At 41.3% G+C, this 288,358-nt stretch overlaps 2 protein-coding genes across 7 annotated transcripts; one reads left to right on the top strand and one right to left on the bottom strand.

Moving 5' to 3' along the window:
- Positions 1-14,165: 14,165 nt before the first annotated feature.
- Positions 14,166-229,837, bottom strand: AFF1 (ALF transcription elongation factor 1). 6 transcript variants are annotated; one of them, XM_082632232.1, is made up of 21 exons: positions 229,756-229,837; positions 217,024-217,097; positions 109,439-109,559; positions 107,749-108,669; positions 71,123-71,167; positions 66,100-66,186; positions 65,128-65,164; positions 61,664-61,715; positions 49,863-49,917; positions 49,699-49,736; positions 47,274-47,430; positions 41,055-41,993; positions 31,948-32,051; positions 31,043-31,295; positions 30,241-30,332; positions 30,025-30,085; positions 26,220-26,356; positions 25,542-25,613; positions 24,975-25,115; positions 22,847-23,070; positions 14,166-19,616 (listed from the first exon to the last, which is right to left on the bottom strand). In XM_082632232.1, the coding sequence occupies exons 2-21, from the start codon at positions 217,059-217,061 to the stop codon at positions 19,495-19,497; spliced, it is 3,696 nt and encodes a 1,231-aa protein (XP_082488358.1). In that variant the 5' UTR covers positions 217,062-217,097; positions 229,756-229,837; the 3' UTR covers positions 14,166-19,494. The 6 variants fall into 6 exon arrangements, with proteins under 6 accessions (XP_082488358.1, XP_082488359.1, XP_082488357.1 ...); XM_082632233.1 differs by having other exon boundaries at positions 71,123-71,164; positions 109,439-109,562; XM_082632231.1 differs by having other exon boundaries at positions 109,439-109,562.
- A 41,437-nt stretch (positions 229,838-271,274) lies between these two features.
- On the top strand, positions 271,275-278,552 carry LOC309795953 (uncharacterized protein C4orf36; the record flags this gene model as incomplete). Its single annotated transcript, XM_082608762.1, has 4 exons — positions 271,275-271,331; positions 272,326-272,457; positions 277,850-278,004; positions 278,419-278,552. The coding sequence occupies exons 2-4, from the start codon at positions 272,393-272,395 to the stop codon at positions 278,550-278,552; spliced, it is 354 nt and encodes a 117-aa protein (XP_082464888.1). The 5' UTR covers positions 271,275-271,331; positions 272,326-272,392.
- Between the last annotated feature and the right edge of the window lie 9,806 nt (positions 278,553-288,358).

Consider the following 288,358-nt stretch of genomic DNA (forward strand, 5'->3'; position numbering starts at 1 on the left):
TTGAGGAGCACAGGCTCGAGGCGAGCGGGCTTCAGTAGTTGTGGTGCACGGGCTTATTTGCTCCACGGCATGTGGGATCTTCCCGGACCAGGGCTCAAACCCGTGTCCCCTGCATTGGCAGGCGGATCCTTAACCACTGTGCCACCAGGGAAGTCCCACCAGTCACTTTATAATAACTTTTTTTATTAACTATAGTCACAATGGTGTATGTTATATCCCCAGGACTTATTTATTTTGTAACTGGAAATTTGTACCTTTTGACCCCCTTTACCCATTTCTCCCACCCACTACATTGCCTCTGGTAACCACTGATCACTATATGTCTGTATGTAATATTTGATACATATACAAAAATATATGTAACATTGAAGTTATTAAGCATAGTAATAAAACACCTGTGTATTCACTCCCTAATTAACTAGAACATTTCTGGTAGTATTGACTCTGCCTTTGTGTTCCTTCTCTATTCCAATCCCCAGCCTCCCCTTCTCCCCAGAGGTGAGTACTGTCCTGAACCAATCATTCATTCCTTTGCTTTTTTTCTTTTGTTTTTATACAAATATACCAAAGCCACATATTGTTTACTTTTGTTGGTGAGCTTTATAAAAAATAGTATTCTGTATGTAGTCTTAGTAATTTGATCTTTTCATTCAACAGGTTTATTTTTATAATTTATGTTGGGTATAGTTTTCCATATTTTTGCTTTTACAGTGCTAAAATGAACATATATACAGTTTCTTGGTACACATGTACAAGTTTCTTTAGAGTATAAACCTAAAAGCAGAGTTGCTTGTAAGACATATGCTTGATCAGCTTCATAGCAGTTTTATAAGGTAATGTGAAATTATTTTCCAAAATGGTTGTGTGAGTTTACATTATAGTTTATTATTTACTTTCTATTGTAAGACCTGATTCTTGCCAATCTGTTAGGTGTAAGATATTTTATTGTGGCTTTAATTTGCATTTTCTTGATTGTTGAGCTGAACATGTTTCCATGATTATTAGTCTTTCCAGTTTCTCCTGTGAAATGCTTCTTGATGTCCTTTTTCCATTTTTTCTATTTTTTTCTCATTTACATGAGTTCTTCATAATAGGATATTAATATTTCCATTTATTTTTATTGCACATATCTTCTAGTTTATGGCTTTTCACTTTGTTTTTTGATAAAGAAAACTTCTTAACTTTAATGTACTCACATGTTCTTTTTTGTGTCTTAAGAAATTTATTGTCTCTTCTGAGAGTCAGAAAGTCTCATATATAGTCTTTAGTCCACCTGGAATTGATTTGTGTATGTGTGAGAGAGAAAAAATTTATTTTTTTACTGTGTGGATAGCCAGTTTTCTTCACACCGTTTAGTGACTAATCCATGCTTACCTCTGAACTTTATCTACATGGCAAATTTCCAGGTAAGTAAACATCTGGGACTTTCTCTTCTATTCCATTGGTCAGTCTGTCTAACCAAGAGCTGAGTGACACATAGAATGAATTACAAAGTATTCTCTCTTTTCTATTCTCTGAATTATTTAACATTGAAATAATCCATTTCTCAAACATTTAATAGAACTTACTTGTAAAACCACCTGAACCTACCACCTTTTGAGGAAAAATTAACTACCAATTCAATATCTTATTGGTTATATGACCTTTTAGGATTTTTGTTTTAAGTCCATTTTGGTAAGATTTACTTTTTAAAATATCATTTGCTGGATCCCACAAGTTTTATTTGTACTGTTTTCATTAATGTTCACTTCTAAACATTTTGTAAATGTTCATTCCATGTTTTCTTTTGATCTGTGAATTTAGAAGTATATTTTAAAATTACCAAGTATGTTTTTTTCTTTACTTTGGTCTGACCATGATCTATTTGACTCCACTTCATGGAAATGTATTGAGACTTGTTTTATTGCCTGTTATGTTAAAATTTGTTATTTGTGTATTCTTGAAAAGCCTGACTAATGTAATGCAGTTTCTGTATTTGTACATCATATCAAACTAGCTAATTGTATTCTCAGTCTTCTATATATTGCTGTTTTTTTCTTTTGGTTGTTTGACCTATCAATAGACGGAAGTGTGTTACCATTCCATATTGTGGTTAGTTTTCTGTGTGTGTGTGTGTGTGTGTGTGTGTGTGTGTGTATGTTGAGGTTTTCTGATGTACATTTATGCTAATTAAAAAAAATTGAACGTTTTATTTTTAAGTAGTGTATTTTCAGATATGTATTTGATTCTGTCTGTTCATAGGGGCTTTATCCTGGACTGGAACTTGTATTGGTTAGTTTTGAAGAGTTCATGAGGCCCAGCCCTTTCAGACCTGCCTCCGACCCTTTGTTCTCTCTTGCTATTGGAGAAGGCAAAGACACCTTCCAGTTACAGTGCTGTTCTGGAGTTGGTCCTCCAAATATCCCAGTGAGTGCCTTTGGCTCTCTTGTGATTCACATACTGCTTGCTTTCCCCCTGCTCAGTTATTAATATTGCGCAGGTCTTATATCTGCTCAAATTGTGGGGTTCCTGAAACACCTAGTTTGAACAGGATATTGTTTTAAAAATTTTGTTATCCTACTTACCCTGGCTGATTTATGTTTTTGGAGGGGTGAGGATTACTGGTCAGAAATTTTACCACTGTTGTCCAGGAACTTTTTTTTAAATGAAGGTTTTTTGTGTTTCCCCTCCACCTCCTTCTTTTAGTGGTTAACCTTGGAATTTTTACGGCGTAGTTAACAATCTAAAGTTAATCAATGTGTTTAATGTCTTTCTGAACAATGAGGACCTTAGAACACTGAAATTCATCACCTTTCTTTCCAACCTTTGTTCAGTATTTCAGTTATTTCCCAACCCACATTCAAACATTATTAAATATTTATTTGGGTTTACTTTGATCATATTTCTTTTGTGTATCTCAGACATTCCTTCTGAACTAATTTTTTGCTAAAGGATGTATTTCTAGAAGTTATATGAGGGAAATTCTGTTCAAGTAATCTCAGTTTTGGTTCATCTGAAAAATGTCTTTATTTTACTGTCATTTTTAATTTTTTCAGCTTTATTGAAGTGTAATTGACAAAATTGTATATATTTTGATGATTTGACATATGCATATTGTTATGCAGGTTAATTAACACATCCATTACCTCACAGTTACCTACCTTTGTGTGTGTGGTGAGAACACTTAAAGTTTACACTCAGTAAATACATGTACTGTTATACCTGATAGTTGTACTAGATACAATTCTAGTTGGTTTTCTCTTGGTGTTTTGAAGTTGTTATTCCACTGTCATCTGGTTTCCTTTGTACTTCAGTACAGCTGCAGTCTTTCCTTCCTACAGATCTCCTTTTTCTCTTCTGCTTTTAAGATCTCATCTGTTCTGTAGTTTCACTATAATGTATCTAGATGTGTCTTTGTATTTGTCCTGCTAGTATACATTGTGATTCTTAGATTTGTGATGTGTATCTTTCTGATCTGAAAATTTACTTCATGGACTCTTTGAATATTACTTCTGTCCTCTTTTTCTGGGATTTGAAACTCTCTTCCTATTTACTAATTTTCACTTCGGCTCTGTGTAATCTTTTGTAAAAACCATTGAGTTTTTAATTTTAATTACTATGTTTTTCATTTCCAAAAGTCCTACTTTGTTCTTTTTTAGATATGCTTGGTAATTTTGATGGATTCTTATTCTTAATTCTTTTTCTTTTGTTTGTATCTTTTTCTTTGGGCAATTCATACATATTTAATTCTATATCTATGGCTGATAAATCCAGTATCTGAAGTCTTTTGGGGGTCTAAATCTGTTTATCGACTCTGAATTTTTCCTTATGGTGCCATTCTTTCCTGTTCGGTGATTTTATTTTGTAAATGTACTCTTAACCTGTGGAAATCCAGAGGTTCCAAATTGGGCATGTTCTGAGAGGTTTTACATTTGCTCCTCTAGGCCAGGAACTGCCCCTGGGACTTTTTTTTTTTTTAACATCTTTATTGGAGTATAATTGCTTTACAATGGTATGTTAGTTTCTGCTTTACAACAAAGTGAATCAGTTATACATATACATATGTTCCCATATCTCTTCCCTCTTGCATCTCCCTCCCTCCCACCCTCCTTATCCCACCCCTCTAGGTGGTCACAAAGCACCGAGCTGATCTCCCTGTGCTATGCGGCTGCTTCCCACTAGCTATCTCTTTTACATTTGGTAGTGTATATATGTCCATGCCACTCTCTCACTTTGTCACAGCTTACCCTTCCCCCTCCCCGGGTCCGCAAGTCCACCCTGGGACATTTTTGCTTTTTTCTTGGCTCTTGGCCTAATGTGAGGTGCTCAGGTTCGGCTCCTCCCCTTACTGTGGGTTCAGTGGTCTCCCAGCACTGATACTGGCATTTGTCCTTGGGGCAACGGTGGCTTTTCTGTTTACTTACACTCCTGCTCAGGTTCCCACTTATATATTGGCCTCGGAGGTTTCCCTGCTTTCCTGAGAATCCAGTAAAGCATTTAATATTACGTTTATAATTTAAGAACGAACAGTAATGGGAGAGCCCTTCAGACTATGTAGTCTTTCATAACCCCCACAGGCAAAACGTTGCCACTACCATCTATAGAGCCCCCAAAAGGGCATAGTTGTGTCTTAATTGATATTTACTTACCTTATATACTACTAGTTCTCTCTTGTAAAACTTACTTGTTGAATATCTTTGTAGACCTTAACAGAAGAAGCTTTTTGGTCCCATGTATTTGTCATGCCTGAAGTGTTTTCTTAAATTTAAACTAGGAGTTCATAATTCATAAAACGTAAGGTTCCTGGGCACAGCTGTGTCTATCACTTGGTGCCTCTTTGCTCTGAATGTCTCAGGTATCAGTTATTTTATATATACCACTCCCTTAGCACATTGATGTTATAAATTCCTTCATAAAGATGACTAAAGTACTGATGTAGATTCAGAAAATAACTGCATTCTGCCTGAAACTTTGCAACCTTTCTTTTGTTTAAAAAAAATGTTTCTGTTTTGGTCTTCGGCCAAAAGTTATAAAGTTCTTACCTGACCATAAATTTCCTGATTTCCCCCTGTTCGTCTGCAAACAAGTATCTTTTTTCCTGTCTGGAGACCAGAGTTCAGGACTGAATGACACAGTGGCTACTTGTACTACATTCTAACACAGTTCTCTGGTTTTCCTCCTCCTGCTTGTTTCACTTCTCAATACCTATTTTAATGCAGTACCAAATCAGTGTGTTTTCTTGGGAGTCAGCTTTATTGAATTATAATTCATATGATATAAAATTGACCCACTGGGTTTATAATCCATGATTTAGTAAGCCAACATCACCATAATCCACATTTAGTTCATTTTCATCATGCTCCCCAAATTTTCATGAGCCCTTCTTGGAGTTAATCTCCACTCCTCCCCTCCTTTCCTCCCTGCCTCTTGCTCAAGGTAATCACTGATATGGTTTCTGCCCATAAATTTGCTTTTTCTGGGTATATCATATAAGTGGAATCAAACTCTATATAGTGTTTTGCACCTGCCTGTTTCACTTAGCATAATGTTTTTGAGGTTCATTTCATCCATACTGTAACATTTTTAATACTGAATAGTAGTTCATCTTATGCATATACCACATTTTGTTTATCCATTTACCAGTTGATCATTTGAATTGCTTCCAGTTTGGGGCTGTTATGCAAAATGCTGCTATGAATATCCATAAACATGTCTTAATGTGAACATGTTTTCATTTATCTTCGGTGAGTTCATACAAGTGGAATTGCTGTTTCTTTTAAGAAACTACCAAAATGTTATCCACAGGGGCTGTACTATGTTATATTCCTGTCAGTACCGTATGAGGTTTCTGCTTTCTCATCATCTTCTCCAGCACTTTGTGTTGTCTTTCTCTTTGATTATAGCCATTCTCCGGGATGTGAAGTGGTATCTCATAGTGGTTAAACCAATGTGGGGTTTTTGGTGGTGGTTTTTTTTTTTTTTTTTTTTTTAAATAGCATTTTCTCCCTAAAGGAAATGGCTGCTCTCTAGTGGTGCATTCCTCACATTACACTTGGGAAAAGGGCATTTATAACAAGCCTAAAGCGTGTTAAAATTTACATTCATTCATGTTGTGCCTACATTGTTTAGCATGCTGAGTGCAATTTGAGGACCAGGTTTAAAACATTTTCCTGGGCTTCCCTGGTGGCACAGTGGTTGAGAGTCCGCCTGCCGATGCAGGGGACATGGGTTTGTACCCTGGTCCAGGAAGATCCCACATTCCGCGGAGCGGCTGGGCTTGTGAGCCACGGCCTCTGAGCCTGCGCATCCGGAGCCTGTGCTCCGCAGCGGGAGAGGCCACAACAGTGAGAGGCCAGAGTACCGCAAAAAAAAAAAAAAGTTTTCCTAATTACCCCTATTAATAACCCTCAGGACCTGGTTGGTTGGCTGTGGCTTTTACTTAATCCCTGAAGGTGCATTATAGTCACACCAAGTTTTTGTGCTTCAGATCTCATCCACTTTATATACTCACATCTTCTGGCGTAAAGGTTGACACCTGTGGAGTGGCTAATGCCTATGAAGATAGGGAGAAAAAGGCCAGAAACAGTTTTGTTGACTCAAACTTACCACATCCTTTCAAACCAGAGCCAGAGGAGTAACTAATTCTTACTCGTGGAGTGAATGTAAATTCCTTTTAATGAATTGCACACAGATAGAATGTCTGGTGGCTCCTTGGTATTTTCAGGTAACACTTTGTAAATATGCCTGTAGAGAGTTGTAAAATTTTAGAAGAATGGGTCTCAGCTGCCCCTAGGCTCCTGGGGCTCTGCTGAAATGAGAGCACTGTGCACATTAAAAGCAGTGAAGAAATGGAGCTTAAGGAAGGAAACTAGCCAGGGACTAACTTAAGGGATGGTAAGTAAACAAAGATGTGGCTTCAGGAAATTAGGGTAGTAGAACTAAACATTTAATGGTTTAAAGTAAGAACTTACAAGTTTTGCTTTAATGCAACAGGATATCATTTTTTTTAACTGGAGAGAATGTACTTATGTGAAATTTCCCTAACCTCTTATGCCTTAGCACAATGCATTTACCTAACAATGCATTTTGCTCTCCTGACATGTCTGTAAAATGATCATATATATGTGTATACATACATAGCACACACACAGATGCCTGAATACAAAATAGCATGATGGATGGGCCTGCTTATGGTTGATTTACTGCTTCAGTCAAATGGAGGCAAGAGGAGAGGCCAGACTATGCATCTGTGAGTGACATTTTGGTACACAGTAATTGTACTCTATAGTAAATGGAATTATGTTATCAATTGGGGTGGCTAAAGGGGTATAAGATATAGTATAGGAGATACATAGTTTATTCAATTTCATGATAAACACTGGATAGGAGGGAAATTGATATATTGGGGGATTAAAATTTAAACATGCATCAGAACTTTAAGACTGTTGCTATAACGAATATTGTTTTTCAAAGGATTAATATGTGGAGATTTTGATTAATCCGATGTCATCATTGCCAAAACAAAATGACTTTCAGAGATACTGTTATTTAACAAATTTTTATCCTCAGCCTTTGTGTTTTGGAACAAGTCTGGTGATTTATATGAACAGAATTGTTTAACTCTTCCCAGAAAAACTATCATAAAGTAAGTAAGGTGTGTGTATGCTTGCCCATCCATTTCTGCAAAGCATGATAATGACGAATTTGAAAGGTGATTTTGAAAATACAAGCTGTGGAAAGTACACAGCACATGTAGGTTAACACACGTTCCTCTCCACTTCATATTTTCACTTTCTAGGTCTGTTGTGCTAAAGGGATGGGAATGTATCATGAAACATAAGAGGAGTGTTGTCCTCTAATGGATAAGCTGGCTTATGCCATGCTGTCAAGCTTGAAATAACTCAGTCTGAACAGTATAGCCACAATGGTGGCTTTAGAATAGCATCTAGGTTAGAGAGGACCACTGAAGGCAGGGACAGTGGCTGTTTGAATGGGAAAATACCAGATCTGAAGTCACCTGTCACTTGCATGGAGAAGAGACATGCAGTTCAGAAGCTGGACATCCTGACTTATGCTTTATGCCAACATACATTCTGAAGCATGTCACTTTGCACAGAGCGGTCAAACTATTGAACGGATGGAGTGACTCTCACAGGGATGAAAAGTCGGTCTTCCCTTGCTTTTTTAAAAAAATTAATGTATTTATGGCTGCATTGGGTCTTCGTTGTTGCACGCGGGCTTTCTCTAGTTGTGGCGAGTGGGGGCTCCTCTTCATTTCAGTGTGCGGGCTTCTCATTGCGGTGCCTTCTCGTTGCGGAGCACAGGCTCTAGGCGCACAGGCTTCAGTAGTTGTGGCTCACAGGCTCTAGAGCACAGGCTAAGTAGTTGTGGCGCACGGGCTTAGTTGCTCCGTGGTATGTAGGATCTTCCCGGGCCAGGGCTCGAACCCGTGTCCCCTGCATTGGCAGGCGGATTCTTAACCACTGTGCCACCAGGGAAGCCTTGTCTTCCCTTGCTTTTAACCTTCGTTTAAAATAAGCAAATAGAAAATTAATAGGACTAGTCAAGTAAGGCTCAGGACTGTACAATCAAATTTTAGATTAGATCCATGGGCCAGAGAGAAACCTGGTGAAATTCATTCTGTACATCCAGTGGGTTTCAAAACTTTCCAATATTTTACAGCTTCTAATTTATCCAGGACAAATGTCATTTGCTTGGACCAAGAAATAAGTTTTAAGGATTAATGGAGCTTCAAATCCTGAGGGCCCGTGTCAGTGATGTGAATGGAGTTTAACTCAGGGATTGATCATGGCCTCCAACGTTGGAAAAAATGGGAAATGCTGTAAGCAGCTCATGATGCTTGTTCTCAACGGAACAAACTTGGGAAGTGTCGTGTGATCATCAATCTAGTCCAAGTTTCTTAATTTACAAATTAAAAGCAAAAGATAATCTCACAGAAATGAGCTAAGTATAGGAAAAGGCATTCTACAGAATCAAATGCCAAGTGGCCAAATAAATCTGTGGCAAAATGGTTAACTTCAGTTGGCAGAGAAATGCAAATTGAGGTGTAGTATAAGACTTTTTTCAGGAATTCCCTGGTGGTCCAGTGTTAGGACTCCACACTTTCACTGCCGAGGGCAAGGGTTCAATCCCTGGTCAGGGAACTAAGATCCCGCAAGCTGCAAGGTGCGGGCAAAAAAAAAAAAAACCCCAAAAAAACACAAAAAAACTTCATTTTGCAAGCAAAGCTGGCAAGAATGTTAAGCTCATCCACAGTTGTTATAAGAGCTTTTTTGGGAGAGGTGGTTTGGTGACAAAAAATTTTTTTTAATTGGTTTATTGTTTGACCCAGAAATCCCCCTTCCAGAAATTTTTCCTGTAATAACACTTGTAGGAATGCAAGACAATGTGCGTACCAAGAATCCTCAGTACAGCATTGTTTGCAACAGCAGAATAATTGGGCCAGGCGCAGCTTGCCTGCATAATGGGAGAATGTTTAAATAAATGGTGATATGTCTTTAGTTACACAATATTTTACAGCCAAAATGATTAACATAGAAGACATACAGGGTCTTCCCTGATGACGCAGTGGTTAAAAATCTGCCAATGCAGGGGATACAGGTTCGATCCCTGGTCCGGGAAGATCCCACATGCCGCGGAGCAACTAAGCCCGTGCGCGACAGCTACTGAGCCTGCACTCTAGAGCCTGCGAGCCCCAACTACTGAGCCCAAGTGCTGGAACTACTGAAACCCGCGCACCTAGAGCCCGTGCTCTGCAACAAGAGAAGCCACCACGATGAGAAGCCCACGCAACGCAACGAAGAGCAGCCCCGGCTCGCCGCAACTAGAGAAAGCCTGCACGCAGCAACGAAGACCCAACGCAGCCAAAAGTAAATTAATTTAAAATATATATATATATATATATAAAGTGGGGAGAAAGAATATAATACATCCAAATTTATGTTTAAAAATAATGTGTAAGTGCACAAAAGTTCTGGAAATATGCACCAAACTTAATGGTTGTTTACTCTGGGGAGGAAGGGACGAAGCAGACTTGCTCTTACACTTTTTGCTCTATATGCTTTTGTGTCATTTGATTTTTTTAAAACTAGACTATTTGTAAATCAGTTTGAAAAAAAATTTTTTTAATTCCAAAATGATACTTACTTAGATATAGATGTAGGCTTGGGGACCTCTGCAAAACCACTTTACCAGATCACTTACTCCCTTGAGATGCTTGTAAAGTCCTCGGTTGCGATCTTGTATACCAAGTCCTACCTGCAGGAGGAGGAGTTTCTTCAAAGGCTGCAGAACAAAGATGGGAAAGCAGGGAGTTGAATAGTTAACTGAAGACATTTTCCTAAAGCCCATGCACTTGAGTTCAGTTGGTTTTCCAATAATAGTGTGTCTATATGTAGAAATGTATGTGTGTGTTGTTTAGATGATAATTTAGCAGGGAAGAGATGCAAACCCATAATTGTTTCTGCCCTCCTACATGTGAAATAAGGTAAATGAGATGTTAGGACTGGGCCCCAGTAATAGAGAAGGGTGATGTAAAGCACTTATCCAGAGCAGGCACATGGTCTTTTCAAGCTAAAATAGAAGTGTCTGTTTAGAAAGTATTTCAAGGCCCGCCCTCCAGTCTGCTGGAAGGGCACAGGTCTTTATTACCAGAGGCTTGCTGTCTCACTACAGTCTTGGCTTTCAGCTGAATGTGGTCTGTGGAGAAACCACAAACACTGAAAGAATCCTGCTCTAAGACAAAACAGGCTAGACGGGTACAGTTATCTAATCACAACCAAGTAACAGCAGATAAACCTCCGATTATATTCTGGTAAAGACCCATTGGACTTCAAAGCTGTTTGGAATGGATTGAAGGGTTTTGAACACCTCCTAGGTGTCCTAATTTAAAGCGGCCTGGATTGTGACAATTTATATTCCCAAGAACCCTGGCAAGTAGTAAACAAATATCCCTTTAAATAATTCAGGCGTCAAAAGTGCCTAAATATTTAGAAGACAGACGCACAGAGAAAGGTTTGTGTCTTACCTTAGAGGTGCTGCGGTAATCCAGCAGTAGTAAAATTGTCTCCCAGTGTCTGGGAGACAGCTCTTACATACCTTGAGATACCAGAAGCAGAAACTGCAAAGACATTGGTAGAAGTCAGCCTACTTAAAAACCTGAACAAACTTTGTTAAAATGTGTCACAATTAAAAAAAGCAGGGGCTTCCCTGGTGGCGCAGTGCTTGAGAATCTGCCTGCCAATGCAAGGGACACGGGTTCGAGCCCTGGTCCGGGAAGATCCCATATGCCGCGGAGCAACTAGGCCCGTGAGTCACAACTACTGAGCCTGCGCGTCTGGAGCCTGTGCTCTGCAACGAGAGGCCACGACAGTGAGAGGCCTGCGCACCGCGATGAAGAGTGGCCCCCACTCGCCGCAACTAGGGAAAGCCCTCGCACGGAAATGAAGACCCAACACAGCCCCCCAAAATAAATAGCGTTCCCTTGGAAAAAAAACTGAAAAGCAAAAAATTTGGAGAGAAATATTTACAACATAAGAGGTTAATATCCTGAATATATAAATCAAAAGGGAAAGATGACTAGCCTGGAGGGATAATTTGTTTTTGTTTTTTACTGCTCAGCATCCTCTTCCTTCATTAACAGAACTCTCCCTAGTGGAGAACTCATTCCATATGATTTAAGTGAAAACTTGCCCCACATCTACCCAGTTAGGCTCTTGAATTGGGTCTAGAGTATTATTGGTCCTGTAACCTATGCACTACAAATGGCAACTTCATATGTAACAAAAAACATAGTAGTACCGTAAGAATGAAAATGTAAATGAAAACGTCAGAAGACAGTCTCCCACCTATCAAATTGGGTGATTTCTTTCCTTTTTGTGTTTTCCAAACATAACACCCATGATTGGTAAAGGACCGGATTATTAATGCATGCTAAAATCACTAAGTGAAACGTGGTTGCCACAGGGCAAAGCCCATATTTGTAAGAGTTTTGGTGATCATATCCTCACCAAAGACTCAAAGTTAGCATCACTAACAGGATGATTTTAGGTGTCTCCTGATGTGATGCAACGTGAAATAATACACAGTACCACCTGTGAAAGTTTCTTGCCAAATACAATCAAGCTTCTACACCTAACCCAGGGACGTCCCTGGCGGTCCAGTAGTTAAGACTTAGCCTTCCAATGCAGGGGGTGCGGGTTCGATCCCTGGTTGGGGAGCTAAGATCCCACATGCCTCACAGCCAAAAACCCAAAACACAACAGAAGCACTATTGTAACAAATTCAATAAAGACTTTAAAAATGGTCCACATCAAAAAAAAATCTTTAAAATAAACCTAACCTAGTTTATAGGAAATCTATACAGCTGATACAGATATGAATTAACGGACTCGGGGAAAAACAGGGCCAACATGTAGGACGTTGTATTAAAAAGGTGTGCTTTTTTTGTTCTGGATTAACAGAGAGACATGACAACCAAATGTAATGCCTGAAACTTGACTGAGTCCTGGCTCAAAAAAAAAAAAAAAAAAAAAAAAGAGCTGTAAGACCTCTGGGGGACAATTATCAGATGTTGAGAAATTTTCTTAGCTGATATAATGGTATTGTGATCCTGCTGGATGATGTCCTAGGAAATGCATGCTTAAGTCTTTAGGGGTGAAGCATAAATATACACATGCACACATTTACATAAAGAAAATATGGTGAAATACTGTTGAATCTGCCCAACTAGTTTGCTTCAGGGATGGCCATGGGAGCATTCTTTATACTATCCCCAAATTAGAAATAGTCTCAATGTTTAACAAGGGGGTTGGTTAAATAAACTGGTACAACCATGCAGTGGACAACTACTACTGAAAATGTATGAGACGATATGACAATGGAAAGTTTTTGTGAAAAAAATGAAAACCCAGAAGAGGTTTTATGACCCATGTTTTAAGGCCTAGTTCAAGTGAGAGCTCTTCTCTCAGTCTTCCCTTTAGTCTTAAGCGGCACTAAAACTTTCCCTTTCCCGCACCTGCCATCGCGTACTCACCAGTTATCGCTGGCTTGTCAACACTACTGTGAGCTTGCCAAGGGTGGGTCCCTGTTTCTTCATTAGGACCAATATAAGTAGAGGTCAACCTAACATAAGGAAGAACAAAAAGAATCAAAGAGGAAGAGGTGGGTAGCAAGATCTTTATCAGTATTCAAAGACTGGAGGGTCACCTGTTGGGATATTGTGGTGCAGTGAGGGGAGGGAGGAAGTCTAAAAATGCCACCAGTCTTGAGTGTTTATGGCAGAGGCACCATGCTAAGCACGCTCTATACCATCTAATGTGATCCTCAGCACCTTACTAGGTAGACACCAAAGCTATAACTCTTTATGAGAAAAGAAACCCAGAGAGGTTAAGTAACTTGCCCGTGGTCACACAGCAAACCAGAGAGCCAGGATTCAAATTTAGGAAGTCATCTCTCAGCACCTAGAGTATCATTTCTTTTGGAGTGGCAAAGGGAAGAGAAACCAGATGGACTTTAGATACCCAGCAAACAAATTGAAAATAGGCAAATTTGGTCACTGTGGCACCTGGCAGTTGACGTTAAGTAAGATAAGCAACACTGGTGGTATTAGGCTAATTTGTGATTGAGATCTTTTTTTAAAATTATTTATTTATGGCTGCATTGGGTCTTCGTTGCTGTGTGCCGGCTTTCTCTAGTTGCAGAGAGCGGGGGCTACCCTCCGTTGCAGTGCATGGGCTTCTCATTGCAGTGGCTTCTCTCATTGCGGAGCACAGGCCTAGTCTAGGCACGTGGGCTTCAATAGTTGTGGCTCGCGGGCTCTAGAACACAGGCTCAGCAGTTGTGCCGCACGGGCTTAGTTGCTTGGTGGCATGTGAGATCTCCCCGGACCAGGGCTCGAACCCATGTCCCCTGCATTGGCAGGCGGATTCTTAACCACTGTGCCAACAGTGCAGTGACTGAGATCTTGAAAAGAAACTGAACAGAAAGATGAGCTACCCTCTGCCCACCCCTTTCCCATTTCAACAATAAATACATACTGTGAATAAGGGCAAATTATTCCATGTGAGACTCTCCTTGGCTATAAGTGGTAATTACATATAGCAATTTTAGGAATTACTTTATTCAAGCAAAGTGAAAGCATGGATTCCACGCCAGTGATTTCTCTAAATTTTTATTAATTTTTTTTTTTACAGCTCCATCCTCTCGTGAAAAGTAAAGAATCTGAAGACGAACAAGTCAATTACATGTTTTTTTAAACAGCAATTAATCCTTATTACAGAGAACAATAAACAAAAGATCTGTGGCACGGTATCTTTGGAAAGATCTTTTGCAAATTTTTCTTCTAAAAAAAGAAAACTATAATTCTCACAGATCACGTATGTCTCTTTCAAAGGACTGTACAAGGCAGCTAAATTTTATTCACAAAAGCCCCAAGTTTCAGTTCCATTGCTGAAGTAGATAAAACACATGGAGTCCCCCTTGTCTGTGTTGCACATCTTCCCACTGAGCACATCACTGCTTCCCTATCCTACATACAAAACCATTGTGTGGACTAGATAGCTGGCACATTACACAATAATTAAAGAAAAATTCATATTATTTTAGACAGACCAGTGATCTTCATTTATCAACTGGATGATTTATTCTTTTTTAAACAAATTTAATAATACCAAGATTTGACTTTCCTCTAAAGTTATAAGAAAGCAAAAAATATATAATATAATATAATATAATATATAATGGTAATAAATAAAAAAAGGCAACCCTGCTCAGGTATCATCCAAAACATCACATTCAGGAGAAGCAAAAAAAAAAAACCAACACAAGATTTGGGACACACGTGTATAAACACACACACCAACATGAACAGTGTATACTTGGTATCTGAGGAGGGGATGTGCAGTAATTTTAACAATACATGTTGATGGCCTGAACAAAAGGCGAGTACTGCCTTTTGTTCTTAAACAAAAGTTAATTAACAAAAGTTAATACTGCCTGTATTCAGCATCACTTAAACATCTACTTGTAAGCAAAGCAAGTTATCTTCCTTAGGTCAGCCACTGCCTGGTCTGACCAGTGCAGCTCGGCCAGCCTCGCTGTCAGTGGTCTTATTTCTTTGTCCTTCCAGGTCGATATAGTAATACCTAGGCTCCCAGGGAGCTGTAAGTTTCCTTCCTGCCGTCTTGGGTAGAGAAATACAGGCACTTCTCTACCCAGCACAGTACCTGTTGATATCCAACACACTGCGAACAGATAGAGTGGCTTTCCCCAGAACAGGAAATTTACAGCTACCTTAAGAGAGGTGGTAGATGGGTGCTTGTCAACGCCTCATAAATATGAACTAAAGAGCATGGCCAGTGGTCACAATTTGTTCTCGGATTTTCGGTGACGGACACAACTGGATTGGGTATTTGAGGTGTATATGGTAGAAATACCACTAGCAATGTTCGAAGGAAAACCCCAACACCATGTTTGTTATTCTGCCACTCCACCTCCCACAAACAAAATGACAAAAGTATAGGAAAAAAACCTCCATCCATAAATTCTAAGTAGGACCAAAAACAAAAGAGGCAACCACTAGAGCAAGAGAGAAAGGGACCAAGTACCGCTCTAATCCTGACACCCCTCCACAACCTCGATGAGGAAATCTCTACATCTGTGTTTCTAAAAGAAGGCCAAATATTCTAGCAAGATTTAAATACTGTTAATCAGTAGTAAAGAGTGTAAGAGATGAGGTGGCAAAGTTTTTCACAGATTTTGTGTAGTGTCTGGGCAAACAAATCCTTAAGAAAAAGTAGAATCTGTGTGGGAGGTAGGGAATCAAGCCTTATTTGATTCATTTACCTAAAGATGCACACATACACCTCAAACTTCATGAAGCAGAAGAGAAAAAGGTGCAAGACCCACCTAACATCTCTTAAAGCCATGGCAAAATGAATACAGCATTATTCCAAAATCAGGTGTGGTCAACAAAGGCACAATAAATAGATCCAATTTAGTCAGCCTCTTAGTCTGTGTATGTGTGTGTATATGTACACACACATTTCCTTTCATATATCAGAGAGAAGAGTTTTATTCATTTTGGAGGGCACAATGGTTTCTTTTTGCTTCTAAAAATTACTGAACAGGAATCATAAAAAAAAAATAGTAAGCTCCTGATCCTACTAACGTTAATATTTAAGGTACCAATTAAGGCAAGTTTTCAGCCAGAAAGGGGTAGTTTGTTAGCTTCTAAACATTCTGAGATCAGGAATTAAAGGATATAGAACAAGGGAGATAAGTGTGGTCCAATTTGTCTAGGAGAAATAGCGAAACATTTTGGTCAAAACAGATTATAAAATAAAGGTCCCTTTGTTCAAAAAAAAAAAAAAATCAGAGGCTTTTCCCATTCAGTATTGTGATTAAATCATAGCATCAGCTAAGTCATTCTCCTGTTGTAGTTCTGGTCCTGATAATATGCCAGCTGGACCCTCTGCTCTTCTACCACAGCTGGCATATGGCGGACGTTTTCACATTCTTAACCCAGTGTAATTTGGTAAATTTCAGTGAAGTGTTTTATCATTGTTTATCAGGGCCTTTAGCCTAGCTAAAATCTTAAATTCAGTGGTTCACATTTTAATTACCTCCAGGAAGGACAGAAACATTCAACATTTTTTAAAGTAAAACAGTGTTCTTCCATTTCCTAGTAAAGATAGACACACACACACACACACACACACACACAAAACTGTAGTGCCAAAGGCAAGGTTTTACACTCCAGTTTTACTCAAGATGTTTTGTATTTGTCTCACTGTGAAGTGTGTACTATTACGGTTGTTATAAGAACTTCACATATTCAAAGGCTTGACCTTATAATCTAGTCCTTTCAATTATCTACCTCAGTACAAATTTTGCCTTTGGGAATTTAAGCATGCAGTGGAAAAGTGCAAATGATTTAAAAATCCTTTCGATTTCTATATACAACTGTGACAGCGAGAAGACCTTATGAACATTAAGGGTTCGTCAGCCATGACCCTTTTACACACTCTACTCTAAAAGTAGCCATTAAGAATTCTTTTAGGTAAAATGCATTTTGCAGTAAGAATCAGAAATATTCCATGGTCAAAACAGTACAAACAGATCTCTGCAAACTCATTAGTTTCTTAAGGGACAAATAAAATCTTAATCTAAAGGTCAGGGAAAAAAACAAAGAATAAGGCCTCTGAAAAAGCAATTACCTCTTTTAGAAATGTCTGAGAAATTGACTTGGAAATGTCTTCAGTCAAGGGGACACTGTGGCTCCTGACAAGACACACACACTCAGCACGGTCTGCATAGATCAGAACCTGTCCTCAAGAACATACTCTTCCAAACTGACAGGTGGCTTGTACTGGGGAGTGATGGGGTGAAGGGAGCAGGAATGGCCAAAGGAGTAAGGGGGAAAAAGAGATGTTAAGTAACCACATAAGTCTGCTTCTGGTGTCCTGTCTCCTACATATAAGAGACGGACACACAATGCCACAAGCAGACAACCTACCAGGCAATTACTGTTCATTTAACAACAGGCTGCTTTTTAAACGAGTAGTTTAAAAAGGACCATGGCTCTGCTTTAGAACATCAGTAAACCAAGTCAGTCCATCAAGATCGCACATCAAGTTCTTATGCTCAGATATTACTACTGTTGTAATTCTCTCGCTTTAACCTAAACATGAAGTAACAGACCTCTGTCCTAGCTAGTGATAACCAAAGAACAGGCTGGATACTGTAAGACACTGAAGGAACAGCTTCACACAAACAATTCATATTGTGAAAAATAAGCATCACTCCCATCCGCTACACATCCCTTTTATATAGTTACCAATTACAAAGAAAGTTCTTACATTCATCATATGGACCTTAGGCCTCTTCATTATAAATAAGGATGGTACTTGCTTCTTCACTAATAAACATGACAATGTCAAACATGCTTGGTAGGAAACAACACATAGGGGGCGGAATGGGATGAAGGCAGAAAAATAAACCAGTTGTAGCGTTAACACTCACTCCTCAATTGTAATAGATGTGCAAATTCTACTTCTAAAAGGGATAAAAAGAATTGGCCTCTAAAAACACTGCACTCAAAATAATGCTTCCAATAATAACCCTCAAAGTTTCAATGAAAAAAATCTGTGCTTATGGATATGTGGGAATTCGGTTTGGTTTTTTTCCCCCCACTTTAGGTCATTCAAAATAAACTTGGTTTAATGTATAGAATCTGGCAATAACAACTTATGGGAAGGCCCCAGTTCCTCTTCAATCTAATCACATCTAGTTGATTGAGAACACTCTGGCCTGAAGGCATGTGGTGACTTTTTTTTTTTTGAAAGTCTAATAAACCACCCCGAATCTCCACAGCCTCTCGGGGAGTTAATTTCCCCTAGACAATCAAGGGCTCTCCAAGTCTAGTTTTGCTATAAATATAAAGTAATTCGTAGCAGAAAAATATAGCCTCTCTAAGAAGTAGATTTCATTTTTCTTTGTTCGCTGACAAAACTCTGAGTTGGTAGACAATGTGAGTTACCACACAACTGTAGACCACAGATCAGCACCTCAAATTCCAGCTCTACTTAAACAAAGATTGAAAAGCACTTCAACCATCTGGTCACTGATAAATGTTGGTTTCCTTCTTCCCCAAAGTAGAAAATGCAGAGTACAGTCAATGTGACGACCTTTCTCTGGTAATCACAGCGCCCAGTCCTCCGTGGTACGTGGAGATGGGGATGCGGATGGGGATGGAGACGGCTTCCCTGTGCGCTGTAGCTCCTCTCTCCCCCAGCCCGACGGGGCCGCCTTCCAGCACAGTAACGGAGAAATCAGAGCTGGGTTGAACGTGCAGTATCCAGGCAATGGGGGGTCGGGGGGTGGGTTGCCTTCAATTTCATAAATTAGGACAATACCTGGTATTATCAAAGCCACTGTTCAATGGCAGAAAGTGGGGTACAGTGGAGTCCTTCACAACTTATGTTTTATAGATGACCATTAGAATTTATTCAACAAATATCTCCCCCAAAACTTAAAAGAAAAAAAAAATCACCCACAAAACCCTACACCACAATTCACTGTTTAAAAAAAAAAATTCCTTCTAGGAATGAACTAATGTGGCTACTGAGATGATGTGAATTTGCTTTCAGAGTTGAAATTGCTTCTCCTCATTTCATTTGCATCCTGCTGGTTAAAAAAAGACGGAAATGTTTCTAGACCATTCATACGCCCACTCAGGCTACATTGCACTTCTGTCCTTTAGGAAGGAAAGGCAAGATCATCTCTGAGGCCAGCCTCCTCATTTCTGCTTCTACAAAACCATCCTGTCCAACCAATGATTCCATAGTTCTTGAGTTTCAGTGAACAAATGTCCTGGCCATCTCATGGTGCTTCTCTTCTCAAGTTTGGTATCCTGATGAGACAAATGTCTGGACTGTTTTGAGGCTTCCAACGTGCAAAAAAGTCCCCAAGGCATCAGATCAACCTGGGCCTCCATTAAGGTGTTTTGGTTACTTGTTTCAGCCGCTGAAAGCCCTGTCTTGTATAGCGCACCAGGTCCATCAGACTGCTGTCAAGGGCCAGGGCACACACACCTGTGCCGAGCTGAGCAAAGAATTCTGCAAACAAAGCAAACCCTACATGTAAACAAACGTGCACACACAAAATAAACGTGAAAACATAAAAAGGCAAGGCTCCAGAAACTACATCCCCACAGTATTCTGTATGTCATCTAGCAGAGCAAAAAAAGAAAAAAAACTTTACAATCTACTGTAATGGTCTGCTAACTCTCCACATCCCTCAACTAGTCTAAAAAGGGAGGAACTAAATTTGTTTCAGAGTTGACTCCATAATGCCTGGCACAGTGGCTCACAGTGGAAAATACTCAATTTATACTTTTGGATCAATGGACACATGAATGAAAATAAACAAATAAAAATACTAAACATGTTAAAAAAAGCATCATTAGTTTGCTAAGAAAGAAAACAAGCATCATTAGTTTGCTAAGAACTAAGTTTGTTTCAGAGTTGACTCCATAATGCCTGGCACAGTGGCTGACAGTGGAAAATAATTTATACTTTTGGATCAATGGACACATGAATGAAAATAAACAAATAAAAATATTGAACATGCTTAAAAAAAAAGCATCATTAGTTTGCTAAGAAAGAAAACAAGGTTTGAAGACGCTGTGAGGAAAGTAAGTGGCCACAGCCAGCTGGCCGACTTCTTCCCTATAGCCAGGAAAGAGCATGTCAAGGCTTTAATCTGGTATTTACATATAAGCATTTCCTCAGTGGTCACTAGCACTGACACCAAGCAGTTCCTCTAACAGGTGCTTGACCATCTCCTAAACCTTGGATTTCTCCAAGGGCGTTCTTCACAAACAAGACCCAAGAATATTTACTAAGCCATATTTCCTATACTACTGCTAACCATCTTTCTTAACATATACTGAAAACAAGCAATAAACGCAGTATATTTTTAAGGATTATAAAAGTTATATTTACTCACGATGCTACATTTATTGCATTCCCTTAGAAAAATAGAGACTATTTATGTACCCAATTTGCACATATAAAACTTTATACAAATTATGTGTAGCACATAAAGGCCTCTGGTACAGCTAAAATCCTGACACTACAATTTGGGTAATCCTGCTTCAGGGTCTCCAGTTTATTAAGTCTGTCCACAGAAAATAAAAACTGAAACTACAGTCAGTCTTGCTGCTCACACTTAGAAATTATTTTAAATATAATAAAATAAAATTTTCAATTACTCTAAAACCCAAAAAAGTAAACTGGAAGGGGATACATTTTGTTACCAATTTCAATTTAACAGTATGAGAAATTCACACCTTATTTTGGCTGGGTCTCTTTTTTTTTTTAAATCACCTTAGTTTTGACATTATCTTTCTAAGTTGTGGCTGCTTCAGAAGGTAATTTGTCAAAAATATTTACCAAATAATTTTAATAAGTAATAATAATATTCCTTTTACAAAATGGTACAATAACACCTTAAGGAACCAGAAAATACTAAATGTCTTTGGCTATATAACTAAAAGGCCATTCTTCCAAACAGAATAGGGCATATTCACCTCAGAACCAACTACAGAAACAGAAAGCATAACAGAAATATGCACAGAATTTAATGAGAATTTGTCTTCCTTTTTTTCCCATTCTACCCATATGATAAGCAAGGAGAATGCAATTTACATAATCTTCCCAGATGAGACTGAATAGCACTTCAAATGTACCCAAGCTTCTGCAAAGGCAAAGTGACTTAAAACAAGTACACGACTAAGTGAAGACTGAAGGGACAAATGTCATTTGCAATTTTCTTTTTTTAACTTGTTTGCTTCTTTTTAAGCCTTACAAGTGTAGAAATTATAGCTGATAAACAAAAGTCACAAGCCTCACAAATGGAACTATAATATAAAAATAAATCAAATGAAACATTTATTAATAAATGAAGCCTATTTTATTACTTCAAGTGTTAATGATAAAAAAATTTCCGCACAGCTGTTGCGTTTAAAAAAGCGAAACTACATACTATGTTGCTAGCTTGGTAAACAGATGAACCTGATGTCTCTGAATGACATAACAACTGAGCATTGTACAGTACATCTTATGAAGACCCGTAAATTAGAGAACGACTGGCTTAAAGTTAGTGATTATGAAACAAATATGTATTTGTAGTTTCAGCTGCTTTTTTCTTCCTCAGCCATCAGGTGCTCCATCCATTTTACATTTCTGGGTTGAAGAATAAATGCAGTATTTTAGGTTATGCTACTTCCCATCTCAAATGTGTTGTGCCCGGGGACAGCCAATGACTTTCCATCTGCATTTGCTTAGCCCTTTTGCTAGCACTTCAGTTCAGGGTGAAATAACGATACCAAAACTTCCAAGGGGCAACGTGCTAAAGCCACTTCGGATTTAATTTTGCTAAGATCTAGTCACAGAAATCTATCTCCATGTCACAGAGCTCAAGAAAGAATTGTGACAGCATGGAGAAAATGTGAGAAGAGTAAACAGCTGCATACTTCCGTTTCTTCAAAACACTGAACAGATGGTGGGAATGTGAGTTAGTGCAGCCACTATGGAAAACAGTACGGAGGTTCCTCAGAAAGCTAAAAATAGAACTACCATATGATCCAGCAATCCCACTCCTGGGCACATATCCGGACAAAACTTTAACTCAAAAAGATACATGCACCCTTATGTTCACAGCAGCACTATTCACAATAGCCACGACATGGAAACAACCTAAGTGTCCATTGACAGGTGAACGTATAAAGATGTGGTACATATATACAATGGAATACTATTCAGCCATGAAAAAGAATGAAATAATGCCATTTGCAGCAACATGGATGGACTTAGGAATTATCATACTGAGTGAAGTAAGGTCAGACAGAGAAAGACAAACACTATATGATATCACTTATATGTGGAATCTAAAATGTGGAACAAATGAACCTATCTACAAACAAAAACAGACTTGTGGTTGCCAAGGGGTAGGGGAGGTGGGAGAGGGATGGACTGGGAGTTTGGGGTTAGTTGATGCAAACTATTACATATAGAATGGATACACAACAGAGTTCTACTGTATAGCACAGGGAACTATATTCAATATCCTGTGATAAACCATAATGGAAAAGAATATGAAAAAGAATGTATTTATGTGTATAACTGAATCACTTTGCTGTACAGCAGAAATTAATACAACATTGTAAATCAACTATAATTTTAAAAAAGGAAAAAAAAAAAAGCCAAAACACTGAACAGAAAATACAATGTTACTCCCCTCCCAATCCCCATGGCCCAGTAATAACCACGACAGAACCGTTTACCTTTATTCTTCCTGGTAAGGACCTCAGCCTGTTCCCAAAGATCAAAGGCGGTAAGGACATGGGAAGTAATGGTGACATAGGAAGATGTCATGTTTTGGATGGTGACTGGGGTGCTGATGGTGGCGGGCATCCCCCCGCTCCCCACACTGCCAGCACTTGACTGGGATCCTATGGAGCTGGCTGGAGAAGGCATCGGAGAGAGGGGGGATGGTGTGCCTGTGCTTCTGGAAGGTGGAAGAAAAGAGAACTGGTTAGTCACCTGAACTCCCAGATCACAGATCTCCTGTTTCTGGAACTGCAGTCCAAGTCACAAGGCTTTAGCGTGTACTTGCCAAAATGACAATCACTTCTAAAATCACTTCTACAAGGTCAGAGAGGCACCCTTCACCTTCAGTATTCCAGAAATTTATTTCATAAAACACAGTGGGATGGGGCCCTCCAAATGGCAAAAGTAACTGGAGAGACGTAAGGTGTTCTTCACTGGACACAGAATCAGGTGGGCAAATCTGTATTCCAAGTGTATTTCCCAGGCCCTTTACATATTTTACTCCCTTGCCTGGAATCCCTTCTCTCCCCAACCCCTATTCCAACTTCTCCTAGGAAGACAGTACTTCCCGAGAAGATGGTCCTCATCTCCGATATATTCATTCTCTCATCCACTCAGTACACATCACTGAGCTCCTACTCTGCACGTAGAGCTCCTCCAGACACTGGGGATACAGCACAGCTTCCTTTCTGTCACCACTTGAACTTGTCTCTTTGCATTTATCACACCTCATTATACTTTTCTGTCTATTCCTCTTCCTGCCTCACAAGCACCTCGCAGGCAGGGACCATCTCTTCCTCATCTCTGCATTTCTAGCCCTTAGCACAGGAGGTGCTCTGGATAAACACCTGCTGAGCCCATAACTGACTGAACAGAGGGCAGCCCACGAGGAGACTGGGCATTAGGGGACTCACACTGTGCTCTGTGTTCTCCTAGTGACTGTCCACCTGAACCTGCAAGTTCACAAGTGCCTTGATGCGGGTCAAACAAGAAACACAAGTGAAGTCACTCAGATGTTAAGAAGTGATGGATATGAAATGGAAAGATGGGTCAGCAGCAGTGGCCTCATCACATAGACATCTGCCCTTGGGCTTCATGAACTCTCATAGATCCTAAGCATCCCCAGCAGAAAGTTCATTTTGAAGAACTAGAGCAGAAGCTCCCCGAGGGCAGCAATTCCTGTCTGCTTTGTTGACTGCTGCTTCCCTGTGCCTAAAACAAGGTTTGGTACCAGGAAGGTGCTAGACAAACGGTGAAGGAGTGATCTAAAACCACGTGACTGACAACCTATTAACTTAGAATAATATCTCAGAGGTAGGAGTCATGAACATTTTCAGAGGTAAAGAAGTTGCTTCTCAATCAGGACTTTCTTTTTTTAAGAGAGGCCATATGGGAATCTCTTCTTTTGAATGTGCTGGAAATGGGGCAATCTTCTAGGTGATGTTCTTAAAATAGCAAAACCCGTCAGAACTGAGAGCTTTTCAAGGAATACGACCAAATTAAAAAAAAAAAAATACTAGGCGAGTACCAAAGGGAAGAAAATTCTATCTTCATCTTAAAAACACCTGCACAAGGACTCTGTTTTTCGACAGCTTATGGAACAGGTGAGCAATTTCAGTTCACAAAGTGGGGGGAAAAAATTTAGCTAGAGATAGCTGTTTTGATTCTTAATATCACTGTTACAGACCCTGGAGAAGGTAGGAGGGAACTGGTTAGGGAAAGTTCTTGTTTACTGAAACACTAAGACAGCGTGCTGCATAGAAGGAGAAAGGACCTTGGCTCTGGTTCCACTGGCTCCGCTGGCTCCGCCTGTTTTACATTGTTGGGCATATCCAAATATCCTCAAAGTTCTAAAACCTGGACCCTAGATTCTCTGTAGTTATCTTTTTAATTTATGTTGCCCAACCAGCGAACACCCTGATTTCTAACTATTCCTCAAAAAGGTAGAAATGTGCTAATGATTTCAGTTGAATGAGCAAATCAGCACATGGATGTAAACAATTTTTGAAACAAAGTCACAGCAGGAGGTAAAGAAAGAAAGAACTTAATTTTGAAAGTTATTTAAATTAGACTGATCATTACCTTGCGATGCATGGAGAAGGTGCCTGGGCAACTTTGGAAGAAGTCTTGAAGAAGTGTTCATTAAGAGTACGGGAATACTTTATTGCTGTATCTTTTTTACAACGAAACATAGCCATGTTCAAAATGGACTGGCAACGCATGCTGTGAACATAAACATAAGGTGAAGTGAAGCATTAGCTCCGATTCATGAGTATCACTACTACAGAGAGCAAGCCGCCTAACCTTTTCCCTACTGTTCACCCTAATGAACATACTGGGTTTTCCTCATCGACGCGAGAAAGAACATCGAGAATCTCACTGCACTGTTCACACTAGCGTCAGAAGTAAATACTGGTGAAGCAACACAAATATACAAGGATATAATTTAAGTCACAAGACCGAAGTCATCAGTAAAATGGCAGCAGATGCCATTTCATAATAATTAACCATCAGTGGGATTAACCCCTTGACCACACATCCTACCACTTTCTGGTAGTGATTCGCTTTTCATGATCATTTTCACTTTAAGAAAACAGATATGCAAAAGCAGATGTAATTTGCTATTTAGACAAAGAAAAAGATACACACCATAAAACAGCAAATATTTTCTCCTGTGTTGGTGTTGTGGCATCCGAGAAGGATTTTAATGACATTATGAATCTATAGGAAAATACAAATGTACATCAGGTTAAAAAAAGGCAGTCAGAAAAATCCCAGACACAAAGATATCTTATTATGTTTGTCTTGGTTTTATATTGATTTTTCCTGAAGATGTGAAGACATGACAGCAACGCAGAAGAAAAATGAGGCTTTAGAGCAACAATTCAGGCCATTCAGAAAATTAGGCGAGGACATGCCTTTTCTCTGGCCTGTCCACCTGCTTGAAGCCAAGTAGACTTGTATCCTTACTGAGTCCCCTCCTGAAATGCAGGTAATAAACAAAGACGAGAGCTTCAGCTGAGATGAGAGGGCATCTGATAAGAAAGTAAAACTGGAAAAACCAACCCTCTCCCTGAAGGGTTTGGCATTTCACCGTGCACTTGGCAAAATGAATGCAGACCAACCCAGTTGTTCTGCTCTAGCACTTCATCTGGAATACATTTTTAGTTCATGACAAAAAAAAAAAAAAAAAGTTTCTGGATCAGTAACTTTTTAAAAGACTCCCCTTTGTTAAGCTGTCTTCAGACCAAAGTTCAAATGGATTAAAGCAATAAAGGTAAGGACAGAGAAGTACTTAAAAGGAAGGCAAAATAAGTCTGCACTTACTTGATGAGGTCTAGGGTTTCTGCATAAATGGAGCAAGCCGACTTGGATGCTGGGCTTTCCAATTCCATGGCAATGCCACACTCAATAAAGGACAAGGCAGCTTCCAGGTACTTAAAAGCCTTCCCAACCTTGTCCGTCTGTGGGCGAAGAACAGGGTCACTGTTAAGCCTAACACGGACTTTTACTTAGTTTCTCACACACATTCTTTACAGAAACTTCCCTCCACTGTCTTAATTTAACTATGGCTAGAGAGAAGTGTGAGAACAAACAAACTCGATATAATAACCAAAGCCCGTCAGCTCTGACCTACTGAGAATTTTCTTTTACTAAAAATTCAGTAGGAAAGAGACAACAATCTTGTAATAAGACTATACTCTCAAAACCTTATTAAAGTACATATTCAAACTAAGGAACTCAGTACATGGTCCCCTTGTTACTAGTGTGCAATTACCCATCATATGATTTTCCTGGCAAATAGGTTATTCTACACAACTAGAATAATGCAGAAACAGTTTCTTTGTACGTGTTGAAGTTTATCTTATAATAAGTAAAAAATGTTATGGTTTACAAGCATCTTAGATTTCATGTCGAACAATAATCTTTTTATGTATTTTAGAGCCCAACAGGTCATCTCCTCTGGGAGTCTGGGTTAAGGGCACAAGGCTATCCCCTGGGCCAACAGGGATAAAATTTCAGAGTCCCTTAACAGGAATGTAGAAATATGAATGCAATCAGATACTGGTGGTCATCTAACCCCGAATACATATTTTGTCACTTACGCTCTTCTCACTTGGTGGAATTCAGCCAACCTGACTGAGACTGTGCCGAGTCTCACTACATATGAGATGTCATATGCAGCACACATTGTAAGAGCAACTGATCAACACGACATTTGCAAGGTTGTAGTTTCTGCTAATGTCTCTACTTTGATATGTTCAAAAAGAATGAATGAAAACCATAAAGGTGCAAGTGGAGTGTAAGGAGATGGTGACACATCAGCAAAGAAGGAAGGTTTGGCAAAGAAAGATGGCTACTAATTTTATTTTATTTTATTTTATTTTATTTATTTATTTTTTGCGGTACGTGGGCCTCTCCCGTTGCGGAGCACAGGCTCCGGATGCGCAGGCTCAGCGGCCATGGCTCACGGGCCCAGCCGCTCCGCGGCATGTGGGATCTTCCCGGACCGGGGCACGAACCCGTGTTCCCTGCGTCGGCAGGCGGACTCTCGACCACTGCACCACCAGGGAAGCCCCTAATTTTAATTTTTAAAAATAACTTGAGGGACTTCCCTGGAAGTCCAGTGGTTAAGACTCGGTGCTCCCAACGCAGGGGGCATGAGTTTGATCCCTGGTCGGGGAATTAAGAACCCATACGCCATGCGGCATGGCCAAAACAAACAAAAAAAAACTTGCTTTATTTTTTCTAGGGGCTTCCCTAGTGGCGCAGTGGTCGAGAGTCCACCTGCCGATGCAGGGGACATGGGTTCATGCCCCGGTCTGGGAAGATCCCACATGCCACGGAGCGGCTGGGCCCGTGAGCCATGGCCGCTGGGCCTGCGCGTCCAGAGCCTGTGCTCTGCAACGGGAGAGGCCACAACAGTGAGAAGCCCGCATACTGCAAAAAAAAAAAATATATATATATATACATATATATATATATATTTTTTTTTTTCTAGAGAACCCAGGCTCAGAAAATTAGTGACAGAAAGAATAAAAATCAAATCAGCATGTCCCAAATAATCAACAGTATAGGGCCGTATTGGTTTGCTTCACTGGTGCGAATTTAACTCTTCAAGTTTATTTATTCAATACCATCTTCTTCATGGGATTTCCAAAATTTATATTGGCCTTAGGGTAGAAACAAAAGAAACTATACTAAAGCAATTTGCCAGTATCCACTTCCTTAAGTATTTTGTAAAGTTAATAATGAAAATATTCCTGTGATAACTCTATGTATCTCCTGAGACAGGGTTAAACTAGTAGAGCTCTAATTTCCTTAACAGTAAGTAAAATAAGAATAGAGGTGAAATACACTACTCTATATTCAGTTGTGCACTTCACTATCTGGCATGCAAGATGGTCATCTTTGAGACATTGTGCAAGTAAAGGAGAATATTGTGAAGAGGCTGGCCATTCAGGTTTCTGTCCAAACTGGCATATTTTGAGAGTGGAATGAGCTAACATCACTTACTAAAATGGGATGCAATAGCCATAGGAAGGGAGAAAGAAGATGTGCATATGCATAGATTAAAAGCAACACAAAAACACAGTTCCCTGGAGTATTAATCTTGTTTGAATAATGAAGGAATCTAGTGCCCAGTGTCAAGGTAAGTTTTTGGTAACTGGCTGACAAAGTACTGAATATTTACTCTTTCTCAAAAATCAAAAGATTCATACAGTTCTAGTAACAGCCTTGGAGAGCTGAAAGGAAGAGGTTAGAAAGATACCACTGTTTTGGTGCTATCTGAGGCATCTTAATCTGACTCAGGTCATGCTGGTACAGGGTCACTTGAGAGACAGTGTCTAATTTATCTTTGACTTTCCTACAGCATCCAGCAAGGTAAGGACTCAATCAACATTTTACTCCAATGAATGGGGACCTGATAAAAGGGTCTCGGCCCAGCCCTTCCCAGCCTGACAACAGATGCCAGGCTACAGACTGGGGTTGAAGAACACTGGGCTAGGATTTTGAGGCCACCATGGACTGATCTGATTCAATCCCTGTGGACCTCCAGAGTTTGTGGTTAGGTTTGCCTGTGGCAGAATCAAGGCAACCGATGCTGTTCTCTTGTGGTACAAAGTTCAACATACGGTATCTGCAGGGGTTTAGGTGTGGGGAATACACCAAGCAAATGAAGGCCCCAGAGTCTTAGATGCTTAAATATGACAAAGGGCAAGCATTATATAACTATACTGCAGCAGAGAAATAAAAGCATTATTTATGTATGCAATTAACAAAACTACCACCTTCCAGAAAGTCCAACAGCCACTAGGTAAAGAGAGTTCGTTTCTTTTTTTTTTTTTTTTTTTGGGGGGGGAGGTGGTGCGGTTACACGGGCCTCTCACTGTTGTGGCCTCTCCCGCTGCGGAGCACAGGCGCCGGACGCGCAGACTCAGCGGCCATGGCCCACGGGCCCAGCCGCTCCGCGGCACGTGGGATCCTCCCGGACCGGGGCACGAACCCGTGTCCCCTGCATCGGCAGGCGGACTCCCAACCACTGCGCCACCAGGGAAGCCCGAGAGTTCGTTTCTTTAAGGCATGTTTACCAACAGTGCAATCATCACCTTCACCTTAAAATTTCATCTGATGGTACTGGTCCACTGTTCACTGTTAGCCTCTAACAGTGAACAGGGCGTTAAGATAATTTTGGAATGCAAACAGGCTACCTCACTTTTTGAAATGTTTTGGGGTGACCACAAATTGACCAGCTTTCAGTAAGCCAGAGTTGTTTTTCACATCCAAAGAATTGATTCGGTGGGACAAGAAAGCCCTCATGTATATTAAATAAAACACTACCAGGTAGATCAACTTTCATTCATTTAGATATAAAACGTGAAACTAGTACTTTGTCTATCTGCCCATGATCAGACGGAATCAGTGAAGTCAGAACAGTGTCGCTTCCCTAGGAACCGCTCCGCCCTCGCTCATTCTGACCCTGCTGACCCTGCTTACACTGCGGCCAACGTCAGGCCCCCGCAGCCCTACCCCCCATCCCGCCCCCAAGCCACAGTTAGTGATTTGGAACCAGACGGCAAGTGTTTGATCGGAAAACATTCCACCAAAGGGAGAACGAGCCAAGACTGACCACTAATTCTGCTTTGTCCTTCAACCTTTTGGCCTCCTTCATGTGAAAATCTGCTTGTTGTCTGAAAGAGAAGAAAAGACCAGGGGTGGGTCACAGGAACCTAAAAGTACTGGACTGGGGCAAGATGACTGAAGACGACTGGAGGGGGACAAGGATGGGAGGAGAGGTAAGGGGAGGGGGAGGGGGAGGGAGAAGCAGCAGCATCCAGACTCTTACTTGTCCAACTTCATGTGAGGCTTCCCTGGCTTGGAGTTACCATTTGGCAAAGAAGGCACTGGAAAACGATTTGCAGTATCTCCAGAAGATCCCTTAAAAAAGATCACCACATCAATCACCCTGTAACATTTAAGACCATTGGCCTAACTGTACCGTCTCTCTAAATTAGCCCAAAATCGTTCAAAAGCAAGGAACTCAAATGCTGCACACTCTAGCTTGGTCAAGCACTTTTTCAGCTAGATTCAACTGAAACTGTAGATTTGGATTGTATCGGGGACACAGAAAAGCCATAAGACAAGAATGCCCAAGAGAACAGATTATCAACAAAGCCAAATTTCACATTTTCTCTTAAGCAATACATACACACACACACACACACTCACCTACCCCAGGTTAACAGGAAGGAAGGAATCTGTATTCAAGAAAGTGGATACTTTTCCCCTCATTATCACTAATAATGAAAGTATTTGAGATCAAACATCCATACCAAGAACTAACCAGGGTTATCATGTTTTACTGCAAAACACCTGATAGAAAATTAACACAAAAATCTATTCTGATTTTTCACCTCTGAACCACTTTAAGAAGAATAAACTGCCACCTAAATTTTCAGGTAATATGAACTTATCTTTTACTCTCCCTCTGAAAAGTAGAGCTTTAAGCACAAATAACTCATTACTGCTTTATTAAAAGTGATGAATAGCTCTGAAATACCATGGTAGAAAACTTATCTTATTTGGGCATTTAAAGTAAAGGCACACCAACACATTCCCTTTCATACATTCCTGCCTCCCCTCCTTACTTTGTGTTCTGTAGAGCTTCCAGAGCCCTTCCCCTCTACTTTTCTGTGCTTGGAAACAGAAGAGTCTCTGTGGTTGCCCTTGGTACTACTGGCACTTTTGGGAGGGTCCTGGCCACTGGGGTCTGCTTCCTGCCTTGACCTCTTTTGTGCAGGCTTGGCTGGCTTCTGGGAGGATGAGGACGAGGACGAGGATGACACAAGTGAAGGGGGAAGCATTTCCTTCTTTGAGGGCTCAGAGGAGGGCCTGGGCGTTCTGGAATGAAACATCATGCAAAACTAAGTTAAGGCAAAACATGAACCGTATAACTTAGTTGTTGAGTTATAAGGACAAAATGGCTGTTGACACAAAAGATAAAGATATCACAGAGCCATGACATCCATTTTTGTAGAAAGGCCACATTTCAGAGCCCTTTTTTTGATGCCTTTGCAAACTACAGTCCTACCTGTGAGTAATAAATGAAGTTGTACAATTTGTCACTAAGCTTGCGGAGTCTGCCAGTGGTCTTACCTTTACCCAAGCGAGTCACTCTGCAGTAGCTGCTGCCCAACCTGCACCTTGTCTCTGCCAAGCACGCAGGCCCAGCTGCCACCTCCTCTCTGCCCCCTTCACATCTGACCCCTTCTCTCCCTCTCTTTCAAACCTCTGTTGGTTCCTACATGGTGACATGACTCACTTGTTTTTGCCAAGTCTTTTTGTGCTTTTGATAAATCTAAGTTTGCTGCCAAATGAACCGTTAATTCCTCTAAGGTCCTCGTGAAGGAAAACAAACAGAACTTTTATCGTCAAAACGAGCCCGACGAGTTCACTATTCTCTTGTTCTACTGCAGAAGAAAAACGTTTTGCCATGTTGCCATCCAGGAAGATTCGATCACCTTCGCAGCCTGTTCCTAATCTCTATACTCACTTTGATTTAGAAGATTCTTTGTGGGAGGATGAGGGTGACGACTGCGATTTGACTTCTTTCTCCACCCTGATTTTCTTGCTATCGTGGTCTCTTTCTGCTTCACCCTATTATTGTAGTATAACAGCAAATTATTACAAACATAATTGTACAGACAAAATAGAAAAAAATATGCAGCAAGGTCAATGAGAGCAAGCAGACTTTTGGAAACTTCTAAACACACACAGAAACCTTCTAAGTATCTACACTGTGTATGGGGGTGGGTGGGTGGTGAGGGCAGCAGACCATCTAGATTTGATGTGATTTGTACTGAGACGGATTTGTACATGAGGAAGGACTAAGGAAAGAACCAGGTTTTTCTCTATCCAGGAAGAAAACAGTTGCGTTTTCCCATGACAACATGTGTATCAAATTTACAGAAAGTCCAAAATGCAGGCTCCTTCCCCCTGGCCTGTGCTCACGTAATGGTCCTGTGGGAAGAAAGCTTTCTAGCAAGGACAGTGAAGCGACGGGTGGGAGTCCTTCTATCGACTCAGGTGCTTTAGAATTAAACTCCTCAACTGTCAGCTCACAGGGAGAGAAATCTGGGACACCACCAGCCAATCTAGGACAATCCCTAAAAAACCCTAAATCCTCTCTTAGAGCCTTAAAGGGAAAAACAACATTCTTCAAATGATCTCATTGTGGGAGGCCCCGGTTTTCACCACAGTCTCTCCCTCATTCTCTGAATTTCTCCAAGAAAAATGAATAAATTAAGATGTGTAGGCTCAAGCTCTGCCCAGGCGCTAATCAGCGGCCTGGCCCTGCTCAAAAGGAGGGAAATAGCAAAACATGCCCTTCTCTCCCCCGGCATTCTGCAAGCAAGCATGCCTGGGTGTGCGCCTCCATCCAGCCTTTCATAAATTCTGCAGAAAACTTCTCTCTCTTGTTTCAAAATGGACCATTCAAGGTGGCTTATAAGGATACTTGGCTTTCATCTCCCGGTGTTTGCACAGGTGAGGACATTAAGAAGAAGGTAAAATATGGGTGGAGGAAAGAAATCCAAGGGAAGGCTGGTACTTCGGTACCACTGGAAGCCAATTCCACTCTGTCCTGCACACTCCATCCCAGAGCTGCACAGCACTTGGACACGGCTAGTCCACAGCGACAAGTGAAGTCAGGGATTTTGTCCAAAAAAGGAGAATGTAATCATTTTTCTACTGATGAAATACTGAAGTGGTAATTTTAGACACATTGGATTAAATTATTTTTCACTGTTTTTTTTCCTTTTTATATTCTTTTTTTTTTTTTTTTTTTGCGGTATGTGGGCCTCTCACTGTTGTGGCCTCTCCCGTTGCGGAGCACAGGCTCCGGACGCACAGGCTCAGCGGCCACGGCTCATGGGCCCAGCCGCTCCGCGGCATGTGGGATCCTCCCAGACCGGGGCACGAACCCGTTTCTCCTGCACCGGCAGGCGGACTCTCAACCACCGCACCACCAGGGAAGCCCCTTTTTATATTCTTAACGTAGCTACTAGAAAATTTTAAGTTGTGTATGTGGGTCAGAACTGTTTTACACATTTTTCTAGAGGTGATCTGCAAAATGGACCTTGAACTTCCAATGAGCCGATGCAAAGAAAGAATTATTAAATGTATAGGTTAGGTAAGATAAAAACAAATCAGTTGCTCAGAAATATAACCATTCATTACAGAAGACCGGAGAAAAAGGGTCTTGAGGGACTTCATAAGGAGAGAACACATCATGTGAATAAGCACATCCCACAGGCACGGCTGAAACAGTAAATTTCACACGGCTGTTTCTCACGTGACAGGCAGTGCAGGCCGGCAGCACAAGCCTGGAGCACAGTTCAGGACAGATGAAAGGTCCTGGCACAGGTCAGGAGAGGCCTGTTGCAGCTCTGCCCAGCATGTAACTCACCCTCCATTCAACAATTCATAATGAACTCAATGTTAGCAGAGAAGAAAGAATAAACCAGAAGTGACTGGTTAAAATAGAACCCTACTACTAAGGGGTGTCCCCTCATCACTACACCCACTGTGGCCAAGAAGCTCTGCTACCAATGGCCCCAGTGAATTCTCTTGAGTTTTAGATTAAAGGCCACACAGCTGGCCCAGCAAGCATTACAAGAGGACGGGAAATTTATCTTTGGGAAAAGTCACAGAATTTGCTAAAATACCCAGGCAGATAATTAACTTGCACATGAAATAGTTAGTAATACATACTTTTTTAAATGGAAGGCAATTCCAGGCAGTTAAGGACATGTGGGATAAGTCCCCAAGACAAAGCTAAGCATAAATAGTCCACAAGGTTACTTTCTAAAGAAAACACCAAACCCCAGAGGTGGAATGAGAGTTAGTTTTTGTTTGTATATCTTCATGCTGCTTAGGACATGCTAGTTATAACTAGAAACCAAAGTGGCAGGCCTTATAAACCACACATGAAAATAAGATTCATAGTGAGTCAATCCTCACAAACTGGTTTTGACTCTGGCTTGTGCCAATCAGTGACTCAAGAGCACAGCCCCAAACCAAGAATCACCAAAGACTAACTTCAATGCCAGCTTTAACAACTATGTTGGCACTTACTGGAATAATACACTTTACGTTGACATGTAGCAACTTAGAAGCTGCTAATACTCTGTCAGCTGGTAGAATGTAAGCCGTTAAACCAATTAAGCAAAATCCCCTTCTGTTGACTGTGCTTGCTTTGACCCGAATTCACGCCTGCGGGCCGGGGTCAGTATTTTTGTAGTTGGAACCCTCTTGTCTTCTGTAGGAAGAGTCCCGGAGGCATCCCCAGAGCAGGCACTCCGTGAGCATTCGTCAGCTGGCCCAGGAGCAGACCTGCACTACAACCCTAAGTGGATGGATTTAGCAAAGCGCCATGAGAGAGGGAGTCATCTGATCCTGGGTGGCAGGAAACACAGACTTGAATTCCAAGACTGGAAAACAGAAGGCAAGGAGTTCTTGAGATGTTTCTGGGTCAAGAAGCTATTTGAAAGTGAGGTGAGAGTGACGTCCTCTCTTCAGAAGGAAAAAGGAGTCTCCTTTGCTCAGTGGCTTATCCACAGATCAACTCCCATTTCAGGGACCCCTGTCTAAGGTCTGGGTCTTGGACACTCCCTTTTTCCAGAAGGACAATGTCTCGACAGTTCCTGCATCTCCAACAGGAGGAGCCTGCCGGCCGATGACTGTTCCTAACTGACTTGTTTACTCTTCTTAGCCTGTTGGGTCAGGCAGCCTCAGATTATCTGCCAAATGCTGCTCCACCTACAGAGTGGAGCAAAAGGGCAAGAATGAACGCCATAAAAGGAAGATCCGGGACTGTGCTAGGCCAAGCCGGTTTCTGAAGAGAAGGCCTCCAGGGCAGCCTGCTGCCTGCCCCAGCACCTGACTCACCAACTAGGTGCCACGGATAACAGGGGGCAGTGAAAGCGGCTGTTTTAGAACTAACACTCGTTTGGGGCCATAGTTTCTAACAGGCAGAAAGATAGTCGACTCAGAGCTTAGCCATGATGGGGAGAGATGACGGGCATCTGGAAGGGAAACTAAAGTGTGGCAGGAGTGGGGACAATGGAGGGGTTGAGCCAGGGATGATATGGTAACAGCCCGTCAGTACACTGATCTGGAAGTACGACCTCAGGCCTTGCTCCAAGAATGCCACCAACGCCCCCCAACCTGCACCCATCCCCTAACAGGTACTTGCACACACACACCCTGCTCCTCCAGCCCCACCCTACTAAAAGCAAGAAAGGTGTGAAAGAGGGACTTCCCTGGTGGTCGAGTGGTAAAGAATCTGCCTTCCAATGCAGGGGATGCGGGTTTAATCCCTGGTCAGGGAACAAAGATTCCACATGCTGCAGGGCAACTAAGCCCACACACCACAACTACTGAGCTCGTGGACCTCAAGGAGAGAAACTTCGTGCTGCAAACAACAGAGCCCACGAGCCCTGGAGCTTGCGCACAACTAGAGAAGAGAAAACCCGCACGCCACAACTAGAGAGAAGCCCGCACACCACGACAGATCCTGCATTCCTCAACGAAGATCCCACGTGCCACAACTGAGACCCAATGCAGCCCAAAATAAATACAATAAATAAATACATAAATAATAAATATTTAAAAAAAAAAAAGATGTGAAAGAGAGCAAAGGAGCCAAGATCCACTAGACTGGGAGGGGTCAGCATACTGAGCTCCAGACCTGCTTTTGCTAAGCAGCCAAGTGATGGAAGGCCTTTCTGGACCCCATCTATAGAAGGTAGCAGCTGAACAAGAGACACATGCGGCCTCCGCACTCCAATTCTAAACTCTATCCTCCTCTCCCACAGGGAAGCAAATACGCTTGGTAGCACATGGAGCATAGCAAAAGCAGAGAAGCAGCCCTTGGGGAAGTTCAGGTACTTTTCTGGGATTTGCCTCTGCAGGAGGTTCAATAAGACGACGCCACAGCAGGTCAGTCCAAGCTGACCCCACGAATGAGGCAGGTTATATTCACTGGGGAAAGTACCACAGAAAAGCAAAGGGAATCCACTCTTTTCCTTCTTTTGGGTGAGGGAATACACAGGCATTAGACTGGCCCTAAAACAGCTCTTCATATGATGCTTTTAGGGTAACTAACAGGCATGAAGAAATTAGATGTAAGTGGCTTTAGGAAATTATAGGGATGGCTTTTCAAACCCTTGATTTTGAAGGATAATAACTGGGAAGGTTGATCTGGAGAAACAACCCAAGAGAAAACAGTCAGATCTTGGGAAGGTCTGAACTAACCATCAAGCAATAAAAATGCACATTTTCCCACCAGATCCCATAACTTCCCTCCCCACTCCTCAAAACACACATAAACAATGGCACTGAAATGTTTTTCCAGAAGTGTCCAAGCTTCTGGGTCCGTAAAGCAGTTATTTATAAAAAGGGAAAGACCTGAATGAATGTAACCTCCCAGTTCTGTTATTTGTCTAAACGACTGTTGAGACAGTCTAGCATTTTATTTGAAAGACATCTATAAGGTGACTGAATGAAATGAGGATATCTATGAAAGCACCGAGAGCAATGCTTAGCTCTATGCATGTTTGGTGTGCTTTTAGAATCCTCTCATTTGCACTGCCCTGATTGTATATTATCTTGTGCTTCTCAACTTCAACTTTTCTTCCAAGTCTGGAAAACATAAAGCTTAAAAATTATATAAAAGAAAATGTAAGTTCTATTTTAAATTCTAAACTGTAATCAGGTTGAAGAAATTCTGTAGTTTATGTAAGGAGCACCATGTGAGTTAATGTCTATTTACCCTCACAGTTTTCTCTTTTTTCTCATGAATTGTCCCCAACCCACTCCTTTAAAGTAGAAGAAAAAAAAGAAAAAGGGGGGAAAAAAAATATAGGTACATTTCTATAGGTGCCACATTTGATGGCTTCATCACAGCTATTAACCACTATTAACTCTTTTTTTTTCAGGCTTAAAAAATGTGTTTTTTAAAATATAAGGGGAGACTTGGGGGGAATATTTAATCTTCATAATGGAATCCTTTTTTTTAACATCTTTATTGGAGTATAATTGCTTTACAATGGTGTGTTAGTTGCTGCTGTATAACAAAGTGAATCAGCTATACATATACATATATCCACATATCCCCTCCCTCTTGCGTCTCCCTCCCACCCTCCCTCTCCCACCCCCTTAGGTGGTCACAAAGCACCGAGATGATCTCCCTGTGCTATGCAGCTGCTTCCCACTAGCTACCTATTTTACACTGGGTAGTGTATATATGTCCATGCCACTCTGTCACTTCATCCCAGCTTACCCTTCCGCCTCCCCATGTCCCCGCGTTCTCTAACTCTTTATGATCATTTTCTCACACTTTTGAGTCTAAAATGGCTTTAAGGGTTTGTTAACCCTCTGAAAATATTTGTTAAATTTTGTGCCAAGAGAGGGATGAACCTTTAAATAAATCCCACTAATGCAAAGGAGCAGGAACATTATTCAACGGCTCTCACTATATTCTCGTGGCGTTTTTTCTACTGTTCACACTCAATATGAAGAAAATGAACAAGTCTTCACTATCCAAATTTGGGGGAAAGCACCTAAGCTTAAAAAGAGAACTGGGCTGCCCACAGAGCTGCCCTGCTCGTCCAAGGATGGTGGCCAAAGGTACCCTGAGCAAGTAGAGTCAGGGTCCTGACAGGAAAGGGGGAGCCTGCCCCTCGCAGAGAGAACCTGAGGTTATGATGTTCAGTATTAATATCACCACCTGGAATCCAGCAGGAAGCAAAACCAATGACACACAGTTCTCTGATCATGTTTATATTTATCTGAAAGCTCCTAAGTAATGTTTCTAACCAGTGACACTGTTGGCTGATGTTTATATTTATCTGAAAACTCCTAAGTAATGTTTCTAACCAGTGACATACTTCAGGCCAGGAATTCCTGGTTGTCGAGATCCATGATGTCTAAATGCACCACACTGGAGAGATTTCTTGGTCCAAAACACTAGCTTTATACAATCCTGGCCTGGTAATAAGGTTCTGCTCCAGAGCCTTAGGCATTAGGATCACCTGAGGAGTTAGAAAATAACAATGGGAGTGTGGGGCTGGGGGGTGGCACACATCCTGCCACCAGTACTGAGGGTTCCCTGGGGGACAGGAATGTGCAGCCAGGGTTTGTAACCACTGGTTCAGTCCCTGATCCTGTCAGTCCCACAGCAGGGAGGCAGGCTGTTCCCAGAGCCAGATCTCTCAGCTGCCTGCCAGAGCTTTAAGGCAAGCGTGGACTTGCCTAAGATGAGGCAGTCATTATTTCTCCATCTTTTGAACAAAAAGATAAATAAGCTGCCCTAGGAGAGCTCAGCCAAGGGCTGGAAATGGTTTTCAGAGGGCACAGTTCATATACTCAACAGGGACAGCTGAATTTCCCTTTCTGGAGCTGCAAGCAGAGCTTCTAGATTTGCACTGGAGGGTGGACTGGTCTGACAACTGTCCGGGGAGCCTCCAATTTCCAACATTTACCCCGGTTAGTAAGCGCTTTAGAAGCTAATACTTCTCCCCACTCCAGCTGATGCAGAAGGTCAGCAGTGGAGACTAGATAGTATTAGGGTAGCTGGGGGACAGGTGACAAAAGACTTCCCAGGAGGAGGTAAAAGAGTGTATTTTTGCTATTGATTCTATGTATAAAATAGGTAACTAATGAGAACCTACTGTATAGCTCAGGGAACTCTACTCAGTGCTCTGTGGTGACCTAAATGGGAAGGAAATCCAAAAAAGAGGGGATATTTGTGCACATAGAGCTGATTCATTTTGCTGTACAGTAGAAATTAACACAACATTGTAAAGCAACTATACTCCAATAAAAATTAATTTAAAAGAAGATGATGTGATATATACATATGTACAAAATAAAATAAAACATACATCATGAAAAAAAAGTATATTTTTAAGATTTCTCAGGTATATTAGATGCAGGCACCTTTTCCTAGCCTGGCCCATCATAATTTTCTCCATAAAGTTTTACACCTCTTACAGGCACACATCGTTTTAAAAGTTATCGAGGACTTCCCTGGTGGTGCAGTGGTTAAGAATCCGCCTGCCAATGCAGGAGACATGGGTTCAATCCCTGGTCCGGGAAGATCCCACATGCCGTGGAGCAACTAAGCCCGTGCGCCACAACTACTGAGCCTGCGCTCTAGAGCCCGTGCACAACTACTGAAGCCTGCGCGCTTAGAGCCCGTGCTCCACAACAAGAGAAACCACCGCAATGAGAAGCCCGCGCACTGCAACGAAGAGTAGCCCCCGCTCGCCCCAACTAGAGAAAACTCACGCGCAGCAATGAAGACCCAATGCAGCCAAAAATAAATAAAATAAAAAAAAAAAAACTAAACTAGTTATCAGGAATGAGAATACACCTTCCTCTAGCTGAAACAGCACTGCCAATTGGCACTTGATCCCACCCCACTGGACTTGCCCGCTGCAATTATGGTGGCAATACACACCCTCACGTCTCATTCGACAAGGTGCTCGAGAAACTGTCGCCCTTTACTATTTGGTAAAGTCACGTTATATTTTTAACCTAGTGGAGTAATCGGTCAAATCAGACATGACAGCAGTCTTCATGATCTTTTTGTCCTTGTTATTCTTAGCTCAACTTCCACAACTGAGTAAGAGTTTTTTATGTATTTATAAGAGTGTTTATATTCCTTCTCAGCAGGAAAGAGTTGGCCCTTCTTGTGCCTTTCACTCTGAATCCTGGGTAGGCTGGCTTGGGAATGCCACTGCGGGGAAAACTCACTAATCTTTCACCATCAAGAAGCAGCAAAAAAAATATATCAAGAGCTCAATAATTCAGCATAAAGATTGAAAGGAGATTATTCAAAATAGTGTATATGACCAAGTAACAAGGGTCTTAAATAATGCAGGGATTATTATTATTATTATTATTATTTTACTATGTTCATTCCTTAAGTGAAGCTTCCAAATACTATGATAAATGACAGATTTCAATACTTCACAATGCACCATAACAGCCTATATTACCCAAAAAGATGCCCCAACCATCTCTATAGCTCTAAAACTTTTTTTTCATAATGCTCTGCTCATTAGTAAAAGTCATTAACGGGAGTCACATATTCTAAATCTGGTGGTTTCAAACTAATGAGGTGTTAGGTGGCCATGAGTTAAAACATGGATATAGTATCAGTATCAAAATGATCGAACTACAGGAGTAAAATTTAGTATATAGCACTCCTGTCAGTAATTCAGAATTAACATTTCAGTTCATGTAAGGTTTTAATTTCTAAGGCAAAACCTAATGAGCCAGGTGGTAAATACCAATATTATCACAATAGATAAAAACATACCCTTAATGCTATATTATTCTAAAGCAAGATATCCTTTTCAATGACTGCCTCATCTTTTTTTTCAAACTAGCAAGACTTAAAGCAATCTGGCATTTATCAACACTTATCTGCAGTAAAAGACTAACTCTGGTATAGTCGCAAAGGCAACATGGAATCCAAAGATTTCCAGCCTCTTCTAAGAAGATTCAGAGTTAAAATCAAGGGCCAAAGACAGCCCCAAGTCCACAGCAGGTATGTTCCACACTGTAGGGGAAGGTCAGCCCCCCACTCACCTTTCTCTTTTTGGCCAACTTGCTTGAGTTTTCTGAGCTTCTCTTCTCAGAATCTGCCTTCTTCGCTGCCGATGGCTGTTTGTCTTCCGGTTTCTTGGGGCGGCTGCCCTTCCCAGGAGGCTGGGGTACCCGAGAGAGGAGGTCCAGGGTAATCTTCACCATCAAGCTTTGCGGGAGCGGAGTGTCCCTGAGCGGGGAGAGCAGCTTGGTGTCTCTCAAAGGCACCAGGGGTTTGTCCTTGCGGCGGTCCTCCTGGACAACCACTGCCAGTCGGCAGCCACTAGTCCTGGCGCCGCCGCTGCGGGCAGGGCCCTGGCTCTGGGTCAGGGGGACGAGGGCAAAGTGCTCGGGGCTCCTGTCCTCCGCCGCGTCCTTCGGAGGTGCCTTCGGGGGGGCCGGGGGGCCGCTCCTGTGCTTCTTCCGTTCGCTGGGGGTGGGCGCCACCGGCTTGGGCTCACGGCTCTCTGCGGCACGGGGCCGCCCTTTCGTCTTCACCTTGGGCTTGTCTTTGGAAGGCTGGTCTTTGGAGGCTTGGGGAGGAAGTCCAGGCTCGCTCTCCACCAGCAGACTGGCGCGCGCACCTGCATGCACATCCGCATGCCCCGGGGCGGAGGCCTTGACGGGCTTCTTGGGTTGTTTGGATCCCACGGTTTGCCTCTGTGGGGGCTCCTGATGGGCAGGGGACTTCTGACAGCTCCTCTTGCCCGCATGGGGGCCTTCAGAAGGCACCCGAGGGGCTTTGCTGGAGCTTTTAGGGGGAGGCTCTTTGGACTCCGGGCGCTCGTGACCTCCGGTGGCGCCGTCGCCACCCTTGCCTTTACTGTCCGGGTGCCGGGCCGGGGGCTCGGTGCTGCCCGGGGCCTCGGTGGGCGGCGCGGGCTGGCTGACTTTGGTCAGCCAGTTGTCCAGCTGCCATTTGTTTGTTGTTGGAGGTTCGGGCTACAAACAAGGAAAAAGAAGATAGGGTTAACTGACCAATAATGATACTCTTCTGGGTTAGTCACCCAATCCTACAGGACTGGCCGGGAGATGCAATCACTCCAAACCTAAGAATTCAGGTCCTTTTGACCCCCCTCTAATTATAGGTCAAATTCTATAACAATTAACTCTTAAAACAATCTTCCAATTTTTTCATGCTACAGGAATTTTGCTGTGGCCGACACTAATAATAGACCATTACATACTGACCAATGTAGACCACTGGCAACTGCGGAGAAATCTGTGTAATAAATATTTTGTTCCACTGGTAATTACCATATAATTTAAACAGAATTTTCACATTTTGGCTTGTGAACTCTTCTGTCAGAAAATGATAGGGAAAAATGAAGACTAAAAAGAATCTTTTCATCAAGGATTTTCAGAAGAAGGTCAGTGAGTAAGTCTTAGTGATTATGGATGGGTTTCACGCTTTATCCCTTTTTTTGATGTACTTGTCAATTGAAAATGACTTTCTTCAAGACGATTTCATTTCTCTTATTCACTTAAAAATATTAATACATGACACAGCTTTCAGTTTATCGCAGACACACTGTCTTCTGATTTTCGAATTTTACAACTGGGTAAAAAGAACCAAGTGAGGTCACATTAGCCAGCCATTAGCCCCACTTGAATTCTTTAAAAATCAAACATGAAGTCTCCCGTTACAGGCAGTCTCTGAAATAGCACCTATTTTTCTAAGGAACACAGGGAGGCTCCAGAGCACACAATTAAGAGCAGTGAGATTATACTGATTATCTGTGCAACTCACTTGGCAAATAAACAGAAGTCCCTGACTTCTCCTGTTATCTTAACAGGAGATATCTTGTTAAAATCTTTGTTGATAACTGACTATTGATGCATCGCACTCTCTCTCTCCAAATGGGATATTAGATCTTATTAAAACAACGATGAGGACATCTTTATCTCCAAATTCTACTATTATGTCTTGCACACAGTGGTGTACATGAGATATTTATTTGGGCGTTTTCATGGGTGTATTACTGTACCTATAAATTTTATGCTATTTGGGAAAATAGTCATGCCTTAATAAAGTAAGTAATGATTACTTTTTTTTTAAAAAAAGGGCAGTATGTCACTGGCATGCTTCATGCTTTTAAGATCCATTCTGACAGGTGGTTTGTATAAATGACTAAATCATTTCCACAACACAACAGGAAGTTAATCAAAGATATCTCACATGGGATTAATTGATTAGATTATGGAGTAAGGAGCTCGCTCCAGTAAGTGGATGACATAGGGAAGACTGCTAACAATTTTCCCAAGTGGAATATCCCAAACAATTCAATTCTATAAAAACAGGCAAACGTAATACGTTTAAGATACGTGGATATAACGTAAAGGCTTTGGGGCGAGGAAAAGGTTAGGTAGTAAAATGATCAGGTAGCTAGACTGGGCTTTTTGTGATTGTAACAAAATAGAACTAAGAGGAACTCTAAGGAACTAGGTAGGATCATCATACTTTGGCCAGAAAGAGGGCTACAGAATTGTGGGGGTTTTGTTGTTGGTTTTTTTTTCCCTGCTTAAGACAACATACCTTCTTTGTAGCTCCCTCCACTTATATCAACTCTATCCCCATGCTCTCATTTGAATTTCAGAGCAGGGAGAGAGGGAAGAAGGAAACTACTCTGACAAAGTCCCACATAATCTAAAACTGCATTCAATATTCTAACAAAACAGGATGGTTATTTAGGGTAGAGAAAAGGTACACCATACCTACTTGTCAGACATGATTTCTTGAAAGACTTGAGGGCATGGTAGTTCTAATGGTTAAATGATTGGGAACAAGGCATTAAGATATATCATTTATATATTGGGAGACTGGGAGATTGGAATTGACATATATACACTATTGATACTATGTATAAAATAGATAACTAATGAGAACCTACTGTACAGCACAGGAAACTCTACTCAATGCTCTGTGGTGACCTAAATGGGAAGGAAATCCAAAAAAAAGGGGATATATGTATACATATGGCTGATTTACTTTGCTGTACAGTAGAAACTAACACAACACTGTAAAGCAACTATACCCCAGTAAAAATTAAAAAAAAAAAAAAGATGTATCACTTATAAATCACCTCAGGAACCAAATCCTTCAAACCCTTTCTCGGGAAAGGTATAGAGATCTTTCACCAGGGCTACGCTGACAACTGCACTGCAATCAGTGACATTCTTGCTCTATAGAAGAGTACTTACACATTAACCAAAAGGGAAGGTCATTCCTGGTATAAATAACATCCGCTTCTCCCCCCACACACCCCAAAACAGGGCAGTTTAAGATACATTTAGTAGTCCCTAAAGGAATGTCCTGGTTACAGAAATAAAACATATTTTCTTCTACTGCGGTACTGAAAATGTCCAGAAGGGAGGCCTATGGCCCAGTTGCAGGGTAAAACTGAGTTGGTGTGCCCAGACAAGAGGAAAGGGTAGGGGTGATCCTTTTTGTATACCAACTACAAAGATGTAAAAGATGGACAGAATTCCTTTAAGGTAAGGTATTATTTGGGTGCTGGGATGGGGGAAAGTTTTACATAAGGGATTGATTAAAAACAGATTTTAAGATGAATTTTAAGAGTGTAAGTGCTGGAGAGAATCAAGGTTTGGACTTTCATTTCTTCCTCAGCCTTTCCCCATGCCCCACCCCCAGCCTCCCAGTGCTGGATCAACCCAGACACCGCACAGAGGAGGTGCAGAAATATATGAGCATTTTAATAAATGTTTGACTGTATGTCTCTTTACTTCTCCTAGCTTCTCAAACTGGCAAAAGTTCGTGTATTTTAGAATGAATTATGATTTTGAAAAAAAAGTTTTGAGCTATGCACAACATATGTCTTTTTTTTTTCTTCTTTTTGTAAAACATCATAGTTGTTGTGAGGGAGTACAACTCCAAAACTTAAGAGAAAAGAAAAAAAAGAAAGAGAGAAGTAGCAAGATGTAGTAGGGAAAAAAAAATGGCTTCTGAGTTAAACGGCTATGGGTTTCAATCTTAGTGCTGCTGCTCCCTTACAGGTGAAAAGAAAGCTCCCGACCTTCAAGGGTTGATGGTTACATTATGTAGTTTATGAAGAAAGTGCCAAGATCTTAGTAGATAATCAACCACAGTTGTTTACTACCAAAGAATTAGACAATGAATAGATGAGAAAACTAAGCAGATCCCTGAATAACAGAATAGAATCATTTTTCCCTGAACTTTACTTAAGCTGTAAAAGGGCGATACGTCCCATATATTCTGAAAAGCTGAGATTTACATGCTGACTCACTATAAAGAAGAGACTGAAAGTGGTTTTTCCCCAAGTTCACCACCAGCCCATTGGCACACATATAACATTTCAGGTCTCATAAGGTCACTGGACAACTTCGTCAAATGAATTTAAAATGGAGACTTAAGGAGCAAATTCCTCAGCATTAAAAATAGAATAAAGAAAAGGGTGAGAAAGTTAAAACTAGTAACTATGACCTATTATGGAATTCATGTAACGCTCAACTAACACGGATTTACAATAATGCAGGTATTTATCTTAAAAGGAAAGAAAGGTTGTTAAATAACTTTGGGAAAAATTAAAGGTTTAAAATCTAGACAAAGACAAAAATATGCCTGAGGAAGTTAAGCCTTGGTACATAACCAACAAAACCATACTCAAGTCTCGATTTGCACATTAACACAAATATATAAATATGAGCCTATTTAGGAAAGTGATTTTAAAAAGTAAAGTATGACGGGAACATCATTTTTCATCTAAGAGTCTCTAAATCTATTCTATTCAATAACCTCGTGAGCAACAAGATATAACTGCTTCATTAAAACAAACACCAGGTTAAATTTTTCTTTCAAGTTTTAATTATTCAGCCAAGTCTGTGCCATTTCCAGTTTATGTGAATTGAATTTTGATTTAATTGAATTCTCTTGCTTATATCAGTAACCAAACAAGCATGCAGATTTTTCTTAGTGAATTAGGTGAGACATAAAGCAAAGATCTTATGAACAGTAACATGAACAAGCACACAATTTCTCTGTAGAGCATATTCAGTACCCTTTTCCCTGGGGCATAGAAAAATTACTTCAACAGCAATTAGTATCTCAGGAGAAAACAGAGAGCCCCCAGAAATACAGAGAGTAGCTTCTAAAATCTGAAAGGCACTTCAAGTGCAGCTAATGCTGATCTATGTTTATTCACTCCAAAAATATTTACTGAGCACTTACTCTGTGCCAGACATAAACTCATATCTAACAACGACAACAACAAAATGATACTCAGGTATTTCCCTCATCCTCCCTTGCCCTCGGACATGGTTCCTCAGCCTCACTACATCATCTCCAGATGGATTTGGTTAATGCTCTAGTGCAGTGGCCTTGCTTTCCAAACAGCAGAGACAAATACTGAAAACTTTAACGCTTTCTTAATCAGAAAATCTCATTTCCTGGGATTCCTACCTAAATACAGAGAATAGTTTTCCCTATATAAGCTGGTCTAGTTCACTAAAAATGTCTTCCCCAGAAAACATTCTACCCTGCTACTCTAAGTTTTGAAGACATTTGGCAACCTTGTTAGTTGTTACTACATTTCTTTTGTTCAACAATCCAGTAAATAACATAAATTCTCCAGATACATTTAGTGCTTGAGATTTTCAGTCTCATTTGTTTATCTTTACAATATCTCCCAAGGGTGGGTGACAGGCAAGCACTAATCCTATTTTACATGGGACAGTGGGATCAAGAAACACGGCCCTGGCGAAATTACAACGCCATCAATTTAATGCATGGCTTTTAGTGATTCAAAAATAGAACCTCTTATGGCTTATTTCTAGTTCCTGCCCTTTGCTAAATCAGGCTGTCTCCTTTTGATTTAATTCATGCATTCCTAAAATTTCAAAAAGCTTTCTCATTAATATTAAAATGGCAGCCTACTGAAAACGATTTTTTGGGTTTTCTTTTTTTTTTCTCGAAAGAAGGGAAAAGAAAATGGGGTGTACATATTCTCAGTCAGTTGCTCTTCAAACCAGCTCTGGCAGCAACAGGGAAGAACCTATCATTTTCAACAGGAGAGAAGACATCTCTCCCAAAGTTCCACAGCCCAACGCCAAGAAACAAGTAAACACGAATAAGCCAGCAGCTTGCATGGCGGCCGGAAAGCGCCACCCCCAGGACGGAGCCCCTCAGGCAGCCCGGGCCACCGGGGGTCGACGGCGCTCTCGAGACGGCCCGGAGCGGACCAGTACCTCGGGATCCGGGGCTTCTCGAGGCTCGTTCTCCTCGCTGTCACTGGAGCTGCTCTCACTCTCCGAGTCCGAGGAGCTGTCAGAGTCGCTGGTGCTCTCCGACTCAGCGCTGCTGGAATGTGCTGAGGCCGCGGCTGCCGGCAGCGCCTGCGGAGCGCTGCGGAGCAAGCGAGAGAGTCAAAGACCCACGCGAGGTGGATTCCTTCCCTCCTGACTCCCTTCCTTCTTTGCCCATTTTTCTGCTACTCGAAAGAAGGGGCCTCAAAGATTACCTAGCAGTACTCAATGACCATGGCAGCCAGTTGAGCGCAAGCAAGGCCCATGGTGGCTCAAAACTCAGTGAAAAGCCTTGCAACAGCTCACCAGGTAACTGCATAAAAGAAGCCTGGGGAATTTTTCTGAAGAACACTGCGAACTATGTAAAATGTAAGTGAGATCAGGGGTGCTTCAAATCAGGCGTGGACAAACCATGGCCTGAGCTGGCTGCCCGCTTTTCCAAATGAAGTTTTGTTGGAACACATTCACACCCAGTATTTTATGTATTGTCTGTGTCTGCTTCTATACTACAAAAGCAGAGTTGAATAGCTGCAACACATACTTTATGGCCCACAAAACCTAAAACCTTGACTTTCTGACCCTTTAACTTTGCTGACACCTGCAATATAAAACCCAAAGGAGTTAATTTATAAAAGAACAGCCAATCCATTAAAGTCTTCCTCTATTCTCCATATGAGAACCAACTGTAGAGAAGTCAGAGACTGCTGAACACAAATGGGGTTCCTTTGGAAAGTGACCCCACAGGCCATCCACTCACACTTCTTGGGCAGAATGATAAAATGGGCCGTTCTTTATGAGTGGCTTAGGATCACTCCCAAACATCAGCTGAAGTAGAGAATAACTACTTCAAGTTTTCAGGATAGGGCAATAACTCTAGGCCTGTGAGAAAACACACAAGTGATCACACTGCTGGACACATACAGAATTTCAAAGCGTATCTTAAAACCTTGCCCTAGATGGAATTAGCCACAGCAGTAAGTCAATAACTATAATCGTGAAAGCCTCCAAATCTACCCAAAACATTTTCAAGATAATAAATTTATTAAATAACTATATTAGAATAACAAAAATTTATTAGATAATAATAGACTAGTTGAGACAATTTTAAAACAAACACTATACAAAAAGAGAATTTTCTCATGTCAAGTTTGTGGTAGCTGAAGAGCTTAAACCAAGTGATGGTCAAAAAGAGATATACTTTCCGTATTATTCCTGCCTCTAATTATCCCCCCCCACCTTGTTTTTTTCCCTTTATTCCCTCCTCCACTTTTCAGTTAGGTTACTTTGTCATATTTTCTAAGTCGTTACAAGCCACCAGGAATTACTGAACAAAATGGGATATAAATAAGCAGAGCTTATGAATCCTTAAGACCTCACATAATTATGCGTGATCTTCCTCCACATTAACTATAACCTCAGCTATATGAGAGCAAGGTTTTTAGTGCTAAGCTTGTCTCAAAATGGATGACCACATCTCAAGGGAGTAAAACAACTACAGGGTAATTGAACTCTTTGTCCATGGAGGACAGGTATTGGCATATTAAATCATTAAATGCAGTACCAGAGGAAATGGTAAATAAAGGTAGTTCAGATAGTTTCTAAAAACGAAAGCATTACATTTTCTAAAATATGGCTAAGCTGTTTACAAAGTGAAAACAGTGCCATTTTCCATCATACCAAAATGTACTGCAGGTCATCTTTTTTTCTTTTTTCTTTTTTAAAAATATTTATTTATTTGGCTGCTCGGGTTTTAGTTGCGGCATGCGGGATCTTTAGTTGCAGCGTGTGGGATATTTTAGTTGCAGCATGTGGGATCTAGTTCCCCGACCAGGGATCGAACCCAGGTCCCCTGCATTGGGAGCGTGGAATCTTAACCACTGGACCACCAGGGAAGTCCCCTGCAGGTCATCTTTTAAAGCAACTGAAACAATTAGAAAATTCATATAACTAAGAAGACAGGCACTATGGAAAACAATTTCTAGAAATAATCCAGCTTTAATTTTTGAAAACAGAGCAAATCTGTCACTTTCATAAAAACACTGAGCTCTTCAGTATAACTTTTCAAATACTGGTTACATAATACTGACGAAAGTGATTTAAGCTTATTTTAAAGGCTCAAATTTTATACATACAAAACTGACTAAAGATTTAGGTGGATGCAGGGACTCTCTCTTTCATAGAGTTAACAACCTCTCTAGGGCTGATTTAAGCTTCCAAAATATTAAACAGGTACTTTCCTTTAACTGTGATCATCCATCTCCTTCTCCCATGAAGAAGCTATGAAAATACTAAATAAGGCTGTAATTTCCCCATTTGGTAGAAAAAAGCAAACATTTTGTACAGATGGGGAGAAACCCAAACACAGTACCTTGGAGGTGCAGATGCGGACGGAGGCTTCTCTGGGGTCTAGGCATTCACAATAAGGGGAAGAAGGACCAGGAAAAAAACCAAAAAACAGGTTAGGATAAGCGGCTCAGAAATGTTACATGGATTTAAATGAATTCCTGGTATTGTGGGGTGTACAGAACTTACTTGATCGCTGTCACTGTCCTCACTGTCACTGAGCTGAAGGTCATCTTTGAGCATGCTAGAACAGGCAGGGATAGAGACATTGTAGAATTTAAAATAATGGCTAACAACTTCTTTTAGCATGTAAACATAAAATATGCTTAATGAAACAAAAGAGGGGTGGGACAGGTATAACTTTTATTTATTCATCAAATGCTTTATTTTCTTGGAAATGTTAAGTTTTACAATTTTAACACAGAAACTAGGTCAGTCCAAACTCCTTATCATTTCAAAACTGAGTCTTTCACACGTTCTGAGCATTAAAAGCAGAACTACAAGTTCTGCAAGTGATTTGTTGCCAGCCCTGAGACTAAGGCTCCCAGGTCCACACAAACAGAAGAAACAACAACAAAAATAAATAAAACAGAAAAATATACAATACCCTCAAATCATTTTCTTCTATGGTCTCTAACAACTAGAATAAATGATTAACCATTAAATGAGTTAATATTGGATGAATATCTGTAAAGTACTTAGAACAGTGCCAGGTACTTAAAAAGTGCTATATATGAATTAAATAAATACAACTGTCACCAAACAGTGCAGTTATGTTACGTTTTTGTCCAAAAACATTAATATTGAACTTTTTCACACACACAAATATCTTCTTCTCGTTGCTTGAACACTAATCGTGAAAAGAGTAGTAATACAAATAATACTGTTGTCTAAAAAATATGTTTAACCTTCTTGCTATCATTCAGGTAAAAATAAAAACTCAGTTCATGTCCTCAAAGTTATATTAATACTTCTCTCTAGGCATTCAAGTTTATGATGAACCTAAATATTAAAAGCAAACATTTTCCAATCTGTACTTGTTTACTCAAATCTTAGCCCCTTCCCTACCCCCTCCCCTTTATCTTTTTATCACAGAGATACCCAACATCAAAGGAATGAATCAGTAATTGCTCCCCCCCGACATCCCCCAAAATTTACAAGCATGACTCTTTGAGGAAATGTTATAAGTGAAATTGGAAAAAAAATCTGCTTGAGTATTACTGATGTTCCAAAAAGCAAATTATATTAAGAAGTTACAATCCTTCAGTATTTCTAAAAATACCTCTTCAATACTCTGACCAACGATTTTTATTGCAAACCCACTACCTGCCACTAAAGTAAGCAGGCATTATTATTTTGGGAATCCATGGTAAAAATCACTATATTTTCTAATGAAAATAAATGATAAAACTTGGCTCTTTCAAAAAGACCGCCTACATGCAATGTTGTAATTCTGCCAAGGACTTATTTTCACCAACAAATGCACTAAAAACATCTTGTGATAAGTTTCTTTTAAAAAATAAAAACTGTTAGCTACTTGTAAATGTAGACCTTGCTCAACATGTATCTAGTAGAAGCTAAACTCCTATTTTAGCAAGGCTAGAAGACACAGCCTTTGGATGTACAACTTGGCAGCACCAATCTTAATGGTGTACAAGAAGAAGTCACTCAACAGGTTTACTGCTAAAAATGGCTTGGCTGGGATACACACAAGCAAAAGATATATCTTTGGAATAAATGTTAGGTATAATACAACCAGAAAAAACAAATCTGGCAAAGTATATTCAATGTTAACCACCACCAACAAAACCACAGTAAATGGACCTCTTTATTTCTTAGTAATTGGGTTTCTTTTGTATAAAGCTGATTTGCCTTAATTTCCTGAAACAGCAGTGATCATGTAATTCAAACACACTTCCTGTTGCACGCAGCAGACTACTAAATACCTTGTAAGTTGTTTGCTTAGCTACTGAATGCCCAGTTTCCGTGCATATACTCTCCTCAAGTGAAAAAGTATATGAGATATGTTCAGTAAGCCAGAAAGTATATGTTCTGACTTTTAGCTCCACTTGCTCTTAGGGAATAGAAGGGACCATAAAAATGCTGTCCCAGGGCTTCCCTGGTGGCACAGTGGTTAAGAATCTGCCTGCCAATGCAGGGGACACGGGTTCGAGCCCTGGTCCGGGAAGATCCCACATGCCGCGGAGCACATAAGCCCGTGAGCCACAACTACTGAAGCCCGCACACTCTAGGGCCTGTGTGCTACAACTACTGAGCCCACATGCTGCAACTACTGAAGCCCACGTGCCTAGAGCCCGTGCTCCACAAGAAGAGTAGCCACTGCAATGAGAAGCCCATGCACTGCAATGAAGAGTAGCCCCCGCTTGCTGCAACTAGAGAAAGGCTGCGTGCAGTAATGAAGACCCAATGCAGCTAAAAAATAAAGAAAAAGAAACCCCTTATTCTGAACATCAAAAAATGGGGCAATTCATTTAAAAAAAAAACAACAAAAAACCTTAACCAAGTTTTGTTAATACAGAAAATTAATCATAATTGCCATCATGATTTTTTTTTTTTAAAAAAGGGCCTGTATAGTTGGGAAATTTGTAACCTGATGACAGGTAAAGGTTTTATGTTTAAATGGATCAGTTGCTAAAAAGCCCCCTCCTGTGCCACAAATAATTATATTTGAAGCCAAGCATATCACTAAATTACTACACTATACTTCATATATTATATTCCACATGTAATAGACCGGTCCTTCAATGTCAAGGTGACAAATTACAGCACATCTGGGTGAGCACCTTTGCACCCACTAAAATAGAAGCAAATCTCTTAGATCTAGTCTCATTTATACCAATAAAACCTAGGTCAAGAAACATAAGACCCAAGGGACATACTCAACTGTAAGCTTTTCTGAAGCAGGATCAAGTCATTTTTGTCTTCATATTTTCTTTATCTAGAACTTGGCAGGTACCCTAAGAAGCTGGCTGAATGAACAGCATCCCTTTTGCTGAATAAGTGACAGTACCACATAGCTGTGCCCTTTATGTAATCTGAACTTGACAGGCATTGCTTTTACTCATAACCCCACGGGCTGACTCTGATCAACCCCTCACATTCTAAGGATGAGGAAACAGCTCAGAACAGCCACCTACCTGGCCTAAGATCATGAAGCTGGTATATGCTAGAGCCTGCATGCAAAAGCCATTCCATCAGATACCATCTCCTTGCTCTGGCCAATATAGGACCAGTGGTTAGAAAACCTAACTGAGGGAATGAAATCTAAGTTCCAGAACCCACTGAGAGTGTATATATGTCCATGCCTCTCTTTCGCTTTGTCACAGCTTACCCTTCCCCCTCCCCATATCCTCAAGTCCATTCTCAAGTAGGTCTGTGTCTTTATTCCCGTTTTACCCCTAGGTTCTTCATTACATTTTTTAAAAAATTCCATATATATGTGTTAGCATACGGTATTTGTCTTTCTCTTTCTGACTTACTTCACTCTGTATGACAGACTCTAGGTCTATCCACCTCCCTAGGGGTAAAACGGGAATAAAGACACAGACCTACTTGAGAATGGACTTGAGGATATGGGGAGGGGGAAGGGTAAGCTGTGACAAAGCGAAAGAGAGGCATGGACATATATACACTACCAAACGTAAGGTAGATAGATAGTGGGAAGCAGCCGCAGAGCACAGGGAGATCAGCTCGGTGCTTTGTGACCGCCTGGAGGGGTGGGATGGGGAGGGTGGGAGGGAGGGAGATGCATGAGGGAAGGGATGTGGGAACAGATGTATATGTATGACTGATTCACTTTGTTATAAAGCAGAAACTAATAAAAAAAAAAAAAGAAGAAAAAAAAAAAAGAACCCACTGAGAGAAAGACTCTGGTTTAAAAGAAAACAGGAACTATAGTGCTGGAGTAAAATGAATACACTATTTTTCTCCCATGAAAGTAAATGAACTTTAAACTTTATATACTGTTTAAACTGGTTAAATAACTAATTTCATTTCCAAACTCCAAGCAAACGAGTTATTTTGAAGCATATGGCACCATATGGCTTAGCTTGGCACTGTTCAAAAGGAAACAAATGCTCAGGTAAAGCAACTCTTTGAACTATCGTGTAGGTTTCACATTTTACATTATCAGTTAGGTAAACTTCTTACTTAAAGGTTACAAACAATCCTCAAACCCCTTTGTACAAATGCATTCTTCAGACAGCTGTTCTGCAAAGCTGAAAGAGCTGCACACAGGTTCCGGCAGGCACGCTTCCAGTAACTCAGAGCCCAGTTGTTACTGTGTGAAGACACACCAGACAAGCCTTTATTGCTCTTCCATTCCTCCTTCGTACTGGGCTTACCCAAAGCTTCAACTGCCAATATTCTGTAACATCTCAATTCAGAACTCCAAAACTATTTCAATACACTGATTTCTTCGCTTAACATTTCCTATGATCGGGCCATACCTTTTATCTGGAAAAGAGCAAGTGAAGGCAAGCTCACGGTAGTTAACTTGCAGTTAACAGTCACAACCCTGGTATTAGATGTGCTCAAAATGGCAAATAAACGGATACTTACTTTTCAGAAACCACTAATGAGCATGTGAGGACGTACTTTTTTTTTTTTTTTTTGCGGTACGCGGGCCTCTCACTGTTGTGGCCTCTCCAGTTGCGAAGCACAGGCTCCGGACGCACAGGCTCAGCGGCCATGGCTCACGGGGCCCAGCCGCTCCGCGGCATGTGGGATCCTCCCGAACTGGGGCACGAACCCGTATCCCCAGCATCGGCAGGCGGACTCTCAGCCACTGTGCCACCAGGGAAGCCCATACTTTCCTTTTTTGATACAGGGCAGAAATAAAGACTGCAAATGCTTTTTGTAGGAGATGATGGGAGGTGACGAGTTAGGAAGAGGGCTCTGCATACAATAAATTTTTAAAAATGAAAAAGCAGACCTTAATCCCTTATGACACAACATACAAGGGGGACTCTCCAAATGTTGACAGCAGTTGGCAGAATTCAAATTCATGGCGAGACTGTCTACGGGAGATGGTGGACTAACAGGGCAGAGGGAAAAGGAACTTGGTACATGATTCACTATAGTAAATGACCTAGCAGTTGATAAGGCAAAAATTGCGGCCAGAGGTGTAAAAGATTATTTAAACTCCATGGATGAAGTGAAGATTAGAAAACTCACAAGAGTATAAATGAGCGAAAAGTTGAAGTTAATAAATAAGATTAAATCATTAAGTACAATAAATAAGGTACTAGTATAAGATGACATACTGGACAACTAGAAAGAAAATCTAGAAAAATTACTGCTGAATATTATATTTTTATTAAACATTGTTTATAGGTATTTAATCAAGTTTATGTGTAATGTTTTTCCTTCTACATTTATCCTGAGTACTTACTATATGCCAGGCCCTGCTCTAGACTTTACAGATACAACTCTAAGCAGACAGAAACCCCTGCTCTTGTGCAGAGTCTAGGGGAGGGAGATAAATAACCAAACTCTATTCTTTCTCAATGGGTAAGAAGCCTAGGGAGGGGGAAGTAAGCATAAAAGAGAAAGGATGGGTGTGGGTTGTTCTTCTACGTTGGGGTAGTTAGGGAAGACTGTACTGATAAGGGGATGACATCCAAGGAGGGACCTGAAAGGAGGAGGGAGCACAATGCAGGAAATGGGGAGGGTGATTAAGGCATAGAAAACAGCAAAGAGGCCAATGTGGCGTGTGTGTGTGTGTGTGTGTGTGTGTGTGTGTGTGTCTTGGAGGGGGTATAGGAGGGGAGGTGGAGAGGTAGGTTATAGAGGGCCTTGGAGGCCTCTGCAGGGTGGACGAAAGGGGTGGGAATGGACGGGGAGAATATGAGTTCTTGTGCAAGTAGACAACACCTTGCTGCTTTAGAAACCCAGCAACCCAGCAACCCAGAGTGGGGGGAATGTACCAACTGCTTTTAGGGCTTATAAAAACATATCTCGCTCAATTTTTCAATCTATGCTTAAATTAATCTGGGGTCACTTACTGTAGTAAATTAGCAGCATGATTAAAAATGAGACCTAAATCGACTCTTAAGGACACCCTTAAAACCATGTTTTCCAAATGCAAATGAATACTTCAAAGCAGTCACTTCCAATAAGAATTACTCCCTAGCCATTTTCAAATGCCTTCAGAGCCTGTATCCCATCCAGCCCCTTTAAAGGTGGCAAGTATTATCTGCCTCCCTCTCATCATTCAGGCTCCAGATCAAATGTCACCTTCTCCGAGGGGCCTTTCCTGAGCCTCCCAGAAGTATCAACACCACCCAAAAAAACCCAAAAAAACCCCTGCTTCCTCAAGCCTGTCTCTGTCACATCACCTAGTTTGTATTACATGCCACCCGCATTGAGTTACAAGGCATGGAAGACAAGGACTTTGTCTCACTGGCTACTATTTCCCCAAGTACCTAAACCAGCACTGGGCACACAGCATGTATTTAATAATTATGTACTGAATGGATGAGTGGAAGCAATTTTTGGAAGTATCTCCAAATAGCCTGGCATCCAGCCCAGAGGCCAATATTTATATAACTGGGGTCAAAGCATGTTAAAGAACGATGAGAATGACTTTTCTTATGTAGAACATAAGCAAACCCATTTACGTAACACTTACCAATTATACACCAGGCACTTGATAAATTTATTCTTCTTGTCCATTTTATTTGACCTTTGGTCTAAGACCAAGTACGGAAGTATATGTTACCCTAAAGGGGTGCTCCCAGAGTAGTTCAAGCCATCATTTAAGAAATATATATAGCTCCAAGAGGAATACTTTGAAGAAGATGATCTTCCAGCACCTTAGCAGTATTTTTATAATTATTTAAAATATGCTTCATTTCATAGCCTCACCAAAATATCCCTTCAATATTATGCAAGTTTCCGGCATAAATTTGTATTAAGTTAAGTTAAATATTGTCCTGCAAGGGATCCTAGAATATTGTCTCCTAAAGCCAGAACCCCAAGAATTAAACTGACTATTCCAAAAGACTATAATTCTACCATGAAAGGAGGTAATTCTGCATTTGGGAGTTTCAGCATTTTCTAAATATTGATTTAATGTGTCCTAGTAACTGTAATTCTGAAATAAGCAGATTAAACATTGCACATAATGACCATTTGTTTGCTTTCACCTAAGCATGAAAATTTCTTCAATACCCAATATTAAAAATTCTCATTTCTCCATAGCATGGCTAATAGTAACTCACTAAAAAAAAAAAAAAAAAAAAAAAAAAGCTATATTCCTTATTCTCTTTCATTTTACACCCCTACTTTTTCTCTTGAAAACAAACAGAACATTTCCTTCTATATCTAGATTAATAAAATAGTTATGAATACCAATAACTTTGGATTCACAATCACTTGTTAAGTTTGGAGTGAAAATAAAGTGCATCTTTTTCCAGCAATGCCAGTTATTTGAGAACTGAGAATTATTATTAACAACAAGATCTCCATTTACATTCTGAGAAACTGAAGGTTTAATGTAGACCTACAAATGTATTACTGACCAGCACAAATGTTTGTTACTTGTTTTCAGAAGAGCTGAAGAACTGTGAATAAGGGTTAGGGGTATAATCTCAAGGACAAATAATTTATAAGTTTTGCCCATTAGGGTGAGCTCTGCTACTTCAACCATACATTTATTATCAAACAGCACTTTAAGTCAGAGCTGTCAATTGAAATAAAGATCCCAGGTAAGATGCCGTCATATAGCACTTTTTAAAAAAAAAATTATAGTTGATTTATAATGTTGTGTTAATTTCCGCTGTAGAGCAAAATGATTCAGTTATACATACACACACACACACACACACACACACACACAATACACATTCTTTTTTATACTCTTTTCCATTATGGTTTATCACAGGATATTGAATATAGTGCCCTGTGCTATACAGTAGGACTTGTTATTTATCTATTCTATATATACTAGTTTGCATCTAGCACAACTTTTAAAAATAAGACAAAAAGAACTACCTAGAAAAGTAAAAAACTTTTTTCCTTAGGTCAAATATGATTTAAACGAACAAGTAAGCCATTTCTTCAGACTTAATTCTCAGACATTTCAGCTGACACTTGCCCTGATGTGATGATTTTATACTGCAGTTAACTGATAGACTGGGTCTTCCTTAGTTCTTTAGCAAGATATTTAAAATAATGCTTTGAGTAAAAGTTGAAAACTCAGGCTCATTTAAAAAGGTATCAGACTCTTCCCAGCCTTTATTAACTTTGCACCATTCCGTCTCGTCACACTTCCAGGACAATCCCAATCTTTACATCCAAATACTTCCCTCATTTCAAAAGAAACTTCCCAAGTAAGTAATAAAAATTCCAAATTGCTGTAACTGCTAATTTCTGTCTCTTAGTCTAAATAGGTAGTGACGATTTCTGAAGCAAAAATAAGAAACATAAAGGAGGGCACCATCTAGTAAGGACTTGGCAGTTTGGGGGTAGGGTAGGGGATGGGAGGGAGAAGGAAGTTAGCCACAATAATGCCCATCAACGGCTCTATAGTTTCTAAAACATTAACACGTTATCCCTTTTGAGAGGTTGGCAAAAGCACTGACATTAGGAAACTGTGTTTGACTGTACAGAAAGGGAACTATCCACAATCACGTGAAGGATGTTAATAGCTGCACAGAAAAAGGAAATACTTTGGTACTTTGCCCTGAGAACTCAAAAGACCCAAGTCGTGGAAAGGAAGAGGATTCCAAAGCTAGGAGCCCTTAAACCAACATTCCCCACCTCCTCAAACTTAAAGGCAAATAGCACTGGATCCCTAGCTTATCACTTCCCTGAGGTACCTGGTAGAAAGAATTCATCATTTGATAATTAACTAGAGCTTCAACTACAGAGATTAAAAGTAACAGATTTAGCACATTTTTTTCACACCTACATCATCTACGAGCTGGCTAACCACCCCCTGCTCCCAAGTCTGGACAGATGTGAGAGTTAATACAGACCCTCCACAGTTTATTCTCTAGTGCCAGGCCCCTCTTTTTCCCTTTTATATGTATTGCTCTGCTTCTGTAAGGAGGCCCAAGTACTAGTAACTCTGAAAGAAAAAGCAGTAAGACCTATATGGATTTTTAAAACCAAAGTACAAATGACCCTGTAATTAACATTTTCTTTCCTGACATTCAAAGTGCATTAGACCATCTCCCTGCCACTCTATGCGACATTCAAACAGTTTAACTGCTTGTCAAAGGACCCTAATGCTGACACTAGATCAAATTAACCTTCGAGCACTAAGAGATGTGCCATACTAACTCTGAAACAACGACGGTACTCTACAGATTAATTGGGACACTGCTTTCATCCAAGCTCCATGAAAGTGATTTCTTTTTCCCATAGGTACATTTCATTTTGGCACTTATCAATACCACCAGCCCCACCACACACAACCTTTCGTATCCACCCAGTCTCAGTATTACCTTCTTTTCTCTATCACTCTTGTCCTCTTCACCTGTACTAGGCCCTACTTTCATTCCTTCTCCAAGTTGATTAGGATCAAAACAAATATTCTTTTCTAGGTAATTTTTTTTTTAATTTGGTCACACTGCACAGCCATGCAGGATCTTATTTCCCCAACCAGGGATCGAACCCAGGCCCCAGCAGTGACAGCGCAGAATCCTAACCACTGGACCAACAGGGAATTCCCTCGAGATAATTTTTTTAAGAGAATTTTTTAAAATTAATTTATTTTATTTTTGGTTGTGTTGATTCTTCGTTGCTGCGCGCGGGCTTTCTCTAGTTGAGGTGAGCGGTGACTACTCTTCATTGTGGTGTGCGGGCTTCTCATTGCAGTGGCTTCTCTTGTTGCGGAGCACGGGCTCTAGGCGTGAGGGCTTCAGTAGTTGTGGCATGCGGGCTCAGTAGTTGTGGCTCACTGGCTCTAGAACGCAGGCTCAGTAGTTGTGATGCACGGGGCTTAGTTGCTCAGTGGCATGTGGGATCTTCCTGGACCAAGGGTCGAACCCGTGTCCCCTGCATTGGCAGGCGGATTCTTAACCACTGCGCCACCAGGGAAATCCCCACTCTAGGTAATTTTATATAGGGGAAACCAATAGTTTTTATCTAGGAAACACTGCACATGTCACAATATATGAGCATATAAACTTGCAGGCACCTCTGACTTCAGTGGTTTAACTCACTTAATCAGGAGAACCACCCATTTCTCTGAGTAGCAAAATTGTCACAGAAAATGGTCCGAGTCCCTATCAACCATCTCATCCGAAAGCTGATGAAAGTTGGTGTGGGAGGCTGCAGCTTTGGCCTGCCCGGGGCCCAGATCTGACCCAGCTGCCTTTCTTCCTTTACACACACTTCCCAGGGACACAGCCACTTCCTCCCTTTGGTGCCACTGCTTCCACCTGCCCATTCCTCAGGGAGCTCCTCCTTTCTGTTCTTATTGCCAAGTGGGATGCTCTCAGCTCCCCTTTCCTTGCTGCCCCCGCCAAAGACCATCAGCCGGGGCCTCTTATGGTCTAAACAGCTTTACTATCAACCATCACAAACAGCACAAGGTGTAAACCCTTGGGGAAGTCACAGAGAGTCCACACAATTATTTTAAGTGTGGTCCTTGGCACCGTCCTGTCTATTCTCCACCAGCCATCAGATAGATTACATTTAGAGGAGGAGGTAGTTGGTTAAGCTAAGTCGGTGATTCTAGACTTTCAGAACTCAAGAGTAAAAAAAAATTTTTAAACAAAAAGAAAGGGGAAAAAAGAAAAGGCCAAAAAAGAAACAGGCAAAGAATAACATAGGATTATTTTTTTTTCTAGTAAAGGACAATAAAAATAAGCAAAACCTCACCATCAGCCAGAATCACAAATGAAACAGATTTTTATTACACATATAAAAATCCATCCTTCAAACTATAATAAACTTATCTTTTGAAAAAAATTTTATTTTTTTGTTTTTGGCCGTGCCGCACAGCTTGCGGGATCTTAGTTCCCTGACCAGTGATCAAACCCGCACCCTCCACAGTGAAAGCGCACTGTCCTAACTACTGGACCTCCAGGGAACTCCCAATAAATTTATCTTTTTAACAACAACAACAACAAATCGTTATTCTTTTTTTCTTACTTTGCTGTGGAGATGTGAAAACAATTGCATCAAGGACCTGGCACTTAGGAATAGTGATTTAACCCCGTTCCTTATTCAGTCACGGTGAGGAGATTAAAGAACCTCTTTGCCTCAGCTATACAGTTTTTAAAATATTCAGTCCACAGCAACGCCCCCTCCTAAAATACACGGAACAAATACTATGCCTCGAAAATAGAAGAAAGCTGGAGCTTGAACCTGAAATCCTCAGAGACTAGCAACTCTGTGTTAGTACCTGATCAAATACTGAGGAGAGAAAGGCCTCCTCACTTAGTCCCCGAACCACTGCTAGTCATGAAAAGAAAGAAATACTAGTTCAATACCACCAAGAAATGACAAATTGGGTCAAAATGCTGGTTTAAAAATCTTTACTATGTAGTTTCAACTGTTCCAAAAACCCAAAATATATCTGGACTTACTTGGCCTTAATAAAGCACAGCTGGGCAGTAAGACTCATTCTTTATTAGTTAAAAGTAGGCCAAAAAAGTGGCAGAAAGTCTGAAATTGTGCACATCCCCCAAAATTTGTTTCCACAAGCTAAAACTATTTAAGACTGAAATTTATAAAGCTAAAACCTTCTATTTTCCACAGTTAATATGTAAATAATGGCTCAAATGCCTTTCTTTTTGAGAAAACCCCTTACCAAACTCTTAAGGTACCTAAACCTTCAACAGGAGAATTTAATCCAAATAGAAATGTTAGTCATTTCTTCCCTTTACACTGCAGCAGTATTTTATGAGTCATTACTTGAAAGCAAGGAGGAAAAAAAATCTAAGCAACAGATTTACATGGGAAATTACAATGTTATATTATAAACTTTTAATAAACAAAAGCATTTTACTTACGATGTTCCCTGCTGAGAATTACTGTGGGTTTTTGAAGATGTATCATATTGTTCTGTGGGCGAGGGAAAAATGATCAGAGGAGAACAATGACAAATTCATGAGACCGTTAGCTATAAATCCCTTTTTTTGCTGTCCCCCCACTTTAACCTAAACACTCAGTATACTTAAATTATGTCAACCAGAGTGCTATACACTGCTTATAAAATAACATTTATGTTACGTCTAGAGAGAGGGCTTGCTCAGAACTGGAAAGCCCTAAACAGAGAGAACACACTTTGAAAGCGCCACCCGGCATGCCGACCACACTGCCATGGGCAGGAGACTCTCCTTGCTGTCAGCTGGCAGGGCTGCCTTGTAGAAGCACTAGGATGGGGCCGCAGTCACCCTCACCTGGTTTCACGTCACATATCTATCCGTGATTTGCTAGCATTCTCTTTTAAAGACTCTGTCCTTGGCCCACTGTGCTCCCCCCCCCCACTATTCAACACCCCCATTCGTTTATTCAACTGCTATTTACCAACTGCCTATTAGACACCAAGATGTTCAAGGTATCTGACCCCGTCCTTGATGAGCGTACAGCTGACTGAGGGACATCAAACAGGCACGTGTTATCTACAACCCTAGGCAATGCAAAATCAGCACGAAAATCAATCATCTAAATGAAATGTCCTGGGAATCTACAGATTGGTCACTCTGTTGGTCATGACAAAAGAAGGCAAATTAGAAAAGAAAAAAAATTAATTGTGTCACAAAGGATGAGTGAGATTCTGACAGAATGACTGCTGGCAAGAGGGAGATGAGGGTGGGGAAGGCCTTCGGGCAGAAGAGACAGTGAGCGAAGGCCGAACGTGGGAGGCGCTGAAATGGTACAGATTATGACAGGGGAAGGCTGGGGTACAGAGTGTGCGGTGGGCAGCATGGGGGGCCAGGGAAGTCAGATTTTAGAGGGCTCTGAGTGCCACAATAGGATGTTAAAACTTCAGTTGTCAGGGAATGAGACATCTCCAAAGCACGATGCAGCTATTCCTCAGGAAGATTAACCCGCTGGTGCTACCTGATGTAACCTAGAAAGGAATGGGAAATGTTAAGTGTGGAGGCTGCAGACCAGCTGGGAGGCTGTGTTTGTCTAGGCCTGAGGTAATATGGCCCTGAAGCAGAAGGGGAATGGAAATACGGGTGCCTTTCAGACAGGGGTGAGGAGAGCGACCACAAATGTCACGTGGAGGCCCTTGCATATTTGCAATTAAACGCTTTATCCTCATGGTGGTAGCAGCTCTTATATGATATTTTTAACTTGCTTTTGCCCTTCTGGCTAGCAAGCTGGGGCTGGCACTACAAATGAGAGGGGCTAACGTACACTCACACGTACTCCTACACAGTCCTCTTGACCCGGTCCTAAGCTCAACGAGGCTCTGGTAATCCTTAGGCAGCCGTGTTTTTTGCACATGGGAACATAAATACTGGGACATACAAGTAAAATCCCTATACTTCATTCTCTACAGACTCCAAAACCACAATTTTTCAAGAAATTTGAATTATCTTGCTGGGCATACTTTGAGAAATATATGTCACACTCTACTTTTCTGAAAGCTGTATCTGCACACACTCCATTCCTTCTTCATCCAACAGACAACCAGACCCCTCCAGGATCCAACTAGGCCCCCCGAAGGCCACATTCTCACAGAGGCAAAAAGGGTTTCCAGCAGCAGCATAAAAGACCCCAAGGTAAGCATTTGCTGAGCCAAGACCTACAGGAGACCTGCCAGTGTCTGAAAACTTCTCATCAGGGCAACGAGGAATCGGCCTACACTATTCCACAGGCCTGGAGGGCCACCACCCCTGGCGAAGACAGTGCTTACCAGCTCATGTTCAACTATATTTTGCTAAAAGGAGAAATCAGACAGTTTAAAGGATTACAGGGTCTTTCTAAACCAGGAGGTAGCAATCATGCAAGCTGTAAGTAATTCAGTGGAAGGCATATAATCTGCATGACTGGCAGCCCTAGCAAATTTGGGGGTGGGGTGAGGAGAAAGAGGTAAAGGAACGCACAGCAATCCTGCCCACAGCTGAGCTGGTGACCCACCTGTACACTTATGCCACTTCACCCGTTATCTATCTTTGGATAGGCTGCCAAGATGTTGAGAAAAAAAGATTGCCCAGTCTCCCCAACACTGTGCAAGATGATCAGGTTTATCTCTCTGCATTTGGGGGTAATTTATTTACTTTTATTATTATTATTATTTATTTTTGGCCACACCACACAACATATGGGATCTTCATTCCCTGACCAGGGACCGAACCCATGCTCCCTGCAGTGGAAGCACTGAGTCTTAACCATTGGACCGCCAGGGAAGTCTCTGGGGGAAATTTAGTTAGGAGTTATTTGCAAAGTCTTATTCAGTACTTCTAGAGCAGGGGGCAGCAAACATTTTCTGTAAAGGTCTGATAGTAAATATTTTAGACTTTGCATGCCATACCTTGTGGCATAATAACAAATGGATGAGCATGGCTGTGTCCTAATAAAACCTTCTTTACAAAAACTAGCTGTACAACAGATTTGACTCTCAGGCTATAGTACCTATCCCTGTTCTAGAGGAAGATTATTTTATTTCTTGTTTTTCTCATCTTTTTTACTCTCCTCATATCCTTGCAATTTAAACAACAGGATAATCAAGAGAAAAACACATGTGAGGAAAAAGAATAAGGTGGAGATATTTCAAGAAGAGTCACCTCTATGGAATATCTATGAGCAACCTTCTCCCAACACATATATGCACACCACGCACCCCACTTTGGTCTCCCTATCCTTTGAAGACTAACACTTCATAACTTGGGCACTCACCATATGTTGATGAACTAAATGACTGCAAATACACCAGTCATTTTTGTAAGGCCTGAAAGGCCTTGCATGTAGTTGGGACACCAAGAATTTAATGAACCGAGAGGTTACTGATAAAGAGAAAGGCTGGATCCAGTTAGCTTTCTTCTGTTTCCCACTGAATTCTCAAGTATTTACAATCCATTAAAAGGAACCAAAAAAAGAATTACAGGACAAGTACATACAGAAGGTCTAGAGAAGCTATGTGCTCTCTTCCTTATAAAAACTTCTTGGTTTTGTTTAAAATAAATACAAGAAACACACAAAATATCCCCATCTATTCTTATATACAATTTCTGGGTAAAAATGCATTTAGAGTCACTCTCAAGATATTTATCATATGTGAGGTAATACCAAATTATATTTTATTTGTTAGGTACTTTATTAAGACATCTTTGTTAACTCTTTGCAATAATCTGAAACTCCACCTAAAGAACAGCTTTACGTTTGCCCTTCCTTCCTATTCTGTAACCACAGGAAGCCTTCATCTCTGCTGGAGCATTTTTCATTAATGTTTTCTACATTAAAACAGTAAAAACCATGCTTTGTTCTCCAATGCAATAATCAGTTCCACATATTTACTTACTTTGGTTTAGGGTTGCAGAACTGATATGCTGAGAATCCTAGAAAGAAAAATAAAAATCTCTAGTTAATAAAATATTAAGGTTTATAAATCCAAGGTTGCGTCACTGTGAAATCTGATAAATACTGATAAATCTAATTTTTAATAAAATAGGTTGTACTGCTTCTGTTGTTTCCTAAAGTTTATTCTTCCTTTGGTGTCAAGGATTTTCAACACAAAGTATAATGTTTCACCTTAAAATCAATAATAATAAATTATATTTTTTGAGAATAAAACTATCATTAGAAAATGTGTAAAGTATCTAACATGGTAAATTCTGGTTTGGGTAGATAAAACCTCAATGACATCGTGGAAAGGAAGAGCGATAATATATATTTTCAATGTGCATGTGTAACAGGCTGGACTGAACGCAGATCTGAAGGTGATATTTCTATATTCTGAATATTATCCAAAAGTAGAAAAGGCGAGGGGACAGTGTTGCTAATATACTGTTCACAAATACTTTAACAGAAATGTGCAAGTAGGCAGTTCACCTTGCTATTAAAACCATCACGAATGCAGCTGATTGCATTAAACTTTCAGAAAATGTAGGAGGTATAACAAGTGTAAATGTGTATCTGTAACGTATCTAAGTCCTGAACTAGGAAGCAGACACCCTACCTCACTTAACTCTCCTGCATCTCCGTGTCCCTCTTCTAAGGTAAAGAACCTCAAAAATGCAAGAATTTATTGTAAAGTCCTGACCACTTTCATAAGCTACAAAACCCTATACAAATGTAAGATGTTCTTACTGACATAATTGGAGAGTGAAGTATGTGAAAGCATTAGGAAGCACTTTAGTAGCTAAATTAATTGCAATATTAACCTAATCTCCAAAGAGTTCAACACATACTACTTGATTAATCTGGCACACAGCGGTACTTCACACTTGTCACTGGTGTGGATGCAGTGCCTGCTAGACTTGTAAGGAATTACCTTCGCGGGAAAAGGAAATTTGGAGGGCTCAGCTGTACTAGGCGTGTGTATTGCTGTCAAAGGAGGAGGCCATGAATGGGTCATTTCCTGGAAAGAGATTTGGAACGGGAAGAAAAAGTAAATTATAAATAGAACATTTATTGCTATTTAAGTTAACTTTTTAAACTGAATGTAGAGTGGAGTGATGGTAAATGAAAAGTGAAATCTTAAAAGTTATTTCATTTGCTTTTTGAAAAAGCTCCTACTTGGCGGGCTATGTTCAAAAGCTGAAGCTCTCCAACAAACAGAACTGAAAAGACATCAGTTTGAAGAAGAAAAACAAGAGCATAGAACAGGAATGGTCTTAACACTCTGAACAGCATGAAGCATAAAAACGGTAGTAGGTATTACCAGAGCTTGTGTAACTATGAAAACTCCGTCCTGTCTCAATGCTTTCTTTCTCTCTCAGCTTCTTTATTGCATTTCCTGGAATTATTTAAGTTCAAAGGAAGAAGAACTTTCCTGTTTGACTTAAGCAAACAAGTAATTCAGGTCACTTGTTCCACTTGGGAGAGTTTTAATGGATTTGACCCTTCCCTGATACACATTATTAGTACATAAGAACTTTTGCAGAGAGGGCCTTAAAAAGTGACCGTCCCTTTTCATTAACAGAAGTTTCATTTCTATTCACTGTTTACATGGAAGCAAGATTTCTATATCTTCCAAATTAATATATTTATCTTGACATGAGTTCTAAGCACATTCACTTGCTGGACAACAAAATGTCACGTTAAAGGTGTCTAATCACAAATATGCACATGCACACACACTTTGTTGAAGAGCTAAAATGGCACTGGAGATTAACGCCAGCCCCTTCCTTTTACAGCTGAGAAAAACAAGGTCTAAAATGACAGGATCAGGTCCCCCAGGAAGCCAATGGCTGAGAGCACAGGGAATGGCCCCTCTGCGTTGGAGTCTGAAAGAAGTCCATCCCCACGTGTGTCAGACCTGCCAGGCAAACTGGCTTAAGATTGACAAGCAACCCTCCACCAGCACACTGGAGGCCCCAGATAACGCTATATTACCTCACCTGTACAACACACTGTTTTGGTGTTTTTTTTAACATCTTTATTGGAGTATAACTGCTTTACAATGGTGTTTAGTTTCTGCTTTATAACAAAGTGTATCAGTTATACATACACATATATCCCCATATCTCTTCCCTCTTGCGTCTCCCTCCCTCCCACCCTCCCTATCCCACCCCTCGAGGTAGTCACAAAGCACAGAGCTGATCTCCCTGTGCTATGCAGCTGCTTCCCACTAGCTATCTGTTTTACATTACACACTGTGCTTTTTTCCAAGTGCTGACCAACCTCTCCATCACCACAGAAATGCCATCTGATCCTTGCAACAACTGGAGGTGGAGCTGGGCAAGCATCCCCATTCCCCACCTCTGCGCACGTCTTCCCTGCCCTTCCCCACAGCTGCCCTCCGGGTTGCTAGAACCTCAGAACAGACAGAAATGACCTGGCACAGTGACAAGCAAAGTAACCGATGTTGGCTCGAGTAATTTTTGTTAAAGGTGATATCACGCCCTTGCTCACTTGACTAACCATCTTTCGTTCAGTACAAAAGAGGAATTCTATACTAAAGTATAAGGGAAAGAGTAGCAGCTCTGGAGCCAGGGACCCAGATTGGATCTTAACTCTGACCCTGCTGGTCAGGTCTGCCTGAGGAGTTTGAGCTCTCTGAGCCTTAGTTCTCAGGAAGAGGTAGACGAAGACCACTTATTTTTCAGAGCATAAACTGCTGGAATACATGGTCAGAGAAAGCACTTAATAAATTAAAAGCCTAGTTTTTAAAGAATTTTAATACTGCACCAAAGAGTTTCCTGTTGTTTTATTTATTTGACTATACTCTAAGGTATGGGACCAAGAGAACGTTACGATGTAAAAACTTGTAGCAATTGCAAAGGTGTCTGAAAGTATCATCCTTCTGTCTTCCAAGAATTTCTCTATAGAATCCCAGTGGTGTCTATGACTTTTAGTCACCAATGATTCCCAGGAATTATCTATTGTACTCTCAATGCCTAAGGCTGCCCCGGCTATTAAATTAGGCAGTTGGAAAGTGCATAAACTCTTTCAGGCCTTAAGTGGTTTGCTGATAGCGTGAAAGAATTTATATACTTCCCTAAATGCTCAGCTTACTAGGGGAAGTTAGGCCTTACGAGAATTGGGGCCATAAGGAGAGGAGGGTGCCCAGAATTGCAGGGCCCTGTATTCACTCCCTGCTTTAACAATGACTCATCACATGAATGGGGGTAAATCACTTAGCACCTGCTTCACTCCTGGCCTTCCAGGTGCCACAGCTGCTCTCTCCTCCCCACTCTCCACCCTACTCAATTTGCTCTAGACACTCTGTCTGGTTATCGCTGTTTTTCTAATACACCAACCTGTTCCCACCTCGAGGCTTCTGCACTTTCCTCTGCCCTTTCCTCCAATCACTTGCCTGCTATATGACTCAGAGCGGTTATCAACAACTGACATTTTATTATATATTTATCTTCCCCACTATGATCTCCACGAGAGCAAGGACTCTTATTCACAAGGCACCCCAGTGCCTAGAAAAGTATATGCATCTTCACGGATATTTGCTGAATAAATGAACATTCCAGTGACACTGGTACAATGCTACCACTCATTGTACCAGTGTCACTGGAACGCTGCACTGAGGTAACGTCTACGAGCACTGCATTAACTGCCCCAAAAGGCTGTCCAGGCTGTAGAAAACTTGAGCCGTTTCCATACACCCACTGGGGGCACCATCCCCGTCTGGACCCTTGTGCATGACCAATTTCCTGGTTGCCGGTAGTGTCTGCCTGCTACCTTCTTACCCTGCCAGTCTGCACAAGTCACAGGCCACCAGTGCCCCTTCAGTAAAACACTGCGACTCTTAACATTTCCACCAGAGAACCAAACACTGTCGTCTATAATTGATTTTCTCCTTTAGGGAACTATTTACTGCTTCTATTGCCCATCAGAAAGATCTGTGTTAGGATTCCTGGCAATCTTCATAAATTACTGGTAGGAGATAAGAACAGGAACCACGAGGCAGAGGGAAGTATCTGGATCGACATCAGAGAGTGAGAGCTGGATCTGACCCTAGAGTCATCTACTATCTACCAGCCCAGGGCCTTCATTTTACCCGTGAGGAAACTGAAGTCCAGGGAGTACACGTGACTTAACTGAGGCCCCAAAAGAGGAGAAGAGAAGGGGACAGATTCTAAGTCTCCACAAAGCAGAGACCCATGCCCCTCTTCAGTCCAGGACATCCTGCGATTTACTCTCTCTCTTTAAGACTTCCAAATGAAAACACTCACCTGTGGCTCGCATTAACCATCTACTTTCAAGCATTTCCAGGTAAGCAAGAACTCATTAAAGTGATGTTGGCTGAGAGGGGAGGGAGGATGGACGAGTTTATTAAATTAAAAATGCTTGCCTGATGTTCTAATACTATCACCTTACATAAAGGACTCAACAAGTCGTACATTAACACACATCAAAACGTTAGCAGAAGCATTTGACACATGCAGGAGACAACTAATCTACATTGTTGCATTTACTTTTGAAATAACCATGGAACAAATCACATACAACTTCAGAGAAAATGCTAAGGCTGTTATTTCATAACTAAGGCGTTTATTACTTTTATGACTCATCTTACCAAAGAATTTGAGAAATACCAGAGGGAGAGGATAAAACAAAAGCTTGATCAAGATATCTTATTATTAATCTTACTTGCTGGTTGGCAAAAATTTCTCATTTTCAGCAATACAAAGTATGTTTCCTTAGAGGTATTTCTTTCTTAGAAAACTCTTAACTACAAAAGTAGGATACCAAAGATAGTAAAACAAAAATAATGGAACTGTTTTCCAAACATCTGGCTAAACACCACCTTTGTCAAAAATTGCACAAATGAGAAGGTAACCAATATACTTAATTACTGGTTTCAGCACCACCTCACTTAATACTTTGCAATGAAAACTTAAAAGGAAAAAATTGGGCAAGCATATTTTGAGGAAAAAAGCGTGCAGTGGAGATAAAAATTAATAGGTACATGTGTCATATCTCTCCTACTTCCAAAAAAATCAGAAAACAAAAATCAGAAACCTTATAGCAAAAGATAAAGTAAGAGTATCATTAAAAGTGACATGGGAGAAAATTAAGAGCCACAGAGGAGGAATGAGAAATAAACAAAACTCTCAGTCATTACAATGACTGTATTTGAGCATTAAATTTAGCTCTAGATTTCCTGGAAGTTAAAGCCAAAATGGGACACATAACAGTTTACATAATTCTTCTCTGATAAAAAGCAAGCAAGCCGGTTCATCAGGAGAATTTATTTATTTTCCTGGAACTGAATTCTAAAAGGAATCTGTCATCCTCGTGCAAGGAAAACTGAACAAATGGATAATGGATTCAATGATGTATTTGTAGAAGCAGCACAAATGTTCCTGGCATGGTCTCAATCAACAAGAGCAAAAAATAACCCTTTCAAGGTAGGTGTAAGGATGTCCATTTACTTTCTACTATTTTTCTTTTTATCCCTTTCAAAATTCATGGTCTCACTGACGATAAGGCCAAACATATAAAGTGTCACCTATAAAACACCAAGAAGTGAAAACCAAGCACTACTTAACCCCTGGTGCCCCCTGCTGCAGCAACACAGGGCATCTACTCTCTGGGAGGTGAGCAATTCTCCAGGGTCTCTACAGACAACTGGAAAAGCTTAAGGGAGATGTCGTAAGACTCTGGTCCAAATGCCTCGCAGTTTGTAGCCTTCAATTAAAATCTGTCAGATAGTTCAATAATGTCCTAAGACTCCCTTTGTTATTATTCTGGTTTATTTTGCTTTGGGAGGTATGAGGGGAGAAACCGTTTAAAGGAGTTCAGAACGGCAACTGTTCATTGAAGTCAAAGAAAATGAATATATGTCTGCCTACTTAAGTATTTCTTCAAGCAAGAAATAATAACAATAAGCTCACCTTCAGAATCTCTTCAACACAATGGACTTCACTGGAGTAGGTCTGCTGAACGGGAAAAGCGAGAAAAAGATTAGCACACAAACAAACAACAACTACAGTGCCGGTGTTAATAAATACGGCAACACTCTTTTTTTTTTTTTTTTTTTTTGCGGTACGCGGGCCTCTCACTGTTGTGGCCTCTCCCGTTGCGGAGCACAGGCTCCGGACGCGCAGGCTCAGCGGCCATGGCTCACGGGCCCAGCCGCTCCGCGGCACGTGGGATCTTCCCGGACCGGGGCACGAACCCGTATCCCCTGCATCGGCAGGCGGACTCTCAACCACTGCGCCACAAGGGAGGCCCACGGCAACACTCTTGTAAGTAGAATCACCTCAGGGCCCACCTCTTACGAGCTAAGTAGGAGAAACGTCACATTCTGGATGAAATAAAACCAGAGAGATTAACCTGACCTAATCGTGCAGGAAAGGTTTCTGCTGGAGACGATGACAGACGAATTATGACCCTTAGGTCAAAAGCTTCTGGTGGAAAATATGTATATTAAAGAAAATTAGTACATTAGTAAATCTAGGGGAATAACAGATATAACAAAAGTGGAGGTGGTGGTAGTTTGCTGCTTTATAGCAACATGTGTCCAGTGAGCCAAGTTACGTGAACATGAAGATGGCAATCATTCTGCACATCTTACTGAGCCCACAGGAAGGAGGCCAGCATCCAATCAAGGATAGATTTTATGGTAATATTCTGGTAATATTCTGAAATATTAGAAATTTTACCTGCCAAAATTCATTTTAAATTCTAGCCCTACTTGAAGTCAGCATTTCCATCTTACACACACACACACACACACACACACACAATAGTTCTCCAGAGACAGACCCTAGGGAGAGAGGAGATTACCTAGGGTCTCAAAGGAAAGATCACCTTGTTTATCCCCAGCTAAACAAATGACAGCTGCTGTTGCTAGTATCACAGCCACAGTTTCTAGGAAATGTCACTTTAGAGTCTTTACATTTTTAAGTACAAAGAAAATGGAAAAGTAAAATCTTTTTTAAAAAAAAATCACTTTTCCTTAACTAGAGATATGGAACAAATCCCCTGACTTCACAGTTTTTAATAGAATATCAGGTTTCGTTGTGTGTCAATTCATGAGCCAAGTGCCCTGGGCAACTCCTGTACAACACACACCCCTCCCATTACTGCCCCTGCTGTGAAGAAAGCACTGTTCTTCCCAGTCAGTTGGTCCAATGCTTGCCTCACAGCCAGAGTGTAGACGGAAAAGGGTTCTTTTCAGGGCTCTCATCTCTAATTTGAGTGTAATTTAATACAGCATTGGTTGTTAATTCCTGATCTAGGGTTTATTAATCCACCATTTCCCTCATTCTAGTTTCTTTAAGGAAAAAGGAAAAGAGCATACAGCGTTCACACTCTCCTGGAATTGAATCTAACGGACACGACAAAATTCAGATGCAATGTGCCCTGCCTAGGTCTGGTTTTAAAACATGTAAATTTCATGGAGATGATTTTATTGAAATGTTTGCAGTTTGCTATTTTTGAGGTAGGGTCTGGAAGTTAGGAGGTATAACCAAAGAATCAAGGGTATCCCCTTTCTCTGCTGGCCCTACTGGACCTGCCTTTATGCATTATGCATGTCAACAACAGGACCCGCTTACCCAATCTTTGTTTTTCAAGACTATTAAAGAATGCCTAAAAACTGGACCAAATATTATAGCACAAATGTCAGAAACAATGAATGCTGTTTTGACCTGTGGGTAAAATGTAATTATATCCTACGGTTTTAATCTTTCAAACGCGTCATTAGGAACAACAACAATTAGGAGTTGAAAGTTAATCAAGAGAACAGAGCATATGACTCCTGACTGGTTAAATAGTCCCCTCGTCCTATCTGCTGCTGGAATGAGAATGAGAATCCAATTAAAATATCTGGCAGTCATGGGGGACGGAGCTAGGGGAGGGATGGAGTGGGATGCTGGGGGTGGAAGATGTAATAAGCTTTTATATACAGAACCGGGTCTTCACTGGTGGCACAGTGGTTGAGAATCCGCCTGTCGATGCAGGGGACACGGGTTCGTGCCGCAGTCTGGGAGGATCCCACATGCCACGCAGTGGCTGGGCCCGTGAGCCATGGCCGCTGAGCCTGCGCGTCCGGAGCCTGTGCTCCGTAAAGGGAGAGGCCACAACAGTGAGAGGCCCACGTACCGCAAAAAAAAAATAATAATAAGCTTTTATATACAGAATGGATAAACAACAGGGTCCTACTGTATAGCACAGAGACCTATATTCAATATCCTATGATAAACCATAAGGGAAAAGAATATTTAAAAAAAGAATGTATATGTATGTACAACTGAATCACTTTGCTGTATAGCAGAATTAACACAACATTGTAAATCAGCTATGCTTCAATTAAAAAATTTTTGAGGGACTTCCCTGGTGGCGCAGTCGTTGAGAGTCCGCCTGCCAATGCAGGGGACATAGGTTCAATCCTTGGTCCAGGAGGATCCCACATGCTGCGGAGCAACTGAGCCTGCGAGCCACAACTACTGAGGCTGCGTGCCACAACTACTGAAGCCTGCGGGCCTAGAGCCTGCGCTCCGCAACGGGAGAGGCCACCACAATGAGAAGCCCGTGCACCGCAACGAAGAGTAGCCCCCGCTCACTGCAACTAGAGAAAGCCCGCGCACAGCAATGAAGACCCAACGCAGCCAAAAAAAAAAAAAAAATACGGCAATCAACGAAACAGTGAGGCACAGTTGGAATGAGGGCAAAAAAGATTTGCCCACTGCTTCCAAAAGAATGGGGTCAGGAAGCTACAATTTCAGGACATTCAAAGACATTTTGATCTTCATTACTACTCAAGCCGTCAACCCTTAGCCAAGACGTTTCATGTCACTAAAAGATTCATTTTTTTCCCCTAAAATTTTATTACATGAGATGAACCAGGACTGAAGACATTTTTTCCACAGATTATTGTTTATTGGTATCAGGGTAAGATAAATATTGCTCAACAGTCACCATTTAACCCGTTTAAAATTCTAACTAAAGTCTAAGGCTCAAGCATTAATTGATTAATGTACTGTGAATTTTCTTATCAGGTCCATTATGAAAGTGGGGGTATTTCAAAGGGGTGCCAGAATTCCATTCCAAATACATGAGGATATATCATATGTAAAGATCTCCATGCAGCACTGTTTATAATGGCAAATAACTGGAAATGATCATAAAATAATGTAAATACGTGTACTTGCATGGAAAGATGCTCAAGGTATTTTCAACTTTTTCTTTGGAAAGAACTTCATACTTACAGAAAAATAATAAAAACAGTAAAAGAAATTCCTACAAACCCTTCACTCAGATTCCCCAAATGCTGGCATTCTACCACAGTTTGCTTTCTGTTTTTCTCTCCCTGCCCTCCACCCACACATCTACACTGAGCCATTCAAGAGTAAGTTAGAGAGTTAGAGTTAATGTCCTTTTACCTCTAAATGCTTCTGTGTGTACCAAGGTATGCCTTACAGCTTTATTTAAAAGGGGCGGGGGGAGGGCTTCCCTGGTGGCACAGTGGTTGAGAGTCTGCCTGCCGATGCAGGGGACGCGGGTTCGTTCCCTGGTCCGGGAAGATCCCACGTGCCGCAAAGCGGCTGGGCCCGTGAGCCATGGCCACTGAGCCTGCACGTCCGGAGCCTGTGCTCCGCAACGGGAGAGGCCACAACACTGAGAGGCCCGCGTACCAAAAAAAAAAAAAAAAAAGGCGGGGGGGAGGTTTACCAGATCGTCTGTATAGTATGAGCCCATTTTATGTTCCATCTACCCAAGATTCATATCCCCACTCTTCCCTGACCCAAATTAGAGTCTCAAACTAGAGTACAGTAGGTATCTCAGCTGTTTGCAGAGGAAGATCCACAAGGACCGGCTGCCTCGTTTTAAAAAGTACAACTTGGCACCTCCAAGTCTGCCACTGGAAGGAGACTTTCCAAAAATGGAGGGGCAGTTCAACAAACCATTATGGCTTAATCCCCTTCCTTAAAATCCACTTTCCCCACAGGGTCCCCAGCTGAGTAATGCCTCCCCTACTCAGAGAAGCCAGGCTCTCCCTTCAACACTGTGGCAAGGAGTAAATAATCAGCTTCTCTGAAGCTCAGCCAAGTTAAGGCTGAAGATCTTTAGGTAAGACTTCTTCAAAGAACAAGGGATGATTAAAAAGCAGCAACAACAATCTGTGCTAACTGCATGAATGCAGAAGCTCTAGTTTGCAGATCCTTCCCTGTCTAGTGCACCTTCAGGGTCAGAGGCACTGACTTTAGACACTAACAACCACAAATCACACTGTTGTCTCCCACCTTCAACATCTAGGTTCCTAGAAGAGACCAGGTCGGCTACCTCACACATACGGTGTCCTGTATATACACGGACCTCCCAGCGGAGCCCTCACTTCCCCATGGGGTATGGCCTTAACACAGGAACCATAATCCTATTCAATAATAAAAAAAAAAATAGTAGCTACTTATTGAATACATATTGTACTTGATACTGCATTAAATTCTCACACATCTCCGTTTGATACCATCTATCGTAAAATGCACCATCATTAACTTGGCAGGGGAAAAGCTACGGCACTAAATGTACGCATCAACTGTAGATACATCCCTTATTACAGACACTGAAAAATGAAATAAAAATTTGAGGGTATCCTGCGTAATGCTCCATTTCATTCTCACATCAATCTTTGTGGTATAACCCCCAGTTTTTAAAATGAAGACTGAATTCTAAAGAAATTAAGTTACATGTCCAAGGTCACACAATGCTCTCAAGGGACTGAGCCTGACTTCCGAATGTTGCTACACTACTTTTCCAAAAACCTCAACTTCAGGCAAGAGACAAATAGATTAGTATTTAAGGAGGAGATATGATCCCAGTTGTCGTATGCATGACCAAAACCATTTTCAAAGAGTACTGTTTTCCCTGTGTTTGTGCAAAGAAGTTAGTATTCAGACTTAACCGCCTCTTACTACTGTGGGTACTTCGGACCAGAAAAGGCAGCGATGCTGGCCTCGGTCTGATTTCTCACTCCTCTTGGAATGACATTGTGTGATCCTAAGGAAATGCACTGATACCAAAATAAAATATGTCAGTAAATGTCTTCTAAGCATGACACAGTTTGTTTTAATAAGCTAAAAAGAGCTGGACGGAAGAAATAGACCTCACCGTTAAGACCAGGAGGCTCTGGCAATACTGTGTTTTAAGCCTCTCAAGTTTCAACAGACCAGCACTTTTTTAACAACGCTGTTCTCAAAAAGGCTTAGTTATCACTAACCAGAACTGCAGGGAGCACAAAGGCAGAGTGCTGACGAGGGAAGTCAAAAGATCTTGGATTCTAGTTCTGGCTCTGCTGGGGATTGGTTCTGGCAATGCTGGCTAAGATTCAGCTTCCCTGGGACTATCTCCTCATGGCAATAAAGGGATAATATTATCAATCCTAACCGCTTCACAGGGTTGGTATGAAGGTCAAGTGTGAACCTTTAAAAACTAACAGGAGGGACTTCCCTTGTGGCGCAGTTGTTAAGAATCTGCCTGCCAATTCAGGGGACACGGTTTGAGCCCTGGTCCGGGAACATTCCCACTGCCAAGGAGCAACTATGCCCATGCACCACAACTACTGAGCCCACATGCCACAACTACTGAAGCCCACGCACCTAGAGCCCGTGCTCAACGAGAAGCCACTGCAGTGAGAGGCCCACGCACCACAATGAAGAGTAGCCCCCACTCGCCGCAACTAGAGAAAGCCCGCGCGCAGCAGTGAAGACCCAAAGCAGCCATAAATCAATCAATCAATAAATAAACTTATAAAAACTATCAGGAGGGGCTTCCCTGGTGGCGCAGTGGTTGAGAGTCCGCCTGCCAATGCAGGGGACACGGGTTCGTGCCCCGGTCTGGGAAGATCCCACATGCCGCGGAGTGGCTGGGCCCGTGAGCCATGGCTGCTGAGCCTGTGTGTCAGGAGCCTGTGCTCTGCAACGGGAGAGGCCACGGCAGTGAGAGGCCCATGTACCGCCAAAAAAAAAAAAAAAAAAAAAAAAACAAACCTATCAGGAGGCACTGATATGTGAAATAAATACATGGGGCCAACATTATCAAAGCAGTCTTCACTGGTGTGACAGCTTTTAAAGAAAACCCCAATAGGTTCTCTCTCATTTTATGTTTTAAAAGATTAAACAAATTCTCGTGCTATTTTTCTTCAAACATATGTCAACTTTTGGACTATGGTTCAGTCTATAGTATCTACTTGCTACTCATCTATCCCAAACTAACTAGATAAAGCACACTCTTCTTGCCCCTGCCTGGAACCCATTTCCCTCTCCCACCTGTGTCGGGAAAACTCCTACTCAGACTCTGAGTGGCAGGTTAAAGACCATCTTCTGGAAAATATTTCTTGATTCTCTCACTCCCAAAACTGTGCATGTGCTCCCATGGCTGTCAAACCACCTCATGTCCCACCATCTCTGCTTCTCCTAGATTACCAGTTCCATGACTGCAGGGGCCAGTTCTGCCTTGCTAAATCATCAATCACACACTGCCTGACACACAGAGGCAACCAACCAACATTTGCTGGTATAGTTTTCAGCCTCCAAACTCAGAATATGAAAACAAATTCCCAATTTTTAGAGCATGAGAGACTTTCTAAATACTGTAGCTTCTTTTAATTATAAGCCAACATCTTAATTAACAAACTACACAGAAATAAACATACGAGGGACAAAAAGGAAATTGTTTTGCATTGTTTTCTCCTTCAAAACATTAACACTACTCTTAGAAACTATTTTTCACATATCAGATTGGCAAAACAAAAAAAGAAAGACGGACAGTTCTGTGTCTATGAGATAGATGTGGGGAAATAGGCGCTCAAATACCGTGGTTGGTGGGAGGGTAAAACAGCACAATCGCTGAAGATAGCAATTTGGCAGGAGCCACCAAATTCTATTTTCTCATGCTCTGACCCAGCAATTTTACCTCTAGCACCAGCTCCTACATGTACAAAAAGATATACACACAAAGCTATTCACTAGTCTCCAAATAGTAAGGTACTGAAAAAAATCTAAACTCCCATCTAGAGGTAATTGGCTAAGAAAACTGTGTTACATGCCCCTTAGGCAGAAATACTACGCAGCCATGACAAAGAATGAGGGCACTCTTTGTGCACTGATTTGGGTAATCTCCAAGCTATACTGTTAAGGGGGAGGGAAAAACCAGGTGCAATACATGCCAGGATTTGAAATGAAAAGGTGACGTCAGAGGAGAATATATATGTTGAGTTACTTATTATGCATAAAACACCTCTGGGAATAACATAAGAAATCTATAACATTAATTACTCCTAGAAACGAAAACTAAGTGGCTGGAGGGCTAGAGTAATGGGAAGATTTTCACTGTATATCTTTTAAAATTCTGCATTATGAAGTATATTATGTATTTATAAAGAAAAATACAAAAATTAGATTGAGATTTTAAAAATTAAGGATCAAAATTTTTACTCAAAAGTACAGCCAAAAGTCTCTGCCACATTTGTGTTTACTCTCTATTAGCATTCTTCTATGTAACTTTCCTTCTCCCAAACACACGTCTATATGAATCTGTCCACAGCTTCCTCCTCGGAGCTCTGGGCTTGCCTCATGTAACACTCAGCACGCTGAATTGTTCCTAGATTTACAGTCAGTCTTCCTGTGAGGTGCTCCTGGGAAAACCTAGGACTTGGTGTCTGTCTGGCCCAGTATTTGCTGGCTAGTTCACTCTTGTTTCCCAAACTAGAATGCTACAAAGCCCTTGAAAGAGATGTATTTGGGGTGGGGGTAGTGGCGGGCTCTTTCTATTTTTTTTTTAATTAGTCATGCTTAAATACTGGGCAGATACATTTGAAATAGACAAAGCCTCATAGGATTGTTGTGAGGAAGAAATAAGACAATGCACGTTAAAGCTAATGCCTCACAAATAAACTTAAGCACTTATCATGAAGATGCAATAATCAGCACTTCCCAGAGAGAGATTAGAGGAGGAAACCAAAAGGCCTGCCTGAGCAAGGTTCTGGCATAAAATCAATTTTATTCTGTGAATACAAAGTAAATTACCTAAATAGCTAGGCCTATTCCAAGAACTCGCTCGTACTGCTTGGGTATGCCTACCCGGGCTGAAAAAGGCACAAGGTTCTAACAGTATTACTTCTTCAGAAGTGTCATGCCCTTTGGGCAACTATCTAAACGTCTACTTCCACACCCAGTATTTTAGGTAAGAATTTTTTAAATCCCTGGGCAGATTTACGGACACACTTATAGTACAAAAAGAAAAAAAAAAAAGGAAAGCTATAGATTGTTAATATGGAAGGAAGGATAATGGGTCAGAAAACAGAGACTAAGATACTCTTAACAGTTTTCCTGAAGATGAATAGTATTATAATGCAAACCAATTTTAACATCAAACTCTCCCTTCAAAAAATTAAACACCCTGAATCTCTACTCAAATATTTTCAAATAACGGCAGGGTTTGGGGTAGTATTTTTTTTTTTTTTTTTTTTTTTGCGGTACGCGGGCCTCTCACTGTTGTGGCCTCTCTCATTGCGGAGCACAGGCTCCGGACGCGCAGGCTCAGCGGCCATGGCTCACGGGCCCAGCCGCTCCGCGTCATGTGGGATCTTCCCGGACCGGGGCACGAACCCGTGTCCCCTGCATCGGCAGGTGGACTCTCAACCACTGCGCCACCAGGGAAGCCCTGGAAGCCTCTTTTTAATGCCAAACTGGTGTGCCAGGCATGGAGGCTACCACAATTACTGTTATGCTAACTGCAGAAATCTCTATAGTTCTCCAAGTAAATGTTTCAAGGAGAAGAGGAAAGAGATTGATGAAGGACAAGATTATTTTAAATGATGAGGAATCTACAGGTCACCTACAGCTATCATCCAACAAAAATTTACTGTGGAAAGACCAAGCAATTCTACTCATGTTGGAGGAACTAGAAAAGGGGCAGCAGTCTGGAAACATGGGTGTCACAAACACTGGCTGTCCTTTCCTGGAAGTCTTCCTTCACCATGACTCTGCACCCACCTTCAACTCCAAATGGTAACCCATGGTGCTCTAATCTGTCTCCCCCGGAACGGTTTCCTACAGGAAGGGACTGGCTTTATTCATCCCAGTATCTCCGAGGGCCTTAACATAATTCTGGACTAACACAGACACGCAAATAATATTTGTCAAATGAATGAACCTGATCTTGCCACCTCATGGCATCTCCGACAGAATTCACAAACGTGAGCTAGCCAGAAAGTAATTATGGAATATTTTAGAGTGAATTCTCCATTTTTTCCTGTATATTGGAAGCAATGTGTGTTTGCTCAAATTTGCAAAACTCTAGGCAACTTCACAGAACAAGGCTGTTTTGTTTTTTTGTTTTTTTTTTGTTTTAAGAGCTTTAATCCAGTAGTACGCCCAAACTCATTACAACAAATTTTTCATTCAGTTCGGATCAACCTAGATTCAGATATGCTGCTCTAGAGAGCTGTTTCCTGCATGGTTTGTCTCCTCAGTCATTGTCCACAGGACTCTGAGAAGCTGTAGGAATATGCAGGCACAGACTCAAGGCCCGGCTTCATCTCCAGCGTTGTGGAAAGGGACTGTACATCATGGGGCAGAGCCCTATGCTCCCCTACGCCACCAGGACAGAGCCCGGGGAGAGTGACCTCCCGGGGTATCCACGTTGGTTGTTTTGTTTTTTAAGATACAGAAATCCTCAACTGAAAAAAAAAAAATAATGAAATTCTACCACCACCATCAACTCAATGAGATGTTTTTCACCCAAGGAGTAGTTCCCTAAGTGCAATTTGAGGATGTTTCTCAGAGAGCAGTTTCTGATGTGACAGTAACAGGAGATCATGATTGTTGGGGGAAGGGTACATTGGGCATACTTGGGTGGGGTAAAGGAAGGGTGTATCTCCTTGAGACTGGAGATCAAGAAATATTCCAGGAAAAATGCAGAAAGAGAATGCTGGAAGCTTGGAAGATATGCTAGCACCCCAACTCACTTATTAAATGAGAGGTAACACACACAGATGCTTACAAAGTTCACCTTTAGGTAAACTCCTCTATAAGCGAACTATGTTATCTCCCTGCCTTTCACCAGCTAGAGCAAAAACAGGCTAAGAAATGAAAAGAAAAAAAAAAAAGACCCGAAATATCATTACTGAAACTTAAACCCTTACAGGAAGAAGTATTTTGAACTATATGTACTTTAAAGATTAATGTGAGTAACTAGAGAGTTTATTGTTGCTTTCCAGTTACTCTGATTTTTACCAGTGAAGCAATTTGCTTTAGTGTCATAAAGAATTTACTTTTCTAAAGTATATAAAATGTACAAAAGCTCATAATTTGTATTAACTGAACTACTACAATATTCTGGAAATTCTGTTTTGATCTCTATTAAAAGAGGGCATCTTTTAGTCACGAAACCTAGGATCTAGTTCTTGAGATCTGGTTTAAATAAATAAAAATAGAAACCATGAGTAGCTGTTCCCCACATATATAATTATAACACTTACTTTATATAAATATACAAATGAATATTAGGGGAGTAATAAAAGTGCTGGTTTCATTTATTTTATTACTATACTTCCTGAGATCACATGAGTATATAAATTTTAATATATTTGTAAGGCTTCTACAGAGTCACATGAAATAGTTTTTATTGTAAAAAATACTATTTAGCGACTGCCCTGGTGGCACAATGGTTAAGAGTCCGCCTGCCAATGCAGGGGACACGGGTTTGAGTCCTGGTCCAGGAAGATCCCACATGCTGTGGAGCAACTGAGCCCGTGTGCCACAACTACTGAGCCTGTGCTCTAGAGCCACGAGCCACAACTACTGAAGTCTACACGCCTAGAGCTCATGCTCCGCAACAAGCCACCCCACTGAGAAGACCGTGCACTGCAACGAAGAGTAGCCCCCGCTCGCCGCAACTAGAGAAAGCCCGTGTGCAGCAACGAAGACCCAACACAAACAAAAAATAAATAAATAAATTTACGGGGGGGTAGGGACTGAAACACTAAAAAAAAAAAATACTATTTATGTTGCTGCATTATATGCAGAAATGTTTTCAGTAAATATTCTTTATGACAATATGTCAAATAGCTTCTTGGTGTAAAAGTGACAAGGGTGGGGTGTACCTGAGATAGGTTTAAACAGACTTAAAAACAAAGTACCTGGATGAAAAACAAATGCAGAAAACTTACCACTGTTTGAGAGTAAATATATCTAATCTCAGTTATTCACCAACTTTCTAACATTTGACTGTGAACTATTACCATTCACAGTGTAATAAGGAATCAGAAATCCCCAGTGTTTTAAGACCTGAAAACACTGTGCCTTTGACAGATCACATGAGACCCCACGAAGCCCATTGTGGGCATAGCAACCATGACTGATTTAGTAAGACTGGCTAAAAAGCACTGCTTTAAAAAAAGAAAAAGACATCACAAAGAACAAGTCTAGACAGTGGTTCCATTCCAGTGATAATAAACTGACAAGTTCTTTCAAATGGTCCAAACTACATGACCTAACTCCCCTTCCGTAACCAATTCTGCTCACTAAAACAACTTTTAAGGTTTTTTTTTAAAGAGGAATTAAATTTTGATTTTTGAGTGGGTACATTGATTTGCAAAGCACAAGCAGTCTTTCAATTAAAATATACCACTGCAGGGAGGGCGTTAAACTGAAGTGTGATGGTGTTTTGTGACCATGCTTACTCCATTCCCATCCTACTCTGTTCTCTCCCCACCTCACACACAGACGCACACAAACACACACAACATGCACACACAAGTACTCTCTCACAAATCATATTAAGGGATGGTTCTGAGTCTAAAACAACACTACTAAATTACTTTGTCAACCATGACAGGATTTATAGATGCATAAACCTGTATTACTGCTCCTTTTTGAGTGTATGTGTCTATCAAATTTAAGTGGAAAACAATGTTCGGGAACCATGTCTAATTCTGTGTTTCATAGTGTGCCTGGACATTTTTTTTTTAATAGCTAGGCATAAGTGAAGACTACAGAGGCACCAGGGGAAAAAAAAAACTTTCCATCGGTTTCTGGATGAGGTTGAAAGAAACTGAAGTCATATGAATAAGATAAGCCATTTAATCCACGCTTTGTCTGAAAGGACATAAAGATTTTTATCCTGGACTTATTCCAGTGGTAATCTCAACAGTTCCTCTGGGCTAGGTGTTGGTTGTCTGTCTCCTGGCATCATGATTTTTAAAAACAAAAAACAGAACCCAGAGGGGAAAAAAGGAAAGAAAATTACTGAAGCAGTAGGCAAGAGGCAATATATACTCTGAGGAAACAATCTGAGCTTCAAACTGCCCTGGGGATTACTGATACTATAATAAGCACAGAGGAGAGAAGGCAAATAAAGATGGCCTTGCCCTTTATATCTTAATTCTGAATAAGTAAATTCCTTTTTTTTTTTTTTTTGGTCTTTAATATTGAGTAACAAACAGATTACTTGCCAGGATCTAGAAAAAGGGCCAAAGATCATTCGAGAAAGTATAATTATTTAATAGAACATTATGGTGGTTATAAGTCACTTATTTAATCATATCAATGAGCACCTAAATTTAAGAGACTATTTAGCTTTTCTATAATTTATTAAAAACCAGATTCTTTACAAAGAAAAAGAAACCTTACTAATGCCACCGAACCTCAAGTAGATTTAATAATCTTTTCTTTTTCCTGCATTATCTTTGTATGTAACTTTGGTCTGAAAGTATAAACAAATTGCATGAGACTTCTAGGAAAGCTCAACTCATAAAGTGATTTACTGAACTGGCAAAAGTGAAAGAAAATATGTTTAATAACAAAGTTTTAAATAAACAGTCACTCAACAGGTGCCAGTATTTTTAAAAAATAAATACAAGGGACAGGCCAGATAAATATACATAAAAGAATTATTCTTGAATTTATTTTAAATAGGTATGTAATCTGTGCCAAGGAGAAAATTCCCTTTGCTTGTAAAATAAATGTGCTCTAATACCTGCTGAATTTAAAAGTATTAAGCATTCCGTAGTACATCTACCACAATTCTATCACATCTTACACAGACCACAATTCTAAAAGTTACAGTAGGAAACAATACGTTTATACTCATTTTGAAAACATGTAGCAGTGACTCTCCGCCCATCTTTCTCCATCTCAATATACTTCTCTGGAAGTCCTTCTTACTTTCTCTCATCCCCTCACACACACACATGCAATGAAGTTTTAAAAGTACTCTTTTGACTTTAATCCGGAGCCCTTAAACCAAGACTCCAACTTTCTGAGTGTTTTAAGGCACAGTATAACTCAACCACATTTGTCCCAACTCCCAATATTCTTGCATTTACTGTCGTTCCTATGTTCTCCTTTTCCTTCTACACTTTCTAGAATGCAGAATCTAGGTGCCAGAGAAGAGAGAATACGAAAAATAGGCCATCATTCTGATAGGAACAACAAAAGCAACTCCTCTTGAAAACTGCCTTTAAGGGACAGGGGGGTCAATCCAGCAGAGGTAAATTATATCTCAGTTGTACATCAATCCAACTGTGGCCCTCCTGACTATTCCACACACCTGGCCCACGCCCCGCCAGGGAAAAGGCTCCTGGAACCTACTGTACTTTTTCTCTGACATTATCATAATCACATTGCCAGTTTGGGGAAAGGGGAGGGGCACGGGCCAATCACAAAAATCCTTTGAACAAGTTCTTTAATTGGTATACAGCCAGCCAAATCCTCTGTTAAAATAAGTAGTTTATTAATATCGTCACGATAATGCTGTCTACCAAGTAGCATTAAATGAACCTGAAAAGTTTTAGATTGGCCTCTGAGCGGGTAAGTCTTAATCTGAATCTGTTTTTCTCTCTCTTTTAGGTAAAACTTTTAAGAAGCATCTCAATGTCAGAAAATCATCTCCTTAGTACGATTCTCTCAAAAGCATTTTGTAGGACAAACAAAACAGTTTCTTCTAACTAGAGCATGGTCTTTAAAACCAAAAACAAAAACCTGGGCTTCCCTGGTGGCGCAGTGGTTGAGAGTCCGCCTGTCGATGCAGGGGATGCGGGTTCGTGCCCCGGTCCGGGAGGATCCCACGTGCCGCGGAGCGGCTGGGCCCGTGAGCCATGGCCGCTGGGCCTGCGCGTCCGGAGCCTGTGCTCCGCAACGGGAGAGGCCACAGCAGTGAGAGGCCCTCGTACCGCAAAAAAACAAAACAACAACAAAACAAAAACAAAAACCTGCGAGGAACATAAGTCACTGGAAAACTCTCTTGCTTCCTAAGTCTGAGTGTAACAGATCTCCAACTCGTTTTATGACATAGTTCCTACTTTGAAAAGCCAAAAGGCATAAACTAAATTTAAATCCATCAATGAAGAGTTTACGCTATAACAACCTGAGGGTTCTCCCTGCTTTCTCATTACTTCTGTCCAATTTCGGAGCTCTCTTGCCGGTGGAAGATACACTGCTGCTTAACCTTAAACAAATTCTATTTTTTGAGGGGGAAAAAAAAATGGAAACACTGTCATATTCTCTAATTAGCCTTTAATCACATAAATTTACACCCCAGATAGATACAGACTATGTGACCACAAACTATGCTGAATAAATTAATGAGACCCATAACGCTACAAGAACATTAAACATTAAAATTTATCTACTACACCTGCTTGCACTGAAGTAAGAACACTTTTAAATATTCCTAGACTAGTAGAAATCAATACGACATGTGCTAAAACTTGGGTAGGTGCTCCACAATCTTTTATAGTTGACCTAAATTCTATTTGTCTGCCAAAAAACAAAAACAAAGCAATAAAAGCCAAAAGGGATGGCGGGGGGTGGGGGGGTGGTGGAGAGAGGTAGAGAGAGAGGTGGGGGGGGGGGAATGCACACCTGTATACAAACATATTTAAGTTTTTATGCTGCCAATATCTTCGATCTGTACCTTTACTTTGGGAAGACAAAAGAAGCCATCAATGTTTGCCAAGTGATCCAGAAGTTCAAGAGGACAGTTTTAAAGAGGGACAAAATATCTGACTGGTAAGGAATTGCTTATTTTTAAATGTTTTTAATTTCTTTAAAATGCACTGCCAAAAATGTGCTGTGATTTGCGATAGATAGAAAACTATATTATACTTTCTCTGCTCTTACTCCGTTATTTCATGAGAAAGAGAGAGGGAGAGAAAGGAAAATCCATAATCCAAACCAACAACCAGTGCAAATCTCAAGAGATATTCCAAGTGTCTAGGGGCAGCCAAAAGGAAAAAAAAAAAAAAGCCACGCCACACCACCTGTCTGTTACCTATCAAGTGTACACGAAGGGAGGGGACATGGGAGGGCTGAATGCCTGTGGCTAGAAAGCTTATTTACCTTGTTTGTAAGGTCACTGCACACAGCAGCACTCAACTAGAGTTTATTCAGATCCTTCCCTTCTTTGATGTTAGCCCCTAACAGAGGAGGCAAAAGAGAAAACAAGGAGGGAAGGAGGGAGAGAGGAAAGAAGGGAAGTGGGGAAGGGAGGAAGCAGAAGGGGGGGAGAGAAAGAGGGGGAGAAAGAGAGGTTTTCCTCTGAGGCCTAGGTCTTCCCCACCTGAACCTCAGGCTTGCACTCACTGGTACTTACTGTGGGGCAGCTGTGCACTGGGGCACTTACCTCCGTGAACGTGTCTTACTCCCTTCCTACATGGCAAAGAGGCTTTCCTGTTTCCATACATCCCCTTGCCAGCCCTAATCAGCGCCACTAGGTCACTGTATTTTGTGCTGGCAGCTGCAATGGCGGCCCTGACAGGAAAGAACTTTTAATCTCTTCCCCTGTACTGAACCGTAAGCAGCAGCGAGTGCTCCCAGACACAACTCCCCTGGCTCCGCTCCTAAAAACGCTCTCTCAAGTACACCGTTGCTTAGCAATACTTGCCTTCCCCCTGTACATTTGAAATTGGCAACATCTGTCCCTTTGGCAGTTTTGACTTGTGCAAAGCACCCTGCTCATAGTTTAAAAACACACACACGGCTTTATGAAATGGGCAATCCTCCACTCTTCCCACCTCCCCGAAAAACCAGGGACGTGGAAACCCCCCCAAATGGCTTAATCTTCACTTAGCTTTAAAGGTCGATATAACCATCTACAGGATTCCAAATACTGAAGCCAGGAGGAGATGCTATGAAACCCCACCTAATAAGTAATGGGGTCTGTACAATTACATGTGAGGATGTGTCTGAACTAAAAATCCCATTTAGTTTAAAATTTTCTATGTAACATTTTCTATCACAAAGTATTATGTGTAAATATTTGTTAGTAAAATAAGATATAAAGGCAATTTATTCACAGAGTAGGTAGGGTAACTTTCATGCTCACATTATAGCCCAACCTCATAAACAAAAATACGAAGACAGACACACACACAGACATGGATCAATGGCAAAGGAACCTAAGAAGTCTAGAGAACAAAAATTCATTTAAGTAATTCCAACATCATGAATTTCAAAACAAATGATCTTACGTTTCCTAAGTTTTTTATGCATCCCTCAACATAGCCATCTTGGTAATTTACTGAGGTTACTCATTAACACTAGAAGTAGTTCATAATACTGTAATTTTATACATAGGGAAAAATCTAATAAAAATAAAACTTTTATAGGTAGTATATATGTTCTGCATGTTATTTTACTTTATATCTAGCACACTGACAGGAAATAAAAGTCAAAATATTAAAAGGCATAAAAGTCAACTAAGAATCGAACCATGTTCTGTGCATTCAAACTTGGGCATGTAGATATTTTCGTTCCTTTAAACAAATCAGGCTACAATTTTCTTTTTGGCCAAACCAATCTTGACATATTAGAAACACATGTTTTCAAAAACCTTTTCTAGGAACCGAGTTCCAGCTACAAAGGGCAAGCTGACCTATTGCTCTCAAGTCTCTACCCGGAGCTGACAGAAGCAGAAAAGCCTGGGTGATATCAATGGCCACTAAAAATACATCCAAAAGGTCCTTGACTAGATTTAACAATAGCCCTAAAATTCCATAACATGCTTGGATTCATAATCCTGCTTTAGCTGCAAACATGAACTCAACACCCTGAAACACGCTTCTCACCATAGCTCATCACTAGCTACTTGTCCAGTTACATACAATAATTCCTGTGAAGTCAAGCTTTTTATTGCAGCTTACTGGAGAACTCTGTGCAGTCTTTGCAAATTGGGGAATTCTCATAAACCTCAGATATTCCTCCAAGTCATCCTCAGTGGTTCTGGCCTTGCAGGGTAGTACTTATGAGCAAGGTTCTGAGTTGGACACACCAGCTTCCAGACCTGGCTCTGCCAGGGACCAACTATGAAGCTCACTGCATGAAAACAGCTTAAGCACAGTGCCTGATATACAGTACATTCTCAATAAAATACAGACATCATTTTTATTCAAATATTAATCTTACCATAACACAAACGCCTGAGTCTTTTTTTCCTTTCTTTCATGCTACTAAACTTCCCCACTTCTCCAACCCATCACACAAACACAACTTTTATTTAATGAACATCTAGGAAAACTTCCACTGGAAAGGGGAAGAGAATGCTAAAGGAATGAATGACAACAAATGTTATATCTTTTGGTAACTATACAGTACAAGCCTTGCTTGCACCTCTCTCTGATTTATCTTTTTTGTTTTTTTTGATTTACCTTTAAACAGCAAAAGAAGCCATCACCTATTGGACACCTGTGTCTGCAATATGTATTTAATAAATTCTGAATTAATGTGGGGAAAACATGATTTGTAGAGACTAGACCCTGGGCCCGGGGACTAGGGGATGGTGGGAGCCAGGGTAGGGGCTGTGGTGCTGTCCAACAGGCAAGTGCTGATAAGCCTTGAGGGCTTGCTTGAGACTGCCCTGTCGAGCCACCTATGGAACAAGGAGAAAGTGCAAAAAAGCCTCCCGTGAGATGAGTTCCAGGCCCAAGAGGAGAAAGCAAGAACTGGCCATTTAGCACTGCCCTTCTACATGACTGTCCCTTTATGGGGCAATGATGGGCCATTAGAAAGCCAAACCCTGGGGTTTATTTAACCAACTACTAGAGCATTATTGAGAATGTCTCCATTCTGAGGCTTCTGGCATGAGACCTGCTCTTAAGGATGAATGCCACGATCTATCCCACAGTGCCAATCAATAAATAATTATTAGGTCTGAAAGCAAGGGAAGTAAAACACAGGCTGTAATGCTCTTATAAAAATCAGCTATATCTTCATTACCATGCAGTGATGGTTCTACCCTATTCTGATATTCTGAAGAAAATCTACGGCCCCTGTACTGTTTTTACTCCTGAAAATGTTCAAACAGAGTTGAGCCCATTCTCCTTCAAATCCTACATATCTAAGAACTTGCAGGACAACCTGCTGGCATAGTCAGCAATACACGCCACACAGTATTATCATAAAAGCCTTCTGAAATAGATACTCTTCACTCAAAAATGTCTACAGTATGGCATTAGCAGCAGGAGCAGCAGTAACAGCTGTCGGTAGTAGTAGAAATATTTATTAAGCACCAGTTAAATAGAGGGGGTGGAGGAAGGGGGCAAGTAAATAATGAACAAAACTCAGTTCTGAACTGAGGAAAGTTCTTCAAGCATGAAAAGCCCCTTCATTGGCAAAGGCAAAGAAATGTTTTAAGTCACGTTGAGGCATCAGCTTATTTTTCTTCTGTGACATTGCTCCATCTCTAAGTGAACTTCCTAATTCTCTCCTCCATGACTCAAAGTCTAGTCTAAAACAGTTTTACCCAAACTTCAGTCAATTCCACACTATCCTGACAGTGAAACCATACTGCAATACTACCTGTACTGTTTTGTTTTTTTTTTTTTCCGGTACGCGGGCCTCTCACTGTTGTGGCCTCTCCCGTTGCGGAGCACAGGCTCCGGACGCACAGGCTCAGCGGCCATGGCTCACGGGCCCAACCTCTCCGCAGCATGTGGGATCTTCCCGGACCGGGGCACAAACCCGTGTCCCCTGCATCGGCAGGCGGACTCTCAACCGCTGCGCCACCAGGGAAGCCCCCCTGTACTGTTTTTTTAAATCAAGTTACTATCAACTCACTTTTTTCCTTGGCCTGATCCTAAGTAACAATATTTATGAAATCCTGGGTTTGATATGCTGGTGTATATATGTTTTCTAACTCGCATTAAGATACATAAAGATTGGTGCCCATATACTCTTTTGGAGGTTCATGTACTAATCAACGCTATTTAAGCCAAATGCTGAATGGAACGTCTTGGGACATCTTGCTGATGTTTTTTAGTAAAGCTGTAGCGATCCCCCTACCTTGTAAAATCATCCTACTTTATTCGCACACAAGTGTTGTCCATCCTTCAAAAATTACATGAGAATACGCCTACCCATGCCTTTCCTTACTGGATCTGTCACCCAGAACACAAAATTAAGATGTGCAATTCAGTACAATAATCTTTTTTCCATATGTTTCATGATGCCCAAATACAACTGAAAGCCCCCTATAGTTCTCACAACAACTAGTACAATTCTGGAATCCTGAAAATGCAGCAGATACTCAATACTTTATTAATGGCACAAAATATTTATTCGTCTCTTATTTTAAAAAGCATCATATTTTTAAACATGAATAAAATTAAACCCATGATATAGAATTTCATTACTTCACCAAAACAGCTGGGAGAAACACCATCAAACCAACCCAAACCATTAGGATACTTCTTAAGACCCTGGTGACTCCTAAACATAGTTGTAAAGTCAATAAAGATAACCTGAAGATGGGTAATATACACTTTTCCCACAGTGTGAAATTTGCTTTTACTGTCAAGGGAAGGTGGGATATCCCAGTCTACTATATGCTAGGCAAATATATCCCATTTCATTTTCACAACAGCCCTGTGGTTCAGGTAGAAATGTCCCTCTTTAACGGTGGAAGAAAATGAGCCCAAGTATTCTGACTGCAGTTATTCATTAGAAACATTACCTCCCACTTAATATTTCCTTAAAGCCTTAATATTCAAAACTTTTCAGCTACCTAAACTTCAGATTCTAAGCCAAGGCAAAGAAATAAATCCACTATATTTACTCAGACATTTAGTGTTAAAATAACTATAATGATGTGATACAGAATCTGTTTATTAAATATTTACTATATGCCAATCACTGATCTGAGGGTTTCACAAACATTTTCTTATTTAAGCCTGACAATTACTTTAAGAAAAGATTCTATTATTATTTCTATTTTAAAGATAAGAAACTGAGGCTCAAGCAGTAATTTTTAATAGTTAAATAATTTGCCTGTGGTCTAACAGCTAATTCAACATAAAGACAAGATTCAAACCCCAAACTTCCTTAATCCAAAATCCATGCTCTTGGGACCTCCCTAGTGGTCCAGTGGCTAACACTCTGCGCTCCCAATGCAGGGGGCCCGGGTTCGATCTCTGGTCAAGGAACTAGATCCCACAAGCCACAGCTAAAAGATCCCACAAGCCTCAACTAAAAGATCTCGAGTAGGGCTTCCCTGGTGGCGCAGTGGTTGAGAGTCCGCCTGCCGATGCAGGGGACACGGGTTTGTGCCCCGGTCCGGGAAGATCCCACATGCCGCGCAGTGGCTGGGCCCATGAGCCATGGCCACTGAGCCTGCGCGTCCGGAGCCTGTGCTCCGCAACAGGAGAGGCCACAACAGTGAGAGGCCCGCATACCGCAAAAAAAAAAAAAAAAAAAAAAAAAAAAAAAAAAGATCCCACGTGCCGCAACGAAGATCCAACGCAGCCAAATAAATAAATATCAAAACAACAACAAAATCCATGCTCTTGACTATTACCTATAATGCCTAAAAGTCCCATCTAATCAGCACTCCACCCCACCTCCCCAAAATCTTCAAGTATATCTTCCTACCCTCCAAAAACATCCAGAGTTTTTAGCGTTCTGTGGATTACACGTTCTATTATATACTTATTATTCATCCCTAGTTATAAAATTATTAAGACATCAAAATTCTCAGCAATGGTATTGCTAGGAGTAAAAATGACATCCAACAAAAAAAGAATAGTTTGGAAATTCTCCAAAAACAATCACACCCCAGTTCTTAACAGTACCTTATACTAATTAAGTATACTTGTACAAGTATAGAAAATTACACCCTATAGAACCTGTACACTATGGAAACTTAAACATGAGTTGTCTATATAATTACAGGATCCCTATTGCTAAGACCAGCTCCTTGGCGGCGAGGGGGGCAGCGGGGGCGGGGGGTGAGGGAGTCTCTGGAGTCCCCACAGGAGCCAGAGCTATTGTGTCCACCCTCCCTGTTGCAACCAATAAAAGCCGTTCACGATATAAAAACAAAAGCATATATATGTTGCTAAGATCAAAGGAAGGAAAGCAGCTCTTGTTTGCTGAATGGGTGTTGAAAACCAACTTCCTATTAGTCACTATAAAAACAAGAAAAGTAATTTAGAATAAAAGGTACTAAAGGATATGCTAATGGGCTTGGTATAGGAAACAGCATCACAGTTCAACTGCTAGAATTCAAACTCTTTTTAATAAAAGAACCATAATATTTTAGAGTAGAAAAGAGCATAGTGACTATCCACTCCCTTGTCACACACAGGAAAAAAAAAACTAACCGAGCACATTTCTACTTGGTGACAAGGAGGATAAGAATCCATGTTCCACTGTTTCTGGTAGCGGCAAAAACCTTAAAAAAAAAATGTTAAGAAGGTGGGGGCAGTTGTCAAGTAGGCTAACCTTGTGGGGTTTTTTCTTTAACTAAAATATGAACAAGTGTCTAAATCACACATTTAAAGGTTTATAGGAAAACATCTTCACCTTTGGAAACAAGGGCAAAAAGATAAAGAAACCAGGTAGGACCTACTTTATATAATTTCATTTAAAGTTTGAAAATCAACCCCTTTTTAGTTGAACTAGATGCCATTAAACATACTGCAGTATAAACCTTTCTGAAAAGATATGTCTTTTGCACGTCTGGGTTCTCATCGCTTGGATGTGCCCAGAACGAGGCAGAATCACAGGGACAGAGAATCGATTCTGTACTTCTCAAGGAGAGAGCACCAACACTCACAGGGCTCAGGCAGGTGACAGGAGGGGCGCAGGAGGGCTGGGGCAAGCCAACTTCTGTTCTTCAGGAATACAAGTCCTATGTTGCCAATGCTTCCAGCATTTTAAGAAAAAAAAAAAAGAATCAAAATCCAGATTTCAGTGTGAAATCTACTAATTTTCACATGTTGCAACTAAATCCACACACCGTACAAGACACCTCCGCATGAGCCCCCTCCAGCACTGACTTTAAAGCTTCCTTCTCTCCCAAAGGAGGGAACAAGAGATTGGAAAACACACTCATTTTGAAGAGAAGGGTCTCTTTGTATGCGGAACATAGTCCCACATAAGAGAATGAACATCTTCAGTTCCCTCCAAGAGATGGTGAAAAGCACGCCTGCCTGAGGGAACAAAGCATGAGGCAGCCTCACTGCCCACCTGGGATGGTCTCCTCTTTGCCGCACGGGCTCCTGCCAAAGCCTGGGACTGGCAACAGCGGCCTGACAGATCGCGAGAAACATGAACCAAGGAAGCAAAACAAACCACAGTGTAGTTATTTTATATGACTTGCACGGAATAAATCTGTGAACTATAGGTGAGTCATAACATAATAAAGGACTCAATTAGGTTCAGAACAACACCACCAGTGTTTGCCCTCGTCTTAGCAACTAATTCACTGGAATCTTGAGAGAACATAAGGGACATAAAGGACCCTGGTGTCTCTGTTTTACCCTTTACTGCAAGATAATTAATCTTACCAGAAAATTAAACCCAGGCTGCCAGTTGGGCATTTTCAGGGTCAATAATTCTTAAGTTACTAGGATACCAATTAATGATACCCAAGTGGTCTAGAGGAGTTAATGCCTCTACCCAAAATGGCTGGCTCGTTCCCAAAAATGTGAATCACTCAATGGCAAAATATTTAAAATTGAGAATCCTTTGAGACTAACAGCAATTTTAATGTAAGTACCACTTATATATTTCTTTTTTTAACATCTTTATTGGAGTATAAATGCTTTACAGTGTTGTGTTAGTTTCTGCTGTGCAACAAAGTGAATCAGCTATATGTATACATATATCCCCATACCCCCTCTCTCGAGACTCCCTCCCACCCTCCCTGCCCCACTCCTCTAGGTGGTCACAAAGCACTGAACTGATCTCCCTGTGCTATGCAGCAGCTTCCCACTAGTCATCCATTTTACATTTGGTTGTGTATATATGTCAATGCTACTCTCTCACTTCATCCCATATACTAAAGGAAATCTGGTGTCTTATTTAGTACAGAGGAAAGCACCTATATACATGACAGATACATAAAAAATCATTACTTTCCAACTCTTATAGTACATAAAACCACCTGATTAATCTCTAAACTCAGTACTGAAAAGCACAGCAATTTAAGGCTGGAACTCTACTGAGAACACCTAGTCATAAGATTATGTTGCTTATTTTCAAATCCACACATAACAATACCTAAAATTACCTGGGAAATAAATAGGCTGAAAATGGTAAGTCAAACAATTCCTCTAAAAAATTACTGAACTTAGTGGCTTCTTCCCATCTCAGTGTCCTAAAATAGAAAATTCAGTCTCACATCAAATAGTTTTCCCCCTCTGCTCCAACATTTATTAGAGGTTATATTTCAGACTCCAGATCAAAGTGAACAGGGTAAGAACTCTCAAGCTGAGCACAGTGCAGGAAAGAGCCCTGTTTTCCCCAGTCCTCACCTGTGCTATACACAAAGGACAAACAAGCGTGTGAGACAAATGACCCCACCCTCAAAGTGTTTCCCACCTGGAGAAACACACAGAGGACAATGCCAAGGAGAAGTGCTGAGACTGGAGGTGTGGGCACCAGGAGCACAGGGGGAAATCCTCGCTAAAGGGCCTGGGTGACATCAGCGGGGCTGAGAGGCATGGGCAGGAGGGTCACCACCCAAGCCTGGAGAGACAAGGAAGAAAGCAACTGGAGATTGCTATCCTGAAGGCAAAGAAGAGGGACTGAAGGATCTTAAACTAGGATAACCTCATGCGGTTTTCATATAGTAACTCTTGTGGAACCGTGTGGCAGATAGTTTGAAGAAAAAAAGGCAGGAAGACAGGTTAGAAGCAAGTTGTAAGAGTTCAAGAAAGTGACAAAAAGCTCAACCATAAAGGGGCAGTGAGGAATGGAGAAAAGGAGACACTTTCAATATTTACCAAGTAATCCCCATAGGATTGGGCTGCCAAATGGATAAAGCAGAGAACAGAAAGGAATTGAGACTCATGACCAGGAAGGAGAATGTTTTGTGTGTGTGAAGAGGTCCAGGGGAAGGCAGATATCATGAAATCCACTGTACACAGGTTCAATTTGAGATGCCTCTGCAACATCAACAAGAAAAGCCCAGTGGACAATTGGATAAAAGGATGTAGAGCTCAGAAAACTTTTTGGAATTTCAGGCTACAAAAATCAATTTGGCGGTCATCAGTATTTCTTTTTTTTTTTTTTTTTTGCGGTACGCGGGCCTCTCACTGCTGTGGCCTCTCCCGTTGCGGAGCACAGGCTCCGGACGTGCAGGCTCAGCGGCCATGGCTCACGGGCCCAGCCACTCCGCGGCATGTGGGATCCTCCCAGACTGCGGCACGAACCCGTGTCCCCTGCATCGGCAGGCAGACTCTCAACCACTGCGCCACCAGGGAAGCCTGGTCATCACTATTTCAACAGTTGAAGCCTTAAGTGCAGATGAGATCACCAGGGATAGGCTGTAGAAGGAGAAAAGATGTCTGAGGGCAGACCCTGGGGAAGGGCGGGAGAGGCAGCCTCTGGAGGAGATGAAAGCATGTCCAAAGACATAGAAGAAAGAGCAGAGGACAGAGAAGGGCAGTGTTTGCGGGGATGGCGGTCAACAGTGTCCGATGCCATGAAGAGGTCAAGCAGGCTACGCTCAAGAGCACTCCTTGACCTGGGCATCAGGAGGTGTCCCCAGGGGTTGCGTGTTGGAGGGTGGAGGTGCAGGCTGGCCTGCAGTGGGTTCAGAGTGGATGGGGGGACAGGAAGCAGGCACAGAACGTTTACCTCTTCTGTCTCCAGAGTTTTGGCTGTAAAGCGAACAAGAAAGAAGCAATTAGAGTAAGACACAGGAGTGAGGAAAGCTTTGTTTTGCCCTTTCAGCTAGGAAAGGCCTGATGTAACTACAGATTGTTAGGAAAGAGCCAAGTGATGGGGGAAAGGTTTAAGGCAGCAAAAAGGGTGTGCAGGTGGATGAGGGAGAGGGAGAACACCTCCTTCTCAGAGATCAAAGGAAAGAGAGAACTGGTGAGCACGGATACGGAATTTTTCCTTTTGAATCATTGTAGGTGGAAAGAACTGAGATTTCATACCTGGTGGCCACCTCCACTAAACGGCAGAAGCAAAGTTAAAGGACTCAGAGCAAGCCACATGGCGGCCACCACCAAGAATGAGTTGGAATCATCTTCTCATTTGAATGATCTGTGCCACCCAACATCTGCATGATTTATCAGGTGCCGACACTAGGCAAGGCCAGGCAGAAAAACAGCGCTCTTAATGCTTTAAATAAAAGTGTTACTCAAGGGGTCATGACTCCACAGAAAACACGCTGTGTGGCAGAAAGACTACTGCAACTAGAAGTTAAGGGTCCTGGTTTCGTGCCCCCAGCTCTGCCACTTATGAGCTTAAATCATTAAACTTCTTAGAGACTCAGTTCCATGGCATGTAAAATGGTGATTCGTGCCAACTGCCCTGCCTAACTCACGAGGTTGCTGTGACAATCAAGAGGGAATAAGCAAGTGCTTTGGGAATTAAAAGGGGGGGGGTGTTGGGGGGAGGCAGTAAAGTATTTCCGAGAGCATAAGCTTTTGTAAAATGAAATATTTACACCAGGGGTTGCCAAACTATGGGAAGGTTGCTCTTCAGGGGTGAGCAGGATGCCCCTGTGCCATCAGGCAGGGATGGGAAGGGCGGTCGGTGGCCCCTCACCTTGGCAAACCAGTTTTTAAAAGCTCAACAACCCCCAAGCAAAGGCTTTCTTTCCCTAGGCTCTTCATTTGTCTAACACTTGAAAATCGAATGTTTAGGGCTTTATTCACCTAGAACATCTTAACTGGGCATTCGTGATCCCTTTGATCTGATCCCACCCACATGCTCAAGGGTACTCCAATACACAGGAGCCTGTTCCGGGTCTTACTGTCTCCTTGGCAACTCTACCTGCTCATTTTGATAGCTCTACCTTGTTCCTTAAAGCCCAGCTCAAATTTTAACTCTAATCACTCCTACCACCACCTACGGAGCTCTTCTCCTATGTACCCAGTACTGTTTTAAGCACTTCATATGGATGACCCTGCATCCAGCAGCCCCACTGTACAGAAGGATAAACTGACAACACAGTGAGGTCAAGTTCCTTTGCCTCTACCTGATCTCCTTGAACCAAAGGCCCAGCTACCCCTACTAAATTTTGCACCGTTTCTTGCCTCTACGTCTTTTCTCTCAATCCTTTTGCCTGGAATGCATTTTCGTCAATACCCAAAGTGCTTCAAAAGTCAACTCTAAAAAAAAATGAAAGGCAATATGATGTAGGTGTCATAGTTAAGGGCATGGATTGGAGCCAAACTACTTGGATATGGATTCCAGATCCAGCACTTAAGGCCTGGGTAAACTTGAACAAATGAATCTTTCTGCACCTCTGTAAATCTCTCAGTAAAACAGCCACAGTAACAGTGCTTACCACATGGGATGGTACCACATGGGATGGCTGTGAGGATTAAGTTGATTCACATAAAGCATTTGGAACAGTTCATATCACAAAGTGCACTAGAGAACAGTGTGAGCATTATATGACTATAATTAGTAGTTCCATATTACCTTTTCATACTGATTATACTTTGTATTTTTTATGCTATGTAATAAATGTACTGTCAAGTGTCTTTCTCTCCTATCAGCTCCCCTTTGTATCTAGTGGGTGTTCAAATATTGTTGACCAAAATGGCAGAAACCTAGAATGTAAAAAGTGAATCCTTCTATGACTAAATTTTTCCTGACAGGAAAGATTTTTTTTAACATTTTGTAAGAATGTCCAGATTATTTGGTAATAGGAAAAATAAATTTTTTTCCCAAATTAACATGTTCTCAGGCATGAGGAGAAAAAAATGTTGGAAGTAACATAAACTCTAATTATAGCATGAAATTCTATTAAAAATTTCTTCTCTAAAATGCAATAGCAAACGTTTGCTTTGGGGTAGAATATTTAAAAAATTGAGCTGCAAGGAAAAGAATCCATAAAGCCTGAGCTGGTAAGAATGAGTGCAGGGACTCTGAATAGCACAGAATACTTACTTTCCTTTCTCAATTCATGCAGTGCAGTTCAAAGCTTCGATCTTACCCAATATGAATTTTTGGAGTTCTATTTTTTGTAAATTGGAACAAAAAAACCCTAAGGTGATTTATCTAAGGGACAGAACTAGAAATAGGACCTCTAATTACTTAAATACTAAGGCCCCTAGATTAAAACATTAAACCTCAAAACCTTTCAGCCAAAGGGATTAAGGAGATTAGAATGGACTTGACAAATTACCACAGGGTTAGGGGGATGGAAAAAAGCAGAGAAAAAGTAGGCCAAGCTTAAATAGGGAATAAAATGAAGTTCAAGAGAAATCTAATGGTGTGTGTGGACCCTGAACATCTGGCAGGGGGGAAAAATGGTCGACCTAGGGATTTCAACAATTAAAAAAGGAACAATATCAATGTAAAACTAACTGCTTAGAAAGTTCTTAGAAAATGTGAACATGCCGCAGAGTTAACCTTGGAAAATGATTTTCAAATAGATCTTGGCAAATGGAGAGGAGAAATCCATGGCCAAAAAACAAAACAAAACAAAACAAAACAAAAAAAACTTGTTATGATAACATGAACCAGAATCCTCTCTTAAAAAGAATTCGGCCAGGGGCCTCCCTGGTGGCGCAGTGGTTGAGAGTCCGCCTGCCGATGCAGGGGATACGGGTTCGTGCCCCGGTCTGGGAGGATCCCATATGCCGCGGAGCGGCTGGGCCCGTGAGCCATGGCCGCTGAGCCTGTGCGTCCGGAGCCTGTGCTCCGCAACGGGAGAGGCCACAACAGTGAGAGGCCCGCGTACAGCAAAAAAAAAAAAAAAAAAAAAAAAAAAAAGAATTCGGCTGAAATATCTCATGCATATTGGCCACCCCCACCAAAACAGCCCAAATCAAAACCACTAACTCAGTCGCCAGCAGGACTCCCCTCGGAATATCTGGTTTTCTGTCCCTGAAGATTATCAGTTGGCTGAGAATAAAACACAATTAATCTAGAGAGGAGCTAAAATGACTCGGGTGGCACATGAGAGCCTGGGAGAGCGCACAGCCTGGAAAGATTCTGAAGCGGTGAATGTCTCCATTCTGGCAGAGGCACAGCATGAGGGACCCAGGGGGGATCCAATAACCCTCCACAAACATCTCAAGTGTGAAAACAACAAGGAGGAACAGGAATTTCTTATCCTGGTACCAAATGTACTTCTGGCCTTTTGAGAAGGAATGGAAAGTAAAACGTACAAGGAAAACAACTCCAATTAATACCACCCAAAAAGATGTTCCAGGTTTGATCGCAGGCTTTCTTCTTGCTTCTATAAACAATTCTGTTCTCTGCACTAACTCATTTCCAGCAATTTTTGTAGCTCTTCCAAAAATATTTTGCCTATATTACTTAAAATGTTTCCTTCAGAGTTTAAAGTGTTTCTTCAAACTCAAAAAAAAATCGCCAGGATCAGGAAATTAAAGGTGGCAGAATCTACTCAGCTCTAGCTGGTGAAACTGAAAATCTGATCTTTCACCAGAATTCTCCAGTTTGTAAATATTGGCTCAGAGGGAGGGGAAAAAAAAAAAAAGAAAGAAAGAAAGGAAAAAAAAAGAAAAACACATTATACAGGCAAAACAAAATAGTCTGCAGGTCCAGGCTAGCACTCAGGCTGCCTGCAACTTCTGCTCTAAAACTTCTGTTAGTCATTTGCCACTATTTTTAAACTTCTATATTTGATATTTTGGGGTCTAAAATTTAGCCATCCTCCAAGCAGATACAGGTTATTGCTCTTCATTATTTCTTGTAGATAGGACGTATTCTGCCCAGACACTCAACATCGTCAGGGAACTGTGCACACAGAAAACCTTGCTATCATTTTTCCAACAAACATTTAAGTCACGTAGGTCTGCCCAAGTTACCTGAGCTCTAGCTCATGAAATCTAACTTAAATTTCCAATAAAGAACTACTGTAATAAAAACATTTTTAGAAAACTGAGTGAAGCTAGATAAGGCTGTATCAGAATCTTACTTTCCCCATGAGCTTGAAAACGTTGGGGACCCAAAGAAAAAAAAACAAAACAAAACATGAGCTGTAGAGGAAGAGTGTATGCAGTTCTGGGGGCCCTACTCCCTTATTTCTTCCCTGAGGCTTCTCTCATGTCCTGCTCAGGACAAGTAGTCCCATCAATTCAGGTGATCATTTTGTCTGAGGGCCCAAAAGGGAGACTCCAGAACCAGCGGGAAGGGAGCCCTTCTCTAACTCCTTGTGGCCTGTTATCAGCTCTTCTGGAACAGTTTCATTGCCAGGCTCTAGAAGAAACCTCATGAGAATCAGCTACAGGTACTTGAGCCCACCTGTATACTTGCTGAATCAATCTCCTATGATGGGACCTGGGAATCTTTATTTTTAACCATTTGTATTTTTAAAAGGCTTCCCCCAGGTGATTCAGACTTGCCACCAAGTTTCAGAATGAATGCACAGAATGAATGCACAAATTCCATTTGATCTACAGTACTGGGTTTAGAACCCAAGAAAACGTATAATGGTCTCTGTATATCATGTGGCATAAACCATTGGCATATACTTTCCCTCTGCTTGGAATACTGATGCTGTTTTAACTTCTAACACACCTACTGTAGTCTACATATTTATGTGTCCCCAAAATTCAGGCTGAAAACCTAATCCAAAGGTGATGATAGTAAGAGATGGGGGCCTTTGGGAGATGCTTAAGTCATGAGGGTAGAGCGCTCACGAATGGGATTAATGCCTTATAAAAGAAGTTCCAGAGAGAAAGTCCTAGCCCCTCCCACCATGTAAGGACACAGCAGGAAGGCACCGGCTGGGAACTCGGAAGAGAGTCCTCACGAGAACATGACCATACTGGTGCCTTGATCTTGGACGTGCAGCCTCCAGAACTGTGAGAAATAAATTTCTGTTGTTTACAAGCTACGCAGTCTGTGGTACTTTGTTATAGCAGTCCGAATGGACTCAGACAACCCCTCACATTTTTCACTTCTACTCACCATTCAGGTCTCACTCAATACTTCCCCAGAGAATTCTTCCCTAAGCTCCTACATTCTAAGCCACAACACCCCTTTATCAATCTTATAATAGTTTATAGATTCATTTATAGAACTTGCCAAAGTTCTTACACATTGATCTGAGTGGTTATTTAAATAGAGTCAGTTTCTAACTAGATAGTTAAGGTCCAAGAGGACTGGAATCATCTGGGGTTTCCCCGCCATTGTAACCCCATCCCCAGCATTAGGCCTGCCACATAGTAGGTACTCTAAAAATTTTAGTTAAAAGTTGCTGAACTGATGATATATATGGGAGACAGGGAGCTTAACTGTATTTTGAGTGACTCATCAGCAGGATATACACCATCGACACACCGCAAGTGCACCTCTTGAAGGGTTAGATCATTTCATAATGGGGAAGTTCCTCATTTCAGGATTTAAGATAAGAAAGCTAAATAAGAAAGTAGGAAAGGTTGTTTGCATACATGAATGCAAAGTGAATCACTATCACAGTTTTCCACTGTGGATTACTTCACTCTATTAGGCTGGCAGTTTATTGAAAACGGACGGCATAATTTAAGAGTTGCCGTGAGTCAAAGTAGTCCAACAATGAATTCACAGCTGCAGGTGACACCTGAGTCTTGGAAATTAGGTGGAAGGATTTGGTATCAGAAAATGTTCCCAAATGATGTCATGAGAGGCCACAAGGAAAAGAGCAATTGCTCTGCAGAAATCAGAAACCATCAGGACTCAAAGCCAGATTTCTCTGGAGGGCAATGGAGTAGGGCCATATAAGGAAGTAGAAGCAGTAGCAAATTTAAATTGACGGTAAATTCTGCTAGGTTCCAGTGACTTATTTGCTTAAATTAAGATAATTGTATTATTTACACGTACACTTCAAACCCTAAGTGAAAAAACAGAAACCTATAATTTCCCCTAATTTATAAGCAGATTCTCAAGTTTTCAAGATGATCTTCAATTTCTGCTTCTGAAGACCCAGCAGGACCCCATTTCTTCCTGCTCCTGCCCTTGCCACAGGTAAAGCTAAGCCAGGGAGGGCCTGGTTTAGGGCCTTCTCAGCTACACCTGCCTGGTCCCAAAGCTTTAAATATCCACCATAGGCAAACACAGCCCAAATTTATTATTCCCAGTATTAAGATGAGATTTCTTTTGTGTTATGATTTCTACTCATCTTGTGTGAAACTTACAGGATTTAAGCTATGTTAAGTAGTTCAAAATGGAGTCCCAGTGGCCAACGTGAACTTCTGTATTAGTTGTTTTGAAAAGTCTACCATAGGACTGTGAATGTCTTAGAGTAAGACCATTACACCCACTGATAAACTCCTTAAAATGAGCCCACTGAGCTGAGCAACTAAAGGCTCTTCCCTGGAGGACCCAATTCCCCCCTGCTGAGAGCTGTTCCACGTGGGCACTGCTGGAGGCTCTGTCCAAGCAGAGGACTACTTCCCACTCATGCTTGTCCTGAGACCATGCTAGACCGAGACCACTGCTTGTGCTGAGAAACCCCGTTCCCGGACTTCTCCTTGGAGTGGTCTGTTACTCTCTTGCCTATTTTCCTGACTTGACTAACCTGTGCTGTGTGCTAACTGAATGCTGGCTCCATTTCGTTTATCTCCACTCCTGTGATTCTTACTTCACCACAAACATCCAAACTTATCATTTTCCCTGAGCTGATCTACTACCGATGACTGCCAACTTGTCATGTCTACCTAGATATATAACGGCATCTCAAACTTAATATGTGATCCATCCAGAGCATCCTGGTTTTCCCTCTAAACCTGTTCACCCAGGTCAACTCCATCTCAGGAGCAGGTATCATCCCACCATCCACACCTTTCCAGTAGGACCTTCCTTAATGCCTCACTTTCCCTCGTACCTCGGGCCCACTCCCACCTCCAGTCAATCACAAAGCCCTATTACTCCCCTGCCCAATATATTTGGAATCTGTCCACTTCTCACCATGTCCACTGCTATTACCCTACGCCAAGCCATTGTCATTTCCCACCCCCTAGCTGGCCTCCCTACTTCTGCCACCTTTGCCCCTCCAAGCCATTCTCCACCCAGGAGCCAGAATAATCTTTTTCAAAAAGAGAAAGTAGATATATCACTCCCCTGCTCAAGATCCTCCTATGGTCTCCATGCATACTTAACAAGCAGAGATAGAAAGATCATAGAACTGAGAATTCTAACTCTGGCTCTGCTACTAACTAAACTGCAGCAAAATTAAGTGACCTCACCTTCCTAAGCTTTATTTGCAAAATGAAAGGGCTGTAGGTTTAGCCTTAAAATTCTAATATTCTAAATTCAGTATACAATTTAATATGCCCACCTCAACTTAATCCATTTCTCCCTTTCAGTAAAATGCCTATCTGCCTCTAAGCACATCCACTCCAGTCCAGGGTCCACACTCAGGAACGCTCACACAGAGATGCCTTGGTTTTCCTCTCACTCTCATTTGTTAACTTCCGGTAGAAAGAGCTAGAAAGGAATCTCAGCCTTCCATTTGGGCAGTTCGGTCTCTGATGTGGCAACTCTACAGCTGGTAGGCATCCTTGTGATATCGTGGAGTCCTGGCTATATCCTCAGATGGGTCATTTCAAGATGCTATACATCTTCCAGTTGACACAAAACTAAAACCAACATGCCCAGAGAAAAATCCAGTGTACACTGTGTGCTCTAGCCTCTACTTAGTCAGAATGTTGACCTTTTGATAATTTTTTTCCTGTAGGATTTTAGGAAAGACTAAGTGTTAACCGTGAGCATCACTTATCCCAGAAAGGAATACCATTATTTAGGAGAACCAACTAAAATACACAAACCAAGTGTTTCCCACGAAGTGAAAGGACAGAAAATAGCAAGGAACTCATACATATGTGGCCTGAGAATAAAGGAGTGCCAGACAGACAAGAAGACTTTCCCATCTTGGTCCATTTTTTAAAAATACTGTTTGATGGAAGCAGTGGGGGAGAGGAGCAATGAAACAAACCACAAAACCCACACACTCAGAATGCCAGGAAAGAAATCCTCCTCCGACGTGCCTTAGGACAAATGCGGCAAATAAAGGAAAACCACTTAGCTATCCCCATGCCCCTTCCCATGGCTCTACCAACAGCCAACTTCCCCTTCCAGCCTGGCATTCTCTATTCTTCTGCCCCAATGCCACAAGCAGCCCAAGGTATTGCTACTATTCCGGTTCCATATTCAGAATTTACCTGCTCTGGGGTTAATTCCCTGCTTTTGCTGTCCCCCACCTCTATGCTTTCCTTTGATTCACCAGAATATTAAAATCTGACAACTAACAAAGAGCCCGCATGCCACAACTAAAGATCCCGCATGCTGCAGCTAAGACCCAACACAGCCAAAAAAATAAATATATTTTTTTTAATTTGAGATTTTTAAAATCCAATCTACATGTTTTTTTTAAATGCTTTTTAAAAAATATATATTTATTTATTTTATTTATTTATTTTTGGCTGCATTGGGTCTTCATTGCTGTGCGCGGGCTTCTCATTGCGGTGGCTTCTCTTGTTGCGGAGCACGGGCTCTAGAGCGCAGGCTCAGTAGTTGTGGCACACGGGCTTAGTTGCTCCGTGGCATGTGGGATCTTCCCGGACAAGGGCTCGAACCCATGTCCCCTGCATTGGCAGGAGGATTCTTAACCACTGAGCCACCAGGTAAGCCCCTACATGTTTTTAAAACCTTTAAAAAATAGCGATTTTATTGGGTCTACAAACAGAAAATTAATGGTAAGTCTGTGAAACGTGAGATCTTACTAAACCAAATCTAAACACTCGCCAGAGAGCACCAATATCCCTGTTTCCCAGACTTACTGCCCCTTCATTACAAGTTCTTTGCCCAGAGCCCTCCATCTGCCTGACCCCTCAGCTCCACCCTCCCATGCCACCAACACGACCCAGGGGCTCCAAGGCAGTTAGCACCACAGCTGCCACTGGCCTGAGAACCCTGTTTAGAGGCCAGAGGGAGCCATCATGTTAAAATGAAGGTTGACTGCAAACACAGGCTGAAGATGAAACGTTTACATCTACTCAATTGTTGACAGCAGGTCAAGAAAAGCCAAGAAAACCCCATTCTCTTACCACATCTATGGATGATTTTGTTCAACTGTCCACTCAGAAAATATGCAAGGACCATCTAATGTGGTCCTATGTTTGAAATATGTATTAAATCTGAGGAGCTGTAAGACCCTGGAGAAATCTCAACTCACCTTATCTTTTTTTCACCAGGAAAGCAAAAGGTTAACCGGGATCCTCTAACCTAAAAGGTCTACCAGAAAACCTGTTGGTTGAATTTACATGGGTTAACTGTCTTAAGGCTGATGTTTGAAACTTTCTCTATGCACCTAGTAGCAGACAGTTCTCTGACTGTTTCACATGTGTAGGCTGATCTCCAAGCTAGACTGTCATCTCTCTGGGGCAGGGACCAGTACTTCCTTGGCATCCCACCCTGTGCTTATACATATGGTTGGGTATTTGGTAGACAATGCAAATATTTGCTAATTGGTCTTAGAATTGTTTTAAAACAATTTTTAGTTGCTTAGCTTTCTTTTTAAAGAAAACATGTTAAATTGTCCCCTTACCTCTTTTTTCTTTTTAAACTAGGAAAATATAACAGACCTTATTTGATAAATAAAGAAAATTCCATTAAGTTCTTTCTGAATTATAAGGTAGGCTGACTGACCGTAGGAGGTGGGAAGATCTCACTTTATTCTTCTCCACCTTCATTCTGTTCCCTACCCCTACTGCCCATCAGAGCACAAAATGTTCAATAAATGGCTCATTGCAGTGAATCTGCATAGCTTATGGGGTTACAGGGATTGTTCTGCCATCTTGGTCATTTCTACCACGTGCTTTACTCCTTTCTAATTTTTCCTCAGCCTCCAAACCAGTCACATTCTGAAGACATCCGGAGACACTCCAGCTCAACAGCTGACTATGGACAGAAGCCTAACCTCTCCTAAACCAAAAGCTGACACCACAAAGGAACAGATTTTCCTCCTTCAAGATAAGGGTTATCTTTCCAGCTATGGATCCTGGAATTTTTTTTTCCTTTCTTTTTTTAAACCTTAAGGAATTTTGCCTTCTAGCACTTTGTAAAACTGATGTAAAGCTGGTATCTGGGTGCACATACAAGTCTTTGAGGACTGGATATGCAAATTAGAATGTTTATACAATGGATGTAACTCAACCGCAGACTTTACCTTAACAGATAAGCGCTAAAATAAATTCACTTCAAACATTTCACTTTGCACTACAAATCTGAATTTGAGGAACTGGTGTTAATTTAGAATTTCAGTGATAGAATGTGTGCTCTGATTCTCCTCATTCAAACACCACGCTGCCATTTGTCAAAGGAGCAGAAAAAGGAATTTGTCCTTTGTTTAAAAAGATAAAGTATGTTGTTTGCTTGAAAAAGCCATAGTTGAATAACGTTCTATATTATATTTGTGACTCTCTCAAATGAGATGTCATCACACCTCCACTCTTCTTTTGTAGGTGGTAAATAAAATATATTAGAACAGAAATTTAGTTTCACAGTTTCTTATAATTTATAGGGGACAAATCTTTAAAAAATAATTATTCGCCTCCAACATTTTGACCTCTTGTTTTCATTTTTTTATGGTTTGGATCTCAGGAAAAACTAACTGGGGCAGAGGAAGTATTAACCAAAGAAATTTTTTTTCTTTACAGTGTCTTTAAAGAAGTCAGTGTTCCCCAAAGCCCCCCAAAAATCAAAGACAGCTCAAAACCTTCCTGAAACTCTCATGATATAAATAAATGTCCTCTGCCTCAATTGGGTTGTGGGTTGTATAGGTGTATCCATTTTTCAGGTGTATACATTTTTCAAAACAGAGCAAACTATCCTCTTCCCATCTCTATATTTTACTGTATGTAAATCATGGCTCAATAAAAAGATTTTTTTTTAACTTTCTACGAATCACATTTCAATATCTGTCATCAGTAATCCACTTCAGACCTGAGTTTCTTGTGGGTCAACGAGATCCTAAAGCCAGAAAGCAGCTTGTACTGCTGAACAAAGGCCACTGACACCCCTGCCCCTAAACCTCCAGAAACTTCCACCTCAAATCTTTCTTCAAACTGGAATTACCTCAGATATGAACTTCCACTCACCTCGACTGACTGAGAAGGCATTTTCAGCTTAGTGAGCTTGGCTTTGGCAGGCACTTTTAAGTCTGTTTTTTCAAAACTCTGTTGCCGGTAGTCCTCCGGCAGTGGTTTCAGTTCAGGAGACTCACTAGGAGCCTGATCTTGACCATCCATGGGCCGGACATAAGCTGTGGGCTTCTGCTGCATTGCAAGGCTTTTTGAGGGGAGGGGGGGTGGGGGGAAAGTCTGAGAAGGTGGCTGGGGAGGGGCTACCCCAAGGCTGGCAACTGCTACTGAACTGTCTTGAAGGGTCTCTTTGTCATGGACCTTTACCGGTAGGTCCTTGGGAGACTTGGCCGGACAGTAGCCTTTATTGTTACCGTTACTGCTGTGAACCTTGTTGCTTCCTTGCGTCCTGGGAAGAGTCTGCTGGTTGGAATGTACAGGTGACAAAGGGGGGACTGGGGAAGGCAAAGAGAACAAAGGAGAAAGCTCCCTCTCTGGAGCTGAGTCTGTCATTGAAGCACAGTGGTTTCCATCAGCCCTGCGGTCACCCTTTTTGTGATGACTAGAGCTGTACCCCTCCTGACCAAGGCGGTCTTGGGTCATGTGCTGGCTGTCCGGTGGGCCATAGCTTTTGACATGGAGACTTGGCATTGGTTCCATTCTTGGCTGCGCCATCTTTGGGTTGTGGCTTATGGTACCAATAGGAAGTGGTCCAGAGGCAGGAGTATTAATAGGCTGGTGGTGGACACTAGTGTGGAAGGAGTGAGATGGAATGCTGCTCCCCTTCTCAGGAAATGAGGGGTATCTTGGCTTTCCCAACCTATTTTCAGAAGCATCCAAGCGTTGAGGGTGGGACTTGGTACTAAGGAACTCCTTCACCTCTTCATAGTTTCCCAGCATGTTCTGTATTCGACTGGATAGCTCATCACCTTTTTCTGTCTAAAAAAAAGAAAAGACAGCAGAGTTAGATACCGAGGGGGAAAAAGAGGGTGAGGAAAACCATTGTTCAGTAAACCATGTTACATAATGCCATTAGAAAAGAAACACCTCAATTTAATGTGTAACACAGAATTTAACATGCAATTTTGACTCAATTCCCCTGCTGAGAAGCCTGCCATGGACAAATATTACTAAATACAGGAGACGAACATTACAAAAGAAAACCACAAACTTTGGTAATTTTGACTTACCGAGGTTCAGAAGATTTTCATATTTTGTTTTCAAAAACGATCTCTAGGATAAGTTGTCTTATTTTCACAAGTGTGACCCTTGTTCAAACTCACTTTCATCATGAAGTCAAATATGGTGATAAATCAGACTTTCTCATATTCAAGAAATTACCTTGTAGGACTTCCCTGGTGGTGCTGTGGTTAAGAATCCACCTGCCAATGCAGGGGACACGGGTTCCAGCCATGGTCCGGGAAGATCCCACATGCTGCGGAAGCAACTAAGCCCGTGCGCTACAACTACTGAGCCTGCGCTCTAGAGCCCGCACGCCACAACTACTGAGCCCGCGTGCTGCAACTACCGAAGCCTGCACGCCTAGAGCCCATGCTCTGCAACAAGACAAGCCATGCAATGAGAAGCCCGCACACCGCAACGAAGAGTAGCCCCCGCTTGCCCCAGCTAGAGAAAGCTCGCGCAGCAACAAAGACCCAATGTAGCCAAAAATAAATAAATATATTAAAAAAAGAAAGAAAGAAATTACCTTGTAGGGCTCTCCAAAAAGGGGAATCTTTTCAGAAAATGACTCCTTCTCTTGGTGAGCTTCCTGGTTGCGTCTTTCCTTCTCTCTAATTCGAAGCAGGTTTCTTTCTTCATTGTACAAGCTGCTTCAGATGCCACAAAAGAACAAAAACAAAGTTTATCAGTATCCAAGCTTTGCTGTGCATACGTACACATGTGAGGGAGGCAAGGAGAGCTCAAGAAGCCTCGACGACAAGGGAGCTGGTTTAAAGAAAGCCCAAGTCCCTCATCCCACTCCTAGATTAAGGCCTCAGTCAGCTGGCCGCGACCCTCCAGCTTCGGGTCCTGCTTCTGGAAAACTAAGCGTTCACTCTGGGCTACTGGCTTCATGGCTCAGGACTGACTCCAAATGGAAGAGTCTTTTATAGTCAGTGGTGGGACTGAGACAAGATTAATGATATTTTTACTTTCGCCTTGCAAAATACAGGGTAGAGGTGGACGCTTTTCATCTGAAGGAGTCAGCAGGATGTGAACTTTAAAAAGGCTGTTTTCCTGGATCAGTATTTTATATTTTGGAAGATTAAAATCCAAAGGCTTATTTCATAATTAAAAGATTACCAGGCACCCAAAACAGCATTTACTTCATTCTCAGCCTACTCTACCGGAAGAGTCTTGGCATGTAAACCTGAAAAGATAACTTTTATTTATCATTTCAAACGTCAAGGATGGGAAAATCCAATTTTAGATGTCAGCCCTACCTACTGAGAAACTATAATCTGATCGCACTACTTAAACCACATAAAAATGTATCCTAAATCATCAGCCCCGGCACCAAAGGGGTTAAAAATGCAACTACTGGCAAACAAATCACGAGGCTGGAAACCGGAAGGAGTGCAGTTTTAGCATGCAAACCAAAAGTGGGCTTGCCTTAGGTCAGCAACTCGGGCCACACCCTCCCAACCCTGACATGGGATATGTAAGAATAATGAAAATAAGAACTATTAAGACTTTTGTCCTCATAGACTTGCTTTAGAGTATCTACTGAATCTTTCCCCCCAACATTATGTGAATAAATCGGAAAATATTAAACTGTTTCTCCAAGGCTCTACATACCTTAGAAATTCTAGCCCTGATGTCAGACACCCTCCCCCACCCCTTTCCCGGCACCTAGGCCCTCTCAGAACTTCTCTGACTTCCTCTGACAAGAGCCTACTTACTGGTCTTCCTGCCTCCACATCTTGTCCCTCTAATTTAGCCTTCTCAAGGAGAGAAATCCAATCTAAGGCTCTGGTTCTCATGTCACCATCCGTATTTTAAAATAACCAGCGTTCAATGGCTCTTTGCTACTGCAGAATAAACTCTCAACCCTTGCTTTGGCATTAAAATTCCCCCATAATCTAGCACAGACCTACCCTAGAAATTACCTTGCTGTCTCCCGGCAGGCCTACCATATGCATTCTACCTAACAGTCATGTCCATTCCCCAAACACACCCGGTAAAGGGCAGCCTCTTGCTCTAATCCACCCCCACCCCAGAACCGCCTTTTACTGAAAGATAAGCATTCTTCCAGGACCAGTTTACCTACAAAACTCCCTCAAACCACCTCTGTATTTCAGTCACGCCAGACCACTCCCTGCTCCTCGGTGATATCCTGGACTTCGATGCTTTCACTCTAATCACACGAATTTCCTCTTCGTCTCTCTCAACCACATACTCCTATCCCCAATTTTCAGCTACCAGCGGAAGATCGGGAGTGATTCCAATTTCACCCACTCTAAAGGCTTTCTCAAATCCACCTGACTTAATATACTGATTGGTTCCCTCCCCTTCTCCCCTTTCACCTTGAATGTCAAGCCCATCATAATAGAACCTCTCATATTTTTCTGCCTCCTGGTGCTAAAGCATGGTACTTTGCATAGAAGCTAAACAGTAAATGTTTTTAAATTTAAAAACAGCCACTATGCTTACAGTATATCACCTGTAATTTTTAAATTTAACTCTGAAAGACATGGCATGCAAAAACAGTTTTTAAAAAATTATGATCATCTAAAAAATGAGTGTCTGCTATTTCCATAGCCCTTCAGTCTACAGGTTGTGGGAAGCGGGGGTGGGGGGGCCGCGGGTGCAGGAGGCTAAGCTACCCTGTTGAATTCACTGGGATGTAGTAAAGAATTATCTGCTTAGATCACTGTAGCAAAAACTTTTCCTAGATGATGGGTATCTTCATATCAGATTTTAGGAGAACAGCAAAGTGAACATTTATGTTAGTCAACATACTAAAAACACTGAGGAAAAACTAAAACAGAAACTGGCTTATGAAGTCTTCTTTAAGAAGTCTGAATCTCACACATTTCAGACAGACTTATTTCTGGTTGACAGTTGATCACTGTTGATCACTCAAGAATTCCTTTCAATTGTTTTATGATTTTGGTAATTCTTTTTTTGTTGTTTAATTTATTTATTTTTGGCTGCGTTGGGTCTTCGTTCTGTGCGCGGGCTTTCTCTAGTTGTGGCGAGTGGGGGCTACTCTTCATTGCAGTGCACAGGCTTCTCACTGCACTGGCTTCTCTTGTGGAGCACGGGCTCTAGGCACGTGGGCTTCAGTAGTTGTGGCTCGCAAGCTCAGTAGGTGTCGCTCGCAGGCTCTAGAGCGCAGGCTCAGTAGTTGTGGCGCACGGGCTTATTTGCTCCACGGCATGTCTGATCTTCATGGACCAGGGCTCGAACATGCGTCCCCTGCACTGGTAGGTGGATTCTTAATCACTGCGCCACCAGGGAAGCCCCAATTTTGGTAATTCTTGTTGGCTCAAAACACACACACAGGGGCTTCCCTGGTGGCGCAGTGGTTGAGAGTCCACCTGCCGATGCAGGGGACATGGGCTCGTGCCCTGGTCCGGGAAGATCCCACATGCCGCGGAGCGGCTGGGCCCGTGAGCCATGGCCGCTGAGCCTGCGCGTCCGGAGCCTGTGCTCCGCAACAGGAGAGGCCACAACAGTGAGAGGCCTGTGTACTGCAAAAAACAAAAACAAAAACCACACACACACACAATGTGTAACATAAACATCCAACCATGGGAACCAAAAAAGAGGGTTGATCAGGAAATAATTTTTTTCCTTCAAACTTGCTTCACAGCCACTTTGTTCGCAGGGAGGGGTAGGGCATGCAACTGTCCTCTAAGCAACTTGAACTCCCAAGCTTCTCTTTTCCAAAGCTACCTGGTACAGAGAGCCCACGCAGGGTGCACAAAGAAGGGGAAGCCGCTTTGCAAGGGTGTCTGCTCTGCTAGTCTCACCACAAAGGGAGTTCTCCCTTGTCTGTTTCTGCTGGTTATGTCAGTGGAGTTTCTATAGCTGGACTGCTTGTTGAATGTTCCCGGCCTATGGCTCTGCTTTAAGAGGCAGACCTCTGCCCACTTCTGAGTAATCGCTACCTTTGCCTCAGAAAGGGCACCCCAAATGGCAAAATTCTCAGTCCCAGACTGAAAAGCGAGCGTGTGTAACAGGAGCACCTCAACTATCAGGCTGCTCGGGGTCCTTGCTTAATTTTCCTGTCAACTGCACATACATTTAAGAAAAGCTACAGTGGTTTTAAAATTACTAAAGTATTTCTAAATCGATCAGCTCGGCTTTATCTCAACATCAGTTAGGCTTTAGCACACTTCTAGATTTTTATTCCAAAATAATCAAAGCTGCTACAAAAATAATGAGAAGAACCCAATTTTACAAAATTCCAAACACTGGCTTACTGCTTTGGGATTCGAAAATTGAGGCACAGGCCTCCTACCGGGCAGGAATTCTACTAAATTAAGGATTCCGCTTAATTAAAGGTCTGATTTCATTAGTTTTTTAAAAAAAAAAGTTTTATTAAAAGCCACTCCCAGATTTCACTGGCAGACATACGTAATATTATACCAATTCTGAGATGAGCTTTGAGTGTATTTTTCTTCTTATTCACCATCACCCTTCAACTGAGAAACCCAAAAATAGTGAGGTGAGGAAAAGATATCACAAGTGTCACTGGTAGGAAGAGTTTTATGAGGCCTAAAGTCGGTGAGAGAAACTCACTCTCACCCACACTGTCTGCTGGGCAACTCCTTCTTGGGTCTCACTCACCAAGGCCCCTGGGCAGGGCAGAAGGCGGCAGAAGAAACAGGAAGGGACCAGTCCAAGCCCCAGGATGATGACATAGGATAAGCTGTGAGCCCTCATTCTTCTAGGCTGTCTACCTTCTCCTTGCAACTAACAGGGTTTTGCCAGTCATACTGGGCAGCTTTCTGGTTTATTTGGCTTTTACTTATTATTAAGTTTACAATGGCTTAAGGAACGGTTTGTTACAAGTATCAGGCACATTTTTTCATGAGCATTTTTTCTTGGTTCCATTTTGAAATCAGGGGACGTTTACATTTTAAAAACATTATCACAATTAGTAGCACGGGTAAACCACTGTTCAGCCTCTTACACACCACTGTTGTGTTTAAACCAAGGTGCGAGCGAGGAGAGGGTGGATGGAAGAATTTGAAATGAGGGGACTTTAGGAAGCAGTAAACGTCCTACGTGATTCGTCAACTCTGTAATTACCTTTGAGTAAGTACAAGTTGACAACCACTTCTCTTAATTGGAGGTGGCCGTTTTTCCTCTGGTATGAAGGGAAAAAAAAGCATTACTGCTCTCACAGGAGAACCTCACCCCAACATCAGGCTTGTCAGACTTTGTCACTGTTCACAGAGAGTGAGTTACAGTTGACCCTCCATGTCTGGAGATGTGGAACTCACAGACTTGGAAGGACCATACTAGGCCATTTCATATGAGGGACTTGAACATCCACGGGTTTGGATGTCAGCAGCAGTCCTGGAACCAGTCCCCTGCAGGTACCAAGGGACGACTGTACAAGTTCTCCTTCACTGATTTCTACACGGCTCTTTGAATTAGATAAGAGGTGCTCAAACTTCAGTGAGCATCGAAGCACCTGGAGGACTTGTTCAAACACGGATCACAGAGACCTGCCCCCAGGGTTTCTGATTCAATCTGATGTGGCACCTGATATTTGCATGTTAAACAAGTTTCTAGGTGGTTCTGAAGAGTACAAGAAAGCACAGTCTTTGGGGGCTGTATGGATCGCTTTAGGCTTACCAAGAAACAATAGCAATTATGAGGGCACCAGAGTCAAGGACGGCCCCCACTTAGCACCTGCGAATCAGTGGGCACAGCTTTAGGCCAATCACATCAGCCTCCTATTTAATATTCACAACTACTCTGTGAGAGGGAGATGATTAATCCCGTTTCCCAGGTGAAAAAAAATAAGGCTCAGTGATTAACTTGCTATTAAATGGGAGACCTGAAAATTCAAGTGCAAGCCGCCTGACACCAAAGCTTCCGTTCTGAGTCACAGTTCAGTGGCTAGTAAAGCTTTCAGGCTATATTAAATAGAACAAACAAAGAAGGCATGCTAAAATGTGCTAATTTACAATCAACTCATAATTGCTTATAATCCCTTAGTCTCAAAGAGGTACACATCGACAATTCAGGTACTATCCCTGCCCGCGGAGCATCTCAGAGTCATAAAACACACGTCCCCTTAAATGTATCCATACAGGTCTGTCCCTGCCGGACCCAACAGAGGGCCCTCTTAACTGGGGGTGGGGCGGGGGGTGGGAGGGGCATGACAGCATGAAGTTGCTCTTCAAATTATAAAAACTGTGCCACAATTCTTATGTTAGAGCCTTTTTTAAGTTTACAGATTTAAGGTCACTGACCCCAAAATAACTTCTGGATTCACAAGTCATCTCTAATGTGCTAAAGGGCTCTTCACCTTAATTTCTTTCAAGAACAGGCTATAAATAAACTTGCACTAAAGTAGCCATTATATGCCCGATACTGGGCTCCACTCCCATTAACTTCTGGCTGGCTGACCTAGGCCATGTTCCTAGGGCCTCAGTGCCAGCTTTCTGGTCAGCCCAGGAGTCCCCACCTGGGGGAGGGGAGGGGTGGACAAGTCACATGGTGATGTGAAGCAGCTGGCTGCATTCAAAAACAAGTCCACGTGCTGACGTGTCCCCCCCACCAGGGAGGGGGGCGGGTGCAAATTCAGACCACCCAGCAGACATCCATGAGTTCCACCAAAAGTGTGCAAAAATATTTTTAGATAGGGAATAACTTTACTTCGCAGTAGGCAGGTTCTTGCTTTTGGATCATATACTACTGTCCACCATCTGCAAGTTTCAACACCGATGCCTCGGAAAGATTTCTGCAAAACACATCAAACCACCTCCTCTACCACATTTTTTTTTTTTTTTTATTAAGTGAACTAGAAAGACCGATGGGGGAAACCACAGGCTTCAATTTCCAGTGCCTGGTGAGAGAGAGCAGTGACATATGAGACTCACAAGCCATTACTAAGGTGGGCTGCGCCACAGATGTTTTCACTGACAGAATTCCACCACTCTCCATCAGCATCACGGGAGCCTGAACAAAGCTTAGAAAGCTAAAACCTGCCAGGGTGCGCTCGCTTTCAGAGAGGTGGTGAAACTCCTGAGGAATTCAGAGCTGCCCAGTCAGCCCCTGAATGCAGTCGTCTGGTCAACCCCATGCTGGGGCCTGTCAGGGCACATGTACTCCCACTTTTCAAATGATTCTCCTTGGGGGTATGGGCCCATGCATTAGAGCACTGAGATAAAATGAAGAAATCACAGCTCTGTAAGGATTAGTGAGAGTGACCCCCCTTTTTCTCTTTCCCCTGCGCCAGAAAAGGAAAGAGCCTATGTGGAAGGAGGGGAAGGAAGGCCCACGTTGGGCTTGGGATGCGGGGTCGGGTGGGGGGGCGTGCTGGCTCTGCTATCATCTGGCTGTAAGCACCTTCCCCAGGCTGAGCCCAAGGGCCCTGCTGCTAATCTAGGTTAGTCATGCAGGATCCCCGAATGCCACCAGGCGCTTCCATGGCAACTCAGCCCACAGGGCAGGCTGTGCACAGCTGACTACCCATTTATCACCCTTGACTGGTCCCTTTGCACAGACCTTCCTCTGATGGATGTGACTGACTCAAGTTTAAAAGTTAAATTCTCTCTCGGAGGATAGAGTGCAATTTCTCCTGTGTATTCATTTTCATGGACATGGAAGAGGCATTTGGCGGGAAGGACAGGGTAAATCCTGAAATCGACAGGGTGCATTAATTCTCGAAAAGAACGAGTCTTTTCACTGTTTTAGCAGCACTATGCCATTCTGGTTTGAACGTACAAAGGATAGAGCAAAACATAAAACTCATAAGTCTGTTCACAAAAGGTAGGCAACTCAGGATTAGAGAGTGGAGACATACATCACAAAGTGACAGAGGCAAAAGGACAGCAGGCTTGGGTGATTACTCGTCGCGCAAGTGACTTTTAGTTTGGAAGCCACCCCTGTTGACTTTTTTTTTTTTTTTTTTTTTTTTTGCGGTACGCGGGCCTCTCACTGTTGTGGCCTTTCCCGTTGCGGAGCACAGGCTCCGGACGCACAGGCTCAGCGGCCATGGCTCACGGGCCCAGCTGCTCCGCGGCACGTGGGATCCTCCCGGACCGGGGCACGAACCCGTGTCCCCTGCATCGTCAGGCGGACTCTCAACCACTGCGCCACCAGGGAAGCCCCTGTTGACTTTTTAAGTCCATCTTCTGGCCTTTGTTTCCATGCCCTCTACTCCTACAATCCGGGGATCAGAGAACATTTTGCACGTTGGCTTTATGAAAAAATGTCCAACTTTTTTTTGTCATTAAACCGTATCACTCATAAATGCATTTTAAAATGAGAAATCAAAGTGGCTCCATGTTTGAAGGCAGAAGAAATGTTGCTTCAAAGAATGGAAAATGTTTTCGTCTCCCGCTCTGTGCACGTGAAAGAATTCACAACCGGCTTTCTCATGATAAAAATCACTCAGCTAAGTCTTTCAAGGATATCACCTTCATTACCTGCCCCACCACTTAACACACACAATAAATATAAAGAAAACATCACTTAATCCTAAAACAAAATCTGATATGATATAAAAAATAAACACCAGCCAAAGCGAAATGACAAAATAGCAGTATGTCACAGGTGTTTTCCTGGAGGAGCTCCTAAAGGATCATCTCTAACAGCTCTCTCTGCTACTCACTTCTGCTTGCCACAAAATGCTCAGCCTCATTAAAATACCAGAAGAGTTGTGACTCCATTTTGCAAAATTCAATCAACCTTTAAGATACTTCATATACCTTAAAGGCATACTATGAGTTTTAAATTGAAACAGCCTCTACTTGGGCAAGCTTGGAGGGAAAAAAGTGAGTCACTTCACTTTTAACGAGAGACATGCTAATTTACTTTTCAAAATGAATCTGCCAGGTCCTCTGCAGGCATATTAATGTGGAGCAAAGGTCTGAAAGGATATACTTTTCAAAAATCTATCAAGAAGGAGCACCAGATCAGGGTGGAGGGAGTAGGTGGTAGTCTGGTGGTTTAGGGAGTTTCTTGCTTTAAAATTGTTTTAATGTGCTTTTCACAAGGAAGTATTCATTCATTATTTGTGTAGTTAACTGTTCTAATTAAAACCAAAAGAAATAGCCTCATATCCATATAACAGTATCAAGATCAGGGGTAAAGAAATATTGGGGTGTTGCTCATTTTGGCATTAGAACCTCTGAAAATTGATTTCGGACCCTGAACTCAGCCTTAGGTCGTTGCTAAATAATAATTATAGACCCACCTTCATAAAACTGCATTAAAGACTATGTTCCAAAGTTCAAACACCAGCAGCTGCTATTTTTTAATTGGAGTAGTCTCACTATAACCCATTTTGTTCTTCTTAATAAATCACATAGGGAATTCCCTGGCAGTCCAGTGGTTAGGGCTCCCCGCTTTCACTGCTGATAGCCTGGGTTCAATCCCTGGTCGGGGAACTAAGATCCATCCCTCAAGCCTCGTGGCGAGGCCAAAAAATAAAAAAACAAAAATAATTTTTCTAATCATATAAATATATTTTGAGGGGCATTTTTTGCCCTATAGATGGAAAAGCAAAAGAACTTGTCTTCTCACTACTTGGTCTTAGAGGGGGCATGGGGGAAAGGGTGTGGGTGGGGATACACAGCCCCAACAAAAGTGGGATGAGGGGGAAGGAGACAAATGAGCTAATGCATTCCCATGTGCAGTACCCCAAGTCCCATACCTTCCAAACACATTTTAAAAAACAGAAAACGAGGGGCTTCCCTGGTGGCGCAGTGGTTGAGAGTCCGCCTGCCGATGCAGGGGACACGGGTTCGTGCCCTGGTCCAGGAAGATCCCACATGCCGTGGAGCAGCTGGGCCCGTGAGCCATGGCCGCTGAGCCTGCGCGTCCGGAGCCTGTGCTCCGCAACGGGAGAGGCCACAACAGTGAGAGGTCCACGTACCGCAAAAAAAAAAAAAAAAAAAAAAAAACCAGAAAACTAGTACTGACGGAGGAAGGCCATCACGCCAATGACAATTACACAAACCACACCAGGGAGAAGAAATCACTCCCACTCTCAAATGTTTTGACGATGCACATAGCTGGCAGTTAATAAAGTATTTGTTTTTAATGTTACTTGAAATGAGAACGTCTTATTGTTACTGACAAATTCCAGAAAACTTAAGTCTCTGAGAAGGGTTCCCTAAAATGCTGACAGTACTCACCTGCAGTTAATTGAAAGGACAAAGAAGTTACTCACCACAGTGGAAACAGGATCACTAGAGATAAATCTGCCCCCTGACTAGTTATTTACATCTCCCCCTTTAGTTGTAAAGACCCCTGATGATCACAGCCCCCTTGCCTCTGACGGCCTGCTGGTTGGCAGGGCCCATTTGGCACCCATCAGAAACACGGGTAGGAGCTGCTGGCTCTTCCTGCAAGCCTGGTCTGTACTAGGATCAACCAGAGCTCTGGCCTCATTCCCAGGCCATTCTTCTTGCACACTCAACTGACCATGAAGGACCACATCACATACCTATAAAAGAATGAGGCTGGTGAAAGTCTGTATCATTACAGGCACAAATTAAAAGAATGCTGCGGTCACAAACTAGGAAAGAATGTAGACAAGCAAGCTTAAAGTTTTGTTTGCTTGTTTGAATGCTCGCCTCATTTAATTCATACTCAACTTTTAAAAAATGTTTGGGGCATTAAATCAATTAAGCATCCAAAATTCAAATGAAGTGTTGTGTGGACTTCCTCACTTCTCCTCATCCTGGGCTATTCGCTCCACAAAGCCTGCCTCTTTCTAAAAATCATGAATCTGATCTTGTTATTCACCCATTTGATAAGGCTTCCTGCTGCCTACAGGATTAAAGCTGAGGGGTAGGTGTGCCAAGCAACCCTTCACCACCTGGCTTCCACTTACCCCTCAACCCTTCTGGACACAAACCCTTTTCCGCCCACTCCCTCACCTCTCAACCCTCTGAACACAAGGAACTGGGAGAAAGCACAGCCCTCCTCTCTCTGCTAGTGCCCTGATGAACTCCTAAATTGACTTTCAAAGCCGTCCAAAACATCACTGCCTCTGGCCTCGACCTCCACTCTCACCTTCCATCTCCTGTTGTGAATGATTTCTTTCTCTGGAATACCTCTGTTCTTGCCAATCTGCCCACGTTTACATTTACAAAAACAAGATGAACTGTATACGTGCCTACAGATTTCCCTGGTTAGACTGTGAGCTCCTTAAGGACAAGGACTATTCCTGAGAGCTTAGCAAATAGTGATGCTTATTTAATACACGTCTTTGACTAAAACGATTATATTCCTGCATTACTCAATTGCAAACAATCCAGAACTCTGCAGAATTCTGCCAGTCTTATTTATTATTTGATGACAAAATATGATTCACTGTCTGATACCTAAAACCGATTTTACCGGACTGTTGTACCCATCAAATGACTCAAACCTAGAAGGAAGCTGACATCATTCTTTCCTAGGTCGGCCATGAAAGCTGCCTCAGCTAACGCCGCATGTTTATCAGTTAAAGTTACAGGTTTTATTCTTCAATTAGTCATAAAAGCATACTACACCAAAGGAAAAAAAAAAAGTTTGGGTAACATTTATAGCAAATACACATTTAATTTTAAATCAACAAGATTCAGAACAATATTAATAAGCTGTCTCTAGGAGTAAAACTTCAGCAACAAAACTCCCACAATGAAAAATCTCTCTGTGCGGCTGTAAATGCATCGTGGGAAAAACAAAGAAAATACAAGGTCTAGAGAAATAATTTTAAAATGCAAATCAGATTATGTGGCTCCTTGCACTGCTGAAAGCCCCCTCTATAGATTGCCCTTAGCATTCAAGACTAAAATCCAGAAGCCTGGCCTGGAAGGCTCCGTCCCCACTTCCTTTCAACTGCTACCTCCCAGATCTATTCCCCTCCCCATGCCCTTCCTCAACTACTAGCCACACTGGCCTTTCCATGCCTGGAATAGGTCGAGCTGTGCGTTGCTGATCCCTGTCTGGATGCTGGGTCCTAGAGCTGAGGACCATGTGGTCACTAATATCTCTGGTAATTACAAGCTCCTCATCCAGGTCCCACACCTAAATGGCTACCCTCCCTCCCCAGCAGGAGCTCTCTAGCACTTCACCCTGCTTTGTCTGTTTTTATCAGTAAAATTGTCTTGTCTGTTCATTTATCTGTTTAACTATGTCTGGCGCCGCCCCCCACCTCCATGAAGCATGTGCAGAAGGTCAGTCACCTTTTCTCGCCTGTGCCTCACTATGTACCCAGCTCTATCCCATTAAGCTAAATGAATATTGGCTGAATGGATGGAATTCTGCATACAGATGCAAAGACAGTAGTGGTTCTTTCTTTTTTTTTTTTTTTAAAGAAAATCATACAACTTGAAGTTAACAGAAGCATTTTCAAAAGACAGTCGTTATTTAAAAACTAGGCAGTTATGGACAGAATCCTCTAAATGACTAATGCATCAAAATTTCAAGTACCATATAGAAAGCAAGAGAAAAACAAATCATTTCCAAATTCATCTTGTGTCTCATGAGACTGCTAAAATGTCCCTAAAGGGATTTTAAAAAGCAACTCTTCTCTCAAATTATTTGCGAGCAAGTTTTTTGTTGTTTTTGTTTGTTTTTTGTTCTTTTAAAGAGGAGACTAATTCTACAGTCATAAGAGATCAAACATACTAAGTGGATATTTTTTGTCACTTAACAGCTTTAGCACCAGATAATTCCCAACACACACCAAATTAAACAAATTACATTCTATAGAACAGCTTGGAAAACTGTACAGGATTTACCATTCCAAAGGAAGAGTCCCTCCCAATGACTGAACTTCTAACACACATTCCAGAAAACCAATTGCACCACATACGATAAGAAGAACTGTTTGAAACTGGGCCAAAGTACCAAATACAGCTTCAGCCAGAACAAATGCTCAGCCTTTAGACTTGCTAACCAACAGCAAAAAGCAACAGGAAAAGGCTTACACTTGGAAAATGAAAGGAAAAGCAATGTCTGTGTATTGATAAGAACAGTGGGGAACAATGGGATAATAAGGAAACCGGCAAGATGCAATTTATTGCTCTAAAGAAGAAAATATTAAGAAACACTTATTCTTTCAATGGGTACACAGAGATCCAATACAGTTTTCGGTTACTGAACAAACCCCCCAAAATTGTAGGGCTCTTCCTCCATCCATTTAAGGAAGCTCATTCCATAAAAGGAGAGGGTATCTAAAAACTAAATTTAACGATTCTCCACTCCCCAATCAACACACGACTGTTAGTAGTAGAAATCACTGCCAATTATATTTTAAACCTAGTTAAACAGACTGCTGGGGACACACATATGAAGAGAGAAACTTTCTAAGACTGAAAAAGTTTCCAGGCTCTAACAATCACATGGAATAAAGCCACATGAATATTTAATCTTACTTGCATATTACACAAAACAGACGATGAAAATGTAAGAAAATGTCCTGTAAGTGTTTTTACAGAACCATCGGCACTTTTTTTTCCCTTTACCTCTTGACTTACAGTTCTCTCTTCTTTTGGTTAACTGCACATGCCACACTTGTTTTCACAGAAAGAAAGCTTAATGTCATAAAAACTAGAGGCAGTCTCATTATCTATTCCATTTCATTCCACAGACATTTCAAGTAGGAAGAAAAGGGAGATTATTATAGGAGAAGAAAGCTGGAAACATGTATTGGTATTTTATATGGCAACAAGCAACAATGTCATGTTTCTAAATATTCTCATTTTCATCCTAACCCCAGCTCACCTCCTACCACCCACTATAATTGGCATCGCCTTAATGCTAAACAGTAAGTCATTGTTTTTCTGGAGAAGTCTCCCTTCATTTTGACCTCTGCTAAGCAGTGTTATGAGCCTTCCAAAGCTTGTCAGGATTCTCTCGGCTGGATTTTGGCCCAGCCAGGAACATTTATATGCAGACTAGATCATCTTTTCCCCATCACTGCCAACAGGCAGCTCACCTGCATAAAACAAAGGGTACTTATCAAACTTAATAAAGCATCCCTCCACCTTCTTCAATGCTAGTAAATGAGAATCTGAGAGCTCAATTATTTAAAAAAGAAAAGAAGTCCACTTCAGGATTTTGAAAGATTATGTCCTTTACAATGCTTAAACATTTTCATTTTTAACTCTCTCTTTGAAAAGCTGAGGCTAATATATCCATTGTAAGGAAATGATAAGCAAACATTCAAAATTACCAATACACTGATAACATATTAAACAAAGCCTCTGATTATAAAATATTTCCTCCAAACAAAATTGCGTTTAAAATGTTATTTATGCCACTTAAAGTTATTTAAGAGCACGAATGCACTTATCTATCTATGGTTTTCGGTAGCCAGACTCAAGATCTTAATCCTCACAGAACGGTAACAGAAGACCTATTTGTTTCCAGTAAATATTGATTTTTATGTGCTAGACCTAGGGACAAAAGAACTAAGGAGGCCACAGTCTAGCGGGAGAAATACAAAAGCAGGGAACCACTAAGAGTGATTGTACAGGTTGGTTACAAGCGCTAAAGAATAGGGGAGAAAAACACCAAGTCTAAATGGAGGGGCCTTAGATGATGTAATTAAGAGCAGTGACATCTGAGCTTGAAGGATGAGCAGAAGTCTGGAAGGGGAGATGGGACCCCCATATCCCCGCTGAGAAAGGGATCACTGGCCATGGGGTGTTTGCACACATCTCACCTCGTTCCCCAACGCCAAATTTCTCATAGGAAGGGTCCAAAGAACTCTGGGTTATTTGTGGGGATGACAGCTTTTTGCAGTCATCCTCTCCGCTGGGCTGGCCTAGGCCTCAGTGATCTTTCTTCTGGCAACAATCCCCTCATATGGCCTGTGGGCTTTCCTCGGCCTGAAACAATGATCTCAAATAGGGTGCGCCCCCAAAACTGTCAATTTTAGGCAATGAACAGAGTGGGGATGCCAAAGTTTAGAATGCAAATGGACTTAACTGTGGCCACAGATGATCACAAAAGCAAAACTGATCACTCCTCCTACACCCTCTTTCCTCCTCGCCGCCCCAAAGAGCGCAGTCCTAGCACCCACAAGGTACCAGCCCCCGTTACAAAGCCTTGCTGCACAGAGTCTGGCCTGACTTCTTAATTCAAATGATTTTACACTCTTTTCAAGACCTCCAATGTATCATTCTGTTTACTGAGCCAACAGTCACAATCCCAGGACTGAAAAAGTTCAGTAGTAAATTTAAAAGAAACATTTAGGGCTGCCCTGGTGGCACAGTGGTTAAGAATCCACCTACTAATGCAGAGGACACGGGTTCGAGCCCTGGTCCGGGAGGATCCCACATGCCGCGGAGCAACTAAGCCCATGAGCCACAACTACTGAGCCTGCGCGTCTGGAGCCTGTGCTCCGCAACAAGGGAGGCCGCGACAGTGAGAGGCCGGCGTACCGCGATGATGAGTGGCCCCCGCTCGCCGCAACTAGAGAAAGCCCTCGCACAGAAACGAAGACCCAACACAGCCAAAAATCAATAAACAAACAAACAAACAAACAAAAGTGCACGGATTGGACTTTAAAAAAAAAAAAAAAGAAACATTTAATTGAACATCCCTACCCCAAACTGTTCCTTAGTTTCCTGACATGATTAGCCCAGAAATTTCAGAGTGGCGAGTAAAATGAAAGGAGAACAAGGCTACCAGTGGCAAAGGGGTGTGGGTTTTTTTTTTTTTAACAGTCCTATTTGACATATCATTAACCAATGCTTTAATCCCAACTTATAAACGTACAGTGAACAGTTAGCAGAAACCAAAAAAATGGACTAGACTAGGGGTTGGCAAACTATGGCCTGTGGGCCAAATCTGGCCCAGCTGCCTGTTTTTGTAAACATTTACCGGAATGCTGCCCACTGGTATACATACTGTCTATAGCTGCCGCAGTCCTGGAACAGCAGAGGTGAGGGAGGAGCTGCAAAGTTGAGTAGTGGCAGCAAAGAATGCATGAGCAGTAAAGCCTAGAATGTTTGCCATCTGCCCCTTTACAGACAAGGTTTGTCAACCCCTGAATTATTAAACAAGAAAAACAAAGGATGAATTTTAAAGTTCATTTTGGAGTGTTTCATTTAAAGGATTACTTCTGAAGTAATTTCTTCTGGAATATACAAGTCTTTCAGTTAACACCAAATGTCTCTCTCACCAGCTTACTTGCCTTGAGGGGAAAGATGGGAAATCTCCACTTTTATCTCTGAATTATCTAATTTTAGTGCCTTACTCCCTTATTCCAAAAGGTTAGCATAATGTAGTGTGTGGTGAGAAGCGTCCCAAGGGGGCCGCCTGCAGATTCCAGTGCTGCTCATTCTACGATGTTACCCGCTATCTCCAGGGCTCAGCTTCCCCATCTCCAGTACCTTGCCTGGACTAACAGTCAACAGCCTCAAAAGGGTGGCAAAACAGAATGTGTTGGTGGAAGTTCGGGAGCTGTAGGAGGCATAAAAACCATGCCAGTCACTGGTTCCAGCTGCATCTTCAATGGAATAATGGCCTTCACACTACAATTCTTTAATTTTAGGATGAAATAAATGGACAAGGACAGGATGTGAGAGAGATGGCAGAGCAGAAGAAAACATTAGGAGAAGCTCTGGGATTAAAAACTCCCAAGGCACAGTGAGTCCAGCCAACTTCCCTGAGCTATCTACTCCAGCAGGCGGGTGTGGTTTTTGGAAAATATGAAGAATTAAGCCAGTGGCTGCTATTAAAGGTCAGAACTTACTGTTCCTCAAATGTCCTGGTTCTTTAGAAGTCTGGTGGGAGACTGCACGACTAGATTTGAGTACCTTTATTTAAATAAAAGGACATCTGTTAGGTTGACAGCCTTGATGAAATTAAACTGAGATCTTCAAATGAAGGAAGAGTGAACATCTTGTTTGATGTCTTATTCCTTTGAATTTAAAACCTCTTAGGGGATCTCCCACTAATTAAGGCTGCTATACCCACTCTGCCCTCAGGCGGATGTTGCTTCCCATACAACTCTGGGCCAATCATAGATTCAACTATTCCCTTACAATGAAATAGCTGAAAAACGACGGGAACATTCACATTAGACTTTACCAAAATCTGGAGGATAACAGAACAGAAATAAGCAGGTAACATGCAACCAGATCATTTGATTGACAAATTACAACTTGTCTCACTTCAGCTTGGGGTCCCTGGTTATCTGCAGATCCGCTGCCAGGGAAGATATGCCATCATCCCAAGACTTCTCTCATCCTGCCCAAGAGGGAGGCTCTGAGAGCCCGGGGCCCACCCATGAAGGATGAGGGACATCAACTAAGCCCACCTCTTTCAGGAGAGCCCCTGCCTCGATACCGGTGACTTCCACAGCGTAACCCTGGAAGAACACAACCCAATCATCCTAGCATCCCTCTAACATATGCATTTTTTTGTTTGTTTTTTGTTTTCTGGCCGCACTGCACAGCTCACAGGATCTCAGTTCCCCGAACAAGGATTGAACCCGGGCCCTTGGCAGGGAAAGCACGGACCACTGGGCCACCATGAAATTCCCAAACACACTCTTAAAGTAGCAGGGGGTAGTTTAGTTACACTCTTTCACAGGCATTTTACTGTTACCCAAAAATAGGGATGTCTAAAAGAATGGACAGGGTCTTTACTCCTCACAAGGTGTCTTCACTTGGGAGAAGGGCTAAAGCCACACAAAAAAGTTTTTTTTAATAATTTTGGAGTCAGACTAAATGTTCAAAGCACTCTGTAAAGAAGGATTTGCTTATTTTTAGGAAAGCAGTCACCATATCCCTAGTCACAGACACAGAAGAAATTTTAGTTTGTAACAATCATGGGAAAAGTCATTTTTAAAACAATACTCAATATATCTTAGAAGGGTCGAAAATCCCAGAAACTCAATAAAGCAATCCAAGAGAATTCTTAGTAAGAGAAACCTAGGTAAAGAAAAACGTACCTTATCCAAAGGTTTTGGTCTGAGACCTCAAGAAACTACCTAAATAATCTACAAAATGAGATATTATCAGGGACATACAACTCATGTTATAATTAAAAAAAAAACAAAAAAAAAAACAGGGGCTTCCCTGGTGGCGCAGTGGTTAGGAGTCAGCCCGCCGATGCAGGGGACGCGGGTTCGTGCCCCGGTCTGGGAGGATCCCGCATGCCGCGGAACGGCTGGGCCCGTGAGCCATGGCCGCTGAGCCTGCGCGTCTTGGAGCCTGTGCTCCGCAACGGGAGAGGCCACAGCAGTGAGAGGCCCGCGTACCGCAAAAAAACAAACAAACAAACAAACAAAAAAACAGGAATGACACCCTGAGAGGAGGAAAAATAAAACAAAAATGTGTCTATTTACTCATCTTCTAATCATCTTCCCACATTCACACCAAAAAATAACCCTAAGACTAGTTCTGTAACTTAATAGGGGTTTGGGTTACACAGATGTATGCATTGTCAAAACACAGCAGCCCACTTAAGATTTGTACATTTTGTGGCATGTAAATTTTATGGCCGAAAGGAAAAAAGAAAACCCTGTATATAAATACTTAACTTTAGTTAATTACATACAAGCTGAAGTATTTAGGAGAAAGTACACTGATATCTGCAACTGACATAAAAAGCACAAAAGACAAGATTACTGGATGGATACAGCAAGGAAAAGATGAACAGCCATATGGTAATGCAAGTCTAGTAAAGTGTTAATAATATAATCTGGCGATGAGGCTTTTCCCTGTGGGATTCTTTCAACTTTTCCATTTGAAAATGTTCCTATTACAATATTAAGGAAAACCACCACAAGAATAAATTAGTGAATATGGTAGGATCTGAAAGGCTGCCACATGCTGGGAGCTTCCACATCTTTCATCAGACACCTTCAGAAAATTCTGGTGCAATCTGAAGTTTTATCAGAAAGGAATACCTGGGAAGCATATGGTCATCTATCAAATAGCACAGTGGACTTTGCAAGGAAAGGAACTACAGAGAGGTCCTGAACTTGTGAGACACAGATTGCATCTGCTGTGAGCAGAACTGAAACGGCCTGGGTGTGTGCGTGCATGCTGCTTGAGTGCTGTCTGTGCCAGCACGCTGAGCAAAACCTTACCTCACTGCTTCAAAATCATTCTCTGGCTTCTGCTTTTTGCTCTACTGAGAAACTACAAGTGATCCAGCAGAGATACATACACACATTTGTAGGAGTGAGTTTCGGGCTCCCATCTGCAAAGCTTTCAGGTCAATCTCCCTAGCAACCACCGAGAAGACAATTCACCTTTCCTGCCTCCCTCCCCCAATCTTCAACTTTTAAAAAAATTGTTGCTGTTCCCTATTTGCGAACTAGGTTGTTTGTGAGGTTTTGGAAAATTAATCTTCTTTGATTCCTGTCCTATTTCTTCATGTACTGATTCAGTGCCTAGAAAGGAACAACCAGAATCACATTTCCTTCTTTATATTTCAGAGTGTTTTTCTTGCAAGTCCTTCCCTACAAAATCACCAGGCCAGAAAGCTTTGGGCTTTAAGGAGGGCCTGATTCTATGGTTTTATTTTCCCTAGTTTGAGTTACATCTGATATCTAAACTACAAAAGGCCCAGATTTTAGAAACGCATTTGACACAAGTAAATCTGTAATACAATAGGTGGTTACCTTATACCTACCAATCTCCCTTTCTGTATATTTTTTCCCTCAAATTAGTTCAAAATGCTACTGCAATCAACCTCGTCCCTGCCAGATATATTGAGGCTCAAGTCACTCAGAATTCTTTCCTTGCTCCTTTGAAAGGCTCACCTTAGTTCTCTGTTAACTCACCCTCGGCACCTCTGACCCCTCTACCACCTTCCGCTACAGCAACCAGACTCAAGGTCTCCAAATGGAGACTGCTGTTGGTCAGCCTCCTACCACGGCTTCGTTGAATTTGGGGGAAGGCAGAGAGGACGCTGAGCAATACAGGACAGGACCGAACACTCTGGTTACTGGCATAGTAAGCTGGTTAAGAGCATGGTCTCTAGTTAGTGAGGGTTCAAACTGGGTTCTGCCACTTCCTAGCTGTGATCATTTGGGCAAGTCATTTAATCTCTCTGAGTCTCAGTTACATCTGCTGTTAAAAGGGGTGGTGCTAATGACAGTACCAATTCCCTAAGATTAACATGAGGATTAAGTGAGCTAATGACTGCTAAAGTGCACAGTAAACAGAGAGCACTCAACTGGGTAAGAAAGAAGCCTGAAAATGTCCCCCAGATGTACCTCCAGCCCTAAAAAGAATACTGTGCTCTTTATCTACCCACTGGGGATCGATACTTCCCTAATTCGCAACTTGTATCCATCCAAGCCCCCGCCTGTGCCATGGCCCCCCTGCTTCAACAAATCCTTTCCTCTCCACACTCAGAAGTGCTTCTTCCATTTTCTGAATTTCTATGCGAAGTCTGACCACTTCTCCCTTTTCTACAGGGCAGTGTGATCCACACGGTACCTAGCAGTGCCTTGCGCACTACGTCCCAAACATGGCCGAATAACTCACATTTGGGGCCAGCACCGACTGAGCTGGAGTCTGATGACAATGCACAGGTGCTCACTGAAGCACAAATATCCCCAGGCCTATGAACTAGGGGGGCCCTGCAGAGAAGGGGTCCTCAACCACGGCACTACTGACACTCTAAGCCAAATCATTCTTCATTGTGGGGACTGTCCTGTGTCCTGTAGGAAGTGTAACAGGACCACCTGCCTCTATCTTAGAGGACGGTAGCACACCCTCCTCCCTGCTGTGACAATTAAAGATACCAGAAATGCCAAATATCCCTGGGGGCGGGGGTGGGAAAATACCCTCAATACCCTCCTCCTCCTTTCCCTTCCTCCCCCGTGTTGAGAGCCACTACAGTAGAGAATGAGAAATATTCCCAAGTCACTGTTATTTTCTACTGAGAAAGCAGACTGAAAACAAACATGGAGATCTTTCTTAACAGCTACATTTGTGAAAGGGACCTTTGGGACTCTGTCGTGACCAGCTATGGTCAACTGCATAAGTCACAAACTCTAAGCTCTAGTTTCCTCTTCTTTAAGGTGGAGATAATTGTACCAAAGGTTTAGGGCTGTTGTAAGAATTCAATTACCTAATGCATACAATTACCTTAGCCCAGTCCCTGGCACATAGTTAAGTACTCAATAACTGTGAGCTATTATTAATAAATACATACAGCTGGAGTCCAAGAACTGGGCAAAGCAACACAGGCATTGGTCTCCCTACCCCCGTGCTTTCTAGGCTCCTCCCACTCTTCTCCTACCCAAGGAGAAAGCAAAATAATTCAATATTAAACACAATATGATGGTTTCTAGAGCTGGCAGCATATAGAGCAGGTAAGAGAACAGCAGAAAAAAAGGAGAATCCAAGGATGGTATGAGAAGTGTGGTGTCCTGCAGCAGAGGCAAAGGGGTGCATGCATTTCATACTAAAAAGAGGCAGGGCTTCCCTGGTGGCGCAGTGGTTGAGAGTCCGCCTGCCGATGCAGGGGACGCAGGTTCGTGCCCTGGTCCGGGAGGGTCCCGCATGCCGCGGAGCGGCTGGGCCCGTGAGCCGGTGCTCCGCAGAGGGAGAGGCCGCAGCAGTGAGAGGCCCGTGTACCGCAAAAAAAAAAAAGAGGCCGAAGGATGTCTGCTTTGTCCCACAATGAGTTTCTTATATGGAAGCAGCATCCTGGAGGAGGATATGGGGTAGAAAGGATTTCACATCTTTTATCCACAAAGGTTCATACCTATCTCCCCTTCCAAACACTACAGGAGTTGCCTGAATTACAAATACCCCACAACTTCAAATAGTTGCATTCTCTCCCTCATTCTCCATGTGGCGACCAAGCTGTGGGGAAAAGGTACTTTCCCAGTGCTGGGCATTAGTAAAGACTGACCTCACATTTCTTCACCCTGAGAGGAATTTTACACATACCGTGTTTCCCTATTCTCCCTCCCTTTTTCTGTTTCACAGTCACAGTTGAGTTAAAAGACAGACGGATGTACACATACAATCATATTCCACTTTCTCCATCCTTCGTTTATTAGTAAACCAAGGAACATTGGTCATACAGATAAGTGTATGAGGATAAGACAATTAAATGAAAAGTCTGGAGTAGATTAGTAGAGGCTGTGTGTCAAGCTGTCACTTGCTGTGTAACCTGGGTCAGTCAGTTAATCTCCACAAGCCTCAGTTTCTTCATCCGTGCAATAGGAGTGATAATCTCTGTCATACAGATTCAGGGATATCAAATATGCAAAGTTCCGGGCTCAGAATATAATGGAATGCTCAATAAATGACTGTTATTTTCATATACTGAAACTATACATAAAGCCTCTGTCCTTCAAAGTGTCCAAGTTTACCAACAGAAATACCCCCAAAATAATTCATTTTTTTCCACATTCAACTCCTATTAAACCGAAAGATGCCCTACACCACTCCTCCCTCCTGCCAAAACAAAAAACTAACTTGAGTATAGGATAAACCATCTTATTCAAGCATGGTTTGTATGCTTTGTTTCATCAATTGCACTGTTTTCCATTATTGTTCCAAATTTTTGACATTTTGGTACCATAAGTGAAGAAACATTCTGGGTGCAGCCTGGAGGCTTAACCTTCATCACATGATTTTCATTGCTGCTTCTGCTGCTTTCTGTGTTCCAAACCCATTTTGGGGAGAAAATCAGTAATTAGGAAACTATCTATGCTTTTTAAACTTCCCAACACCTACTGAAATAACCACCCACTCTTACCAGCTCAACTATGAAAATACAATGGAAAAAAAATTATTTTTGAATTAAATCAGAAATGTTTTCCTCAAGTAAATAAGTAATTTCAGTGACTCTTGCTGTCCTACAGTTTGGGCACAATTTTTAAAGGAATTCTATAAAAATATAAGTATCTGAATTTTCTATTCCTGATAATTTAAACAAATTTGATCGAGATTTACAAAGTTAAGGCAATTGTCAAAAATCTATTTTCTTGTTGATTTTATTTTTTTTTATTTTTGGGGGGAGGGGCCACGCCACATGGCATGCAGGATCTTAGTTCCCCCGACCAGAGATCGAACCCATGCCCCCTGCAGTGGAAGTGCAGAGTCCTAACCACTGAACCGCCAGGGAACTCCTAATTTTCTTGTTGATTTTAAAATGATACTAATAGGAAAAAAACAAAAAAGCAATTTTTCAAACTAATATTTAAAAGCATGACTAGAAATAATGATTTCAGTCTGCATATATGATTCCAACTTCTCCTACTGAGGCAATGTTTGGGTTCTGTGTGAACATGCATGAACACTATCTGTAAGTGTGAACAGAAAAGAAAAAATCCTACAAGGGGTCTTCAATTATTATGAACTTGTGAGCTACACTAGCTCTTCAACTATGACAGTCTTATAAGTAAATATGAACGAGTGAAGTTCATAACTATGGTATTCAGTGTGGTCTCCATAACCAGAACCATGAACAGGCTGCAATATCTATTAAACCCAAGTGGCAGTGTGCTAATATCTCCATTACTACCCTGGCTTCTATAGCACAACGTATAAAATAACACCTTGCTTTAGTCAATATGAACTGGGCTATTTTCAGCTTTTAAAAAATGTATTCTTAGGGCTTCCCTGGTGGCGCAGTGGTTGAGAGTCCGCCTGCCGATGCAGGGGACACGGGTTCGTGCCCCGGTCCGGGAAGATCCCACATGCCACGGAGCGGCTGGGCCCGTGAGCCATGGCTGCTGAGCCTGCGCATCCGGAGCCTGTGCGCCACAAGGGGAGAGGCCACAACAGTGAGAGGCCCACGTACCGCAAAAAAAAAAAAAAAAAAAAAAAAAATGTATTCTTAGCATGGCATTTCTAAGCATAAAAGATCTGAAAGTCTTATCTGTTCCTTTTCAAATTTAAGAGATAATGACAATCTCAAAAAATCACACCAGCCTAAAGCAATCCCAACCTCATCTTCTTTTCCCCATTCACTGATTAAATCACTTATCAAATGTATGCAAAGAATAGTTCAACTATGTGAAAACATTTAATGTATAAAGAAAAAAGCTGAAAAGGAACAAAAAGAACATCTTTAGTTAAGTTGTTGAGATTTAAGGAAGATATTTCTCTTTCGTCTTAATTACAATTAACTTTAATAAATTGCTTTTATTTTACTGAACTACAAAAAGATTTTTAAAGAGCCTAAATTATATCTTTTGTAAAGGTCAAGGAAAAGCAAACGACCAAAAAGTCTGCTAGAAAGTGAGATACTATGCACAGCAATACAGAGACTGCAAAATGCTGTTTCTGCCCAAAGCCAGATGTGAATCACCTACAAAAATACGATTCCAGTTAGAGTTATATTAATAATACATTCATCCATGACAAGAGCAAATGTACACTTTCACTTCTTTCTGGAGAAACTGAGGCAAATAGGATTTCCCAAATGTCTCCAACATAAATGAGTGGTGTCTGTCTGGTGATTCAGGAGTCCCTGGCACTGGGACTTACCCTTTCCATTCCATGAAAATCTAAAAAAAACAGAGATCCTGTTTAAAACTTTAATACTTCTGAAAAACAGGATGAGGTTTTATAAGTTTGTTAGGAAGTCATCCTATTAAAAGCCATCAGTTTTTGACAAAATACTCAGACTGATCTTGAAAAATATACATGAGAAAATATCCATGAAAATTCTGAAAGCACGAAGGGTAAAGAAGGGAGATTAGCTCTTTCACATATTAAGACATATTAGAAAGTTACAATCATTGAGTTTGATGGTAGTTCTTGAACAGAGAACAAAATGTTTAGTTTGGGGGCAGGCTGGGAGGGGGGCTGGACCACACCCCTCCCACTCCTTAAACCAAAATAATATCCATGTGGATGAAAGATGTAAAGATATATCTTTTATTTTTTTAAAAAATGTCACCAATACTCAAAGAAAACTGGAAGTATACATAAGAAACTAATATCTTCAAGGGGAGCGATCTAAAATGAACATGCAACAATTTTGAATATCTACACACCAAAAGCATTGCAACCACATTTGTAAAGCAAAAACTTCAGAAGATACTAGGAGAAATAGAAATTCTCTAATTGTATGAGATCTTTATTCATCTCCCAGTCCATGGCAGAATAAATGGACAAAGAATATAGAAATAATGTAAAATAGGTCTGATGTACAAACTCACGTTTAACTCTGGGCCCTGAAAATAAAGAATACACCTTCTTTTCACATGTTCACAATACAGTCATAAAATTACCATATATCATGCCACAAAAGGTATAGAACTAAATACATCTATTTGAAAATGACTATAAAACAGAGGTACAAAAGAGATAAGGTGATAATGAGCACAGGATCCTTGAAGCAACTCTATATAATCAAATAAAGCCGTGATGCATGCAGAGGATAAGAACTTTCAGTTCCTCTAATAGTTTGTTGTGATCACATTTTTTTTAAGAAGCCACAGAATCCCTTGAGAAAAAGGTACTTAAAACCATCTGCTACTTCCTAAAATATCCAAAGTAGAACATTATTTTCTATTTCTATATATACTAAAAGAACACCTCCTTCTACTATATTTTCATGTTTACTTATCTTCAATGAGAAGCTCATTCCCGGGCTTTGCTTAAACCTCTTAACATATATAAATTATTTCTTCAAGATCTGCTTTTGGCAGAGATGGAGGCCATCTTTCACCCCACTCCCCATAACAGCCTTTCGCATGTATAAAAAGATGCTTTGTAGATTAACCTTTTAAAATAGCCAGGCTTAAAAACCCTCCGCAGCAGTCTAAATCTTCATTCCCTTATGAGTGTCCTCACTGAGCTACGACTTCTCTAATTCTATCACATCCTTTATTTGATGGCTTCCAAACTAAGGAAAATGTCCTCTCAAGTTTCTTTCCCACATGTTTAACTTGTTTATATTTATGCACCAATTAAAGCAAACTTTTAGAAAACATAGTCTCTATTTTTAAAGTTCAAGTTACGTTGTTATGGAACTCATTTTGCCTTCATGAAAATTAAAAAAAAATTTTTTTAAATAGGGCCGAGTTTTGGTAGAATTCACAAAAACAATTAAAATTTTATTTTGAGAAACTGCCACATGATGGCTATTTCCTAAAACCATATTTACCCTGTTTAAAAATGTCATCCTTCCCACCAATATCACTTATTACATTCTGAAAGAACAATTAAATCTAATTTGTCATGATTTGCGTTTTCTCCATTTCAGGTTAACTTCCTCGAACGTCCTCATGGCGCACGTGAAAACAAGTTCCCCACACTCCCTTATTCTCCGCCCCGGCCCGGTTGGATTTTTGTCATAGTACCTAACACAGTCTGCCGTTGTTTTGCTGCCAGCTTGTTTGCTGGTTTTCTGTCTCCCTGTGGGGAGGGAGACCCCGGATCTGTCTAAAGCAGCTCAGAGCCCTGCACACACTGCGGCTGGCTCTGAACGAGCAGTGAGGCTCCATCGATACAGGATACAGAGAACCAATATTAAAAACACTGTCCACGCATGTGAATTGGCCACAGGCATAAAGCTATTAATACTGATATATAATCTTTAAGTAGGTAAAAATTAATACTCAGAAGCAGTGAATTCTGATAACATGTCCTCCAAAGCAGAAGACACACTGGGCAGACTCATTCAAGGCAGCTGTGCAGTGGACAATGAACCAGGGCCTCACAGCCTTTTTTTAAAAAACAGAATAGCAGTGGAGTGCTGAAAAGATGATCCGCTATCACTACCATCACACATGCACATACAGATAACTTCACAGCATTTCACAAAATATTTCTGTTTGTAAAATAGATGTATCTTTTCCTGAAGGTTGGAGCACACCACTGACTGAGGGCACATGGGAGCACACCACCAACTGAGGGCACGTGGTCACCACCTTCCCATGGCAGGACCCAGGTTTCAATGATAATTTCCAGAAGCTTCATTTAGATAACATATCTTTGCATGTGAGGCTGTAGTGAATGAAAACAGCTAATTTCTGCCTGAATGTTTTTATTATAAAGTGTATTGAAGTTAACAATTTCTAGGGCCATTTTGCAGTTATGAAATAAAGGAATTATATTTAATAATACATTTGTGATATTTGAGTTGTGGGTTGGAAGTTTCTTTTGCGATTTTGACAACAGCGTGCACTGATACTTTAAATTTGGTATTCTTTAAACATTCCTTGATAAGTTTCTTCATCAAAAAGCCCAGTCAATTTAAAAAATACCAAGAGGGATTTTCTTTACAGGAAATAAGAGTTGTGTTTTTAAGACATATATAAATTTAAAACATTTTCTAATACAAATGCAAAATTGATCACATCTCAGAACCACTATTTTCACAGCCCAACTGACTATGAGAATAGTACATAAGTCACAAGAAATTGAATGAATTAGATCGGTTTAAACATGGGCTATGGGTGAGCATATATTTTAGAAAACAGTTTGGTGGTTTCTCGAAAGGTTAAGTACAAAACTGTCATAAGACCCAGCAATTCCACTCACAGTGTACCTAACCAAGAAAAAGAAAAACATAGTCTACACAAAGACCTGCATGCAAATGTTCATAGCAGCATTATTCAAATACCCCCCCCAAAAGGCAAAACACTGGAAAAAAACAGTCTATCTATCCAGACAACAGAATTAATTACTCAGCAATTAAAAGGACAGAGCTACTGACACATGCTATGCCACAGATGAACTTCAAAAAATTATGTGAGTGAAAAAAGCCAGATGCAAGAAACTACAAGATTCCGTGTACATGAAACACCCACAAAAGGCAAATTTACACCCAAAAAGTAGATTAATGGTTGGATGGGGCAATGAAGGATCTTACTGGGAGGATAAAATGTTCTAAAATTGATTAATGGTGATGTTTGCATCAGTAAAGTAACTAAAAATCACTGAACTGTATACTTGAAATGGTCAACTTTTAAGATATTTAAAATATACCTCAAAATTGTAAAGAAAAGAAAAAAAGAAAAAAGAAAACAAAACAAACAAAAAAAAGCTGGGCTGGGAAGAAGCGTAAAGTGACAAGTAACATGGGACATAAAAGATCTGGTGAACATGCCCCTCCCCCTTTGCAAAAAGAAAAAAAAAAAAGTAATTTACCAAGCTACCAAAAGACCAAAAGTGGTGAAGCTTCTACTTTGCTCTTTAAAATAATGGATAGGGCTTCCCTGGTGGCGCAGTGGTTGAGAGTCCACCTGCCGATGCAGGGGACACGGGTTCGTGCCCCAGTACAGGAAGATCCCACATGCCGCGGAGCGGCTGGGCCCGTGAGCCATGGCCACTGAGCCTACGTGTCCGGAGCCTGTGCTCCGCAACGGGAGAGGCCACAACAGTGAGAGGTCCACGTACAGCAAAAAATTAAAAAAAAATAATAATGGATAATACCAATACCTTAGGGGTTTCACCACAGAATCATGGGTGAAGTCAGATAGAAACCAAGTTTTATTCTAGGCTTATCATGAGAACTGTCAAGATTTTAAAAGCCTACAAATTAAACTCACATGAAGTAAATCTAATGATTTTCACTTTATCCTTAGAAAAATATGACTGTTAAAATGAGAAAAATACAAAGATGTGTGTAAGAAAAGGCCCCTGTCATGAGGGTTAAAAACAAAACCCCTACACAATCAGCAATATGATAGAAATGATCATATTCAATCGTTTATAACTTCCCATCTGGGGCTTTTTGCCTTCTGGGCATAGTTCCGATTTAAAAACAAAAACTAAGTTTAACTGGTTTACTCTGAATTTTACTAAAACCAAGTGACACAGACCACTGTTTATTCTTCCCAACATCTTCAGGTAGCAGAACTCCATTTTGAAACAAATGTAACATACTGGGTTTCATTCTACCCTTTTACTATCCTGATGTTAGTAAATGTTGCTGCCTGATTTTTTCCATCTGGTACAAAGTTTATATTTACACAGATTTTCTTTTTTTCTTAATGGAGAGCTAGCATAAGTACGGTTGAACTCTAAGAGGGAACTGAGTGGGAAAGGGAGATACACAGCTTATAAAAGAATAACAGAAAAACATAATTCCTAGAAGTGTAAATGCTAGGTCAAAGTTACTTGAAAAAAACATAAAGCAAGAGCTTTAGCTATTGTTTTACTGTCTAGAACTTTGAACAAATAAATGTTTTTAACCAAAAAAAAAAAAAAAAACCTTACTTAAAACGTCCTATTAACTCAGTAAGAGGTTATTTTCCTTTAAAGAAAAAAATTAAAATCCTAAAATCATGGACTCAAATTTTTATCAGCATTTTGGCAGCTTAAGTTACCAACTTACTAGGTAGACCATCTTACTTAGAAATGTAAATGTCTAAGGTAAAATATTAGTTTGTCAATCATGAGACAAAAATATGTAATTTCTGTAAAGCTGGAAAAGAAACAAGTTTCATACTTTTATACAAAACAATGGGAACTGGTTAATTTTAAAAATACCACTTTCCATAAATTCACATCCAGAGCAAATCAGGTACACCTGTATTTTTAAAGCAAAGAGAATGGGGAGAGGGAGAGAAGCCATTTAACAAGTTATCCAGATGCACGTTATCCACGATGAAAGTCACATGACAGTCTCAGCTCTATCACCACCACAAAAACATATGCCCCAAATCAAAATTTAATTACACTGCACAACAGAGTTTGTGAATTGTGCTTCATATTTTATCGACTGCTCTGCTTTTGACAGGACAGTTTCCTGAAGAAAAAGTTCCAAGAATTGAAAAGTTACAACACCCACATACCAGAAAGTGTTTCCTGAATTTTGTTACAGGAACTGACTTCTGCTATAATTTTAACATTTACTTCCCATAGAAGCCCCATTTTAAAATTTTTGTTGCGTATTATTTGTTCAATGACAGTACACCTAGACAATGCTCCTGTTTAAAAGAAAGGAAAAAAAAACCCAAACTTTTATTTCAGTTTCAAAAGTTTGGATATAATTGACCAATTCACAGTTATAACTTTTCCCTAGGAACAAAAACAACTGCCTCCTGGGACTTCCCTGGTGGCACAGTGGTTGGCAGTCCTCCTGCCAGTGCAAGGGACACGGGTTCAAGCCCTAGCCTGGGAAGATCCCACATGCCACGGAGCAACTGAGCCCACGTGCTGCAACTGCTGGGCCTGCGTGCCACAGCTACTGAGGCCCAGAAGCCTAAGAGCCCGTGCTCTGAAACAAGAGAAGCCACCGCAACGAGAAGCCCAGTGGACCCCGCTTGCAGCAACTTAGAGAAGGCCTGTGAGCAGCAACGAAGACCCAATGCAGCCAAAAATAAATAAATAAAAATTAAAAAAAAAAAAACCTGCCACCTGATGAACGGGGGATGGGGGTGGGGGGTGTTGAAGAGTGAGTTAGTAGTTTTGGGAGGGAGACCAGAGTGGATAGAAAAGGGTACATTAAGTATCCAGGTCCTGAAGAAACAATTTTTGGGAAAGTGCTGCTGGATCAAACATTGCACATTACTTCTTGGTACTTTCCTTTTCCTTTTATTTATTTATTTATTTTTTAATTTGAAGATTTATTTATTTATTTTTTTGGCTGTGTTGGGTCTTCATTTCTGTGCAAGGGCTTTCTCCAGTTGCGGCGAGCGGGAGCCACTCCTCATTGCGCTGCGCGGGCCTCTCACTGCCGCGGCCTCTCGTTGCGGAGCACAGGCTCCAGACGTGCAGGCTCAGTAGCTGTGGCTCACGGGCCCAGTTGCTCCAAGGCATGTGGGATCCTCCCAGACCAGGGCCCGAACCCGTGTCCCCCGCATTGGCAGGCAGACTCCCAACCACTGCGCCACCAGGGAAGCCCTTATTTTTTAAATATAGGTGCATTTGGACATTTCAACTAATAGAGTTTATAATCGGTACATAAATTTATAGAGGTAGATATCTACCTTCTGTACCAACCTCTTGTCTCTTTCAATGGGGGGGGATGTGTATATATGAATATATATTAAATCAAAATGGAACTGCATTACACAACATAGTTTATATGATACTGTATCTCCCTCACACACACTCCATTTCACAAAGTGTGGTAGGTGGGCCTCTGGCCTCAGACCCAGCAGGGCTCCACCCAAGCTCCACCCTGGACCTGCCTAATAGGAATCTCTGGGGGGAGGGGAGAGCAGAATCTGCATGTTAAGAAGCACTCATGTTGTTTCTTGTGTCTAATCCAGTCTGAGAACTTTGAGCTTAATATAACCACACTGTCCCTAAAATATTCCTTCACTTTTATTTGTTTAATTGCCAATCGAGCTGTAAGCAATACTGAAAAGAAAGGCAAGATCCTTTTGGGTAAAATAAAGGCGAGCCAGTGACTCAGGAGTCACATCCTAACTCTCCCCAGCCCACCCAAACAAAGGATCATGTGGCCCGCAGGTCTCCAAGCATTCATCATCACATGAGCCACTGTGGAGGAAGAACAATCCTTGGTACTTTTAGAATGTGGTCGAACTATGGGTGCCCTCTGGAAATACAATACCTAATACCAAAATAAAGACAATTTAGCTGTCAGTAGAAATACAATATATTTCTCCCTTCTGTTTGCTTCAGTTCCTTTTGACAAGATGTCACTATTGGGATTTCCTCTTAATATATTAAATCTGACATCAAATTACTGCTTTAAGAACCTGATAGGAGTCCAATCTGGTTAAATTAAAAACGAAGCCAATAAACCAATGCAAGAAAACAACAGGCGTTCACCATTGAAAACGGCTTTCAGGATATTAAGTCTGCTGGCTTTGTGGCCATCAGGTTAAGCTTTAACTCACTGTGGATAGATAGGAAAAGGGAAAAGTTTGCACAGGAGCAGGATTCTCAACACTGACCACTGCCAAGACACAGAAAGTCAGCACTGGGATGTTTATCAAAGTTAATTTTTACTTTTGGGTCTCCAAGGGCATTAACACCAAAAGTTATAAATCTTATTCTCCTCCCCCTCCACCAGAGGCCTAAAGCTAAACTTCATCTCGTACATATATATTTGAGCAAGACATGACTTGCATTCTAGTTGCTGTATTATTTTGAGCAAATGAATACAGGTTATGTTCATAATAAAATGCATGAAGAACAATCAGAAGCAGAGCTAAAATACTACAACTTTAGCTTTCAATTTTTTTTAACTTAAGTAAAAAGGATAGGTAATCATTTAAGCTGTAAAAGTTATGCACCCACCCCATATCAATAAAATGTAACTGAACCACAACAAAGAGATTATGATACCCAAGCTTGCTATGTTTGTACTTCTGAGCCAAGAAACATTGTCCTAAGGGTGCAGGCTGTATTTCCAAGTAGTACGGAAGTAAAGTCAGAATACACTGTTGCTTATAGTACTTCTCACCACACCTCACATACAGGACTTGCCCTTTCAGAAGACAGAGTTTGGAAATAAGTTTATTTTCCTATCTTGGAAAGCAAACAAAATAGAGAAATTTGCTAACATAAAACTAAGTTTATATATTAGAAGCAATCAAGTTGTATGTTATACCTCAAAGCAGTAATGAAGCAAACTAGCTTTATAATTCCTCCATTTTACAGCTATTAAGTAATACATAGATTTGGATGCTCAAAACAAATAAGTGACAGTACCCAGATGAGAGAGATTTCTCTCTTATCCATGATTAAGATAATGAGTATATTTGACATTTAAATTGCTTAGGTGCAGTATTCACTAAATTCCATTTTCAAAACAGTATAGAACCAGCTATTGAATACCTTTTCATGGTATAGTATAGGATCCCCTAACTCTCTTGAGAGACCACTTGTGTTAATTTTTTATTTTTTTTGCCAAAGAAGATCCCCATAAACCAGCTGAATGAAAAACATGACTCAATCCTCCTTCCATCTTCATCATGGAAGAACCTCTAGTCTGAGTCAGGAAGCTCAGCGGGGCTCTTAGGATGAACTAGAAGGAAATCATTTAAGAAACCTCTTTTCTGTCAAGGACACAGTTTACAATGGTGTCTTAAGGGAAAAAATGAAGACATTCACTGGGTCAAAATACTGCATAAATTATTTCCCTCTTGAAATCACTTCCTTGAACTGCACTTTCCAAAACATCAAGCATTCTTCTTTGATATTTGCCCATATTAAATCAGAGCTTTTTTGCTTTCATGAATTTTCTTCCAAGGTAATCTTTACAAAGCTCATAAACTGGGGGTGGGGACAGAGGACGGAGCAAAACTGGTTCCATACCAGTTTAAGAGCATTGGTTTTTGCCGTGGAAAATTTCCCCCACCAGAGTCAGAGATCCACCAAAAACCGGCTTCATAATAATCTTGGGGACAATCTAACTTTCCTCTATTATTTTTTTTAAACATCATTAACTTTAGTCAAATTCAAACAAACAAAAAAAACCTGTGGGAGAGTTACCTAAACTTAATTTCCTTCTGCAGTTTGTGTGAAAGTGCTTTTGAGAAGTGCTCAGCCACCAGAAGCTACTCTTCTGAAGAAGCAAGTTCAACTCCCCCAACTCTCATTCATGCACCCTCCCCCTGCCACACACACACACCCTGGGGGGAGGTGGGCCAGGGCTTCTCCAGTAGCACAAGGTGCATTTAAAACCGGTTAATCCCTGAGGTAGTTGAAGAGATGTATGTATTCCTTTCTAAAATTCAGGGATTGCTTCAATGAAGGGGTTAGCAGAGATGGAGAACCAAAGCCCTCCTTTCTCTTTTATCCATCAACACACTCCTCAATACAAAGCAAGCTAATCCTCATAGAAAAGGATAGATCTACAAACTGATGGGATTCCATGCCCACCCCTACCCATCATAGGTTTACCAGTCCTCAAAAGAGGGTGTGCCAGGCCGTATACTCCTATAAAAGCACAGTCTCCAAGTGCTTTAGATCAGAATTTGGAAACTAAAGCCATGATCTGTAACTATTTCACCTTCAAGCAAGGAAGCCTAGTCAATGTATCTGTTGTGCTTATAGATTCCAAAGGAAGCACACACTGATCTGAGAGGGGAGGCATAGAATATGCCCTGCTTTAACTGATGTTGCACTTCTAAGTGACTGCCTTTCTCCACAATTCTGAAAAGGCAAAGCAGATATTTAATGTTCTCAAAATACTGACCCAAAATCTAATTTTTAAAACTTAGGCAACTGACCTTTCATTCAATAAATGTCTTCCATATCTAGCAGAAGAAATCAACCACAAAGCAAAACAAAATAATCGATTTCCTACTTTTAGGTTTCAAAATGGAGAAGAATATGCAACCTCAATTCATGGAAATTCACAAGCCTAGAGATTTAAGCAGTCTCTCCCTCATTCAAAGTACTTCTAGCCTATACAAGGAATACTAAAAATGTGAGACAGTGTCTTAAGGAGCTGACTAGAGAGAAGAAATACGCATGAAAAATTAGTCATGCACCATCCATCAACATCAGGTGAAGACTATTACCTTATAACAATAACAAATAATAAGAGAACGGTGCCATGGTCAGCTCATTTATTCACCATCAGTACTACAAAATGCAGTTTCGTCTAAGTTTCCATCTATCTCTTCTACTCAAAACCAAACCAAAAAGTCCCACCACCTAATTATTTAAACAGTGCACAATGGTTAGAACTGAGCTATGAATATTCAGATCCAATGAGTCCAAGAATCTAAATTAATTGTTTCAAAAGCAAACAGATGCTGACACACGGGCAAGAGTTTACTACCCCAGATTATACATCACAGATGATGGCTGTGTTTCTCTTAGCACTACTCAGGCAGAGTGGCCCAGCTTTGGGGTTTCCTGAAATCCAAAAATATCTGCAATTTTCTCCATATATTCTCTCTCGGGATCTCAAAGATTACCTATTCTCCCCCAAGCACAATGTCTAAGTGAGCTTGGACCACGTTCCAGCTCTAAGTGAAGAAAATGCACATTTACCACTTGAGAGAGACACTCCCATGATGCAGACTAAGAAAATAGCAAGACAGCATGGCCTTGGGGACTTCCCTGGCAGTCCACTCGTTAAGACTCTGCACTTCCAATGCAGGAGGCGCAGGTTCAATCCCTGGTTGGGGAACTAAGTTCCCACGTGCCGTGCAGTGAGGCCAAAAAATTAAATAAAATTAAAAAAAGACATCGTGGCTTTGTTCCTAGTTCAAGGGCACATCTGAAGGCCAGGCAGAAAAGCAGAATATGTACAGCCCTATTTCAATTACTAGCAAATTGAATTACCATACTGATAACTCGGATTTTTACATCTTGTAGCAAAGTACTTGTAGCAGAAATTGCTTTTTGTGCATTTAGACTGAGGCGTTGCAGCTCCCTTTCAACACCTCATCTCAGCATTAAAGAGGCAGCCTGGAAGTAAGGAAATGCTGCAGGGCAGCTCAGAAGTCAGGCAGGCACTGCTCTACCTGTGTGACCTCATGCAAGAAACAGACGGGCTGGGCCTCAGTTTCCTGAACAAATGTGAAAAATACAAGTACTTACCTATTTAAGTGACTGACAAGAGTCAAAGAGATAATCCAATTACAGTTGCTGTGCCTGGCACACAGCAGTGTCCAATTTAGCTATTACCTCATTTTATTCTTAATTAATTTAAGGGTTCAGACACTGAAATCACTCACATCTGAGTTCAAATCCCAGCTTTCTATTATTGAGCTCTGTTAGATACCATTTAATTTCTTAGATCACAGTGTCTTAATCTAAGGTTTTGATGCCATGGACCCTTTTGGCAGTTAAATTTCAGTCAAGGTTAGCATAAATAAAGATGCAACTTCTGTTTCTCATCCAAGTTTTCCTACTACATGGCCTCAAGTTAAGAACCTCTTTCTTAGAACAGCCAATAAAATGGGGGCAGGGGATAAACCACTGAGTCTAGAGGATTAAATATACAAAGCACATAGAGGCGCTCTATATAGTGAAGTTCTTTTTCTTCCTAGAAAGTTCTATCTCTTAGGGAAAAATTTCAAAGTCTCATCAAGCCCAAACTTTAAGCTTAAAGCATCTATTTCTCTGAGTGACCTATCTGGGTCTTCAGACCTGAAATGTGTTTAGCCTTGTAAGATTTCCCCCAAATCACTATATTACATCAAAAAGCAACTTGAGGAGCTCTCATTAATTTAAATGCGACACCAAAGTACTTTCCAGTAAAACGGAAAGTTTAAAAAGAATGTATACCTAAATTGTAGGCTTCCTTTAGCACCAACTGCTGTCACAACTAAAATGAAATCATACACAACAGTTTGAATTTCATAAAAATCACTAATGCCTTGTCATCACTCTTAAAGCCTCATTACAAAAAAAGTAACAAACCATGGAAAGTCAGGGCTGGAGGTTCTTACAATAGCGTTCCTCTGACAGCAACTGCAGTTCATTATCCTCTCCCCTTCACCAACCCCGATACATTCCTGGTCTTTGCCTACTCAGCAGATTCACGCAAGCTGTGCCGTTTTATGTGCAATCGTACATTCTGGCAGTAAAATTTCCAGTCACTTACCAGGCAAATTCTCAACCACCTCCCCCAAGGCGAGCTGTTTCACATTAATCGATTTCTAAAATTCTGCTCAAGGCACTGGCGGAGAGGGGGAAACAAAATCAGGAGAACCAGAAGGAGGTGCACAAAGAAACTAAAGGACAATTTGGGCAAAGGCAGACAAGTTAAATCAACTTGATTTTTCTGAAAATAATTATTTTTGGAAGAGAAGAGAAATTTAACTTTAATCTTAACTTTAACTCAACCCCCTCCTCTCTGCAGAAATTGTCTAGTATGTTCTCCAAACTGTTTTTTATCTGACATAAATAAAGAACCACAGCATCAGGAATGATGAGAAAGCAATGACAAAGCTGCTTCCTGCTCGTCCTCTTCGCAGCACCCCAACCCTTCCCCTGCAACCTTCAATTCTCCTAGCCACTAACATATTTTAAAAGTTTCTCTCGGTGCCTGCCTTACCTTGACTGGGCTGCCATAATTCAGTTTATAGAGCTCAAGGTCTCCTGTCCATCAGAGCCTTTAACCCGCGGCCCTTCTGCCAGCGCCGCGCTCACCATTTGCCGGGGCCGGGCGGGGACGATTCCCCAGCGCGACTCCCCGATGTTACCGGACTACCTGCTCCCGAGCCCGGGCGTCCTCAGCGCAGCCTCGGGCTCCGAGCGTATAGGCTCGCGCTAATCCTGATGGACATCCGGGCACTGGGGCCTCTGCAGGCAAACTACACTCTGGACCGGCCCGGGGAGCTTCGCGTCCGAATTCAGGCCGAGTGAGATCCCTCCGGGCGATTCCGGAGAAGGGAAACCGAAGGGCTCCCTTCGCGCAAAGCCCACCAGCGCACAGCTCCCGCCAAGCAGCACTAGAACTCCGGCCTGCGTTACAAAGTAAAGGAAATCGTCCTTCGGCTCTGTTAAAGTTGTCCGAGTTCGCCTGGACACCCCCTTCAACAAAGTTCTGGTGGTACGGTCCGCCTCCTTAAAAGGGCACGGCGCTCCACCGGCCCAGCCCGAGGCTGCGCCGGGCGGGGGCGCAGAGCCCGGGCGCCGACGCAGCCCAGCTGGCTCGGCCGCGGCGGAGCCCCGCCTGCAGGCTCCTGGCTACCGCTCTCTTGTCAGGTTTTAACAATGTACAAACACACACTGCCGGAACACGCAGTACCCGGGCGCTCAGAACTCCAGCCCCAATTTGAATATTTGTTGAATATTGGGTCCCAAGAGGCTGAAGTGAACAAGGAATAAAACCACAGCAGTAAAACACGTTCGCTACGTTTGATCGTGCCAATGCTTGCTGTCAGGAAATGTGCAACTAACGCACACTTGTTTGACTTTGTTAGCTTTCAGTTTTGATTTCGTTACACTGAAACAAATATGTACAAAGCGCCGTCTCTCTTTTTTTTTAAAAAAACTCCCTCTCTTTTATTGGACAACATTCAGATTAAAAGGAAACAGCAACTCAGATGGTACTTAAAGAAGTAATTAAGGAACTGACAAATTTTTAGAAAATGAGGATGCAAGCCAACAATATATTAAACACTGTAAGTACAAACGAAACCGTGTCCTACTAAGGGCACCAGGGAAGGCATTTAAATTTAAACTGTGCCTAAAGCTAAGCAGGGAAAAACGTCGTTGGGTAGGAGAGAGGTTGGGCTTAAGCGTCTCATGCGGACCAGCAGCAACACTGTAGGAGCTGCAAACTCTAAATGAATACTGAGTGAATGCCGGCCCCGTGGACTCCCCATTCCACCTAGAATCATGACAGGGACACCATCTCACAAAGAGATACTCCACACTGTACTGCTAAGGAGCCATGGATAGACATGTTGACATCTGCACAAAAACTGCAGAGCTGGGGGGTGGGGGCTGGCGGGTGGGAGGAAGGCCCAAAGCATCTCTATGGTGGGTCTCAAAGTGTGATTCGCGGTCTCCTGGGAGTCCCCAGGACCTTCTCAGAGGTCAAGCTATTTTTAGAATAACACAAAGACATTATCTGTCTTTTTCACTGTGCTGACACTTGCACTGATGGTGCAAAAGCAATTGTGGGGAAACTGCTGGCACCTTAGCACTAATCAAGGCAGTGGCTCTTCACTCATTAGCAGTTTAAAAAAGAAAACAGGGCTTCCCTGGTGGCGCAGTGGTTGAGAGTCCGCCTGCCGATGCAGGGGATGTGGGTTCGGGCCCCGGTCCGGGAAGATCCCACATGCCGCGGAGCGGCTGGGCCCGTGAGCCATGGCCGCTGAGCCTGCGTGTCCGGAGCCTGTGCTCCGCAACGGGAGAGGCCACAACAGTGAGAGGCCCGCGTATCGCCAAAAAAAAAATAAATAAATAAATAAAAATAAAAAAAATAAAAAATAAATAAAAAAGAAAACAAGGTCAGTTTTCTTTACACATGTCCTTAATGAAGCGAGCAGTAGGAATTACTACTTTTCTTAAACCTTGACCCTTGAGTACAGGTCATTTTAATGTTCTTTGTGACAAAATGGGAAGTCCACATGAAGCACTCTGCTGCTGCAGAGTGAAGTACAGTGGTTGTCTAGAAGAAAAGCACTTGTATAATTGAGCTGCAAGCTGAAGTATCTTTTTTTTTCATGGACTACCATTTCTACTTGAAAGAACAATTGACGAACTGTGGTTATTCTGACTTGGGTATTTGGCAATCATTTTCTCAAAAATGAACAAAGTGAGTCTGTTTCTTCAAGGAAAACAACTGACATTATTTATTGCCAATGATAAAATTTGAGTTTTCAAGCATTTTAGAAAACGACATCTGCCACTGCGAGCCTGTCAGCTTCCCAATACTTAAAGACTTTCCCGATGAGGTAAGGACAGTAATGAATGTGGTTTTAGAAGACCTGTGTACAGACAACTACTAAGCCCGTGAGCCACACCTACTGACTGAGCCTGTGAGCCACAACTATTGAAGCCCACACGCCTAGAGCCTGTGCTCCGCAACAAGAGACGCCACCGCAATGAGAAGCCAGCACACCACAACAGAGTAGCCCCCGCTCGCCACAACTAGAGAAAGCCTGTGCACAGCAACGAAGACCCAATGCAACCAAAACTAAATTGATTAATTAATTTAATTAAATTTTAAAAAAGAAGACCTGCGTAACTCAGTGACCAAAATTTTCTAAATAGTACAAAATCGTGGGGTTTCCCTGGTGGTGCAGTGGGACACGTGTTTGAGCTGTGGTCCGGGAAGATCCCACATGCCACGGAGCAACTAAGCCCGTGTGCCACAACTACCGAGGCTGCGCTCTAGAGCCCATGAGCCACAACTACTGAAGTCTGCACACCTAGAGCCCGTGCTCCACAACAAGAGAAGCCACCACAATGAGAAGCCTGTGCGCCACAATGAAAGAGTAGCCCCTGCACACTGCAACTACAGAAAGCCCACGCACAGCAACGAAGACCCAACACAGCCATAAATTAATTAATTAAATAAAGTTTTTAAAAATCGTGCACGGGTAAAAGATCCATTGAAAGTGCAGGACAGACCAATGGATTTTAATATATCAAAAAAAAAAGTTCAATGATATGATTTCAAATTCCACATTGCAACTAACCTTTAAGAAACTATGACTTGTAGAGTTTTGATATAATATCAAAAAAGGTATTAAAATACTCCCCCATTTTCTGTGAGGCTGCATCTTCTTCATATATTTCAACCAAAATAACACTGCAACAGACTGAACACAGAAGCAGATGAGAATCCAGCTGTTCTTCTATTAAGTTTAGACAGTAAAGAGATTTGCATAAATGTAAAATAATGCCACTCCTCTTACTAAATTTTTTATTTTGGAAATAGTTTTTCTTTCCAAATAAAAATATTATTTACGTTAACAGGTAATGGGTTTATTATTTTAAAGAATTTAATACTTTAAATATCTCTATTTTAATTTTCAATACAGCAAGTGTCAATAGATAAAAACACACACATACAAAAACTCTTTGGAGTCCTTAATAATTTGAGGGTGCAAACTTATTCCATGTCATTTATTGATACTTGTTGATACTTGTTGATACTTCCATGTCTCCTCCAGCTCTCCACAATCATCATGGCTTCTCTTATATTAAAAGTAATATTATTATATTATAGCTATTCCTGTGTAGAATCTTAGCACCCAGATCAGCTTTGGTAAAATACCAAATCACCTGTGTCATGTGTTAAAACCACAGACTCCAGAACTAGTGAATCAAAATCTTTGTAGGGGGAGGTCTCAGGGATATGCACTTCAACAAATTCTCCAGCTAATACTTGTCTGCTTACATGTGAGAAGACTTGCTTAGATCACACATACTTAAAAGATAAAGGTGAGCTCTTTGATTCAGTATTGGTTTATAATCCCTCAGTCATTTTAAGTATCATGGTTGGACAGCATTTATTTTCATTCATAAGAAATCTCTATCAGACAATAAAATACCACTGCACATGTGTATTCTTTTGCAATAGAAGAATGATAAACCTTGAAGGAAACAAAGCATAAATTTAGGCAAAAGTCTACTCCCCAAAATTTTTTGCTTGCCATTTCCCCCCATCTTTCTCTTGTTCTAAATACCAACTACGATCATTTATCCTTTAAATTGATATGAGACATATAAGTAAGCAGAAACAATATTGCATAATAGCATTTACTCACAAAATTTCCATTTGTCACTGGCTAGAAATATAACATCACTTATATTAAAGTTACATTTTTCCCCTGTGAACTGTGTTAATTGTTCTGTTCCACTAAAGATGAGGAAATGAAAGAATACAGCAAATATTTACACACACGGAAATATGAAATCAACAGCAGATCGGGATTACACCTGAGATTCCCAGGGCTCTCAAGATCATTTGTAACATAAATTAGCGAGAGTAATTTGAAACAGATGTGGGATTACACTCGATTTGTAATAGATCTAACAATACTAGAGGAAAGTGCAGGAGAAATTATTCTGGAATTGGATACTCCATGTGGCTGAAGAAGTACGGCAATACACACGTGGGTGTTATTATCTCCAAGTGTTTTGAAAACACCATTGTATCCAACCCACAGTCTTGTTCAGCAGTGAAACTGAACAAAAGACATTCTTAACCTTTTGGGGGCACAGAATTCTTTGGCTTTCTGATGAGATTTGAGGATATAGGCCTATGCACATGACATTTGCTATACTTTGATGTTCATGATCCCCCTGCAGCTCACCTAAGGAGGACCTGAGGCTCCGTAGACTCTAGTGATAAATCCCTGGGCCCTAAGGTGCACTCAAACGGGACCAGCTAATGGACCCAATTTACCTTACAAATAATGGGTACGATCACCTGTCAATCTTCACTGCCCCTTCAAAATGTTAGGACTGTCTTAGTAATTGCCCAGTACAGTGAAGTTTTGTGGGGGGTTTTTTTGGCCCTGCCGCACAGCTTGTGGGATCTTAAGACCAAGGACTGAACCAAGCGAAAGCGCAGAGCCCTAACCCCTGGACCACCAGGGAATTCCCTACAGTGAAGAATTTCTAATGAAAATAATGGAAAGAGGGAATACCCTTCTACTTGCTAGATGGGATTCTGCCCTATTCATGAATTGCCTAATAAAGCCAATTCAAAATAAGTCTTAAAAAAAAAAGAATGGAAAGATGTTACATGACAGCAAAATATCATCTATATATCAAAATAACAAGTTTCTCAGTATGGTGAGAATATGCTAATCAGTTCTACATTTCCAGAATTCACCAAGCCTACAGTGACCAAGTATGCTAACAACAAAAAAGTAAAGTATACAATTTAATAAACAGGGCAGAATTTGTAAGGTGAGTGGGACAGACTGTTTTACTACCTGAAATGGGTTCTTGAGTCAAAGAGTGCCTTTTTTTGTTTTTGTTTTTGTTTTTGTTTTGTTTTTGGCGATATGTGGGCCTCTCACTGTTGTGGCCTCTCCCATTGCGGAGCACAGGCTCCGGACGCACAGGCTAAGCAGCCATGGCTCACAGGCCCAGCTGCTCCGTGGCATGTGGGATCCTCCCGGACCGGGGCACGAACCCGTGTCCCCTGCATCGGCAGGCGGACTTCCAACCACTGCGCCACCAGGGAAGCCCCAAAGAGTGCCTTTTTATTAGCTCTTTAAATTAGTGAGCTTTGGGCTTCCCTGGTGGCGCAGTGGTTAAGAATCTGCCTGCCAATGCAGGGGACATAGGTTCAAGCCCTGGTCCACGAAGATCCCACATGCCGCGGAGCAACTAGGCCCGTGAGCCACAACTACCGAGCCTGCGCATCTGGAGCCTGTGCTCCACAACAAGAGAGGCTGCTATAGTGAGAGGCCCGCGCACCGTGATGAAGAGTGGCCCCCGCTTGCCAAAACTAGAGAAAGCCCTTGCACAGAAACGAAGACCCAACACAGCCAAAAATAAATAAATAAATAAGTAAATAGATTTTTAAAAAGAAAAAACTTCTTAAAAAGCCTGATTCCATTTTTTAAAAAATAAATAAAAAATAAATTAATGAGCTTTATAAATGACTCTTGCACACATGTAGTGGCAACAACAGATGGCATATATAACAATATCTTAAGTACAATCACAAATGTGCCCTACATATTGTTATCCAAGAGTGAAAACAGAATCATCTTTCAAGGGTTCCATCATTTATTTGGCAAAATATAAACAGGCATATGTTTTTAAATGTATGTTTATATTATTTTTTTAATTTAGGAGATAGAAGGCAAAATCTAACATACTTTAAACTTAATAAAAATTTTTTTAAAAACAAGTTGCCTTGGGCCTCCCTGGTGGCGCAGTGGTTGAGAGTCCGCCTGCCGATGCAGGGGATACGGGTTCGTGCCCCGGTCTGGGAGGATCCCATATGCCGCGGAGCGGCTGGGCCCGTGAGCCATGGCCGCTGAGCCTGCGCGTCCGGAGCCTGTGCTCCGCAACGGGAGAGGCCACAGCAGTGAGAGGCCCGCATACCGCAAAAAAAATAAAAAAAATAAAAAAAATAAAAAATAAAAACAAGTTGCCTTAATCAGAACTGTTAAATATTCATTCAATGCATGCATTTGGTCCACAATAGTCATCCAATGATACTACTCTTTAATGGCATTTTTGGTCTAAAAGTTACATCGGTCAAATCTAAAAATTTTTACTTCATTTCAATGGGATGTTGTTTAATGAGGACACTGCAAAAATCACTTCACCAAAAGAAGGACGCTCGAGGTGCCACTGGACAGTCACAAATAAACCAGACACAGGAAAAGGGAGGGGAGACAAAGGAGGAGAAAAAAGATGAGCCATCTCGGGTGGGCAGAGATAGCAGGGAAAACTGGATAAGCATCGCTGGAAATTAACTAGATCCCCCTTCAGCTATGACCTCAACACAAAACAGTCCTCCCCTTGCTGGTCCTGAGAAAGTCCTCTTCTTCCCCAGCTTTACTCCACACTTTTCAGGTCCTCTACCATGATCTTCAAATCAGGGGTACGTGGAAGTCCTCAAGAGGGATGATGGCAGAGGTTTGAAGCAAATCTATTTCCTGGTTCTTCCTTCCCAAATGCCCTCTTTCCTGAAATGAGGGTTCAGGCTTTCCTCCCACTTCCCCTTGCCTTGCCCTACTTGATCAAGAAAAGTAGGCCTCTCACCCATGCCAAATCACTCTTCTAAGTGTACATTGCTCCAGGGTGCAAATACGTCTGAAGCCCCAGAGGAGCAGTTCTATGTAGGAGGACAGTCCCTGAGCTCAAATCAGGAAGAGCTCATGGGGGGCTCCTCATGTGACATATCCAGGTGACCAATCTGGAGCAAGGCCCTGCCTCACCAATCCAGCTGTATATGAGAATTATGAAATGAGATGGAAATGTTCTCTGATACGATTCAGCTGACAGGTTTGAGACTGAAGACTTCTAGTTTTTCAACATTCATTTGGAGGGGACACAAGCAAAAATGTTTAAAGACTACTGTCCAATGTCACCTCTTCCTTCACTGAAATGTCTTTTTCTCTACTCCTGGTCTACAATTTTCCTATCTTCTTCTGTTTGTGCACAGATAAAACATTCTTCCTTCCCCTCCCGATTACCCCTGCCCATCCATACCAGTTGACTTATTTATTCTCAGCCTACAAACAAGCTCAAGTTTCCCCAACCCCCAACCCCACCCCAACATGTAACTGAGCAGGACACTATGGGGTCTTCCTGGGACAGACCCCTCCCCCATATCTTCTGCTTTAGCTCCTCTCTGAATTACCTAAATAATAGTATCTGATGCACGTTTCCTGCGTTGTTTTTCAGATGCTGAAACCACCACCAAACAAAGAAATTAACTACAAGATGATCCCGAGCACATACCCCCCAGACCTACTGGTGCCTAAGGATTGATAATGTTAACTCCTGTGACACCACCTTGTCACCCCACCATAAACCAATCAGAGAACAGTGCACGAGCTGATCACTTACCCTGGGACGCCCTGCCCTCACCTGGCCTTTAAAAATGCTTGCCGAAACCCTTTGGGGAGTATGGGTTTTGTTTCTTTGTTTGTTTGAGCATGAGCCACCTATTCTCCTTGCTTGGCCCTGCAATAAACCTTTCTCTGCCCCAAACTCCTACATTTTGGTTTGTCTGGCCTCACTGTGAATTGGGCATATGAACTTTCGTTTGGTAACACACACTTAAAAAAAAAAAAAAAAGTCTTCTTACTTTGGAATAATTTTAGATTTACAGAAAAGTTGCAAAGAATTCTCATATACCTCCCCGGCCAGTTTCCCCATTTTCACGTCTTATAGTACCATCTGTCATTTGTCAAAACTGAGAAATCCACATTGGTATACTACTATGAACTAAACTCTAGACTTATTTTGATTTCCATTAATATCCTCTTTCTGCTCCAAGAGCCAATCCAGGATATCACACATTGCACTGTGTGACAGTTTCTCAGTTTTTCCTGGTTTTTTATGACTTTGACAGTTTTAAGGAGTTCAGGCCAGGTGTCCCCATCTGGCTTTGTCTAATGGTTTTTCCCTTCAAGGAAGGGAGGGACTTATGCTCCACTCTTGTGGGGTGGTAGTATCCGCACATTACTTGGAATTCTTTTGTAAGAAAGATTTACTTCTCCATTTATTAATTTATTCAATCATTTATTTATAGCAGTATGGCATATACTCACAGATACTTGCTTTATCCTTTGGGCTATAATCCAATGCTCTACGATTTACTTTATTGCTCAAATTGTTCTGGCTCTGGCCACTGGGAGCTCTTCCAGTTAGCCCCTCATCCCTTTGACTTGCTCCCCTCCTTTTGTCTTTTAAGCACTTCCTTACTTTTTGGTACTACAAGGGGCTCCAGGCTCATCTTCTATTTTCTCTACCACAGCTTTCTCTAGAATCAGCCATTTCTCCCACATATCAGTCTTCTCCCCCTAAAAGCTAGTGCCCAGTCTCCTTCTGCCATCGCAGCCAAACTTCCTAAACAAAGAGTGGTCTGCTTCCTTTGTGACCCCAGTGGCCACCTTCCTCAAAACTCTCCTCTGTGGACTTTCATGATACCTCGCCACTTGGAGGGACCTCATTGTGTTTCATAATTCTTTCTGCTCACACATCCGGGATCCAATATGAGATGCTAGAAAACGTTCCTTATCTCTCAGTCTACATGCTGTCTTGGACAAGATCATCAGTGACCCTCCAGAAGTGTGACTCTAGCCCAAGCCTCTCCCCACAACTCCAAGTCCCTTCTTTCCAGCTGCCCAAAACCACTTTCCTGGGTATAAAAAGGCACTTGGGAGGCTGTCCCAAATGGATCATTCACTTAGTGAAAAGTGTCACCTTAGAGATGCCAAGAGCCACCTATCATTCAACCTGAGCTGCTTCTTGGGTCTGCAGAGGGAGGGGACAATGTCTCCTTCACCAAAGAAGGGACTGGTGCGGGGCTGTGGGGGGTGCTGGGGGGGAGTGTTGATGGTTCCATTCTTAGGAATAAAAGCAGAGGGCAGAATTCAAAGAGGACTTCCAGTTAGCAGATCAGGAGGGATGTGGGTCACATAAAACTAAAAAATTCCATTATCTTTATAATGTATTTAACTGTAATGATCAGCAATTAACTTCTTAAAATAAGATCTGCCTCCTTAAGTTTTTTACTAGTAAAAACCAGGGAGTACGCACAATAACGAGTATGCAGGGAGTGTGCAGGGTAGAGCGGTGGTGCCTTTAAAAAGGAAAGGCAAACAGGTTAAAGGAAAGAGAAAAAATTAGCCTGAGAAATGGTCCCAGGCCAGGCAGTGACCCCCGGGCAACTCAAACTCAACAGGGCCAGAATTAACATGACTCTAACCCATTCCTCTCCCCCGGTCCTAGTCACCAATCACCCAAACTAAAGATCAGTCACTCTCTCCTTTTCCTGGCTCTTCCTGCACATGTAATCACCACCCAAATCCCAAAGGTCTCTTGAGATAGTAAAAGTGCAGTGGTGTCATTGCAGGGAGATCTTACTTGAAATACTTCTCTGTTTTCTTGAATTTATACAACTAGTCTCGAAATGCTTTTTCTCCCCCTGGGTTGAATATGCTTTCACTCTCTTGTTTTACGGAAATATTTTATGACACAGAAAGATATAGTATAAAGTTAAAAAACAAAATAGCAGTTGCTATACAGTGCAGCTGTTATGAACCTACTTCACCAAAATTGAAATAAATCTGTGTATTAAAAAGATTGACTGAGCCTCTGTACCAAATGTTAGCCATAGATATTCCTGGCTGGAAGGATCAAATGACTTGTCTTATTCTGGGCATTTAAAAATATTCTAAGTATTATAAAATGAACACTTACCCGCAATTTACGTTTTTTATAATTGTAATAATTTAAAATTATTGTAGAAAATAAACTATGGTGAAATCTTAGCTCCAGAAAGGAGACCAAAGGAGATCATCTAATCCACTTCTCCATGCAAGAATGCTCTTTCTCTTCCTAGACTGGCCTGTTTGCATATCTCCAGGGACATGTGTTGTAATTACAAGGCAGCCCCTTCCACTGCTGGCCAGTGATAGCAGTGGAAACTTCTGTGCTCCATAGAGCTAAAACTGGCTTCCCTGCAGCCATCATCCATTGGTTCTACTTCTGCCCTCTTGATTCTAATATAGCCATCCAGCTTTCCTATGCTTACTGTTGGATGGTGTATCTTGTTCTATCCTTTGCCTTTATACCTATGCATGTTCTTACTTTTAAATACATCTATTGGAAGTAGACGACTGTGTTCAGTAAAACCCAGTCTGCTGGATCTCTGCCTCGTAACTGATATGTTTAGTCATTATTTTAATTATTGATATGGTTGGGTTTAAGTTCTATCAACTTGCTACTTGTCTTCCATTTGTTTCTTTGGGTTCCTCTGTTGCTCCATTCTTGCATTCTTTTGCAAACTTTCAGGCCCCACCCAAACCTACAGAAGCAGAAACTCTGTTGGTGTGGTCCAACAATTAGAGTTTCAACAAGCCCTCACAGGTGATTCTGTTTCACACTAAAGTTCAGTAATCACTAGAGTCAATATTGTACCAATTCACTAACTCTTCCATCATCTAATTCCTACTGGAAATTAAAAATAATCATAAGGTCTTCCATTTTTTCTAGAACACCTAACATTCTCTTAGTTCGGGTTCTTCTTCATACATCATCATACTTTTTCAGTAGTTTAATGAGGATTATCTCCCTTGCCAAATCTCTCCCCCCCACCCCACACTTAGCCTTCAACCTCACTGCCAGAATATGGAATATATTTTTCCTCAAATATACATCAGATGTTACTCTTAAAGAAGAAAGAGAGAAAGAAAGACAGAGAGAGAGAGAGAGAAAGAGAGAAAGAAAGAAAGAAAGAAAGAAAGAAAGAAAGAAAGAGAGAGAAAGGGAGAAAGAGCAAAGGAAGAGAGAGAGAGAGAGATAGGAAGGAAGGAAGGAAGGAAGAGAAAGAGAGAGAAAGAAAGGAAGGAAGGAAGGGAGGGAGGGAGGGAGGGAAGGAGGAAGTAAGGAAGGAAGGAAGGAAGGGAGGGCTTCCCTGCCTCCAGGCTGAAGATTACAGGGGCATCCAATACCCTTCCCAATTTGGCACATCAGTAGCTTTCTTTCTCTCTCTCTCTCGTTTTTTTCTTTCTAGATCTGAAAGTGAAGAATGTATTCATTTAAAGAAGAATTTTATGTTATACGGAGCATTCGGCAAACATATAAAGAAATTCTCATCTTCTTAGAAAAATGGAAGGTAACACTGATAAAGATAAGATCCCATATTTCATGCTATTTCTCCAAAGCAGCTTTTTTTTTTTTTTTTTTTTTTGCGGTATGCGGGCCTCTCACTGTTGTGGCCTCTCCCGTTGCAGAGCACAGGCTCAGAACGCTCAGACTCAGCGGCCATGGCTCACGGGCCTAGCCGCTCCACGGCATGTGGGATCTTCCCAGATCGGGGCACAAACCCGTGTCCCCTGAATCGGCAGGCGGACTCTCAACCACTGCACCACCAGGGAAGCCCCAAAGCAGCATTTTTGACCGAAAGTTATCTCAAGTGAAATCAGAGACATAGATGCCACAAACAAGCGATTTTTTCTCCAGGTTCATAAAAAGCTCAAAGCAGCGGGATTTACTACACAATACTATGATGTTAGTTGTCACTTTGAGTTGCAAACAATATTTAAACTGCAGCAAATGAAAATATTACAATCTCTATGTTATTTCTTTTTTTAATTGAATTTAATTTTTTATACAGCAGGTTCTCATTAGTCATCTATTTTATACATACTGGTGTATATATGTCAATCCCCATCTCCCAATTCATCCACCACCACCACCTCCCACCAACCTCCCTCCATCCCCTCCCCACCCCATCACCACAAAGCCCTCCAGCCAGCCAGTTCTCTTGTACCAGCTGTCTTTGCACAGAGTATTTTCTCTTTGTTGGAATGCTGCTTCCCCTCTTCTCCAGCTGGAGACCTTCTACCATTATTCAAATCCCAACCAAGGCAGCTCTTCTCAGAAGCTTTCTCTGAGATCTTAACCTTCACACTCTTTACCTATCACAAACTCTTACCTCTTATGTCTATCAAGTCATGAGCCTGGATGGGATTAAGGGGAATGTTTGCTTGTTCAAGGGAAAGGCAGCCAACAGATACTGCAGTTAATGGATAATTACTGAAACAGAGAACTGTGAAGAACTCTGCTGGAGGGGCACTTGGCAAGACTTCCTCCTACACATGAATGCCCCCAAACCAGCACAATCTGAGGAGTTCTCCGATCATGTAGTCATTGGACTCTGACCTGGGCCCACAAATGAAGCAACTGGAGACCAGTGAACTATTTACAACATTTCAAAAAGTCCACAAGAAATCACATATCTGCCCATGGAAAGCATGTGAGGGACGCTGCTTTGGGCCTTTCTGGAGCTTATGCCAACTGAATGTGGCAACACCAGTTAGCTCATGCTGATCAGGAAGTCCAATTGACAGCTGTATGTGGTTTGATTTGATTTAAAAATAGAAAAACAAACAAAATTGTTTAAACATACTTTGTTTGGTAGAGGGACTCTTTCAAAACGTGAGATACAAAGAAAAAGAGGAAACAGTAATAATTAAAAACACACACAGAGGACATCACTTTAAAGATAGGTACTTCCCTCTTGGATGTGAACTAATGAAAACAATTCAGATCCTTCAGACTAAGCAGTGGTTCAGAACCTTGGTTACACCTGAGGAGATTTATAAATTCCTGACACCCAGGACACACCCCAGACCAATTAATCTCTGGAGGTGGGACCCATGCATCTGTATTTTTTAAATGTCCTCAGGTGATTTAATGTGCAGCCAAGTTTGACAATCTCTGCTTTTGAGCCCTGCTCCTCCAAGCGTGGGATACAGAGCCAGAGCAGCAGAGTCCTGCATGGGATACTTGTTAGAAATGCAAAATCTTAGCTTGCATTCCAGATCTACGAAATCAGAATCTGCATTTTAACAAAACACCTAGGTGATTCGTATGTCCATTAAGGTCTGAGAAATAGGGAGAGGAACCAAGATGGCGGAGTAGAAGGACGTGCTCTCACTCCCTCTTGTGAGAGAACCAGAATCACAACTACCTGCTGGACAATCATTGGCAAGAAGATATTGGCACTCACCAAAAAAGATACCCCACATCCAAAGACAAAGGAGAAGCCGAAATGAGATGGTAGGAGGGGCATAATCACAGTAAAATCAAATCCCATAACTGCTGGGTGAGTGACTCACAGACGGGAGAACACTTATACCACAGAAGTCCACCCAGTGGAGTGAAGGTTCTGAGCCACGTCAGGCCTCCCAACCTGGGGGTCCGGCAATGGGAGGACGAATTCCTAGAGAATCAGACTTTGAAGCCTAGTGGGATTTGATTGCAGGACATTGACAGGACTGGGGGAAACAGAGACTCTACTCTTGGAGGGCACACACAAAGTAGTGTGCGCATCAGGACCCAGGGGAAGTAGCGGAGCAGTGACCCCAGGGGAGACTGAACCAGACTTACCTGCTAGTGTTGGAGGGTCTCCTGCAGAAGTTCTGGGAAGTACTACTTGGCGTGAGCCCTCCCAGAGTCTGTCATTTGCCCCACCAAAGAGCCCAGGTAGGCTCCAGTGCTGGGTTGCCTCAGGCCAACCAACCAACAGGGAGGGAACCCAGCTCCACTCATCAACAGTCAAGTGGATTAAAGTTTTACTGAGCTCTGCCCACCAGAGCAACAGGCAGCTCTACCCACCACCAGTCCCTCCCATCAAGTCTCTTAGATAGCCTCATCCACCACAGGGAAGACAGCAGAAGCACTACAATCCTGCAGCCTGTGGAACAAAAGCCACATTCATAGAAAGACAAACAAGATGAAAAGGCAGGGGGCTATGTACCAGATGAAGGAACAAGATAAAACCCCAGAAAAACAACTAAATGAAGTGGAGATAGGCAACCTTCCAGAAAAAGAATTCAGAATAATGTTGCTCAAGATGGTCCAGGACCTCGGAAAAAACAATGGAGCCAAAGATCGAGAAGATGCAAGAAATGTTTAACAAAGACCTAGAAGAATTAAAGAACAAACAAACAGAGATGAACAATACAATAACTGAAATGAAAAATACACTAGAAGGAATCAATAGTAGAATAACAAGGGTAGAAGAATGGATAAGTGACCTGGAAGACAGAATGGTGGAATTCACTGCTGCGGAACAGAATAAAGAAAAAAGAATGAAAAGAAATGAAGATAGCCTAAGAGACCTCTGGGATAACATTAAATGCAACAACATTCGCATTATAGGGGTCCCAGAAGGAGAAGAGAGAGAGAAAGGACCAAAGAAAATATTTTAAGAGTTTATAGTCGAAAACTTCCCTAACCTGGGAACGTAAATAGCCACCCAAGTCCAGGAAGCACAGTGAATCCCACACAGGATAAACCCAAGAAGAAACACCCCGAGACACATAGTAATCAAATTAGCAAAAATTAAAGACAAAGAAAAATTACTGAAAGCAACAAGGGAAAAACAAAATATAACATACAAGGGAATTCCCATAAGGTTAACAGCTGATTTATCAGCAGAAGCTCTTCAAGCCAGAAGGGAGTGGCATGCTATACTTAAAGTGATGAAAGGGAAGAACCTACAACCAAGATTACTCTACCCAGCAAGGATCTCATTCAGATTCGATGGAGAAATCAAAAGCTTTACACACACGCAAAAGCTAAGGGAATTCAGCACCACCAAACCAGCTCTAAAACAAATGCTAAAGGAACTTCTCTAAGAGGGAAACACAATAGAAGAAAAGGACCTACAAAAACAAACCCGAAACAATTAAGAAAATGGTCACAGGAACATACATATTGATAATTACCTTAAACGTGAATGGATTAAATGCTCCAACCAAAAGACACAGGCTTCCGGAATGGATACAAAAACAAGACCCATATATATGCTGTCTACAAGAGACCCACTTCAGACCTAGGGACACATATACACTGAAAGTGAAGGGATGGAAAAAGATATTCCATGCAAATGGAAAACAAAGAAAGCTGGAGTACCTATACTCATATCAGATAAAATAGACGTTAAAATAAAGAATGTTACAAGAGACAAGGAAGGACACTACATAATGATCAAGGGATCGATCCAACAAGAAGATATAACAATCATAAATATATATGCACCCAACATAGGAGCACCTCAATACATAAGGCAACTGCTAACAGCTATAAAAGAGGAAATCGACAGTAACACAATAATAGTGGGGGACCTTAACACCTCACGTACACCAACAGACAGATCATTCAAAATGAAAATTAATAAGGAAACACAAACTTTAAATGACACAATAGACCAGATAGATTTAATTGATATTTATAGAACAATCCATCCAAAAACAGCAGATTGCACATTCTTCTCAAGTGTGCACGGAACATTCTCCAGGATAGATCACATCTTGGGTCACAAATCAAGCCTCAGTAAATTTAAGAAAATTGAAATCATATCAAGCATCTTATCTGACCACAACACTATGAGATTAGAAATGAATTACAAGGAAAAAAACATAAAAAACACAAACACAGGGCTTCCCTGGTGGCGCAGTGGTTTGAGAGTCGCCTGCCGATGCAGGGGACACGGGTTTGTGCCCTGGTCCGGGAAGATCCCACATGCCGCAGAGCGGCTGGGCCCGTGAGCCCTGGCTGCTGAGCCTGCGTGTCCGGAGCCTGTGCTCTGCAACGGGAGAGGCCACAACAGTGAGAAGCCCGCAAACCGCCAAAAAAAAAAAAAAAAACCACATGGAGGCTAAACAATACATTACTAAATAACCAAGAGATCACTGAAGAAATCAAAGAGGAAATCAAAAAATACCTACAGACAAATGACAATGAAAACATGACGATCCAAAACCAATGGGATGCAGCAAAAGCAGTTCTAAGAGGGAAGTTTATAGCTATACAAGCCTAACTCAAGAAACAAGAAAAATCTCAAGTAAACAATCTAGCCTTACACCTAAAGGAACTAGAGAAAGAACAACAAACAAAATCCAAAGTTAGTAGAAGGAAAGAAATCATAAAGATCAGAGCAGAAATAAATGAAATAGAAACAAAGAAAACAATAGCAAAGATCAATAAAACTAAAAGCTGGTTCTTTGAGAACATAAACAAAATTGATAAACCATTAGCCAGACTCATCAAGAAAAACAGGGCGAGGACTCAAATCAATAAAATTGGAAATGAAAAAGGAGTAGTTACAACAGACACCGCAGAAATACACAGCATCCTAAGAGACTACTACAAGCAACTCTATGCCAATAAAATGGACAACCTGGAAGAAATGGACAAATTCTTAGAAAGGTATAACCTTCCAAGACTGAACCAGGAAGAAACAGAAAATATGAACAGACTAATCACAAGTAATGAAATTGAAACTGTGATTTTAAATCTTCCAACAAAAGTCCAGGACCAGATGGCTTGACAGGTGAACTCTATCAAACATTTAGAGAAGAGCTAACACCCATCCTTCTCAAACTCTTCCAAAAACTTGCAGAGGAAGGAACACTCCCAAACTCATTCTATGAGGCCACCATCACCCTGATACCAAAATCAGACAAAAATACGAAAAAAAAAAAAAGAAAATTACAGACCAGTATCACTGATGAATATAGATGCAAAAATCCTCAACAGAATACTAGCAAACAGAATCCAACAACACATTAAAAGGATCATACACCATGATCAAGTGGGATTTATCCCAGGGATGCAAGGGTTCTTCAATATATGGAAATCAATCAATTTGATACACCATTAATAACAAATTGAAGAATACAAACCATATGATCATCTCAATAGATGCAGAAAAAGCTTTTGACAAAATTCAAGACCCATTTATTATAAAAACTCTCCAGAAAGTGGGCACAGAGGGAAACTACCTCAACATAATAAAGGCCATATATGACAAACCCATGGTAAACATCATTCTCAATGGTGAAAAACTGAAAGCATTTCCTCTAAAATCAGGAACAAGACAAGGATGGCCACTCTCACCACTATTATTCAACATAGTTTTAGAAGTCCTAGCACAGCAATCAGAGAAGAAAAATAAATAAAAGGAATACAAATTGGAAAAGAAGAAGTAAAACGGTCACTGTTTGCAGATGACATGATACTATACATAGAGAATCCTAAAGATGCCACCAGAAAACTACTAGAGCTAATCAATGACTTTGGTAAAGTTGCAGGATACAAAATTAATGCACAGAAATCTCTTGCATTCCTATACACTAATGATGAAACATCTGAAAGAGAAATTATGGAAACAATCCCATTTACCATTGCAACAAAAAGAATAAAATACCTAGGAATAAACCTACCTAGGGAAACAAAAGACCTGTATGCAGAAAACTATAAGACACTGATTTAAGAAATTAAAGATGATACCAACAGATGGACAGATATACCATGTTCTTGGATTGGAAGAATCAATACTGTGAAAATGACTATACTACCCAAAGCAAACTACAGATTCAATGCAATCCCTATCAAATTACCAATGGCATTTTTTATGGAACTAGAACAAATCATCTTAAAATTTGTATGGAGACACAAAAGACTCCGAATAGCCAAAGCAGTCTTGAGGGAAAAAAACGGAGCTGGAGGAATCAGACTCCATGACTTCAGACTATACTACAAAGCTACAGTAATCAAGACAATACAGTACTGGCACACAAACAGAAACATAGATCAATGGAACAAGGTAGAAAGCCCAGAGATAAACCCACAAACCTATGTTCAACTAACCTATGACAAAGGAAGCAAGGATATACAATGGAGAAAAGACAGTCTCTTCAATAAGTGGTGCTGGGAAAACTGGACAGCTACATGTAAAAGAATGAAATTAGAACACTCCCTAACACCATACACAAAAACTCAAAATGGATTCGAGACCTAAATGTAAGACTGGCCACTATAAAACTCTTAGATTAAAACATAGGAAGAACACTCTTTGACATAAATCACAGCAAGATCTTTTTTGACCCACCTCCTAGAGTAATGGAAATAAAAACAAAAATAAACAAATGGGACCTAATGAAACTTCAAAACTTTTGCACAGCAAGGGAAACCATAAACAAGACAAAAAGACAACCCTCAGAATGGGAGAAAATATTCGCAAATGAATCAAGGGACAAAGGACTAATCTCCAAAATATATAAACAGCTCATGAAGCTCAATATTAAAGAAACAAACAACACAATCCAAAAATGGGCAGAAGACCTAAACAGAAATTTCTCCAAAGAAGACATACCAATGGCCAAGAAGCACATGAAAAGCTGCTCAACATCACTAATTATTAGAGAAATGCAAATCAAAACTACAATGAGGTATCACCTCACACCAGTTAGAATGGGCATCATCAGAAAATCTACAAACAACAAATGCTGGAGAGGGTGTGGAGAAAAGGGAACCCTCTTGCCCCGCTGGTGGGAATGTAAATTGATACAGCCACTATGGAGAACAGTATGGAGGTTCCTTAAAAAACTAAAACTAGAATTACCATATGATCCAGCTATCTCACTACTGGGCATATACCCAGAGAAAACCGTAAATCAAAAAGACACATGCATCTCAATGTTCATTGCAGCACTATTTACAATAGCCAGGTCATGGAAGCAACCTAAATGCCCATCGACAGACGAATGGATAAAGAAGCTGTGGTATATATATACAGTGGAATACTACTCAGACATAAAAAGGAACGAAATTGAGTCATTTGTTGAGACGTGGATGGATCTAGAGACTGTCATACAGAATGAAGTAAGTCCAAAAGAGAAAAACAAATATCGTATATTAACGCATGTATGTGGAACCTAGAAAAATGGTACAGATGAACCAGTTTTCAGGGCACAAGTTGAGACAGAGATGTAGAGAATAAACATATGGACTCCAAGGTGGGGAAACCATGGGGTGGGGATGGTGGTGTGCTGAATTGGGCTATTGGGATTGACATGTATACACTGATGTGTATAAAATTGATGACTAATAAGAATCTGCAGTATAAAAAAACAAACAAACAAAACAAACAAACAAAACAAAACAAAACAAACAAAAAACAACTAATACTAAACTTTCTTTGGGTTATTTGTATGGAAATATGTTAATATAAATGTTTCAGATATTACATGAAATTTCTAAAAATCTTATATGTTCTGGTATAATGTTGTAAGTCATAATTCTAGTTATTACTTTAAAACGTATATCTCAGAAATAACTAAATTTCCTTTTCAATTGCATTATTATGAACTTTCATCAAATCTTTAACCGTGGTCATTTTTCAGCCTTTTGTCATTCACAGGCAGTTCTGGGTGTACTCTGATGCTTCTGCAAAACTGTTCCTATAAAAGGGTTTCATCTTCAAGGAATTCATGGAAAAGACTCTGACAAGTACAGGTTTCTGGTAACTGACTATACTGCTGAACTGAATGAATAAGCATTTTCAGAACTCCAATGGAAAACTGATGAATTCATAAAGGTGCTAACAAAAGATCAAGATAAAAAAAATTTAGTTACATGGGACTGAGTGAACTGATGAGGATGATTATAATTTTTGTGACTTTCTGTTTGAATAAAATAAAATAAAAAATCCCACAAGGACTCAGAGGCAAAAAATATACAAATCAATTTTCACTGCAAAGTAAAGGAGCTGTTACAGTGGAGGATTCCTGGACTGAATGACAATATTATGACACAGTATGAGTGTGTTTCGTGTTTGGTAATTGCAATCATTGTTGATTTTGTTGTGGTCATCCACTTACAATGCTTGGTGTCAGTTGATTTATCTCTTGTAAAACTAAAATACAGTGTGTGTGTGTGAAAAAAAAAAGTCTGAGAAACATTGCCTTATAAAATACAGAACATTTAAGAATTGCTTAACCCAGCATTATTTACAATTGCCAAATATGGCAGCAACCTAAGTGTCCATCAACAGATGAATGGATAAAGAAGATGTAGTATACATATACACAATGGAATACTACTCAGCCATTTAAAAAAATGAAATTTTGCCATCTGTAGCAACATGGGTGGACTTGGAGGGCATTATGCTAAGTGAAGTTAAGTCAGACAGAGAAAGACAAATACTGTATGATATCACTTATATACAGAATCTAAAAAATACAACAAATTAGTGAATAGAACAAAAAAGAAACAGATTCACAGATGTAGAGAACAAACTAGTGGTTACCAATGGGGAGAAGGAAGAGGGGAGGGGCAATTTAAGAGTAGGGGACTAATAAGTACAGACTATTATGTATAAAATAAGGATATATTGTAAAATACAGCGAGTATAGCCAATGTTTTATAACTATAAACTCAAAGGTTGAGTAAAACCTTTAAAAATTGTGAATCATTTTATTGTATACCCATAACATATAATATTGTACATCAACTACACTTAAAAATTATTAAATTAGGGGCTTCCCTGGTGGCGCAGTGGTTGAGAGTCCGCCTGCCAATGCAGGGGACACGGGTTCGTGCCCCGGTCCGGGAGAATCCCACATGCCGCGGAGCGGCTGTGCCCGTGAGCCATGGCCGCTGAGCTTGCACGTCTGGTGCCTGTGCTCCGCAACGGGAGAGGTCACAGCAGTGAGAGGCCGGTGTACCAAAAAAATAAATAAATAAATAAATAAAAACAAAAATTAAGGGGGCTTCCCTGGTGGCGCAGTGGTTGAGAGTCCGCCTGCCGATGCAGGGGACACGGGTTCGTGCCCCGGTCCGGGAAGATCCCACATGCCGCGGAGCGGCTGGGCCCGTGAGCCATGGCCGCTGAGCCTGTGCGTCCGGAGCCTGTGCTCCGCAACGGGAGAGGCCACAACAGTGAGAGGCCCGCGTATCACAAAAAAAAAATAAAAATAGAAAAAAAATAAAAATTAAAAAATTAAAAAAATTAAATTAGTATTCATTTAAACTATTATTTTATTAAGGTATTTATTAAGATATTATCAAATTATAAAATCTTCCTTGAAGTAATTGTTACAAGTAATTAGATTTACAAATAAGATAATAAACGGAAAACTCAACAACAACGAAAAGAATTGCTTAACCTCTCAGAGACAAGTGACTGATATTCCCTCAATATTCAGTCTAAAACATTAATCTCTAAACAATGTTTTGGGACAGCCTTCTCTGTTGTAGGAGCCTTTTCCATCCCTTCAAACTACTCTCAAATTTTCCTGATTACACATAAGAAAAGGGAAAGATTTAAGAACTGGAAGAAAGAGGATATTTCCCAGTCTTTCTTTGCAGGGCTGTTTTTCTCTTTTTGTGAGGGGGGAAAAGAAATTACATACACAGACAAGCCACAATGATCAGTAAATTACAGCTTATAAATTACACTAAGATCTGATCTCCCCATACATAAAAGAGGTTATGTCAACTACTGACATTTTTTTGTGATACCCAGGCCTGTCCTAAATGTGCTGTTTTTATTCCCAGCAAATGTTTAAATCCCACCAATTCAAAATCTAATTAGGGGTACCAATTTTACTTTCCATTTGAGGACTGAGGATTTCCTCCCAAAAGTCAGGGAAGCTTTATTTGAGGTTTATTTGTCATGAGCTCTATCTCCTACTAGGTTGCATGCAAAACAGGAAAATTAAGATGAAATCAAATCATTTATTAGGCACATATAATGTCCAAAGCCCTGTGTAACTCTATAGAAGAGGTTTTTTGGGGGCTTTGTTTGTTTGTTTGTTTACTTAAGCCTTATCTTCTAAGCACTTACTGTAACTAAGAGAAAGGGCTGTTCTATTTTCTAAGTCCTAAATATCTTGAAAAATACAGTTGACTCTTGAACAGCTCGGGGGTTAGAGGCAGCCACCCTCTTTGCAGAAATACCATGTACCACTTATGGTCCCCCCTCCATACCTGAGGTTCCTCCGTATTTGGGGTTCTGCATCTGCAGATTCAACCAACTTGGGATTCTGCAGTGCTATAGTACATATTTATCATAAAAGTGGACCTGAGCAATGCAAACCCATGTTGTTCAAGGGTCAACCGTAAAGCAAATCTAAAGAACAAAAAGTTGATTAATAATCAATTAAACCTTTTGCTAATCAAGGATCTATAAGTTATTGAGCTAATTAAATAGTTTTAAGCATTACATTTAAGGATTCATTTAGGAATATTACAGCAGTTTTAGTTTACAGTATTGCCTATGTCTCAGAAAGGAGGGGTCGAGGTGAGAATTCTCAGCTGGGAAGTTGTGAGTGCCCTGAATACCTCAAAGCCACTGGCTTCATGCCTTAAAATGCTTAACAACTTAACAGGCCCTACATTTCCATTTGGAAATTAACAGAAAGATAACTCTCTCCCAAATATGATAGTATTTCCTCGGTATGTGTTATTTGAGACACTTAGTAACAGGGTCTTAGATACTAAAGCCTGGGCACAATGGAAAGCAAGGTAATAGGAATAATTCTGTTCGTGATATGAATTGCCAGTGTTTGCTGATTGCCCACAGTATGGCTGGCCCTGTTCTAAGTGCTTTGATGGTATTAAATTAATTTAATTTATTAAATTAATTCCCACCACAAGCTGTTAAGACAAGTACAGTATTACCATTCTGCCTTAGGATAAGGAAAATGAGACCCAAGAAGTTGGGTAATTTTCTTGAAGTCATGCAGCTGTAAGTGGTGGGACTGAGCTGTGACCCTAACACCCTGGCTCCAGGGTCCCTACTCTTTTTTTTTTTTTTTTTTTTTTTTTGGCTTAAACAACAGACATTTATTTTCTTACAGTTCTGGAGGCTAGAAGTCTGACATCAGGGTGCCAACATAGTCAGTTTCTGGTGAGGACGCTCCTCCTGACCTGCAGACGACCACCTTCTTGCTGTGTCCCCACATGTCAGAGAGACAGCAAGCTCCAGCTCTCCGGTGTCCCTTTTTTTTTTTTTCAGTAGAACCAAAATTTTGATTTTTTATTTTTTTGATTTTTTATTTTTTTATTAGTTTCTGCTTTATAACAAAGTGAATCAGTCGTACATATACATCTGTTCCCACATCCCTTCCCTCATGCATCTCCCTCCCTCCCACCCTCCCCATCCCACCCCTCCAGGAGGTCACAAAGCACCGAGCTGATCTCCCTGTGCTCTGCGGCTGCTTCCCACTATCTATCTACCTTACGTTTGGTAGTGTATATATGTCCATGCCTCTCTTTCGCTTTGTCACAGCTTACCCTTCCCCCCCCCATATCCTCAAGTCCATTCTCAAGTAGGTCTGTGTCTTTATTCCCGTTTTACCCCTAGGGAGGTGGATAGACCTAGAGTCTGTCATACAGAGTGAAGTAAGTCAGAAAGAGAAAGACAAATACCATATGCTAACACATATATATGGAATTAAAAAAAAAAAAAGGGTCCCTACTCTTAATCACTATGCCATGCAGCCTCTCTGGAGAACCTACTGTTACACTCTTGAGGAAACAGTCATAGGAGTACTTTAACAGTCTTTTAGAAAAATCATTCTTCCTGCTATCTAGCTATGTTTCATTACAACACTCCCAAATTTGACACGACTTTTGAGCCCAGCTAGATGGCTTCTGCAAAAGGCAAATGGTGATTTATTATCATCGTTGGTTGGTTTCATTTTCTTTAGGTATATCTGGGTTTGAAATGCAATATCTGGGACCAGAGCATCTACCATTTTTCAATGACTAAAGACAAAGGTATTAAAAAAAAAAAAGCAATTTGAAGTAAACATGGAACTCCAGTCCTGTTTTTTTACCTGATATTTCAGGTACCATGAACACTAAAGTCTCCCACCATGACTCACAAGTCACAGTGAATATGTCGTCTTCATCTTTCAGAAAAGACAGTGGTAGAAAGTCTGCAGAGCTGCAAGTTAATAATGTTACTGAGTCTGAGGGGCAAGAGTAACAGTTACTGATGTCATCTAGGACAATCATTTTATGAATAGAAAGGATTTTAGAATAAGAACTAAATTGGCTGAAACAATTTCAACTAACAGCATTTCTCTCCCTCCCTTTAACAAATGTAGAGTTGCAAGGGGCCATATATGTAGGCTGTAGATTTCCAACAACCTCAAATAAGTGGATCACAGCTGAGAGACCAAGATAAAATAATAAACAAAAAATATTTTCTCCCCAAACAATTTTCCTAACACTCATACATTTATTCTCAGAGTTGAATCAAGTTCCTGGGATACAACATTTCTGGACAGCCTCCTAATGCCTACATGCGATACTTAAGCCTGCGAGTTTTTCAACAAACTTTGATGACGTCTATAGCATGTTACCCAAGACATCTTTGGCAAGCACCTCCCTGTACACTCCCTACTCACCGCCGGTGGCTAGTTGTTCCTGGAGGGCACCCTCTCTGTGGGCAGTCTGAAACTGCTCTTGGGGAGCCTGGGGTTTCGAGAACTCGTGTTGTACAAAAGCTCTGGTGTAGAGCTCTCTGGAGGTGGATCCCGTGGCCTACTGTTTTCATCATACCTCTTTGATGTCAACAGCTAATCAAGGCTCTTTGGATATTGCCAAAGCAGGGGTACCAGTGTCTCCCCACCCTGAAGGGGTCCTGCTGTCTTCCACAACTTATGCAGTCTTGAAGAAGTGCTAAATCATTACTACTCTACCATGGTTATTGCCTCTGGTTCCCACATGAGCATTAGTTAGTTATCACCTCTTAAGGAATGAGGACATTCATGTGCAGGGCTGGCTCTCAGCCAAATCTGACTCAGCCAAGTCTATAAATTGTTGTCAAGCCCCTAGCAGACCCCTGACTCAAGATGCAGAACTGTTGTGTTCAGACCCTACTAGGGAGGAGGGAAATGACCAGGAGGAAAGCATAGAGCAGCTTCCTAGAGTCCATTAGATAATTCGGCCCAAGCCCTGGAGTTCCTGCCTCCCAGAGGTGCATTGATTAAGTAAAGCCTTGTCCACAAGCAACAGCAATGATTGCACATAACAGTATAAGATTCCGAGAAGGAAAGCAAGTGAGAGTGGCTATTACGTAAGGAGCAGAGAGAAAATAGAAAACACATCTAATCCTCTTGCTTAATTTCACAGGTAAGAAATTCAAGCAGCAGGGTTTTCCAGGTTTAAACAGACTTTATGATGAAGATTTTTAAAAAACAAACAAAAAACGTAACCACAATTACCCCACCTAACTGTTTCCTTTAATATTTACAAAATTGTCCTTTAATAACCTCAAATATCCAGTTAGTCTTCAAATTTAATTGGTGTGCCCAGACCCAAACAGGATCCTTTCATTACAGGGTTGATATGTCTCTTAGGTCTTTTAATAATCTATTTTTTTTCCTTGAGCTTTATTTGTTGGAAGAAAAAAAGATTATTCTCCGTAACGTTCTCACATTATGGATTTTGCTGACAGCATGCAGGAAGTGTCCTGTAACATGTTCCTGTGTCCAGCATATTTCCTATAACCTGGCTTGTTCCGATTCCTGTCCAAACTTCTAGAAAGACTGTTTCATGGGTGCTTTGTCTACATCCCATTGAATCTCACCAGGATGCACAACAATCAACACTTAAAAAAAAAAAAACTTAACATTAAATAGTAATGGATTCAGGTATTAACAACCACCCCAAACCATCCCATTAAAAAGTTTCTCGGGACTTCCCTGGTGGCACAGTGGTTAAGAATCCGCCTGCCAATGCAGGGGACACGGGTTCAATCCCTGGTCTGGGAAGATCCCACATGTCACGGAGCAACTAAGCCTGTGTGCCACAACTACTGAGCCTGCGTTCTAAAGCCCACGAGCCACAGCTACTGAGCCCACACGCCTAAAGCGTGTGCTCCGCAACAAGAGAAGCCACTGCAATGAGAAGCCCAAGCACTGCAACAAAGAGTAGCCCCTGCTCGCCACAACTAGAGAAAGCCCGTGCACAGCAACAAAGACCCAACGCAGCCAAAAATATAAATAAATAAATAAATTTATTTTAAAAGAAGTTTCTCACCACCTCTTAACCTAATGATATTATCAGCTATTGGTAACTAGTGCCTATCCAGTTTGAAAATGCAAATATTGTAACGATAATATCCCAATGCTATCAAGTCTTTATTTGCCATTTTTTTCCTGTAAATAAGTTATCCTCATTAATTATTTGGTTACCCAATCTGTTCAGGGAACTAGGATTAACACTTGATTCTTTCTTTCACATTCATTTTTTAAAGTATAAGTTGGTTCCCTGCCCTTTTCCAAAGATGACTAATGAATTTTGTTGTTTCAGTATTATTTTAAATCCACGGGTTTAAACATGTTTGATTTTTTTTTTTTTTTTTTTTTTTTTGCGGTACGCGGGCCTCTCACCGCTGTGGCCTCTCCCGTTGCGGAGCACAGGCTCCGGACGCACAGGCTCAGCGGCCATGGCTCACGGGCCCAGCCGCTCCGCGGCATATGGGATCCTCCCAGACCGGGGCACGAACGTGCATCCCCTGCATCGGCAGGCGGACTCTCAACCACTGCGCCACCAGGGAAGCCCCTGTTTGATATATTTTAATCCACTGTAGTTTTTATTCTTTTATATTCCCATTGACTGACCTTTGGCCGCTGGGAAACCCTTCAAGTTGTTTCTGGAGTCTTTCTGATATCACCCCAATACTCTTTGGTAGTGCTTTGTTTCTTGGTAATGATGAGAAATTCTAGGCTCATCCTTACATTTCCAGACCCAGACCTAGAATCAGTCTTTACTCCAAAGAGCCCTGGTTCCTTTTAGTGGGAAATGGTGTATAAAACCCACACTGTGGGGTCTGGGAGAGTGTCCTGCTTCTGGCTTGGCCATTTTTATGCTTTTTTCCAAGGGCCAGAAGAAGAAAATGCAATTTTTAAAAACATAATAGGCATCATTAGTTTCATCATTATATTTAGGATTACAGTGTTTTTACTTAACCTCTTTGGTTTTGTTTGTATCATCTCTTTTCTCTTACAATGAAAATTTTGTTTCCTAACAAATACAATAATGATAGCTATGTCATTACTAAACGTGTTTGCTGAGGACAGCTTAAGGTTTCTTTGCCATTAAAGTCACTTGAAATACAGTTAATCCTCATTTCCAGAGTAGTGCCGGACCATAAAAAGGATTATGCAGGCTGAAACTTTGCAAAAACAATCTTAATAATGAATGGGGGCAATTACAATTGTTCCATGTCCTTTACAGATTTTTGTCAAAACACTGAAAAGTCTATACATTTATAGGGGAAAAACTTACATAACATATATATCTTATACATATATAATATATATGTAACGTAAGTTACATGTAAATAACATATACAAATAACATATATAAGTAACTTACATGGTTATCAGTTTATAGGGAAATGAACAAAATAGTAAAACTAATATTTACTTAGTATGCTGTGATTTAAAACAGATATTTGAGAATTGAATGATTTTATTTGCTTAAAAAAAACTTTCTAAGAGTTCTTTGAAGGGTGATTGCCTTCCTCTTGACACAACTTATGACACAAAGCGAACATCTTTTCTATGCCTCGGCAAACTGTCATACTCCTTTCTGAGTATGGATCAACTTCCAACATTGCATCCTTTGCTCTTTCAGTGTAGTGAAATATCTCCAGGACTTCTTTTAATGTGAGTGCTTTTGAGGCACCACTTCCCTGGGACATCTTCATCCTTTCCATATCAACCACTTTCCTTATTTATGTCAATAAGTTACTTTCACTCCACTCTTCTGGCTGCACATGCCCACAGTCAGATATTTCTTCTATAACCTCATTAGAATTTCACTTCCAGCATTGTCAGTTTTTGTTTCTTTCCTTCACTTTCATCTTTGTTGGCCAATTCTCTCTTTCGATTATCCATTTATGTGAAATGTCACATGGGTTTGTCACTGGGAGACAAGAAGACAACACAGTGACATGCTTTGCTATCTCTGCATGAACTAAATGGGCAACTCAGTGACCAATCACCAAAATGCTTTAAAAGAAGTAATATGATTGGTCACTGATCATTAGGCCATCTGTTATTTATATAGTGATTTGTGGAGTAATGAGCTAGCAGCAAAGTTTGCACTTTATGAAATTGCTGTGCTAACTGAAATTTGAACCATTGTGTTGGGGGACTGGTATTATTTAAACCATGTAACTGAAGTTTGTACGTATTAGAACTGTGCAAAGTAAGGACTGACTGATTCCTCTCGGAAAATATAAACCACCAATTTGAGAAACTATTAAATTCATTTGTTCATTGTTGCTTTTCTTTTTCTTTTTTTTTTTTTTTTGCAGAGCAAATGTCTTTAATCAACATAAATGCCAAAACAAAACATCGACAAATTAAGTCCAGCAATGTATAAAAAAAGATAATACATGGAGTCCAACTGGGGTCTACTGCAGGAATACAAAGTTGTTTTAACATTTGGAATCAGTCAGTGAAACTCACTACACTAACAGAATAAAGAAGAAAAACTATATAATCATCTCAATGGGAAAAAAAGCATTCGGCAAAATTTAATATCCACTGATTATTTTTTAAAAAGTCTCAGCAAATGGGCTTCCCTGGTGGCGCAGTGGTTGAGAGTCCGCCTGCCGATGCAGGGGACACGGGTTCGTGCCCCGGTCTGGGAATATCCCACGTGCCGCGGAGCGGCTGGGCCCGTGAGCCATGGCCGCTGAGCCTGCGCGTCCAGAGCCTGTGCTCCGCAACGGGAGAGGCCACAACAGTGAGAGGCCCGCGTACCGCAAAAAAAAAAAAAAAAAAAAAAACAGTCTCAGCAAATTAGGATTACGTCTGCAATATAATAAAGGGTATCTGTGAAAAGCATATTACTAATGTAATATGTAATGGAAAAATATTGATTATTTTCCTTCTACAATAGAGAATGGAGCATGGATATCTGATATCTATTCAATATTAGGTTGATGGCCCTATCTATGCAACTAGGTAACAAAAAATAAAATGAAAAGTATAAAGATTGGAAAGAAAGAAATAAAACTACCTGTGATGAATAATTTTATGTATCAATTTGGCTGGGCCATGGTACCCAGATATTTAGTCAAATATTATTTGGGATATTTCTGTGAAGGTGTTTGTTCGTTTGTTTTTGTTTTGTTTTGTTGTTGGATGAGAATAACATTAAATTGGGGGACTCTGATAAAGCATATTGTCCTTTATAATGTGAGTGGGCCTCATTCAATCAGTCGGAGGCCTTAATAGAACAAAGACTGACCTCTCCTGAGCAGGAAGGAATTCTACCAGCAAACTGATTTTGAATTTGAACTGCAACTCCTCCTTGAGTCTCTGGCCTCCTGGCCTACTTCATCAGATTTTGAGTGTGCCATGTTGCTTTCAATTCTTAAGAGATCATTTTCCCCCTCTCCAATTTTGATTTAATTTTATTTTATAATTATGTGTAACATTCAATAGTTCTAAAGTGAGCCACAAAGCAAGGTACCTTCAGGAGAGTCTACCTTCTATTTTTGTCCCCCCATCAGTTATTGGTTGATCCTTCCATTATTCTTTAATATAAGCAAATACATATGCATTTTCATATTCTTCCTCCCTTACTTTTACCTTACTAGGTAAAAGATAGCATAATTATACATGGTATTCTGCATCTTACTTTTAAAAATAATATATCTTAGGGGCTTCCCTGCTGGCGCAGTGGTTGAGAGTCCACCTGCTTATGCAGGGGATGCGGGTTCGTGTCCCAGTCCGGGAAGATCCCACATGCCGCGGAGCGGCTAGGCCGGTGAGCCATGGCCACTGAGCCTGCGCGTCCGGAGCCTGTGCTCCGCAATGGGACAGGCCGCAACAGTGAGAGGCCTGCGTACTGCAAAAATAAATAAATAAATAAATAAATAAATAATAAAAATAATATATCTTAGAGACCACACAACAGTAAAAAAAAAAAACAGTCCTCATTTCTTTTTATAGTTGTATAATGCTCCATTGTGTTGAAGGACCAGATTTTTTTTAAAACCAACTCTCTGTTGACATTTGGATTATTTCCAGTCTTTTGCTGTCATATATAGTCTGTAATGAATAAACTGGTAGATACCTTTTTCTTATTTTTGCCAGTGTATCTTGGGGATAAATTCCTAGAAGTGAGCTGGCTGGATCAGAGGGTAAATGTAAACATAATTTTGCTACCTACTGCCAAATTCTCCTTGTAGGGTTATTCTGCTTTGCATTCCCACCAGCTATGAGTGAGAGCACAGTACTTCCCTCCCTACAGTCTTTTCCAGGGCATGGCATGTGGGATCTTAGTTCCCTGACCAGGGATCAAACCTGAGCCTCCTGCAGTGGAAGTGCGAAGTCTTAACCACTGGACCTCCAGGGAAGTCCCGCCCACACACCCACAGTCTTATCAACAAAAAATGCTCTCAAAAATTTTGCTTTTTACCACCCTGACAGACAAGATATGATGAAGCAGTGTAGTTTTCATTTGCATCTCCCTTATCATGCATGAGTGAGCATCCTTCCATATTAAAGGGACATTTTGAAAATGTAAGTGCTTTGACAGGTTTGATATTTTGTTTTATTTTTAAAGTTATTTATTTATTTATTTATTTATTTTTGGCTGCGTTGGGTCTTCGTTGCTGCACGCAGGCTTTCTCTAGTTGCAGCAAGTGGGGGCTACTCTTCCTTGCGGTGTGTGGGTTTCTCATTGCGGTGGCTTCTCTTGTTGCGGAGCACGGGCTCTAGGTGCGCAGGCTCTAGAGCGCAGGCTCAGTAGTTGTGGCACATGGGCTTATTTGCTCTGTGGCATGTGGGATCTGCCCGGACCAGGGATAGAACCTGTGTCCCCTGCATTGGCAGGCAGATTCTTAACCACTGTGTCACCAGGGAAGTCCCAGGTTTGATATTGTAGAATAAAGTTTTCAAATAAACTTTTCACAAAGATAAAGGAAAACTGTTAAATACCCTCCTTAATTCTGAGTAATTTAAATACTCAGAATACCCCACATACACATAGGCTTTATTCATAATACCAGTTCATCTAATCAACACACATTTGAGGGGTTTGGTGCACCAAGACCTGCTCCTGGTGTGCTAACACAGGCAAGGCAGAGGGTATGAGAAGGCCAATGATGAAGTGTTCAGCGGGCATCCCAGTGGTGTGCACATCACTAGAGTTGAGAATATCTGAAGCAAATTTCAATAAGGAGTCATTCATTGGGTCAAAAGAGAAAGGGTTTTCTAGGCTTTAGAGGTGGTCTAAGCAAAGAATAATAAATGGTCACAGGAGAAGAAGCCTGCCTTTGCTATCTCCCGTCGCAGAGCACAGGCTCTGGACGCGCAGGCTCAGCGGCCATGGCTCACAGGCCCAGCCGCTCCGCAGCATGTGGGATCTTCCCGGACCAGGGCACGAACCCGTGTCCCCTGCATCGGCAGGCGGACTCTCAACCACTGCGCCACCAGGGAAGCCCTGCTTTTTCTATTTAAAAAAAAATAAATAAATAAGGTGGTGGAATAGGCTACTGGTGCCAGAGAATTATGGTGAGAAAAGCAGAGACAGATAGAAGCAAAAGCCTAAAACTACTGTAATAAAAACCTGTAGCTAGGTACCTCTAATCTAATGTAACACCCAACTCTGATTAAGGAGTATAAGAAAAAATCGTTCAAGAACCAAGAGTCCAGTAAGGTATTTTGTCCAAGGACAAGGATATATCCCCTGTCCCACATAGGTGGGAATCCTTTCTATTTAGAATTAAAATCTGAGAAACTGAGCAGGCTTACTATGAAACTTTACACTGTGTAATTTACTAGACAGAGTCTGTCATGATATAAACATGAAATGTAACAATGAGAAATGTACCACCACCAATGAGACAGCATTAAAAAATAATTCGGAGATTCTTTGATCAAAGTAATTACACATCTAAACGAAAACCCCAATACAACTAAACCACTTCATAGCTTTTCTTATTAAACCTATCAGCAACCATTTACCTTTTCCCTCAACCCCACAGTTAAGACTGTAAGAGTCAACAGAACCCAGGGCAGAGCACACAGCTGATTCATCTATGTATCACCCACAGCACCATGTGCAGCAGGCACTCAATAAATATTTGGTGTATGAAAGAATGAAAACACCCTCCCATAGCAACATGCTCAGACTTTTCCACGGGAGGACCTTTGTCGTGAACTATAAGTTGAGGCAACTCCCTAAAAAACCTTTCAAATAAATGCAACAAACACTTACGGAGCACCCAGTATGCTCAGTGTGAGGCACTATTCTTGGCACTGGCACGTAAAGATGAGTAACCCGTAGCCCTTAACACCCCGAGGGAACTCAGTCTACTGGGAGAAAATCGAACTATAAATAAAACACAAAGGAAAATGCCACCGCGGAGAGAAAATGATGTGGGAACACACGTGAAGGAACAAGTAATTATGCTGGGAATGAGCATAAAGAAAGGTGAGCTCAAAGAATCTACAAAAATTCAATTCCAGCCCCCTCCTCCCCAACACACATGCTCATACACGCTCACACCCGCTCTCAAATGGTACTGGAAAAACAGACGCAAGACCAAGTCACTGAACGGCAAATAACCTTTCAAGGGTCTACAATAGGTCAAAATTTATCTCCACGCAATACAAAGTGCACCACCACCTTGTATGCTAGACACAAGTATTTATAATCCTTACAATGACCTGACGAGGTTGCTTCTACCATCATCTCACTTTTACAGACAAGGAAACTGAGCCACAGAATGATTTTAAAAAACAAAACAAAACAAAACAACCTTGTCCTACATATTGGGCATGGGAACGTCAGATGCTGAGCTACGAGCCCGGTTCTGGCACCAGGGCCCTTTTCATAACCACCCACTTCTCTGCCTCATGTCCTGCCTCTGGGCTCCTTGCACTATAAAACTTCAGTGATATCAAACTACTTTAAATTCTGTGAACACAACTCAAATTGTTTCAAAACTCTGCGCTTCTGCATGGAAAGCCCTCACCAAACCCTTCCACTGCATGGCAATAAAAACTCTGTGGGCCCCTTCCATGATCAAAGTATCTTTTGTTATATCCCTCCATCACTGAGTTTATCACACTGTATCATAACTATTCATCTGCATTTACATTCCTACACATAGGTCTCCTATACTTACCCTATGATAATTAACCTTTACTACGCTTTACTGTAATTACTTGTTTAAATGTCTTTTTAAAAATGTCACCTCCTTAGAGAGGCCAATCCTGACTATTTATTTTGTCTAAAATTGATTTTCCTCCACACCCAAGCTACTTGCTTTTTCAGGTCAAAGATTTCCCCCTGCTTATAGTATTTCTCACAGATCAATTTTTTTAATTTGATTTCTCTCCCCCACTAGAACAGATGCTTCATGGGGGCAGGAAGTATAACTGTTTCTGTCAGTATATTTTCAACACCTAACCTTAGGACATAGGAATAAATATTTGTATTATCTGCCTCCTTACACAATTAAATCCTTAAAAAAAAAAAAAAAAGACTGTCTTAATGAGTTTTGTACCCCCAGCACACAGAACATAGGAAGTCCTCAATAAATGTTTGTTGAACTGAAACCAAATAAAGGTTAAGGCAGGATAAACAGAATTTCCCCAGGAAAAAAAAGGAGCACTGAAAGACCATTTCAGGCCATTTCAGGAACAATATGGTTAGAAACACAGCAGGGGGGGAGGGGGGAGGGCATTGGAGCGGGGAGGAGATTCCCCGGTGGTCCAGTGGTTAGGACTCGGCGGGTTCACTGCGTAAGGCCTGGGTTCAATCCCTGGTTGGGGAACTAAAATCCCACAAGTTGCACAGCACAGCCAAATAAATAAATAAAAATAAAGTCAGATTGGCTAGAAAGATGATGCTACAGTTAACGTAGTTTAAAAAAAGAAAGAAAGAAACACAGGGGGCACAGGAAGATGTGGCTTTTGGAGGAAAACAGTGAAAACTAGAAGGAGCCCTAGAGAAGTAGGGAAAGAACAAAAGAGGTGGGTGCCCAGCAGGCTGCAGATGCCTGCAATATTTTTCCTTAGGCAGCAGTGATCTAGCAGAGTTTTTAAAGCAGTCGTGGTTTTAGAAAGATTCTTCCAGTAGACACAGGGAATGGCAAAGGCAGCAGTTAGCTGGAGGTGCAGGAACTGGAGCCGATTGGGAAAATCCAGGCAGCAGAGTCAAAAGCATTCACAAGACGACAGGCAAAGAAAGAGGGCCTGGAATCTGAGACCAGAAAGGATGGCAGAATCTCCCACACCACAACCTGATAGCTTATTCTTTGTGTCATGACCCCCATCTTTAGCTAGTGAACAAAGTTATTTTCTGAATTTAACCCATGTGACCAAAACATTACATCCAGCTTTTTCTTTTAAGTGTATACGAAATGCTTTCCTGTGGTTTCACATTGTTAGCTTTCAGGATACTCGATATGAATACTGTTAATTAGAAGAAATACCACCCTTTCAGGAAATCACAAGTTAGCAGTTCTTGATGGCATTTCCTGTCTAATCCCTTCATCTGTACTTCAAATCGTAGAAGAAAAGCAACTTCATAGTAACCCAAATGACAACGGTGGAAGAGCCAGAAGAAGGAGAGTGTATTTAATATAAATCCCTGCATTTATAAAAACTCTAAAGTTTAAGTAGGACTAAGTTGAATTTTGCCACTGCAGTGCTTCACGCAAAACGGTGTGACTCCAAAGCCCCCAAAAGAAAGTAAAAATGAGTCAGGATAATCGTGGTTCTCAGCAGAAAGACCTTACACCGGACATGTCACCTCCTTCTATGATCCTGTAACACTCTGTTGCCACTTCTGTTAGAGCATTTATCACACAGTTTCATAATTTATCTGTGTGCCTATCTCCCTGGCTAAAGAGACAGGGACCCTTTATATCTTGATCATCTTTGAGACACCAGATTTTAACGTACCATCTGACATAGGCAATGTTCAATAAATACTTGCTCAATGAATGCATGAATTAAAAAAACTAAAAAGGGACTTCCCTGGCAGTGCAGTGGTTAAGACTCCACACTTCCACTGCAGGGGGTGCGGATTCGATCCCTGGTCTGGGAACTAAGATCCCACATGCCTCATGGCGTGGCCAAAATATATATATTAAAAAAAGGGGGGGGGGGGGCAAAGCTTTCAAATGAAAAACTTTCTTAGTCATCATTCTGATTCTAGGAAATAAAGCTAAGCAAATCTGTTATTTGGATACTTCCTATCTCTTTACCAAATCAATCTCCTTCCAGAAATAATAAGGGAAAAGGTAAGCTGCTATACTAGTCTAAATATCTGCATTACAACTGGGGGGCCAGGGCTTCCCTGGTGGCGCAGTGGTTGAGAGTCCGCCTGCCGATGCAGGGGACACGAGTTCGTGCCCCGGTCCGGGAAGATCCCACATGCCGTGGAGCAGCTGGGCCCGTGAGCCATGGCTGCTGAGCCTGCGTGTCCGGAGCCTGTGCTCCGCAACGGGAGAGGCCACAACAGTGAGAGGCCCGCGTACCGGAAAAAAAAAAAAAAAAAAAAAAACTGGGGGCCACACGATAATTTGCACACTTCTTTCTTTTCCCTGCTATGAAGGATGTGGTAATTTAAGAAAAAAAAATAGAGATTTTTGGAGGCAGAATTGGGAAGCCCTATGTAAAATTCAGCGTAATCTACTAAGGAACTGTGCAGATTATTTCTACAGTGCATCATGCTCTCACCCTGCCCCCCTCCAAGCAGCTGCAGCAGCCAGGTGTGATGGGCATGGGACCCAACCTAACTGGTCTCCCGGCCTCCAGCCTATGCCAGCTCCACATTTTGTTGCCAAATGAACCTCCCTACAGGGCAGCCCGGGATTAACAGAACCAAAATGAGATGTGTCCCCCGCCCTCCAACACTTCCATGCAGCAGCTCACTCCTTCAAGTCGATTGCAACATCAAGGCCAGAAGCCTCAGGGGTGTTTCTGACGTCCCAAACCAACTGGTATAAATCCTAGAGCTTCACTGTTTCCAGTTTTTGTCTATCCCTTCCCTTCTTTCCATTCACCCTGCTTTCACTCCCTCTTCTAGGGCTACCAGGCCTAGCCTAGATCAGCTACGACCAAGAGAAATATAACAGGGGCTACAAATAGTAATTTTAAATTTGTCAGTAGCCACATTAAAACGGTAAAAGAAACCAGTGCGGTAAATTTTAACGTTTTATTTAAAACCAACATACCCAAAAAGCGTTTTCATTGTTTAATTTGTAATCAATATAAAGTTATTGGTGAGATCGTTTACATTTTTCTCCAGAGCAAGTCTTTGAAATCTGTGTGTACTGTATGTTTCCCAGGACATGAGGACTGGTCCCAACTCAGACCAGTCACATTTCAGGGGCTCAACAGCTACATGTGGCCAGTGGCTGTGGTATTGAACTGTTAACAGTGTAGGCTTAGATGGAATGACCCCACTGCACCAGCGCCTCTGGTTTTTCACCTCTCGAAAATACTTTAATCTAGCTGTAACAGACCATTCCCCCTAAACCTCTTTCCTTCCATGTCACTCCTCTGGCTGTCCCTTAAGCACGTCTTTTCTGCTTCTCTCCAAACTTTAATACCGCGTTCAAGTGCTACCTCATTCATGAAGCTTATCCCATACCCTCCCCTCATAATCCATCTCGATCTCCTTTGCACTTCCATGTCATCCTTGCAAGTCTATAACAACATTGGTGTTTTTGCCTGTGGTACCCAACAGATTGTAAACTCCTTAAAGACACAGTATTGCTATTTATATTACAGCTCTCGAAGAACACAGCACAGTGCTTTGCACACCGAAGACCCCTGATAAACTTCTAATGAAGTGACTTTTTTAAGTTACCAGCCTTATACAAGAGAAGTGTACCCTTAATATGAATGTATGCCCGAGGTACAGGTAGTTTCAAGGTAAACTAAACTACTGCTCAATACCCGTTGGCAACACAAAAGCTGAATGTTGGGTGCATCCCAACTTAATCTCAGAAAAAGTGACACTAACTCACACTCTGATCCAGAATTTTAGCAAATGTCAGAGATCAGAAGCATCATCTTCATGGAGAAGAGGACTGAGGCCAGAACCCCTGGACATTCTACACAGCATCATGGGCCATGTTCACAATAATTCATTACAGATCTAACTATTAAAAATAACATGCTCTAAAAACATGCTAGAAAATGGAAACTCCCAGATTGGATACCTTATCTGTGTAACAGAGTGCTGAAGTGACAACTAGGAAAAGTCAGGACCTGGTCCCTACTCTGTAGTGTTTTATGTTCCTGTACCAAACCTTTGACTTTCTCTATGTGTGAAATGAGAGGGAAGGATACTCTCCATCCAAGGCAGGGAAAGTTTCCCCTAAACTGCTTTTGCTCACACCTACCACGTCGTAGATGTTTAGTGCTACTCCTCTGGTCAAAACCCTCAAGCAAGGGCTTCCCTGGTGACACAGTGGTTAAGAATCTGCCTGCCAATGCAGGGGACATGGGTTCGAGCCCTGGTCTGGGAAGATCCCACATGCTGCAGAGCAGCTAAGCCCATGCACCATAACTACTGACCTTGCGCTCTAGAGCCCGCGAGCCACAGCTACTGAGCCCGCGTGTCACAACTACCGAAGCCCGTGCACCTAGAGCCCGTGCTCCACAACAAGAGAAGCCACCGCAATGAGAAGCCCGCGCATCGCAACGAAGAGTAGCCCCCACTTGCCGCAACTAGAGAAAGCCCACACGCAGCAACGAAAACCCAACGCAGCCAAACATAAAAATTAAAAAAAAAAAACCTCAAGCGGCTTTTCATCTCACTCCAACAACTTTCCAACAGCTACAAGGCTCTCTACAGTCTGGCCTCCTGCTAGCTCTTTCAGACCTCATCCAACTACTATTCCCCTTTACTGGCTGCCTTGCTGAGTACACACTGCCTGAGGGCCTTTGCACATGCTCCCTCTGCCTGAAAAGTTTCCCCCATTCCCAGATTCAGTCATCTGTCTGGCTTATACTCCTTCAGGTTTTTGCTCAAATATTACCTTATCAGAGAGGACTTTCCTGATGACTTGACAGAAAATAGCACAACTTTTCCTCATACACCTGACACTACTTATACCCACCAATCCTGCTTTATAACCCTAACCTGTTACATGTTTACTCTTTGTCTACATTGGACATCAGCTCCAGAAAAGTAGCATCACATCGGTTTTATTTGCCGCTATAGCCTCACTGGATAGACCAATGCCTGGAATGCAATAGGGACACAAATATTTATTGGCTGAACAAGTGAATGTGCAATATTCTAATTTTCTTAAGGAAGTGGCAGAACGAGGAACCATTTCCTTCACCTTTTCAAATATTTCAGAAAACATTCATTTTAATATCTTAAACCTAACTACAAAGTTAAGACATGCACATCATGAAAAAAATTACCCTTAAGTGTATAAATTTTTTTTTTAAGTTATGTCCCTCAGCAACCTGAATAATTCTATTCCCAAGAAAATTAACATTGCAAGGGTTGGGGCATGTCCTTTCAGAACCATTTTAATGCATGTATGTCTAGAAAGATAGAACTCTATATTCCTATCCATAAAAATAGACCATATCTTTGATTCTATTCCGTAATTTTTATATATTACATCATGCTATGTTGATACACACAAAATTATCTTATCCTTTTTAATAGCTACTTAATTTTCTATTTTGTAGGTGTATCTAATGTAGAATCTAATCTCCTACTGATGAACAGATTCGAAGGTCTTTCATTTGAAAAGGACCCTCCTCCTTCTCAAAAAAAAAAAAAAATCTCAAACCAAATAATTCACACTCTGGTCAAGACATTAGGATCTCACCTACACATCCGGAGCCAGAGCAGAAACTGATGCACATTAATGAAGGAACAAGGAGGCACTCCATACAGAGGGTACCGCATGAGACCTGAGACCAATGAACACAATCTTCTGCTCTCTACCAAATGGCCCCTTCACTCTCATTTTCTTCACAATTCAGCAAGCACTTACAAAACATAGATGATTCTGGGCCCACTGTGCCATCTCTCTGTCTTCTGCTCCTTTTTTCCCCTTCTGAAAGATGGATTATCTCAACCCAGACTAACCCCCACATAGATTTACACCTATCGATTCTCCGTCACCCATGTGTTATGCAAAAGGGATCTGTAGAGGGTCCCCCGAGATGCTCCAGGGCAGACTTTATTTCCTAAGCTGCCTTCGTGATTTATACAGCAGTCTCTCCCCCTCTTCTGTCCCCAGCAGTGATCCCAGAACAGGATGTTGCTCATAAATCTTTTCTCTCAGCTAACCTACCACCCACTGACTAGCTTATTTTTACAAGAGTTGCCATTTCCCATACTCCCCTAGTGTAAGCCCCCTGTGTAAGGTCTCAAAAGTGTGGTTCCTAAGACAAATACTCTATGTTTTCACTTATATGTGGAATCTAAAAAATAAAACAAACAAATGTATATAACAAAACAGTAACAGACTCACAGATATAGAAAACTAGTGGTCACCACTGGGGAGAGAGAAGGTGGGGGGGCAAAATAGGGGTAAGGGATTAAGAGATACAAGCTACTATATATAAAATAGATGAGGGACTTCCCTGGTGGCACAATGGTTGGGAATCTGCGTGCCAATGCAGGGGACACGGGTTCAAGCCCTGGTCCAGCAAGATCATACATACTGTGGAGCAACTAAGCCCATGTGCCACAACTACTGAGCCTGTGCTCTAGAGCCTGTGAGCCACAACTACTGAAGCCCGCGCGCCTAGAGCCTGTGCTCCACAACAAGAGAAGCAACCATGATGAGAAGCCCGCGCACCACAATGAAGAGTAGCCCCCACTCACTGCAACTAGAGAAAGCCCGTGTGCAGCAACGAAGACCTAATTCAGCCAAAATAAATAAATAAATAAATAAATTTTAAAAAGAATGTTGGCATGGAAACATTAATTATTAAAAAAAATACATGAGCAACAAGGATATAGTGTACATCATAGGGTAATATAGCTATTGCTTTTTAATAACTTTAAATGGAGTATAGTCTATAAAAATATTGAATCACTATGTTGTACACCTGAAACTAATATTGTAAATCAACTAAACTTCAATTAAAAAAAAAAAAAAAAACTATGGTTCTTGGGATGGGCAAAGACCTCAGGAAAATGTCATACTTCTGCCACTGTGAGTGCAGAAAATTCTACAAGGGGCTATGAAGGAATGTTGATATATTTAAAAGCACATCCCAAATCCAGGGAGACAAAAATAAGGCAAATCACTAAGAGGGCATTACAGGCTTCCCTGGTGGCACAGTGGTTAAGAATCTGCCTGCAAATGCAGGGGACACAGGTTCGAGCCCTGGTCCAGGAAGACCCCACATGCTGTGGAGCATCTAAGCCCATGCGCCACAACTACTGAACCCACGTGCCACAACTACTGAAGCCCGTGTGCCTAGAGCCCATGCTCTGCAACAAGAGAAGCCACCACAATGAGAAGCCCGTGCACTGCAATGAAGAGTAGTCCCCAATCGCCACAACTAGAGAAAGCCCACGCACAGCAACAAAGACCCAACTCAGCAAAAAATACATAAATAAAATAAATAAATTTATATTTTAAAAAAAGAGGGCACTACCATTTCTTGACAGGTAGAGGCCAATTCTTACTCATCTTTAAATTACTGAATTACTTTATTGAATATCTTCTGAGTCTAGATACAATGCCAGCCCTTGGAGACACAAAGATGACAGCTCTTAATCAGCTGTCCAATGACAGAAATTTGTAAGGAAGATAAACATAAAAGCAATTTAAGAAATAAATGCCATAATAAAAGATTTTATCTTTCAGAGGCAGTGGTCCTTTACTGCTGGAAAGTGAGAGGAAGAGGTAACTGAACCAGCAGTTGAACAGCTTCAGATGCTCTGAACCACTACAGCCTCTTCTCTTGGCCCCCAAGATAACACTCGCCTGGTTTTCCTCCCACTTCTCTGGCAGTGTCTTCTCAGTCTCCTTGAGCCTTCTTGCTACTTAGTTGCCTGTTCCTAGGCAGTTTCATCCTCTTTCTCTCCTCGGTAATCTCATGTACAACTCTGACTCAATTTCTACAGAATAATTGTGTATCTTGAGCCCAGACCTTCCCCAATGAGCTCCATTCTTGAATGACCAATTGCCTACTTGACACCTCCACACGCAAGGATTTTCACAGGCATCTCAAACTAAACTCTCCCCTAGAGAACGTGTACCACCTTCAGTGTTCCTCATCTTAATCACAGCATCTGCCAGTTACACAGCCAAGTGGTTGGGAATTGTTCTTGATCCTTCTCTTTTACTCATCCTTTACATCCAACCTACCTACAAATCCTTTTGTTGTTGTTCTTGTTGATGTTGTCACTGTTGTTATTTCTCCTCAATTATCCAGAATCTATTCTGTTCTCTCCAACTCTCCTGTGGACTACGTAATAGGCCCCCAATTGGTTTCTGTGCTTCCACTTCTGCCCCACTTGACAAGTGACCTTTTAAAACCAAACCTACCGATTGGTCCAAGATGGCAGAGTAGAAGGACTTGCTCTCACTCCCTCTTGCGAGAGCACCAGAATCACAACTAACTGCTGAACAATCATCGACAGGAAGAAACTGGAACCCACCAAACAAGATACCCCACATCCAAAGACAAAGGAGAAGCCACATGAGATGGTAGGAGGAGCACAATCACAATAAAATCAAATTCCATAACTGCTGGGTGGGTGACTCACAAACTGGAGAACACTTATACCATAGAAGTCCACCCACTGGAGTGAAGGTTCTGAGCCCCACGTCAGGCTTCCCAACCTGGGGATCCGGCATGGGAGGAGGAATTCCTAGAGAATCAGACTTTGAAGGCTAGTGGGATTTTATGGCAGGACTTCGAAAGGACTGGGGGAAACAGAGACTCTAGTCTTAGAGGGCACACACAAAGTACTGTGTGCATCAGGACCCAGGGGAAGGAGCAGTGACCCCATAGGAGACTGAACCAGACCTACCTGCTAGTGCTGGAGGGTCTCCTGCAGAGGCAGGGGTTGGCTGTGTCTCACCATGAGGACAAGGACCCAGGCAGCAGAAGTTCTGAGAAATACTCCTTGGCGTGAGCCCTCCCAGAGTCCATCATTAGGCCCATCATAGAGCCTGGGTAGGCTCCAGTGTTGGGTTGCCTCAGGCCAAACAACCAACAGGGAGGGAACCCAGACAACCCATCAGCAGACAAGCAGATTAAAGGTTTACTGAGCTCTGCCCACCAGAGCAACAGGCAGCTCTACCCACCACCAGTCCCTCCCATCAGGAAACTTGCACAAGCCTCTTAGATAGCCTCATCCACCAGAGGGAAGACAGCAGAAGCAAAAAGAACCACAATCCTGCAGCCTGTGGAACAAAAACCACATTCACAGAAAGATAGACAAGATGAAAAGGCAGAGGGCTATACACCAGATGAAGGAACAAGATAAAACCCCAGAAAAACAACTAAATGAAGTGGAGATAGGTAACCTTCCAAAAAAAGAATAATGATAGTCAAGATGATCCAGGACCTTGGAAAAAGAATGGAGGCAAAGATTGAGAAGGTTCAAGAAATGTTTAACAAAGACCTAGAAGAATTAAAGAACAAACAAACAGAGATGGACAATACAATAACTGAAATGAAAAATACACTAGAAGGAATCAATAGCAGAATAACAGGGGTAGAAGAATGGATAAGTGACCTGGAAGACAGAATGGTGGAATTCACTGATGCGGAACAGAATAAAGAAAACAGAATGAAAAGAAATGAAGACAGCCTAACAGGCCTCTGGGACAACATTAAACGCAACAACATTCGCATTATAGGGGTCCCAGAAGGAGAAGAGAGAGAGAAAGGACCAGAGAAAATATCTGAACAGATTATAGTTGAAAACTTCCCTAACATGGAAATGGAAATAGCCACCCAAGTCCAGGAAATGCGGAGAGTCCCATACAGGATAAACCCAAGAAGAAACACACTGAGACACATAGTAATCAAATTGGAAAAAATTAAAAACAAAGAAACATTATTGAAAGCAGCAAGGGAAAAACGAAAAATAACATACAAGGGAACTCCCATTACATTAACAGCTGATTTCTCAGCAGAAACTCTTCAAGCCAGAAGGGAGTGTCATGACATATTTAAAGCGATGAAAGGGAAGAACCTACAACCAAGATTACTCTACCCGGCAAGGATCTCATTCAGATTCGATGGAGAAATCAAAAGTTTTACAGACAAGCAAAAGCTAAGAGAATTCAGCACCACCAAACCAGCTCTACAACAAATGCTAAAGGAATTTCTCTAAGTGGGAAACATGAGAGAAGAAAAGGACCTACAAAAACAAACTCATAACAATTAAGAAAATGGTTATAGGAACATACATATCGATAATTACCTTAAACGTGAATGGATTAAATGCTCCAACCAAAAGACACAGGCTCGCTGAATGGATACAAAAACAAGACCCATATATATGCTGTCTACAAGAGACCCACTTCAGACCTAGGGACACATACAGACTGAAAGTGAGGGGATGGAAAAAGATATTCCATGCGATAGGAAATCAAAAGAAAGTCTGAGTAACAATACTCATATCAGAATAAATAGACTTTAAAATAAAGATTGTTACAAGAGACAAGGGAGGACACTACCTAATGATCAAGGGATAAATCTAAGAAGATATAACAATAATAAATATATATGCAACCAACATACGAGCACCTCAATATATAAGGCAACTGCTAACAGCTCTAAAAGAGGAAATCGACAATAACACAATAATAGTGGGGGACTTTAACACCTCACTTATACCAATGGACAGATCATTCAAACAGAAAATTAATAACGAAACACAAGCTTTAAATGACACAATAGACCAGAGAGATTTATTCAATATTTACAGGACATTCCATCCAAAAACAGCAGATTACACTTTCCTCTCAAGTGTGCATGGAACATTCTCCAGGATACATCACATCTTGGGCCACAAATCAGGACTCAGTAAATTTAAGAAAACTGAAATCATTCACATCAAGCATCTTTTCTGACCATAACGCTATGAGATTACAAATCAATTACACGGGTGTAGTGGTGGTGCAGTGGTTGAGAGTCTGCCTGCCAATGCAGGGGACATGGGTTCGAGCCCTGGTCTGGGAGGATCCCACATGCCGCGGACCTACTTGGCCCGTGAGAAACAACTACTGAGCCTGTGCGTCTGGAGCCGTGCTCTGCAACGAGAGGCTGCAACAGTGAGAGGCCCGAGCACCGCGATGAAGAGTGGCCCCCGCTCGCCGCAACTGGAGAAAGCCCTCACACAGAAACAAAGACCCAACACAGCCAAAAATAAATAAATAAATTTATTTTTTAAAAAAAGAAAAGAGGGCCTCCCTCGTGGCGCAGTGGTTGAGAGTCCGCCTGCCGATGCAGGGGATACGGGTTCGTGCCCCGGTCCGGGAGGATCCCATATGCCGCAGAGCGGCTGGGCTCGTGAGCCATGGCCGCTGAGCCTGCGCGTCCGGGGCCTGTGCTGCGCAGCGGGAGAGGCCACAGCAGTGAGAGGCCCGCGTACCGCAAAAAAAAAGAAAAGAAATCAATTACAGGGGAAAAAAAGTAAAAAGCACAAACACATGGAGGCTAAACAGTACGTTACTAAATGACCAAGAGATCACTGAAGAAATCAAAGAGGACATCAAAAAATACCTACAGACAAATGACAATGAAAACACAACGATCCGAAACCTATGGGATGCAGCAAAAGCAATTTTAAGACAGAAATTTATAGCAATACAACCCTACTTCAAGAAACAACAAACATCTCAAATAAACAATCTAAACTTACACCTAAAGAAACTAGAGAAAGAATAACAAACAAAACCCAAAGTTAGTAGAAGGAAAGAAATCATACAGATCAGAGCAGAAATAAATGAAATAGAAACAAAGAAAACAACAGCAAAGATCAATAAAACTAAAGGCTGGTTCTCTGACAAGAAAAACAAAATTGATAAACCATTAGCCAGACTCATCAAGAAAAACAGGGAGAGGACTCAAATCAATAAAATTAGAAAGGAAAAAGGAGAAGTTACAACGGACACTGCAGAAATACAAAGCATCCTAAGAGACTACTACAAGCAACTCTATGCCAATAAAATGGACAACCTGGAAGAAATGGACAAATTCTTAGAAAGGTATAACTTTCCATGACTGCACTGGGAAGAAACAGAACATATGAACAGACCAATCACAAGTAATGAAATTGAAACTGTGATTTAAAATCTTCCAACAAACAGAGCTCCAGGACCAGATGGCTTCACAAGTGAATTCTATCAAACATTCAGAGAAGAGCTAACACTCATCCTTCTCAAACTCTTCCAAAAAACTCCAGAGGAAGGAACACTCCCAGACTCATTCTATGAAGCCACCATCACCCTGATACCAAAATCAGACAAAGATATTACAAGAAAAGAAAATTACAGACCAATATCACTGCTGAATATAGATGCAAGAATCCTCAACAAAATATTAGCAAACAGAATCCAACAGCACATTAAAAGGATCATACACCACGATCAAGTGGGATTTATCCCAGGGACGCAAGGATTCTTCAATATACGCTAATCAATCAATGTGATACACCATATTCACAGACTGAAGAATAAAAAGCATATGATCGTCTCAATAGATGCAGAAAAAGCTTTTGACAAAATTCAACACCCATTTATGATAAAAAACTCTCCAGAAAGTGGACATAGAGGGAACCTACCTCAACATAATAAAGGCCATACACAACAAACCCACAGCAAACATCATTCTCAATGGTGAAAAACTGAAAGCATTTCCTCTAAGATCAGGAACAAGACAAGGATGGCCACTCTCACCACTATTATTCAGCATAGTTTTGGAAGTCCTAGCCACAGCAATCAGAGAAGAAAAGGAAATAAAAGGAATACAAATTGGAAAAGAAGAAGTAAAACTGTCACTGTTTGCAGATGACATGATACTATACACAGAGAATCCTAAAGAGGCCACCAGAAAACTACTAGAGCTAATCAATGAATTTGGTAAAGGTGCAGGAAACAAAATTAATGCACAGAAATCTCTTGCATTCCTATACACTAATGATGAAACATCTGAAAGAGAAATTAACGAAACACTCCCATTTACCATTGCAACAAAAAGAATAAAATACCTAGGAATAAACCTACCTAGGGAGACAAAAGACCTGTATGCAGAAAACTGTAAGACACTGTTGAAAGAAATTAAAGATGATACCAACAGATGGCGAAATATACCACGTTCTTGGATTGGAATAATCAATACTGTGAAAATGACTCTACTACCCAAAGTAAGCTACAGATTCAATGTAATCCCTATCAAATTACCAATGGCAATTTTTACAGAACTAGAACAAAAAATCTTAAAATTTGTATGGAGACACAAAAGACGCCAAATAGCAAAAGCAGTCTTGAGGGAAAAAAGCAGAGCTGGAGGAATCAGACGCCCTGACTTCAGACTATACTACAAAGCTACAGTAATCAAGACAATATGGTACTGGCACAAAAACAGAAATATAGATCAATGGAACAGGATAGAAAGCCCAGAGATAAACCCATGCACCTATGGTCAACTAATCTATGACAAAGGAGGCAAGGATATACAATGGAGAAAAGACAGTCTCTTCAATAAGTGGTGCTGGGAAAACTGGACAGCTACATGTAAAAGAATGAAATTAGGGGCCTCCCTGGTGGCGCAGTGGTTGAGAGTCCGCCTGCCGATGCAGGGGATGCGGGTTCGTGCCCCGGTCTGGGAGGATCCCATATGCTGCGGAGCGGCTGGGCCCGTGAGCCATGGCCGCTGGGCCTGCGCGTCCGGAGCCTGTGCTCCGCAACGGGAGAGGCCACAACAGTGAGAGGCCCGCATACCGCAAAAAGAAAAAAAAAAAAAAAAGAATGAAATTAGAACACTCCCTACCACCATACATAAAAATAAACTCAAAATGGATTCAAGACCTAAATGTAAGACTGGACACTATAACTCTTAGAGGAAAACATAGGAAGAATACTCTTTGACATGAATCACAGCAGGATCTTTTTTGATCCACCTCCTAGAGTAATGGAAATAAAAACAAAAATAAACAGATGGGACCTAATAAAACTTCAAAGCTTTTGCACAGCAAAGGAAACTACAAACAAGACGAAAGGACAACCCTCAGAATAGGAGAAAATATTTTCAAACGACTCAACGGACAAAGGATTAATCTCCAAAATATATAAACAGCTCATGTAGCTCAATATTCAAAAAAACAAACAACCCAATCCAAAAATGGGCAGAAGACCTAAATAGCCACTTCCCCAAAGAAGACATACAGATGGCCACGAAGCACATGAAAAGCTGCTCAACATCACTAATTATTAGAGAAATGCAAATCAAAACTACCATGAGGTATCACCTCACACCAGTTAGAATGGGCATCATCTGAAAATCTATAAACAACATATGCTGGAGAGGGTGTGGAGAAAAGGGAACCCTCTTGCCCTGTTGGTGGGAATGTGAATTGATACAGCGGAGTATGTGGAGTATGGAGGTTCCTTAAAAAACTAAAAATAGAATTACCGTATGACATGGCAATCCCACTACTGGGCATATACCCAGAGAAAACCATAATTCAAAAAGACACATGCACCCCAATGTTCATTTCAGCACTAGTTACAATAACCAGGACATGGAAGCAACCTAAATGCCCATCGACAGATGAATGGATAAAGAAGATGTGGTACATATATACAATGGAATATTACTCAGCCATAAAAAGGAACGAAATTGAGTCATTTATAGAGACTTGGAAGGATCTAGAGACTGTCATACAGAGTGAAATAAGTCAGAAGGAGAAAAATATGTGGAACCTAGAAAAATGGTACAGATGAACCAGTTTGTAGCACAGAAATTGAGACATAGATGTAGAGAACAAACGTATAGAGACCAAGAGGGGAAAGCGGCGGGGTGGTGGGGGTCGTGGTGTGATGAATTGGGAGATTGGGATTGACGTGTATACACTGATGTGTATAAAATGGATGACTAATAAGAACCTACTGTAGAAAAATAAAATAAAATAAAATTCAAAAAAAAAGAGAAATAAAAATAAAAGCAAACGTACCATTAATCTAATTAAAATTCTTTGATGGCTTTCCATTCCCCTAAATATAAAGTCTAATTTTTTAGCATGGTCCCCAGATCATTTCCTGGCCTTGTGCTCTATGCTCCAGTTATACTGAAATTCACTAAGTTCCTCAAAAGGACCCTATTTTTTTTTACCCAAATCTTCTGAAGTATATTTTCTTTTACCCAGAATACATTTCTCTTCTCATTCCACCACGCAACTTTTTCAATTGATTAACTCTTCAACATACATTAATATTCTGCCTAACCACCACTTCCTCCAAGAAGTCTTCCCTGATTATTCCCTAAATCTACATTTAGGTGCCCTTCCTGTATGTTGCTGTAAAGGTCATACTTTCCTGATGGCACTTATGGATGAATGCATGAATGAATGAATGAATGAATGGAGCAGGGACGGGAGGAAGGCATAGCATATGCCAAGGCATGGTATTTGAAACACAAAGGCCTATATATGGAATTGTGAGAACTTCTGTACAGCTAGGCAGCAAGGCTGGGGGAAGGACAGGAGTGATGGGAGATGAGACTTGTAGACAAGGTTGAGGCCCACAGGACACAGGGTTTGAACGCCACATTAAAGGAATCAATCTCTAACTTGTAGGTGATAGGGAGCCGTGGAGGTTTCTCAAGTAGAGGAGCAATGAACTTAGGGGAAACCTCTTAACATAATAAAGTTTCTCCCGCTGAGGAGCAATCAAGTTAGGCTAGGAGATAATGACTACCACTTAGAGGCATAAAGGAATATGCTCAGGGAAGTGACAACACTCTGGAAGCAGTTCTGGCTCAGAAAATCAGTTGGGGGAGTCTCCTGGGCTGGGGGTGAGGTGGTGGTGAAGCCATGATGAGGACTGTGCGGGAGAAAATTTGTGGTGTAAGAAGGAAGCAAGGCAGAGATAGAGGTCTAAGAAGTGACTTGCTTTTATCAGGTGGGAAAAAAGGAAGTTTCATGTGAAAGTGAAAGGGGCTAATCAGAATGGTAAGGAGCTTATGAGGCAGGATGAATGTCCCAGAGAGGGGATCAGGGAGGGAGGAAGGAATGTCCACATCGTGTGTCCAATTTACTGTGTTGCGCACTGCACACGGGAGGTGCTGAGCATTTGCTGAAGTGTAAAATAATACACTGCAGCACCTCTGTTCAAGCTACACATACTCTAAAGAAGCTGTATATATTTCCCAGATTATCAAGTCACTCTCTTATTACAGAAATTGTCACTTCAGGGAGTTGGGGAAGATAAAAAGCACACCCACCCCAAATATAGTTTTTTGACTACATTTCAAAAAACACCACACCCACTCCCCAATTCTAAGGATGCCAGGTGTGAAACCTTTTGAAAAGAAACAAGATCTTCTTCATACAAATTATTACTCTCTACTTTTTCAAATTGGGGATTTTAATGTATCCTCTGTCTTCATAAAGGAGAGAAATGTTGCTTTAGTGTGAAAAGATCATCTGCGTGGGTGTGAGTGGGGGGGGGGCAGGGGTGCAAAGAATCGGGCAATGACAGACAAATGCTGATGGAGAAGATTGGGCCTGGGCCAGGGAAGGCAGATGCAAATACCAAGGAGCTGAAGTCAGCACATCTCAGAGGTTCAACTAGCAGACTGAGCCCAATAACTCTTTAGGGATCCACAAATGCCCATTAGCCTCATACTGATTCCACATATCAATATTTCCTTTCTATGAGCCATCATGGAGCACCTATCTTCAAAATGCAGGCAATATTCCTGGTCTTCTGGCTATGCTGCTTTCCTGGACGTAGGCTTACGATGCCAAAGGAAGAGAGAAAACATTCCTCCTATGGGCTGCTGGCTTCACTCCTCCTCCCTCGCTTGTGGGTTGGAGAGAACAGGCTCAGCAAGTGCCTGTGTAGAGCCTGAACATTAACTCGAGCCTCATACCCGTGCACTCGCCCCCCCCGAAACAGACGAAAACGCCATGGCAAGATGACTTTGACAGATTAGCCTGAAAAGTGAAATACAGGTGACTTTTAAGCACCATTGGTTATAAGGCTTGCTGTGCTTTGAAGCAATTTGTTTTTAAAAGGTCAATGAAGACAAATAGGTAGCAGTAAATTATTGTTTACACAATTCTGAAGACTTTGTACACGGGGCCTTAACATGTAGTTTTCAACAGTTGGGTCAACAAGCAATTGCCTCAACAGCTACAGGATTTCACAGAAACACCAAGTTAACCCATTAGTAATAGAGCAAGAACTCTGGGCTGTTTTTCCAAGAAAGGGCAAATAAATACCCATCACAAGCATCATCCATCCTCCATCTCTATGACAGCAACAACTACAACAGCGGCAAACTCAATCATTCGTTAAAGGCTGGTTATTTGCAAAGCACAGAGATGATGCTCAAAGAGTAAACAGACCTCCAGTGGGAAAGAAATATGTAAGTTACACCCATGTGTGAAGCAACACTGAGACTGAGGGGAATGAGCACTAGAGGTCATATTAGCCCAGGTCTAATCGGGAGAGAGAAACCACACGATAATGTGAACAGAAGTGTAAGACAAAAAATGTCAAGCTATGATGGGGAAAAACTAGCAAGACATAAAGAGAGACTCTAAGAGGTACCCTGGGCTGGGAGACGGTACCCAAGGACAGACAAACTTTGAGTGGGGAGGGTCACTCCCCAAAACTGAAGTTGAGATCTCGTCGTCGGCGAAGTTATGGTTGCAGCCCACCGGATGGCAGAGTTGTTCACTGGAACTGGTTCATACTAGCTGAGCAGCAGGAAACAATTCTCTGGGGTAGAGGCAAGCTGAGGCTGATGGGCATACAGAGAGAGCGAGGCGCCTCTGTGGGCATGAGGTCTGGAGTGTGCCAGTGTCTGCACTGAGAGGACCCAGGCAAGTAGCCAAGAGACTGCAAGCTCTGGGGTGCTGGGCTGGGACAGAGCATCCCTGGGTGTGTGCAGACGCGGCACAGTGTGCATTCTCTCAGTGACAGTGTACAGCAAGAGTAAGAAAGGGCAGCAACCACAACCCTGAAGAGACTCTCTCTAACTGCAGCAATGTCCTTCCAGCACCCTCCACTGACCAAGTGTAACACCGTGCTGGCTGTAAAGGAGAAAGGCCTAGAGTCCATTATAGCAGAGCAGGTACTAAAGGGTGAATTTGGAGAAGAGAGGCATTAATTGAAATGTGGCACAGAGGTAAAGGAAAGGACAGGAGTGCCCAAAAAGAGTAATGAATTTCTTGGGTGATTAGAGTTTAAAAGAGGTGATATTTCAGCTGAACATGAAAGGATGGGTAAGATTTCGGTAAGGGAGGAATGAGTAAGAGAAAGCTCATTCTCTTGAGGGGAGTTTTACTATTGAGAGGAGTTTTACTATTAACTCTGGGATCTTCAGCAAACCACTTAACCTCTTCAAGCCCACCTACCTTATAAGATCTGTATGAGATTAAAATGCAACAGTGAATTGTGAATAAACTTTGAAAAAAGTTTAAAGCATTAGATGAAAACCACTTGATGGTAATACTTTCACATAGTAACTAGAATGCAAGTGCTAGTGTGAGTTCCTATCAGGTTAATCTACCCCCACCCCGGTTCCCTCCCTCCCCAGCCTTTCCCCGTGGTTCCTAGCAGACACTCGTGACATCAAGGCTCCACAAGTCTTTGCTGAATGGATGAGTGAGTCTTGAATTATCTGAACATAGAAGACCTTCCATTTAAAGTCAAACAAACTGGACTTCCCTGGTGGTGCAGTGGTTAATAATCCACCTGCCGGGCTTCCCTGGTGGCGCAGTGGTTGAGAGCCCACCTGCCGATGCAGGGGACATGGGTTCGTGCCCCAGTCTGGGAAGATCCCACATGCCGCGGAGCAGCTGGGCCCCTGAGCCATGACCGGTGGGCCTGCGCATCCAGAGCCTGTGCTCCACCGTGGGAGAGGCCACAGCGGTGAGGGGCCCGCGTACTGCAAAAAAATAATAATAATAATAATCCACCTGCCAGTGCAGGGGACATGGGTTCAAGCCCTGGTCCGGGAAGACCCCACATGCCGTGGAGCAACTAAGCCCGTGTGCCACAACTACTGAGCCTGCGCTCTAGAGCCTGTGAGCCACAACTACTGAGCCCGAGTGCCATAACTACTGAACCCCGCACACCTAGAGCCCGTGCTCCGCAACGAGAAGCCACTGCAATAAGAAGCCCACGCACTGCAACAAAGAGCAGCCCCCACTCCCCGAATCTAGAGAAAGCCAGTGCGCAGCAACAGAGACCCAATGCAGCCAAAAATAAGTAAATAAATAAGTTTAAATAAATAAATAAATAAATAAATAGAATTACCAAAAAAATTTTTTTAAAGTCAAACTAAGGGAAATGTATGATTTCTTATTTACTTAACACAAAAGGGTAGAAAGTATTACTAATTAAATATCTACTTTCTCTACACACTTAGGCACACTTATCTTGATGTATACCCTAAACTATATCTTAATGTAATATTGTAATAGGAAACATGAAATGAGGGTTTTACTGAGAAATGAATTCAGAGTGTCATCAACCATTTTATTTATTTTATTTTATTTTATTTTTTTTAAAGAAGATGTTGGGGGTAGGAGTTTATTAAGTTATTTATTTATTTTTGCTGCGTTGGGTCCTCGTTTCTGTGCGAGGGCCCTCCCCAGTCGTGGCAAGCGGGGGCCACTCTTCATCATGGTGCGCGGGCCTCTCACTATCGCGGCGCCCCCCGCCCCCGTTGCGGAGCACAGGCTGCAGACGCGCAGGCTCAGCAGCCGTGGCTCACGGGCCTAGCCGCTCCGCGGCATGCGGGATCCTCCCAGACCAGGGCTCGAACCCGAGTCCCCCGTGCCAGCAGGCAGACTCCCAACCGCTGCGCCACCAGGGAAGCCCCCATCAACCATTTTAAATTGCCCAAACTCTTAATTATATAAATTCCAAAATAACAACAACAACAAAAAAAAACAGTCTCATAATCACCTGAGCCCACAGGAACATTTGGTTAAGCAGTTCACACACTGCCAGACCTTGGTCAGAGACCAGGATCTCTGAGCTGGGTCTCAGAACAGGGGTAGGGAATTGGGGAGTCAGGCTGCTTCCCAATACTGCCCAATGGAGCCCAAACTTTTAAACCTCCTAGGAACTTTAAGAACATCATTGAGGTCAAATTCTCTGTACCCTGAACACTAAAATTATCAAAAGCAGGTCAATAGAAAGGGGAGAAAATTAGTATTTATTAAATACTGACTCAGTGCAGGCACTGGGTTTTAAAAAATGCATTATCTCATGCAGTTCTCATTATTATTCTTATTTTACAGGTGAAGGAAGTAGAGTTTGGAGAGGTTAGGAAAATTGCCCAGCATTACACATCTAGTTGGGACTAGAATTCAAGACCAAGTCTCACCGATTTCAAAGCAAAATCACTTTGCCTTGAACTCAGACTGCCTCTCCAAGTGGAAATTTAACCGCAGAGTCTCAGTGAGCCTGTAAAAATTGTTCTCCTTACCCCAGTCACTACTGTAGGTTGGAAACATGAGGACAGAAAGGAAAAGTAACAATGATATTAAGAACTATTCCAGGGGCTTCCCTGGTGGCGCAGTGCTTAATAATCCGCCTGCCAATGCAGGGGACACGGGTTGGAGCCCTGGTCCGGGAGGATCCCACATGCTGCAGAGCAACTCAGCCCGTGCGCCACAACTACTGAGCCTGTGCTCTAGAGCCCACGAGCCACAACTACTGAAGCCCGCACGCCTAGAGCCCATGCTCCTCAGCAAGAGAAGCCACCTCAGTGAGAAGCGTGTGCACTGCAACAAAGAGTAGCCCCCACTCGCCACAACTAGAGAAAGCCCGCTCACAGCAACGAAGACCCAAGGTAGCCAAAAATAAATAAATAAAAAGAACTGCTCCAAATATCTTCCCATCTCACTCCAATCATTGACTGTGCTCTCAACTCTTTGTCCTTTACAGGAACACATATTTTAAGATATATTTTCTAGACAAGTAAGGTATATTCCCTGCTCTCATTTATTAAATACACTGTCTCTTTCAAAATCAACACCTCCACCCTTAAATTAAGGATAATTTCATATCTCAGTTATCAAGTGCTCACTGAGGGAAAGTAAATTTCTGCCGGATGGTGAAAGATAATCTAAAATGAAACCTGCTACAAGTTCTAACCGTTGAAAGCTTGAATTATTCACAGGGTCACCACCTGACATCTGTGCAATGTTCTACAGACTGCAAGTTGCTCTCAGAGAGAGAGCACACATCACCTCACCACAAGCATGAAAACAGCTCTAACTTGTCTGAGGATGGGCACCACCTCCATCCCTCAATTTTAAACTTTTATTTATTTGGCTGCACCAGGTCTTAGCTGTGGCATGTGGGATCTTTGTTGCGGCGTACAGTATTTTTAGTTATGGCAAGCAAACTCTTAGTTGCAGCACACAGGATATAGTTCAGGGATCAAACCCAGGGCCCCTGCATTGGGAGCTTAGAGTCTTAGCCACTGGACCACCAAGGAAGTCCCCATACCTCAATTTTAAAATTAATTCATCCTTTTCCAGCGAGCAGCTCATTAGTCACCCCTATCCCCTCCCATCCTTTTTTGTCCACACCCCACCTTCCACACCCCAATGTAAAGATATCGGCTTTGTTCCTGCATTACAAAAAGATGAATCAGACTTTGAAGGCTAGTGGGATTTGACTGCATGACTCCAACAGGACTGGTGGAAACAGAGACTCCACTCTTGGAGAGCACACACAAAGTAGTGTGCACATCAGGACCCAGGGGAAGGAGCAGTGACCCCATAGGAGACCGAACCAGACCTACCTGCTAGTGTTGGAGGGTCTCCGACAGAGGCGAGGGGTGGCTGTGTCTCACCATGAGGACAAGGACACTAGCAGCAGAAGTTCTGGGAAGTACTGCTTGGCGTGAGCCCTCCCAGAGTCCATCATTATCCCCACCAAAGAGGCCAGGTAGGCTCCAGTGTTGGATCGCCTCAGGCCAAACAACCAACAGGGAGGGAACAAGGCCTCACCCATCAGCAGACAAGCGGATTAAAGTTTTACTGAGCTCTGCCCACCAGAGCAACAGACAGCTCTACCCACCACCAGTCCCTCCCATCAGAAAGCTTGCACAGGCCTCTTAGACAGCCTTATCCACCAGAGGGCAGAAAACAGAAGCAAGAAGAACTACAATCCTGCAGCCTGTGGAACAAAAACCACATTCACAGAAAGGTAGACAAGATGAAAAGGCAGAGGGTTATACACCAGATGAAGGAACAAGATACAACCCCAGAAAAACAACTAAATGAAGTGGAGATAGGCAACCTTCCAGAAAAAGAATTCAGAATGATTGTCAAGATGATCCAGGACCTCGGAAAAACAATGGAGGCAAAGATCAAGAAGATGTAAGAAATGTTTAACAAAGACCTAGAAGAATTAAAGAGCAAACAAACAGAGACGAACAATACAATAACTGAAATGAAAAATACACTGGAAGGAATCAATAGCAGAATAACTGAGGCAGAAGAACGGATAAGTAACCTGGAAAACAGAATGGTGGAATTCACTGCTGCAGAACAGAATAAAGAAAAAAGAATGAAAAGAAATGAAGACAGCCTAAGAGACCTCTGGGACAACATTAAATGCAACAACATTCGCATTATAGGGGTCGCAGAAGAAGAGAGAAAGAAAGGACCCAAGAAAATACTTGAAGAGATTATAGTTGAAAACTTCCCTAACATGGTAAAGGAGATAGCCACCTAAGTCCAGGAAGCGCAGAGAGTCCCATACAGGATAAACCCAAGGAGAAACACTCCAAGACACATAGTAATCAAATTGACAAAAATTAAAGAAAAAGAAAAAATTTGAAAGCAGCAAGGGAAACACAACAAATAACATATAAGGGAACTCCCATAGGTTAACAGCTGATTTCTCAGCAGAAACTCTACAAGCCAGAAGGGAGAGGCATGACATATTTAAAGTGATGAAAGGGAAGAACCTACAACCAAGATTACTCTACCCGGCAAAGATCTCATTCAGATTCGATGGAGAAATCAAAAGTTTTACAGACAAGCAAAAGCTAAGAGAATTCAGCACCATCAAACCAGCTCTACAACAAATGCTAAAGGAATTTCTCTAAGTGGGAAACATGAGAGAAGAAAAGGACCTACAAAAACAAACTCATAACAATTAAGAAAACGGTTAGAGAAACATACATATCGATAATTACCTTAAACGTGAATGGATTAAATGCTCCAACCAAAAGATACAGGCTCGCTGAATGGATACAAAAACAAGACCCATATATATGCTGTCTACAAGAGACCCACTTCAGACCTAGGGACACATACAGACTGAAAGTGAGGGGATGGAAAAAGATATTCCATGCAAAAGGAAATCAAAAGAAAGCTGGAGTAGCAATGCTCATATCAGATAAAACAGACTTTAAAATAGGGCTTCCCTGGTGGCGCAGTGGTTAAGAGTCCATCTGCTGATGCAGGGGACACAGGTTGGTGCCCCGGTCTGGGAAGATCCCACATGCGTGGAGCGGCTGGGCCCTTGAGCCATGGCTGCTGAGCCTGCGCCTCCAGAGCCTGTGCTCTGCAACGAGAGAGGACACAGCAGTGAGAGGACTGCCTACTGCAAAAAAAAAAAAAAAAAAAAAAAGACTTTAAAATAAAGATTGTTACAAGAGACAAGGAAGGACACTACATAGTGATCAAGGGATAAATCCAAGAAGATAAAACAATAATAAATATATATATGCACCCAACATACGAGCACCTCAATACATAAGGCAACTGCTAACAGCTCTAAAAGAGGAAATCGACAGTGACACAATAATAGTGGGGGACTTTAACACCTCACTTATACCAATGGACAGATCATTCAAACAGAAAATTAATAACAAAACACAAGCTTTAAATGACACAATAGACCAGATAGATTTATTCAATATTTATAGGACATTCCATCCAAAAACAGCAGATTACACTTTCCTCTCAAGTGTGCATGGAACATTCTCCAGGATACATCACGTCTTGGGCCACAAATCAGACCTCAGTAAATATAAGAAAATTGAAATCATATCAAGCATCTTTTCTGACCATAACACTATGAGATTAGAAATCAATTACAGGGAGGAAAAAAAAGTAAAAAACACAAACACATGGAGGCTAAACAATACGTTACTAAATGACCAAGAGATAACTGAAGAAATCAAAAAGGACATCAAAAAAATACCTAGAGACAAATGACAATGAAAACACGACGGTCCAAAACCTATGGGATGCAGCAAAAGCAGTTCTAAGACAGAAGTTTATAGCAATACAACCCTACTTCAAGAAACAACAAACATCTCAAATAAACAATCTAAACTTACACCTAAAGAAACTAGAGAAAGAATAACAAACAAAACCCAAAGTTAGTAGAAGGAAAGAAATCATACAGATCAGAGCAGAAATAAATGAAATAGAAACAAAGAAAACAATAGCAAAGATCAATAAAACTAAAAGCTGGTTCTCTGACAAGAAAAACAAAATTGATAAACCATTATTAGCCAGACTCATCAAGAAAAACAGGGAGAGGACTCAAATGAATAAAATTAGAAATGAAAAAGGAGAAGTTGCAACAGACACTGCAGTAATACAAAGAATCCTAAGAGACTACTACAAGCAACTCTATGCCAATAAAATGGACAACCTGGAAGAAATGGACAGATTCTTAGAAAGGTATAACCATCCAAGACTGAACCGGGAAGGAGCAGAAAATATGAACAGACCAATCACAAGTAATGAAATTGAAACTGTGATTTAAAATCTTCCAACAAACAGAGGTCCAGGACCAGATGGCTTCACAAGTGAATTCTATCAAACATTCAGAGAAGAGCTAACACTCATCCTTCTCAAACTCTTCCAAAAAACTCCAGAGGAAGGAACACTCCCAGACTCATTCTATGAAGCCACCATCACCCTGATACCAAAATCAGACAAAGATACAACAAGAAAAGAAAATTACAGACCAATATCACTGCTGAATATAGATGCAAGAATCCCCAACAAAATACAAGCAAACAGAATCCAACAGCACATTAAAAGGATCATACACCATGATCAAGTGGGATTTATCCCAGGGACGCAAGGATTCTTCAATATACGCTAATCAATCAATGTGATACACCATATTCACAAACTGAAGAATAAAAAGCATATGATTGTCTCAATAGATGCAGAAAAGGCTTTTGACAAAATTCAACACCCATTTATGACAAAAACTCTCCAGAAAGTGGACATAGAGGGAACCTACCTCAACATAATAAAGGCCATACACAACAAACCCACAGCAAACATCATTCTCAATGGTGAAAAACTGAAAGCATTTCCTCTAAGATCAGGAACAAGACAAGGATGGCCACTCTCACCACTATTATTCAACATAGTTTTAGAAGTCCTAGCCATGGCAATCAGAGAAGAAAAAGAAATAAAAGGAATACAAATTGGAAAAGAAGAAGTAAAACTGTCACTGTTTGCAGATGACATGATACTATACACAGAGAATCCTAAAGAGGCCACCAGAAAACTACTAGAGCTAATCAATGAATTTGGTAAAGGTGCAGGAAACAAAATTAATGCACAGAAATCTCTTGCATTCCTATATACTAATGATGAAACATCTGAAAGAGAAATTAACGAAACACTCCCATTTACCATTGCAACAAAAAGAATAACATACCTAGGAATAAACCTGCCTAGGGAGACAAAAGACCTGTATGCAGAAAACTGTAAGACACTGTTGAAAGAAATTAAAGATGATACCAACAGATGGAGAGATATACCATGTTCTTGTATTGGAAGAATCAATACTGTGAAAATGACTCTACTACCCAAAGCAATCTACAGATTCAATGCAATCCCTATCAAATTACCAATGGCATTTTTTACAGAACAAAAAATCTTAAAATTTGTATGGAGACACAAAAGACCCCAAATAGCGAAAGCAGTCTTGAGGGAAAAAAAGCAGAGCTGGAGGAATCAGATGCCCTGACTTCAGACTATACTACAAAGCTACAGTAATCAAGACAATATGGTACTGGCACAAAAACAGAAATATAGATCAATGGAACAGGATAGAAAGCCCAGAGATAAACCCATGCACCTATGGTCAACTAATCTATGACAAAGGAGGCAAGGATATACAATGGAGAAAAGACAGTTTCTTCAATAAGTGGTGCTGGGAATACAGGACAGCTACATGTAAAAGAATAAATTAGAACACTCCCTAACACCATACACAAAAATAAACTCAAAATGGATTCGAGACCTAAATTTAAGACTGGCCACTATAAAACTCTTAGAGGAAAACATAGGAAGAACACTCTTTGACATAAATCACAGCAAGATCTTTTTTGATCCACCTCCTAGAGTAATGGAAATAAAAACAAAAATAAACAAATGGGACCTAATGAAACTTCAAAGCTTTTGCACAGCAAAGGAGACTACAAACAAGACGAAAAGACAACCCTCAGAATAGGAGAATATATTTGCAAACGAATCAACGGACAAAGAACGAATCTCCTAAATATATAAACAGCTCATGCAGCTCAATATTAAAAAAACAAACAACCCAATCCAAAAATGGGCAGAAGACCTAAATAGCCACTTCCCCAAAGAAGACATACAGATGGCCAAGAAGCACATGAAAAGCTGCTCAACATCACTAATTATTAGAGAAATGCAAACCAAAACGACAATGAGGTATCACCTCACACCAGTCAGAATGGGCATCATCAGAAAATCTACAAACAACAAATGCTGGAGAGGGTGTGGAGAAAAGGGAACCCTCTTGCCCTGTTGGTGGGAATGTAAATTGATACAGACACTATGGAGAACAGTATGGAGGTTCCTTAAAAAACTAAAAATAGAATTACCATATGACCCAGCAATCCCACTACTGGGCATATACCCAGAGAAAACCATAATTCAAAAGGACACATGTACCCTAATGTTCACTGCAGCACTATTTACAACAGCCAGGTCATGGAAGCAACCTAAATGCCCACTGACAGACGAATGGATAAAGAAGTTGTGGTTCATATATACAATGGAATATTACTCAGCCATAAAAAGGAACGAAATTGGGTCATTTGTAGAGACGTGGATGGATCTATAGAGACTGTCATACAGAGTGAAGTAAGTCAGAAAGAGAAAAACAAATATCGTATATTAACGCATATATGTGGAATCTAGAAAAATGGTACAGATGAACCGGTTTGCAGGGCAGAAATAGAGACACAGATGTAGAGAACAAAGGTATGGACACCAAGGGGGGAAAGCAGTGGGAGGTGGGGGTGGGGTGTGATGAATTGGGAGATTGGGATTGACATGTATATACTGATGTGTATAAAATGGATGACTAATAAGAACCTACTGTAGAATAAAATAAATAAAATAAAATTCAAAAATTCAAAGATAAAATACTAATTCATGTGAAAATTAAAAAAAAAAAAAAAAGATGCACATTTCTCTAACTACTGGTGCCACAATGAAGTCATCTCCCAGGAACAGCGTTTTATCTACTACTCCTTTACAATGTCAGAAAAGAAAGTCAACCAAGAGGATTTCTGGCCCAAGCCTCAGTTTCAAACCAGAGCTCAGAAAGTATTTCCCTGCCACCGGCTTCTGCCAAGACGATGTGGAACAGACTTGGGGCCCAGTGACAGAAGGAAGGTGGCTTGAGTATCTGCCACTGATGAATCAGTTAAACTTTCCTTCCCCTTTTTCATCTGTAAAATATAGCCCCATAGACAGCTGTGAGTCTGAAATGAAATCACACCTATCAAATACTTATTAGTATTTGATAGCACAAAATCTGGTCACCGTGTTCATTAAATATTAGCTGCTGCTGGCATCTGAAGTCATAAAAGCCGTGTCAGCCAGGAGTGTCCCCACATTCACACCATTCCAGTATCTTGGGGAATGGAGGCCTTGAACACTCTCTCATCTCTAGCTGCAAACGCATTGGCTGGAGGACAGCTCCTCTCTACCCTCCATCCAGGGACGTGCTCCTCTCCAGCTGTGACCTCTGCTTCTTTCTCAAATCTTATAACTTGTTTGGAAGATACACTCAGAAGGTGATTACCAAACACTTGGGAAGTCAGTAAGCACATTAGAATTCTTGGATGCCCAGCACCTTACTGGTTTCACTCAGGTTACAAGGGGCAGTCTCTGACCCCCCAGCTGTTTAAAATCTGGCTAAGCCTTGGACCGACTGCAACAAAGGAGCCAAGGGCTTCCCTGGTGGCACAGTGGTTGCGAGTCTGCCTGCCGATGCAGGGGACGCGGGTTCGTGCCCCTGTCTGGGAGGATCCCACATGCCGCAGAGCGGCTGGGCCCATGAGCCATGGCCGCTGGGCCTGCGCGTCCGGAGCCTGTGCTCCGCAACGGGAGAGGCCACAACAGTGAGAGGCCTGCGTACCACAAAAAAAAAAAAGAAAGAAAGAAAAAAAAAAACTAAGGAGCCAAGTGACAAAACAGCAAAAGAGAGATAAGCTTTATGGGGAGCTGGGGACACTAGGAAGAGAGTTTACTTGAAGGTGGACCTTCAGCTGCAGGGTTGCATTTAAAGAGCGGTTTCCAAGTCTTGGTTCCATAAAATGCCAGGTTATTAGGGCTAATAATAGTATTTTAATAGTGCTGCTTTCAACATAAACATTGATCATAAAATGTTCAAATACTATAATTTTGGTTAAGGGTTTTGATCCAGTGCAAAGGCTTGTACTACATAAACAAAAGGAATACTAACTTTAAATGTAAGCCTGAAAACAATAACCTTTGGACTTCTGTGCCAAGTTCTAAGAATTTACTTAAAAACTGACCTCCTTCTGCATTGCATGGGAGTAAGGGAGTTTTTCTCTTGATGCTGGGTGGGAAAAGGAACAAAGGAGGGGTCTAAGCCCTCAGTCTCCCCAGAGAAACAGGGCTCCAAAATTCTGCCCTGTTCCCCCCTCTTGCAACAAAAATGCAGCTGAAGCCAGGGCACTTCAATTCTCAACCTAGCAGGAGTACCTGGCAGGGCCACCCCAGGTGGAGCCATTTCTCCAGGATTTGCGAGTCAGGGCAAACCCGAGGTAACAGAGGCTGCCTCCCTGTAACCTTAGCAAAGATCTTCTCCAGTGGGAGCAGTCAAAATTCAAATGAAGAGCAGCCCCACGCTCTCCACTAGGAAACCCTGTTTTCTTTTAATTAAAAAAAATGTAGAGGTCATCTCTCAGCTCTGCTTACAAGTAATGAGTCCAACAGCCCCCATTTATCACCCCTGGAGATTCTTTTACACTTTGATGTGAAAAGAGTCAGGGCCCATTGTGATGTCAACTACTCCAACAGCAGTCCTTTCACTTGCAAATGAAGCTTGGGCCCCCAGTAAGAACTGTCAGGAAAAATTCATTGCCTTTCCTTCCAGTGATTTATCAGAGATGGGGGAAGAAGCTGGCTTTAAGACAACTTTGCAGAAAGGGTTCCCAGCACACCCCTACTGCATTCCCAGCCTCCACTGGTTCTTCCTGCCCCAAATGCCCCTTTCTCAGTGCTCGAGAAAGGCAACCTTCTCTCTTGAAGCCAACCCATCTGGGAGGACTTTCCTTCTCTCTCCTTCAAGCTTTCTTGGTGGCCTAACATTACTTACTGTTCCGGTGTTCCCTCCCTTAGGGCAACTCTCCAGAGCAAGGACGACACCAGCACCCTGGCTTGGCCACTAACAGACCCATAACCATCCCAATAATTAGGTCACAAGGCACCCATTTCCCCATCTTTACCAGTCTCTTACATTAAAAGGAATTGAGAATTAAGGAAGTTTATAAGGAAAGAGGATTTAAAGATTTCTTGACTCATCCAAGAATCTGAGGTGATAGTCAAAAAGAGGAAGATTCACAGCAGGACTAGGAAGATTTTTTTGCAGTAAACTTTAAAAATTAGAATATAACATGCACTCACACATGCATTTTCACAGAGTGACATACCCCTGTAAGCAGCACCCAGATCAAATCACAGAACAATACCGGCACTCATGGACTGTTAACTATTCTGAGCAAAAAGACTTATCTCAAATGTAACTGAGCTTTAGAGCTAACGTCCATTCTACAGGAAATACCTGGGATAGAACCACATGATTCTCAAGCTCAGCACCAGTGACATTTGGAGCCAGAAAAGTATTTGTAGTGGGGGCCATCCTGAGCACTGTAGGATGTTTAGCAGCATCCCTGGCCTCTACCCATGAGATTATGACAACTAAAAGTCTCTCAAGACATTGTCAAATGTACCCACCCCCCACCTCCAGGAGGTAAAAGTATTCCAGGTTGAGAACCACTGGTATATAAGAACAAAAACACATTAAGAGGAGCAGTCAGACAAATCCATAAAGTAGGACATACATTCAAACTTAGCTTCCTCAACCAGTCAATCCCCGCCCGCCCCCCATCCCTGCCAAATAAGCAAGGTAAATGCTCTAGGTTAAGACTTAATTGACAAAACGTAACGCAGTATACGCACTTTGATTTGGCTGAATCAGGATGTAAACAACTCGAATAGACATTTTACAACAATCTGGATAGTTTGGAGATGGGTTAATTAATAGATGACTCTAAAACGTTAATATTATTAGGTATGAGACTGGTATGCAATTATGTAGGAAAATGTCTCTTTTTTAAAGGAGATGCACATAAAGTATGCCAGAGTGAAAAAACAGATGTCTGGGATTTGCTTTAAAGCACTTCAGCAAAGAACAAAAGAAAGAGGATAGATTTTTTTTTTTAAGTGTAGCAAAATATTGAGAAATGTTAAATCTGGGGAATTCTCTCTACTTCTACTAATGTCTGAATATTTCTGTGATAAAATTTTTTCTTCTAAAGTGAAGAAAAAAGAGAGTGGGCAAGAAGTATGATAAAGTCTATACTAAATTCGGTTAACATGCCCAGTCAGGGCCAATGTTAATTCTTTATTGCTGCTACAATGCACAAGATTTCTTTCTTTCTGTCTGTCTTTCCCTTGTGTCCCATCCTCCACCCCCGCCTTTCCTCCTTCCCAACCTCCCTGTCTCTCTCCCTTTAGACTGTTTTCCCCTTAACAAGAAGTCTTGGACCACCTCATGCTTTCAGTAGCTTTAATAAGACCCGTTCACTTAACAATATCTATTAACATCTTATCTATGTAAACACATACAGTCCAACGCCTACCATTTTAAAATCATTTTAAAGCAACAAAAATGCTGGCACTCTGCATTACAGGTTAAGAAGAAGGCATCATCTGATGAAACGATCAGAACTTGCTGGTCAAAGGCAGAAATGAAAATGCACAGTGCCTTACATGTTAAATGTTATTTAGTAATTCAACAATTTCTCAGGGGCTTCCCTGGTGGCGCAGTGGTTGGGAGTCCGCCTGCCAATGCAGGGGACACGGGTTCGAGCCCTGGTCCAGGAGGATCCCACATGCTGCGGAGCAACTAGGCCTGTACGCCACAACTACTGAGCCTGCGCTCTGGAGCCCGCAAGCCACAACTACTGAAGCCTGTGCGCCTAGAGTCTGTGCTCCGCAACAAGAGAAGCCACCACAGTGAGTGGCCCCCACTCGCCGCAACTAGAGGAAGCCCACGCACAGCAACGAAGACTCAATGCAGCCAAAAATAGAAAAAATAAATAAACTAATTTAAAACAAAAACAAAAACAATTTCTCTCCAAAACAAACTAGTTGCCACAGCATTCCCTTTAGTCTGATTCACACATTCAACTATTAATTTCTCCAGGCTTTTTCTTTCTCCAGTACAATGAGGCAGATTACTATCTAATCTGACCACATTACAGGGTTATCATGAGGTACAGAAAACAAGATTCAGATTCTGAAATAATGTCCTCCAGGCTTCTGAAAAAGAGGAAACTGGAACTGAAATGCTCTTCTTTCTAAACCTGTTCCACAGATTCCAAAGGAGGCTGACTGTTACAGCTTCAGAAGAAAAGGATTGTTATAACCGAAGCCCTCCAAAAAGAAAAAAGATTCTTCCCCAAATCAGGATAGTATAAAATCAGTGTTCCTATAAAGATGGTATAATCCTAAACAATTCAACACAATGTCCATCTTATCTACCACCACAGACCAAAGTGTCACCTAAAATGATACAATGCCAACTGCTTGGACTAGTAGCCATTCTACTGAAGGCACTGAAAAAATATTAATTCATTCTCCTCCAACTCACAGCATTAGTAGAATTCAGAGCTAAAGACAAAGAGAAAAAACGTACACAAATGAACTTGAAACTGACCTTGGGCACACTGACTTATGAACTTAGAATAATCTTTTTTGTTTTTTTTTTTTAATTTATTTTATTTCTTTATTTTTGGCTGCATTGGGTCTTTGTTACTGTGAGCAGACTTTCTCTAACTGCAGTGAGCAGGGGCTACTCCTCGTTGTGGTGCGCGGGCTTCTCATTGCAGTGACCTCTCTTGTTGCAGAGCATGGGCTCCAGGCGCCCGGGCTTCAGGAGTTGTGGCTCACGGGCTCCGGAGCGCAGGCTCAGTAGTTGTGGCGCACAGGCTTAGTTGCTCCTCCGCATGTGGGATCTTCCCGGACCAGGGCTCGAACCCATGTCCCCTGCATTGGCAGGCGGATTCTTAACCACTGCACCACCAGGGAAGCCCATGAACTTAGCACAATCTTAAGATGACTCTAAACGTAAATCTACCTTACAAGAGAGCAATTCCACCCCTAAGTAGCTACCCAAAAGAATGAAAACATAGGGGCTTGATGACCTCTACAATCCCTGTGTGTGATTTAAGACAATCCCATAGCCAATATTAAATGTAAAATAGACCAGAGAAAAACTTTTAAGTGTATCCACATGCCCTGCAAATAAACACACTCTTGTGTTTTGTTTTTTTTAAAGGTCTATTTCCTCTATTACTCTCCTTCCTATGTATTTTATTCCTGGAGTAGCTCACAAAGGAATCCCTTCCATCCAGAGAGTTGCCTCTAAACAAAGCCTTTCTCCTTTGAGGTAGAACTGAGGAAGGTACTGACTCTCCTGAAACCCAGCACTATACCATCCTCACCAGAGCGACAGAATTAATAACGTATCAAGGACTTATGATTTACCAGGAACTGTGATAAGCACTTTACATACATTATTCTCTGTATGCCCATTTTAATGAGGCTTTAAAAGTTGAGCAATTTGTCCAAGTAACCAACATGTCAGAGATCTAAACACAAGCTGTGGCCCTGGAGTTCCACACTCAAGCCCACTATATCACCCATGCAGTAACAGGTCAATTGGATTTTACTGGTAAATTTACTCAATACTTCTACAGTTGAGTCTTTCCCCCCCTACCCCCCCACCCCAAAATTTAACTATCCATTTGGGAAACAACTAATTCTGAAAAAGATTTCCTCAGGTCTGGGATGAGTCTGAAACCAAACTCTTCTACAGCCATCAAACTGAATGACTCATCTTAAAACTACATATGACAATGACACATACTTCACACTTAGGAACCATTTTCTAAAATAAAGGGAAACAATGCATTCTATATAAGAAACATCATTGCACTTGTAAATCAGGCCTAAAACAACTTGCTTGGGAAATACAGGAAATTTCACAATTCCAGGTGTGGATTATTTACAATGCCCAGGCCAATCACTGTTCCAGGAAAACACGGCCTACAGCCATTAATCTCTCTCCTGAGCATCTGGATGTCAGGCCCCTGATTTACTTACACAAAGAAAATCTGTCTATATAATAGGTGTTAATCAGCTTAACACCTTGTAGCCTCCTCACTAATTGAGGACTCTCTTCAATTAGGAGAGTTAAACATTATTTCAGACTCGCCTGGGGAAGTAGAGAATCCACGACTACAGCATTATGAGTCAGGGTTCACAGAACGCAATCCTTCAAATCTTCACCCAAACTGAAAAGCATATCAGCAAATCTCCTAATGCATACAGAAGGGTAAGAAGGGGAACATGGTAGTGACATAACAAAAAGACACGTTCTCTCTTTCAACAAGGAAAAAGAAAAGTAATTACAAACTCCAGGAAAAATAAAAATACCACCCAAAGATGAAGGAATTTAAAATGTGGCATGAATTTGAAATTTACTCAGCTAAAGAGTTCATCTGTCCCGATCAATATGAAATTTCTCAAGTGGTACTTGGGTTGACTTTGAACCCATAGAGGAGAAATGAAACCCTAAACACTATTTTGCTTCCCAATCAAAATAATGTGAATAATGCTTATTGGTTTTTCAGCTTTTATTATCAATTAAAGGACAAAGCTCGCAAGGGCACAGATGCTTATAAAATAAAATGGACTATCAATCTGGACAATTTAAAACTAAAAGCAGAGCTAACAGTTGGAGGGTAGAGGAGAGAGAAGTGGAAAAAAAGTAAGGATAATTTACTATCGCATTAGACTATGAAAAGTTGATGGAAAATTTTTTAAATTTAATATTGATTATACAATATAATTAATATGGTACATTAATTTAAAATACCTTATTATAAAGACATATAAATGTTAAAGATATTCAAGTCTATAAAATAAAAGAAAATAACGTAAACATCAAAACTAAATAGACAACGTAAAAGAATATACTATATGATTATTTTTAAATAAAAACCAAAAGCAGGCAAAACAAATCCATGGTGTTAGAAGTCAGAATAGTGGCAGGCTTTGAGGGAGACAGCAGCTGAAAGGGGACAGGAGGGGCTTCTGGAGAGCTGGTATTGTTGTTGCTTGATTGGTTACACAAGTGTGTTCACTTTGTGAGAATGCATTGAACTGTACTAATAATGTCTGCCCTTTTCAGTTTGTTATACTCCAATGACAATTTTTAGAAAGAACAAAATGGGGAGGGGAAGGAAGGTGAGGGGAAATATTAGTAAATCAGATTCAATAATGTCTAATGCTGATAAATTTGGAAGCCAGGGAATAAGCCTATTATTTACAAGAACTAAAACAAATATTGTCTTCACACATGACATTAATATTCTGTCCACGCTTATGACTTCTGATAGCCCTAAGCAAACTAAGGATTCACACTCAGACTTCTATTTAGTTTGAGCAATTAGAGCTGCCTGCTCAATACACATCTGTTTCCTTTAAAATATATGCTAGTCCTGGACCAGTTCCACATGAATTTGATTTTTTTTTTTTTTGACTACTAAAAGATGAGACTGCCATGACTAAACATTTAAACAAGTGAGCTATTTGGTATATATTAAAAATAGAGCTCCATTTAGGATTTTCCCTAGCTTATCACTTGTACTGGGTGTTAAAATTAAAAAGGACCACATCAGGGAGGTAAGGAGTTGAAAAGGTAAATGTAACAAATAATAAAAACAGCTCTGTAATTGCTAGAATGTCACTACAAAGGGCAGTTACCTATCCTAACTTAATAATTAGCAACAATAGAAAACATATGTAAATAATAAGACCTCAAAATACCTTTTTTAAATTGTCACTGATGATGTTGTTAACTATTATAATTGATTCTCCTACCAGAAATTACCCTGGATGCAGTGTCAATAACCAGAAATAGTTGAAAAATCATACCTCCAAAAAATCTTAGAATTGAAATTTAAAATTTCTTCACCCCGTAAAATTTCATTAATCTGATATGTAGATTTCTTTGTAAAAAGACCCAGTTTTAATGTTTTATCAAATTCAAATCTAATTGATTAATGCAAAGGGACTCCAATCAAAATGCCAACAATTTTTCTAGAAAATGACTAATGACTCCAGAGTACACGTGGAAATGTAATCAGATGTGAATAGCTATAAAAATTCTAAAAATGAAAAGTAATGACAAAGAATCTGCCTGAATATTAAGACCTATAAAAATACACTGAAATAGTATAGCACCATTGCCAGAAGAGGCAATCAATGGAACAAAAGAGTCTAATAATAGACTCAACAATCTGATGGAATTTGGACACAGCACTCAAATCAGTAAAGATAGATGATTTAATAAATTATGTTGTAACAACTGGTTAGCCTTTTGCTTAAAAAAAAAAGGCTCCCTAACATCCGCAGACTTTTTTCATTTCTTATTAATATGGAAATTTACAACACACACTTTACACTAACTTTAATTACAGATGGATCAAAATGCTAAAAAGTCAAAGATCTAAAATGGGTTGCAAGTTAAGAAGGTGAAGCAGCTAACTCAGTGTGTGAATCCAGCTGTGTGGGAATTGTAGTGAACTAGAAAGCATCATGCTTCCCTAACTTTTTTTTTTTTTTTTAACATCAAGTCTCTGGGGCAAGCTGACAAAGCAGATATCTGCAGGAGGAAATCAGGTGGGAGTTCTGGTTGGGGAGAGCAACATCTTGGCACACCTGAAAAGTACTAATGGCACACCACTTGGGAAGTTTTGAATTAGAAAGCTCATGACTCCTCAAAAAGAGGAGTAGCTATTCAATTCCATCTGAATGTTGCTATATTGCAATGCAAACCCAACGTTGTTAAGTTTTTTAAGAGAAGATGGAAGTCTAGATCATTATGTAAAAATCATTGGTAGATATATTTTTTTAGAACACTGTGAGAGGCCAAACAAAACCCATCTGTTGACCAGATCTGCCCCATAGGCCACCAGCTTACAAGTTCTGATTAAAGGCAAAAAATGAAACCTTTCAAGTGCCAGCAGAGAACACATGACATTATTTTCTCAATCTTGGAGTAGGAAAGACCTTTCTAAGCACAATCAAAACCAGAATCCATAAAAAAGACATTTAACTACATAAAAATTTAAAACTTATGTGTAACCAAACATTATGAATAAGCCTAAAAAAACGGATGATAACAGCTTCCCCTCTGGCTCTAGCAGAATGTGGACTGTTGCAGCCTGGGTCACATGCTTTCCTCTGTGGGGGAGGAGAGTGTACCAAGTTTAACAACAGTACCAACAGGACCACCTGGAGTACAGGAAGAATTTCCTAAATGAACCAGAAAGGAGGAGGAAGTAGGAAAGCATCAGAATGGTCCAGAATTAGTCACCATCATCTATTACTCAAGAAATATTAATTAAGTTTGAGTCTACATGTCTCATACTTTCATATATATGTATCTGAGCATCTAATAGTATAAATAAAAACTGATCAGTGATATTAAGAATTCCTTCTGGATAGCAAATGGGTTATTCTTAATAACTGCTTCAGAATATAAATATGCTCCCCTCAACCAACCCTGGTCATGTACTATATGCAAGAACCATATGTACAGAGTTGGAGGGAGAGATGTGAAAGTCATAAAATGTAACTGACAGAATTCCCTCTTTCAAAGCTCTCATGATAAGGCGAATTTCATCATGATATCTGTTTCAGTACAAGCTGAATAGGTGTACATTTTCCCAGATCAGTGTAATCTGGACCAGTACCTTGAACAGAGAATTAAGATGCTGATCTAACATCACAACCACATGTTAAAGAAATGAGTTAAGAGACTACTAGATTTAAAGAAAATATGTAGCCAGTCTAATAGGTTTGACTTCATGTAGAGAAAACAGAAATTTTCACACATTCTCCAGCACCAGAGAGTCATAAGTCACAAAAATAAAAAGGACCAAACTTATTCTTTGAACAATAGATTATAAAATTAAATATCACATCCTTGCATCGTGGATTTCACGGTTACCTGTTGCCACTGCTGTTGACTCTTCCGGTAAATGCCATCGCTGCCAGTCAGTGGAAAGCGACGAGTCTATTCATCTGAAAGAGACACAGCAGCCTGTGAACATTAGCCCATAAGTAAACTCATAGGTACACCTGACCTGTAAGAAATCTTATTGGACACAGAATTCAAAGTTCCCATTCGAGTAAGAGAATGATTCTTCACCAACTCTCAAGTTGCGTGAACAAACCGGCCAGCATACCTCAAAGGCCAAATACACTTTTGGCCAAATGCACTTTTAATTTTAAGGCTGCTACTCAAAGCAATTTCAGCCAGGAAAAAAATGTGCACAAGTGTATCATGAGGAGGAAGAAAGGAAATAACATTTCCCCAGTGTCTACTTTGTGCCAAGCATTGTGTTAAGCCCTTTAAAAATGAATTTCATGTAAACATTACAATACACTTGCAAGGTACATACTAATACACCATATACCAAATACCCCATTTTATATATAAGAAAACTGAAACTCAGTTTTAAGTTAAGTTGCCTAAGGTAATAGGTTGTGTCAACAACCTCACTAGAGTCAAAAGAGAAAATGGTGAAAGAGTATGGACAAGAAAGAAAACTAAGAGTTGATCTTCACATAAGAATTCAACACTAAATAAAAAAGTGGGCCCAGTTTAAGAGCCAATCTTGAGATTTTACTTCCACTCATAAAAGGTACTTAACCCCCAAAGCAATTCTGGAGCATTCTCTCAGAACAGTACTGGTTTTAAAAAGTTGTTATCCAACCTGGGCAGATGGCCTTGGTACTATCTCGTGTATCTCTAGAAACAACCTCTCTCTCTATGGTTAACACTATCAACAGCTGTTTCCTTTTCCCTTTCTTGTATGTATTTGTAAATTTACTGCTCTTATCCTAACTTGCTTTAAATAGTTTCTCTTTTTTCAAACATCCTTAAGGCAAAGGGTATGTTACCAAATTATCTTAGTACCAATTTAACAAACTATTTGATACAAATGGAAACATGATGTTAAATTTGTAACTATTTTAGCTTGTCTGCTACTTTAAGAGGCTGTTATACTTTTTGCCTAAGGCTGAAGAAACGCTGAATAGAGTCCTTCAGCTCTACTCTGCCTCTTGATAAGGTCTTTTATCTCCCCCTCCATGAAATTAAAATTGCTGACTTGCTGACTACAATGTTTCATATTAGTAGATACCACTTGTCACTCTATCTCCTCCCCCAAAAGAATGCAACACAGATGCTACAAATATTCTAATTAAACTCACACTAGTAGAGCTCAAATGTTCAGGGTCAAACATGCTTTGGAGGAGACCCCTCCTTCAACTGGCTGTAGTGGCCCTCGGCAAGTTTCCTAAATTCTCCAGCTCAAACCCCAATCACCTCCCTCACTCTCCCCCCTTACTCTCTCATTTTCCCTCTCTCAAACACATGATTTTTTAAATTATTTTTAATTTATTTTATTTTTGGCTGCATTGGGTCTTTGTGGCTGCCGGCGGGCTTTTCTCTAGTTGTGGAGAGCGGGGGCTGCTCTTCATTGTGGTCCGCAGGCTTCTCATTGCGGTGGCTTCTCCTGTCGGGGACCATGGGCTCTAGGGGCTCGGGCATCAGCAGTTGTGGCGCACAGGCTCTAGAGCGCAGGCTCAGTAGTTGTGGCTCACGGGCTAGTTGCTCCACTGCATGTGGGCTCTTCCCGGACCAGGGCTCGAACCCGTGTCCCCTGCATTCGCAGGCGGATTAACTACTGTGCCATGAGGGAAGCCCATCAAACACACACTTTTTTTGGGGGGGGGGGTGCACACTGCGCAGCTTGCAGGATCCTAGTTCCCCGACCAGGGACTGAACCTGCACCCTCGGCAGTGAAAGTGCAGAGTCCTAACCACTGGACCACCAGGGAAGTCCCTCAAACACATACTTCTGTTTCTCCTTCTTCCTCTGTCTTTCTCTACCCTCCTTTCCCTCCCCCTTCCCCCACCTCCCCTCTCTCTCTCTTTCTCTCTCAACATGCAGGGCTGGCCCACAGCAAATTATCAATAAAATAGTAGGCATTTGCTTTGGCATTAACCTTCTTAACACTGTAAAGCCTTCTCAAGAGTCCATGATGGCAGTCCCCAACACAGCCCTCCCAGTGAGGACGGCCCACCTGCTTGCGGCCCAACAGCGCCCACCCCAGGGCGGATTGGTGGAGAAAGGAGGGCAGCAAGGGAGGGGGCGGGGGGGCTGTTGAGGGATGTCAACCTGACAGAGTGGTCCTGAGTTCCCTTGTTTGTTCATTTACTCACTGAGCCAACAAATATTTCCTGGGTATTTACTGTAAGAATAAGAGAGTGAAGGAAATAGGCACTTGCCATGCTGAGTTTACAAACTACAGGAGGTAACCAAAGATGAAACATAATATATAGACGTTAGACTTTTTTTTTGTGTGTGTGGTATGTGGGCCTCTCACTGTTGTGGCCTCTCCCGTTGCGGAGCACAGGCTCCGGACGCGCAGGCTCAACGGCCATGGCTCACGGGCCCAGCCGCTCCACGGCATGTGGGATCTTCCCGGACCGGGGCACGAACCCATGTCCCCTGCATCGGCAGGTGGACTCTCAACCACTGCGCCACCAGGGAAGCCCTAGATGTTAGACTTTAAAAGGAGAAAAACAAAGTGAACAGTGTAGAGTGCCAGAGAGGAAAGGAGGTAAGGTGTTACAATTTTATACAGAGTGGTCAGAGAAGGAAACATTTGAGCAAAGGCTTAAAGGAAGTGACTAGCAAACCAGGCAGAGCTGTAGTAAAAGAGGGTCTAGCACTCTGGGTGATAATGATGTGTCAATGCTCATGTTCCTCAACTGTAACAAATGTACCACCCTAGTAGGAGACAGTTGATTATGGGGGAAGCTAGGGGTGGGGATGGGGACACGGAGGTCTACAGGAAATCTCTATAACTTCCACTCAGTTTTGCTGTGAACTTAACTGCTATAAATAGATAGATAGATAGATAGATAGATAAAGCAAGCAAGTCAGCCAGCCAGCCTGTTTTTTAAAAAATGGTCCCAGGAACTGACAAATCCAAGACTGAAGGAGTCAGCTGAATCCCTGGCTCTCACTACTGGTTTCTTGGGTGGATGAGTGAAGTACAAAGTGCAAGAGACATATTCTCGGAGGCATCTGGCCCCTGGGCACAGCCAGGGACTTGTGTGTACAATTCAAATTCATAACCTTGTATGGTGGCTCAATCCGTTCCACAGAAGCAAGGGCAAGGAGGCTGTATCACCAGATTATTGACTCTTACGTCTCACAGGAAAGACCAAATTCAGCCTATGAAAGTCTGCTTAGATGCTGATGTATGTATGATTTGCACAGCTGTACAGAGTAGCCACACAACTCAGATATAAGGTTAGTTAGGTTAGAATGGAGGCCTACTGTAGTCAGGAAGTTATAACCCTAAACTACTGCTAAGAAAGGCAATTAGTATATGCTTCAGTTAATGTCTCCTTCGAAAATCTTTCTTAAAAAGTCACATTTGTACAAGGAGGTTTGTGCAATAAAATGTTGTTTATAATAGCAAAAAAAAAAGTGGTAACAACCTAACACATATAAACACAGAAATGGAAAATAAATTATGGCACATGAGAAACAATGACACATCAAAAAGAATAGGTTGGGGCTTCCCTGGTGGCACAGTGGTTGAGAGTCCGCCTGCCGATGCAGGGGATGAGGGTTCGTGCCCCTGTCCGGGAGGATCCCACATGCCGCGGAGCGGCTGGGCCCGTGAGCCATGGCCACTGAGCCTGCGCGTCCGGAGCCTGTGCTCCGCAACGGGAGAGGCCACAGCAGTGAGAGGCCCGCGTACCGCAAAAACCAAAAAAAACAAACAAAAAAAGAATAGGTGTATCCAAACAAGATGCTGAACAAAATGTACAATGTGAGCCAATTTGTTTGAAAAGAAAATGCTTTCCTTTTATATTTATGCATAACACACACCCAAAACACACATACACAGAACCAAACTGTTAATAGTGGCTTCTCTGGAAAGGGGCACTTTCATCTTTTATTCTATATGCTATGAATCCTTTATTACCTGTGTAAACATTTTTTTTCCTAAATATAAGGGTTGAGGGGGATGTACTGGCCCATAAATATTGAAATCAGAAGGTCTTCCTGAAGTTTTCATACTTTTTTATATTATTCTTATCAGATTATAAAGACAAAGCAGAATAAAAAATGGGGGAGAGGGGCAGTTTAAAATCCTCCCGTTAAAAAAGAGCAGTTAAGATTCCAACTTGGCTCTATATTAGAAACAGAGTAGGAACTTCCCTGGTGGTCCAGTGGTTAAGACTCCACACTCCCAATGCAGGGGGCCTGGGTTCAATCCCTGGTCAGGGAACTAGATCCCGCATGCCACAATGAAGATCCCATGTGCTGCAACTAAAACCCGGCACAGCCAAATAAATAAATAACATAACATAACATAGTGCTATACAGCAAAAAGAGAATAAGTTCAAGTGAGACAGGTGATCCCTTTGGGCAAAGTAAGCCCTACCAGCCTCAGTGCTCCCATCTGTAAAATGGAAAACAGCCTATTTTACAGAGTTACTGAGAAGAGTGCTTTATAAATCTAGCTAAAATGCCCAGAACACTGACACATCGTGGGTATTCAATACATAGCAGCTCTTATTTAAGTCAGCAATGTCTATCTTACTTTTTATATAAGTGAAACAGACTATGCTGCATGTAGGACTGCACCTTGCCAGATCTATTTAAGTGACCCTTCATAGGCCTTCCAGCCTCTTGCAATGCAAATTTATTCAGAAATAAAAATGTCATGTACATCAAACTACTTTTCTCCCGAAAATAGGTAAAACATTTCAAGTAAAAAAAAAAAAATTTAAGTTTTATAGACATTTACGCCATATACATATATAATTACAAGGAAAGAGAGAGGGGGAATACAGAAAAAATGATTCAGGATATTTTCAAATATTCTGTTCTAGGTCATTAAGTGCTCCCAAACTTAGCACATTCTGGGGAACCGACTCTCAGCAGTCTTTGTGACATGCTTGTTTAAAGGCCTGCTTTGCAACCTACTAGGTATATAACCTCAAGAAAATCACTGTTCTCCCCCAAGGTCTCAGCCTTCTCATCAGTAATATGGGGCTTCGTGGGGTTGTTGTAGGGTTAAATAAAACGGGTGTAATGTTTTTAGCACAATGCCAAGCTCATGGTGAGCACTCAATAAATGGTTGTAGTTGTTCTAGTTATCTTCCTGCCAACCAAAGCACATGCTAGGGACAATCCATACATTAGAGAAGCTTTTCAACTGGACAAACAGCGCTAAGCAGGTCTCAAAGTCCCATGACCATGACCCAGTTTCCAAAGGAGAATATTAGGAAAATAACTGTCCAGAGACCAGAGGATGTCTGGTCTGGTCAGTAGTCCCTGGTCAGATCTCCTTCCCCTTTTCCACACATACCCTCCAGGAATAACAGTCTCTTGGTAAATGGCAACGTGTCATGGGTGAGTCATGGGTCATACACTGTTTTCATCTGAATTCTCCAGAGCTCTACCCCAAGCACCCCACAATCTCCCAGGGCCCCAAACTGACCTGAGCACCTACAATTCCTTTAGCTCTCCAGTGCCACATGAAGCCCACATGCCTAGAAATTCATAATGGAACATGATTTCCCCAACTATCTCTTCTCCACTTCAAATCCTTGTTCTAGGGGGCTCTGGTGCTGCCCCCAGACTCAAGTACACATCCCACACCTTGTCAGCTCCCTCTCATCATTCAGGTCTCAGCTCAAATGATAAATTCTCAAAGAGGTCTCCCCTGAATCCAGTAGCTAATGTAGCCCTGCTGTGCCCTCCTGCCTACCTATGCTCTATTCCATTATACTCTATACGGATTCAGAATGTGCCTAGCTGCAAGTAACAACTGCTTAATCAATAGAGGTTTCTACTTCTCCTATAGCAAGTCTAGAGGAGGGTGGCTACTGGTATAATTTTAGCTGTTCAGTGAGGCCATCAGGAATTCTGGCTCTGCCATATTTAGCACGCTGTCTTTGTGCTTGTCATTTCATGGTACAAAAAGGTTGCTGCCATAACCAGACGCCTTTTCAACATGCAAGGCAGATAGAAGATGAGAAGAGGAAGGTGTGGCTATGTCAGCCACATCTCTCTCCTTTTGTCAGAAGAGGAATCCTTCCCCAAACCTATCTAAAAACCAGAACTAGGTCACGTGGCCTCCTCCAGCTGCAGGTAAATCAGGATACAAATTGTTGTCACTGGCTGAGAACAAACATGATCTATCACCTAAGGCTGGGCACAATGTAATCCCACACACAATCAAGGTTCTCTTAGCAACAAAAAAATGGGAATGAGCGCCGGGGAAGAAAAGAACAGTGTTGGCCACACTTATCTTTTCATAGTACTTACCACTATCTGAAATTAACTTATGCTAAGTAAATAAATATGTTAATGTTTCTATCTCCTCCACAGAATGCAAGCTCTGTGTCCAGCTTTACATATATATACTCAGAGCCTATATTTTAAAATAACTGACTGTCAAACTTTCTCCCAGTAGGCAGGTATTATATACACTGGAATATAGTAAGGGTAGTCTAGGTTATGCTATAGTGGCAAATTAACCCCCAAATTTCAGTGGCTTGATAGCACAAAAACTTATTTCCTGATTATTCTTTATGTCCATTGCATATTGCGGGGGGTAGGGGAGGGGTGTAAGAAGGAGGCAGGGAGTTTTCTCCATACTGAGAAACCTAAGCTGGAAAAAAGCCAAGTTGGAAGCTCCACTATCTCAAAATGTGGCTGCAGGGTTTACTATAGTCAAAAATAGAGGTGGAGGGTGTCATAAGAGCCACTTAAATGCTTCAGTCCAGGAATATATGTTACTCCCACAGACAACCCACTGGACAGAATTAGTCACATGATTCTGTATAACTGAAGGAGGCGGAGACACTTGGGAGAGCACATGAATGTTGGTAGTAAATATTTAAGCCTCATTCCCCATGGAATGGTAAGATTATCATACAATGCATCATCGCCATTTTAGAACTTAGACCCATTAAAGAAGTTTCTTGGAATGAACTCAAAGTTAGGGATACTCGGTAAAGCAATTATTTCATCTTATAAGGCAATACTTACCATTAAAAAAAAAAAACCAAATGTTTTTCCTTCAGGAGTAATAATAGGAAATATTTATGTAGCACTTATTATGTTCTGCTTCAAGCACTTGCCAAGTCTTATTACCTTTAACCTACCCAACTACCCAGTAAGGAAGATACTACAGTATTGTTAACTCCATTGTATAAGGGAATGGAAAAGTATTGGGAGCCAACTCTCCATCGGTCATTTCTGCATATTGTACAAGCAGAGGCACCAACTGCCTTTGTTCCATACAATCTTTAAAGATACTTGTATAGCGAACAGCTTTGAAAAATATAATGTCTCCTTCTAGAGCAAAGGGCAGCAGGTTTACTATCCAGTATAATCAAGATAATGTCTCCCTCTGGAACAAAGGGCAGTCATGCTTACTGCCCATTATAAAACATTAGGATTCCCTAAGATCAGGATTTCTCTCCTTAATATAATCCACTGTGTTTGCAGGTAACGTCTGACTCTCTCCACATCTCTCCTCTTTGGAAACTGGGGCTTAGGGAACCAGTGTAAGAAAATGGTGATACTCTGGCCACAGCTATTATTATGAATAATAAACCCATTCCCAAGAGTCCATGAAACTGTGGCAGGTTAGCTTGTTACCTTGAAAGCAGGGTAAAATCTCAGAGCCTTAACAGTTCTTGACAAGAAGTTAAGTAATTTGCCTAAGGTCTGACAGCTAGTAAGTAGGTGGCATATCCAAGATTCAAGCCCAAGCTGTCTGGCTTAGAAACCATGCTTTTAAATTCTCTGTTATACTGCAGTAGTCCTCAAAGTGTAATTCCAGAACTAGAAGCATCAATATCACCTGCAAACATGTTACAAGTGCAAATTCTTGGGCATTACTCCAGACCTACTGAATCAGAAACTTGGGGAGTGGGGGAGGAAGAGACACATCTGTGTCTTAAAAGCCTTCCAGGAGATTCTGATGCTTACTATAAGTTTGAAAAACACTGCCATATGCATATATTCTGCATATATTCACTGTATCTATAAGATAGAACAAAATGGTATGAGTATATCCTGGTTTACATAGGGATGTGAACTGACCTTTCATAACTTGAATAATAGATTTGAAGCACTAAGGGAGATGGCTCCTAAGCCCTTGCATTTAATTTTTGGGAAGGTAGGGATCTTTATTTGGTGCAAATAAATACCACATGTCTGTTTAATAGGTCTGCATATTCTCCTTTGGAGTCACAAATATATGTCCATAATGCTAAATGAAAATACCTGCTTTCTTATTCCCATAATGATTAGAAAGAATTACTTAGCCAAGGAGAAACACTATTTATATTTGAGAGTTAAGCTGTAATTCTTGAAAAACAGGAAACCACATATCAACACAGCCAACACAGTGTACCACCGTAGAAAGGGCAGCAGGCTTTGAGTCACAGAGTCAAGTCACTTAACTTCTTCAACTCAATTTCCTGATTTTAAAATGGAGAATGAACTCCAACTTCAGAGTTGCAATTAGGTCTAAATGATATGTCACGTGAAAGCTGTTGGTAAACAGCTTTTGTGCTACGTGGATGTAAACTCCACCTGCATGGGCTCTTTCTCTGTCTTGATCTGGTGTTATCAGTTTCTCCAAAGCTTAGAGTACTGTCTGGCACTAGAAGATGCCCGATACTTATGAGGTATTGGGAATGAACATAAGGTATTATATTAATGATGTAATTGATTCCTCTGGGCTCCACTTGTCACAATAATCTCAGTCTTTTAATAGGAAAAAGTCACTTGAACAAGAAATCCTTAGTCATGTTTTAAATGGGACAGATAATTTAAGAAAATCAGCTGATTTTTGTCCCCTGGAGAACACTACTGAAGGAGTTCTGTCCTAAGGCATAAGACAGAAACTCCTATTAGCAATCCTCACGGCCTTAGGAGCCTCATGGTTTCACATCTACGACAATCTCTTGTGCTCTTGTAAACAGTCAGGAATAAAGGATGTGCACCTACAAAGAACTAAATATTCCACATTTACTTCTTCACTGTGGTAGAATTTTAATAAATAGATTACAGGGTTTATGCAATCTCTTTTAATGAAATCTAATATTAAATCAGCAAATATTAAATAAGCTACTATTGTGTATAAAAAGAGACTCCTAGAAAACCACTGTCAAATATCATTTGAGAACAGAAATCATTGTTGAATTTATAATTTAATGAAAAATATAATTTATTTACAAAACTTTATGTATGGCAAATGCAGTTCCTTAATTTGTACTCTCTCCAACATACTTTCTCGATCTCCTGAAAAATTAGTTAACGGTCTAGTCTTGAAATAGGGGAACTTTGGGCTTTTAGCTTCAACAGACAAATCTAAGATAGCAATGAATTCAAGTTTAAGGACAGCTTTCAGTGTAGAGCTGCAATAGTAAGGAGAATATCCCAGCTATGTTGCTATACCTTAAGGGACATCTGCAGAGTATATTGTCCCCTGTGTATGTCTTATAATAATTCAGATATTTATATATAAATTAGTTCTACCTTTTAACTAGTAGTACAGTCTATCTCAAGATTTGGAATTTTAACAGTCAACTAACTTCATAATGGATTATGCAAATTTGTTTGATGAAAGAGCACAAATTACAGAGTTGAATGTGAAACTCCTTTCGTTTGCTTCTTTAAAAATATGGGGCTTCCCTGTTGGTGCAGTGGTTAAGAATTCACCTGCCAATGCAGGGGACAAAGGTTCGATCCCTGGTCCAGGAAGATCCCACATGCTGCAGAGCAACTAAGCCTGTGCGCCACTACTACTGAGCCTGCACTCTAGAACCCACGAGCCACAACTACTGAGACTGCATGCCACAACTACTGAAGTCTGCGTGCCTAGAGCCCGTGCTCCGCAACAAGAGAAGCCACCGCAATGAGAAGCCCGTGCACCCCAATAAAGAGTAGCCCTCGTTCGCCGCAACTAGAGAAAGCCTGCATGCAGCAATGAAGACCCAATGCAGCCAAAAATAAATAAATAAATATTTTGTAAAATATGGAAAACAAGTTTGCCTTTCCTAAGCTTTTTTTTTAACTCATCTTTTCAACTCCCAAGGCAATATAACTTCAACTAAACAATCACATGGCTACAGTGATTTATAGAGGTACCTAATAAAGATGCAACTCATATATATACATATATATACCTTAATCGAACAATACTCTTCCAATGTGATCCAAAACCAAATTAAGCAAGTATCTTAGTCAATAAAAAAGTTACGTTTAGCTCCACCAAGTCCTTGCAAAATTCAGTGAAACCAAAAGGAAACAGAAGAGAAAGCCAGTTTTGACATAGTCTAACTACTTACCATCTCATAACCCCACAATGAAACAGTGACTTCTGGTAGCAAAAAACGCATGCATATTCTGCATCTTGTAGGAGAAAGCAATGTTGAAAATCACCTGGGCTTTACTCTTGCCGTAAATTCTCAGTCTCTTGATGATTTTTGTATTCTAAATTAATGCACTTGAGTCTTAACACATTTTGAGTCTTCAAAATCGTATCTTGATTAAATTGAAGAGTTAAGCAAATGCCAAAGACGCTAAGAAATTCAACTGCTACAGTGAATGAATAAGACGTATTAACTCTGATATGTAACAGTTCATTTTCTTCCTGCAAGTGGGAAGCAAAGAGTCCACAGTAACACACCTTTAAGTTCCACATCCCTAGCCTCATCATCGCTGTCAGTTCTATTTAGAAAAAGAAAAGAGGCGGGGGTGGGGGGAGGAAGTCCCCAATATCTAAATTCTTTTTTTTTTCAAAGCCTTGTATCCCACTCTTCAATACCTCTTTGTCTTAAAGTGACCAAATCTGTCTCAAATCATTTCCTTTGTTCCCTCTCCTAAATTAGCTGAATTCAAATTAGTTTTTTAAGTACTAGTTTATCTATTCTACTTTCTCTCCTAGTCTCCTTTCATTCTGGCGGGTCGTTATCCTTTAGTTCTCTCCATTCCTCTTCTACATATTTATCTTCAAATTAAATACTTTCAGACACTGGCAAGAGACGCCACTTTTAAATGAAAGCAGGCAAACCATCCAGAATTTTCAACTCTCCTGTGAATTTATTTCCAGAATATCCACTCAAGGAACCCTCGCCACTAAAGATGAAAGGCAAGCTAAGGAAATACATTAGACAGAGGAAGTAAACATCGAAACAGGGCATGCCTAGGTATTCTTAAGCCTCTAAGCAGAACTAGACTCCCGGGTCCAAAGGTCTTTCTTTTTCGTGACTTCTATGCCCTCGCGGAGTCTGACAACACGTTGGTCCGGGAGGGGTGTCCCACCACCGCCCGTTCCTTCTACCACCTCTGCATGACCTTGCTCTGAAATTATCTTGCACAAGCAAAATCCCCCAAATTCTCAGGCCGGTCCCTTGCCTGAGGTTTCTGTGCCTCAATTACTGAGCTCTTCTCACCTTCCAACCGTCTCAGGGAACACTGGGTCTTCGCCTTAATGTACGGTTTCGCCTTTAAAGTTTTAAATCTGTCTGGTTTCTTGATGGTATGTCATCCCTCATCCCCCATCCCTATCCCCGCCTCCAACATACACCAAGAGGGTTAAGATTACCCCATCCCACCCTTAAAAAAAACAAAACTTCGTCTGTAAGGCCTTCCCCACCCCCACTTCACCTCCCAACAGAGATGAGCTCCCGAAAGATTCGGACACACCTCCACCTCCAAAGCCAAGGGTCTTCCTGGGACAATTTGCACAACGATACGGGGTCTGTGTGTGTAAACTCCTATAAGACTAACCTAGGAGGAAAATATCAAGACCTTTGAAGGTCCCTCGCAGCTTCATTAACGATACTCCCAACACATTATAGGAAAGTATGATTCCTATAACCCTCCAATTCCTCTCCTTCCTAATTCGCCGACCCCGGCGCTCGCAAAGTCGGAGGGCTAGCGTGCGGCAGTTGGAGGATCAAACATCAAGAAAAAATTATCGGCAAGGGAAATTAACCAGTACCATGTTCTGCAGACGCCGTCTCCCTGTGTGCCAGGAGCAAGCCTCAGAAGGTGCCTCCAACTTTTCTCCTCCCTCTCTAGAGTCTGCGGACCACCGATGCACGCTTCCACCTCAATCACAATTTGATGAGATTGGAACCACCAATCTGTCTCTACTAGACGTAGGGGGGAGGGGTGACTATGACGGGAGGGATGGGAACTCGTAATGGAGGAGAGAAAAGCCCCGCTTTTACTCCCCCTGAGAAACTTCTGGGACTCTTCTATTACGCAACCCAGGGACCAGGCTCCAAAATCCGAACATCTTTCCGCAAGACGCGGGGCGCACGGGCCAACGTTTGATTTTGGGGAGGAGGATGGGTCCCTTCCTGTGTTCCCCTCCCCAGTTTTTCTAGACGCAACCTGCCGGGATTTGTAAGGGCGGTGCGAGCTCTGCGTCTCCTTCGCCCGTTCTCCCCTAAGGTTCCCACTGGAAAAGCGGGAACGCCAGCGACTTGAGCCAGCGTGCTGGGAAGCCGGCAGCGAGGCGGCAGAGCCTGGGCTTCCCAGAAGTCAGCGACCGCGGCGTTCAGGCCAGGATGACCCCCAGCCCGGGGGGCGCAGGGTTCCGCTTACCTTCCAGACCTTTAGTCCTCCAGTCTCGGGTCGTGCGCCCTCGCCGCCTCCGCCCGCCCCTGACCTGTTGCCGTGGGGAAGGCGCGCAGGTGTGGGGAGCGCAGGGCGCTCAGCGGCGTTTAGCGCTGGACCCGGCTCCCAGCCGCGGAGGCGAGAACGCAGCTGTGCCAACGACGCGCGCAGGCGGCGGCCGAGTGCGCAGGAGCCGCGCGCTCGCCCGCTCGCTAGCTGGCAACCTCTGTGAGCCGGCGGCCCAGGAACGCCCAGGAGGCGAGGCCACGCCCCCCAGGAGGTCACGCCCCGCCGCTCTCCCCGGCCCCGCCCGGCCCACGCCCTCTAGCTGGCGCCACCCAGATGGAGAGGAACTGCTCGGCCCTCCCCCCGGGACCAGTGGGAGGATCTAGGGCGAGCAGCCTCTCAGGATGGAATACTGCAGTGACCGCACCGGCAGCATGGGTGACCCTCCCCGCGGCTGGTGTGGGACACAAGTACCCTTTCGCTTTACAGCGGGATTAAGCTTAGGGTCAAGTTCTGACTAAAGTGTCAAGGACTCTTTTTGCAGTCTCTTACACAATTGAAACAGATTCTGTATCCTTTAAAGGAGATAATAACTAACATCTGGAGAGCGTTTTACGGTTTATAAAGGGCTTTTCACACACAGGCCCGTCTCATCTTCGTAACAGCCTTATAAAACAGACACATTATTGCTGCCGTTTCCCAAATAATGAAACCGAAGAGCTGAAAATAAGTATTGTGCCCAATGTCACAAGCTCAAAAGTGGCACGAGAAACCAGGTCTCCCGAATCCAGCCTCCCGGTTCTTGCCCTTCAGCAGCCCAACCCCAGAAAATTCTACTGGGTATTGGGGCTTTGTCAAATAGATCCAAAAGCTTATGTCTAGTTGCTACCGGATCCCTTTTTTGAACATACCAAGGAAAACATCACACTGAGTTCTTTGCATCATCTGACCTTCCTCCCTGAAAGAGATGCAGGAAGATTGTATCGAATGGGCCAGACAGGCTTCTTTCCAATATCTTAATGGTTTAAGTGAGTGAAATTATTTGGATGAAGAAAATCATCTTATTCATATGCAATATAATGTAAATGTAAATTAATATAATGTATGAAAATATCCCCCTTCCGTGCCCTCTCTGTTCTCCCCTCCTTTGTTGTTGTTGTTGCTTTGTCCCTCATGTCCCTCATTGTCCACATGAACAGTATTTGAAAACCTAAGTGATAGATACTTGCATTTCCAAATTAAACTCTGGGCTGCTTGACTTAATTTCCCATGGACTGCCTTCCAAAATATAACTCTTCTCCCTACTGCCTATGCTCCCATGATGATATTGATTTGATTTACCTTAACAGCTAAAATAATTAAGGTACCCCTGATGAGATCTAGTGTGCCTCTAGATGAAAGCTTTGGAGGTCTTCCCTGGGCAGGGTGGGACAGCAGTCACTCCTGACAGATGAGAGTTTGTGCACTTCTTAAATGTTTCTAACAGAGATTGATATCTATTTTAATCATAACAAATATTTTAACCTTTTTGTAATGGGATTAATATATTTCATTGTAAAATATATATAAGCCTGGTCATAATTTATAATCTGAAGGTTTTTACCAATCTAAACTTTTTCCTTTGTTGTGTTCCTAATCCCATAACACCTCCTAATACCTTCAAACTGTTGCCAATTTAGTAAATGATGTTGACAGTGCAAGTTTGATAATATTATTTTACTGCTTTTGGAGCTGAGGGATGTAATTTTGCAAAAATTTTTTGTTGAAGATGACGTAGCTTTGGTTCAGGGAATAGTTCATTTCATTTATAGGAATATTTTTAAGGCAATGTGCTAGGTGATGGGCCATATCAGTGACAAAGACAGTGCACCTGTTTTCATGAGATTCCAGTGCCTTGCAGATACAAGCAAGTAAATAAACAATTCCAATGCATGCTTCCATTGATTAATTTCTGGAAATGGAAATAGGTTATTTTAAAACACTTAAATAAAAACTAATTTTCTCATAATAAATAAAGAAAAAGCAGTTAGTCATTCTAGTGAGTTTTTTTTTTTTAAGTTGCTTTTCTGCCTTTTCTCCAGGTCACATTGTATAAACAGTTAATAAGCAGGCTATTTTAAATAGTGATTATACCATATCCAAATTTTTAAAAAATTTATGACATCAAAGAAAGTAATTATGCAGGAGAGATGCAGATACTTCACTTTATTAGCTACACTTTATCTTCTTCATTATAGGAATTCTTTAGTTACATTTTTTAGCTAACTGAATGAAATTCTAGCACTTTCTTCATCTTGACAACCTAGTCACTTTTATTTCTGATTATGTTTCTGCTAAGATGAAGAATTTCTCTGACATCAGTGATCTTTTTGACATCAGAACTGAAAAAAATTGTTTTCCTTTTTTAATACAACTATGGTACTTTATCAGCTACCTCTTCATGTAAGGACTCCTGAGATGTTACCTGACAATTTTCAGTCATGATTCTACTTAAATTTTGAAGACAAACAAGTGAACCCCCAGGGACTCACAGAAGCTCATAGGTGGTATTCTCAGAGCTCCTGAACTGTACAAGGGGGCAGGAACACATGTTAAGATTGAGACTGGGAGGAAATGTGCCTGCATCTCAACCCCGAGGCTGCTTGCTTGGGCAGACTGGAGAATTCCTAAACTCTGCAGTCAGCAAGACCTGAGTATTTTAAACCAGCTGTTTAAATTATGTTACTCCAAAATTACTGCATGTATATATCAAAGGGAATGAATTTCTTCAAAGTGTAAAAAAATCCTAACCAAACTGGCAAATAAATCCTAACCAAGTCCTAACCTGAACATACACCTGTTGATGATAACAACAACAACCACAACCAACCAACCAGCCCAGAGTGGGGGGAAAGGTGGTATAGATGAGGAGTGGTGACAGTGAGGAGGAAGGAGGAAGGGTTGGCCTAAGCCAGGTAAAGGGCAGTAGAGATACAGCCAGTTTCCAAAAAAGAACACAGAGGAGGAGGAGGAGGAGGATCACCGGGCAAAGATTTTGAGGGGCAGTGATGAGAAATATAGGAAAGGTCAATGGCAAACTGATGGTGAAAGGCCCGACATGCCAACCTAGGGAGTCTTCTTTTCATCCTAAGCACAGAGGGTAGGAGATTGATTTGATCAGGTTGCATTTTAGAAAGACTACTGTGGTTGCCATACGAAAATGAAAATGAATAGGAGACAGTAAGGCTGTAGTCATAATCCCCGAGGCCATGGAAGAAAGTGTACTGAGAGCTGGGCATAGATTGTAGGCAGATATAGAAATTCCCAGCTTTACATCTCTCCCTGGGAGGCAGGTATGCAGATGTAAACCTGCTGTCTTTTGCTTCAAGAAGAACTAAGTGTACAATTATTGTAATTAAAATAACTGTATTTTATCTTGAACACTTTGTGTAAAACATGGTTCCTAGTGACCAGACCTCACTTTTTTTTCCTTACCTCATTTTTTCTAACAAGTACATATGAGTTTTATATTTGTGTGTGTGTGGTTTTAATAAATTTATTTATTTATTTTTGGCTGCCTTGGGTCTACACTGCTGCTCGTGGGCTTTCTTTAGTTGCAGTGAGTGGCGGCTACTCTTTGTTGTGGTGCGTGGGCTTCTCATTGCAGTGGCTTCTCGTTGCAGAGCACGGGCTCTAGGTGTGTGGGCTTCAGTAGTTGTGGCTTGCTGGCTCTAGAGCGCAGCCTCAGTAGTTGTGGTGGACGGGGTCAGTTACGGTGGACGGGCTTAGTTGCTCTACCGCACATGGCATCTTCCCGGACCAGGGCTCAAACCCGTGTTCCCTGCATTGGCAGGCGGATTCTTAACCACTGTGCTGCGCCACCAGGGAAGCCCCAGAGTGTGAGTTTTTACCTATTGCAACTACACAATACTTCCCAATCCCAGTGGGATTATGAATATTTTTGAGTCATGTGATAGTATTGTTAAATTAATTTAGTATTTAAAATTGTAATTTGGAAAATTCCAATGAATCTGGAGAAAAAGAATATGAGCACAGATCCATATTTTTCTCTGAAGAAATAAATGTAGGAATTTAAGTAAATTTCTACAATTTACCAGACATTTCACACACATAGTTTTTTTTAGTCCCCTTGAAAACATGTGTATAGTTCTAGTTCATGTATAAAGAAGAAGTAAACTCAGAGAGGTTATTCATCTCTATCATGATTATACAGCAAATAAATAGCAGAGACAGTATTTGAACTCAGCTTTTCTATGGCTCAAGGTCATGTTCTTACCACTATCAGAATTAGATTAGTATAAATATCCGAACAATGTCTGTTACAGTTAAATTTACATCAGCAAGCCTGAGGGAGTTCGCAATGGGTTTTCAATCTGACGGTTACATCTGGAGGGTTAAATAGGAAGTGGTTAAGTAAGCTGAGAGATTATGGGAAAACCAAATATTTGGAAAATGAAAAAGGGAAAGAAATAACAGACAGAGCCAGAATACAAGAACCAAGTTATGGTGCCCCAGTGGGGCATCACTGGGTGGTGAGCTCCTAGTGGGAGCGAGATGGGGGGGGTGGGTAAAAGCACCCTAAAGACTATGGCACAACTTTAAGAACGTAATACTCAATACTATGGTTCACCTCAATCTATATCTCTCTTCTAAGTTCCAAACTATCACCCTCATTTGTTTGCAGGAAATTTTCACAGGGTTGTCCCATCGGCAAAACATACTCAGCACATCTAGTATGAAGCTCATGGTTTTTCACTCTGTCCACGCATTCTTTCGCAACCCACCCAACCCAGTTCCTCCTGTTTGGTCTCCAACTTTTGTTGCTGGTACCGTTATAGACCCAGGATTCAGGTTCAAATGTCCATTACCAAGGGAACCCTCCTACACTATTGGTGGGAATGTAAATTGGTGTGGCCACTATGGAGAACAGTATAGAGGTTCCTTAAATAACTAAAGATACAGTTACCATATGATCCAGCAATTCCACTCCTGGGCACATATCTGGAAAAAACAAAAGGTCTAACTCAAAAAGATACATGCATCCCAGTGTTCATAGCAGCACTACTCACAATAGCCAGGACATGGAAACAACCTAAATGTTCATTGACAGAGGAATGGATAAAGAGGATGTGGTACACACACACACACACACACACACACACACACACACACACACACACTGGAATATTATTCAGCCATTAAAAAGAATGAAATAATGCCACTTGCAGCAACATGGATGGACCTAGAGATTATCATACTAAGTGAAGTCAGACAGAGAAAGACAAATATCATATGATATCACTTATATGTAGAATCTGAAAAACTGATACAAATGGACTTATTTACAAAACAGAAAGACTCACAGACAGAGAAAACAAACTTATGTTTACCAAAGGGGAAAGGGGAGGAGGGAGGATAAATTAGGAGTTTGGGATTAACAGATACACACGACTATATACAAAATAGATAAACAACAAGGAATAGCACAGGGAACCATATTCAATATCTTGTAATAACCTATACTGGAAAAGAAACTGAAAAAGAACATATACATATATAAGTGAATCACTTTGCTGTATACCTGAAACTAATACAACATTGTGATACAACTATACTTCAATTAAAAAATAAAAATAGGGGCTTTCCTGGTGGTGCAGTGGTTGAGAATCTGCCTGCTAATGCAGGGGACATGGGTTTGAGCCCCAGTCTGGGAGGATCCCACATACCACAGAGCAACTAGGCCCGTGAGCCACAACTACTGAGCCTGCGAGTCTGGAGACTGTGCTCCGCAACAAGAGAGGCGGCGATAGTGAGAGGCCCGCACACCGCGATGAAGAGTGGCCCCTGCTTGCCAGAACTAGAGAAAGCCCTCGCACAGAAACGAGACCCAACACAGGCAAAAATAAATAAATAAATAAATAAATAAATTTAAAAAAATAAAAAATAAAAATAAATGAACACACACAAATACAAACTATAGAAAACTGACATTATTACATTGATGAAATTAAAGTTTATTAATTATAAAAAAAGTCCATTACTTACCAAGTCATACTTAACTTTCCTTTTATATATCTCCCTGCCCTACAAGTTCCCTTCTTGTTTTTGTTTCATTTCTCCATTTCACTGAATAGCTACTAAGTGTCAGGTACTAATTCTGATCAATTACAGGGATATAAAGACAAATATGAGACTCTCCTTGTCCTTGGAGGGTTCACATCTCGAAGGAGAGTGTCGAAGGCAGAATTCTAAGATGGCCCTGAAGATTTCCACTCCTGGTGTATATTTGCTGTTTAATTTCTTCTCTTTGAGTGTGGGTGAGTCTGATCTAACCAGGTGAGCTCTTTTTTAAAAAGAAGATGTAGGGGTCAAAGAAGGAGGAAGTCAGAGAGATTCAAAGCTACAGCAGATGCTCACCTTTGGCCTTGAAGGAACAAATTACTATCTTGTGTAGAGGACCATATAACAAGGACCTGAGAGAGGCCTCTGGGAATTGGAAGTGGTCTTTGGCCTCCAGTTGGCAAAAAAAATAGGAACCTCAGTCAGACAACTGCAAGGAAATGAATTCTGCCAAGGAACTTGGAAACAGATCTTTCCCTAGTTAAGACTCCAAATGAAGATACACCTGGACGACACCTTGACTTCAGCCTGGTAAGATCCCGAGCAGTGACCCCGGTAAAACATGCCGGCCTTCTGACTTACAGAAGCTGTGAGGTAATAAATGGGTGTTGTTTTAGACTGCTCAGTTTGTGGTAATTTGTTATGCAGCAATAGAAAACTAATACAGAGAGATCAAAGAATAAATAGATCATTGTCACACAGCCTGCTTAGTGCTATGGTACAGGCATGCACAAGGATGCTCTCAGAGCCTAGACAGAGGCACCTGTCTAGGTGAAAGACAGAGTTGGGGGATGTATGACTGGGGAGGGCAGAGTGCTGTGTGCGCAGAGGGAGTTAATATGCACAAGTCCCAGAGTATAGAGCAAGGATAGAGATGTAAGATAGGGTAATAAAAGAATAACACTTACCATTTACTAATTGTATACTATGTAGTAGTTCAGTGCATAACCTCAACTGAGGTGTTCACGGTAACCCTGTGTGTGCTGGTGAGTTGCTCATTTGCCTCAAATCCAGTCCCTGCTCTTCCTCTACTGTGCTGTGAATCACAAGGGGTTGATTCTTGAAACTACCTTTTCCAGACTTCTTGCTGGGCAACAGGCTTTTGCCTGGATTGAGCCAATGGATGGCATGGGGAGGAGACTGGAGGCAGGAAGAGAGGAGACTCCAGGGTGCTTCTCTTCTCTCTCTGCTCTGGGCAATGGCTCTGGCCCAGAGGCTGCACCTCCTCCCTAAGGCTAGCTCCCACAGACCCTGACGAGTGGTTCTGCCTCCTGGGCTCCAGGAATACTATGTCTTCCCCTTAGTCCCATCCTTGGGTGTGGCTGTTAGTTGCTTCCTTCAGTTGCTTAATCCCTGGGTAGTCTCACCTTCCCCTGTTTGCCCTAACCGCTCTTCAGCCTGTACCTTTTAACTAGTTCCCTTATTAAATTCTCTCTATTGAATTACCACCTGGCAGGAGGGTTATTTTCCTAAATGCATCTTACTGAATCACCATGCTTTACAGATGAAGGAACTCAGAAAGACTGAACAACTTGCCTGATAACTCACAGTTTAGGATATTGTGGGGCTCAACAACGTAGAGCAAGTCTGTGACTCTGAAGTATATCCCTTTCTAACAAGCTGCCTTGTGTCTCCGAATTTACCATCATCACCATACTGAGTCAGCTCCTTTTCATTTCACTGTTACAGTGGCCTCTGAACCGTTCTCCATCTCTCCTCCCTCCTCTCTCTCTAATGTGTTCTCCACAGTGCTGCCACATGAGTCCTCTTTAAGCATACCTCTGGTCATGTGACATATCTGGCAATTGCAAAGAGAAGTAAGCACCAACTCCCCATTCTAGACTCAAGACTCCCTAGAATAGTTCTTAAATCAGTCTTTTTGGCCTCACTTTTGTTAAATATTTTGCTCTACTGAAAATCTACCCCTGATCTTCACTTCTTTCACTTTTGTCTTTGCATATACTGTTTCTGTTCCCTTTAGCGAGAATGCTCTATTTCTACCTTTTGAAATAACCTCTCTCTGTTCTACCTTTTGAAATATCTGCCCTTCAAGGGTTATTCATCTATTCATTCATTCAACAAACCTGGGCAAGTTACATTCTAGGTCTTCAGGATAGAAAGAAGAACAAAATTATTCCTACCCTCTAGAATAGGTGCTGGCAAATGTTTTCTGCAAGGGGCCAGATGGTAATATATTTTTTAAAATTAATTTATTTATTTATTTATATTTGGCTGCGTTGGGTCTTTGTTGCTGCACGCAGGTTTTCTCTAGTTGTGGAGAGCAGGGGCTACTCTTCGTTGCGGTGCATGGGCTTCTCATTGCGGTGGCTTCTCTTGTTGTGCAGCCCGGGCTCTAGGCATGCGGGCTTCAGTAGTTGTGGCATGAAGGCTCAGTAGTTGTGGCTCGCGGGCTCTAGAACACAGGCTCAGTAGTTGTGGTGCACGGGCTTAGTTGCTCCGCAGCATGTGGGATCTTCCCGGACCACAGATCAAACCCATGTCCCCTGCACTGGCAGGTGGATTCTTAACCACTTAGCCACCAGGAAAGCCCCCAGATGGTAAATATTTTAAGCTTTGTGGGTCACATGATCTCCTTTGCAACTACTGAACTCTGCCTCTGCCATTGTAGCACAAAGGATATTACATAAATGAGTATGGCTATACCAATAAAACTTTATTTACAAAAACAGGTAGCAAGCTGGATTTGGTCTATGGGCTGTAGTTTGCTGACCTCTCCTCTAGAAACTCACATCAAATCAAATGGAAAGCTAGCAGGAAATGATAATGAATAAAAAATAGAGAAGGGATGTGGAGCAAAGAAGTACAAGTGCCAGCATCTATGTAAGAGGAGTTTCAAATGACAAAATTAAAAAGAATACAGAAGAGGGTGATATATTTGAAGAAAAAATAAAATTTCTCATAACTAATGAAAGATGAATGCTTTCAGATCATAAAGTGACAAAGAGAAGAGATAAGGAAAAACCAGACCAAGACATAAAGAGAAAGCTTTGAAACTTTCTAGAAAGAGAAGGCATGTGATCTACAAAGGAACAAGAATCATATTGATATTAGACCTCTCAACAGCACCCTGGCTGCAGGAAGACAAAGGGGTAATATATACTAAATACTGAAAAAAACTTGAGCCTAGAATGTTGTATTCAGCCAAAGTGTCATTCAGAAATAAAAGCACAGGAAAAGTGATACTCAGCCCCAGGCATACAAGTTCTCAGAAAATATACCACACAAAGACCCACATTGAAAATATATTTGAGGAAGTACAGAAATAATAAGAAGAAAAAAATCCTTTCTGAACTCCCTGGGTGGGGGGGTGGGGGGGGTGGGGGGGTGGATCTTGATGTGTTTTACGAGATATCAGAAGTAAGAATACTATATACTTAAGTAAACTTTTTGTAAACTTAAAAAAGAAAAAGCAACTGGGGCCAAAGGAAAGAGAAAGAGAAAATATATCCACTACAGTGCAAAACTAAAATTCTGGATATTATTAATATGATGGATGCTTTGGGAGAAGGTGAAAGGGACAGGAGACCATATGCTAATATATATTTCTTTTGTTACGGTAATAATTTGGTTGTGACATGTTTAAGAAATAAATAAGGAGAAAATAACTAAGGTTATGGTTGTATCGGTCAGGACACAGAAACCACATCAGTAATTTATCAGGGAACATTTAATGTAATAGTTATGATCTAACAGAAGGTGGTTCAACTTTTAACAAAGTTAATAAAACTATTGAGAGATGTAACAGACAACTGTAGAATAGCAAATGTAAGCAGCACCATTACCACTAAAGTTAAGGAAGAATACCCAAGGGAGGAACGAACTTGGAAGAGGCCCCATCCCCAAGGCTGTGATTCAGACCTCCTTGGAGAGGGTAAGGAGCTCACTAGATGACAGAATTTCACTGGAGAGCTGCAGCTCTGAGCTGGGGTGCAGCCTGCAGGCCAGAGGTGGCCAGCTGGAAGGCGTCCATTAGGGTGGCGATGAAATTTGCTGGAGATTGAGTGCCACTGGGTCTCCACAGGAGACGTCACAGAAACCGGAAGATCCAGGAAGGAAAGCCACCTTCTCTGCTCTGCCTTGCAGTGTCCCTCCAGTGCCCTCTGCTGATAAGGCCCAACATTGTACCAGCTGGCAAATGAGAATGTTCACAGGGTCCAGTTCTAGGTGGCACTGGAGCTGACAAGCAAGACATAGGTACCTGGCACAGTCCTCCCCCAGTTTTTCCCCGCTCAGTGCTATATTGTCAATATTCATCCATGTTCTATGTGTATAGTATGCCTTGAGCACACTTCCTGGTTATCTTTTCCTTCCATTGTTTTTGGACTGTTTTACAGTTCTGTAAGTTGTAGAAAATGAATACTAATGCAAACAATTTTAGCCTGTAGAAATGGAAATGAATTGTGTCCAGTGAAATACAATTGATTATTTTCCTATGGTTAGACCATTTTGTATCTTTCTGTAAATTCATTCTAGCCTTCCTAGTTGCCTATATATGTGTGATTGAGTTCTCCTTTGATCTAGTTGTAACATTTTACAGGTTTCCTCATTAATTAATGAAGTAAAACCTCCGACACATATTCATTTTATATTTGTATGAGAGTTATGATCTTAACTTTCAAAAAAATTATATCTTAAATAAGCCGGTCCTAGAGTAGTCAAGTTCATCAAGATAGAAAGTAGAATAGTGTTTGCCACACCTGGGGGAAGTAGGGCATGGGGAGTTATTATTTAACTGGTACCAAGTATCAGTGGAGAAGATGAAAAAGTTCTTCAGATGGATAGTGGTGATGGTTGCACAAAAAATGTGCATGCTTAATGCCACTGAACTGTATGTTTTTAAATGGTTAAAATGGTAAATTTTGTGTTATGCATATTTTACCACAATTTTTAAAATTAAAAATTATACTTTAACATCGGCTATATTAATTGCTTCTCAAATTCACTCACAGTTCTGCTAAATATTCTATTACCTAAAGACTAAATTGTAAAGTTAGCCACCAATAACTTGTATGTGAAATAATGGGAAAAAGAAGAAAATATTTAATATTTACAAATAAACACATACAAGCAAAGAGAAAATTCACAAAGCTACTATAGTCCTTGTTTTTGTAATGGGTCATGAGCTATAGTTGATATTTATGACCCCCTTCTTTCATTACCTATTTAATATTTCCTTTGCTCTCAGCTAGAAGCTTAGCTGGTCAGTTTCCTAGTAGAGTGACCTAACCTTCATTCTTGAAGCATATCAGTCTTTGAAATTCCTGCCTCTTTTTGGTTACATTTCCTTAATTAATGCTTACTATTGGGCATGGAAGTATTAAGAGATATCCCAGGAAATGCCCTGGGTTCCAGATATAGTCCTGTTTGTACTCAGTGGTTGACGGCAATCTAACTTTCCCCTTGGTAGCTGGGATCAATAACTGCAGCAGGACAGAGACCCCTTTTACTGCCTGTTACTTTGTGACATAATAAGTCCAAGATGGCCATCTGGCAGCCTCATCTTCCACTTCAGTGCATGCACTGTTGTGTTCCCTGGTGGAAGCATTTCTCCTTTGGGAACAAGGACCTTTAAAGCAGCAAATCTCAGAGTTGCCAGGATGGGAAGCAAAAATTTGTGAGTGGGTTATTTGATACAATAGTGAGAGAAGCCACTCCTACTTACACCTCTTGATTCCTGAACCCATGTGTTCTGGGATGTGGAGGTGATACTACTACATATTGATCTCTGATTCAAAACTTATACAGCATCTTGCAAGACAGAACCCTTTCTTTAAAGTTGTTGTCTCATAACTGGCACCATAACTTAGTTTTCAGTAAGCAATTCTACTTTTAAGCTAGAGCAGCCACTTCTAGACGATGGAGTATATGGTAAGACCAGTTAATTCCATAGGTATAAGTTCACTGCTGCATTTCTATTGCTGTGAGATGAGTTTCTTGATCAGAAGCAATGCTGTGGGGAATACCACAATGGTGGATAAGGCATTCTGTGAGTCTATTGATAAGGGGTCTTGGCAGAATTATTATGAGTGGAGAAGGCATCTACACTCAGAATATGTGTCTATTCTAATGAGGAAGATTTTTCCACCCTCTCAACAATGGAAAAGTTCCAATGTAATCAGCCTGCTACTGGGTGGCTGCTCATCACCCTGAGAAATGGTACCTTATCAGGAAGAGCCAGTGCTGGTCTCTGCTGTTGGCAGATAAGGCACTCAGCAACAGCATTAGCCAGGTCCGCCTTGGTAAGGAGAAGTCTGTGTTGTAGAGTCCATGGCTAGCCTCCATCTCTGACGTGACCATTTTGTTCACGGGCCCATCACTGGGTGTCTGGAGAAAGAGGTTGTTTGACATCCACAGAACCCATCGTTTCCACTTGATTATTAAGAGCCTCCTCTGCAGTGAATCCCCTTTGGGGAGCATTCAAATATCTTTACAGTCTGTGTCCTTTCCAAGATCATGGACATTCCTCTTCTCTTTATGTCTTTGTCGTCCACCTTTCAATCTGCTCCCTTCCCTAACCATCCAACCAAACTGTTAACAACCACACATGAATTAGTGTACATACATCTGTCTTCTCACATCAGACAAAGCAGATATTTTAGTTTCCTAGGGCTTCCAAAACAAATGACCACAAATCAGGTGTCTTAGAACAACAGAAGTTTATTGTCTCATAGTTCTGGAGGCTAGGAGTCTGAAATCAGAGTGTCAGCAGGGCCGTGCTCTGTCTCTGAAGGCTCTAGGGGAGGATTATTTCTCGCCTCTTCCTAGCTTCTGGTGGTTGCTGGCAATCCTTAGCGTTCCTTGACTTGTAGATGCATCACTCCAATCTCTGCCTCTGCTGTCCCATGGCGTTTTCCCTGTGTATTGCATCCAAATTTCCTTCTTATAAGGACACCAGTCACTGGCTTAGGGCCCACCTTAATCCAATATGACCTTATCTTAACTTGACTACATCTGCAAAGATGCCACTTCCAAATAAAGTCACATTCACAGGTTCTGGGTGGACATGCATTTTGGGGGAGAACACTACTGAAGCCAGTACAGTGGATAATCCTGCTGGGAAGATTTCCCTTTGCCACTGTCCATTAGGGTCATTTCTGGCCCTAAGCACGTTACAATGAAGTTAAAATTTAATTACAAAAGGATAGATAAAATTTCACATATTTGAAAATTAAGTTATGTAATACTGAATAACCTTTATGTTAAAAAAGAAAGTGCAAGAAAAAAAGAAAAGAAAGTGCAAAGTAAATTGATACTTAGAAATAAATAGCAATGAAAACAATACATGTGAATACATATATTTATTAAGAAATAAATATATTTATTTTTGTTTTAGTTTTAAAACAAAGCAGCTAAACATTTAACCATGGTATTTGAATAAAAGTAATATCCAAAGAAACAAGAAGGAAGCAAAAAATAAAAATAAAGGGAAGAAATAAAAGCAACAACATTTTTTAAAAGACAGAAAATAGTAATGAAATAATAGATAAGAAAGGCAAGATTGATGAAAAGAGAGAGAGACAAAGAAAATGCAAATAACTAACAATGTGAAAAAAGGGAAATTAACCACAGTCTCAACAGAAATTAAAACATAGCAAACAGTATTATGAATAACTGTGTGTAAATAAATATGAAAACCTAAATTAAATGGACAAAACTCAAGAAGAAATACAAAACTGCAAAAATATTTCAAGGAGAAAGAACTTGAATAGATCAATAAAGATTAAACAAAACAAAATAAAACCTCAAGGCCTAGATGGTTATACAGGCAATTTCTACCCAAGTTTTAACGTATAATTAATGTGTAGTATATTCTCAGCAGCAAACATTAAAACAAATGGAGAAATCTTAAATGTATATCTTTGAGATCAGGAAAAGGAAAAATGTGTCCAATATTACTGGTGATATTTAGTATAGAATAACTGGTCTTGGCCAATGGTATTAGGAAATTTTTTTAAAGTTGAAGGGCTAGGAACTTTCCTGGTGGTGCAGTGGTTAAGAATCCGCCTGCCAATGTAGGGGACATGGGTTTGAGCCCTAGTCCGGGAAGATCCCACATGTCTTGGAGCAACTAAGCCCATGTGCCACAACTACTTAGCCTGTGCTCTAGAGCCAACGAGCCACAACTACTGAGCCTGTGTGCCACAACTACTGAAGCCCACGTGCCTAGAGCCCCTCCTCTGCAACAAGAGAAGCCACTGCAATGAGAAGCCCAAGCCCTGCAATGCAGAGTAGCCCCCACTCACTGCAACTAGACAAAGCCCGTGCACAGCAACAAAGACCCAATGCAGCCATAAATAGATAAATAAGTAAATAAATAAATTTATTAAAAAAAAGAAAAGACAGCATTTAAAATAGCAACAATACATCTGTGAATAAAAATGTAAAACTGCAATAGAGAGCATAGAGGATGATCTGAACAAATGAGAGGATATGCCTTGTTTTGGGGTGAGATAACTTAATATTACAAAGATATTAATTTTCCCAAATTGATCTATAAATTCAATATAAGCCCAATCAAAATTTTAGTTGAAAAATTTAAGGAACTTGAGTAACTCACAGAGAGGAGTAAAAGTTTATAAATAGCTAAGTCAACCTTGGAAAAGTAGAATAAAAAGTAGGTCTTGCCCCATCAGATATTAGGGCATATTACGAAAATATAGTAATAAATACTGGATGTTATTGGCACAGGAATAGACAAATAGATAAATGGGGGAATTCCCTGGCAGTCCAGTGGTTAGGACTGTGCACTTTCACTGACAAGGGCTGGGGTTTGATCCCTGGTCGGGGAACTAAGATCCCACAAGCTACACAGCCAAATAAAGAAATAAATAAATGGAAAACTGGATCGCCATATGGAGACAATAAAACTGGATCCCTTCCTAATATTATGTACAAAGGTAAACTACAGATGATCTAAGAGCATAAATGTGAATGACAAAACTCTATATTAATAGAAGAAAATGTAGGAGAATTATTTTTTTGAGCAAGGAACTGGGAGGGTGAAAGCTAAACACACACAGTGACAGTAAGGATGAAGGAAGATAGTTCCTAAATATCTTCAGGTGGAAGGTATTTAGGAGGTTAACACTGACAGACTCCTTAACTTTCCCTTGTAGTTCTGTCTCAAAGTTTAGAGGAGATAGGTGAAATAGGTATAAAATGCACATATATTGCTTTATATTATGTAGTTACTTATGATAATTTTGTGGCACAGTGTTATAAAGGGGATAAAATAAGGGGATAAAATTTGGAGTCAGAAGACCTGAGTTTTAGCCATAGCTCTTTCACTTACTAAGTGTGACCATGAGCCTTAGTGTTCTTATCTCCATAGATCTCATGGTTAAAAAAGATAAAACTTGCAATGTACAGTACTAAATATAGAGCTCAATCCTACCAATACCTGTTTTTCCCACTTGCACAGCCTTCTTCCTGTTATAGTTGGTCTTTGGTCTATGTCTGTATCTGGGAGTATTCCTTCATTCACACATTATAGATAGGCCAATTCAAACAGGATTAAACCAAACAGCAAAACAAAAAGAGGAGGGGGAATTATTAGCTCTTGTAGATGTAAAGTCCATGGGTAGACAGATCTAATTTCTAGCATGGCTGAATTCAGGTGCTCAAAACGTGTTTCAGAAAGCTGTCTCTCAGGGCTTCCCTGGTGGTGCAGTGGTTAAGAATCTGCCTGCAAATGCAGGGGACACGGGTTCCAGCCCTGGTCCGGGAAGATTCCCACATGCCACTGTGCAGCTAAGCCCATGTGCCACAACTACTGAGCCTGCGCTCTAGAGCCCACAAGCCTCAACTATTGAAGCCCACGCACCTAGAGCCCATGCTCCACAACAAGAGAAGCCACTGCAATGAAAAGCCCATGCACTGCAACGAGAAGCCCAGGCACTGCAGCGAGGAGTAGCCCCCGCTCGCTGCAACTAGAGAAAGCTCACTCACAGCAATGAAGAACCAATGCAGCCCAAAACAAAAAAGACTAAAAAAAAAGAAAGCTGTCTCTCTCCACCTCCTGGCTCAATTCATCATGGATCAGGTGTGCCCTGGCCTGTGTTCCCAGTGGTTTCATGCTTATACCTTCACAGTTTCAAGAAGAGCTTCTTTTGCTGTAAACTCTCACAGAAGTTCTGGATATGCTGGTTGGGTTAAATTTATTCCTTTTTTCATCCTTGAGCCAATCACTATAGCCAGGCAAGTGGCACTTGTCTTGATTAGCTTAAGCCAGTGTCACATGATCATTCTTGGAGTCAGGTGCACCCAAACTATGGGTACTAAAGGTGGGTTGGGGTAGTTTGCCAAGGAACATGGGATTCTCTAATAAAAAGGGAGAGAAGGAGGTGTTTGGCAGAGAAAAACAATAGATATTTATTACATCTCTTCCCTTTCCTTTGTCTTTATTGTTCATTCTGACAAGAGAACACATATATGAAACCATTGCAGGAACCAGAGACCTGGTGATTAGTCCTTAGGGAGGACCTTGACTTGAATTCAAGGATGGCTGGGTATATAAGACACTGGGCTGTGTAGGAAGAGTAACTTGGAAATTGGAAGAGCCACTTCCTCGCCTCCTTATCACACAATCAGAGGGCTTTTTTACTTTTATTTTTTATTTTTAATTAATTAATTTATTTTTGGCTGTGTTGGGTCTTCGTTTCTGTGCGAGGGCTTTCTCTAGTTGCAGTGAGAGGGGGCCATTCTTCATCGCGATGTATGGGCCTCTCACTATTGCAGCCTCTCTTGTTGCGGAGCACAGGCTCCAGACGCACAGGCTCAGTAGTTGTGGCTCATGGGCCTAGTTGCTCCGCAGCATGTGGAATCCTCCCAGACCAGAACTCGAACCTGTATCCCCTGCATTGGCAGGCAGATTCTCAACCACTGCACCACCAGGGAAGCCCTACTTTTATTTTTATTAAAAAAAATTTTTTTTAATGTGGACCAGTTTTAAAGTCTTTATTGAATTTGTTACAATATTACTTCCGTTGTATGTTTTGGTTTTTTGGCTGCAAGGCATGTGGGATCTTAGCTTCCCGACCAGGGATTGAACCCGCACCCCCTGCATTGGAAGGCGAAGTCTTAACCACTAGACCACCAGGGAAGTCCCTAGAGGGCTTTTTAATTTTATTTATAAAATTTATTTATTTATTTTTGGCTGTGTTGGGTCTTTGTTGCTGAGCGCGGGCTTTCTCTAGTTGAGGTGAGTGGGGGCTCCTCTTTGTTGCGGAGCACGGGCTCTAGGCATGTGGGCTTCAGTAGCTGTGGTTTGCAGGCTCTAGAGCGCAGGCTCAGTAGTTGTGGTGCTCGGGCTCAGTTGCTCAGCGGCATGTGGGATCTTCCCAGGCCAGGGCTTGAACCCGTGTCTCCTATATTCACAGGCGGATTCTTAACCACTGTGCCACCAGGGAAGTCCCCAGAGGGCTTTTTTTAAAAAAAGAACTTCATTGAGATATAGTTCACACCATACAATTCGCTCATTTACAATGCACAATTCAATAGCTTTTTGTAATTCATAGTTGTGCAAATATCATCACAATCAATTTTAGAACATTTCATCATCTATGTACCCTTTAGCTATTATTTCTCCTCCCTTAATTTCCTCATCCCCACCAGCCTTAGCAACCATTAATCTACTTTTTGTCTCTATAGATTCTTCTATTCTGGATATTTAATATAAATGGAATAATATAATATGTGATCTTTTGTAACTAGATCTTTCACTTAGTATAATATTTTCGAGGTTCATCTGTATTGTAGCATATATCAATACTTCATTCTTTTTTATGGCTGACTATTCCATTATGTAGATATAACATGCTTTTAAAAACCCCATTCTTGGGCTTCCCTGGTGGCGCAGTGGTTGAGAGTCTGCCTGCTGATGCAGGGGACGCAGGTTCGTGCCCCGGTCGGGGAGGATCCCACATGCCGCGGAGTGGCTGGGCCCGTGAGCCATGGCCGCTGAGCCTGCGCATCCGGAGCCTGTGCTCCGCAATGGGAGAGGCCACAACAGTGAGAGGCCCGCGTACCGCAAAAAAACAAACAAACAAAAAAAGTATAGAAAGTAAGAAAACTAGACTGAACCTTATGGTCGTGAATTAGAATTGGAGGTATTGGTGTGAACTCATGGTTTTTAATATAGAGAGATATAGAAATACAGATGTAACGTATACAGGTATACACACATTTACATATATGTATGCATACACGAGTCCATATAGACATAAATACACATATACACACATGTATTGATTAGATCTGTCCTCTTAAAGAACCTGGGAGTGGTGACATCTCAGAAACAATGAGCAAAACTGGTACCCAGATATTGATTTCTAAATACCGTTTTGAGAGCAGGCAAAGAATTTGGCTCATAAAGGAAGGCAGGCATGGACTATTGGGAGACCTGTCAATTCCAGGAAGGCAGAGAGTGGAGCCACATACAGTGAGAGTACAGGGGCCTGCAGTAGTTTCAGGACCAAGCTTTGGGTCTACACCAAGGGTGAGTAAGATCCTGGCCATGGATTTGCTAGCTAAGCGATGTATCAGCATCAGGTTCCTTAATATCTCTGAGCCTCAGCTCTTCGTTTGTAAACAGGATAGTAAAATGGTAGAAAGGGACAATTAAGTCAAATGCCTGGCATGTTGTGAGCACTCAGAATTCTTGGGAACACCAGGAAGGCAAGCTGCGGCAGCAAAAATCAAAGAAATAAAAACTCTGTGAAAACTTTCCAAAATCTTCATCTTAGCTCAGAAGGCCAGGAACTTGGTGGAGTTCCAGGGGTTTTCCAGTCCCATATACCAGCCTTGAAATTCATATGTAACATTTTCATGTTAATTAAGCCTATTAATAAAATTTGTGGTAAGAGATCTGACCTGTGTGTTGGATATTCCCAAGAGTGGGGTGTTGGATGGGGGTGGGATGAGAGGAATTATGCCACTTTGATTTTGTTCCACAAAACTAATGAGCTGGGGAAATTCCTATGAAAATAGACAGCCACTGGGATCTCACTACTGCTCAAACCAGAGTATTCTAAGTTTCCTCCCTCTCCCAGCAGTGCTTACATCCGATGAGTCACCAAGACATCCTTCCCAATTTCCCACAGTTGTTCTGTTTCTCTTCACATCCCCTCTTTGGTTCCAGCCCTCAGTTCTGACTTGATTAATTTGTGCAAAAGTTTCTAACTGGCCTTCCTGCCCCTAGTTTTGATGTTCTCCAAACCATTCTCCATCCTGCCATGTAGTGATTTCCCTTTTTCCAAGCATTAATCTGATTATGTCATGCGCACAAAACTCCCTGAATCCTTTCTTCCAGCATAAAATTTTGCACTTCTTAGATGTCATTCAAGGACCTCCTGCCATACAGTCAGCTAAAACCAATAGAGACCATTTATTCCCTGTCCTTTGGGATTGTGTTCTCACATTTCTACCTAAACTTTTTACCTAAGCCTTCCTTTTCCTTTTGCAATGATAGTTTCTTTTTATATCCTGCTGTTAAAATATTTTTAATCACATTTTAAAATGCCCATAGAAAAACAAAGAGTCTACACAGACTTAGAGAATGAACTTATGGTTACCAGGAGGGAAGGAAGGGGGAGGGATAGTTAGGGAGTTTGGGATTGACGTGTACACAGTGCTACATTTAAAATGGATAACCAGCAAGGACCTACTGTATAGCCCCGGGAACTCTGCTCAATATTTTGTAACAACCTAAATGGGAAAAAAATTTGCAAAAGAACTAGATACATGTAAATGTATAACTGAATCACTTTGTTGCACACCTGAGACCAACACAATATTGCTAATCAACTATACTCTAGTATAAAAGTAAAACAAACAAAGAAAACAAAGAGTCTAAAAGATTGCTGTGTAAACATCAGTCCCCTGCCCCTGCCCATCACAACTTCCCTCTCCTCAGAGGTTACAACTTTCACTGCTGTTGATTATTTTCGTATCTTCCTCCATATGGTTGCTACTCAATTTTAAAATTTAAACTTTCTACTACTGAAGATTTTGCTCTTTTATACACACACACTCACACACCCTTGCTGTGCACACATCTTGCCAGTAAAATTATATAATAATTTTGCACAAATACATGTTCATGCAAATGCTAATCCAATTTGAGACGTAGTATATTATGACAACTTTTCCTTTTCTGCTTAATTCCCCCATTTCCTTAATTTCCTGTCAGTTTTATAAAACTCCTCCCACCATATTCAGAGGCATCAATAAAAAAAAATCATTTCACTTCCTTCTGCTTTGTCTCTTGTAGAAGTACCCTTGAAGTTTGTCTACAGTTGTTGTTATGGGACCTCTCTTCACTTCTCATGACGGAGATCTTGTCTACTGAATCCCATGTCATCTTCTTTTTTGGTTTACTCCCTCATTTTGGAGAAGCACATTCTTTCTAGTTTCCTAGAGAGAATTCAGTGTATGTATATTTTTTGAGAACTTGTGTGTACTAAAATATCCTCATTCTATTTCATACTTGAATGATAATTTGGCTGAGCAGAAAATTTTATACTGAAAAAATATTTTCCTTCACAATCTCATCATCTAGCTTTCAGGGTTTTTGCTGAGAAGTCTGATTCCATTCTGACTCTTGATTCTGTATGTAGGATCAATTTACTTGCCTTTAAGGGCTTAATTCCCACCATATCCTCTGCTTTAGTTAGGATGCCTTCAGCAGCAAGTGAATGGAAATCAACTCCAGGTGGCTTAAAAAATAAGAAAATTTATCTCATATAAGAAGTCCAAAGTAGGATGGCTCCCGGGATACTTAACTCAGTGATAAATGGCTTTATCATTAACCTTTATCTTTCCATTTTCCAGCTTTTCCCCTCTTGTCTTTTTTCCTTACATTAGCTCTCGTTATGGTCACGAGATGGCTGCAGCAATTCTAAGTGTATCAAATATCCAGACACAAGAGGGTGTAAGGGAGAAAAAGATAATTGCTTCATACTGTATCTTCTCTAGGAGTGAAGAAACCTTTTCTAGAAACTCCTAGTCAATTTTACTTCATGTTTCTTTGGTGAGAATGTATCACCTGCCCAAGCCTAAAAATATCTATAATAAAGGGAATGGTATTACCTTGACTGTTTTAGATTAATCAGGATTCACCCTCAGGAGCAAGCACATGACCAAGTGGAGGAAGTAGATGCCTGAACAAAACAGGGGCTGTAACAGCAAGGAAGAAGGGGAAGTTGTTTTGGAAGGTAATCAACAACGTCTACTGCACTCCTGGACATACTTTAATTGATCCTGACTTTATTACAGTTCCTTCAATGCTCATATTTTTAGGCTCTGAATTTGGATTGACTCCTGCTATTTCTGCCACTGTCTACAGAAAGCTGAAGAGTAGGCTTGATTTTTGGAGCCTTCCTAGGAAATCATTTATCTCTGTGCACTTGACTGTCATTAGATTAACCTTGTATCCCCTATAACTAAAGTTATAGTGTTGATATTGGGTGCTCCCCTATTCCCTGAGATGGGGTCCTGGCTGCAGGTTTGTACTGAAGCTCCCCCCTACTCCCATCACCACCAAGGCTAATTGGTCCAAGGAGAGGACACTGAATCCAAGTTTAACCAATCAGATTCTCTCTGTATTTGGTATCAGAATGGAAAGTCAGTCTCCATTTGCTTCAAACTATAACTTCAAACTCAAGAGAGGCAGCTGTATTTCAACTTGTGCTTTGAGGACTAGAAAAATCAGCTTGCAAATAATCAGCAAATGCACAGAGAGAAGCAGAAATGAGATGGAGTGGAGTGCTTCTGGCTTCCCACTTCTTGATTTCAGTCCCTGCCTGAGGGCTGGCTGCATTCCTACCCTTGGGTCTCATGAGATAAGCCAGTATCCCCATCCCCCTTTCCATTTAAACTAGTTCCCTGGAAGTTCTGCTATTTTTAACCAAATTACAACTAAGGGGATTATGACCAGTCCTTCTGGACTAAGGCAATAAAACTTCAGAGCTTGTGATTTTATCATGTGGTTCAGGGCCTCTTTCTCTCTGCCTTATCACCAGGTTTTATTTATTGGTGTACCTTGTGGGGAATCTGGTATGGTCGGGAAGGGGATCTGAGGTGTTGTAAACAAGAACTGGTAGAGAGGGTGTGTGTCTGGTTCATGCAGAGACTAGTAGGATATTTCACTTTTCTTTTTTAAAATATTTATTTATTTATTTATTATTTGGCTGAGTCGGATCTTAGTTGCAGGATGTGGCCTCTTCATCGTGGTGCAAGGTCTTCTCTCTAGTTGTGGCACACAGGCTCCAGAGCACATGGGCTCAGTAATTGCGGCACACGGGCTCTCTAATTGTGGTGCGCAGGCTTAGTTGCCCTGCAGCATGTGGGATCTTAGTTCCCCAACAAGGGATCAAACCCAGGTTCCCTGAAATGGAAGGCAGATTCTTTTTTTAAATAATTAATTAATTAATTAATCAATCAATCAATCTTTGGCTGTGTTGGGTCTTCGTCGCTGCACATGGGCTTTCTCTAGTTGCGGCGAGCGGGGGCTACTCTTCATTGTGGTGCACGGGCTTCTCATTGAGGTGGCTTCTCTTTGTTGCAGAGCACAGGCTCAGTAGTTGTGGTTTGTGGCCTCTAGAGTACAGGCTCAGCAGTTGTGGTGCACAGGCTTAGTTGCTCCACAGCATGTGGGATCTTCCTGGACCAGGGCTGGAACCTGTCTCCTCTGCACTGGCAGGCGGATTCTTAACCACTGTGGGAAGGTGGATTCTTAACCACTGGACCACCAGGGAAGTCCCTCACTTTTCTTTCATGTTGCAGGCATACAGTAAACATTAATAAATATTTGAACAGGAATGGATAAAGAAGATGTGGCACATATATACAATGGAATATTACTCAGCCATAAAAAGAAATGAAACTGAGCTATTTGTAATGAGGTGGATAGACCTAGAGTCTGTCATACAGAGTGAAGTAAGTCAGAAAGAGAAAGACAAATACCGTATGCTAACACATATATACGGAATTTAAAAAAAAAAATGTCATGAAGAACCTAGGGGTAAAACAGGAATAAAGACACAGACCTACTTGAGAATGGACTTGAGGATATGGGGAGGGGGAAGGGTAAGCTGTGACAAAGCGAAAGAGAGGCATGGACATATATACACTACCAAACGTAAGGTAGATAGATAGTGGGAAGCAGCCGCAGAGCACAGGGAGATCAGCTCGGTGCTTTGTGACCGCCTGGAGGGGTGGGATGGGGAGGGTGTGAGGGAGGGAGATGCATGAGGGAAGGGATGTGGGAACAGATGTATATGTATGACTGATTCACTTTGTTATAAAGCAGAAACTAATAAAAAAAATATTTGAACAGATGAGCATTCGATACCTCATAAATCTGAATTTGATAAAAGATTAAATTTTAAACTGATTGTTAATAGCTGTTGCTGTTAAACACCACATAAAAACTCAGCAGCCATCCTTGATTGTTGCACCTGTGGTCGCTGTGTTGGGGTATCAGCCTTGCATTTACCAGCTGACTTCCATCTACATGTTATGCAGCCAGTTTGCTGTGGGTAGGACAATTTTAGGGCTGACACAGGAGACCGCTGAGAGAAATCCTGAGGAGTTACCAACAGCTTGGGACCCACTTGAACAAGCACTTTTGCTCAGAATCTTGGCATTGATTGTGTCACCTTGGATATGTGTTTGCCTTCTGGTCAACTTCCATCACTTCTTGACCCAACTCTTCCTATACATGGTGTTTTGGACAAGTTGGAACTACGGTTCCCAGAGTCCCTTTCCTTGTGTGACTTGTGTTAGAGTTGGAGAAAAAGAAGCTGGTATGAGATTTGGTAGGTAGAGGTGAAACAGCAGCCATGCGCTGGGAGAAGCATGCAGAGAGGCTGGCATGTCCCAGCTGGTCCCCACTCTCCACTGTACTGGTGCAGGTTCCATAGGTCCTTGCTGTCCTCTGCTCCACACCCAGCTCTTCTCTCAAGTGCAGGCCCTGCTGATCACCAGTAACTCCAGGTTGGGTGGCTCCACTCTGATGACTGAAGTGCCTGGCTTTCCAGGCGTTTTGACCAGCTCCACCTTGCCCACCTGTGCCAGCACTAAAGGAGGGCTGTTTAGTGACTTTTCTCTGATCTTTCAGCTTCTGCTTTCAGACCCTTAATTTCCCAGCTTCTCCAACAATAGTGGGTAGTAACTATGTCTTGTTTGCTATCCCAGAAGTCATCATACCTTCTGGCATATAATGAATCCTCAGTAGACATTTACTAAATGAATGATCTTTAGTTTACAGAAAGAAGGAAAGAAAGAAAAAAAGAAAAAGAAATTATTTCTTTTCTTTAAAATTAATTAATTAATTAATTAATTTTTGGCTGTGTTGGGTCTTCATTGCTGTGCACAGGCTTTTCTCTAGTTGCGATGAGCAGGGGCTACTCTTCATTGTGGTGCATGGGCTTCTCATGGCGGTGGCTTGTCTTGTTGCGGAGCATGGGCTCTAGGTGCACAGACTCAGTAGTTGTGGCTCATGGGCTCTAGAGTGCAGGCTCAGTAGTTGTGGCGCACGGGCTTAGTTGCTCCATGGCATGTGGGATCTTAGTTCCCTGACCAGGGCTCAAACCCACATCCCCTGCATTGTCAGGCAGATTCTTAACCACTGTGCCACCAGGGAAGCCCAGAAAGAAACTGTTTCTGACATTGAACTGGTCCAATTCTCGTCTGCATAATTTTGGCTATGAGGAAAAGGTGCTTTCCAATCTCTTCTTACTTCTTAAAGTAATTCCACAGTCATATTCCTTTAAAAAAAATTAAAAAGGCACGGTTGAAATAGAGAAATGAGGGACTCCCCTGGTGGTCCAGTGGTAGAAAACCTGCCTTCCAATGCAAGGAACGTGGGTTCAATCCCTGGTCGGGGAACTAAGATCCCACATGCAGTGGGGCAACTAAGCCTGCGCCCCACAACTACTGAGCTTGCGCGCCTCAACGAGAGAGCCCACATGCCACAAATGACAGAGCCCATGCGCCCTGGAGCCCACGCACCACAACTAGAGAGAGAAAACCCGCACGCCTCAACTAGAGAGAAACCCAACCAGACCGCATGCCGTAATGAAAAAGATCCTGCATGCCTCAACAAAGATCCCGTGTGTTGCAACTAAGACCTGACACAGCCAAAAAAAAAAAATAATAATAAAAATAAGGAAAATAAATAAAATATTTTTTAAAATCTTAAAAAAAAGAAATAAAGAAATGAAAGTAGCTTGCTTAAGATCCCAGGGCAAGAGAGGAAATAAACCAAAATTAGAACTTGTATTGATCCTTATGTTCTCCCTAACTACAACTTAAGCCTACTTAGCAACCCACTGAGTTTTATCTCCCTTCCTTTATCCAGTCCACTTTTGTGCACCACCACCTCTTCTGCCCCTTGCCCATATACACATGTATACTTGTCCAAATGCCAGCACTAAAAAATAAACAAAAGTACTTGTTGAAAGTATGGCTCTCCAAAGGGGAATACATTCAAGTCAATTTAATGGGTATTTATCGAGCATCCTGATGTAAGAAAACTTGCTCTACAGGCAAAGTAATGATGAATAAGAGGGCATGTGCTGCTCCTGCTGGGAAACTTGACAAAAAAACCTTCGATGTGGAACCATTGTTGGTTATTATTTAATTCCTATTCTCAGTACTGTGTCTTTTTCTCATTCATCATTTGAGTCTTGGGGTTGTGGTTTCCTCATGAACATACACCCAAAGTAGCTTAATAACATTCAGCAGAAATAGGTCTTCCAGCCCATGGCTCATCTAAGAGAACATTTTGTTATTCCCTAGGCCAGTGGTTCTTAAAATTTACCAGTAAACCTTCACCTGGGTAGCCTCTTTAAAATGCAGATGGCTGGGCTTCCTTCCTCACTTTCCCCCTCCAACCCTGCCCCTGCAGACTGAAAATTCAGCATATCCATGACATTTGTATTTTTCACAAGACACCAGGTGCTCATCCGACACAGTGGTCTTCAGGCCACTTTTGGAGAAATGTGCAAAAACACCTGAAAGAGAATCACCTGGGAACTTATTTTTGAAAAGCTAATTCTTGATCCCTACCCCCCACACCATCTGAATTAGAATTTTGGCAGCAAGGACTGGACTGTGCATATTAAATTAATTCTCCACTTGATTCTTATGGCTCCACAGATTCCCCCTTTGAGAAGTATTGTTAGATCTCCCAGTCTACATTTAAAGGCCGATTTAGACACAAAATCCTCTGGAGGGAGAAACAGAAAAAAAAGGGAAGGCCTTCCTCTCTAATAAACATTGATTTTAGATCCATCCTTTCTTAACTCTTAGAATCTGTTCCCAGCTTATTGCTGATCTGAGCTTTTCCTGGGAAATGGCTGGGTTCCCAAGGTCGGGCAGCACTCACACCCTCCGGGGTGGTCAGGACGGCTGAGGGGACCATCCCAGCTAGCTCTGATTTGCAGACGAAATACTATCTGCAGGCCCATCAAACAGTAATGGGAACCTCAGAAGCCTAGGGGGTGTTGGGAACTGCCTTCCTGGATACTGGGGGCCGTAATCTTTCTGGGGCCAACCTCCGGTCACCAGTCTGTTTCCCACCCCACCCCCTGGCATCCCCCATTCCCAAAGCTGTGTCTATCCCGTCATACAACATGCCAGTTTTGTAAAAAATAACTCTTATTCAGATCATTTGCAAAGGGCACGATGTGGCTGTGTGGAACAGAACAAGGATCCCGAGGTGGCTGTGGGTTTGAATCTTGACCTCATCCAGTACTAGTCTGAGTTTGGACCAGCTACGGACCCCCAAGGCTAAGTGCAGAGTGCTAACTGCTGAGATTGCCTCTCTTCCTGACTCCACACTTCCTTTCGACCTCTTGCTTATCTCTTCAGTCCACTCTTCACTCTCTGGGCTCCCGGACTCATTTGCAAATTCGAGAACGCTTCCTTGCTCCCCCTCCGCCCCCCTCCCCGCTTTGTGGAGGACTCTGCCCCACAGCTTTCTCACCAGCTTCGCATAACCAGGGCCGCCACTTCGTCATCTTTACCGCTGGAATACCTCCTAGGACTGGAAGGGAACATTTACTGAGCGCTGCGCATGTGCCAAAAGCCGAGGATTAAAGATACTGCAGGAAAAGTGCTTAGGGAAGGGCTTGGCGGCTTTAGTAATTATAGCTATTATTCACCACTGTTTTGCTATTTATTTCTCACAGTGACCCTGGAGAATGAGTCCTGACTGCTGATCTGCTCCTCTTTGCCGGTGAAAAAACTGGGGCTCACAGAAAGTTAAGTAATTTGCTCCTGATCACATAGCTAGGAAGTGGTGGAACTGGGATTTAAAAAACCCAGTCTAGGGCTTCCCTGGTGGCGCAGTGGTTGAGAGTCCGCCTGCCGATGCAGGGGACATGGGTTCGTACCCCGCTCCGGGAGGATCTCGCCTGCCACGGAGCGGCTGGGCCCGTGAGCCATGGCCGCTGAGCCTTCGCGTCCGGAGCCTGTGCTCCGCAACGGGAGAGGCTACAGCAGTGAGAGGCCCGCGTACCACAAAAAAAAGGAAACAAAAAAAACCCAACCTAGAGATGGCTCCAAATCCATACTTTTCAACTGCAATTATTAAGACCTCAGTCTGAGTTACCAGAATAAATATAGGAAAACTTTAAAAAAATGCTAGTTTTGGAGATATATACACATATTTAATTATTCTGGTGAAATTACAGTGACTTATCAATGACTTCAAAAAAATTACCCAGGGCTTCCCTGGTGGCGCAGTGGTTGAGAGTCCGCCTGCTGATGCAGGGGACGCAGGTTCGTGCCCTGGTCCGGGAGGATCCCACATGTCGCGGAGTGGCTGGGCCCGTGAGCCATGGCCGCTGAGCCTGCACGTCCGGAGCCTGTGCTCCGCAACGGGAGAGGCCACAACAGTGAGAGGCCCGCATACCGCAAAAAAAAAAAAAAAAAAAAAAAAAAAAAAAAATTACCCAGTATTTAGTGGGAAAGTGATAGGTTAAACAAGCTTGGAGATGTGTTGATAGCTGCTGACACTGGGTAATGGAGATTCAGTATCTGAGTCTCTTTGCTTTTGTATCTGTTTGAAATTTTTTTCACTTAAGAGTTAAGAACTAAATTCATTCTACATCTGCCCAAGATCTACTAATTACAGCAGCAGATTACCTGTAGGCCCTAAATTGGTAGTTGATAGGCTTCACATTTCGTGAGGATTCTCTTGTTTTTCAAGATTTTGAATGTGAAGTTTTTACTTTTTAAACTCTCAAAATAATGAGAATTTGTATTTATTATGTAATATGGGCAAGGCAGTCTTTTAAGTAATATGTGTTCTCAGCTAATGACCCTGACAGTCCTGTGATGGAAGCATAATTATCTCCACCTTATGGATGGAAAACAGAGGCACCGACGAGGTACCTTCCTAACTGCAGGGCTCCTTGCTGCTGTGGAAGGAGATTTTGAACACAGTTCGTCTCATGCCCACACATATTATGTTGACCTGCTGGAGGGCACCACCTTTAAGCAAATATTCATCTTAGTATCAGTTAGGAATGGTTTTACCACAAGTAACAGAAAACCATACTAGTCGTAGCTTGTGTGGTCAGTCATGGCTCCAGGGTTCCAGCCGCTTTCTGTCCCGATTCTCAGCCACCCTCTCCTTGATACCTTTCCAGCTTGAGGCTTGTCTTCTCCTTGGCACAAGATGGAGTAACCTTGATGGAGGCCTCTTACAACCTTTCAAGACACCTAAGACAGGAAGAAAAGTCAGGAGCAGTGCTAGCAAATTCTTAAGTGTGTTTCTCTCCTCAGCAGAAAACAAAGTATTTCCCAGAAACTCCCAGCAGACTTCCTCCCATGTCTCATTGGCCAGAGCTTTGACTGTGGCCACCTGAGTTATAAGGAAAACTGGGATGTTGAGGATGTAGGATAAAATTATGAGGGTTGACTTAAATAAGTGGTTCATGAGGCTGGGGACACTAAATCACTGGTCAGTGTTAGATTAGTATTATTTATTATTTTTTAAAAAAATATATAGATCTTTACTTAAAGTTTTTCAGGAACACAGGGGAGAGATTTATACCACATAGCCAAGCAAAATTTCCTAAATATACCTTGTAACATTTCTGTGTCCCCAGAGTCCCACCTCTTATATCAGTTGCCTTCATTTCATCCTGTCTTTCCAAAAGAGTGAACACCTTTGAAATTCTCCCCACTACACCCTCTTTCTACTTCTTTCTCCTCTTTTTTTCTTTATAAATAAATAAATTTATTTATTTATTTTTGGCTGCATTGGGTCTTCATTGCTGTACACGGGCTTTCTCTAGTTGCGGTGAGCAGGGACTACTCTTCGTTGCAGTGCGTGGGCTTCTCATTGCAGTGGCTTCTCTCGTTGTGGAGCGTGGACTCTAGATGCAGAGGCTTCAGTAGTTGTTGGGGCGTGGGTTCAGTAGCTGTGGCTCGCGGGGTCTAGAGTGCAGGCTCAGTAGTTGTGGCGCATGGGCTTAGTTGCTCTGTGGCATGTGGGATCTTCCCAGACCAGGTCTCGAACCCATGTCCCCTGCATTGTCAGGCGGATTCTTAACCACTGTGCCACCAGGGAAGTCCCTTCTTTCTCCTCTTAACTCCTCCTCATTTCCAGCTCTTTCCTTCTGTGTTTATTTCTTTTTCATGTAAGAGTAATCTAGTCTATTGTGTTAGTTATCTGCTGGAGTAACAAATTACTCCAAATTTTTAAAAAATAAATTTATCTATCTATCTATCTATCTATCTATCTATCTATTTATTTATTTATATATTTGGCTGCATTGGGTCTTTGTTGCTGCATGTGTCTATCCTCTAGTTGCTGCGAGTGGGGGTTACTCTTCATTGTGGTGCATGGGCTTCTCATTGCAGTGGCTTCTCTTGTTGCGGAGCATGGGCTCTAGGCACATGGGCTTCAGTAGTTGTGGCACGCAGGCTCAGTAGTTGTGGCTCACGGGCTTAGTTGCTCCGCGGCATGTGGGATCTTCCCGGACCAGGACTCAAACCCACGTCCCCTATATTGCCAGGTGGATTCCTAACCGCTGTGCCACGAGGGAAGTCCCTACTCCAAATTTAGTGGCTTAAAATTGACATGTTATCTCACAGTTGCTGTGGGTTAGGAATTTGAGAGCAGCTTAGTTGGATGTTTCTGGCCCACGGTCTCTCATGAGATGGCAGTCAAGATGTTGGCAAGGGCTGTAGTCATCTGAAACCTTGATTGGGGCCGGAAGATCCACTTCTTAAGATGGCTCACTCATATGGCTGTTGACTTGAGGCCTCAGTTTTTCATTCCATGGTCTCTCCATAGGACTGCTCAACAGGGTGGCTGGCTTCCCCCAAAGCAAGTGATCTGAGAAGAAGGACATGCAGGCAGCTCCAGTGTCTTTTATGATCGAGTCTCTGAGTCATACACAGTCACTTCTACTGTCTTCTATTTGTTAGAAGAGAGTCACTAAGTCCAGCCCACACTCAAGGGGATGGAAATAAAGCTCTGCATCTATACATATTACCTGCTTTAGATTCCAAAATCCAGGAGGGAGCCAAGAACAGGGGAGAGGTTGTGTCCTGACCAATGGGGCCAGAGAGGGAGGAGTGTGGTCTTTTTGTAGTGCAAGGTAAGCCCTATTTCCCCTCAAAACTCATACAGGCACATTCTTCAATAAAGAAGTAGAGCAGGTCTTGGGCAGCCAAAAAAATGAAAACTATCCACTATGAATTCTGAATGAACAGTGTAGTACTTGAAACGGGAAGGGGAAATTTCAACTTAGAATTCTAATAAAAAAATATCAGGGACTTATTAAGACACCATGGGAAAAAGAGACATCCTCCTGGGCACCTTGTCTTCTCTGAGGTGTTATAAATTAAGTGACCTTGAGTCACACACAGTGATGACCTAACTCTTGGGTTTGCAGTTGCATTCATACCGTGTTGGTTTTCTGTGCTGCAAATCAGTACTACAAAACTTTAGCAGTCTAAAAGACCACCCAATTATTATCTCACAGATCGGAAGCTTGGGCTTGGCACAGCTGGTACTCTGCTTAGAACTTCACAAGGCTGAAATGAAGGTGTCAGCTGGGCCACATTCTCATCTGATAGACCCTTTCTATCAAAGGCTCTTCAGAGCCTCTTCCAAGCTCACAGAGGCTGTTGGCAGAATTGAGTTCCTTGTAGTTTAAGATTGGGGTCCCCGTTATCTTGCTAGCTGTCAGCAGTGGTTACTCTTGACTCTTAGAGGCCAGCCTTACGTTCTAGCCACAGCATGGCAGCTCACTTCCATGGCAGCCTATACAGAGTGTATACACAGGTAGGTGGGAATTTGGGGAGCTATATTAGTTTGCTAGATCTGCCATAATGAAGTACCGCAGCCTATGTGGCTTAAACAACATAAATTTACTTCCTTGTCATTTCTAGAGGCTAGAATTCTGAGATCAAGTTGTCAGCAGGGCTGGTTTTCATTCTGAGACTTTTCTCCTTTGCTTTTATATGGTCATCTTCTCCTCCCTGTGTCCATACATTGTTTTCCCTCTGTGCATGTCTGAGTTCTAATATTCTCTTCTTATAAGGACACTGGTCACATTGGATTAAGGCTGACTCATATAACCTCAATTTACCTTAATTACCTTTTTTAAAGGCCCTATCTCTAAATACAGTCATTCTAAGGAACTAGGTGTTAGAACGTCAACATATGAATTTTAGAGAAATACAATTCTGCCGATTACAGGGATTTTATTTTATTAAAAAATTTTTTTATTGGAGTATAGTTGACTTACAATGTTGTGTTAGTTTCTGCTGCACAGTAAAGTGAATCAGTACATATACACATATCCAGGCTTTTTTAGATTCTCTTCCCATATAGGTCATTGCAGAGTATTGAGTAGAGTTCCCTGTGCTATACAGTAGGTCCTTATTAGTTATCTATTTTATATATAGTATTGTGTATATGTCAATCCCTAACTCCCAATTTATCCCTCCCCCACCTTTACCCCCTGGTAACCATAAGTTTGTTTTCTACACCTGTCACTCTATTTCTGTTTTATAAATAAGTTCATTTGTTTTTTTTAGATTCCACATAGAAGTGATGTCATATGATATTTGTCTTTCTCTGACTTGCTTTACTTAGTATGATCATCTCTAGGTCCATCCATGTTGCTGCAAATGGTATTATTTTGTTCTTTTTTATGGCTGAGTAATATTCCATTGTATATATGGGCCACCTCTTCTTTATCCATTCCTCTGTCCAAGGACATTTAGGTTGCTTCCACGTCCTGGCTATTATAAGTAGTGCTGCAATGAACACTGGGGTGCATGACTCTTTTTGAACTATGGTTTTGCCCGGATATATGCCCAGGAGAGGGATTGCTGGGTCATATGGTAGTTCTATTTTTAGTTTTTAGGGAACCTCTATACTGCTCCCCATAGTGGCTGCACCATTTACATTCCCACCAGCAGTGCAGGAGGGCTCCCTTCTCTCCACACCCAGGGATCATTTTAGAATTCTGCCTCCCATATGTACATTTTGGCTAAAGTTGTAAGGCCAATGTTGGCTCTTATAAACACTACTAGAAAGTCATTAATTGTTGCTCTGTTGTGGGGTTTCAAGTCTTCTTTGAAAGACTCACAACTTGCAAAATATAAAGCACCCCCTGGAATATGAAGTATTATTCTGAACATTTCCAATTCCTGAGATTTAGAATAGAATATTGTTTTAGATATTCAAGGAAACTCTATAAAGCTACTTAGATACATTTGAGAGAATTTGCTTAACTTTGGCATAGAAATGAGTTTGTCCTAACATTGTTTTATCTCTGTTGTTTCCTTTCTCAAATATACAGTATATATGAAATAAACCTTAAAAATTAAAAGCAATTTTTAACGTTTTTTTTTTTTTTTCTTCTTTTGCGGTAAGCGGGCCTCTCACTGCTGTGGCCTCTCCCATTGCGGAGCACAGGTTCCGGATGCGCAGGCTCAGTGGCCATGGCTCACAGGCCTAGCCGCTCCGCGGCATGTGGGATCTTCCCAGACCGGGGCATGAACCCATGTCCCCTGCATCGGCAGGTGGACTCTCAACCACTGCGCCACCAGGGAAGCCCTTTTTAACGTTTTTATTGGAGTATAATTGATTTACAATGGTGTGTTAGTTTCTGCTTTATAACAAAGTGAATCAGTTATACATATACATATATCCCCATATCTCTTCCCTCTTGCATCTCCCTCCCTCCCACCCTCCCTATCCCACCCTTCTAGCTGGTCACAAATCACTGAGCTGATCTCCTTGTGCTATGCAGCTGCTTCCCACTAGCTATCTGTTTTACATTTGGTAGTGTATATATGTCAATGCCACTCTCTTACTTTGTCCCAGCTTACCCTTCCCCCTCCCCATGTCCTCAAGTCCATTCTCTAGTAGGTCTGCGTCTTTATTCCTGCCTTGCCCCTAGGTTCTTCATGACCATTTTTTTGTTTTGTTTTTTAGATTCCATCTATATGTGTTAGCATATGGTATTTGTTTTTCTCTTTCTGACTTACTTCAGTCTGTATGACAGACTCTAGGTCCCTCCATCTCACTACAAATAGCTCAATTTCATTTCTTTTTTATGGCTGAGTAATATTCTATTGTATGTATGTGTCACATCTTCTTTATCCATTCAACTGTTGATGGACACTTAGGTTGCTTCCATGTCCTGGCTATTGTAAATAGAGCTGCAATGAACATTGTGGTACATGACTGTTTTTGAATTATGGTTTTCTAAGGGTTTGCCCAGTAGTGGGATGGCTGGGTCGTATGGTAGTTCTATTTTTAGTTTTTTAATGAAATTGAGTTATTTGTAGTGAGGTGGATGGACCTAGAGTCTGTCATACAGAGTGAAGTAAGTCAGAAAGGAAAAACAAATACCATATGCTAACACATATATATGGAATCTAAAGAAAAAATATGGTTATGAAGAACCTAGGGGCAGGACAGGAATAAAGACGCAGATGTAGAGAATGGACTTGAGGACATGGGGAGGAGCTGAGACAAAGTGAGAGAGTGGTATGGACTTATATATACCACCAAGTGTAAAATAGATAGCTAGTGGGAAGCAGCCACATAGCACAGGGAGATCAGCCCAGTGCTTTGTGACCACCTAGAGGGGTGGGATAGGGAGGGTGGGAGGGAGACGCAAGAGGGAGGAGATATGGGGATATGTGTATATGTATAACTGATTCATTTTGTTATAAAGCAGAAACTAACACACCATTGTAAAGCAATTATACTCCAATAAAGATGTTAAAAAAAAAAATCATGTTAGGGTGCAGTGCCTACTAATGAGCTGCAGGGGGTGTCCTTTGACTTATTGTTAGTACATTGAAAGTAGAAATGGAAGCTGAGAAACAATTAAGAATTGGTGACTACAGACATAGAGAACAGACTGGTGGTTGCCAAGGGGGAGGGGGTTGGGGGAGGGATAGAAAGGGAGGTTGGGGTTAGCAGATGTAAGCTTTTGTACACAGAATGGATAAACAGCAAGGTCCTACTGTTATAGCACAGAGAACTATATTCAATATTCTATGATAAACCATAATAGAAAAGAATATTTAAAAAAAGAATGTATATATAACTGAATTGCTTTCCTGTATAGCAGTAATTAACACATCATTGTAAATCAACTATACTTCAATTAAAAAAAATATAAGAATTTGTGACTATCAGGCCTTCCCTGGTGGAGCAGTGGTTGAGAGTCCACCTGCCAATGCAGGGGACATGGGTTCGAGCTCTGGTCCAGGAAGATCCCACATGTCGTGGAGCAACTAAGCCCATGTGCCACAACTACTGAGCCTGTGCTCTGGAGCCTGTGAGCCACAACTACTGAGCAAACGTGCCATAACTACTGAAGCATGCGTACCTAGAGCCCATGCTCTGCAACAAGAGAAGCCACCGCAAGGAGAAGCCTGTGCACCACGGCGAGGAGTAGCCCCCGCTCACTGCAACTAGAGATAAGCCTGCGCGCAGCAATGAAGACCCAACACAGCCAAAAATTAAATAAAGTAAAAAAAAAAAGATAGGATAATCTGAGCACGTAAAAGCTATTGCAGTGGACTGAAACAGTGATTGTAGGTAAAGCTTCCAAATTCAAAGTGAATAAATGAAAAAAAATGAATTGGTGATTATAGTTAGTAATACAGTATTATATACTTGAAAGTTGCTGAGAGTAGATCTTAAGCATTCTAAACAAACACACACACACACACAGAATTAATGTGTTAACTATGTGGGGTGATGGATGTGTTAATTTTCTTGACCTTGGCAATCATTTTATAATGTATATGCATATCAAAATCATCACTTTGTACACCTTAAATACATACAATTATACTTGTCAATTATCCCATGATAAAGTTTAAAAAAAAGAATTTGTCTTAGAGGTTGAAGCAGATGACAAAAAATTAAGGAGTAAAATTCACAGATAGGTTTAACATTAGGAAGTCAGTGTTTGAGCAAGTATAAGAAATTCTATGCTTTGAAATAATTCCTTTTTTTAAAATCCAGAATTTTAGTAGGTTGATATTTACTGCCTATGGAGCTTATATGCATTCTAATTTTAGATTTTGTCTTAAAAAAGGAATCTTAATCATTTCAAGACAACTTTCACAACTGACAGAAAGAGAGGCAATGATTTCTTTTTTCCATATTTCTCCAAGCTGAGAATGTATCTTTTTCATAACTGACTTAAATCTTCAAGGGAAAAGAGCTTTTCTTCCACTTGGGGGGAGGGAGGAAAGGGAGGACAAAGTTTAAACTGTAGGGGCCAATCACAGAACCCTGCATACGGAAAGTGCTCAATAGATGTGTTAAATTGCCTTAAGTTTAACTGAATTAAAGCTTAAGATGAAATATGAATCACTGAAATGAATAAAGTTAGAGTTTATGGATACGGTAAACCTGGGATATTAATCTTCAAAAGAAATGTTTTAGGACAAACAAAATGTATATCCTTTTATACACTAACTTTAATGAATTCTTTACACAAATATGCCAAAATATAAAATAGGTAAAATTATTGTCCTTTACTAACTTATTAATGACTTAGCACTGAAATATTTATGTGAAGGATTTAGACAAATTCATGGACTCAATCATAAAACTATTTCTGAGAGCTACATATTAGGTTTCATAAATGATACAAAGGCTTAGAAACCATTCATATTTATGAACAGAGTCTACAGCCCAGGTGTTTTGGATTCCTAGTTAGACCCTTTCTATCAGAGCATACCACCTCTTCAGACGGTCTCTACCTCCTCAGGAAAGGAGTTCAATTGATGTGATTTATAATATATTTGAAAAATCAACAAACTGTGAATCATTTTAACAAATATTTAATGAATAACAAGAGAACTCATCTATTGTTTTCTGATTGCTCCTAATTTCCTACTTACTCTTAAAGTAACGTTATGAATTAGCATGAAATTGAAATGTCAATTGGACTGAAGCAGATACATTCTTTGTTTTAATTTGAACCTTATAGGGTGATGCTGTAGCGTCCCAAAGGCCTCATATATTAAGCTGTGCAAAGAAAGACCTTTCTTCCCATTCTTACAACAAATGTTTTATGCTTGTGCAATGGAGGAATTCAAGTGTTGCTGTCAGGGGCTGAGCTCTTCAGGGGTAAACAGCTCCATGGTAGATGCAATTTGTCGTGCCTTCCTGAGAGCCAGCCAGGGATCCCCACTGCTCCAGATTTTGTCCTGGGGAGAATCCTGGGCTGTAAATCACATGTCATAGTCTTGGATCAGGATAACGGATTCTGATCTGCTTTGACTCCCAAAGAACAGGAGAATTCGGTACCTAGAAAACTGTAACTTCTGCCTCTAAGCAGAGCAAAGAAGACACTAGTTGAGGCTATTATTCTTTGTTCTGGTCAGAAAACCATGCGTTTAAGGTACAGAAACATAATCCATTGACCTCAAATAAAATGGGTGGGTAGTGAATGTTGTAAGGATACAATGACAGACAAAAGGACATAGAGTCCAGTCATAAGATCTGGAGAACTCAAGGAGGTAGGTCAGGAGTGAAACAGACCTGGGTTAAATTTGACTCTGCAACTTACTAGTTGTGTTATTGTAAGCAAGTCATCTTGTAACCCTATAAACTCTTTCCCCCTTTACTGTATAGGGAAACTATTGTCTTCTTTCCTCCTAAGCTGTGAGGATCAGATGTCATGTAAGATGGCCAAGAATGATGGCTGGCATGGACTAGCTGCCCAACAATATGCTTTAAAATGGCTTGATGCTCTAAGTGTGGCTCATGGGAGACTCCTGGGGCATCCCCAGAAATAGAAACAGAAGAGATGGTTTAGGGAGTAGGTGATGAATTACATTTTGGATATGCTGAAATTTTCAGCTGAACAGGATATTCAGGTAGGAAGTTCCTACAAACCAGTGGAAATGCAGGATATGAATTCAGAAAGAAGGCAAGGCTGTCTAGAGATCAGATTTGGGTTCCATCCAAAGAGAAGTGATAATTACATTACTGAGAGTAGAGCCACTGAGAGTTCTGGGGTAGAACAAATAGAGGAAGAAGGGCATCACAACTACGGGCATAAACCAATTTAAGCGGAGGAACAAAGAGGGAAACACGGGAGGGAGTAGCTAGAGAAGTGAGAGGATTAAGAAGGTGATAGTACAGAAGGGTTGAGAACATTTAGGGTTTTCAGTGCTGTTAAGTTCTTTGGTGATTGTAAAGTTTTTGCAGATGAATCACTTTATCACCGTCTTTGAGTTGGTATCATTCCTAGAGAAGTTTTGGGTGTAGCCATGAAAAAAGTGTAGGTTGCATCTGTGATTTACATATTAAATTAAAAGAAATAAAACATTGTTCTGTGAAAGTAGAACAGATACATATATACTGTATATATGATGAGAAATTAACAGAATGTTCGAAAAGGGCAGTTGCAAAAATATTTACAAGTATATACTCTAACACTTTGCCCTAATTACAATCCTGGGAGAATGTATAGTGCGGTAGAGAGAGCAGAAAATCAGAATCATAGTCTTGGGTCAAATCCTGTGACCTGCTTGACCTGTCTGTTTTTTCTTCTCTAATAACTGGAAAATTACATCACTAAATAATAGCATCTATTGTTGTGATAATTAAATGAGACAATGTATATGAAATACCTAGAACAGTGCCCAAAGTACAGTAAATGTTATAACATTAGTATTGTTTTTGTGTTGTGTTATGATTATTGTCTCCTTTACAGTCCTCCTTGTACTTTAATCTTATCACTAGGTGGCAGCAATGCTCTCTTAACCAGTTTAAATGAAAAGTGGCAACTTTCTGGAATAGATGAGATCAGTGAAGGCTTATACAACAGGAAGATGTGTGTAGGGCACCAGAAAAACAGGGGGAGAGAGGTCATAGATAGAGATAGAGATAGAGTGAGAAAAGGAGGGAGGGGAGGAGGGAGGGAGGGAGAGGGAAAGACAGAGGGAGAGGGAGGGAGGAAGAGGGAGAGGGAAAGACAGAGAGGGAGAGGGAGGGAGGAAGAGGGAGAGGGAAAGACAGAGAGGGAGAGGGAGGGAGGAAGAGGGAGAGGGAAAGACAGAGAGGGAGAGAGAGACAGTGAGAGAGATGTTTAGAAATAATTTGATATTTCAAAAGAAAATACTGAAATAGTGATAATGGGGTGGGGTAGAACTAGATCTATATTGGATGTCCTTCCACATTCTATAGGATTTAGTGTTATTTTTGTTTATAAATCCATGTGGGGGAGTGGTGGTTACCATACACTGTTGACCCTTGAACAATGCAGGGCTCAGGGGCACTGACCCCTGAACAGTCAAAAACCTGAGTATAACTTATAGTCGGCCCTCCATATCTGTGGTTCCTCTGTATCCAAAGATTTATCCATCCTTGGATCATGTAGTACTGTAGTATTTACTACTGAAAAAATCCACATATAAGTGGACCTGCACAGTTCAAACCCCTGTTGTTCAAGGGTCAAGTGTATTTTCTCTGCTGACGGTTTTTAAGGATCTATACTGGTCCTAGATGAGATTTAGTAAAATCAGCTGCCCAGTAAATGTCAGTAAAGCATAATGTGTTTTACGGTTCATTTTAATCAAACCATTAATCTCAATTATAAAAATATGGCTATTTTCTTCTATGTAAAATATTCCTTTTACAATAAGATACTTAATGGTACATTAGTTATCTATTGCTCTGTAACAAATATCCCTAAGGTTGTTGGCTTAAAATGATGAACATTTGTTATCTTGTTTTTTCTCAGGGCCAGGAATCCTGAAGTGGCTTAGTTAAGTGGTTCTGGCTTAGGATCTCCCATGAAGTTTCAGTGAGGACATCAGCTGGGACTACAGTCATCTGAAGGCTTGCCTGAGCCTTGGAGGACCTGCTTCCAAGATGTTTCACTCACATGGTTGGTGGCAAGAGGCCTCAGCTCCTCACTAGTTGTTGGTTAGAGGCCTTGATTCCTCTGCATGTCAATAAGCTGACTTGAGTGTTCTCCCAACACAGCAGTAGACCTCTTCCAGGGTTAGTGATCTAAGAGAGAGGGCAAGAAGGAAGCCACAATAACTTTTATGAGCTAGTTTGAGAAGTCATGCTCTAACTTCCACCACATTTATTCAAAGTGAGTCATATAGGAAATAACTAAACACAATTTTCAGGAATAATATATGTATACAGGAAATGGAGTTCCCAAATGGAGAAATCACAGACTGATCTCTCTCAGCGTGACCCTGGACCCACCACATTCTCTCCCTGCGTCTTCGTTTCTTCATCTAAAAAAAGAAAACAGGCCACGAAACCATGGCCACTCCAGCTGTAAGGTGACCTATCTCTGACCCATCTGGGTGTGACCTCAGTTAACAACTTGGTCTCTGTTTTGTCTCTAAAATGAAATGATCCTAGATGGTGGATTTCAAACTTTTTAGATCCACAGAGAGAACTGTATTTTACACTGAAACTTCACATACACACAGGTATGTGTATGAGTACATATGTATAACGGAAATGAAAGTTCCACAAAATGATACTTAAAAACACTTATTTGCATGTTGTAATTCTCATTACCCCTTCCCGCCATTCTACGTTAATCCATTAAAAAAATTCGGGTGAAAATCTACTGCTTTGATTTCACAATCCATTAATGGCTTCACCATTCCTTGTGTTAAAATACTAACACCCCCTTTCACTCCTGGCTGCTCCTTTTCCATTGGTACTAGAATAGAAATGTTAAAGAGCAAGCGAGTCCTCATCTTCTTGTTTCTGGGAGGCACAAAAATATCCTCTACAGGTGGGTAAACACTACCAGCCAGCTGTAATTAGGCAGGAGCTAGTATCAGAAGTAGCTTGTCAGGGTGGAAAGGATACTGCGCTTAGCTTCAAAAGTTGGCCCTGTAACTCACTAGCTATCTGACCTTGGGTAGTCCTTTAACCTCTCTAGTTCATTCCTCCTCTGTACAATTGGAATTAGTAATCCCTCGCCTATTCCATAAAGTTGGTACTAGGCTCAAAATTATATAATTGGGCACTTACCCTGTGGCAGAGAATTTACAGACCCGATCTTTGAACCTCACAACAACCCCGTAAGATATAGAATATTACACTTGTTTTATAGGTGAACAAATTAAGGCTTAGAGAACTTACGTAGGCAAGATCTAAAGTCAGCAAGTGGCAGAACTAGAATTCCAAACCAGTTCTGACTTCAAAACCGTCACACAAAATAGAGGTAAACTATTAATATTTTCATTTGATGTTGTGGTGACCACCTGACGTACTAAAATATAGGTTCATCCCGAATCACCAGTGTAGTGACTTCAGAAACTAGTCCATCAGGCCACGTTTTCAGATCCTATTTTGCCCTTAACACACCTGAGGTGTTTCGAGCCTTAGGGTTTAAAGCGGCCCCGACGCACCGGGGCCCGCGGGCACTAACAGAGCTTCCGCTCCTGCAGGGCACCCGTGAGACTCACGCACGGTCAGCACGTCAGAACCGGGGGCGTTTCTGCAAGTGCTGCCCCCAAACCAACTCCTCAGGTCGCTTCACACAACCCCCTCACACTCAGAAGCGTCGTTTTTAGGGAAAGGCCTCGCTTACAGCCCTTTCTGTCGCTGTGGGCTTTGTCCCGTCAAGCGTGAGCCGGCCCTCGGCTCTGGGACGCGGAGCCCCCGCCCCGAGGGGACCCCGCGGGGCGCGTGTCCCGGGCCCGGCGCCCCGGCCTCCTCGCGGTCGGGGCCGGCACCACAAAGCCCTTTATTGAGGCTGGGGCTTGACGCAGGGCCGCCCGCAGCTCCCGGCGCGAGCAGGAAGGAGGAACGGGACTGCGGCGTGTGCGCGGCCATGGGCGATTAGATGGGCGCGCGCTCTGCCCTCGATCTCCAGGGAACCGCGACCCTCCCGGACCTCAGACCGCCGGTAACCGGGCGTCGGCGGCCTGTCCCAGGACCCCCCTCGCGAGGCCCGGGCGGAGTGGACACGCCCGCCGCGTGTGTGGTGCGGCTGGGAGGGGCGGTGGTTTGAGGCGCGAGCGGCGAGGGCCTGCCCTCCCCTTCTTCTCCCTCTCCCGCCCTTCCCCCTCCTTTCCCCATCCCCTTCATTCCCCCGCTCCCGGCTCCGGGCCCTGCAGGCCGCGGGTTCCTCCCGGGGTCTCCGCGTCCGGCGGGGGGGGGGGAGTCTAATCCCGAAGTTTGCGCTGGAAGGGAAGTGGGAGTGGTGCTTGAAGTGGGCCACGTTTTAAGTTCAGAGGTTTTTTGGTTTAGGTTCAGATTTTTCTTTTTTTTTTTTTTTGCGGTACGCGGGCCTCTCACTGTTGTGGCCTTTCCCGTTGCGGAGCACAGGCTCCGGACGCGCAGGCTCAGCGGCCATGGCTCACGGGCCCAGCCGCTCCGCGGCATGTTGGATCTTCCCAGACCGGGGCACGAACCCATGTTCCCTGAATCGGCAAGCAGATTCTCAACCACTGCGCCACCAGGGAAGCCCCTAAATTCAGATTTTTGAAAAAGGAAAAACCTGGAAAGGTTTGCATCCTTTAAAGTTCTCTGCGGAGGATGGGAAGTTCCTGTGTCCGCAGAGCTATTTGTCGCTTAACATTGCCACAGTCAGACACCTTTTGGTGATGAGGTATTTGAGCCAGTTTGGTAGACTTAGGCAATGACAATATACCGGGCCGGCATGCCGATGCTGTTCACCTGGCATTTTCTCCTTACATGGCAAGACATGATAAAATGAGTTCATGGAAAATAAAAGAGAACACAGTTCTACATTAGGAATTCAGTTCTGTGAACGTTGATTAGGGACGTTCTTACATTCAGAAAATTTTTTTCTGAATCTTTTTTATTATTTGGATATTAAAAATATTCAAGTGAATATTTTATTTTAATATTAATTAGGTGCATTGCAATGATTTCAGACAAAGTGAACAGAATATCTGAGTCATTACATCAGACAATTAGGAAATTGGACTGTAATAATTCACCATGGCTTATGGCTTGCCAAGAAAAAACGCAGTGGAAACCATTTTGAGGTGCAATTGTTATAAAGTGTAAGTATATTTATCCTGGTAAGCATTGACTTGGGCTGGGGAATGTCCTTTTTAAAATAAAAGTATTGGATACCCTTACGTTCCCCATGAGATACTGGACTATATGAGGCATTCTCAGGTGTCTGGGTACTGATGTTTTTAAAAGGAAAATGCTTTTATAAGGATTTATAAATTTTCTTACTTGGCTTTTACAACAAAACAACACTGTGAAATGAGGAAACTGAGGTTTGAAGAAGTGGTATGATCCAGGTCCCACAGTCATGTAGTAAGGAAGTGACAGGGTTAGAAGTCTGAGTCTTCTTTACTCCAAAGCAACATTTTCCAGTGCAGACAACCACTTTAAAATCCCTCTTTAGATAGTGTAAATCTACCTAAAAATGCCTTGGTATCAGATATATCTTAACAGAACACTTAATTAGCTGGTTCAGAGAGTCAGTTTTGCATCCTGTACGTTTTGTCAGGCAATGTGTGGACATCAAGAAGACCTGGGCTCAAAGCCTGGTCCTGCCACTGGCTCCCCATGCTGCCTTGAGCAAATTACTTAACTTCTTTGTACCTTGGCCTCCACATCTGTGAAATGGACATATCAATACCTACCTATATGGTGTGGAATACAAATGAAGTAATGTATGTAAGGTACTTGCATGTTGCCTGACATAATAGTAAACCCATAATAAACATGGGTTGCTACTACATGGTAGTTTCACTCTGTGCTACCTTTTTTAATATTTGGACTTGTTTTTTTAAACCTCTCTGCCACAATGTATGACATATTACCGTGGTGAGTCAATTGAATTTTACTTTTTGACAGTGTTCTAATAAGTAAATGGAGACACCCCACTGGGTTGTAAGACCAGAGATATGGGAAAACCAGAGAGAACTCATCATTGCATTCTATTTAGATTTGTTAGTTCAGTATGTATTTAGACATTGAACTATAGACAAATACCACTGTAGTCATTATTGTAAACATAATTTTTTTTTTTTTTTTTTTTTTTTTTTTTTTTTTGCAGTATGCGGGCCTCTCTCATTGCAGAGCACAGGCTCCGGATGCGCAGGCTCAGCGGCCATGGCTCAGGGGCCCAACCGCTCCTCGGCATGTGGGATCTTCCCAGACCGGGGCACGAACCCGTGTCCCCTGCATTGGCAGGCGGACTCTCAACCACTGCGCCACCAGGGAAGCCCTTAAACATAATTTTTATAACGAAGATATTCCTGTATCTGGAGAATGATTTAAAGCACTGATTCTATGGTTTTGGCTATATAGCATTTTATGTCACGAATAATATCTGCAAAACCAGTGTCTTCTCTATTATTCTCACAAGAAAATATTTGATATTCTATTTATAAGAGCAGCTAAATTAAGAGGAATAGAATGGTAGTAGCAGTCTTTGGAGTTCACCAGCTCAGGCAGCTCCTCACCTTGGGCTTTTTTTCATTAAGTATTTTTAGAAGATTATAAAAAAATACACTAAAAACATTCAAACAGTATAGAAGCATTTGAAAGGAAAATAAAAATGTTACCTCTCACATCCGCATTGCCATCCCTGCCCTACCTGCCCAATCTCGCTCAGGTAAAATGTTTTATATATTTTTTAGAATTTCTGTCTGTTACATAAGATACACACACACATATGTATATACACACACATGTTTTTACACATGGGATTATATTGCTCCCTCCCCACCTATATCTTGTGTAGCCTAGTGGTTAAGAGCACAGATTCTACAGTCTGACTTTCTGGGTTGAAATTTCAAACCCAAGCCTTGTGACCTTGAGCAAGTTGATCTCTGTTCTTGTTTCCTAATCTGTAAAATGAGCATAACAATAACATCTGCCTACTTCATAGTGTTACTCTGGTAATTAAATGTGTTTATATGTGTATACTGATTAAAACAGTGTCTTGCATGTAGTAGGTGCTAGGTAAGCATAGCTGTTTTTTTTTTGGCCACGCCATGCGGGTTGTGGGATCTTAGTTCCCTGACCAGGGATTGAATCCCGGCCCTGGGCAGAGAGTAGAATCCTAACCAATGGACCGCCAGGGAATTCCCAGCATTAGCTGTTTTATTGCTCATCTTTCCAAATTAACATACAAGGATAAATCTCATTCTTTCACTACATGTACGTACTACAGTTTGTTTAACCAGGCTGCTCTTTTTTTTGGGGGGGGGGAGTATAATTGCTTTACAGTGCTGTGTTAGTTTCATCCACACAGCGAAGTGAATCAGCCATATGCATACACACATCCCCTCCCTCTTCTATCTCCCCCCCCATCCCACCCAGCTAGGCCATCACAGAGCACCAAGCTGAGCTCCCTGTGCTATACAGCAGGTTCCCACTAGCTATCTATTTTACACACAGTAGTGTATTTATGTCAAACCTAATCTCCCAATTCATCCCACCCTCCCCTTCCCCCACTGTGTCCACAAGTCCATTCTCTACGTCTGCCTTTCTATTCCTGCCCTGCAAATAGGTTCATCTGTACCATTTTTCTAGTTTCCACATATATGCATTAATATACAATATTTGTTTTTCTCTTTTTGACTTAATTCACTCTGTATGCAGACTCTAGGTCCGTCCACATCTCTACAAATGACTCAATTTCATTTCTTTTTATGGCTGAGTAATATTCCATTATATATACCTACCACCTCTTCTTTATCCATTCATCTGTCGATGGACATTTAGGTTGTTTCCATGTCCTGGCTATTGTAAATAGTGCTGCAATGAACACTGGAGTACATGTGTCTTTTTGAATTATGGTTTTCTCAGGATATATGCCCAGTAGTGGGATTGCTGGGCCACATGGTAGTTCTATTTTTAGTTTTTTAAGGAACCTCCATACTGTTCTCACAGTGGCTTTTATCAACTTACATTCCCACCAACAGTGCAAGAGGATTCCCTTTTCCCCACACCCTCTCCAGCATTTGTTGTTTGTAGAATTTTTTAAAAAAATTTATTTATTTATTTATTTATTTTTGGGTTTGTTGGGTCTTTGTTTCTGTGCCAGGGCTTTCTCTAGTTGTGGCGAGCGGGGGCTACTCTTCATCGCGATGCGCGGGCCTCTCACTGTCGCGGCCTCTCTTGTTGTGGAGCACAGGCTCCAGACGCACAGGCTCAGTAGTTGTGGCTCACGGGCCTAGTTGCTCCGCGGCATGTGGGATCTTCCCAGACCAGGGCTCGAACCCGTATCCCCTGCATTGTCAGGCAGATTCTCAACCACTGCGCCACCAGGGAAGCCCCTGTTTGTAGAATTTTTGATGATGGCCATTCTGACCAGTATGTGGTGAAACCTCATTGTAGTTTTGATTTGCATTTCTTTAATAATTAGCGCTGTTGAGCATCTTTTCATGTGACTCTTGGCCAGCTGTATGTCGTCTTTGGAGAAATGTCTATTTAGGTCTTCCACCCATTTTTTGATTGGGCTGTTTTTTTGATATTGAGCTGCATGAGCTGTTTGTATATTTTGGAGATTAATGTTTTGTCTGTTGCTTCATTTGCAAATATTTTCTTCCATTCTGTGAGTTGTCTTTTCATCTTGTTTATGGTTTCCTTTGCTGTGCAGAAGCTTTTAAATTTAATTAGGTCCCATTCACTTATGTTTCTTTTTATTTTCATTACTCTAGGAGGTGGGTCATAAAAGATCTTGCTGTGATTTATGTCAGAGTGTTTTTCCTGTATTTTTCTCTAACGGTTTTATAGTGTCTGGTCTTACATTGAGGTCTTTAATCCATTTTGAGTTTATTTTTGTGTATGGGGTTAGGTAGTGTTCTAATTTCATTCTTTTACATGTAGTTGTCCAGTTTTCCCAGCACCATTTATTGAAGAGGCTGTCTGGTCTCCACTGTATATTCTTGAACCAGGCTCTTCTTGATAGATATTAAGGTTATTTTGTGGGGTTTTTTTGGGGGGGACAAACAGTGCTTCAGTGAGCATTCTTGTAAATACATCTTTGTATATTTGTTCAAGTGCATTTATAAAAATTATAGACGTCAAGTCACTCCTTAAAGTTAGATGATAAAGTAAGAATTAAGCTGGAGGAGGAAAACAGATGGCATGTGTGTAATACACTCACTTCCCCTACTGGTACCAAAGCAGGTCCTTCATCTTTCCTCATGCATATGAACTCACGTTGACTGTAGATGAGAAACATAGCTGATATTTTAAAGTTCCAAATTAGGATACATAAAACAATCCATTAAAATTTCATTGTGATTATTTTTAAATATTGTAGTTTGGGGTTTCATTCCCTTCTCCAGTTTTCTAAGGATTCTCTTGGTACTAGTGCTTCTATATACACCTAGGTTACATCCCAGCTCTGGTTCTCTGTTAACTTCTGAGTCTTTGTTTTCCTTTTCTACCTCCATGGTAGTTGTAAAGATTAAAATCAGATCACACACTCAAATGCTTAGTGTGTGCCAAGCACTCTGCTCAACGTGTGAGTATTCCCTTTGTTCCGTCCCTAATGTGATCATATTTTTTTTTTTTTTTTTTTTTTTTTTTTTGCTGTACGCGGGCCTCTCACTTTTGTGGCCTCTCCCGTTGCAGAGCACAGGCTCCGGACGCACAGGCTCAGCGGCCATGGCTCACGGGCCCAGCCGCTCCGCGGCATATGGGATCCTCCCAGACCGGGGCACGAACCCGTATCCCCTGCATCGGCAGGCGGACTCTCAACCACTGCGCCACCAGGGAGGCCCCTTGTGATCATATTTTTGATCAGCCAAAAAAGACTTGGAGCTTAGTTGTTTTTTTAAATTAATTAATTAATTAATTAATTTTTGGCTGTGTTGGGTCTTCGTTGCTGCGTGCAGGCTTTCTCTAGTTGCGGCAAGCAGGGGCTACTCTCTAATGTGGTGTGCGGGCTTCTCATTGCAGTGGCTTCTCTTTGTTGCGGAACATGGGCTCTAGGAGCATGGGCTTCAGTAGTTGTGGCTCGCGGGCTCTAGAGCGCAGACTCAGTAGTTGTGGCACTTGGGCTTAGTTGCTCCGTGGCATGTGGGATCTTCCCGGACCAGGGCTCGGACCCATGTCCCCTGCATTAGCAGGCGGATTTTTAACCACTGTGCCACCAGGGAAGTCCCAAGCTTACAGTTTTTAACTACATCCTCTTTAAGGACATGTAAAGATTGGATTGACTCCAAAGAGGCTGTTTTTTGAGCAAAAATTTCTGTCATTATAATTTATGGTCATTTTCAGTATATCTCTACATTAGTTAATATAAGGCTCCTTCTCCTGGCTAGGTTTGCAACTCTGAAAAATCCTGAATACTCACTCTCCTGTAAACCAAAATGTCTAGTGGAAAATAGAACTGAGAGTTCAAATGTCTTCTCTATATCCTGCAGTAGATGTCAATAAATATTTATTGAATGAATTAATGAATTTTTGCCCTAGACAGGAACCCTGGGAACTTGTATTACTCACAAAGACCTGGTACACAAACTTAGCCAACATCAAGTTGCCTTTCTTGGAAGAAATTGCATTTGGTAGTTCTATACACCTCAAAAAATGTAAAACCATTAAGGATGGTGTGCTCCCTTCAGCAGAATGTAAGTTCTGAAGGAACTACTTTATTATATATTTTTATTTGAATTTTATTTACTTATTTATTTTTATACAGCAGGTTCTTATTATCTATTTTATACATATTAGTGTATATATATCAATCCCAATCTCCCAGTTCATCCCATCACCACCCACCCCCTCCCTCTGGGCTTTTCCCCCTTGGTGTCCCTACGTTTCTGTAGGAACTATTTTAATAAATTGCAAATTTTGTGTGTTATTTTGATTATTAGACAAATGTTTAAATCTGATCATTCACACCCATACTCCCTATCTATGTAGCCCTGTCTTGTTTAGTATTCAAGAATGTGAATTTTTCTGTGTGCTAAATATTCAGTTTTGACTAAATTATGCCTGGTGAAAAATGTCAGTTGGATTGCATCATGTATTTTATTTTTCAGCCATCCAACTTGAAAGGGAGTATGAAATGGAGCGCTTGAATAACCTGAAATGTGAGGAAAATGCAGCCGAGGAAATTCAGTTTTCCCTAAGGGAAAGGCCAGTTGGTTTGAGAAGACCTGTCCCACCTAAGTGACAGTCATCTCATAGTTGAATCCGTACTCTGTGCTTTCTGCATCCAAAGAGGATGAAGGGCTCTGACCTTCCACTGTGTGAAGTTTGGTGCAGTCATCTGAATGCCCCCTGGTGGATGAAGCAGCTCCTGTGGGTTAGTTGACAGCTCTGAACAGATATTCTGGGTCCCAGTCACGTATTTGTACCTTTGTATCACAAGCAACAGTACCGTAAGTAAATGAACATGTAGCTGGCATCGAGTCATTTGTGCTATTCATTTTGATTTTTGTAAAGTTGCACTAAGGAAAGAGGAAACTCCTTGTCAGAGGCATTCCCCCACCAAGAGACATTATTTTGAAGAATATTTTGAATTTTTATCTTTGAGACCCCAAGGAGGTACCAAGAAAGGAGAGAGGGAAATTATTTATAAAGTGATTAACTCTGAAAAATTTTGTTTGATTAAGAAAAATTGTAGGTTTCATTTTAGTAACTCTCTAGTTTTCAGTTTTCAATGAAACATCATTTACTATTCTCATGTGGTACTTTATTTTTTTAAAACATCTTTATTGGAGTATAATTGCTTTACAATGGTGTGTTAGTTTCTGCTGTACAACAAAGTGAATCAGCTATATGTATACATATATCCCCATATCCCCTCCCTCTTGCATCTCCCTCTTTCCCACCCTCCCTATCCCACCCCTCTAGGTGGTCACAAAGCACCAAGCTGATCTCCCTGTGCTATGCAGCAGCTTCCCACTAGCTGTGTATATATGTCAATGCTACTCTCTCACTACATCCAGCCTCCCCTCCGCCCTCTGTGTCCTCAAGTCTGTTTTCAACTCATGTGGTACTTTAAAGTGGCAAGTAGAACTTACTTCGTTTTTGTTCTTCTAAAAAACCGTCTTTTTTCCTTTTGTCTAATTTCATATTGTCTTTCTGGGGTACCCTCTGGAGCATGTGGAACACACATACATGTGTGAAAATGATATGAAAATACAAAGACAGCATCTGTGAGGAAATGTCTTATTTGTACAGAGTGGTTGGAGAATGTGGAATTAACTGGAAAGAACTGGATTTGCATGAACAAATTTTCCTAGAATTCGAATCCAGTAAAGCACACTTGGATGTGGAAGTTATATTTAAGCACAGTGTAGTGTTAGATGATCCAGTAAGCATTTTATGATCTTCTGGTATTTTAGCCTCATTATGAAAGGTATTATGGCATGGTATTTAAGAGTACATACTTCAGACCTGGCTGCCTTCTTCAAGTCCCAGCTGGCCTGCTGGTAGTGGTGTGACCTGGGGTGTTACCTTATGTCCTGAGCTTCAGTTATCTTACATCATATAAGGTAAGAGTAATACTGGTACTACTTCATAGAATTGTCATGATTAAATGAAAACCGCCTGGTACACGGTGAGAATTACTCTAGTGTTAGCTATTAGTGTGACCAACACTTCCTTTGTACTGCTGTAATCTTAGTATCGAAGATGTATGACACTGGGCTGACTCTGTTGACCTTTGTAGAGACCAGAAATCTTGAATTTTCAAAAATTTGGTTTTATTCTTCTCAATGTATATGTACTTGCCAGACCGTATGACCTGATTTTTTAAAATTTAATTTTTATTTTATATTGGAGTATAGTTGATTTACAATGTTGTGTTAGTTTCAGGTGTACAGCAAAGTGATTCAGTATACATCTACATAGATCCATTTTTTTTCGGGTTCTTTTCCCATGTAGGTTATTACAGAGCACTGAATAGAGTTCCCTGTGCTGTACAGTAGGTTCTTATTAGTTATATATTTTATATATAGTAGTGTATATATGTCAATCCCAAACTCCCAATTTATCTCTCCCTCCCTTCTCCCTTGGTAACCGTAAGTTTGTTTCTACATCTGTGTCTCTATTTCTGTTTTGTAAATAGGTTCATTTGTACCATTTTTTTAGATTCCACATATAAGTGACATCATATGATAATTCTTCCTCTGTCTGACTTCACTTAGTATGATAATCTCTAGGTCCATCCATGTTGTTGCAAGTGGCTTTATTTCATTCCAACCTGACATTTTAGTTCAAAATCTGGCCACTGTACCTATGGCATATCCTGATCTTTCTGTTTATAAGCAACAATCTCTGATAATCAGCTTGTCACTTATGTCTTTCTCTTAAAAGAAGCATGGAAAATTTGTGTGAAAAAGGCCACTGTGTAACTCAGAAACATATGTATTAGTTTATGTCTGTTCTTAGGAGCCACCAGGGGACCTTAAGCATCTTACTCCTCACCTCAGAACCTTACACCCCTAGTTAGAAACATTAATTGGGGGTATGAGTTACATGCTTCCATCCTTCTTCAGAGCCGTTGTGAAAATGGATGAAGTATGTATCTGTTTGCAAAAAGCTTTCCGGAATTAAACATTTTAATATTCCTTGGGAAAAGGTGGGATTTGAGAAAACTTTAGTTTCCCATCATTCTCTTGGGAGAAAAATCTCTGCTTGCAGCTTTAAGATTCTTCTAATTGTGTTTTTAGGTATATATTTTTGAGCCTGCTTTAAACTGTACATATTTAAGTAAAATTACATCACAAAATATATGTAATATGTGTATGTACACCTCTCTCCTAAAATGACATAAGAAGAGGAACAGTTTCTTACTTATGTTTGTACTCTGGTGCCTTATCTTGATGCCTAACTCATGTAGCCCCTTAATAAACATTTATTGATCATTGATTGAAAATTTCCATATGGTCAAAGTTTTGTAATAGAAAGTACTTCATAATTGTATTTACTTTTTGCAGTAGGATAATTTTTATGGAGAGGTAGCCATGGTGTGATTGAATATGGACTCAAACAGTTCAAGACAAAGATAAGAATGAACAAATATACAATTTTACATAAAACGTGTTGAAGTTATAAAAATTTGTTTTAAACTGTAACAATTTTATTTGCATACTAAAATTTTGCTCCTTTACATCTCTGACCCCTTCCACTTTGTTATTGATGTCACAAGTTACATATTTTTATATTGTATACCCATTAGTATAGATTTATAGTTACTTTTTATGCTTTGTCTTTTAAATTCTATACCAGCATTCAAAGAGCACCACCATTACAGTATCACAGTATTTTGTGTTTGTCTATATATTTACTTTCACCAGTGACATTTATACTTTCAGATGCTTTCATGTTACTATCTAGTGTCATTTTGTTTCAACTTGAAGGACTCCCTCTAGCATTTCTTGTAGGGCAGGTCTAGTGGTGATGGACTCCCTTAGTTCTGTTTATCTGGGAAAGTCTTAATTTCTCCTTAATTTTTGAAGGTCAGTTTTGCCAGATATAGAATTGCCAGCTGGTAGTTTTTTTTCTTTTCAGCACTTTGAATATATTATCCCATTCCCTTCTGGCCTGCAAGGTTTCTGCTGAGAAATCTGCTAATAATTTAATAGGAGCTCCTTTATACATGATGAGTTGCTTTTCTCTCACTACTTTTAAGATTCTCTCTTTGTGACTTTTAACAGTTTTATTATAATGCATCTCAATGGAAATCTCTTTGGTTGATCCTAGATGGAGTTTTTTGAGCTTTTTGAAGTTGAATATCCATTTTCTTTCTCAAAGTTAGGAAGTTTTTGGTCATTATTTCTTCATGTAGGCTTTCTTCTTCTGGGACTCCCATAATGTATATCAAGTTGGTCTGCCTGGTACCCCACAAAGTCTCTTAGACTCTCTTCACTTTTCTTCATTCTTCTATCTTTTTACTCCTCTGACTCAGTAATTTTAAATGATCTTTCTTCAAATTCAGTGATTCTTTCTTATGCTTGATCAACTCTGTTGTTGAACCTCTCCAGTGAATTTTTCAGCTCAGTTATTGTATTCTTCAGCTCCAGCATTTGTTTTCTTTCCTTTTGTGTAGTTTTTCTTTGTTGATATTCTCATTTTGTTCATGCATCACTTTCCTAATTTGGTTTAGTTGTCTCTCTGTGTTCTCTTTTTAGCTCATTGAACATCTTTAAGGTGGTTATTTTGAATTCTTTGTCAGGTAATTCATAGATCTGCAATTTTTTTAGGATCAGTCTCTGGAGATTTATTTTGTTTATTTGAATGGGCCATGTTTACTTGTTTCTTTGTAGGCTTTGTGATCTTTGGTGAGATTTTGGCATTTGAAAAGCCAGTCTTTACAGACTGACTTTGTATGGGGGAAGAACTTCAACATATGGGGGAAGAACTTCAACAATCAGCCTGGCTAGAGATTTTGTGGACCTCTCAAACCTTTCTGGAGATGCATCTTATCTGGGTTTGTGTGTATAATTTCCAGGTAAAAGAGGTTTGTCCACTTCCTCACTGGAGCCTGTAATCTCTTACTCCCACTGTTATCTGTCTGTGATAGTACACTGTCTCTGGGCTATAACAAACTGCAGTGCTTGTGTTCATTCTCTATGGCCCCCAACCTGGTATCCAAACTGCTGTTCCCATCAGTGTTCTGAGTCAGGTGAGACAGAATCTCTTGAGGAGCCCCTGAAAAGAACATTGGATACACAGTTTACTCTTCTCTTTCCTTCCTGAGGGAGAAGCTGGGAGTTGGGATTTTTCTTTTGATCATCCCATACTGTGCCAGGGAGAGGGAGTGGCTAGGGTGTGTAAATGTCATGAATTCTCCTACTTGCTTTGATGCATCTCTTCTTGGCTTTGTGTTCACCTGAGGTGGTACAACATCTTAACTGGTTTCTGGAGTTCCCACGAGTGCAATTTGGTCTGTCTATTGTTAAGTCAGTGTCTTCTGAGGGATTGAGAGCCTAGGACTTCCTATTCTATGATCTTGCTGACATCACTCTACAAATATGCGATTTCTGTTATGTTGATAGTACACTGTAATTTTAGGGTTATGTATAAAGATGAGGTTGCAAACCCATGCATCCCAATATCAAGTAGGTAACATAAATGAACAAAATGGGCCAGTGAAGCCATAAAGGGAATCCAGAGACAGGAGAAGTGGAGCGCATGCATCTCCTTCAAAGGGGCAGCAGCTTCTTAGCTCTTGCCTATTGATGCCATTCTAGAATGGCACCAGGGGGAAAATCTTCCAATTCAATTTTCCCCAGAGGGTATATCTTCCAATTTTTCAAGAGAAAATGGAAATAAAGATGAAGAAGAGCACAACTTGTTATTGTGGAAATTTTCAAACATACCTAAGTAGTAAGAGTAGGAAAATGAACTTCCATGTTTCCATCATCCAGCAGCACTTATCAGCTCATGGCCAATTTTATTTCACTTATGCTCTCTCACTTTCCACACCATCCCAAGCCCCCATAACTGGGTTATTTTGAAGTAATTTCTAGATATCATATCAGTTCATCTGTAATTACAGAAATGCAGGTTTTATAAATGTGGACATTTCCAATTTTATAAAAGATAGACCAATCAAAGCATACATAGGGGGCCATAATCCACCTGTGGGTCCACAGTTTGGTTTCTTATTAGAGAGTTGTATCTGGTGGTTGGTGCTTTAAAATATTTAGAAGCTATTGTCTGAATTAAAATATTTAGAAGCTATTGTCTGAATTATCTTGAGATACTTTCTTCTATCTGTGACATGATGGCTCAAATGGAGATTGTTGCTCTTAAGAGTTTTTATGTGGGTGACCCATTTGACTTGGTGATCCTCAGACCTGGGAAAAGTTGTCAGAAACTTAGGGTCTGTATGCAGCCTTGGTTGTATAACTTTGAGGAGGTGGAACTTCCACATTCCTAGTTCAAGTTTGCCTTTATAAAATTCAGATGTGCTTTGTGTAAGATGTTTATCTGCTGAGACTTCCCTGGCAGTCCAGCCGTTAAGACTCTGCGCTTCCACTGCAGGGGGTGTCAGTTTGATCCCTGGTTGGGGAACTAAGATCCCACAAGCTGTGAGGTGCATGGCCAAAAAAGTAAAAAGAAAAAAAAAAAAAAAGATGCTTATCTGCCAACCAGAACCACTCCCAAAGTTTCTTGGCTGAAAGTCTGGGAGTTGGGACTTACACTCTGTTACACAATTCTACCTCTTCTTTCCACATCTGTCCCCTCCAATTGTTCTTTCTCCCATTTGACTAGTTTTTCTTTCCTCCACCTAGGTTATTATCATTGATATGGCAGCCAGGTTGTTAACTGCTTAAAATGTGGAAAATACCATTTTATGATTGTACAACCAAAGATCAGTCTTTAGCAAAAATTCAGTGTGTTTCTATTTCTTTAGAAATCAAAACCAATATGCTGCTTTCTTAAAAAAAATTAATCACATCCAGCTGCATCAACATATATCTTGGACAGTAGTGGGATTAATTTTGTGTTTATTTTTGTAGTTCACATCCCACCAAGTAGCTTATACTCTTCCCTTTTAGGGTCATTGTCACTAATCCTCCAACAGTTTCCTTGAGAACTGTAAATATCTTCTTATTTAAAGTCCAAAAATATATTGTACAATGTGTCTAACGCTGTTGTATTAGTAAGTTTTAATTTCTTAAAAATCAGATATCTAAGACAGTGGTAGAAACAAAACTCTAGGTTTTAGCTAACAGGTCTGAGTTCTAGTCCCCTCCCTCCTTTCCCTGATTCATTATGTATCCTTGAGAAAATTTCTTAATTTCAATGGAACTCAGTTCATTTCTCTTTTAAAAAATTATCAGTTTTAAATGTATTTTAAAGGGTAAAATAAAGATTTGTTTTCAAAAACAGTAGTTTTGTGTATCCCCAACACTCATTTCCACTTCTCAGAAGCAACTATTTTTACCTCTTTCACCTATTTTGTTTTTTACCTCCATGTCTCTAAGTAACACTTTTATTTTGCTACTTCTTGGTTTTTCCTTTTTAGGCATAATTATGACTTTTTAGGCACAATCTATTGACTTCCCAATGTTGAAGATAGCATTTTGTTTCTTTTCTTTCCTCCATCCTCACCACACATACATAACATTTCCATCTCCCTCTAAATATAGATTATAATTTTGCTTAGATCTCTCTCTCTATATATATAAAGATATATATATAGATCAAACCAAAATTATATATATATATTGCCATGGCATGCAGCATGTGGGATCTTAGTTCCCCAACCAGGGATCAAACCTGTGTCCCCTGCATTGGGAGCACAGAGTCTTAAACACTGGACCGCCAGGGAAGTCCCCTAGCTAAATATTAAGTGTTGACATTATTATGTGTAAACTCTTCACAGCTGAACCATGTAGTAAACTATGATTACTTTTCCATTCCTGCCACTTATATATGTATATGTGTGCAGTATTTAGTAATCGAATTAGTAATTGCTTAGTTTTCAATGTATTTATTGCTAAATCAACCCCAAGCTCTTTGCCAGTTGTCAGTGTTCTCAAAACATTTCTCATTTCTTCTTCCTGGGAAGTCCTCTGAGAAGGACTTGCTCTAACCTGAACTGTTTATTTCTTCACTCAGAACTAGCTGTCCTGTGATTTCTACATTACCATTTTGGGAATCCACTTCATACTCTTTTGTGTAGGTACTTCTGTTTCTCGTATGTCTAATCATCCTCTTTCTTGCTTTATTCCATTATCATAGTAGAGCATATCCTCCAATAGTTACCTGAGAAAGGGTGTATGTGAGGAAAATTTTTTTTTAATTTATTTTTTTATTAGTCTCTGCTTTACAACAAAGTGAATCAGTCATACATATACATCTGTTCCCACATCCCCTCCCTCCTGTGTCTCCCTCCCTCCCACCCTCCCCATCCCACCCCTCCAGGCGGCCTCAAAGCACCGAGCCGATCCCCCTGCGCCACGCGGCCACCCCCCACCAACCATCCACCCCACGCCCGGCAGTGTATACACGTCCATGCCTCTCCCCCACCCCGTCACAGCGCCCCCCTCCCCATATCCCCAAGCCCACCCCTAGTAGGTCTGTGTCTCTATTCCTGTTTTACCCCTAAGTTCTTCATGACATTTTTTTTTCTTAAATTCCATATATATGTGTTAGCATACGGTATTTGTCTTTCTCTTTCTGACTTACTTCACTCTGTATGACAGACTCTAGGTCTATCCACCTCATTACAAATAGCTCAGTTTCGTTTCTTTTTGGCTGAGTAATATTCCATTGTATATATGTGCCACATCTTCTTTATCCATTCATCCGATGATAGACACTTGGGTTGTTTCCATCTCTGGGCTATTGTGAATAGAGCTGCAATGAACATTTTGGTACATGTCTCTTTTTGAATTACGGTTTTCTCAGGGTATATGCCTAGTAGTGGGATTGCTGGGTCATATGGTAGTTCTATTTGTAGTTTTTTAAGGAACCTCCATACTGTTCTCCATAGTGGCTGTACCAATTCACATTCCCACCAGCAGTGCAAGAGTGTTCCCTTTTCTCCACACCCTCTCCAGCATTTATTGTTTCTAGATTTCTTGATGATGGCCATTCCGACTGGTGTGAGATGATATCTCATTGTAGTTTTGATTTGCATTTCTCTAATGATTAATGATGTTGAGCATTCTTTCATGTGTTTGTTGGCAGTCTGTACATCTTCTCTGGAGAAATGCCTATTTAAGTCTTCTGCCCATTTTTGGATTGGGTTGTTTGTTTTTTTGCTATTGAGCTGCATGAGCTGCTTATAATTTTGGAGATTAATCCTTTGTCAGTTGCTTCATTTGCAAATATTTTCTCCCATTCTGAGGGTTGTCTTTTGGTCTTGTTTATGGTTTCCTTTGCTGTGCAAAAGCTTTTAAGTTTCATTAGGTCCCATTTGTTTTTCTTTGTTTTTATTTCAATTTCTAAAGGGGGGGATCCAAAAGGATCTTGCTGTGATTTATGTCATAGAGTGTTCTGCCTATGTTTTCCTCTAAGAGTTTGATAGTGTCTGGCCTTACATTTAGGTCTTTAATCCATTTTGAGCTTATTTTTGTGTATGGTGTTAGGGAATGATCTAATCTCATGCTTTTACATGTCCCTGTCCAGTTTTCCCAGCACCATTTATTGAAGAGGCTGTCCTTTCTCCACTGTACATTCCTGCCTCCTTTATCAAAGATAAGTTGACCATATGTGCGTGGGTTTATCTCTGGGCTTTCTATCCTGTTCCATTGATCTATCTTTCTGTTTTTGTGCCAGTACCACACTGTCTTGATTACTGTAGCTTTGTAGTATAGTCTGAAGTCAGGGAGCCTGATTCCTCCAGCTCAGTTTTTCGTTCTCAAGATTGCTTTGGCTATTCGGGGTCTTTTGTTTTTCCAAACAAATTTTGAAATTTTTTGTTCTAGTTTTGTGAAAAATGCCAGTGGTAGTTTGATAGGGATTGCATTGAATCTGTAGATTGCTTTGGATAGTAGAGTCATTTTCACAATATTGATTCTTCCAATCCAGGAGCATGGTATATCTCTCCATCTATTTGTATCATCTTTAATTTCTTTCATCAGTGTCTTATAATTTTCTGCATACAGGTCTTTTGTCTCCTTAGGTAGGTTGATTCCTAGATATTTTATTCTTTTTGTTGCAATGGTAAATGGGAGTGTTTTCTTGATTTCACTTTCAGATTTTTCATCATTAGTGTACAGGAATGCCAGAGATTTCTGTGCCTTAATTTTGTATCCTGCTACTTTACCAAATTCATTGATTAGCTCTAGTAGTTTTCTGGTAGCATCTTTGGATTCTCTATGTATAGTATCATGTCATCTGCAAACAGTGACAGCTTTACTTCTTCTTTTCCAGTTTGGATTCCTTTTATTTCCTTTTCTTCTCTGATTGCTGTGGCTAAAACTTCCAAAACTAAGTTGAATAAGAGTGGTGAGAGTGGGCAGCCTTATCTTGTTCCTGATCTTAGTGGAAATGGTTTCAGCTTTTCAC

The sequence above is a fragment of the Mesoplodon mirus genome, assembly GCF_964341445.2.
Source record: "Mesoplodon mirus genome assembly, chromosome: 2".
Classification (NCBI taxonomy): Eukaryota; Metazoa; Chordata; class Mammalia; order Artiodactyla; family Ziphiidae; genus Mesoplodon; species Mesoplodon mirus.

What these genes read in the sequence shown, in the direction of transcription:
- AFF1 (XM_082632231.1), bottom strand. Translation starts at nt 217,061, where the DNA reads ATGGCATTTACCGGAAGAGTCAACAGCAGTGGCAACAG. An exon ending in CCTCACATGAAGTTGGACAA is followed by an intron (nt 30,086 to 30,240) that starts GTAAGAGTCTGG and finishes CTTCTCTTTCAG; the next exon opens with ACAACAAGCAGATTTTCACA. An exon ending in CCTTCTCCATGCATCGCAAG is followed by an intron (nt 23,071 to 24,974) that starts GTAATGATCAGT and finishes TCCACCTTCCAG; the next exon opens with AAGCACAGGCACACCATCCC.